Below are 280,558 nucleotides of genomic sequence, written 5' to 3'. Positions count from 1 at the left end.
TGGTTAAGGCGATGGACTAGAAATCCATTGGGGTCTCCCCGCGCAGGTTCGAATCCTGCCGACTACGTTATCCGCCTCCAGTCGGTGTGTTTCGGCGCAAGCAAAGAAGCGCGCCTCTTTGCTGTTCCTGGTGGTTTTAAAACGCCCAATCGCTTGTACCCGCTGCCTTAGAAATAAGTTCTTCAGCGTCCGCAAATGGCATTTTGCAGCTGGAAGCAGATGTCGACGCGTTTTGCACAGAGCACCAAAAAAGCATCTTTTTTGAAGGCCCAGGCACTGAGCATTGGTGGTTCAGTGGTAGAATTCTCGCCTGCCACGCGGGAGGCTCGGGTTCGATTCCCGGCCAATGCAGTGGCTTTTGCAGCGAGCGGCTCCATCACTTGCATCCCCTTGCAACTCGCAACTGAAAACCCACTGAAGCTAAGCAGGTGTGAGCCAGGTCAGTACCTGGATGAGGATGAGCTACAGGGAAAAACAAAGCTTCCAGCTGGAAGCGGTGTTAATGGTGCCGGCGGGGGGGCGCTCACCCTGAGGTCTGTGCGGGTCCCAATGCCCCAGTATAGTGACGGAGATGCTGTGTTGTAAAAGGGCGCTGTCTTTTGGATGAGATGTAAAACCGAGGTCACAGCGCTCTGTGGTCATTCAAAATGACCACCAAAACCTTTGACAAAAGCTCTTGGTAATTGATGGTCTTCAATAATGCTTCTCCTTTAGGTACATTTTAAATCAGCTGAAAAATGCTGTGAAATGGGGGGGCACTTCAGGCCAGTGTAGGATTTGGGTTACAAGAACCATGAAACTGCACGAGAAAGCCCGTACACTGATTACACGGCTTTCTATTCAAAGGAGGACAAAAGAAATTCCCTGAGTTTGATTTTTTGCAGCACAGAGAGGAGCACTGTCGTGAGGCTGGTTAGCTCAGTTGGTTAGAGCGTGGTGCTAATAACGCCAAGGTCGCGGGTTTGAGCCCTGTACGGGCCAGGTCTAGATCCAGGTCCCTGTTTGTGAAACAGGCAAATGACTGTCTCAGGGGCCCATTCCTCATTCTCAAGACACATGTATGCAGTATGTACACCGTGCATTGAGCAATAGGGACTGAATACACCACAGGTAAGGTTAGAAGTCATTCTGAGGTGCCACATGTGAGGGATACAGCTAGGCATCCGAAATGTAGGGTTTGAGACCCTTCAGGAGTACTGCATCCTTTGAGACAGACCCGTGCATGTTAAACAAATGATCATTTCTTTCGGCATTAGGGACTAAATATACTAAACATATGATGCTAAAATGTTATTTTCACATATATTAATGTAATAAATGATTGCTTATGCTTTAGAAACAAATCTAATTAAAATAAAAGCTTAAGTTTTGTATTTATCTTGTACCATAGAACATGATTTTCTTTGTATTTCAAGCCCACAAAGTGTCCAAATGACGCACTACATGATATAAGGAAGATTATCACATGCATATCGGTATTATCTTTCTTATGAAAATGCATTCCTTTCATTACCTTTTACTTTTTAAAATGAACTCAAATTGAGTATAATGTAATAATTTAAGTAGAATAGATTCTAATAATATAATGATCCAGTGTTTTGCACTACTTCACTGCTTCACTGCTCTATGCCATCTGGAAATAAATCCTCAGACTGCTTACTGCCCTGGGCATGTACCAATAAATTAAAGGAGCACATCTGTTTATCACTGCGTTGAAGCAGGAGACACACAGTCTCTGCAAACACATCCTAGATACAGTGTTCCAGCACCTTTGACCTCATCCAGAACATATCATTTCTTGAAAGGGATTGCTGTCCGAATGCACATCTGAATCCCAAACAGAATCTCTAGTAAAATACGATCATTTGTGAAACAGGCAAATGACTGTCTCAGGGGCCCATTCCTCATTGTCAGACACATGTATGGAATGCTTTCACCGTGCATTGAGCAATAGGGATTAAAAACACCGCAGGTAAGGTTAGATGTCATGTTCTATGCTCATTTCTTTCAGCATTAGGGACTAAATATACTAAACGTATGATGCTAAAATGTTATTTTTACATATATTAATGTAATAAATGATTGCTTATGCTTTATAAACAAATCTAATTAAAATAAAAGCTTAAGTTTTGTATTTATCTTGTACCATAGAACATGATTTGCTTTGCATTTCAAGCCCACAAAGTGTCCAAATGTTCTATGATCATTTCTTTCAGCATTAGGGACTAAATATACCAAACGTATGATGCTAAAATCCTGAAAAAAGGATGTGCTCCATCTCGTCAGTAGATTGGATTCCAAAACTGATTTGGGTCAATATACATTACCTTTGAAATTAAAGTACAGTCTACTGTAGGGAACCATCAACTTAGAAAGCATTGGCCTTCCCTGGGGGTCAGGTAGGTGCAAAAGATAAACCTTTATCCTATCTTTATCTTAAGATAAGTGGCCAAGCAGTATTTTTCCAAGTTTCACCAAGCACATCATGTTGCCATAGTAGACAAAGTTCTATAAAATGTTAAATAACTTTTAAAAAAAGTATCTTGGTCTTACAGTACTGTACAAGGTGAATTAAACTGTCCCTGGTAAGAAAAAGTAATTAGAAGCATCTCAGAAACTTTATCTCTAGAAACATTAGCTGTTTTATATCATGTAATTTAGTGTGATGTTGTCAGAATTCAAGGACATTATCACACACAGAAATTGGTTCAGTTAAATCTAAAAAACACAGCTAAACATGGGTTTAAATGTAACAGAAGTCTTACCTCTTGTCAAAAGATTTAATTCAAGAAGCGATGTAATAAATGATTGCTTATGCTTTATAAAGAAATCTAATTAAAATAAAAGCTTAAGTTTTGTATTTATCTTGTACCATAGAACATGATTTTCTTTGTATTTGAAGCCCACAAAGTGTCCAAATGATGCACTACATGATATAAGGAAGATTATCACATGCATATCGGTATTATCTTTCTTATGAAAATGCATTCCTTTCATTACCTTTTACTTTTTAAAATGAACTCAAATTGTGTATAATGTAATAATTTAAGTAGAATAGATTCAGGTAGGAAATATAGAGTCATGATGTTTATGGCTGACATCATTTCACATGGGTGAATTTTAAGCTAAGAAATAAAAACATTTACAATGAAGATACCATTGCTTAATTTTAAATGCCTTTAAAAAATAAATACCTCCTGAGAATAATTTGCCACTCCCAGATCCTTGGTAAGGTACTGTTTGAATCCAATCAGGAGAGGAGCATCCAGGGAGTGCTTTCTATAGAGTCCAGCTTGGGCCACTCTCTTCCGGCCTGCTGATACTTTTTAACTACTGAGGGCCTGTAAGGATATAAAACACCGGTTTAAACATTTTATACCTATAAGACATTTTAGAATTTTAGTAAAAAATAGATACATCTGAAAAATAAAAAGTCTTACTGCTGATAGAGTTCTTCAGAGCTCACATCTTCCCCTTCCTTATCCGCTTCTGTTTCAGTTTCTAGAGCAGCCTCTGGCATCTCTTCCTCCTGGACTGCGGCCTCTTGCTCAGGGCCGCTGGAATGCAGGTAGATTCTTTTCAACATGCTTTTACATAATATGTTGTAACAATGATTTCAAAAAGAAACTACAGAAGCCTTACAGATTAAAAATATCTCACCTTGCCAATGTGTCTTCAGGCTTCCCATGTACAAAAAGGCCCAAGGACTCTAGCAGTCTTACAACCACTATCCTGTTTGCCTCACCAGACACGATCTCTATTCTGTGGTAATCCACGATGACCCCGTTCTTCAGGTGATTCATCATGTCCTCCCTCGCCTGTTGAGAGGCCATCCTGATGTTTTCTGCCGTGGCGTGCTTCATACACACCCTCTTCAAGTGAGCAGGAAGCTGATCAAGAGTATTCAGGCACATCTTGCACACCAGGGGAATCCTCGCGGGTTTCCTTTGAAAATAAATAATACCATCTGTGTATAGAAACAAGCTAAGACTGATTTCTTAAATTATCCTTAATTTTCTCTCTCATAGTTTGAGCATAATGATTTTATTGCATTTATATAAGAATTGCTCATTGCTCCTAAATAAATAATGGTTTCATAAAAAAGTGAACACTTGGTCTCAGTCACAGACTTTCCAATAGAAGCCATTGTGGAGTTCAGCAACTGCAGGTCCTAGAAGTGGGGAAGGAATTTTAAAAGAGAAATTGAATTACAATACAGAAGGAATGGCTGAGGGATCACTGAAATATATATATACAAATTCCAAAGACTGAGTCCATATAGAAACAACTACCTTTCATTTTCAGTATAAGAAAAAAAAAACATTATCTTCCAAAGCATCATAAAATTGTCCCTTCTTCCAGACTCTACTTCTCTCTTGTAGTAGTATAGCAGACCTTTCCAGGTGAGCAGATCACAGAGTCCGAAATGAGCTTCCTCCATCAAGCAAAGTACCTGAACATGACTCTGTCTTCATAAAAGTGCCCCTGTAATAAAGAAATTAAATCCGAAATCAAGAGGGCAGTTGCCTACTGAAATACAAGAAGTCATCAATTTTAACCTAGCAACACATTAAAGGCTGCATCTATACAAGTACGATTCTAGAAATGCTCACCAGATTACGTTTTAAGAAGGAACTGCGCCTCAGGTTCCGCCGAGATCTTAACTCGGATGGCAGGATTCAGAGTCCGGAGTGCGGACTGATGGCGCACGGAGGGTCCATATACTGTGGATCCCTCAGTGATCTTCCGCGTATTCAAACCGTTAGCGTGTGACTCCCCTGTCCCCGTGACCTCTTTGCTCTGCTCTCTCCTCTGTGCAGCTGAGCCCGACTCACGGTAAAATGGAAAAAAATATGCCCTCGACGTGAGATTTATTCTGGAGCGAGCCAGTGTTGCGCATAGCTGCCTTCAAAGCAGTTAACCCAGGTTCAATTCCCGGCCAACGCAGTTGCGAATGTTTTCAAATGCTGTCATGAGCCTTGGATTGTGACTAGCAAAGCGAAGCCTTTTGAAAGAGCTAAAGCACTGCAAAACGGAATTGAAGGAGAATCTTACAGGGGATTCTGAGCAGTGTCTGCATACATGCAGTCAGATAAAGGTGCTGAAAGCTTGAGCTACTCTCAATGTCATGCTGCCCTTCCCCGGAGTAAATCTGTTACATTGAAAGAATGCTTCTGGCAGGTTCAAAAAGGGACCCTTGTTAATTGGAGAAATCAATGATTTCGAATGAATTCTGTATGCGTTAAAAGACAGCTATACACAGAAAACATGCAGGACACTGCTCATGATGTTTCCCGAGCCGAAACACAGTGCGTTTTTCCAAGCCATTTGACAAAGCCCACCCACTGAAAACTGCAGCAGATCGTGTAAAGACGTTCAACTTTGTAACTACTGCACGCACAGGAAGCAGAATAAATTCCTCTTTTCAAACTGTCAAAGGTTTGCTTTGCGAACGCTGCAAGACATCGCACAATCTCTTTTGAATGGGGACAAACGATTTCTTATGGGGCGCAGTAAGTACAGACGTTTAAAATGCTCCACTCATGCCGACGATGCAGCATGAAGAAGCGCAACCTAACGTTTGACAGACAAAAGCCAGACGCCGCTACGAGCAATATGAAATCATACTGACAGCACACGGCGTTTCGCGCTGACTCAAAAGTAATCTCGACAGACGCTGTTCTCTGCATAAAGCTGAAAGAGCTAAAGAGCGTTTCTGTTGACACGTAACAAGCTCGTTTCTTTCTACCATGATATCACCGTGACCAAATCTGTCTTTAAACACCTTGCTCAGTCTCTGACGAGACTGTCAAAAATTGCTTTCGCCGATTGTATTGCAAACCGGCGGAAGCGGGGTATTGGGAAAAGTTTTCAACTAGCAATAATCGCGCCTCGGCTAAACCTCACAGGCTACGATACTGCCACTGCGCAAAGCTGACGGTTGCCAGGCAACCGCGGGGATCCTATGGAAATCGTTATCGATCGTCTCATGGCATGTCGTTGCTATAACGCTTCATATTTGTCGTCTTCTTCTTCTTCTAGCTTGAGGTTTTGAAGAATTTCATGACAGACAAGGGCTCCGTTGGGAACAAAGGGCGTTGTGAGAAAACCGTTGCTTATTTTCAGCAGCAGAAATACAACCCTTTAAATACAAGATGACAGAACAATGACGAAGGGCATGCCGGGAGGAACTCATGCACTACAGAGGAAAGGGGGCGGGCACGTACAGTTCACATTCAAGCCACAAGAACTCTTCTCGGATGTTGCACAAACAAATCCTAACGTCCTGAAAGCATTGCAGCATGTTTGTGTCCCACTTCCCGTGGCTGCGGGACGACTGACACGAACGGACAAACACAATCTGTGGCGTTTAGCGTGACATAGTCTTGCAGGCATCGTGCTGTCTCACTGCAATATTATACCGCTGGAGGAAACAGTCCATCTGGCCATGAAACTCATTTGAACGTCTAGCTACAACAACTAACAATATCATGATTTATTCAGGATGTGTGGAATCAGCACGTCCCGGAGACAGCTTCCGAAATCGTGAGCATTCTCTGGTGGTAGGGGCGTTCAAGATGGCGCTCAGGTGGGAGGTAAAGTTTAGTGGTTCGGGAGTTTTTTTGAGTTTTTCATGACCTGAATGTTAATTTTTGCTTTTTTTGACTACAGAAAAATAAGGACTTAACACTAGTTGTTTAAACTTCAGTTATAATTGAAAGAAAAAAAAACGATTTTTTTTTAGGTTTAAAAAGTCCGATATGAGTAACACTGGGAAAAGAAAAGAGAGTGCTGGGTCTTCGAAGGAGAACTCTAAGATACCTCAATCGTATATGTATAGCACTACAAAAAAATCGATGGCAACTAAAGGGAAAAGTGAAGCAGCTGCAGGGGCAGCAAGAGGGCGGAGGCGCCGTGCGCCCGGCCGACGTGTTGGACCGGTGCGCTTTACGTGCTGAAATAAACACGCGACAGCCCCGAAATGTTTCCAGAGTGCTGTGCACTGAAGACTTGCCTGGTGCTCCTCCGTGCAGATTGTTTGTCCTCCTCCAGTGCAGGACGAGCCAACACAAGGGAGCGCATTCGCCAACATCCAGGCACGCAATGCGATTTGGAAAGCAGCTCCTTTCCAAAGAGTTGCACACGAACGATCCTTCAGTCCCGCTCGGGGGGCACGGAACCCCCGCCACACACAGCTTCAAGTAGCGAGTCAGGCGCCAGGGGTTTCGCTTACGGCCACACCACCCTGAACATGCCCGATCTCGTCTGATCTCGGAAGCTAAGCAGCGTCGGGCCTGGTTAGTACTTGGATGGGAGACTGCCTGGGAATACCAGGTGCTGTAAGCTTTTGCTCTCCCGGCCAGCAGGGGTCGCCGTTGGTGCCGTAGGCTTTGGGAGGAAAACCTGCAGGATGGAAAGGTGATCTATAGCCTCATCTCTAGAGATGTTTTGTTGCTGTGGCATGTGTGTGACCCATATTCAAAAAAAAACCCCGTCTGTAAAACGAATATCGAAGCTGCCTCTAAATCTGCAAATGAAGATGAGTCGATAAACCACTCGTTTTTCGTATAACTAGACATATATTCATTTGTTACCAATTTCATTCATTGAGCATGGATACAATAGAGGTACAGCCATTCACTGTTTGACATGTCTGCACTGGTACAGAACCCAGCAATCAGAAAACGGGTGAAACTGTCTTTAGACTCAGCATACAGTACCGAGGCCCCCCATGACCAAATAAAGGCTAACCTCGATAATCAGCCTAAAGAACGCAGACTACAGCAAAACGACTGACTTTGAAAAGGGAATGAACGTCCGGAAGGAGTAGTGGAACTAGCTTGAGATGCTTCTCCGGACCCCTAACTAAAAGCCAGCGAGAACCAGCAGCGGCGTCCACTCCTGTCGAACCGGGATCCTTCCGCAGCCACGCAGCTCGTGGTGTCCTAACCCTCCCGTATCTGATTTTGGACCAAGCACATCAGGGGAGAGCGCGAACCCAGTCCCCCACTACCAGAAATTATGCAGTCGAGATTCCCACATTTGGGGAATTCACAGGGTTCAGCACAGCCGGAGTGCAAAAATGACTCTGTTTTCTCCCCGAGCGAGGAGGAAGGAGAGCATGGCGATGGGGACAGCTGGAACCCCTCCACCCCTCCCTCTACCCCCTTCCTTGAAATGGACTCCGTGAACGCTTTTACTGCTGCCACCCTGATGAAGGCTCATTCAGAGGATGGCTGGCAGGAAATTGGTAAGAAGAAAAAGAAAAAGAAGAAGGTAACAGGTGAGACCGAAGAGAAATGTGTTTTGTAAAGACTGGTTCCACTTTCTTATGTAATATGGCTCTAAACATAATTTCTCTTAACACCAGAGGTATCAATGACAGAGTGAAATGCCAGTCTGTCTTTGATTACCTCCAGCAGAGAGAGGGAGATGTGTTGATGTTGCAGGAGTGTGCTTTAGCCTATCAAGAGAGGTATAAAAGCTTTGAAGATAGGTGGGATAAAGGGCCTTCTGTTTGGTCAGGGGACAATAACAACAGAGCCTCTGGCGTGGCCATTCTTTTCAAAGGATGGGCTTTCAAATTGAAAAGTATTCAGAGGGTCATAGATGGCAGGTTGCTGTGTGTGGATGTGGAATGGGGGACCGTTAACCTGCGGCTAATCAATGTGTATTGTCCTACTGATGTGGGAGGAAGGGTGGAGCTACTCAAGGCACTCTCTCCCCTATTGTTAAGTAGCACAGACGTGATAGTGGGAGGGGATTTTAATTGTATCTTAGAGCACACAGACAGGCAGTCTAGCTCTCCGATAAAATTGGATTCCAGCTCACTGGCCCTGCAAAACTTAGTTCAAGACTTTAAACTCTCAGACACATATAGATGTATATATCCCACAACAGCAGGATATACATGGTCAGGGAGGAATAGCAGCTCCAGAATTGACTATTGCTTTGTCTCAGAGAGAGTGAAAGTTGTTGGGGTCACTCTTCAGCCTGTCTTCTTCTCAGATCATCAGGCTTTAGGGTGTAGAGTGGAACTCCAGGGCGGGACTGTCTTTGGCCCAGGCCTCTGGAAACTCAACACAAAGCTGCTAGAGAACGAGGGGGTTGTATCCCGCTACAAGGAGAAACTATCACAGTGGCTGTCCTTGCAGTGTCTGTACGGGTCAGTAGGAGAGTGGTGGGAGGAGGTGAAGGTGAGGACAAAGGCCTTTTTCATGGCTGAGGGAAGGAAGGCTGCTGCCAGACGGAGAGGAGTGCTAGCCAGGAAACAGAGGCAGCTGCAGCGTCTCTACACGATGCTGCACAGTGGCTTCGATGTGCTCGAGGATATCACCCTTTTAAAAAAGGACATCCGGAGCATAGCCGAAGAAAGTAGTCGAGGAGTGCTGTTAAGAAGCAGAGTGCAGTTCTTGGAAGAAAATGAGAAGTGTACTCGCTTCTTTTTCAGGAAAGTGGTAGGCTCCAAGTCTGTCATGGAAAGTGTAGTTGATGAGGAGGGACGAGAGAGAACAGAGCCGAGTGCTATCCTCTCCTGCACCGAGGCCTTCTACTCAAGACTGTACAGCTCTACAGAGGTAAAGGATGAAGAAATTCATTTTTTTACCTCAAAGCTAGAAAACGTTTTGAGTGAAGAAGATAGGGAAGTACTTGAGAGGGATTTGACAGTAGAAGAGCTGAGACAGGCTATGGAGAGCTTACAGAAGGGGAAAACTCCGGGTGCTGACGGGCTCCCTAAAGAATTTTATTGCACCTTTTGGGATCTGCTTCAGGATCCGCTACTGCTCCTATTCGAGGAAAGCTATAAGACAGAATTGCTGCCTGACTCCTTAAGAGAAGGCACTATCTCTCTCTTGTTTAAGAAAGGAGCAAAGAATGACATAAAGAACTGGAGACCCCTCAGCCTCTTAGGCGTGGACACTAAGATCCTGCGCCTACAAAATGTAGTGGCCTCACTGGTAGGGAAAGAACAGACTTGTGGGATAGCAGGACGCCTGATGAGCGACAACCTGGCCTTGTTGAGGGATGTTTGTCTGTACTCAGAGGATCGCTCCCTCCCTCTGTGCATTTTAGGTGTAGACCTAGAAAAGGCCTTTGACCGCCTAAACCGGCAGTACTTAACATCGGTACTTGAGCACATGAATTTTGGCCCCATCATGAGAAAGTGGATTAACCTGCTGTACACAGGTAGCAACAGCAGAGTAATGGTTAATGGCAATAGATCACGCCCCTTTGAAGTCTGTTCAGAGGTGAGGCAGGCCTGCCCATTATCCCCCTTGTTATTCGTTTTGGCTATGGAGCCCTTAGCCTGTGCCTTGCGCCAGGATCAGGCCATTAATCGGATACCAGTGCCTGGAAGTGGGGGAGGAGAGGTAAAGACATCTCTATACATGGATGACGTCACCCTGCTCCTCTCTGACAATGCCTCAATTAGCAGAGCTCTGCAGTGCTGTGATCGTTTCTCTTTGGCTTCATCCGCAAAAATTAACAAATCTAAGAGTGAGATTTTTTATCAGAACTGGAGGGAGCCAAAAGAAGGACATGATCTCAGGCTGCAAGAGAAGAGAATTAAGGTCCTGGGGGTGTATTTTGGAGAAGAGATGGGAACAGTAAATTGGCAGAACAAATTGCCAATCTTAAACAAAAAACTGATGCAATGGAAGGACCGAGACCTCACCATGACAGGGAAGGTGCTGGTCATCAAAGCCGAGCTCTTGCCTGTCTTGAATTTTCTGGCTTCTACCTTCCCAATCCCACACCGTGTTGCAGCGGTGCTGAGGAGATTGATGTTTCAATTTCTATGGGGTGGGAAGCAGGAAAGACTCAGAAGGGAAATAATGTACAGGCCGCTACCCTCAGGGGGGAAGTCTGTCCCAGATATTGCTACGAAGCTGCTGTGCATTTTCCTGGCCTCTGTGCTGAGAGGCTTTGCAACAGCACCTGCAGCGCGTACCTGGACTTATTTTTCCAGGCTCTGGGTAGGTAGGGAGGAGTTCAGAGTGTGGGGTGTCAGACCCAAGCTGGACGTCCCACTCTCTGACACATGCCCTGCAATTTATGGGACAGTTAAAAGTTTTCTAAGATCTCACCCAATTGGCCATATTCCCCTCCGAGATGTCAGCGTCCAAAAACTGGAAGATTTCGTTGCACCCCAGAACAATAGGCAGACCCCTGTGGGCATTTTAACATCAGCCCAAACAAGGAAGGTGTGGAGACACACATCCTCTAAATTTCTGTGCAACATTAACAGAGATTTAGCCTGGAGTGTCTTCCACCAGTGCTTACCGGTACGAACTTTCTTGTACCGTAGGGGCCTCACCCCCAGCCCTCGCTGCGTTAGGGTGGGCTGCGGCGAGGAGGAGACTGTGACCCATCTCCTGTGGTCCTGTTTTTTTGCTAAGGCCTTCTGGGCACAGTTTGAAGATTGGTTGCAGGCTCTCTTGCCCCAATTTACCCTGACCGCTGCTTTCGTCATATACGGCATCTCTCCTGTCAAACTTCCTCCCGACGTGTTTGACAGGATCTGGGCCGTGGTGAACAGTGGGAAAGACGCCCTGTGGAGAGTGAGGAACATGGGGCTGTTCAAAGGCATCGAGGTCCCAGTCAAGGCAGCAGGTAGCCTGGCCCTGTTCATCACCCGAGAGAACTATTACCTCAGAGATCTGTGGAGAGAAGGGAGGGAGGAAGCAGAAAATCTGTGGGAAATAGAGAGCATAGGTCAATATCTCAAGAAACTGTGAAAAACATTATCATGTTTAAGTAAAGAATGTGATTTGCACCAGAAAAAAAGAAAATTGTTGCTATGTAACTGTTACCGTGTCAAAATGTAATGAGATGTGATCATATATACTGTTTTAAGTATGTATATTAATGTAAAGCTTTCTGATTTGTGATGTCCTGTATTTTTTTGTGAAAAGAAAATAAAGTTCTTAAAAATCGAAATCGAATCGGTTCACCCAGGGCGAGGCTCGGCCGTTGCACTCCGGCTGTGCTGACCCCTGCGAATTCCCCAAATGTGGGAATCTCGACTGCATAATTTCTGGTAATGGGGGACTGCGTTCGTGCTCTCCCCTGATGTGCATGGTCCAAAATCAGATACGGGAGGGTTAGGACACCACGAACTGCGTGGCTGCGGAAGGATCCCGGTTCGAAAGGAGTCGACGCCGCTGCTGGTTCTCGGTGGCTTTTAGTTAGGGGTCCGGAGAAGCATCTCAAGCTAGTTCCACTACTCCTTCCGGACGTTCATTCCCTTTTCAAAGTCAGTCGTTTTGCTGTAGTCTGCGTTCTTTAGGCTGATTATCGAGGTTAGCCTTTATTTGGTCATAGGTGGCCTCGGTACTGTATGCTGAGTCTAAAGACAGTTTCACCCCTTTTTTTAATTGCTAGGTTCTGTAGGTTCTGTACCAGACATGTCAAACAGTGAATTGCTGTACCTCTATTGTACCCGTGCTCAATGAATGAAATCAGTAACAAATGAATATATGTCTAGTTATACGAAAAACAAGTGGTATATCGACTCATCTTCATTTGCAGATTTAGAGGCAGCTTCGATATTTTTTTTTTAATATGGGTCACACACATGCCACAGCAACAAAACATCTCTAGAGATGAGGCTATAGATCACCTTTCCATCCTGCAGGTTTTCCTCCCAAAGCCTACGGCACCAACGTATGCTATTGCAGACACCAACGTTGCCTAGATAGAAAACCGAAATAGCCGTGGGTTTGCTTGCTGGTCTGAAGGATCTCTCTTCGAATCTCTATCATTTGTCAATGGAAGTAAAAGGCACTGCAATCTCATACATTCAGAATCAAACCCGCAGCTGTTGTTCGACTTTATTTCTTGACTAATTACATCTGAGTGTCGCATGAGCAGTTACATAAACTTGTCTGGTATATTTGAACACAAATGCCGTTCTTCAATTAAAACTAACAGTACATTGTCAGGGACATTCAGTTCTATACAAACAAGAGACAGACAAGAGAATATTTCTACCGTTCATGTGGACTACGTGTTGACTTACTGATCGGAATAATTGAAAAGTTCAGGCTCATAGCCGATGCAGTGCGTGCTAATTAGAACAGCAACGCTGAGCTCTCAGCACCGTACTGAGGCCAGGTGTTTTTCTAAAGCTGTCAGGTGCAGTTCATTTACATGAAGGAAATCTCTTACTGGGTACGATTACAATGCAGTAAGTAGCACAGACTAATTAGGGAGTAGCCCGATGCGTTTAAAAACGACCCGAGCCAGGCAGGAGTCGAACCTGCAATCTCCTGATCCGTAGTCAGACGCGTTATCCATTGCGCCACTGGCCCCGGTGTGACACTGCAGGACTGTAACCCAGTGAGATCAGCACTGCAACTAGTAAAATATTATCCCCGGTCCATTCTTTTCCAAAAGTGAGAAACACCTGTTTTCTACATTTTGTCTGTTTTAAAACCATATCTCTTTAAACCAAACCAAGAGTCTGTCTTTTGCACTGATATTCTGATTCATTTCGATTTCAAAGAAAAAAAAAACATTATCTTCCAAAGCATCATAAAATTGTCCCTTCTTCCAGACTCTACTTCTCTCTTGTAGTAGTACAGCAGACCTTTCCAGGTGAGCAGGTCACAGAGTCCGAAATGAGCTTCCTCCATCAAGCAAAGTACCTGAACATGACTCTGTCTTCATAAAAGTGCCCCTGTAATAAAGAAATTAAATCCGAAATCAAGAGGGCAGTTGCCTACTGAAGTTCAAGAAGTCATCAATTTTAACCTAGCAACACATTAAAGGCTGCATCTATACAAGTACGATTCTAGAAATGCTCACCAGATTACGTTTTAAGAAGGAACTGCGCCTCAGGTTCCGCCGAGATCTTAACTCGGATGGCAGGATTCAGAGTCCGGAGTGCGGACTGATGGCGCACGGAGGGTCCACATACTGTGGATCCCTCAGTGATCTTCCGCGTGTTCAAACAGCCAGCGTGTGACTCCCCTGTCCCCGTGACCTCATTGCTCTGCTCTCGCCTCTGTGCAGCCGAGCCCGACTCATGGTAAAGTGGAAAAAAATATGCCCTCAACGTGAGATTGACTCTGGAGTGAGGATAGACGTTACCTTTTTATCGTTGAACAGGATGTATGTGATGTGGCGACTAGGTTCAATTTTGTATCCTCTTTAAAAGATTAAGGACTGGGGTGAGCGTGATTTACCACCCTTTCAGCTAAGAACCCGACGTGCGCACCGTTTAAGCTGCATAGACTCGGTCGTTTAACTCTTCTCCATTAGAAGGGTTAAGGTTAAAGAAAAAAACATTGCTGACTTCTTTTTTTTTTTGCCAGCCACGAGTGCTGATTAGCAAGGTTTGTATTTCATGTTTTGCAAGTTGCATCCATTATAAGAAAAACAAGTTGTTCAAGACAGGAAATGAATGCTTGCATTTAATTAAGTCTAGCCGTAGGCGGTTGTCCATAATGACCAGTTCTGTTCGAGAAGACAGAACAAAAAAGGCACCGCTGGGATTCGGAGCCAGGGTCTCCTGTGTACTAGACAGGCACCTTAAGCAACTAAGCCACGGCGCCCCAGGAGAGCTGTCCTTTGACAGCCACTTGGACACACCACTCAGACACATCTGCATTCGGTGTGTGCTCCGCCTGCTTGCTGAGCAAGTTGCCACCTTTACATATAATAGCAACATCAACACCAAGAGAAAGGGTGACAAATGGCTTTTATCTGGAACTTTTCATGTCCAAGGAGCTCAATGTGCTTTCTGTGTACAACAGGGCCACTGAACTCCACACTGGCCACTGAACCACAGCAGTGGCTTGCTGGCTTGACATCTCCCAAGGAAAATGTTGAAATCGCATGTGGAACAGGAAAATGACCCTCGAGTACGGGGGAAAAAAAAGAAAAAGATCATCTGGAGCGCGCCAACCCATGTCCGGACAGCGCAGATCCCTCGACGAGGTGGCCGAGTGGTTAAGGCGATGGACTGCTAATCCATTGTGCTCTGCACGCATGGGTTCGAATCCCATTCTCGTCGCGCTCCATGTCTGACACATGTGCCCGTTCGGCGTTGGCCCTCCTGTCGTTTGCTCCGGTTCTAGAGCCGTGCATTTTCTAGCGGTGGCTGAACATGGTATAGTAGGCTAACGTCGGTATCGAGCAGTAACAGTAACGGTATTTACGTGTCGCTGCTGCCAAGTGGCTCTGGGTTGAGACCGCGTTTTCACTTACTTGCAACGCAAATGGAGAAGGCGATTTTTGACAGTCTCTCGAGAGACCGCGCTAGGTGTTTAGGGATAGACTTTGTCAGTTCCCCCTGGGATGGTGGCCTCTCAAATAGTTTGTGATTCCTTATACAGTAGAAGCCTGCTTCGTGGCTTAAATCCAAGCTAAGGAAACGAGTTAGAGGTCTGATGCAGAACTGCGAATTCAATGAAGGGGAACACTACAGTACATTGCACTGTATGTGTGAGGAAAGCTGCCCCCTTCAGTCCCTTGTCGACCGAACAGAGGACTGTAAAGGATACCGCCAAGAAACTTAAGGATTTACCATATTAAACATTGGAAATCCAACCACTTGCATTTGTGACACTTGATTTTGGCTCCACCTAAGACACTCTTAAATCTTCAAACACTTTTCTCTTCTCACGCAACACTCTTGTCTGTCGGCACTATGTGGCAGCGTTGCATGACAACCCCTCTCACCACGGAAAGGAACCTAACAGCTTTGGTAAGAGGAGAAAAGGACCTGGCCCGTACGGGGCTCGAACCCGCGACCTTGGCGTTATTAGCACCACACTCTAACCAACTGAGCTAACCAGCCTCACGACAGTGCTCCTCTCTGTGCTGCAAAAAATCAAACTCAGGGAATTTCTTTTGCCCTCCTTTGAATAGAAAGCCGTGTAATTCAGTGTACGGGCTTTCTCGTGCAGTTTCATGGTTCTTGTAACCCAAATCCTACACTGGCCTGAAGTGCCCCCCCATTTCACAGCATTTTTCAGCTGATTTAAAATGTACCTAAAGGAGAAGCATTATTGAAGACCATCAATTACCAAGAGCTTTTGTCAAAGGTTTTGGTGGTCATTTTGAATGACCACAGAACGCTGTGACCTCGGTTTTACATCTCATCCAAAAGACAGCGCCCTTTTACAACACAGCAACTCCGTCACTATACTGGGGCATTGGGACCCGCACAGACCTCAGGGTGAGCGCCCCCCCGCCGGCACCATTAACACCGCTTCCAGCTGGAAGCTTTGTTTTTCCCTGTAGCTCACCCTTATTCGGGTACTGACCTGGCTCACACCTGCTTAGCTTCAGTGGGTTTTCAGTTGCGAGTTGCAAGGGGATGCAAGTGATGGAGCCGCTCGCTGCAAAAGCCACTGCATTGGCCGGGAATCGAACCCGAGCCTCCCGCATGGCAGGCGAGAATGCTACCACTGAACCACCAATGCTCAGTGCCTGGGCCTTCAAAAAAGACGCTTTTTTGGTGCTCTGTGCAAAGTGCATCGACATCTGCTTCCAGCTGCAAAATGCCATTCGCGGATGCTGAAGAACTTATTTCCAAGGCAGCGGGTACAAGCGATTGGGCGTTTTAAAACCACCAGGAACAGCAAAGAGGCGCACTTCTTTGCTTGCGCCGAAACACACCGACTGGAGGCAGATAACGTAGTCGGCAGGATTCGAACCTGCGCGGGGAGACCCCAATGGATTTCTAGGCCATCGCCTTAACCACTCGGCCACGACTACAGCAAGCCCCACAGCCGCTGCGTTCTTGCTACAATCTTACCTGGATCGCGAGACGCCGGCGGAAGCCTATTTCAAAGTCGTTTTCCGTTTCAAAAAAACATTTCCAAAATACAAGCCTTGCAGACAGACACGCCTCAGAGGACTTAAGGGTGGCTTCATGTCGGAATGATAAAGTCTCCCCGTCCGGACATGAAAATGCCACTTTGTTACAGACAAAAAAAGAATCAACAACAGAGAAATGCCCACAAGCATTTGAAAAGCCGCACCACGTCGCACTTGAAATAGCTCTTACATTAGTGGAAAACACAAACGACCAACTCGGAATGACTTGCTTTGGACGCTTTTCAAAGCGTTCTTTGTGCACGACGACTGCGCCGCCTAGCAGATACAAATGGGTTGTACAACTTTGAAGTAGCAAATGGAAGAGGGCTAAGCCTCCTCTCTTTTAGCCCAGGTTCGATCTGTCTCCCAGAATCACCAGGGCGCACGCACACACACACACCTGTGCCGTTGAAGTGCTCTGCTTCATTTCTAAGGGCAACTCAACATTCACTCCTACCCCGAGTGCAGAAAAGACAGCGTCTGCAGCAGCAGCAGCTCAGGTCTCTGCACAGGAGCTAAGCTGCCCCCATCTCCTCTGCTCTGCTCTGCGGCTCCTGCGGAGCGGAGTCCTGCCTGGAGCCGTGTTTGCAGGCGGCAGCTCCCCGCACCCTGTCTGTGCGTCGTGTCCAAGAGCTCCTGGGAGGAAGAGAGAGCCCTCCCACTCGGGGGCTTTTCCACGGTCTGTGTGAGGAGGGGCGGGTGTGTCCAGCAGCTTATCGAGCGGAAGCCTGGGGCGGCGGAGAGCTGTGATCGTGCAGACCTTGAGGTGTCACCTCTTTGTCTGCTTTCCCGCCCCCCCTCCGCCCAAGCTCTGCTCCAAAGTAGCCCGGCAACCCCTCACACCTGCACGTGTCACAACCTAAGGTGTGGTCATGAGACACCCATGGGGTGTTGTTCTGTTCTTGCTAATTGTTTCCTGCCCGTCGCAGGCAGGAGTCCATGCGAGGAAGATGCGCTGGACAGAGCTCAGAGGGCGCAGCTGGGTGGCTTTCCTTCTGAGTGACGTTCCTGCAACACTCTCCCGCTCCTCTTGGTGCGCTCATGCCGCAACACAGGAAGGCTGGAGCAGGTGGCTGTGCGCTCTGTCCACCGCCGAAATAGCTCAGTTGGGAGAGCGTTAGACTGAAGATCTAAAGATCCAGGGTTTCGGTATTTTGTTTCATCGCGCCCTTTGTTCCTCTCTCCAGCGCCCCCTGCCTAAAGTGACGCTTCCCTTTCTCAGCCGGAAACGCAAGCGAGACACCAGCAACTGTCCCTGCAGGTTTCCGTAGTGTAGCGGCTATCACGTTCGCCTAACACGCGAAAGGTCCCCGGTTCGAGACCGGGCGGAAACAGCCTCGTTCTGCATGCTCCTGTACTTCACAGAGGTATTGAGCGACCGGTCATTTGTTCCCAATGTATTTCCGGTGCCTTCATGCAGTCTTGTACCAAACGCACGTTCCGTCTGTACACGGAGCCGATCATTTGCAATTGGGTTGTGCCGACAGACCAGGACGAGCCTTGTCGGCTCAAAAGCAGCGCAGGACCTGCAAGAACAGCAGAAAGATTAGCATCCAGCGGGGGCTTCTTAGTGAGCCCAAGATCTCATCAAGAATCGGCTCCACCAACAGGGCTGGGCGCATTGTTCCATTCTCCGACCACTCTCGGTGTAAACAAGTCCCTCCTGGTCTCTGCTTGAATTGCACTTTCCTACGTTTGCTTTGGTGTAACTGGCTTCCCCTGCATGGGCGAATGTGAAGAAGATCCTTAGTAAGTAATTGAAGAAACCCGAGAAGAGGTCAGAGTGGCCTCTGTCGTTCATCAACGATCCAGTCAGGCAGTACTCCTCTGTAAAGCGCCGTTCGTTCACATCGATTGGCTTTTTTTTGCCTTCATTCGTGCAAGTAGTAAAAGCAGACGCCCCTATTCTGCCGTGACCCGGATTCGAACTGGGGTTGTTGCGGCCACAACGCAAAGTACTGACCACTATACGATCACGGCGAGTTACCGATACACACGTGGCAGGGCGGAAAAGGCTGTGCTCTCTTCGTGTGACATAATTCGGAAAAGTCCTGACGTTGCATTTCAACTGAGCCCCAGTATACATCGACCCTTCGACACTCTGAGTGACAACTCTCTTGCGTGTTTTCTAATATTTCTGTGGTTTGCTTGCATGATGCCCGGAACAGCAGGGTTGCGTGCTCCCATATGGTCTAGCGGTTAGGATTCCTGGCTTTCACCCAGGCGGCCCGGGTTCGACTCCCGGTATGAGAACGTGTTAATTTTGCCTCCTGCTTTCCAAAAGATCAGCACCGTGTACGAAGGAGCCGCATTAAAACTACTCGAACGTGCAAAACGTGCGAGAAGAGGGGGCGCTTGTTTCCAGCCGAAACTTCTCGCGTGTGAGACGAGCTGACCATCGCTGCAGGAGGTGGGAGGGTTACTCTGGTAGACAGGGCTGACCTTTGGCAATAGGATTTATACTCTCCAAGATGATATTTGCACTTTCTGGAGAGGCGATTTTCTCCACTTCAGTAGCCCGATTTCGTCGATTGCGTGGAGAGGGCTGTAGAATGTGGCGCCGCCTTTCCTGCTCCGTCCATGACAGGCGTGCTGGACTCTGGAGAGAGAGCACGGTCCATCAGCGCACACCAATAAAGGCACTGGAAGCCGCTGAATCGCATTGGCGAAGCTCAGCACTGGGCCGCTGGGCACATCTGACCACTGTTTCCGTAGTGTAGTGGTTATCACGTTCGCCTCACACGCGAAAGGTCCCCGGGTGGAAACGGACTTCAGACTTCTTTTGTCGCCACGCACAAAAGGGGATTGGGGATTCGCCTAGCGCTGTTATCGAACAGACCCACTCACCTCTTAGTGTGGCGGGATCTGCACAGTGCATGTCGCAGCGCATCCTGCTTTCACTTCAATGCGCGTCCTGATGTACCCCTGTCTCCCGCGTGACAGGTGGGGACAGGTGACAGGTCCTATACTAATGAGGAAGACATCGCTCTCTCCGACCCCCCGGCATCGTGTCCCGACCCACCGTGCTGGAAGCCGACGCGTGCTGTGATTCCTTTACGGAGCAGAAATGACAACCGAGGAGCCGAGAGATCATTTCAGCATTTCGCGTCTGAACGGAAAACACAAACAACCAACTCAGAATGACTTGCCTTTGACGCTTTTCAAAGCGTTCTTTGTGCACGACGACTGCGCCGCCTAGCAGATACAAATGGGTTGTACAACTTTGAACTAGTAAATGGAAGAGGGCTAAGCCTCCTCTCTTTTAGCCCAGGTTCGATCTGTCTCCCAGAATCACCAGGGCGCACACACACACACCCGTGCCGTTGAAGTGCTCTGCTTCATTTCTAAGGGCAACTCAACATTCACTCCTACCCCGAGTGCAGAAAAGACAGCGTCCGCAGCAACAGCAGCTCAGGTCTCTGCACAGGAGCTAAGCTGCCCCCATCTCCTCTGCTCTGCGGCTCCTGCAGAGCGGAGTCCTGCCTGGAGCTGTGTTTGCAGGCGGCGGCTCCCCACGCTCTGTCTGTGCGTCGTGAAATTAATTAATAACGTTAATAAATTTATAAAGTTAATTTATAAAGTTAATAAAGTTATAAATTAGAAATTAATAACGATATAATTATATTCATGTACCGCAACACAAGAATAGTACACGCTGTACATTGTCTGTCGATAATGTTTCTGTAGTGCTTTAGTGGGTTAGGTTCCTGACTTCCATGTCACACGGTCTATGATTGAATCCCATGGAACTATGACTTTATTTTTTAACAAACATTTCTTTGAAAAAATGAAACGTTTCCCTTGGTCAGAGATTAAATAAAACCTCACTTTTTTAGGTTTTACTGTGCAGAGTGAGGTTTTACCTCACTTTTTTTGAGCAGAAGGTTTACTGTGACCTGAGAAGGGCCGGCATCCAATCACGGTGGTAAATACACACAAGCTCTCACTCATCTGAGCTACACGGCTACCAAGATGATCTCGGGTGCGCCGAGCTGGTACGGAACATATTGAACTGATCGACGGCGAATTGTCTCTCAGACAGGCTTTTCACCTCTAAGCTCCCTGACTGACAGTGATCAGCTAGGTAGTGAAACAGTCAGCTGCTTCTAAGCCTTAAACAGCTGCATCTCGGTGCTTCCACGGAGAGATGATTTGAAAGCCGAACATCACCCATTGGGAACACCTTACTATCACTAGTTTAAGAGACTCTTAAGGTCTTGCAGAGGTGCCTGTCTAATAGCATGCGCTTTGCAAGCTATAGGTGTTTAGGCTGAGGCAGAATGCCTAACAAAATGTTTTTCTAAAGGTGTGTCCAAGTGGCTGCAAAAGGACAACACTCCCGGGGCACTGTGGCTTAGTTGGTTAAAGCGCCTGTCTAGTAAACAGGAGATCCTGGGTTCGAATCCCAGCGGTGCCTTCTTTGTTCTGTCTTCTTGAACAGTACTGGTCATTATGGACAACCGCCTACGGCTAGACTTAATTAAATGCAAGTATTCATTTCCTGTCTTTAACGCGACTTGTTTTTCTTAAAATGGATGCAACTTGCAAAACATGAAATACAAACCTTGCTAATCAGCGCTAGCGGCTGGCAAAAAAAAAAGAAGTCAGCAATGTTTTTTTCTTTAACCTTAACCCTACTAATGGAGAAGAGTTAAACGACCGAGTCTATGCAGCTTAAACGGTGCGCACGTCGGGTTCTTAGCTGGTAAATCACGCTCACCCCAGTCCTTAATCTTTTAAAGAGGATACAAAATTGAACCTAGTCGCCACATCACATACATCCTGTTCAATGATAAAAAGGTAACATCTATCCTCGCTCCAGACTAAATCTCACGTTGAGGGCATATTTTTTTTCACTTTACCGTGAGTCGGGCTCGGCTGCACAGAGGAGAGAGCAGAGCAATGAGGTCACGGGGACAGGGGAGTCACACGCTGGTGGTTTGAATACGCGGAAGATCACTGAGGGATCCACAGTATATGGACCCTCCGTGCGCCATCAGTCCGCACTCCGGACTCTGAATCCTGCCATCCGAGTTAAGATCTCGGCGGAACCTGAGGCACAGTTCCTTCTTAAAACGTAATCTGGTGAGCATTTCTAGAATCGTACTTGTATAGATGCAGCCTTTAATGTGTTGCTAGGTTAAAATTGATGACTTCTTGTATTTCAGTAGGCAACTGCCCTCTTGATTTCGGATTTAATTTCTTTATTACAGGGGCGCTTTTATGATGACAGAGTCATGTTCAGGTACTTTGCTTGATTGAGGAAGCTCATTTCGGACTCTGTGATCTGCTCACCTGGAAAGGTCTGCTGTACTACTACAAGAGAGAAGTAGAGTCTGGAAGAAGGGACAATTTTATGATGCTTTGGAAGGTAATGTTTTTTTTTTCTTTGAAATCGAAATGAATCAGAATAGCAGTGCAAAAGACAAACTCTTTGGTTTGGTTTAAAGAGATATGGTTTTAAAACAGACAACATGTAGAAAACAGGTGTTTCTCACTTTTGGAAAAGAATGGACCGGGGGTAATATTTTACTAGTTGCAGGGCTGAGCTCACTGGGTTACAGTCCTGCAGTGTTACACCAGGTCCAGTGGCGCAATGGATAAGGCGTCTGATTACGAATCAGGAGATTGTAGGTTTGACTCTTACCTGGCTCGGGTCATTTTTAAACACATCGGGCTGCTCCCTAAGTAGTCTGTGCTACTTACTGCATTGTAATCGTACCCAGTAAGAGATTTCCTTCATGAACGGTAGAAATATTCTCTTGTCTGTCTCTTGTTTGTATAGAACTGAATGTCCCTGACAATGTACTGTTAGTTTTAATTGAAGAACGGCATTTGTGTTCAAATATACCAGACAAGTTTATGTAACTGCTCATGCGACACTCAGTTGTAATTAGTCAAGAAATAAAGTCGAACAACAGCTGCGGGTTTGATTCTGAACGTATCAGATTGCAGCGCCTTTTACTTCCATTGACAAATGATAGAGATTCGAAGAGAGATCCTTCAGACCAGCAAGCAAACCCACGGCTATTTCGGTTTTCTATCTAGGCAACGTTGGTGTTTGCAATAGCATACATGAAAGCGTGATGCAATTTCTGTGGCTACATTTGTTGCACGTCATGCACAGTAAGAGTGTTTCTAACACCAAATAAAAAGTCAACAATTAGCGATCACGCCTTCTCCTCAGTTAACCCACTGAAACCCTTGCTGTTAACAGTTCTTTACTGCGTGCTTTACCAGCACCTACATATCGTGTCGGTTCTTTCAGCTTTATTCATTAGGTTTTCAAAGGCATAAGCAGAGCACCAGAGGTGCGAAGGCAAAGTGTGTGGTTATCTGAAGAATTGATGTCCATGGCAGCAGGTCCAAGCGATTTCGCGTTGTTATAGTACCAGGAAAGGAGAAGCGGCACTTCGCCTCTGCCGCGCAGGCACAAGGCGACATGCGGCAGACGCCGGAGTCAGCAGGTTTCGAACCTGCGCGGGGAGTCCCCAACGCATTTCGATCCCATCGCCTTAAACACTCGAGCACGACAAATGCGAGCTCGCCGCCGCCGCATTCCTCCTATAATCAAACACGGACTGCGAGGTGGCTGCGGATACCTTTTTAAAGTTGCTCTCCGTTAAAAAAAAATACCTTTCACAAGATACGTGCCGGCAGACAGACACACCTCAGAGGGTTTAAGGCTGGCTTCACGTTCAAATGATAAAGTCCCCCCGTCCGGATGTCAAAATGCAACTTTGGCAGACAGAACAAACATCAACAAACCACAAATGTGGACAAGGATTTTACAAGCTGCACCACACTGCACTTTCAAAAGCATTTACGTTCGTGTTAGACGCAGGACTTGCCTTTGATTTGCGCGCTTACGAACGTCATGGAAAACGAAACAAAACTAAAGCCCTCAGCTCCTGCACGTGATTATAATGCCGTTACGTGTCGAAGCAGTAATTTACGTCATCCTACCACTGCAACACGGGGAATAGAGAGAAATGAGCACACGCTACGAATCGTCTCAATCACTCCCTAGAGTCGTAAGGCGCATTGAAGGGTGCACCCCCATCATTAATCGTTGCGCCTCTGTGAAAGGAAAGCTCTTGGGCAGTCTTTGAAACAGCTCGGATGAAACACTTGATTGCTTCCATGTGCATCTGGAGCCCACCCAGTGGGCAAAAGACGTATAATATACGTCTATTAAACGCATACCTTATACGTCTAAATGTGGTCTACAATTCGTCTAGAATGAAATTCTAATATACGTCTAAAGTTATACGTCAATTATACGTCTATGTTTAGACGTTCATTATACATAAATGGTTGGAGTTCTATTATACGGATAAATTTAGAGGACTATTATACATATATGGTTGGAGTTCCGGATAACTTTAGAGGTCTATTATACGGATAACTTTAGAGGACTATTATACGTATATGGTTAGAGGTCTATTATACGTATAACTTTAGAGGTCTATTATACGTATATGGTTAGAGGTCTATTATACGTATAACTTCAGAGGTCTATTATACGTATATGGGTAGAGGTCTATTATACATCAAAGATAGATTTTATAGGTGTAGAAACAAGTAAACCAAGCCAATGATTAGATTTAGAAATGTATTCTGAAAATACACATTCACACCTGAAACATATGTATTTCAAATTATACATTGTATACAATCAATCAACAATCAACATATGGGCAATAATCATAAAAAAACACAACTAGTCTTAAACTTCAGCTACAAATTCTGGTAACATGGCAATATACAGTATAGTAATGACAAACACAAAACTAATTACATTAACACACTAACTCAAAACCACATTTTGATTCAAATATACATTTTAAAATGTACAACTTCTATATTTCCAAGAAAAAAAAATATTACAATGGAAGTTAAGATGATTTTTTTCCACTATTTGCAAACCCTGTCTAATTGTCCTAACAGTTAGAACCAAAAACCTATTATTTTCAGTGTCCAGATCTCCTGGCCCCCTGTCTTTCATATGCATTCTTCAAGTAACACATTGCATGCTCCTTTATTTCTTTTTCTGTTGATGTAGGGTGGGACTTCAGCACCGCAGCTAGGAGAAAATGATATAATATTACTTCCCAAATAAATGATGATTAATATCTTCTTTAGTATAATCTAAAAAGTGAACGGTTTACTAAGCTCAAAACTGAAATAAATGTATGAAATTTGGCTTGCATCATAGCAGTTGAGCAATAAAGTCTGTCCTAATTAAAGAGTACCCAAAGTTTGAAAGTACAACATAGAATAAGAATAGAGAAACGGCAAAACGATTTTGTGTCATCTTCCCCATTCACACTATTTTATGTGCCATTTTTTGCTTATTCACGTACTATTTTAATCAAAATAATATTAAGAAAGATCTGTATGTATTCAGATAGTATTATTATTGTTCATACTTACTCGTCAAAAGAGGATTGCTGAGATATTTGCGGATATACTTCTACGTTTGAAAAATGTGTCCAAAATTGTGACCAACGAATACTAGCAATGCATTGTGGTATATAACCGGAAAATATGCTGGGTTCGATATTTTCTCAACGTATGCGTTTATTAATGTTGTCGATATTATGGTTGAAATATAACATTGATAATACATCGCGGCTATGTGCCCCCTGCTATGAGCTGATGTGCAATTTTAACGCATGTAGTTAGTAAGGATCGGTCACTGTTGTATGGTATTATATATAATGACATTATGGAATAGGATGGGGACAGGCCTGGCATCACGGGGGGAGGGGGGAATGTTGCCCCTTCAGTTTTGGGCAAAAAGATTTACCTAACTTAATTTGCGCCCTAAAAAAATAGTTGTACTTTGTCAATGGTCAGACAACACTAAATGACAGGAACAGTCACTCAGTCTGTTTGATGGGCAGGAGGGCTATCCGTCCAGGAACTGCACATATCAGTGTCGTTATTGAGTGTCAACATTACGATCCTGTTTGCTCAGGTGGACCGATTCCTTGCAGTAGTTTATCATTATACTTAAAATCGTTATATAACTAGGACTAGTTATAGCAGTCTGTGCTTTCTGTTGGTTTTACAACATTTTTTCTTAACGATTCAGAACGTCCATGTAGCTGCAAAAATGAACGCTTATGGTACTTTTCGCTCCAGGCAATACTCTCCAGTGAGAGTGACGAAAAATGTGAAACTGAACTTCATCGCAAATACCAGATTGCTAGTCGATATCTTCTATCATAAAGCACTAATTAATGGCATAGCTGCGAGATTTCATTTGGGTAGCTGCACCGTACAGCTCCGTTTCAACCGAAATATCACCCCCGCTCAGAATTTCAGACGCCCCCCTACAGATTTTTCCCCGGGCACCGCGCACTGATGGGGGACGGGGTTTCCAGGAAATGGTATCAACTTTTCTCAAGAAAATAAAAATAGAAACTCTATAGGCACTCAAACATTTTACTGTTTTTTTTTCAGGCAGGTGGCAAGACCCCTCCGCAAAACCCTTGTATGCCAAGCTGTGGGCATTGATTCGTCGAATATACGTATATTCACGGCGAAAATACGGCTATACGTATATATACGTCGCCTCGACGTATAATCAACGTCGAATTGCAACCGTAAAATCGACGACATTAATAAATGCATATATAACGTCGAAAACACATCTAACACTAGGAGTATACGGCACTCTGCACAGTGTACGAAGTAAATTATTTTCGCAGTAATTAATTTACACGTGTATAATAAATATAGTAAATATAATTAATTACTGCGAAAATAATTTACTTCGTACACTGTGCAGAGTGCTGTATACTCCTAGTGTTAGATGTGTTTTCGACGTTATATATGCGTTTATTAATGTTTATTTCACAGTGTCGTGCACCTTTTCATTGCTCTCGCTTTCAGAGCCTCCGCACGGCACACGACTCGACATCAGGAAGCACATTGAAGTGAAAGCAGGGAGCGCTGCGACATGCACTGTGCAGATCCCGCCACACTAAGAGGTATATAAGCGTCAAAGGCAAGTCATTCCGAGTTGGTCGTTTGTGTTTTCCGTTCAGACGCGAAATGCTGAAATGATCTCTCGGCTCCTCGGTTGTCATTTCTGCTCCGTAAAGGAATCACAGCACGCGTCGCCTTCCAGCACGCTGGGTCGGGACACGATGCCGGGGGTCGGAGCGTGTGATGTCTTCCTCGTTAGTATAGTGGCAAGTATCCCCGCCTGTCACGCGGGAGACCGGGGTTCGATTCCCCGACGGGGAGTAGCTTTTCTTTTACCTCCTTAGAGAAAGGACTGCCTTTCACTTCTCTGTTTTCTAACACAGCGTCGTGCACCTTTTCATTGCTCTCGCTTTCAGAGCCTCCGCACGGCACAAGACTCGACATCAGGAAACACATTGAAGTGAAAGCAGGGAGCGCTGCGACATGCACTGTGCAGATCCCGCCACACTAAGAGGTGAGTGGGTCTGTTCGATGCACAAAGAACGCTTTGATAAGCGTCAAAGGCAAATCATTCCGAGTTGGTCGTTTGTGTTTTCCGTTCAGACGCGAAATGCTGAAATGATCTCTCGGCTCCTCGGTTGTCATTTCTGCTCCGTAAAGGAATCACAGCACGAGTCGGCTTCCAGCACGGTGGGTCGGGACACGATGCCGGGGGTCGGAGAGAGTGATGTCTTCCTCGTTAGTATAGGACCTGTCACGTGGACCTGTCACCTGTCCCCACCTGTCACGCGGGAGACCGGGGTACATCAGGACGCGCATTGAAGTGAAAGCAGGATGCGCTGCGACATGCACTGTGCAGATCCCGCCACACTAAGAGGTGAGTGGGTCTGTTCGATCACAGCGCTAGGTGAATCCCCAATCCCCTTTTGTGCGTGGCGACAGAAGAAGTCTGGTCTGTTTCCGCCCGGTTTCGATCCGGGGACCTTTCGCGTGTGAGGCGAACATGATAACCACTACACTACGGAAACTGTGGTCAGATGTGCCCAGCGGCCCAGCGCTGAGCTTCGCCAATGCGATTCAGCTGCTTCCAGTGCCTTTATTGGGGTGCGCTGATGGACCGTGCTCTCTCTCCAGAGACCAGCACGCCTGTCATGGACGGAGCAGGAAAGACGGCGCCACATTCTACAGCCCTCTCCACGCAATCGACGAAATCGGGCTACTGAAGTGGAGAAAATCGCCTCTCCAGAAAGTGCAAATATCATCTTGGAGAGTATAAATCCTATTGCCGAAGGTCAGCCCTGTCTACCAGAGTGACCCTCCCACCTCCTGCAGCGATGGTCAGCTCGTCTCACACGCGAGAAGTTTCGGCTGGAAACAAGCGCCCCCTCTTCTCGCACGTTTTGCACGTTGAGTAGTTTTAATGTGGCTCCTTCGTACACAGTGCTGATCTTTTGGAAAGCAGGAGGCAAAATTGACACGTTCCCATACCGGGAGTCGAACCCAGGCCGCCTGGGTGAAAACCAGGAATCCTAACCGCTAGACCATATGGGAGTGCACAACCCTGCTGTTCCGGGCATCATGCAAGCAAACTACATAAATATGAGAAAACACGCAAGAGAGTTGTCACTCAGAGTGCCGAAGGGTCGATGTATACTGGGGCTCAGTTGAAATGCAACGTCAGGACTTTCCCGAATCATGTCACACGAAGAGAGCACAGCCTTTTCCGCCCTGCCACGTGTGTATCGGTAACTCGCCGTGATCGTATAGTGGTCAGTACTTTGCGTTGTGGCCACAACAACCCTGGTTCAAATCCGGGTCACGGCAGAATAGGGGCGTCTGCTTTTACTACTTGCATGAATGAAGGCAAAAAAAAGCCAATCGATGTGAACGAACAGCGCTTTACAGAGGAGTACTGCCTGACTGGATCGTTGATGAACGACAGAGGCCACTCCGACCTCTTCTCGGGTTTCTTCAATGACTTACTAAGGATCTTCTTCACATTCGCCCATGCATGGGAAGCCAGTTACACCAAAGCAAACGCAGGAAAGTGCATTTCATGCAGAGACCAGGAGGGACCTGTTTACACCAAGAGTGGTCGGAGTATGGAACAATGCGCCAAGCCCTGTTTCTGGAGTCGATTCTTGATTAGATCTTGGGCTCACTAAGAGGCCCCCGCTGGGTACTAATCTTTCTGTTGTTCTCGCAGGTGTTGCGCTGCTTTTGAGCCGACAGAGCTCGTCTTGGTCTGTAGGGATAGCCCAATTGCAAATGATCGGCTCCAGGTACAGAAAAAACGTGCGTTTGGTACAAGAGTGCATGAAGGCACCGGAAATACATTGGGAACAAATGACTGGTGGTTCAAGACCTCTGTGAAGTGCAGGAGCGTGCAAGAAGAGGCTGTTTGCACCCAGTCTCGAACCGGGGACCTTTCGCGTGTTAGGCGAACGTGATAGCCGCTACACTACGGAAACCTGTAGGGACTGCTGCTGGTGTCTCGCTTGCGTTTCGGGCTGAGAAAGGGACGCGTCACTTTAGGCAGAGGGCGCTGGAGATAGGAACAAAGGGCGCGATGAAACAAAATGCCGAAACCCGGGATCGAGCCAGGGACCTTTAGAACATACTCTCACGAATCGTTAGAATACGTGCGTTTGATCATCAATTGCGTAACAACCACATTCGTTCGACTTGAGCCATCAAGCTCATAGTTTTCAAATCTTGAAAGCTGTCATTGAGCACATCATAGTCTGCAGTACGCCACGTAACTTGCGTACTTCAACAGAAAGAAGAGCAGACAGCTCCATAAATATGCGAGGCGCAGAGAGTGCAAGGCGAGCCGCACACGTTTCGGTGACTGAGAGAGGGCAGTTTTTGCTTCTGCATTTCCCAAGTAAGGACGCATGACAACAAGCGATCGCGGTGCTCATTTACGACATAGTGGTGATGAGTTTTCAGTACGTGTTCTTTTGAACGAGCAATGAGGTTGCTGCCTTGGACAGCTGACTGCACGCTCTCATTGTGCCACGTGATGAGTATTCACCAGGCTCGTTCAGTCATTAGTCACATTCCATCGTTTGCCATAAGCAGATGCTGCAAGGTGATGTGGATATCAGTTCCCAGTCTTGTGGACGAGGACAAAAAGAACACACAAGGGCTCATTCGCAAGTTGAACCCAGGACCTCCCACACCCTAAGTGAGAATCATACCCCTAAACCAATGAGCCACGGCAGCACTTTCCATTTTATTCTGTCAGCGAGCTTGAGGACGGGGGAGAGGCGTCATTCGCTCGTCCAGTCAGACCTTCATCAATAAGTCAAGAAAGCCGCAATTACACGACTGCCTTGCAGACGAAGGGCAGTGAACTGCACCCGGTAAGAGGGGAACAAGCGGCACTAGGCGACACCGAGGCATGAGCCCCAGCGAGGGGGGTTAGCTTGCATGGTACAGCGCTCGCTTTGCATGCGAGAGGTAGCGGGATCATTTCCCACGTCCTCCAGGTGTGTGCTTAGAGCTTGATGTGCCGAAAGGTGTCCTTTAGCCTGTGGTCACGCCTTGCATGGAGAGCGTCATGCAGCTGTCAATCATTTCGCAGCCACGCCCCCTCTTCATCTTCTCTCTGCCTTAAGCGTCTCCGCCACTCTCTCTTGACATTTCATGTCAGCATGTCAGAAGTCCGAGTGACGTTTTTAATGGCTGAGTGAGGGCACGATGCTGAAGCAGAGAGGCCACTTCAGCCAGAGAGACTTGTGCTAGGTGAGATCTGAAAAACAGACTCGCAACAGAAACAGACCAAAAAAGTATCGGTGAGATCAAAAGGCAAATGCAACATCCAGCAGAGGGCGTCTAAAGATTAGGGAACGGGCGACTGAAATCCATGAGGCAAACTTTCCGGCTGTGTACTGCAGCTGGCCTCGTTGGCGTAGTTGGTAGCGCGTCAGTCTCATCATCTGAAGGTCCTGAGTTTGATCCTCACACGGGGCAGGGCTGCTTCCTCTCTTGCTCTTTTCAAACACTTGCGGCAACTGTTCGCTCATAACCACGTCTGGAATGCGTGACCTTTACACGGGGGAGAAGCAACGCCGCATCCCTTTTCTAAAGAACATTCACATTCAGAAATAAGTCAAGAAATTTGCCATTACTTTCGCTCGCGCTGCTGTCAGCCTGCCCATGTTGCCAAAGAAAGATTCACTCGGCGTCAACATGACAGAACAGCGATCACTTGAAAACACTATTCCACACTCCGTAAGCAAGAACTTCAGTGTTTGCAGTCACCCGATATGCCGATAGTCAAAGGAGCACAAAACACGAAGCGTCAAAAGACAAGATGAGTTGATGGAAAGAGCGTTGAATTGATGAGCACAAAAGTTCAGCTCGTACAATAGGCAACGAAGGTCCCGGCGTCATCATCGCACTTGAAAGGACTGCCTTGCAGACTAAGGGCAGTGGGAGGTTGCTGTTTTGAGATGGAGGCATTGGGATGGTGGGCCGAGATCTATTCTTCTTAAGGAATTCTTCATCGTGAAAGATCGGTCCACAGGTCATCCAAAGAACTTACAAATTTTTTGGACTCAGGGAATCACGTGCTTCCGGAAGGGAGTGAAGTGCTCAAACACATGACATGCCCCCTTGATCTCACATGCACAATTCTGCTGCAACATGCACAGCTACCGTCCACACCAGGCAGTGGGGCTTCAGCAGAATTTGCTACGCCACCTGCAATTACATATCCAGCTGCACACATATACATGGCCCCTCTGTCCTTTTCAGGATCTCAAAAAAAAGCATAGCGTGGTTTTCCTGCAACCTGATTGACCGCATCTCCCTCAGAATGTGCCCCGTTGCATTCATTGCTGAAGCAGGACGGAGGCTAACGGGCATGCCAGAACAGTTAGGCTCAGCGATCTCTCCAAAATATTGTGGTTGTAGTGGAAGAAATATGGTTTAAATTGTACCTTGGTATTTCAAACTCTCTCTAGAATGTTATCCATTTCTATTTTATTTTGACAGGAACTGGCTAATGACACTAGATGAAAAGAGAAGAAAGAAAACACAACGTTTCGGCCGTGGAGCCTTCTTCAGGTGTGAGGGCTCCACGGCTGAAATGTTGTGTTTTCTTTCTTCTCTTTTAAGCATGGAATAGACCTATTACTTGTTCCTTTGCAGCCTACGCATGCTGACACAGCTCCCCACCTGAACTGCTAATGATGCCTGGTAGTTTGTGGTACTTGGGTATTGTCTTATGTTTGCTCAAACTGCATATGTGTGATTGCATATTTTTGGGTATTTTCATATGTCAATATTTAATTCACTGACATTCCTGTATGCTTGGAAGAAAGGTAGATTGGATTTGGCACAGGACGCCTGCCCATATTTGTTGATCATTGTTGGGCTGGAAAAACAATGATAAAAAGTGTATGAAAAAAGCTCTCTCCAATATTTCCCTTCTCTTCGCCATGGTTACACTGCCCGTTCTTTCCGTCTTTGGTCCTTCTACAAAGATTCCAGGGCTCTTTTTCCACCATAATATCAGAATATTTTTTTCTCTTTTAAAGGCTGTAGGTGGGGTGTGATGGACTGTACCACTATCATAGAAGATTTTTTCAGGACACATCGCAGTTCCATAGTAGAATTTATCAATAGTAGAATTCCATAGGACATTATTTACCAACATATTACCCAGTGTGAGACTCTGCCAGTAAACCTCAGAGCATTGAGTTCTCCACTGATAAAGATGGCTGTCTGAAGTCATGAAATCCACTGCTGGGATGCCTGAGAGACAGTAATTGAATCTTGGCTGGAATTAGGCTTTCTATTAGTGTTGATCTTTGGGAATTATGTGGTAAAAAGGGAAAACTCCTTTACTTTAGTCACTTTGAATGTTCAAATGTACAGAACCTGCAAAACTAAGCAATGAAAAAAATCCATCACCACTCTCATGATAGCATAACTCATAGTCTCTGCTGTTATGTAACAATACACACTTTCAATTTTCTTATCGCCTGTCTCCAGAGAGAATGTTGTTAGTGCTGATGACCTTGAATTAGACCTTGTTAACTCTGTAAAACAATCTTCCTCTGCTTAGATTTTCACTCAGATTGATTTTGTTCTCAGATTATTCCTGGCAGGACTGAGTTTCTAGGAAATGAAAAGTGAAAGAAAAAGTACAGAAGATCAGCCCTTGAATATACAACATTGTGCAGTGAGATTGTTAAATGTATTAGCTGCTATCCTGTGCTAGAGCCTGTCGTGGTAAGCAGTGGATGACAGGATCTAGCATAGATACTAATGAAACACTGTTAATGAAAGATAAAACACTTGAGTCTTATTTTAGTTTTCCATTTCCCTTTCATTTGTGATGTACTGTACAACAGGCCACAGAACATGCACAAAAACAGATATGCACACATTCACACCAGGCAATGACAGTCTGCCCAGTCAGAATCTGAGCTGAGGTATCAGAATTCTGAATTCCCTGAATTCTGTCATGGATCATCCACAATAAGGGCAAAGTTTGAACACGAGGATCCCCAGGAGAGAGCCTAGTAACATAAATCTTGGAGCAAAAGCAGATGATTAACTTCATAGTTTGTGTGGTTGAGCCAAAGTTGAGCATGAGGATATGTGAGTCACCATTCTTAGAAATGGATCCAACTTCAGACAGGCGTCAAAAGTAAGAGTATACAGTGCTGGGGCAATGACACTTCAATGATCAGAAGGATAACAAGAGTTTTAATGCATTGAAATTGATTTTCTGGTGATGCACACTGTCATGGAACTATTAATTTTTTAAGGATCACTTACTGACGTCAGACAGCTGCCAATTCTCCAGACTGGAAGGATGAACAGTTTATCCCCCTAGGTACCATATTTCCATATTTCGAAGCATTGGAATAATACATGTCATACAGCAACATAAAAACAGGAAGACAAGTATCACAGCCCCTATAATCGGTGTTAGTAACTTAAAAGAAAAACATTCCCCCTGGCCCAAACAGTGATTCTAACCAGGAGAGAAAAGCCGGTGTATCTTTTATGCCTCTCTCTTTATTCACCTTGTCTTTTAGTTCTTTTAAATGCTGAATAGCGAGTGTAAGATTTCCGTAATCATAGTCATTAGCTGGAATATATGTACAACAGGAGTCTCCTACTAAAGCATAGACTCCTCCAGATGCTGCATTTTGAAGGTCCAGCACGAACCTGTTCTGAAGTGCCATTAATCTAACTCCCCTTAATTCTTGTTTGATAGCGTCTAAGCCTTCTAACATGATATTAATAAAAGAGTACATTTCATAAAAAGTCGCATGGGTGAGGCTGTAGAATGAGGCATTAAAGCACATATATAACAAGATGCATTAAATTTCTTTAACTTTACAGTATGATTTATAAATTTATACCACAAATTACTCATATCCCCCTCATTATCAGTTTCATTCAGCCAGTTTGTATACAAAGAGGCTTCGTGTTTAGATTCTTCCTCTTTTGGGGTGGTGACAGGCTTCTACATAAAAAGGAAAAAGGCTGTGCACATCAGTCCCAAGCAGGTTATCCCCATCTGTCCTTGTGGAGACATCACTCCTGCGCTTTGTTCAGTTCGTTTGTGACCTTTTTACAGTGGGAAGCATGAATCCAGGGCACCATTTCTGTGACCTTCACAGCAGTGGCAGTGGTCAGCAGCACCTGGTACAGCCCCCTCCACCTGAGTGAACACCATTTCTTTTTCCTGAAGTCTTTCACCAGAATCCAGTCTCCTTATTCACTCATTAGTTCTTACAGCACAGGTAAATCCCTGTGGGCTGGAGCCCAGCATAATCCTAGGCTTTTTTGGTCAACATTGGTCAACAGATTGGTCAACAACTGGGTAATAACTCTTAGAAAAATCTACACATTGTTCCCCTGCCTCAGCTGTGACGTTTTGTAGAACAATTCTAGCTGAAGTTGTAAAATTTCTCTTTGTTCCGTTCCTGCAAAACATCTTATTATGAACAAACAAACCACAATAATCATTTGCATCTAGGGGAATCACTCCCAAGGGTAACCCCCCTTAAAGCTATATTGTTCTACCCATCAGGTTCTGCCACTAGATAAGAGAACCTTTCCCATGAAATCATTTTTTGACCTTCATGATCCCTTCAGGGCGTACAATTAGCACAGAAGCAGCAGCTTTAGTCCACATGTTTTTCAAACAGGATATTAACGATATGATCATAACGAATAATACCAGACCCACAAATATGTATTGAACCAGAGACCCTCTCCATGTTCCTAGCACAGACTGTAGCCATGCACCAATACCCCAATCATCTGGATTGCAGGATTTACGAAGAAAATTATTTTCGCAGTAATTAATTTATTATATTTACTATATTTATTATACACGTGTAAATTAATTACTGCGAAAATAATTTACTTCGTACACTGTGCAGAGTGCCGTATACTCCTAGTTGCGGCACACACGATACATACAGTAAAAAGCCTCAGGCACTGTGTTAGATGTGTTTTCGACGTTATATATGCGTTTATTAATGTCGTCGATTTTACGGTTGCAATTCGACGTTGATTATACGTCGAGGCGACGTATATATACGTATAGCCGTATTTTCGCCGTGAATATACGTATATTCGACGAATCAATGCCCACTGGGTAAACTCTTGAGCAAACTCTGAACCAGCTCTAAGGAAACTAATCCGATTAGACGTTACTTTGACTCATCTTTTTACGCTCAGTGCTGGATTGCTCAAACTCCAGCTAGGGTTAGGGTTAGCATTCCCACGCTACTTCGACACTTTGTTTACGCTCAGTGCTGGATTTTGGGAACTTCAGGACGAGTGGGAATTTTCTCCTATCTGTCAATTCTGTTTTGTTTTGGAGACTCTTGGCTGCCTATGTTGTACAGTGCAGCGTGAAGGAAACATTTTCCAAAACTGTGTCAGCTCAAAAGTTGTAAGAAAACCTCTCCAGCTGCTTTAACTCTCTTCATTTTTGTCATTTAATGTGACACTCGATGTATAACTGGAGCCTCACATATGCAAATGGTGAGGCTCCAGTTCGACACCACTTTACAGTATCTGACAAAAGCATGGCAGACTGTGCCATGACCGGCAGATAACTTCTGCTTATTTTTACCATATTAAACATTGGAAATCCTCCCACTTGCATTTGTGACACTTGATTTTGACTCCACCTAAGACACTCTTAAATCTTCAAACACTTTTCTCTTCTCCCGCAACACTCTTGTCTGTCGGCACTATGTGGCAGCATTGCATGACAACCCATCTCACCACAGAAAGGAACCTAACAGCTTTGGTAAGAGAGGAGAAAAGAACATAGCCCGTACGGGGATTGAACCCATGACCTTGGCGTTATTAGCACCACGCTCTAACCAACTGAGCTAACTGGCCTCACAACGGTGGTCCTCTCTGTGCTGCAAAAAATCGAACTCAGGGAATTTCTTTTGCCCTCCTTTGAATAGAAAGCCGTGTAATTCAGTGTACGGGCTTTCTCGTGCAGTTTCATGGTTCTTGTAACCCAAATCCTACACTGGCCTGAAGTGTCCCCCCATTTCACAGCATTTTTCAGCTGATTTAAAATGTACCTAAAGGAGAAGCATTATTGAAGACCATCAATTACCAAGAGCTTTTGGTGGTCATTTTTAATGACCACAGAGCACTATGACCTCGGTTTTACATCTCATCCGAAAGACAGCGCCCTTTTACAACACAGCGTCTCCGTCACTATGCTGGGACATTGGGACCCGCACAGACCTCAGGGTGAGCGCCCCCCCGCCGGCACCATTAACACCGCTTCCAGCTGGAAGCTTTGTTTTTCCCTGTAGCTTACCCTCATCCGGGTACTGACCTGGCTCACACCTGCTTAGCTTCAGTGGGTTTTCAGTTGCGAGTTGCAAGGGGATGCAAGTGATGGAGCCGCTCGCTGCAAAAGCCACTGCATTGGCCGGGAATCAAACCCAAGCCTCCCGCGTGGCAGGCAAGAATTCTACCACTGAAACACCAATGCTCAGTGTCTGGGCCTTCAAAAAAGACGCTTTTTTGGTGCTCTGTGCAAAAAGCGTCGACATATGCTTCCAGCTGCAAAATGCCATTCGCGGATGCTGAAGAATTTATTTCAAGGCAGCGGGTACAAGCGATTGGGCGTTTTAAAACCACCAGGAACAACAAAGAGGCGCGCTTCTTTGCTTGCGCCGGAACACACCAACTGGAGGCGGACAACGTAGTCGGCAGGATTCGAACCTGCGCGGGGAGACCCCAATGGATTTCTAGTCCATCGCCTTAACCACTCGGCCACGACTACAGCAAGCCCCACAGCCGCTGCGTTCTTGCTACAATCTTACCTGGATCGCGAGGCGCCGGCGGAAGCCTATTTCAAAGTCGTTCTCCGTTTCAAAAAAACATTTCCAAAATACAAGCCTTGCAGACAGACACGCCTCAGAGGACTTAAGGGTGGCTTCATGTCGGAATGATAAAGTCTCCCCGTCCGGACATGAAAATGCCACTTTGTTACACACAAAAAAAGAATCAACAACAGAGAAATGCCCACAAGCATTTGAAAAGCCGCACCACGTCGCACTTGAAATAGCTCTTACATTAGTGGTAGACGCAGGAATCGCCTTTTTATTTACGCTCTTACCAACGCGATGGAAAGCAAAACAAAGCAAAGCAGAGCAAAACAAAACGAACAAACAAAAACCCTCACGTCCCGCACTTGCATATAACGCCGTTACGTGCCCAAGCGGTATTGTACGTCATCCTAGCACTGCACGCCGGTGCGTATGGTATATGGGAACGAGCACACGCCACGAATCGTCTCGAATCACTCCCTACAGCTGTAAGGTGCCTTGAAGCGTGCACCCCCAACATTCTTCTTTGCTCATCTGTGAAAGGTAAACTCTTGAGCAAACTCTGAACCAGCTCTAAGGAAACTAATCCGATTAGATGTTACTTTGACTCATCATTTAAGGGATCCTTGTTAATTGGAGAAATCAATGATTTCGAATGAATTCTGTATGCGTTAAAAGACAGCTATACACAGAAAACATGCAGGACACTGCTCATGATGTTTCCCGAGCCGAAACACAGTGCGTTTTTCCAAGCCATCTGACCAAGCCTGCCCACTGAAAACTGCAGGAGATCGTGTAAAGACGTTCAAGTTTGTAACTACTGCACGCACAGGAAGCAGAATAAATTCCTCTATTCAAACTGTCAAAGGTTTGCTTTGCGAACGCTGCAGGACATCGCACAATCTCTTTTGAACAGGGACAAACGATTTCTTATGGGGCGCAGTAAGTACAGACGTTTAAAAAGCTCCACTCATGCCAATGATGCAGCATGAAGAAGCGCAACCTAAAGTTTGCATTCCTAGCACTGTTGCAACCTAGCACTGTTGCATTCCCCGCATCAGTAGCTAAGAGAATATAATTTACGACTCTTGTTAATGCAGTTTCAGAAACCAGACTGAAATTTCTCAAGTATATTATTTGAATCCATTTGATGTTGGGCAACAACTATTCTTTCAAGACTTTTAGATTGAAATGGGACCTTTGAGACAGGCCTGTAGTTGTTAAGAACTTGTGGATCCAAATTTGACTTCTTAAGGAGCGGTCTAAGAACCACTACCTTAAATTGATCATGTACGACGCCTGACGCAAGCGATGCATTCATCATCATTCATTCATTCATTCATCAGCTTTCATTCCTAGGAGTGAAAAATAACCATTTTTGAAGACATTTTAGTTTCTAAAACACTACAATAAAGTTAAAAACATCAGTTTTATATTACTTTTAGTATTTTTAGTGAAATTAGTCATTTATTGCACTATTTTTAATATAATCTCTAATTAAAAGTGAATAGAATTAAGTTTGGAGCAACAAGGAACACAAAAAAAAAGATTTTAAGGAAAAAAATGATGTCTTCTGTGCCAGGTGCCTGCAAGGGGAGAAAGCTAGAATCCTACCCAGGCTCCTGGAGCTCTGTCCTGGCTAAAGGAGGGTGAATCCATCCCCTTCAAAGCTCCATGAAAAAATGATCATTTAAAATTTGAAAAAAAAAACATCATATAACAACAGTTTTCATTCATAGGAGTGAAAAACAACCATTTTTGAAGACATATTAGTTTCTAAAACACTACAATAAAGTTGAAAACATCCGTTTTATATTACATTAATTTTTGTGAAATTAGTCATTTATTGCACTATTTTTAATAAAATCTCTAATTAAAAGTGATTAAAATTAAGTTTGGAACAACAAGGAACACAAAAAAAAAGATTTTAAGGAAAAAAATATTGTCTTCTGTGCCAGGTGCCTGCAAGGGGAGAAAGCTAGAATCCTACCCAGGCTCCTGGAGCTCTGTCCTGGCTAAAGGAGGGTGAATCCATCCCATTCAAAGCTCCATGAAAAAATGATATTTTTAAATTTGAAAAAAAAAAAAAACATTATAGAACAACATCTCTTGGTCCACAGAGTGCAAAAATCCAACTTTGAAGAAAATCCATTGACTGATCCCCGAATCCTGAAGTTTCTTCGCATGATATTGGGCTTGCAACCACTTTCTGGAAAATGATGAAAAATGCCAAAAATGAAAAAAAAGTTATCAATTCTAGAGCCTAAGAGGAAAATAAGACAAATGTATATCTCCAAATAATTTTATGTGCTTCAGAAGAGCCCAGGAAAGTTTTTTGCATACATGAAACCACGCCCGTTTGCACGTAAGCAGACATGGTTGCACACACGACTGCATGAAAGCACGCGTGCATGCAAAATCATCCTGTTAAGCATTTGAAAAGCCGCACCACGGCGCACTTGAAATAGCTCTTACATTAGTGGTCGACACAGGAATCGCCTTTTTATTTACGCTCTTACCAACGCGATGGAAAGCAAAACAAAGCAAAGCAGAGCAAAACAAAACGAACAAACGCAAAACCCTCACGTCCCGCACTTGCATATAACGCCGTTACGTGCCCAAGCGGTATTGTACGTCATCCTAGCACTGCACCCCGGGGCGTACGGTATATGGGAATGAGCACACGCCACGAATCGTCTGAAATCACTCCCTACAGCTGTAAGGCGCCTTGAAGCGTGCACCCCCAACATTCTTCTTTGCGCATCTGTGAAAGGTAAACTCTTGAGCAAACTCTGAACCAGCTCTAAGGAAACTAATCCGATTAGACGTTACTTTGACTCATCCTTTAACAGTTTTCAGTCTCTGTCTTTAAACACCTTGCTCAGTCACATTCAAGCCACAAGTACTCTTCTCGGATGTTGCACAAACAAATCCTAATGTCTTGAAAGCATTGCAGCATGTTTGTGTCCCACTTCCCGTGGCTGCAGGACGACTGACACGAACGGACAAACACAATCTGTGGCGTTTAGCGTGACATAGTCTTGCAGGCATCGTGCTGTCTTACTGCAATACTATACCACTTGAGGAAACAGTCCATCTGGCCATGAAACTCATTTGAACGTCTAGCTACAGCAACTAACAATAACATGATTTATTCAGGATGTGTGGAATCAGCACGTCCCGGAGACAGCTTCTGAAATCGTGAGCATTCTCTGGTGGTGTCCTGGAGGGCTCCCCCGGGCATGTGTTGGTGGTATAGTGGTGAGCATAGCTACCTTCCAAGCAGTTGACCCGGATTTGATTCCTGGCCAACGCAGTGGCAAGTGTTTTCAAATGCTGTCACAAGCCTTGGATTGTGACTAGCAAAGCGAAGCCTTTTGAAAGAGCTAAAGCACTGCAAAACGGAATTGAAGGAGAATCTTACAGGGGATTCTGAGCGGTGTCTAAATAAATAAATTCACAGCGTCCGCGGATGGCATTTTGCAGCTGGAAGTAGATGTCGACGCTTTTTGCACACAGCACCAAAAAAGCGTCTTTTTTGAAGGTACAGGCATTGAGCATTGGTGGTTCATTGTTAGAACTCTCGCCTGCCACGCAGGAGGCTTGGTTTCGATTCCTGGCCAGTGGCTTTTGCAGCGAACGGCTCCATCACTTGCATCCCAACTTTTGCAACTCGCAACTGAAAACCCACTGAAGCTAAGCAGGTGTGAGCCAGGTCAGAATCCGGATGAGGGTGAGCTACAGGGAAAAACAAAGCTTCCAGCTGGAGGCGGTGTTAATGGTGCCGGCGGGGGGGCGCTCACCCTGAGGTCTGTGCGGGTCCCAATGCCCCAGTATAGTGACGGAGATGCTGTGTTGTAAAAGGGCGCTGTCTTTTTGGATAAAACCGAGGTCACAGCGCTCTGTGGTCATTCAAAATGACCACCAAAACCTTTGACAAAAGCTCTTGGTAATTGATGGTCTTCAATAATGCTTCTCCTTTAGGTACATTTTAAATCAGCTGAAAAATGCTGTGAAATGGGGGGGCACTTCAGGCCAGTGTAGGATTTGGGTTACAAGAACCATGAAACTGCACGAGAAAGCCCGTACACTGATTACACGGCTTTCTATTCAAAGGAGGACAAAAGAAATTCCCTGAGTTTGATTTTTTGCAGCACAGAGAGGAGCACTGTCATGAGGCCGGTTAGCTCAGTTGGTTAGAGCGTGGTGCTAATAACGCCAAGGTCGCGGGTTTGAGCCCTGTACGGGCCAGGTCTAGGTCCAGGTCCCTGTTTATGAAACAGGCAAATGACTGTCTCAGGGGCCCATTCCTCATTCTCAAGACACATGTATGCAGTATGTACACCGTGCATTGAGCAATAGGGACTGAATACACCACAGGTAAGGTTAGAAGTCATTCTGAGGTGCCACATGTGAGGGATACAGCTAGGCATCCGAAATGTAGGGTTTGAGGCCCTTCAGGAGTACTGCATCCTTTGAGACAGACCCGTGCATGTTAAACAAATGATCATTTCTTTCGGCATTAGGGACTAAATATACTAAACATATGATGCTAAAATGTTATTTTCACATATATTAATGTAATAAATGATTGCTTATGCTTTATAAACAAATCTAATTAAAATAAAAGCTTAAGTTTTGTATTTATCTTGTACCATAGAACATGATTTTCTTTGTATTTCAAGCCCACAAAGTGTCCAAATGACGCACTACATGATATAAGGAAGATTATCACATGCATATCGGTATTATCTTTCTTATGAAAATGCATTCCTTTCATTACCTTTTACTTTTTAAAATGAACTCAAATTGAGTATAATGTAATAATTTAAGTAGAATAGATTCTAATAATATAATGATCCAGTGTTTTGCACTACTTCACTGCTTCACTGCTCTATGCCATCTGGAAATAAATCCTCAGACTGCTTACTGCCCTGGGCATGTACCAATAAATTAAAGGAGCACATCTGTTTATCACTGCGTTGAAGCAGGAGACACACAGTCTCTGCAAACACATCCTAGATACAGTGTTCCAGCACCTTTGACCTCATCCAGAACGTATCATTTCTTGAAAGGGATTGCTGTCCGAATGCACATCTGAATCCCAAACAGAACCTCTAGTAAAATACGATCATTTGTGAAACAGGCAAATGACTGTCTCAGGGGCCCATTCCTCATTGTCAGACACATGTATGGAATGCTTTCACTGTGCATTGAGCAATAGGGATTAAAAACACCGCAGGTAAGGTTAGATGTCATGTTCTATGATCATTTCTTTCAGCATTAGGGACTAAATATACTAAACGTATGATGCTAAAATGTTATTTTCACATATATTAATGTAATAAATGATTGCTTATGCTTTATAAACAAATCTAATTAAAATAAAAGCTTAAGTTTTGTATTTATCTTGTACCATAGAACATGATTTGCTTTGTATTTCAAGCCCACAAAGTGTCCAAATGTTCTATGATCATTTCTTTCAGCATTAGGGACTAAATATACCAAACGTATGATGCTAAAATCCTGAAAAAAGGATGTGCTCCATCTCGTCAGTAGATTGGATTCCAAAACTGATTTGGGTCAATATACATTACCTTTGAAATTAAAGTACAGTCTACTGTAGGGAACCATCAACTTAGAAAGCATTGGCCTTCCCTGGGGGTCAGGTAGGTGCAAAAGATAAACTTTTATCCTATCTTTACCTTAAGATAAGTGGCCAAGCAGTATTTTTCCAAGTTTCACCAAGCACATCATGTTGCCATAGTAGACAAAGTTCTATAAAATGTTAAATAACTTTTAAAAAAAGCATCTTGGTCTTACAGTACTGTACAAGGTGAATTAAACTGTCCCTGGTAATAAAAAGTAATTAGAAGCATCTCAGAAACTTTATCTCTAGAAACATTAGCTGTTTTATATCATGTAATTTAGTGTGATGTTGTCAGAATTCAAGGACATTATCACACACAGAAATTGGTTCAGTTAAATCTAAAAAACACAGCTAAACATGGGTTTAAATGTAACAGAAGTCTTACCTCTTGTCAAAAGATTTAATTCAAGAAGCGATGTAATAAATGATTGCTTATGCTTTATAAAGAAATCTAATTAAAATAAAAGCTTAAGTTTTGTATTTATCTTGTACCATAGAACATGATTTTCTTTGTATTTGAAGCCCACAAAGTGTCCAAATGATGCACTACATGATATAAGGAAGATTATCACATGCATATCGGTATTATCTTTCTTATGAAAATGCATTCCTTTCATTACCTTTTACTTTTTAAAATGAACTCAAATTGTGTATAATGTAATAATTTAAGTAGAATAGATTCAGGTAGGAAATATAGAGTCATGATGTTTATGGCTGACATCATTTCACATGGGTGAATTTTAAGCTAAGAAATAAAAACATTTACAATGAAGATACCATTGCTTAATTTTAAATGCCTTTAAAAAATAAATACCTCCTGAGAATAATTTGCCACTCCCAGATCCTTGGTAAGGTACTGTTTGAATCCAATCAGGAGAGGAGCATCCAGGGAGTGCTTTCTATAGAGTCCAGCTTGGGCCACTCTCTTCCGGCCTGCTGATACTTTTTAACTACTCAGGGCCTGTAAGGATATAAAACACCGGTTTAAACATTTTATACCTATAAGACAAATTAGAATTTTAGTAAAAAATAGATACATCTGAAAAATAAAAAGTCTTACTGCTGATAGAGTTCTTCAGAGCTCACATCTTCCCCTTCCTTATCCGCTTCTGTTTCAGTTTCTAGAGCAGCCTCTGGCATCTCTTCCTCCTGGACAGCGGCCTCTTGCTCAGGGCCGCTGGAATGCAGGTATATTCTTTTCAACATGCTTTTACATAATATGTTGTAACAATGATTTCAAAAAGAAACTACAGAAGCCTTACAGATTAAAAATATCTCACCTTGCCAATGTGTCTTCAGGCTCCCCATGTACAAAAAGGCCCAAGGACTCTAGCAGTCTTACAACCACTATCCTGTTTGCCTCACCAGACACGATCTCTATTCTGTGGTAATCCACGATGACCCCGTTTTTCAGGTGATTCATCATGTCCTCCCTCGCCTGTTGAGAGGCCATCCTGATCTCTTCTGCCGTGGCGTGCTTCATACACGACCTCTTCAAGTGAGCGGGTTTCCTCTGAAAATAAATAATACCATCTGTGTATAGAAACAAGCTAAGACTGATTTCTTAAATTATCCTTAATTTTCTCTCTCATAGTTTGAGCATAATGATTTTATTGCATTTATAAAAGAATTGCTCATTGCTCCTAAATAAATAATGGTTTCATAAAAAAGTGAACACTTACTTGGTCTCAGTCACAGACTTTCCAATAGAAGCCATTGTGGAGTTCAGCAACTGCAGGTCCTAGAAGTGGGGAAGGAATTTTAAAAGAGAAATTGAATTACAATACAGAAGGAATGGCTGAGGGATCACTGAAATATATATATACAAATTCCAAAGACTGAGTCCATATAGAAACAACTACCTTTCATTTTCAGTATAAGAAAAAAAAACATTATCTTCCAAAGCATCATAAAATTGTCCCTTCTTCCAGACTCTACTTCTCTCTTGTAGTAGTATAGCAGACCTTTCCAGGTGAGCAGATCACAGAGTCCGAAATGAGCTTCCTCCATCAAGCAAAGTACCTGAACATGACTCTGTCTTCATAAAAGCGCCCCTGTAATAAAGAAATTAAATCCGAAATCAAGAGGGCAGTTGCCTACTGAAATACAAGAAGTCATCAATTTTAACCTAGCAACACATTAAAGGCTGAATCTATACAAGTACGATTCTAGAAATGCTCACCAGATGACGTTTTAAGAAGGAACTGCGCCTCAGGTTCCGCCGAGATCTTAACTCGGATGGCAGGATTCAGAGTCCGGAGTGCGGACTGATGGCGCACGGAGGGTCCATATACTGTGGATCCCTCAGTGATCTTCCGCGTATTCAAACCGCCAGCGTGTGACTCCCCTGTCCCCGTGACCTCATTGCTCTGCTCTCTCCTCTGTGCAGCTGAGCCCGACTCACGGTAAAATGGAAAAAAATATGCCCTCGACGTGAGATTTATTCTGGAGCGAGCCAGTGTTGCGCATAGCTGCCTTCAAAGCAGTTAACCCAGGTTCGATTCCCGGCCAACGCAGTTGCGAATGTTTTCAAATGCTGTCATGAGCCTTGGATTGTGACTAGCAAAGCGAAGCCTTTTGAAAGAGCTAAAGCACTGCAAAACGGAATTGAAGGAGAATCTTACAGGGGATTCTGAGCAGTGTCTGCATACATGCAGTCAGATAAAGGTGCTGAAAGCTTGAGCTACTCTCAATGTCATGCTGCCCTTCCCCGGAGTAAATCTGTTACATTGAAAAAATGCTTCTGGCAGGTTCAAAAAGGGACCCTTGTTAATTGGAGAAATCAATGATTTCGAATGAATTCTGTATGCGTTAAAAGACAGCTATACACAGAAAACATGCAGGACACTGCTCATGATGTTTCCCGAGCCGAAACACAGTGCGTTTTTCCAAGCCATTTGACAAAGCCCACCCACTGAAAACTGCAGCAGATCGTGTAAAGACGTTCAACTTTGTAACTACTGCACGCACAGGAAGCAGAATAAATTCCTCTTTTCAAACTGTCAAAGGTTTGCTTTGCGAACGCTGCAGGACATCGCACAATCTCTTTTGAATGGGGACAAACGATTTATTATGGGGCGCAGTAAGTACAGACGTTTAAAAAGCTCCACTCATGCCGACGATGCAGCATGAAGAAGCGCAACCTAACGTTTGACAGACAAAAGCCGGGCGCCGCTACGAGCAATATGAAATCAAACTGACAGCACACGGCGTTTCGCGCTGACTCAAAAGTGATCTCGACAGACGCTGTTCTCTGCATAACGCTGAAAGAGCTAAAGAGCGTTTCTGTTGAGACGTAACAAGCTTGTTTCTTTCTACCATGATGTTACCATGACAAAATCTGTCTTTAAACACCTTGCTCAGTCTCTGACGAGACTGTCAAAAATTGCTTTCGCCGATTGTATTGCAAACCGGCGGAAGCGGGGTATTGGGAAAAGTTTTCAACTAGCAATAATCGCGCCTCGGCTAAACCTCACAGGCTACGATACTGCCACTGCGCAAAGCTGACGGTTGCCAGGCAACCGCGGGGATCCTATGGAAATCGTTATCGATCGTCTCATGGCATGTCGTTGCTATAACGCTTCATATTTGTCGTCTTCTTCTTCTTCTAGCTTGAGGTTTTGAAGAATTTCATGACAGACAAGGGCTCCGTTGGGAACAAAGGGCGTTGTGAGAAAACCGTTGCTTATTTTCAGCAGCAGAAATACAACCCTTTAAATAAAAGATGACAGAACAATGACGAAGGTCATGCCGGGAGGAACTCATGCACTACAGAGGAAAGGGGGCGGGCACGTACAGTTCACATTCAAGCCACAAGTACTCTTCTTGGATGTTGCACAAACAAATCCTAACGTCTTGAAAGCATTGCAGCATGTTTGTGTCCCACTTCCCGTGGCTGCGGGACGACTGACACGAACGGACAAACACAATCTGTGGCGTTTAGCGTGACATAGTCTTGCAGGCATCGTGCTGTCTCACTGCAATATTATACCACTGGAGGAAACAGTCCATCTGGCCATGAAACTCATTTGAACGTCTAGCTACAGCAACTAACAATATCATGATTTATTCAGGATGTGTGGAATCAGCACGTCCCGGAGACAGCTTCCGAAATCGTGAGCATTCTCTGGTGGTAGGGGCGTTCAAGATGCCGCTCAGGTGGGAGGTAAAGTTTAGTGGTTGGGGAGTTTTTTTGAGTTTTTCATGACCTGAATGTTAATTTTTGCTTTTTTTGACTACAGAAAAATAAGGACTTAACACTAGTTGTTTAAACTTCAGTTATAATTGAAAGAAAAAAAAAACGATTTTTTTTTAGGTTTAAAAAGTCCGATATGAGTAACACTGGGAAAAGAAAAGAGAGTGCTGGGTCTTCGAAGGAGAACTCTAAGATACCTCAATCGTATATGTATAGCACTACAAAAAAATCGATGGCAACTAAAGGGAAAAGTGAAGCAGCTGCAGGGGCAGCAAGAGGGCGGAGGTGCCGCGCGCCCGGCCGACGTGTTGGACCGGTGTGCTTTACGTGCTGAAATAAACACGCGACAGCCCCGAAATGTTTCCAGAGTGCTGTGCACTGAAGACTTGCCTGGTGCTCCTCCGTGCAGATTGTTTGTCCTCCTCCAGTGCGGGACGAGCCAACACAAGGGAGCGCATTCGCCAACATCCAGGCACGCAATGCGATTTGGAAAGCAGCTCCTTTCCAAAGAGTTGCACACGAACGATCCTTCAGTCCCGCTCGGGGGGCACGGAACCCCCGCCACACACAGCTTCAAGTAGCGAGTCAGGCGCCGGGACTTTCGCTTACGGCCACACCACCCTGAACACGCCTGATCTCGTCTGATCTCGGAAGCTAAGCAGCGTCGGGCCTGGTTAGTACTTGGATGGAAGACTGCCTGGGAATACCAGGTGCTGTAAGCTTTTGCTCTCCCGGCCAGCAGGGGTCGCCGTTGGTGCCGTAGGCTTTGGGAGGAAAACCTGCAGGATGGAAAGGTGATCTATAGCCTCATCTCTAGAGATGTTTTGTTGCTGTGGCATGTGTGTGACCCATATTCAAAAAAAAAAAACCCGTCTGTAAAACGAATATCGAAGCTGCCTCTAAATCTGCAAATGAAGATGAGTCGATAAACCACTCGTTTTTCGTATAACTAGACATATATTCATTTGTTACCGATTTCATTCATTGAGCACGAATACAATAGAGGTACAGCCATTCACTGTTTGACATGTCTGCACTGGTACAGAACCGAGCAATCAGAAAACGGGTGAAACTGTCTTTAGACTCAGCATACAGTACCGAGGCCCCCCATGACCAAATAAAGGCTAACCTCGATAATCAGCCTAAAGAACGCAGACTACAGCAAAACGACTGACTTTGAAAAGGGAATGAACGTCCGGAAGGAGTAGTGGAACTAGCTTGAGATGCTTCTCCGGACCCCTAACTAAAAGCCAGCGAGAACCAGCAGCGGCGTCCACTCCTGTCGAACCGGGATCCTTCCGCAGCCACGCAGCTCGTGGTGTCCTAACCCTCCCGTATCTGATTTTGGACCAAGCACATCAGGGGAGAGCGCGAACGCAGTCCCCCACTACCAGAAATTATGCAGTCGAGATTCCCACATTTGGGGAATTCGCAGGGGTCAGCACAGCCGGAGTGCAATGGCCGAGCCTCGCCCTGGGTGAACCTCCTTCTTGATCAAGGTATCTCCCCTGCCAGGTAAGTATGAGTTAAACAGGCCCCTGCAAGCGGCCCGCACCCACAGCACAAATCGCGCAGCCTAGGCCACCTCCTCGCCCTGCACGCCACCGCCTCCTGCTGGGCCCACTCTTTCACACACTCACACGCCACACTAACACTCAAAAGTGTGGGCAAAACGAGAAAACGAGCGCGCCGTTTCCTACACATCTGCAGTCGCCGTTGCGCATTCGCAGCATGTCCCGGGATGCAATTCGGCCTCATTGCGACGTGCGCCTGCCACACACCGAACAAACCTTTTCAGCAATTTCCAAAAAACGGGCCTGCTTGCCTGCCCACAAGGCTCCGTCTCTTACCTGCTCTCCAGAGCCTGCTGCCTTCTGTGCTTTTCTCTCGGCACCGCTGCAGTGCACACAACTCCTGCAGCGGGAGGGGGGGAGAAAGTTCCCGCGCTCTGCCGCAGGGAAGGCTCGCTCCGTGCGCACACGTCCTTTCGATGCCAGTCCAACAAGTGCTCCGCATTAGCTGCGTCGGGGCTCCAATGGCCACAATGCCGGGGAATGGCACCTGTAAAGTGTTAATTGGGGCACAGGAACAGCCCGTCTCGTCTCGGGGGGGCCGGCTTCAGAGACAATACAGCAAACACAGCGGGGCGGGGGAAGAAGACGACACCACACATGCGGGTACATTCAGCTCCGGCGGGAACGAGACATTTGTCGGTCTTTTCAAGTGCCGAGAGCCGAGCAATCCTTCACTTGTATCGTTTCTCCCCGGTGACTAGATCTGGCCCTGCGACTCTCGACTGGGCTCACCCCCGGGGCAGCCCAGCAGGTGTGAGCCTGGCCGGCACCCGGATGGGAGATTCCACCCCGGAAAAGCTCCGGTTGCTGCTGCTCCTGCAAGAGGTGTGACTGGGACCAGTAGGGAGCGCTCACCCTGCGGGCTGTGTGGCTCTCTTACGCCCCAGCCTCCTGATGGCGACACTCTGCTGCACAAACAGGCGCCGTCCTTCGGGGGAGGCGTCAAACCGAGGTCCCGACCCTCCTTGGCCATTAGGAAACCCCAGGGCTCAATGAATGAAATCGGTAACAAATGAATAAATGTCTAGTTATACGAAAAACGAGTGGTTTATCGACTCATCTTCATTTGCAGATTTAGAGGCAGCTTCGATATTCGTTTTACAGACGGGTTTTTTTTTTTTGAATATGGGTCACACACATGCCACAGCAACAAAACATCTCTAGAGATGAGGCTATAGATCACCTTTCCATCCTGCAGGTTTTCCTCCCAAAGCCTACGGCACCAACGGCGACCCCTGCTGGCCGGGAGAGCAAAAGCTTACAGCACCTGGTATTCCCAGGCGGTCTCCCATCCAAGTACTAACCAGGCCCAACCCTGCTTAGCTTCCGAGATCAGACAAGATCGGGCGTGTCCAGGGTGGTGTGGCCGTAAGCGAGAGCCCTGGCGCATGACTCGCTACTTGAAGCTGTGTGTGGCGGGGGTTCCATGCCCCCCGAGCGGGACTGAAGGATCGTTCGTGTGCAACTCTTTGGAAAGGAGCTGCTTTCCAAATCGCATTGCGTGCCTGGATGTTGGCGAATGCGCTCCCTTGTGTTGGCTCGTCCCGCACTGGAGGAGGACAAACAATCTGCACGGAGGAGCACCAGGCAAGTCTTCAGTGCACAGCACTCTGGAAACATTTCGGGGCTGTCGCGTGTTTATTTCAGCACGTAAAGCGCACCGGTCCAACACGTCGGCCGGGCGCGCGGCGCCTCCGCCCTCTTGCTGCCCCTGCAGCTGCTTCACTTTTCCCTTTAGTTGCCATCGATTTTTTTGTAGTGCTATACATATACGATTGAGGTATCTTAGAGTTCTCCTTCGAAGACCCAGCACTCTCTTTTCTTTTCCCAGTGTTACTCATATCGGACTTTTTAAACATAAAAGGGTTAACCCTAAAAAAATCGTTTTTTTTTTCTTTCAATTATAACTGAAGTTTAAACAACTAGTGTTAAGTCCTTATTTTTCTGTAGTCAAAAAAAGCAAAAATTAACATTCAGGTCATGAAAAACTCAAAAAAACTCCCCAACAACTAAACTTTACCTCCCACCTGAGCGCCATCTTGAACGCCCCTACCACCAGAGAATGCTCACGATTTCGGAAGCTGTCTCCGGGACGTGCTGATTCCACACATCCTGAATAAATCATGATATTGTTAGTTGCTGTAGCTAGACGTTCAAATGAGTTTCATGGCCAGATGGACTGTTTCCTCCAGCGGTATAGTATTGCAGTGAGACAGCACGATGCCTGCAAGACTATGTCACGCTAAACGCCACAGATTGTTTGTCCGTTCTTGTCAGTCGTCCCGCAGCCACGGGAAGTGGGACACAAACATGCTGCAATGCTTTCAAGACGTTAGGATTTGTTTGTGCAACATCCAAGAAGAGTACTTGTGGCTTGAATGTGAACTGTACGTGCCCGCCCCCTTTCCTCTATAGTGCATGAGTTCCTCCCGGCATGACCTTCGTCATTGTTCTGTCATCTTTTATTTAAAGGGTTGTATTTCTGCTGCTGAAAATAAGCAACGGTTTTCTCACAACGCCCTTTGTTCCCAACGGAGCCCTTGTCTGTCATGAAATTCTTCAAAACCTCAAGCTAGAAGAAGAAGAAGACGACAAATATGAAGCGTTATAGCAACGACATGCCATGAGACGATCGATAACGATTTCCATAGAATCCCCGCGGTTGCTTGGCAACCGTCAGCTTTGCGCAGTGGCAGTATCGTAGCCTGTGAGGTTTAGCCGAGGCGCGATTATTGCTAGTTGAAAACTTTTCCCAATACCCCGCTTCCGCCGGTTTGCAATACAATCGGCGAAAGCAATTTTTGACAGTCTCGTCAGAGACTGAGCAAGGTGTTTAAAGACAGATTTGGTCATGGTGATATCATGGTAGAAAGAAACGAGCTTGTTACGTGTCAACAGAAACGCTCTTTAGCTCTTTCAGCTTTATGCAGAGAACAGCGTCTGTCGAGATTACTTTTGTGTCATCGCGAAACGCCGTGTGCTGTCAGTATGATTTCATATTGCTCGTAGCGGCGCCTGGCTTTTGTCTGTCAAACGTTAGGTTGCGCTTCTTCATGCTGCATCGTCGGCATGAGTGGAGCATTTTAAACGTCTGTACTTACTGCGCCCCATAAGAAATCGTTTGTCCCTGTTCAAAAGAGATTGTGCGATGTCCTGCAGCGTTCGCAAAGCAAACCTTTGACAGTTTGAAAAGAGGAATTTATTCTGCTTCCTGTGCGTGCAGTAGTTACAAAGTTGAACGTCTTTACACGATCTGCTGCAGTTTTCAGTGGGTGGGCTTTGTCAAATGGCTTGGAAAAACGCACTCTGTTTCGGCTCGGGAAACATCATGAGCAGTGTCCTGCATGTTTTCTGTGTATAGCTGTCTTTTAACGCGTACAGAATTCATTCGAAATCATTGATTTCTCCAATTAACAAGGGTCCCTTTTTGAACCTGCCAGAAGCATTCTTTCAATGTAACAGATTTACTCCGGGGAAGGGCAGCATGACATTGAGAGTAGCTCAAGCTTTCAGCACCTTTATCTGACTGCATGTATGCAGACACTGCTCAGAATCCCCTGTAAGATTCTCCTTCAATTCCGTTTTGCAGTGCTTTAGCTCTTTCAAAAGGCTTCGCTTTGCTAGTCACAATCCAAGGCTCATGACAGCATTTGAAAACATTTGCAACTGCATTGGCCGGGAATCGAACCTGGGTCAACTGCTTTGAAGGCAGCTATGCGCAACACTGGCTCGCTCCAGAGTAAATTTCACGTCGAGGGCATATTTTTTTCCATTTTACCGTGAGTCGGGCTCAGCTGCACAGAGGAGAGAGCAGAGCAATGAGGTCACGGGGAAGAAGGGACAATTTTATGATGCTTTGGAAGATAATGTTTTTTTTTTCTTATACTGAAAATGAAAGGTAGTTGTTTCTATATGGACTCAGTCTTTGGAATTTGTATATATATATTTCAGTGATCCCTCAGCCATTCCTTCTGTATTGTAATTCAATTTCTCTTTTAAAATTCCTTCCCCACTTCTAGGACCTGCAGTTGCTGAACTCCACAATGGCTTCTATTGGAAAGTCTGTGACTGAGACCAAGTAAGTGCTCACTTTTTTATGAAACCATTATTTATTTTGGAGCAATGAGCAATTCTTATATAAATGCAATAAAATCATTATGCTCAAACTATGAGAGAGAAAATTAAGGATAATTTAAGAAATCAGTCTTAGCTTGTTTCTATACACAGATGGTATTATTTATTTTCAAAGGAAACCCGCGAGGATTCCCCTGGTGTGCAAGATGTGCCTGAATACTCTTGATCAGCTTCCTGCTCACTTGAAGAGGGCGTGTATGAAGCACGCCACGGCAGAAGAGATCAGGATGGCCTCTCAACAGGCGAGGGAGGACATGATGAATCACCTGAAGAATGGGGTCATCGTGGATTACCACAGAATAGAGATCGTGTCTGGTGAGGCAAACAGGATAGTGGTTGTAAGACTGCTAGAGTCCTTGGGCCTTTTTGTACATGGGAAGCCTGAAGACACATTGGCAAGGTGAGATATTTTTAATCTGTAAGGCTTCTGTAGTTTCTTTTTGAAATCATTGTTACAACATATTATGTAAAAGCATGTTGAAAAGAATATACCTGCATTCCAGCGGCCCTGAGCAAGAGGCCGCAGTCCAGGAGGAAGAGATGCCAGAGGCTGCTCTAGAAACTGAAACAGAAGCGGATAAGGAAGGGGAAGATGTGAGCTCTGAAGAACTCTATCAGCAGTAAGACTTTTTATTTTTCAGATGTATCTATTTTTTACTAAAATTCTAATTTGTCTTATAGGTATAAAATGTTTAAACCGGTGTTTTATATCCTTACAGGCCCTGAGTAGTTAAAAAGTATCAGCAGGCCGGAAGAGAGTGGCCCAAGCTGGACTCTATAGAAAGCACTCCCTGGATGCTCCTCTCCTGATTGGATTCAAACAGTACCTTACCAAGGATCTGGGAGTGGCAAATTATTCTCAGGAGGTATTTATTTTTTAAACGCATTAAAAATTAAGCAATGGTATCTTCATTGTAAATGTTTTTATTTCTTAGCTTAAAATTCACCCATGTGAAATGATGTCAGCCATAAACATCATGACTCTATATTTCCTACCTGAATCTATTCTACTTAAATTATTACATTATACACAATTTGAGTTCATTTTAAAAAGTAAAAGGTAATGAAAGGAATGCATTTTTAAAAGAAAGATAATACCGATATGCATGTGATAATCTTCCTTATATCATGTAGTGCGTCATTTGGACACTTTGTGGGCTTGAAATACAAAGAAAATCATGTTCTATGGTACAAGATAAATACAAAAACTTAAGCTTTTATTTTAATTAGACTTGTTTATAAAGCATAAGCAATCATTTATTACATCGCTTCTTGAATTAAATCTTTTGACAAGAGGTAAGACTTCTATTTTACATTTAAACCAATGTTTAGCTGCGTTTTTTAGATTTAACTGAACCAATTTCTGTGTGTGATAATGTCCTTGAATTCTGACAACATCACACTAAATTACATGATATAAAACAGCTAATGTTTCTAGAGATAAAGTTTCTGGGATGCTTCTAATTACTTTTTATTACCAGGGACAGTTTAATTCACCTTGTACAGTACTGAAAGACCAAGATGCTTTTTTTAAAGTTATTTAACATTTTATAGAACTTTTTCTACTATGGCAACATGATGAGCTTGGTGAAACTTGGAAAAATACTGCTTGGCCACTTATCTTAAGATAAAGATAGGATAAAGGTTTATCTTTTGCACCTACCTGACCCCCAGGGAAGGCCAATGCTTTCTAAGTTGATGGTTCCCTACAGTAGACTGTACCTTATCTTCAAAGGTAATGTATATTGACCCAAATCAGTTTTGGAATCCAATCTACTGCCGAGATGGAGCACATCCTTTTTTCAGGATTTTAGCATCATACGTTTGGTATATTTAGTCCCTAATGCTGAAAGAAATGATCATAGAACATGACATCTAACCTTACCTGTGGTGTCTTTAATCCCTATTGCTCAATGCATGGTGTACGTACTGCATACATGTGTCTTGAGAATGAGGAATGGGCCCCTGAGACAGTAATTTGCCTGTTTCACAAATGATCGTATTTTACTAGAGATTCTGTTTGGGATTCAGATGTGCATTCGGACAGCAATCCCTTTCAAGAAATGATACGTTCTGGATGAGGTCAAAGGTGCTGGAACACTGTATTTAGGATGTGTTTGCAGAGACTATGTGTCTCCTGCTTCAACGCAGTGATAAATAGATGTGCTCCTGTAATTCATTGGTACATGCCCAGGGCAGTAAGCAGTCTGAGGATTTATTTCCAGACGGCATAGAGCAGTGAAGTAGTGTAGTAGAGCAACACACTGGATCATTTTATTATTAGAATCTATTCTACTTAAATTATTACATTATACACAACTTGAGTTCATTTTAAAAAGTAAAAGATAATGAAAGGAATGCATTTTCATAAGAAAGATAATACTGATATGCATGTGATAATCTTCTTTATATCATGTAGTGCGTCATTTGGACACTTTGTGGGCTTGAAATACAAAGAAAATCATGTTCTATGGTACAAGATAAATACAAAACTTTAGCTTTTATTTTAATTAGATTTGTTTATAAAGCATAAGCAATCATTTATTACATTAATATATGTGAAAATAACATTTTAGCATCATATTATTACATACAGGTCTCTAGCTTCAACACAGTGATATATATATGCTCAGTGATTTATTGGTACATGCCCAGGTCAATAATCAGAATGAGGATTTATTTCCAGACGGGCTACAGGTAGTGTTGTGAAATACTTCAACACACTGGATCGCAGATTTAGACCCCCTGCACTCTTACTACTTAAAAACCAAAGAAATGAAGATATGTAGCAATCACATTGTAACAGGGGTGACAGTGACTTAATGCTTATACTAGTGGACTTCTGGTACCTTTAGGGTAAGGTGTTCCCTGAAGGGCTCTCAAACCCCGCATTTCAGATGCCTAGCTGTATCGCTGATGTGTTGCACCTCAGAATCACTTTTAAACCTTACCTCTGGTATCTTTAATCCCTATTGCTCAACGCATGGTGAAAGTATTGCATAAATGTGTCTGAAAATGAGCAATGGGCACCTGAGAGACTCATTTGCCTGTTTCACAAATGATCATATTTGACTAGAGATTCTGTTTGGGATTCAGTTGTGCATTCTGACAGCAATCCCTTTCAAAAAACGATACATTCTGGATGAGGTCAAAGGTGCAGGAACACTGTATTTAGGATGTGTTTGCACTTATGAGGATTTATTTCCAGATGTGCTAGGGGTAGTGTTGTGAAATACTTCAACACACTGGATCGCAGGTTTAAACCCCCTGCACTCTTACTCCTTAAAAACCAACAAATGCAGATATGTAGCAATCATATTGTAGCAGACACTCATTTGCCTGTTTCACAAATGATCATATTCTACTAGAGATTCTGTTTGGGATACGGATGTGCATTCTGACAGCAATCTCTTTCAAAAAATGATTTTACCTTATCGCGGCATTGCCATTCTTGCCTCTTTGGACAATATCTCCATCTTGTGGTCGTTGTTGGTAATGTCTAGACAATATCTCCATCTTGTGGTCGTTCTTGGTAATGTCTTCTTATGCCCTTTTTTATTTCAATTCTCTATTAGTTGATTCTAGAATCTCTACAATAGAGTTGAAAACATCAGTTTTAAAGCAGACAATATGACATTATTTATAGTCCAATTAGAAATGTATTACCCTGATAGATATCCCAACACCCGGAATGTATTGATACCATATCCCCAGTAATGCTCCTCAGGCCTAACAAGCACACTGTTGGTCTTAGGAAGCATCAGACACAGAAACGGTAACAACATCCTTCTTTCTGTTCACTCAGTCTCTGGTGCCGTGGGTCAGTGAAAGTGCGATGCGCGGATCCAGCGATCTCATCCTGTCACTCAGATGGCACAATCAGTAATTGGTGGCAGTTGATATGGTCCCTCCCAGCAGGATTGCAACATCTGGCAGGGTATCTCTTCTTCACCTACACCCACTCGCCAGGTATCCGGTCGTGTCTCCCCTCTGCTGGAGGTCCCCAAGCGTCCGGCACCTGTTCACAAGCCCTGTGCACCGCTTCAGTTAACAAACCTACAACACTTTAATAGAGAGTTATCTACCCACGGTGTCCCTTCAGTTGATATTTCCTTAGTTGGTCTTTCAGACTGTGGGTGATTGGGGCAATGTGACTTCCAACTTACCCCTAGTGAGGCAATTACAGCCTGGCACACCTTCCCAGTGTAGTCTGCCCCTAGATCAGTATCCAAGGGGCAGGGCAGTCCATACCCTGGGATCATCTTTGTCATACACTTGGGTATGTGCCAGCCCACATCACATCATCATACAACCCCACATTCTTTACACATTTGTTCTAACCACTATTAAACATCTATTAAAGGCCTCAACCTGAATTCTCCCCTTTCCCCAATAGAGGTTTCACAGGGGTCTCAGACTCCCGCTCTCCCAGTGCAGCTCGTCTGGCATCTGCATCTGCATGGTTGTTACCTTGAGTTACTGGAATTCTTTATTTATTGTGTTATTTACACCTTACTCAAGCTGCTTCTGTCGGCAGCTGTAAAACTACAAATCAGTTCAGAGACAAGCCTAGTATTCTTAACTGGAGTCCCTGCCGTTGTGAGAGAATCCTATTTCTCCATAGCCATCCAGAATTGTGGCCTACATGCAACAAATACATACATTATATACATATACAGTAACCCTTTGTCCACACTTACATACAAAGGAATGGTTGATCCATCTGAGGAAACCCCAGTCTCAGCACCTGTAAGAGAGCTTGTTTCAAATTATTATAGGCGGCTTTTGTTGCGGGAACCAAGGCAATCTTGTCCTTGTACTGCACTCCCCCTTTAAGCAGATCTGTTAAGAGTTGTGCTCACCCTGTAAAAACATTGCACCCAAGCCCTGTTAAAATTTCACAATGCTAGACACAAAAGGGCCTTATCATAACTGCTTCTATTAGACACTCTAAAGCTGAAGCAACTCAGACTTGTGGGTTTCCTCGTCAGGGGAAGCACTCAGAATACTATCAACATACTGAGTGATCACAGTCAGTTGAAGCCACGTGATACCCTGTTCTGGATAGTCATTCTTTGTAATGCATAATATTCCAACCCAATAGATCTGGGATAAAACCACCCATTAAAATCTGGTACTCGGCAAGTAAAACTTGCTGCCCCAATACTCCTGTGGCCTCCTGCCGTCTCCCCATATACATTACTCTATAGCACACTGTTGAACAGAGGAGTGAAACAAGCATGACAGTAGTGCTCCAGTATCCCATAACAGAGAAACCAACACTCCATTAACAGTACATTTTTATCCACTGGACTGGGACAGACTTAGGGAGGGTACAAGGGATTTACAGGATCTAATCGTTAGGTAAACAGATCTTCTCACAAGACGTTATTCTCCCCAGTCTCGATTCTAAACCTACAGCGTTTCAGCATGTCTGAGACATTCGAATAAACCCAAATTGTTTCCTCTATTGCAACTAATTGTATAAAAATACAAACACTGTTTATCTAACTACTTTTACGTCCACCTGTACTGTACTTATACTTTCAGACGCTCTTATATTTTCCAATCTCCTTAAGTTGATTTTCGTCAAGTCTCTTTAGTTACGTCTCTAGCCAGTCCCGCTGGCTAAACACACTTACACCGTCATTTAGCTGCAAAAAGGCATTCGCGGATGCTGAAGAATTTATTTCCAAGGCAGCGGGTACAAGCGATTTGGCGTTTTAAAACCACCAGGAACAGCAAAGAGGCACGCTTCTTTCCTTGCGCCGGAACACAAGGACTGGAGGCGGACAACCTAGTCGGCAGGATTCGAACTTGCGCGGGGAGACCCCAATGGATTTCCAATTAATCGCTTTAATCACTCGGCCACGACTACAGCAAGCCCCACCGCCGCTGCGTTCTTGCTACAATCTTACCTGGATCGCGAGGCGCCGGCGGAAGCCTATTTCAAAGTCATTCTCCGTTTAAAAAAAACATTTCCAAAATACAAGCCTTGCAGACAGACACGCCTCAGAGGACTTAAGGGTGGCTTCATGTCGGAATGATAAAGTCTCCCCGTCCGGACATGAAAATGCCACTTTGTTACACACAAAAAAAGAATCAACAACAGAGAAATGCCCACAAGCATTTGAAAAGCCGCACCACGTCGCACTTGAAATAGCTCTTACATTAGTGGTAGACGCAGGAATCGCCTTTTTATTTACGCTCTTACCAACGCGATGGAAAGCAAAACAAAGCAAAGCAGAGCAAAACAAAACGAACAAACGAAAACCCTCACGTCCCACACTTGCATGTAAGGCCGTTACGTGCCCAAGCGGTATTGTATGTCATCCTAGCACTGCAGCCCGGGGCGTACGGTATATGGGAACGAGCGCACGCCACGAATCGTCTCGAATCACTCCCTACAGCTGTAAGGCACCTTGAAGTGTGCACCCCCAACATTCTTCCTTGCGCATCTGTGAAATCTAAATTAAATCTCACGTTGGGGGCATATTTTTTTCCACTTTATCATGAGTCGGGCTCGGCTGCACAGAGGTGAGAGCAGAGCAATGAGGTCACGGGGACAGGGGAGTTACACGCTGGCGGTTTGAATACGCGGAAGATCACTGAGGGATCCACAGTATATGGACCCTCCGTGCTCCATCAGTCCACACTCCGGACTCTGAATCCTGCCATCCGAGTTAAGATCTCGGCGAAACCTGAGGCGCAGTTCCTTCTTAAAACGTAATCTGGTGAGCATTTCTAGAATCATACTTGTATAGATGCAGCCTTTAATGTGTTGCTAGGTTAAAATTGATGACTTCTTGAACTTCAGTAGGCAACTGCCCTCTTGATTTTGGATTTAATTTCTTTATTACAGGGGCGCATTTATGAAGACAGAGTCATGTTCAGGTACTTTGCTTGATGGAGGAAGCTCATTTCGGACTCTGTTATCTGCTCACCTGGAAAGGTCTGCTGTACTACTACAAGAGAGAAGTAGAGTCTGGAAGAAGGGACAATTTTATGATGCTTTGGAAGATAATGTTTTTTTTTCTTTGAAATCGAAATGAATCAGAATATCAGTGCAAAAGACAAACTCTTGGTTTGGTTTAAAGAGATATGGTTTTAAAACAGACAACATGTAGAAAACAGGTGTTTCTCACTTTTGGAAAAGAATGGACCGCGGGTAATATTTTACTAGTTGCAGTGCTGAGCTCACTGGGTTAAAGTCCTGCAGTGTCACACCAGGGCCAGTGGCGCAATGGATAACGCGTCTGACTACGGATTAGGAGATTGTAAATTCGACTCCTGGCTGGCTCGGGTCGTTTTTAAACGCATCAGGCTACTCCCTTAGTAGCCTGTGCTACTTACTGCATTGTAATCGTACCCAGTAAGAGATTTCCTTCATGTAAATGAACTGCACCTGACAGCTTTAGAAAAACACCTGGGCTCAGTACGGTGCTGAGAGCTCAGCGTTGCTGTTGTTCTAATTAGAACGCACTGCATCGGCTATGAACCCGAACTTTTCAATTATTCCGATCAGTAAGTCAACACGTAGTCCACATGAAGGTAGGAATATTCTCTTGTCTGTCTCTTGTTTGTATAGAACTGAATGTCCCTGACAATGTACTGTTAGTTTTAATTGAAGAACGGCATTTGTGTTCAAATATACCAGACAAGTTTACGTAACTGCTCATGCGACACTCAGTTGTAATTAGTCAAGAAATAAAGTCGAACAACAGCTGCGGGTTTGATTCTGAACGTATCAGATTGCAGCGCGTTTTACTTCCATTGACAAATGATAGAGATTCGAAGAGAGATCCTTCAGACCAGCAAGCAAACCCACGGCTATTTCGGTTTTCTATCTAGGCAACGTTGGTGTCTGCAATAGCATACATGAAAGCGTGATGCAATTTCTGTGGCTACATTTGTTGCACGTCATGCACAGTAAGAGTGTTTCTAACACCAAATAAAAAGTCAACAATTAGCGATCACGCCCTTCTCCTCAGTTAACCCACTGAAACCCTTGCTGTTAACAGTTCTTTACTGCGTGCTTTACCAGCACCTACATATCGTGTCGGTTCTTTCAGCTTTATTCATTAGGTTTTCAAAGGTATAAGTAGAGCACCAGAGGTGCGAACGCAAAATGTGTGGTTATCTGAAGAATTGATTTCAATGGCAGCGGGTCCAAGCGATTTCGCGTTGTTATAGTACCAGGAAAGGAGAAGCGGCACTTCGCCTCTGCCGTGCAGGCACAAGGCGACGTGCGGCAGACGCCGGAGTCGGCAGGTTTCGAACCTGCGCGGGGAAGCCCCAACGCATTTCGAGCCCATCGCCTTAACCACTCGAGCACGACAAATGCGAACTCGCCGCCGCCGTATTCCTCCTATAATCAAACACGGACTGCGAGGTGGCTGCGGAAACCTTTTTAAAGTTGCTCTCCGTTAAAAAAAAATACCTTTCACAAGATTCGTGCCGGCAGACAGACACGCCTCAGAGGGTTTAAGGCTGGCTTCACGTTCAAATGATAAAGTCCCCCAGTCCGGATGTCAAAACGCAACTTTGGCAGACAGAAAAAAACATCAACAAACCAAAAATGTGGACAAGGATTTTACAAGCTGCACCACACTGCACTTTCAAAAGCATTTACATTCGTGTTAGACGCAGGAATTGCCTTTGATTTGCGCGCTTACGAACGCCATGGAAAACGAAACAAAACTAAAGCCCTCAGCTCCTGCACTTGATTATAGTCCCGTTACGTGTCGAAGCAGGAATTTACGTCATCCTACCACTGTAACACGGGGAATAGAGGGAAATGAGCACAAGCTACGAATTGTCTCAATCACTCCCTACAGTAGTAAGACGCCTGGAAGCGTGCACCCCCATCATTAATCTTTGCGCATCTGTGCAAGGTAAACTCTGTAGCAGTCTCTGAAACGGCTCAAAGGAAACACGTGATTGATTCCATGTGCATCTGGGGTTCATTTCTTATTTACATTTAATTCAAGGGAAAGGCTTGGGTCAGTTTCAGACGGCCTCCAACAGCGAGATTCAAGCGCCCCACCTTCAGCCCAATCTGCGCCGCCAGAACGCCAACGGCTCCTCTGGTCTCCGGGGTGCGGTTGTGACCCCGTAACCTAAAGTGTTGGTGGCAGACAAATGGAGACTAACAGGTGATGTCCTAGGACATGACTACATTGTGACACTCGGTGGGGATGGTGACCATTGCTTGGAAAAGAGTGCGAGGCCCCTTTAGAAAAACATTTTGTTAACAGGCATTCTGCCTTAGTCCAAACACCTATAGCTCGCAAAGCGCATGCTATTAGACAGGCACCTCTGCAAGACCTTAAGAGTCTCTTAAACTAGTGATAGTAAGGTGTTCCCAATGGGCGATGTTTGGCTTTCAAATCATCTCTCTGTGGAAGCGCCGAGATGCAGCTGTTTAAGGCTTAGAAGCAGCTGACTGTTTCACTACCTAGCGGATTACTGTCAGTCAGGGAGCTCAGAGGTGAAAAGCCTGTCTGAGAGACAATTCGCCGTCGATCAGTTCAATATGTTCCGTACCAGCTCGGCGCACCTGAGATCATCTTGGTAGCCGTGTAGCTCAGATGAGTGAGAGCGTGTGTGTGTGCACCACCGTGATTGGATGCCGGTCCTTCTCAGGTCACAGTAAACCTTCTGCTGCCTAACTTTCCTAATTTTGGGGATCCCTTTGAAAAAGCAAAGGAAAAAAAAAAACTGGCTCTTCATCAGCGTGATCGACCCAACCCAGTGTGTCCCAGTGGCCTAATGGATAAGGCACTGGCCTTCTAAGCCAGGGATTGTGGGTTCGAGTCCCATCTGGGGTGCTCCTGTCCCATTTTGAGCGTACAAATGTCCTTGTGATTTGCAAAGCTGCAACCCCACCTTACTCAGTGAGCGTCTCTGCTTTTCTCTCACATACAGTTGGGAGAAAAACTTTTGTAAACAGCCCTTCGGAATGATGTGGATTTCTGCATGAATGGCTCCTAACATGTGATCTTATCTTTATCTAAGTCATAATAATCAATAAAGAGAGTCTGATTTAACAAACAACACACGCCCAACATTTGACATTGCTGTTTTAACAAAACAGCCTCCGCCATGCTTCCCAGGTGGGATGAGGTTTTGGAGTTGGTATGCAGTGTTTTGTTATCTCCAAACATAACGCTGTGCACATTTACCAACAAGTTCAACTTTTGTCACGTCTGTCCACAGAACATTGTTCCAGGAGTTGCTGTGGAACATCCATGTGGTCTTTAGCAAACTTGAGAGGGGCAGTGGTGGTTTTTTTTGGGGGGAGAGCAGTGGTTTCCTCCATGGTGACCTCGCATGATCACCACTCCTGTTCAGATTTTTTCTTATGGTGGACTCATGAACACAGACGTAAGACAAAGTCAACCACCTGTTCGCTAGATCCCATCCCCACTCAGCTAGTCAAAGATTCCCTCGAAGGACTGGCAGGACCTATAATTAGTATGATGAATGCATCGCTTGCGTCAGGCGTTGTACCTGATCAATTTAAGGTAGCGGTTGTTAGACCGCTCCTTAAGAAGTCAAATTTGGATCCACAAGTTCTTAACAACTACAGGCCTGTCTCAAAGGTCCCATTTCAATCTAAAAGTCTTGGGAGAATAGTTGTTGCCCAACGTCAATCGTATCTGGATTCAAATAATATACTTGAGAAATTTCAGTCTGGTTTCTGAAACTGCATTAACAAGAGTCGTAAATGATATTCTCTTAGCTACTGATGCGGGGAATGCAACAGTGCTTGTGCTTTTAGATCTTAGAGCTGCCTTTGACACGGTTGACCTCTCTGTTTTGTTACACAGGCTTGAGTTTGAGGTTGGCTTATCTGGAACCGTCCTTCAGTGGTTTACTTCACATTTTACTCATCGTTTTCATTATGTTCAAATATCTAATAATTGTACTGCTTCATCAATGTCACCAGTTCAATTTGGGGTACCAGAAGATCAGTGCTGGGACCAATATTGCTCTCTCTCTCTACATGCTGCTGATAGGTAGGATAATATGAAAAAATAATATGAACTTTCATTCATATGCTGATGACACTCAAATAAACATTTTGTTTACACCAAACGACAACTCTTCTATTATCAGTTTAGTTAAATGCATTAAGGAAGGAAATACTTGGATGTGTGAAAACTTTTTGTTACTCAACTCTGAGAAAACTGAGGATCTGTTGATCGGAGGCAACAATACTGATAGGACTACTATAACTTCAGCACTTAACTCAGAGGATTTAAACATTTGCCTCAAAGAGACAGCACGTTACCTAGGCGGCATATTAGACACAAGGCTCTTAACAACTTGCATTGTTAAGTGCCTTGGGACAACCTTGTTGTGAAAGGCGCTATATAGAAATACATTGATTTGAATTGAATTGACAATGTAAAATGTTGTGTGTGTTGTTTGTTAAACAAGACTGTCTTTATTTATCAAAAAATAAAAGGAATTTGCTAGGAATGCAAACGTTAGGTTGCGCTTCTTCATGCTGCATCGTCGGCATGAGTGGAGCTTTTTAAACGTCTGTACTTACTGTGCCCCATAAGAAATCGTTTGTCCCCGTTCAAAAGAGATTGTGCGATGTCCTGCAGTGTTCGCAAAGTAAACCTTTGACAGTTTGAAAAGAGGAATTTATTCTGCTTCCTGTGCGTGCAGTAGTTACAAAGTTGAACGTCTTTACACGATTTGCTGCAGTTTTCAGTGGGCGGGCTTTGTCAGATGGCTTGGAAAAACGCACTGTGTTTCGGCTCGGGAAACATCATGAGAAGTGTCCTGCATGTTTTCTGTGTATAGCTGTCTTTTAACGCATACAGAATTCATTCGAAATCATTGATTTCTCCAATTAACAAGGGTCCCTTAAAAGATGAGTCAAAGTAACGTCTAATCGGATTAGTTTCCTTAGAGCTGGTTCAGAGTTTGCTCAAGAGTTTACCTTACACAGATGCGCAAAGAAGAATGTTGGGGGTGCATGCTTCAAGGTGCCTTACAGCTGTAGGGAGTGATTCGAGATTCGAGACGATTCGTGCCGTGTGCTCGTTCCCATATACCGTACGCCCCGGGGTGCAGTGCTAGGATGACGTAAAATACCGCTCGGGCACGTAACGGCGTTATATGCAAGTGCGGGACGTGAGGGTTTTCGTTTGTTCATTTTGTTTTGTTTTGCTCTGCTTTGCTTTGTTTCTTGGTCAAGAGGCGTAAGGTAAGTCGTAATCCAGGGAGAACACTGGTGGCAAACAGTCCGAGGTGAGAGGCGAGGTCCAAAGTCGAAAAGTTAGAAGGGGAGTCCAATATCCAGAATAAACGAGGTAATGGAAAAAACGCCAGGTAGAGCTCTCAAGGAGTAGACTCAATACCAGCGGGAAGCAGATAAAGATGGTAAAAATAGCACTGCGTACCGCACGGTGGAGTGTGTGCAGGTGGGTAAACTCGTGCGGCGGCGTTTGTTAATAATCACCCGCTGCTGGTGCTGTTTAGATTGCTTAAGAGTTGGTCTTAACTGCCTGGCGGTCATGACAAGCTCCTCTTTAAGCTGTGGTTTAGTTTTGCATTCATGTGTTTCTAGAGCAGTTATTTATGGGGGTGGGTGGGTCTTTCACAGAGGCTCAGGACAAATCCCCTGCATGAAAGTCTACTGTGTGCGTTCAAACAGTCACAGGTTAAGAGCCAGGCAGGAGGACAATGGACAGAAGAAGCAACGAACTAAAAATAAAAGAACGAATATGAAAAAGCCACCATCTTTTTCTTTTTGACATTTTCCGACTTTCATGCAAGCCAGGACAAAGTTGCTCGTAGCTACTTGTGGATTCAAATACTCTATCGAGTGCTTTGATGAGTTTTTGCAATTTGATTGTCGTCCTGTCAGCCTGTTTCTGTTTTTTTTTTCAATCTAGTGATGGAAAGTAAGAGGGAAATGATGGAGCAATCAATAACCGCTCCGGAAAAATGGCAGAAAGAAATGGCCCGTCACTAAGGACATTTGTGAAGCAGAGGAGTGACATCACCACAAAGGCGACTTATTCTGCTGATCGTTTTGGTGAATAATGATTGAGGCGTGTTAAGAGAAAGGTAGCTGCGTCAGCATGCTTAGGCTGCAAAGGATAAAGCAAAGGTTTACTCCATGCTGAAAAGAGAAGAAAAGAAGCACAACGTTTCGGCTGTGGAGCCTTCTGCGCCATCTTCTTTAGCAATGGTGATGATGTTTACATTGGAAAAACTGAGACACGCATACTGGAGGGGCTTGAACCACCAACTTTTCAGCACCACAGAGTCTGACAGTCTTTTGTGCGCCCTACATTTGCAGGTTTATGGTCAAAGAAAACAATCACTTGCACTTCTTGCAGCCGGCAATCTTTTTCCACTGACAACCAAGAAATGGATTTCATCTTTCACAAGCTGTATGGATTTCTTCAAAAACAAGTTATTCCAGAAAGGAAATGAATTCTTGCATTAAACTGAACCAAGCTGTACATGTTTGTCTGAAATGAGATATGCGGCACAACAAGACACGGAGAGAGGCACCGCTGGTATTCAGACCCAGGATCGCCTGCTTACTAGGCGGGCACTTTAAGCCACTAGGGAACAGCGCCAGCAGAGCACCGTGCTTTTACAGACACTTGGACACATCTGCGTTCGGTGTGCACTTAATCTGCTCTCTGAGCCCGTTGCCTCCGTCCCATTTAATAGCAGAACTGACGCCAAGAGAAATGATGAGAAATGGCATTTATCGGGCACTTCTCATGTCCAAGGAGCTCAATGCCCTTGACACCTCCCCAAGGCGACAGAGCTGTGCATTCTTTGGCGACAACATTTTTTCTTTTGTTTAATTTCTATACTTATTGATAGAATAAAAACGATATGTCATGTACTGTAAGGGAAATGTCTCTTTTCATGGGGAAAGCTAGCACCAGCAAATGTTGTGTTTAGAAGAAGTGATTTAACATGACACGTGACCTAATTTACCGGAGCAAAAGCTCACCCAGCAAGCCCTGCTTTACTTCTACAGGAGAGAAGTACTGTAGAGTCTGCAAGATGTTCAGCTGGGTAGCTACGTCAGCATGCCTCGGCTGCAAAGGAACAAGTAATAGGTTTATTGCATGCTGAAAAGAGAAGAACGGAAACACAGCGTTTCGGCCGTGAGGTCTTCTCACACCTGAAGAAGCCTCACACCTGTAAAAGGCTCCATGGTTTTCTTTCTTCTCTTTTCAACATGGAATACACCTATTGTCTGCAAGATGTGACAATTTCACGGTGTTTTGGAAGAAAACCTTTTTTCTTTGAATTCAAAATCAATCAGAATTTCAGCACGACACACCAACACTTTTTCTGTTTTAAGGAGATGATATTTTAAACCTGATAAAAATAGTAGGAAACACAAGTTTCTTGCTGTGAAAATTTAGATGGGGAAGTGTACTACTGGTAGCAGTGTAGAGCTCTCTGTGGTGGAATGCAAACACATGTTCTATGGGCCAGTGGCGTAATGGATTACGCGTCTGACTTCGGATCAGAAGATTGTAGGTTCGAGTCCTGCCTGGTTCGTGAGGCTTTTAAACCTCTCAGGTTCCTCGGTAACAGGTTGCCGTCATGTATATGAACTATAGAAAAGCATCTGCCACAACCCGTAAATTAGCACGCAAGTGCGGGCTAGTTAACACAGAACTGTATGGAGATCATCTCCAGCTCCGAGCTCAATTGCAATGAAAAAACATGCAGAACAGAACTGGAGAGCAGCTGAATTTGTGCTCAGTAGGGTGGGGAGGACTCAGCATTGCTATTGTTCTAATTGGCATGAACTGCAGGGGATCTGAATCAGAACACGTCACTTAGTTCGATCATTGCGTCAATATGTAGGCCACGTTAATATAGAATTATTACTTTGTCTGTCTCGTCTTTGTATATAGGTGAATGTCCCTGACAATTTCATGTTAGTTTTTAAGAACGACATTGGTGCTAATATATACATATATAGCATATAAGGAACACGTAAAAGTTTAGTCCATGTTGAAAAGATAAGAAAACCGCCACAACGTTTCATCTCGGAATAAATCTTTACTTGTTGTTTTGCAGCCTACCCATTCTGACCTAACTCCTCCCTTGAAATTCCCTAACAGATAAGGGTACGTAACGGCTCATGCGATGCTCAGTTGCAATTTGTCCCAAAACAAACAAGAACAGCAGCTGAGGGTTTGAGTTTGAACATGCACTGTATTAAAGCAGCTTTTATTTCCATTGATAAATGCTAGATATTCCTACAGAGATTCTCCAGGTGAGTAAGCGATTCCTGTTTCTGTTTCTATTTCTGTTTCATATATATATATACAGTATATATACAGTATTGTACTATTATTATATAATTGTTACACTGTGGCTGTGTTGTGTGTGTTAAGCTGCTGTTGCACTGCAATTTCCCTCACGGGATCAATAAAGTATCCATCTATAAGAAGACATTACCAACAACGACCACAAGATGGAGATATTGTCTAGACATTACCAACAACGACCACAAGATGGAGATATTGTCCAAAGAGGCAAGAAGGGCAAAGCCGCGATAAGGTAAAATCATTTTTTGTAAGAGATTGCTGTCAGAATGCACATCCGTATCCCAAACAGAATCTCTAGTAAAATATGATCATTTGTGAAACAGGCAATTGAGTGTCTGCTACAATATGATTGCTACAGATGCAGCCATTCAAAATGCGCGGGCGTACGCTGTACGCAGTCTACCACAAGTTACCGGTAAATACCGCGAGTTACCGGTAAATACCGCTAGCAAAATAATAGTATCCGGAATTTCCGCAAGGTGGAGCTAATAAAGCTCAACTTCTCATGTTTGAGCTGTAGCCATCAAAGTCTTTAATGAAGATATTACTAATAGTATTAATAATAAATGAACTTGGACAAGCTGTAAACTCAAAGTATTGCCCTGGTCCACATTATTTTTTTCATTGCCCGTCTTTGTAAAAGTAACACCACAGCATTTCGCAATCACGCATTTTTTTCCAATCATGCAAAGTACAGTAATTTTTGAGAATCGATTCACCATGCCTTTCACATGCTCATAAAAGAGGTTGATTTAGGAACATAAACATATTACCGTATGCAAACTGTACTGTATACAGTTTGTATATGTATATGTATATGTATATTTAATGTCTTAACTGTGCCCGTTTAAGTATTGAATATTTATATGGAATTTTACCACTGAAGGGAAATCTTAGTGCCTGAGCATAAAAAGAATAGCAGCATACTGGAACACGTGTGAAGGCCATAAACGATATTAATTTTGGAACATAAACATACAGTATATGGCTGGTCTCGGTACTTTAAAGAAAACATACACGAAACATGGTTTCATTATGACCAGAATCGGTCTTGAGATATTTTTAACTTGATTTACAGTATTTGAGAGGTATGTCTTGAAACCGATACTACGTAAATACTCCTCACGTATATGTTTCTAGGTTCTGAAGCTGAAGCTCCTGAAGCTGTGCAGCCACGCACTCTGGTTTCTCTTCATCTCGTACAAATCTTTCGCCTTTTACTAAAGATTTCTGTGGAGAGGAGCATGAACGAGTTCCATGCAATTTTTGTGCTTCCCTGCCTTCGGGTGGGGCGCAGCCTGGCTGGTCAAAGAGAGAAAACAAAAACGCTCGCAATCGGTCTTGTTATGGCGATTGTGGCAGTCTGCTCCGCGAGTCCTCGGTCTCCGGCCGTCTGATTGGCGCTCTTTTCTTTGGGGGTTGGGAAGTGTCCAGCCGCAGGGGATCTTGGGACCTCGCTTTGCATAGCGGCTTCCCAGAGTGCGTCGTTTCCGGCACAGTGTGGCCGGGTGTTTTCCGAGTTATCGCACGGATTGGTCACGCTCGCAAGCCGTGAGCCGCAGGCGATGAGCCCGGAGCTGAACGGGCCCCACTGGCTAGTTTGTAAGGCCAGGTGCATTGCCAACCACGACCGGCAGCGCAGAGGCTTTGAAGGCGGCCTGGGCTCCTGCAGCTGTGCAGCCACGCACTCTGGTTTCTCTTCATCTCGTACAAATCTTTCGCCTTTTACTAAAGATTTCCGTGGAGAGGGGCATGAATGCGTTCCATGCAATTTTTGTGCTTCCCTGCCTTTGGGTGGGGCGCAGCCTGGCTGGTCAAAGAGAGAAAACAAAAACACCCGCAATCGGTCTTGTTATGGCGATTGTGGCAGTCTGCTCCGCGAGTCCACGGTCTCCGGCCGTCTGATTGGCGCTCTTTTCTTTGGGGGGCGGGAAGTGTCCGGCCGCAGGGGATCTTGGGACCTCGCTTTGCATAGCGGCTTCCCAGAGTGCGTCATTTCCGGCACAGTGTGGCCGGGTGTTTTCCGAGTTATCGCACGGATTCGGCACGCTCGCAAGCCGTGAGCCGCAGGCGATGAGCCCGGAGCTGAACGGGCCCCACTGGCTCGTTTGTAAGGCCAGGTGTATTGCCAACCACGACCGGCAGGGCAGAGGCTTTGAAGGTGGCCTGGGCTCCTGCAGCTGTGCAGCCACGCACTCTGGTTTCTCTTCATCTCGTACAAATCTTTCGCCTTTTACTAAAGATTTCCGTGGAGAGGAGCATGAACGAGTTCCATGCAATTTTTGTGCTTCCCTGCCTTCGGGTGGGGCGCAGCCTGGCTGGTCAAAGAGAGAAAACAAAAACGCTCGCAATCGGTCTTGTTATGGCGATTGTGGCAGTCTGCTCCGCGAGTCCACGGTCTCTGGCCGTCTGATTGGCGCTCTTTTCTTTGGGGGGCGGGAAGTGTCCGGCCGCAGGGGATCTTGGGACCTCGCTTTGCATAGCGGCTTCCCAGAGTGCGTCGTTTCTGGCACAGTGTGGCCGGGTGTTTTCCGAGTTATCGCACGGATTCGGCACGCTCGCAAGCCGTGAGCCGCAGGCGATGAGCCCGGAGCTGAACGGGCCCCACTGGCTCGTTTGTAAGGCCAGGTGTATTGCAAACCACGACCGGCAGGGCAGAGGCCTTGAAGGCGGCCTGGGCTCCTGCAGCTGTGCAGCCACGCACTCTGGTTTCTCTTCATCTCGTACAAATCTTTCGCCTTTTACTAAAGATTTCCGTGGAGAGGAGCATGAATGAGTTCCATGCAATTTTTGTGCATCCCTGCCTTCGGGTGGGGCGCAGCCTGGCTGGTCAAAGAGAGAAAACAAAAACGCTCGCAATCGGTCTTGTTATGGCGATTGTGGCAGTCTGCTCCGCGAGTCCTCGGTCTCCGGCCGTCTGATTGGCGCTCTTTTCTTTGGGGGTTGGGAAGTGTCCGGCTGCAGGGGATCTTGGGACCTCGCTTTGCATAGCGGCTTCCCAGAGTGCGTCGTTTCCGGCACAGTGTGGCCGGGTGTTTTCCGAGTTATCGCACGGATTGGTCACGCTCGCAAGCCGTGAGCCGCAGGCGATGAGCCCGGAGCTGAACGGGCCCCACTGGCTAGTTTGTAAGGCCAGGTGCATTGCCAACCACGACCGGCAGCGCAGAGGCTTTGAAGGCGGCCTGGGCTCCTGCAGCTTTGCAGCCACGCACTCTGGTTTTTCTTCATCTCGTACAAATCTTTCGCCTTTTACTAAAGATTTCCGTGGAGAGGAGCATGAATGAGTTCCATGCAATTTTTGTGCTTCCCTGCCTTCGGGTGGGGTGCAGCCTGGCTGGTCAAAGAGAGAAAACAAAAACGCTCGCAATCGGTCTTGTTATGGCGATTGTGGCAGTCTGCTCCGCGAGTCCACGGTCTCCGGCGTCTGATTGGCGCTCTTTTCTTTGGGGGGCGGGAAGTGTCCGGCCGCAGGGGATCTTGGGACCTCGCTTTGCATAGCGGCTTCCCAGAGTGCGTCGTTTCCGGCACAGTGTGGCCGGGTGTTTTCCGAGTTATCGCATGGATTGGGCACGCTCGCAAGCCGTGAGCCGCAGGCGATGAGCCCGGAGCTGAACGGGCCCCACTGGCTCGTTTGTAAGGCCAGGTGTATTGCCAACCACGACCGGCAGGGCAGAGGCTTTGAAGGCGGCCTGGGCTCCTGCAGCTGTGCAGCCACGCACTCTGGTTTCTCTTCATCTCGTACAAATCTTTCGCCTTTTACTAAAGATTTCCGTGGAGAGGAGCATGAATGAGTTCCATGCAATTTTTGTGCTTCCCTGCCTTTTGGTGGGGCGCAGCCTGGCTGGTCAAAGAGAGAAAACAAAAACGCTCGCAATCGGTCTTGTTATGGCGATTGTGGCAGTCTGCTCCGCGAGTCCTCGGTCTCCGGCCGTCTGATTGGCGCTCTTTTCTTTGGGGGTTGGGAAGTGTCCGGCCGCAGGGGATCTTGGGACCTCGCTTTGCATAGCGGCTTCCCAGAGTGCGTCGTTTCCGGCACAGTGTGGCCGGGTGTTTTCCGAGTTATCGCACGGATTGGTCACGCTCGCAAGCCGTGAGCCGCAGGCGATGAGCCCGGAGCTGAACGGGCCCCACTGGCTAGTTTGTAAGGCCAGGTGCATTGCCAACCACGACCGGCAGCGCAGAGGCTTTGAAGGCGGCCTGGGCTCCTGCAGCTGTGCAGCCACGCACTCTGGTTTCTCTTCATCTCGTACAAATCTTTCGCCTTTTACTAAAGATTTCCGTGGAGAGAAGCATGAACGAGTTCCATGCAATTTTTGTGCTTCCCTGCCTTCGGGTGGGGCGCAGCCTGGCTGGTCAAAGAGAGAAAACAAAAACGCTCGCAATCGGTCTTGTTATGGCGATTGTGGCAGTCTGCTCCGCGAGTCCACGGTCTCCGGCCGTCTGATTGGCGCTCTTTTCTTTGGGGGGCGGGAAGTGTCCGGCCGCAGGGGATCTTGGGACCTCGCTTTGCATAGCGGCTTCCCAGAGTGCGTCGTTTCCGGCACAGTGTGGCCGGGTGTTTTCCGAGTTATCGCACGGATTGGGCACGCTCGCAAGCCGTGAGCCGCAGGCGATGAGCCCGGAGCTGAACGGGCCCCACTGGCTCGTTTGTAAGGCCAGGTGTATTGCCAACCACGACCGGCAGGGCAGAGGCCTTGAAGGCGGCCTGGGCTCCTGCACAGCACCCACCCACTGTGTCCCACAGCACCACAGCGCCGACACACCTTTGGTTGTCCCACATAAAAAACATAGCCATTGCAGGCGCCCAGCTGGATTGTAGAGGGCAGGTGCCTTAAGCCTCCATTTACATTGTCCGGTAGCAAGCGAACCTCGAATTTCCTTGCTCCTGTTTTTATACCGTCAACATCTCTAACCTCAGTTCCATGGTGGACGGTGCAGTACTGCTTAAGCCAGGTGTGAATGTCCTCCGTCTTTGCCATTTCCGAGAACATAACAACATGCACCGTTTTCCTCTCTCTCTGTGTCAGAGGCTGCAAGTTGATCTTCTCAAGGGCAGGAACTTTCCCTCTTTTTGCCTCAAACACATCCACACATTGTTCAAACAGAGAATAGGTAGCAAAAACAACCTCAAATTCTTTCTGACCTGGGAGAGCGAAGATGAAATCCAAGTGCCGAGGTTCAAAGCCAAGTTCCTTCTGTAACACTTTTCTGCTGAACTGCATACGATCCATGAAGAGGTCATCCAAAAGCTCAAAACGTACAGCATTCTTGCGGGATCCAAAGGTTGCCATCTCAAACTGCAAAACAAACACTGCTTCCACAAAACAAGAAAACAATCCAACTACAGGCTGATCAAGGTATCTCCCCTGCCAGGTAAGCTGAGAGCCACTGGCTCGTTTGTAAGGCCAGGTGCATTGACAACCACGACTGGCAGGGCAGAGGACTTGAAGGCGGCCTGGGCTCCTGCAGCTGTCCAGCCACGCACTCTGGTTTCTCTTCATCTCGTACAAATCTTTTGCCTTTTACTAAAGATTTCCATGGAGAGGAGCATGAATGAGTTCCATACAATTTTTGTGCTTCCCTGCCTTCGGGTGGGGCGCAGCTGGGCTGGTCAAAGAGAGAAAACAAAACCGCTCACAATCGCTCTTACAATGCAGTAAGTAGCACAGGCTACTTAGGGAGTAGGCTCTTCTTCTTCTTCTTCTTCTTTTTCACAGCCTTAGTCCCAGACTGTCCTGGGGTCAGCTGCTTTGGTTGCTCTTCTCCATTTGTCTCTGTCGAGCACATCTTCCTCACTCACTTCACATACCTCCATATCTTTTCTCACACAATCTATCCATCTCTTTCTAGGCCTGCCTCTTCCATTGTTACCTTCCACCTCAAATTCCATTACCCTCTTTGTTACTTCCTCAAAGTCCCTCCTCATGATATGTCCATACCACCGTAACCTCGCCTCTCGCATCTTCTCAACCACATCCACCACCCTACATTGTCTACGGATTTCTTCATTTCTGATCTTATCGTTCATTGAAATCTGCAGAATCCATCTCAACATCCTCATTTCAGTTCTTCTCATCAAGTTCTCTTCCCTCTTTCCAACTGCCAAGCATTCAGCTCCATATAGTAGTACAGGTCTAATCACAGTCTTGTACATTTTGCACTTTAACTTTCTGGGAATTTTCCTGTCACAGATTATTCCAGTTATCTCTCTCCACTTGTTCCATCCAGCTTTCACTCTTTGTTTTACTGCCTCCAGTGTTTCTCCTCCCTTTACCAGTTTTGATCCAAGGTATTTAAAGTCATCAACTTGTTTCAGTTTTCCTCCATTTGTCTCCTCAACATTGGTCATAGTATCTCCTCTTCTCTCCATTACCATTATTTCAGATTTTTGTGCATTCATTTTCAGTCCACCCTTTTCCAGACTCCTCTGCCATTTGAACACTTTCTCCCGTAGTTCTACTTCTGAGTCTGCCATCAGTGCCACATCATCAGCAAAGATGAGTTCCCAAGGCACTTCTGTTCTTACCTCCTCTGTCAGTGTGTCAATAATGTTTATGAAAAGGAAAGAACTTAGTGCTGATCCTTGGTGTACTCCAACTGTGATTTCAAACTCTTTTGTCTCTCCCTGTTGTGTTATCATCTTCGTAGTTGCATCTCTATAGGTTGCTTGAACTAACTTCACCATGCTTTCTGGTACTCCTTTCTTCCTCAAGCACCAATACACCACCTCTCTGGGCACACGGTCATATGCCTTCTCCAAGTCCAGAAAGGCCACATACAGCTTTTTCCCTTTCTCTAGTGTCTTCTCCTGTAACTGTCTCATCACAAAAATGGCATCTGTTGTGCTTTTCCCCACTGAGAATCCAAATTGTGAGTTGTGGATCCTGATTATCTTCCTGAGTCTCTTGTCCAGAATTTTTTCCAGGATTTTCAATCCATGTTCCAGAAGTTTTATTCCTCTATAGTTTTAACACTCCATTGGGTCTCCTTTCTCCTTGTAGATGGTAACCATACTGCTTTTTGTCCATTCTTCTGGAATTCTCTCTTCCTTTGCAATATTGTTTAGCAATCTCGTCAGCCACTGAATCCCCTCTTCATCGAGGTTCTTAAAGTGTTCTGCTGCTATTCCTGATGGTCCAGTTGCTTTGCCCACTTTCATCTCTTTGATAGCTTCTGTCACTTCCTTTACTGAAATTTCTTGGATTGGTCCACACACTACGTCTGCCTCCACTAGGTTCTCCCTCTCATTTTCTACATTTAACAGATTTTTGAAGTACTCCAGCCATCTTTGCTTGATCTGTTCTTCTTTAATCAAGACTCTGCCTTCTCCATCCTTGAGTCCCGCCACCCGGATAATATCTTTTTTCTGTCTCGCTCTATGTTTAGCAATCTTGTAGATTTGGTCCTCTCCTTCCTTTGTTTCAAGTTTCTCATTCCATTCTTTCCAGGCTCTTTCCTTTGCTCTTGCTACACTTCTTTTTGCTACCTTCTTTAGTCTCTTATATTCTTGTAATTCTCCAGTGCCATCTTTCAGTGCCTTGTATGCTTTTTTCTTTTCCTTCAGTGTTTCCTGAACTTCCATATCCCACCACCACTCTTCATTTTCCCTCGGTCTGCCTCCTCTTGTCTTTCCACAAACCCTGGTAGCAGCCTCTTCTAGGATGTGGCTCATCTCAGTCCACTCTTCTTCAACTGAAGGCTCCTCTGTTTCCTCTGTGTTGTTTTTCATTTCTTTCACCAGCCTGTTGAAATCTACTTTGTTTTCTCTCAGTTTCCACACTTTTGTTCGTGCTGGGTGTTTCCTCTGCCTTATTCTTCGCTCCTTCAATATTGTGATGTCCATCACCAGTAGCCTGTGTTGTCTGGTAACAGCCTCATAGGGCAGGACTTTAGCATCTTGGACTTTCGCTCTATCAATTCTTCTCACTAATATGTAATCTATTTGGGTATCATGGCCTCCACTCCTGTATGTCACCTTTTGCTCATAATTCTTCGTGAACCCTGTGTTCACTGCAAACAATTCAAGAGCTTGGAGTGTCTCTAGTAGCCTTCCTCCTTCTTCATTTCTCTCTCCTAGCCCTCTCTGACCATGTTCATCTGGATAATCTGGGCATTTCTCTCCTAAATGTGCATTGAAGTCTCCTCCAATTACCACCATTTCATTTCCTGGGATTCTGCTAATCACTTCTTCGAGATCTTCCAAAAAGCTCTCCTTTTCCTCCTGTGGTCTTCCTACCTGTGGTGCATATACAGAGATGATATTCCATAACCCACTCTCAAAAGCCACCTGTACATTGATAATCCTGTCTGAGTGTCTAACCACCCTCACTATCTTGTCTGCTAGGTCTTTGCACACTATCACACCCACTCCATTCATTTTGGTACTCTTTCCAGCATATAGAATCATGTATCCCTCTCCTAGGTGTCTTGAGCTGTTTCCTTTCCACTTGGTTACTTGCACACACAAGATCTCCACTTTTCTCCTTGCCATAGTTTCAACCAATTCTCTCCCTCTCCCTGTCATGGTGCCAACATTCCAACTCCCCACTCTCATTGACTTAACATTCCTTCCAGGCCCCTTCACCTTGTTTCTTTTCTGTAGCCCCCACTCTACAGTTTTCCCCACAGTAGCATAATTTCCATTAGTACCCTGTTGGGACACAGCACTAATGGCGGACGTTGTTAACCCGGGCCCCGGCCGATCCGGTATGTGGTTTGTGTTCTTTGCAACCATGGTTTTGGCAAGATGGTTTTACGTCAGATGCCCTTCCTGACACAACCCTTTTAGTCGCCTCTTACGACAGGCACTTAGGGAGTAGGCTGATGTGTTTAAAAACAACCAGCGCCAGGCAGGAGTCGAACCTCCAAACTCCTAATCCATAGTCAGACACATTATCCATTGCACCACTGGCCCTGGTGTGACACTACAGGACTGTAACCCAGTGAGCTTAGCACTGCAACTAGTAAAATATTACCCCTGGTCCATTCTTTTCCAAAAGTGAGAAACACCTGTTTTCTACATTTTGTCTGTTTTAAAACCATATCTCTTTAAACCAAACCAAAAGTTTGTCTTTTGCACTGATATTCTGATTCATTTCGATTTCAAAGAAAAAAAAACATTACCTTCCAAAGCATCATAAAATTGTCCCTTCCTCCACACTCTACTTCTCTCTTGTAGTAGTACAGCAGACCTTTCCAGGTGAGCAGATCACAGAGTCCGAAATGAGCTTCCTCCATCAAGCAAAGTACCTGAACATGACTCTGTCATCATAAAAGCGCCCCTGTAATAAAGAAATTAAATCCGAAATCAAGAGGGCAGTTGCCTACTGAAGTTCAAGAAGTCATAAATTTTAACCTAGCAACACATTAAAGGCTGCATCTATACAAGTACGATTCTAGAAATGCTCACCAGATTACGTTTTAAGAAAGAACTGCGCCTCAGGTTCCGCCGAGATCTTAACTCGGATGGCAGGATTCAGAGTCTGGAGTGTGGAATGATGGCGCACGGAGGGTCCACATACTGTGGATCTCTCAGTGATCTTCCGCGTGTTCAAACCGCCAGCGTGTGACTCCCCTGTCCCCGTGACCTCATTGCTCTGCTCTCGCCTCTGTGCAGCTGAGCCCGACTCATGGTAAAGTGGAAAAAAATATGCCCTAAACGTGAGATTTACTCTGGAGTGAGGATAGTTGTTACCTTCTTATCGTTGAAACGGATGTATGTGATATGGCGACTAGGTTCTTCTCCATTAGCAGGCTTAAGGTTAAAGAAAAAAACATTGCTGACTTCTTTTTTTTTTGCCAGCCTCGAGCGCTGATTAGCGAGGTTTGTATTTCATGTTTTGCAAGTTGCATCCATTTTAAGAAAAACAAGTCGCGTTAAAGACAGGAAATGAATACTTGCATTTAATTAAGTCTAGCGGTAGGCGGTTGTCTGTAAGGACCAGTTCAGTTCGAGAAGACAGAACGAAGAAGGCACCACTGGGATTCGGACCCAGCATCTCCTGTTTAAGGAGACAAGCACTTTAACCAACTAAGCCACGGCGCCCTGGGAGTGTTGTCCTTTTGCAGCCACTTGGACACACCACTCAGACACATCTGCATTCGGTGTGTGCTCCGCCTGCTCGCTGAGCAAGTTGCCACCTTTACATACAATAGCAACATCGACACCAAGAGAAAGGATGACAAATGGCTTTTATCTGGAACTTTTCATGTCCAAGGAGCTCAATGTGCTTTCTGTGTACAACAGGGCCACTGAACTCCACACTGGCCACTGAACCACAGCAGTGGCTTGCTGGCTTGACATCTCCCAAGGAAAATGTTGAAATCGCATGTGGAACAGGAAAAGGACCCTCGAGTACGAGGGAAAAAAAAGAAAAAGATCATCTTTAGCGCGCCAACCCATGTCTGGACAGCCCAGTTTCGTCGACGAGGTGGCCGAGTGGTTAAGGCGATGGACTGCTAATCCGTTGTGCTCTGCACGCATGGGTTCGAATCCCATTCTCGTCGCTCTCTATGTCTGACACGTGTGCCCGTTCGACGTTGGCCCTCCTTTTGTTTGCTCCAGTACTAGAGCCGTGCATTTTCTAGCGGTGGCTGAACATGGTATAGTAGGCTAACGTCGGTATCGAGCAGTGGCAGTAACAGTATTTACGTGCCGCTGCTGCCAAGTGGCTCTGGTTTGAGACTGCGTTTTCACTTACTTGCAGCACAAACGGAGAAAGCGATTTTTGACAGTCTCTCGAGAGACTGCGCTAGGTGTTTAGGGATAGATCAAAGGGATAGACTTTGTCAGTTCCCCCTGGGATGATGGCCTCTCAAATAGTTTGTGATTCCTCTAGACGTTTATACAGTAGAAGCCTGCTTCGTGGCTTAAATCCAAGCTAAGGAAACGAGTTAGAGGTCTGATGCAGAACTGCGAATTCAATGAAGGGGAACACTACAGTACATTGCACTGTATGTGTGAGGAAAGCTGCCCCCTTCTGTTCCTTGTCGACCGAACAGAGGACTGTAAAGGATACCGCCAAGAAACTTTAGGATGCTGGTTGGAATCCAGCTCCAAAGAGGCCCCTTTGGGTGTTATGTCATCAAAAAGTAAGAACAGAGAATCTCCCTTTGATCAAAAGCGCAACAGAACTGTTTTCCGTGGAGCAGGTTTCAGACCCGTAGACCTGTTTTATTTGTAGGGCAGGGCGCATTCCCAAACGCGAATCTCCTGTTTTAGAAATGGTTTGGGGCGGCGTGAAGTGAAAATAAGAAGTGGGCTCCAGATGCACATGGAAGCAATCAAGTGTTTCATCCGAGCTGTTTCAAAGACTGCTCAACAGCTTTCCTTTCACAGAGGCCCAACGATTAATGATGGGGGTGCACCCTTCAATGTGCCTTACGACTCTAGGGAGTGATTGAGACGATTCGTAGCGTGTTTTCATTTCCCTCTATTCCCCGTGTTGCAGTGGTAGGATGACGTAAATTCCTGCTTCAACACGTAACGGCATTATAATCACGTGCAGGAGCTGAGGGCTTTTGTTTTGTTTCGTTTTCCATGGCGTTCGTAAACGCGCAAAACAAAGACAATTCCTCCGTCTAACACGAATGTAAATGCTTTTGAAAGTGCAGTGTGGTGCAGCTTGTAAAATCCTTGTCCACATTTTTGGTTTGTTGATGTTTTTTCTGTCTGCCAAAGTTGCATTTTGACATCAGGACGGGGAGACTTTATCATTTGAACGTGAAGCCAGCCTTAAACCCTCTGAGGCGTGTCTGTCTGCCGGCATGTATCTTGTGAAAGGTTTTTTTTTTTTAACGGAGAGCGACTTAAAAAAAGTTTCTGCAGCCACCTCGCACTCCGTGTTAGATTATAGGAGGAATGCGGCGGCGGCGAGCTCGCTGTAGTTGTGGCCGAGTAGTTAAGGCGATAGACTTGAAATCCATTGGGGACTCCCCGCTCAGGTTCGAATCCTGCCGACTATGGCGTCTGCCGCACGTTGCCTTGTGCCTGTGCGGCAAAGGCGAAGTGCAGTTTCTCCTTTCCTGGTACTATAAAAATGCTACATCGCTTGGTCCTGCTTCCATGGAAAGCAGTTCTTCAGGTAATTCTACTCTCTTACCAAAGCTGTTAGGTTCCTTTCCGTGGTGAGAGGGGTTGTCATGCAACGCTGCCACATAGTGCCGACAGACAAGTGTGTTGCGGGAGAAGAGAAAAGTGTTTGAAGATTTAAGAGTGTCTTAGGTGGAGCCAAAATCAAGTGTCACAAATGCAAGTGGGAGGATTTCCAATGTTTAATATGGTAAAAATAAGCGGAAGTTATCTGCCGGTCCGGCACAGTCTGCCATGCTTTTGTCATATACTGTAAAGTGGTGTCGAACTGGGTGTCGAACTGGAGCCTCACCATTTGCATATGTGAGGCTCCAGTTATATATCGAGTGTCACATTAAATGACAAAAATGAAGAGAGTTAAAGCAGCTGGAGAGGTTTTCTTACAACTTTTGAGCTGACACAGTTTTGGAAAATGTTTCCTTCACGCTGCACTGTACAACATAGGCAGCCAAGAGTCCCCAAAACAAAACAGAATTGACAGATAGGAGAAAATTCCCATTCGTCCTGAAGTTCCCAAAATCCAGCACTGAGCGTAAACAAAGTGTCTAAGTAGCGTGGGAATGCTAACCCTAACCCTAGCTGGAGTTTGAGCAATCCAGCACTGAGCGTAAAAAGATGAGTCAAAGTAACGTCTAATCGGATTAGTTTCCTTAGAGCTGGTTCAGAGTTTGCTCAAGAGTTTACCTTTCACAGATGCGCAAAGAAGAATGTTGGGGGTGCAAGCTTCAAGGCGCCTTACAGCTGTAGGGTGTGATTCGAGACGATTCGTGGCGTGTGCTGGTTCCCATATACCGTATGCACCGGGGTGCAGTACTAGGATGACGTACAATACCGCTTGGGCACGTAACGGCGTTATATGCAGGGTTTTCGTTTGTTCGTTTTGTTTTGCTCTGCTTTGCTTTGTTTTGCTTTCCATCGCGTTGGTAAGAGCGTAAATAAAAAGGCGATTCCTGCGTCTACCACTAATGTAAGAGCTATTTCAAGTGCGACGTGGTGCGGCTTTTCAAATGCTTGTGGGCATTTCTCTGTTGTTGATTCTTTTTTTGTGTAACAAAGTGGTATTTTCATGTCCGGACGGGGAGACTTTATCATTCCGACATGAAGCCACCCTTAATTCCTCTGAGGCGTGTCTGTCTGCAAGGCTTGTATTTTGGAAATGTTTTTTTGAAACGGAGAACGACTTTGAAATAGGCTTTCGCCGGCGCCTCGCGATCCAGGTAAGATTGTAGCAAGAACGCAGCGGCGGTGGGGCTTGCTGTAGTCGTGGCCGAGTAGTTAAGGCGATGGACTAGAAATCCATTGGGGTCTCCCCGCGCAGGTTCGAATCCTGCCGACTACGTTGTCTGCCTCCAGTCGGTGTGTTTCGGCGCAAGCAAAGAAGCGCGCCTCTTTGCTGTTCCTGGTGGTTTTAAAACGCCCAATCGCTTGTACCCACTGCCTTGGAAATAAGTTCTTCAGCGTCCGCGAATGGCATTTTGCAGCTGGAAGCAGATGTCGACGCGTTTTCCACAGAGCACCAAAAAAGCGTCTTTTTTGAAGGTCCAGGCACTGAGCATTGGTGGTTCAGTGGTAGAATTCTCGCCTGCCATGTGGGAGGCTTGGGTTCGATTCCCGGCCAATGCAGTGGCTTTTGCAGGGAGCGGCTCCATCACTTGCATTCCCTTGCAACTCGCAACTGAAAACCCACTGAAGCTAAGCAGGTGTGAGCCAGGTCAGTACCCGGATGAGGGTGAGCTACAGGGAAAAACAAAGCTTCCAGCTGCAAGCGGTGTTAATGGTGCCGGCGGGGGGGCGCTCACCCTGAGGTCTGTGCCGGTCCCAATGCCCCAGTATAGTGACGGAGATGCTGTGTTGTAAAAGGGCGCTGTCTTTTGGTTGAGATGTAAAACCGAGGTCACAGCGCTCTGTGGTCATTCAAAATGACCACCAAAACCTTTGACAAAAGCTCTTGGTAATTGATGGTCTTCAATAATGCTTCTCCTTTAGGTACATTTTAAATCAGCTGAAAAATGCTGTGAAATGGGGGGGCACTTCAGGCCAGTGTAGGATTTGGGTTACAAGAACCATGAAACTGCACGAGAAAGCCCGTACACTGAATTACACGGCTTTCTATTCAAAGGAGGAAAAAAGAAATTCCCTGAGTTCGATTTTTTGCAGCACAGAGAGGAGCACTGTCGTGAGGCCAGTTAGCTCAGTTGGTTAGAGCGTGATGCTAATAACACCAAGGTCACGGGTTTGAGCCCCGTACGGGCCAGGTCCTTTTCTCCTCTCTTACCAAAGCTGTTAGGTTCCTTTCCGTGGTGAGAGGGGTTGTCATGCAACGCTGCCACATAGTGCCGACAGACAAGAGTGTTGCGGGAGAAGAGAAAAGTGTTTGAAGATTTAAGAGTGTCTTACTGTAGGTGGAGCCAAAATCAAGTGTCACAAATGCAGGTGGTTGGATTTCCAATGTTTAATATGGTAAAAATAAGCGGAAGTTATCTGCCGGTCTGGCACAGTCTGCCATCCTTTTGTCAGATACTGTAAAGTGGTGTCGAACTGGGTGTCGAACTGGAGTCTCACCATTTGCATATGTGTGTGCGTTGTTAGTTGATCTGACAATTGATTTTCTAAAAGCCCCAACGAACAACCTCGTGTTTATTGCTACAATTAATAATTGTCTCAGTAAACCCATCAAACCTCTACATTTAATGGCGTCCCTGGGCGGGCGAGTTTAGAATAAAATGAGAATCAATCGCACAGAATAACTGATGTTATACAGTTATACATCGAGTGTCACATTAAATGACAAAAATGAAGAGAGTTAAAGTAGCTGGAGAGGTTTTCTTACAACTTTTGAGCTGACACAGTTTTGGAAAATGTTTCCTTCACGCTGCACTGTACAACATAGGCAGCCAAGAGTCTCCAAAACAAAACAGAATTGACAGATAGGAGAAAATACCCACTCGTCCTGAAGTTCCCATAATCCAGCACTGAGCGTAAACAAATTGTCTAAGTAGCGTGGGAATGCTAACCCTAACCCTAGCTGGAGTTTGAGCAATCCAGCACTGAGCGTAAAAAGATGAGTCAAAGTAACGTCTAAATTGGGTTAGTTTCCTTAGAGCTGGTTCAGAGTTTGCTCAAGAGTTTACCTTTCACAGATGGGCAAAGAAGAAAGTTGGGGGTGCACGCTTCAAGGCACCTTACAGCTGTAGGGAGTGATTCGAGACGATTCGTGGCGTGTGCTCGTTCCCATATACCGTACGCCCCGGGGTGCAGTGCTAGGATGACGTACAATACCGCTTGGGCACGTAACGGCGTTATATGCAAGTGCGGGATGTGAGGGTTTTCGTTTTTCCGTTTTGTTTTGCTCTGCTTTGCTTTGTTTCGTGGTCAAGAGGCGTAAGGTAAGTCGTAATCCAGGGAGAACACTGGTGGCAAACAGTCCGAGGTGAGAGGCGAGGTCCAAAGTCAAAAAGGCAGAAGGGGAGTCCAATATCCAGAATAAACGAGGTAATGGAAAAAACGCCAGGTAGAGCTCTCAAGGCATAGACTCAATACCGAGCAGCGGGAAGCAGGTAAAGATGGTAAAAATAGCACTGTGTACCGCACGGTGGAGTGTGTGCAGGTGGGTTAACTCGTGCGGCAGGGTTTGTTAATAATCACCCACTGCTGGTGCTGATTAGATCGCTTAAGAGTTGGTCTTAACTGCCTGGCGGACATGACAAGCTCCTCTTTAAGCTGTGGTTTAGTTTTGCATTCATGTGTTTCTAGAGCAGTTATTTATGGGGGTGGGTGGGTCTTTCACAGAGGCTCAGGACAAATCCCCCGCATGAAAGTCTACTGTGTGCGTTCAAACAGTCACAGGTCAAGAGCCAGGCAGGAGGACAATGGACAGAAGAGCCAACGAGCTAAAAATAAAAGAACGAATATGAAAAAGCCACCATCTTTTTCTTTTTGACATTTTCCGACATTCATGCAAGCCAAGACAAAGTTGCTCGTAGCTACTTGTGGATTCCAATACTCTATCGAGTGCTTTGATGAGTTTTTGCAATTTGATTGTCGTCCTGTCAGCCTGTTTCTGTTTTTTTTTTCAATCTAGTGATGGAAAGTAAGAGGGAAATGATGGAGCAATCAATAACCGCTCCGGAAAAAAAATGGCAGAAAGAAATGGCCCGTCACTAAGGACATTTGTGAAGCAGAGGAGTGACATCACCACAAAGGCGACTTATTCTGCTGATCGTTTTGGTGAATAATGATTGAGGCGCGTTAAGAGAAAGGTAGCTGCATCAGCATGCTTAGGCTGCAAAGGATAAAGCAAAGGTTTACTCCATGCTGAAAAGAGAAAAAAAGAAGCACAACGTTTTGGCTGTGGAGCCTTCTGCGCCATCTTCTTTAGCGATGGTGATGATGTTTACATTGGAAAAACTGAGACACCCATACCAGAGGGGCTTGAACCACCAACCTTTCAGTTAACAGCCAAATGCACTAACCGATTGCTCCACAGAGACTGACGGCCGCTTGTGCTCCCTACATTTGCAGGTTTATGGTCAAAGAAAACAATCGTTTGCGCTTCTTGTAGCCAGCAATATTTTTTCACTGACAACCAAGAAATTGATTTCATCTTTCACAAAATGTATGGATTTCTTCAGAAACAAGTTATTCCAGAAAGGAAATGCATTCTTGCATTAAACTGAACAAAGCTGTACATGTTTGTCTGAAATGATACATTTGGCACAACAAGACACGGAGAGAGGCACAGCTGGTATTCAGACCCAGGATCGCCTGCTTACTAGGCAGGCACTTTAAGCCACTAGGGAGCACCGCACTTTTACAGACACTTGGACACATCTGCGCTCGGTGTGCACTTAACATAATCTCTGAGCCCGTTGTCTCTTTCCCATTTAATAGCAGAACTGACGCCAAGAGAAATGATGAGAAATGGCATTTATTTGACACTTCTCATGGAGCTCAATGCCCTTTGACACCCAAGGCGACAGAGCTGCATTCTTTGGCGACAACATTTTTTCTTTTGTTTTATTTCTATACTTATTGATAGAAAAAAAAAACGATATGTCATGTACTGTAAGGGAAATGTCTCTTTTCATGGGGAAAGCTAGCACCAGCAAATGTTGTGTTTAGAAGAAGTGATTTAACATGACACGTGACCTAATTTACCGGAGCAAAAGCTCACCCAGCAAGCCCTGCTTTACTTCTACAGGAGAGAAGTACTGTAGAGTCTGCAAGATGTTCAGCTGGGTAGCTACGTCACCATGCCTCGGCTGCAAAGGAACAAGTAATAGGTTTATTGCATGCTGAAAAGAGAAGAAAGGAAACACAACGTTTCGGCCATGAGGTCTTCTCACACCTGAAGAAGCCTCACACCTGTAAAAGGTTCCATGGTTTTCTTTCTTCTCTTTTCAACATGGAATACACCTATTGTCTGCAAGATGTTAGAATTTCACGGTGTTTTGGAAGAAAACCTTTTTTCTTTGAATTCAAAATCAATCGGAATTTCAGCACGACACATCAACACTTTTTCTGTTTTAAGGAGATGATATTTTAAACCTGATAAAAATAGTAGGAAACACAAGTTTCTTGCTGTGAAAATTTAGATGGGGAAGTGTACTACTGGTAGCAGTGTAGAGCTCTCTGTGGTGGAGTGTAAGCGCATGTTCTATGGGCCAGTGGCGTAATGGATAACGCGTCTGACTTCGCATCAGAAGATTGTAGGTTCGAGTCCTTCCTGGCTCGTGAGGCTTTTAAACCTCTCAGGTTCCTCGGTAACAGGTTGCCGTCATGTATATGAACTATAGAAAAGCATTTGCCACAACCCGTAAATTAGCACGCAAGTGCGGGCTAGTTAACACAGAACTGTATGGAGATCATCTCCAGCTCCGAGCTCAATTGCAATGAAAAAACATGCAGAACAGAACTGGAGAGCAGCTGAATTTGTGCTCAGTAGGGTGGGGAGGACTCAGCATTGCTATTGTTCTAATTGGCATGAACTGCAGGGGATCTGAATCAGAACATGTCAGTTAGTTCGATCATTGCGTCAATATGTAGGCCACGTTAATATAGAATTATTACTTTGTCTGTCTCGTCTTTGTATATAGCTGAATGTCCCTGACAATTTCATGTTAGTTTTTAAGAACGACATTGGTTCTAATATATACATATATAGCATATAAGGAACACGTAAAAGTTTAGTCCATGCTGAAAAGATAAGAAAACCGCCACAACGTTTCATCTTGGAATAAATCTTTACTTGTTGTTTTGCAGCCTACCCATTCTGATCTAACTCCTCCCTTGAAATTCCCTAACAGATAAGGGTACGTACCGGCTCATGCGATGCTCAGTTGCAATTTGTCCCAAAACAAACAAGAACAGCAGCTGAGGTTTTGAGTTTGAACATGCACTGTATTAAAGCAGCTTTTATTTCCATTGATAAATGCTAGATATTCCTACAGAGATTCTCCAGGTGAGTAAGCGATTCCTGTTTCTGTTTGTATTTCTGTTTCATATATATATACAGTATATATATATATTACATGTGTCTCTGCAATAGTATAAATGTGTTATACACTATCAGGGGCTGCTTTTTTGTGCACCTCATCTACAACAAGGGTTTTTTTTTCATTTATGTTTGTGGACCTTCACCATTTGAGGAAGTGAGTTAGATAAGAAAGTTACAGGTATGGTGAGCAATGACTGACAAAGGCACGTACTGCGTATTCCTTACAGAAGAGTAAGCAATTTGTTCTAAAAAACACTGGCTAAAGTCCAACATCGTTAGCAATCTTATTACTTAAATAGAATTAACATCAATAAACTGTAAGGTGCTGGTACATGCGAGTAGATTTGATCTTCTATTAAACAAAAATGCAATTACAGCTCTAAAAAGGTCAACCTAGACTTCTGTAACAGATCTGTTCAGGTCATCGCTGTTCCTCTGACCTTGTGAGTCTTTGGAATTTTAAAAGTGTATTTTGCTTGCCTTTCATGTGGTCTGTGTACAAGTCACTGTGGCGTATGCGGTCCTACACAGCCTTGCTATAGACGTGACGAGCCTCCGCTATGTTGCAATGGAGAACAGGTTCAGTATGGAGCTGCCGAGAAAATTCAGCTGGAAAGCTCGTTGCAGAAAAGCATCGTTATCTGCGTCCAGCTGCAAAGCGTCACTCGTGGGTGCTGAACAATCGATTTCCAAGGCAGTGGGTCTAGGCGATTTAGAGTGTTAAAGGTCCCAGCGAAAACAAAACAGCGCTGGTCCTTTTTCATGCACGCACGAGAGCAAATGCAAAGGACACCGTAGTCGGCAGGATTTGAACCTGCGCAGGGAGACCCAAACAGATTTCAAGTTTGTTGCCTTAACCACTCGGCCACGATTACAGTAAATACGCCAGCTGTTGGCTTCTTGCTACAATCGAACAGGGAGTGCGAGGCGGCGGCAACTTTTTTCAAGTTCGCTCTCCGTTTAAGAAACCTTTTACGCCATACGTGTAAGCAGACACACACCTCAGAGTACTTAAGGGTGGCTTCAAGTTGGAATGATAAAGTCTCCCCGTTCGGACATGAAAATAGAACTTTCTTAGACAGAAAAAAATCAACAACGGAGACATGTGGACGACGATTTCAGTCACTGCACTTTGAATAGCATTTTTACTCGAGTTACAGGAGATGCACGAATGGCCCTTGACCTACGCTCTTACGAATGCCTTGGAACATTGAAAGAGAACAGCCCTCAAGTCCTGCGGTTTATTATAATGCTGTTGCGTGTCGAGGCAGTATTTGACTCCGTCCTACCGTTGAGACACGGGGCGTACTGTAAATGAACTGCACCTGACAGCTTTAGAAAAACACCTGGGCTCAGTACGGTGCTGAGAGCTCAGCGTTGCTGTTCTAATTAGCACGCACTGCATCGGCTATGACCCGAACTTTTCAATTATCCCGAAGGACGGCGCCTGTTTGTGCAGCAGAGTGTTGCCATCAGGAGGCTGGGGCGTAAGAGAGCCACACAGCCCGCAGGGTGAGCGCTCCCTACTGGTCCCAGTCACACCTCTTGCAGGAGCAGCAGCAACCGGAGCTTTTCCGGGGTGGAATCTCCCATCCGGGTGCCGGCCAGGCTCACACCTGCTGGGCTGCCCCGGGGGTGAGCCCAGTCGAGAGTCGCAGGGCCAGATCTAGTCACCGGGGAGAAACGATACAAGTGAAGGATTGCTCGGCTCTCGGCACTTGAAAAGACCGACAAATGTCTCGATCCCGCCGGAGCTGAATGTACCCGCATGTGTGGTGTCGTCTTCTTCCCCCGCCCCGCTGTGTTTGCTGTATTGTCTCTGAAGGCGGCCCCCCCGAGACGAGACGGGCTGTTCCTGTGCCCCAATTAACACTTTACAGGTGCCATTCCCCGGCATTGTGGCCATTGTCGGTGCTCACACGCGATAAGATAAGGCGGAGGAGAGCGGGGCATGCCCAGCGGCAGACATTCAAGGAGGGGGCAGTGCGAGGTGAGGTGAGGTGCGACACGCCGGAGCCCCGACGCAGCTAATGCGGAGCACTTGTTGGACTGGCATCGAAAGGACGTGTGCGCACGGAGCGAGCCTTCCCTGCGGCGGAGCGCGGGAACTTTCTCCCCCCCTCCCGCTGCAGGAGTTGTGTGCACTGCAGCGGTGCCGAGAGAAAAGCACAGAAGGCAGCAGGCTCTGGAGAGCAGGTAAGAGACGGAGCCTTGTGGGCAGGCGAGCAGGCCCGTTTTTTGGAAATTGCTGAAAAGGTTTGTTCGGTGTGTGGCAGGCGCACGTCGCGAGCTTGCGTGGCGATCTGCCGGTCTGGAGTTATGCAAATGAGGCCGAATTGCATCCCGGGACATGCTGCGAATGCGCAACGGCGACTGCAGATGTGTAGGAAACGGCGCGCTCGTTTTCTCGTTTTGCCCACACTTTTGAGTGTTAGTGTGGCGTGTGAGTGTGTGAAAGAGTGGGCCCAGCAGGAGGCGGTGGCGTGCGGGGCGAGGAGGTGGCCTAGACTGCGCGATTTGTGCTGTGGGTGCGGGCCGCTTGCAGGGGCCTGTTTAACTCATACTTACCTGGCAGGGGAGATACCTTGATCAAGAAGGAGGTTCACCCAGGGCGAGGCTTGGCCATTGCACTCCGGCTGTGCTGACCCCTGCGAATTCCCCAAATGTGGGAATCTCGACTGCATAATTTCTGGTAGTGGGGGACTGCGTTCGCGCTCTCCCCTGATGTGCTTGGTCCAAAATCAGATACGGGAGGGTTAGGACACCACGAGCTGCGTGGCTGCGGAAGGATCCCGGTTCGACAGGAGTGGACGCCGCTGCTGGTTCTCGCTGGCTTTTAGTTAGGGGTCCGGAGAAGCATCTCAAGCTAGTTCCACTACTCTTTCTGGACGTTCATTCCCTTTTCAAAGTCAGTCGTTTTGCTGTAGTCTGCGTTCTTTAGGCTGATTATCGAGGTTAGCCTTTATTTGGTCATGGGGGGCCTCGGTACTGTATGCTGAGTCTAAAGACAGTTTCACCCGTTTTCTGATTGCTCGGTTCTGTACCAGTGCAGACATGTCAAACAGTGAATGGCTGTACCTCTATTGTATCCGTGCTCAATGAATGAAATCGGTAACAAATGAATATATGTCTAGTTATACGAAAAACGAGTGGTTTATCGACTCATCTTCATTTGCAGATTTAGAGGATAGCAGGGGGCACATAGCATACCTCATAGCAGGGGGCACATAGCCGCAATGTATTATCAATGTTAAATTTCAACCATAATATCGACAACATTAATAAACGCATACATTGAGAAAATATTCAACCCAGCATATTTTCCGGTTATATACCACAATGCATTGCTAGTATTCGTTGGTCACGTTTTTCAAACGTAGAAGTATATCCGCAAATATCTCAGCAATCCTCTTTTGACGAGCAAGTATGAACAATAATAATACTATCTGAATACATACAGATCTTTCTTAATATTATTTTGATTAAAATAGTACGTGAATAAGCAAAAAATGGCACATAAAAATAGTGTGAATGGGGAAGATGACACAAAATCGTTTTGCCGTTTCTCTTTTCTTATTCTATGTTGTACTTTCAAACTTTGGGTACTCTTTAATTAGGACAGACTTTATTGCTCAACTGCTATGATGCAAGCCAAATTTTATACATTTATTTCAGCTTTGAGCTCAGTAAACCATTCATTTTTTAGATTATACTAAAGAAGATATTAATCATCATTTATTTGGGAAGTAATATTATATAATTTTCTCCTAGCTGCGGTGCTGAAGTCCCACCCTACATCAACAGAAAAAGAAATAAAGGAGCACGCCATGTGTTACTTGAAGAATGCATATGCAAGGCAGGGGGCCAGGAGATCTGGACACTGAAAATAATAGGTTTTTGGTTCTAACTGTTAGGACAATTAGACAGGGTTTGCAAATAGTGGACAAAAATCGTCTTAACTTCCATTGTAATATTTTTTTTTCTTGGAAATATAGAAGTTGTACATTTTAAAATGTATATTTGAATCAAAATGTGGTTTTGAGTTAGTGTGTTAATGTAATTAGTTTGTGTTTGTCGTTACTATACTGTATATTGCCATGTTACCAGAATTTGAAGCTGAAGTTTAAGACTAGTTGTGTTTTTTATGATTATTGCCCATATGTTGATTGTTGATTGATTGTATACAATGTATAATTTGAAATACATATGTTTCAGGTGTGAATGTGTATTTTCAGAATAAATTTCTAAACCTAATCATTGGCTTGATTTACTAGTTTCTACACCTGTAAAACCTATCTTTGATGTATAATAGACCTCTACCCATATACGTATAATAGTCCTCTAAAGTTATCTGTAACACCTACCATATATGTATAATAGTCCTCTGAATTTATCCGTATAATAGAACTCCAACCATTTACGTATAATGAACATCTAATCATAGACGTATAATTGACGTATAACAGTAGACGTATATTAGAATTTCATTCTAGATGAATTGCAGACCACATTTAGATGTCTAAGGTATGCGTTTAATAGACGTATATTATACGGCTTTTGCCCACTGGGAAGCTCGTTTCTTTCTACCATTATGTCACTATGACAAAATCTGTCTTTAAACACCTTGCTCAGTCTCTGACGAGACTGTCAAAAATTGATTTCGCCGATTGTATTGCAAACCGGCGGAAGCGGGGTATTGGGAAAAGTTTTCAACTAGCAAAAATCGCGCCTCGGCTAAACCTCACAGGCTATGATACTGCCAATGCGCAAAGCTGACGGTTGCCAGGCAACCGCGGGGATCCTATGGAAATCGTTATCGATCGTCTCATGGCATGTCGTTGCTATAATGCTTCATATTTGTCGTCTTCTTCTTCTTCTAGCTTGAGGTTTTGAAGAATTTCATGACAGACAAGGGCTCCGTCAGGAACAAAGGGCGTTGTGAGAAAACCGTTGCTTATTTTCAGCAGCAGAAATACAACCCTTTAAATACAAGATGACAGAACAATGACGAAGGGCATGCCAGGAGGAACTCATGCACTGCAGAGGAAAGGGGGCGGGCACGTACAGTTCACATTCAAGCCACAAGTACTCTTCTCGGATGTTGCATAAACAAATCCTAACGTCCTGAAAGCATTGCAGCATGTTTGTGTCCCACTTCCCATGGCTGCAGGACTGACACGAACGGACAAACACTATCTGTGGCGTTTAGCGTGACATAGTCTTGCAGGCATCGTGCTGTCTTACTGCAATACTATACCGCTGGAGGAAACAGCACGGGTTCGATGAGCCTTGGAATGTGACTAGGAAAGAGATGCCTTTTGAACGAGGTAAAGCACTGCACAACGGAATTGAGGGATAATCTTACAGGGGATTCTGAGCGGTGTCTAAATAAATAAATTCTTCAGCTTCCGGGGATGGCATTTTGCAGCTGGAAGCAGATGTCGATGCTTTTTGAACAGAGCACCAAAAAAGCGTCTTTTTTGAAGGTACTGGCATTGGGCATTGGTGGTTCAGTGGTAGAATTCTCGCCCGCTATGCGGGAGGCTGGGGTTCGATTCCCGGCCAATGCAGTGGCTATTGCAGCGAGCGGCTCCATCACTTGCATCCCCTTGCAACTTGCAACTGAAAACCCACTGAAGCTAAGCAGGTGTTAGCCAGGTCAGTACCTGGATGAGGGTGAGCTACAGGGAAAAACAAAGCTTCCAGCTGGAAGCGGTGTTAATGGTGCCAGTGGGGGGGTGCTCACCCTGAGGTCTGTGCGGGTCCCAATGTCCCAATATAGTGACGGAGAAGCTGTGTTGTAAAAGGGTGCTGTCTTTTGGATGAGATGTAAAACCGAGGTCACAGCGCACTGTGGTCATTAAAAATGACCACCAAAACCTTTGACAAAAGCTCTTGGTAATTGATGGTCTTCAATAATGCTTCTCCTTTAGGTACATTTTAAATCAGCTGAAAAATGCTGTGAAATGGGGGGGCACTTCAGGCCAGTGTAGGATTTGGGTTACAAGAACCATGAAACTGCACGAGAAAGCCCGTACACTGAATTACACGGCTTTCTATTCAAAGGAGGACAAAAGAAATTCCCTGAGTTCGATTTTTTGCAGCACAGAGAGGGCCACTGTTGTGAGGCCGGTTAGCTCAGTTGGTTAGATCGTGGTGCTAATAACGCCACGGTCGTGGGTTTGAGCCTCGTACGGGCCAGGTCCTTTCCTCCTCTTTTACCAAAGCTGTTAGGTTCCTTTCCGTGGTGAGATGAGTTGTCGTGCAACGCTGCCACATAGTGCCGACAGACAAGAGTTATCTGCCGGTCCGGCACAGTCTGCCATGCTTTTGTCATTTACTGTAAAGTGGTGTTGAACTGGGTATCGAACTGGAGCCTCACCATTTGCATATGTGAGGCTCCAGTTATACATCGAGTGTCACATTAAATGACAAAAATGAAGAGAGTTAAAGCAGCTGGAGAGGTTTTCTTACAACTTTTGAGCCGACACAGTTTTGGAAAATGTTTCCTTCACGCTGCACTGTACAACATAGGCAGCCAAGACTCTCCAAAACAAAACAGAATGGACAGATAGGAGAAAATTCCCACTCGTCCTGAAGTTCCCAAAATCCAGCACTGAGCGTAAACAAAGTGTCTAAGTAGCGTGGGAATGCTAACCCTAACCCTAGCTGGAGTTTGAGTAATCCAGCACTGAGCGTAAAAAGATGAGTCAAAGTAACGTCTAATCGGATTAGTTTCCTTAGAGCTGGTTCAGAGTTTGCTCAAGAGTTTACCTTTCACAGATGCGCAAAGAAGAATGTTGGGGGTGCACGTAACGGCGTTATATGCAAGTGCTGGACGTGAGGGTTTTCGTTTGTTCGTTTTGTTTTGCTCTGCTTTGCTTTGTTTTGCTTTCCATCGCGTTGGTAAGAGCGTAAATAAAAAGGCGATTCCTGCGTCTACCACTAATGTAAGAGCTATTTCAAGTGCGGCGTGGTGCGGCTTCTCAAATGCTCAACAGGATGACTTCGCATGCACGCGTGCTTTCTTGCAGTCGTGTGTGCAACCATGTCTGCTTACGTGCAAACGGGCGTGGTTTCATGTATGCAAAAAACTTTCCTGGGCTCTTCTGAAGCACATAACATTTTTTGGAGATATACATTTGTCTTGTTTTCCTCTTAGGCTCTAGAATTGATAACTTTTTTTTCATTTTTGGCATTTTTATCATTTTCCAGAAAGTGGTTGCAAGCCCTATATCATGCGAAGAAACTTCAGAATTCGGGGATCAGTCAATGGATTTTCTTCAAAGTTGGATTTTTGCACTCTGTGGACCAAGAGATGTTGTTCTATAATGTTTTTTTTTCAAATTTAAAAATATCATTTTTTCATGGAGCTTTGAAGGGGATGGATTCACCCTCCTTTAGCCAGGACAGAGCTCCAGGAGCCTGGGTAGGATTCTAGCTTTCTCCCCTTGCAGGCACCTGGCACAGAAGACATCATTTTTTTCCTTAAAATCTTTTTTTTTTTGTGTTCCTTGTTGTTCCAAACTTAATTTTAATCACTTTTAATTAGAGATTTTATTAAAAATAGTGCAAAAAATGACAAATTTCACACAAAATAATGTAACATAAAACGGATGTTTTTAACTTTATTGTAGTGTTTTAGAAACTAATATGTCTTCAAAAATGGTTGTTTTTCACTCCTAGGAATGAAAGCTGTTGTTAAATGATGTTTATTTTCAAATTTTGAAAAAATCAAAGGATTCTAGCTTTCTCCCCTTGCAGGCATCGGACACAGAGAACCTCATGGTTTTCCTAAAAATCATTTTTTATGTTCCCTGGTGTTCCAAACTTAGTTTTAATCAATTTTAATTTGTTATGTTACAAACAGGGTAATAAAGTCTTATTTGGACTATAACTAATGTCATATTGTCTGCTACAAAACTGATATTTTCAGCTCTATTGTAGAGATTCTAGAATCAACTAATAGAGAATTGAAATAAAAAAAGGGCATAAGAAGACATTACCAACAACGACCACAGGATGGAGATATTGTCTAGACATTACCAACAACGACCACAAGATGGAGATATTGTCCAAAGAGGCAAGAATGGCAATGCCGCGATAAGGTAAAATCATTTTTTGAAAGAGATTGCTGTCAGAATGCACACCCGTATCCCAAACATAATCTCTAGTAAAATATGATCATTTGTGAAACAGGCAAATGAGTGTCTGCGACAATATGATTGCTACATATCTGCATTTGTTGGTTTTTAAGGAGTAAGAGTGCAGGGGGTTTAAACCTGCGATCCAGTGTGTTGAAGTATTTCACAACACTAACCCTAGCACATTTGGAAATAAATCCTCATAATGATTATTGCCCTGGGCATGTACCAAAAAATCAGTGAGCATATATATATATATCACTGTGTTGAAGCTAGAGACACAGAATAAGAGCAAACACATCCTAAATACAGTGTTCCTGCACCTTTGACCTCATCCAGAATGTATCGTTTTTTGAAAGGGATTGCTGTCAGAATGCACAACTGAATCCCAAACAGAATCTCTAGTCAAATATGATCATTTGTGAAACAGGCAAATGAGTCTCTCAGGTGCCCATTGCTCATTTTCAGACACATTTATGCAATACTTTCACCATGCGTTGAGCAATAGGGATTAAAGATACCAGAGGTAAGGTTTAAAAGTGATTCTGAGGTGCAACACATCAGCGATACAGCTAGGCATCTGAAATGCGGGGTTTGAGAGCCCTTCAGGGAACACCGTACCCTAAAGGTACCAGAAGTCCACTAGTATAAGCATTAAGTCACTGTCACCCCTGTTACAATGTGATTGCTACATATCTTCATTTCCTTGGTTTTTAAGGAGTAAGAGTGCAGGGGGTCTAAATCTGCGATCCAGTGTGTTGAAGTATTTCACAACACTACCTGTAGGCCGTCTGGAAATCAATCCTCATTCTGATTATTGCCCTGGGCATGTACCAATAAATCACTGAGCATATATATATATAGCACTGTGTTGAAGCTAGAGACCTGTATGTAATAATATGATGCTAAAATGTTATTTTCAGATATATTAATGTAATAAATGATTGCTTATGCTTTATAAACAAATCTAATTAAAATAAAAGCTTAAGTTTTGTATTTATCTTGTATCATAGAACATGATTTTCTTTGTATTTCAAGCCCACAAAGTGTCCAAATGACGCACTACATGATATAAGGAAGATTATCACATGCATATCGGTATTATCTTTCTTATGAAAATGCATTCCTTTCATTACCTTTTACTTTTTAAAATGAACTCAAATTGTGTATAATGTAATAATTTAAGTAGAATAGATTCTAATAATATAATGATCCAGTGTGTTGCACTACTTCACTGCTTCACTGCTCTATGCCGTCTGGAAATAAATCCTCAGACTGCTTACTGCCCTGGGCATGTACCAATAAATTACAGGAGCACATCTATATATCACTGCGTTGAAGCAGGGGACACACAATCACTGCAAACACATCCTAACTACAGTGTTCCAGCACCACTGACCTCATCCAGAACGTATCATTTCTTGAAAGGGATTGCTGTCCGAATGCACATCTGAATCCCAAACAGAATCTCTAGTAAAATACGATCATTTGTGAAACAGGTAAATGACTGTCTCAGGGGCCCATTCCTCATTCTCAAGACACATGTATGCAGTACGTACACCATGCATTGAGCAATAGGGATTAAAGACACCACAGGTAAGGTTAGAAGTCATTCTGACTATATTCTAAAATATTGGACTCATATTCTTATGATGGCTGACATGATGCTGCGTTTAAAACCGGGGTTAATGGACATTATATGACTGTCAATTCTGTTTTGTTTTGGAGACTCTTGGCTGCCTATGTGGTACAGTGCAGCGTGAAGGAAACATTTTCCAAAACTGTGTCAGCTCAAAAGTTGTAAGAGAACCTCTCCAGCTGCTTTAACTCTCTTCATTTTTGTCATTTAATTGTCTGTCGGCACTATGTGGCAGTGTTGCATGACAACCCATCTCACCACGGAAAGGAACCTAACAGCTTTGGTAAGAGAGGAGAAATGGACCTGGCCCGTACAGGGCTCGAACCCACAACCTTGGCGTCACTAGCACCACGCTTTAACCCACTGAGCTAACCGGCCTCACAACAGTGGTCCTCTCTGTGCTGCAAAAAATCGAACTCAGGGAATTTCTTTTGTCCTCCTTTGAATAGAAAGCTGTGTAATTCAGTGTACGGGCTTTCTCATGCAGTTTCATGGTTCTTGTAACCCAAATCCTACACTGGCCTGAAGTGCCCCCCCATTTCACAGCATTCTTCAGCTGATTTAAAATGTACCTAAAGGAGGAGCATTATTGAAGACCATCAATTACCAAGAGCTTTTGTCAAAGGTTTTGGTGGTCATTTTTAATGACCACAGAGCGCTGTGACCTCGGTTTTACATCTCATCCAAAGGACAGCACCCTTTTATAACACAGCTTCTCCGTCACTATGCTGGGGCATTGGGACCTGCACAGACCTCAGGGTGAGCGCCCCCCCGCCGGCACTGTTACGTCCCAGTGTGTGTTCTGTGTGTTTTTCTGTTATGTCCACACTGCTGACCCTTGATTGTTCTCCCTTCCCCATTGGCCAACCATCACACCACTGTTTCAATATGATGTCATCATCAATCAGCCTTCAGCCAATCAGAACATATTTTATTCACTATATAACATGGAGGCTTTCAGAAAGAAAAGGCCTTTTGTTTGACTTTGGTCCTGTTTGGTTTTGGTTTTCGCTTCGCTTCGCTTCGCTTCGCTTCTTGTTATTGCTTCGGCTTCGTTTGTTGGTTTGTATTGCTTTGTGTTTGTGTATTTTCGTATAGCTTCGGCTTTGTTGTTTTGTTGGTTTTACGTTAGTTTCTTTGTACTTTCGTTTGTTTGTGTGTTCATCCATGATTTGTCTTTACCTTGCCCAGGTGTTACATGTTCAACTTATGTGTTCTTTTGTACCCTGTCCTGTTGATTACTCTTGTTTTTCCTTATTTGTATTCCTGGTTCACTTGTATTTTTGTGTGAACTTTTGTATATAAGGTTAGTTTAGGTTGTTGGGTACACTTACACACTTAGTTAATTTTGTATTAGTACACTAGTTTAGTACGGGTGAGTGCCATTTGTCTTGTATGGTTTTGGGTAGTCAGTGCAGGTTAACTAGGGTGTTGAAGACGCAGAAGACCGTGTGTTTCTGGTTTTTCTTTTGTAGTCAGATTAGCTTTCCCTCACTGTCCTAGCCAGCTCCATTTTGTTTGTTATTTTCTTTTCTTTGGCAAAACTCTAGTTCCTTACCCTTATCACGCTTCCTAGTCCCTCACCAAAACCCATCTGCTTCCAAAAGAATTATCCTAAATGTTACACCCCTTTTCCCCTAGACACTTGGGGTCGTAACATTATTGGGGGCTCGTCCGGGATATCAAATTCCCGTCCTAAGGATTTTTTTTTGTGTTGCAGAATTTTGGTGTTGGTACAGGATTTTGATTTGTGGATTGTGTTTTGGCAAGGTACTGTAGTTATGGCTACTTTTGATTTGCGAAAGTTTGTGGAGGAACCTTCCTTTGAGCAGCTGGATAAGTGTAGGAAGGACGAATTGCTCCAAATTGCTGATTACTTCCAGATTCAGGTTTCGACGCAAGCTCTTAAAAGGGACGTCAAGAGACCTGTGATGGATAGATTGGTAGAGTTAGAGGTCATTGCATTAACGAGCAGGTACGCCGGTTCTCCTGGGGCTGGTGCTAAACCTGCTATGGTGGTGGAAGAACAGGACGAGGTGCAGGGGGTGGCTGAAGACTTAGTGGAGGCTGAGGTCAAGGCCACCTTGCCTCCCTTTGAACCGTTCTCTCCGGTCTCCACCGGGTCAAAAAGCGATACTCGCCTGAAAGTTCATTTGGCCCGCTTGCACATGGAGGAAAAAGCCCAAGTACGCCAGGCAGAATTTGAATTGCGCCTTGCAATTCGTAAGATGGAGATCAAGGCGGAGAAAGAGGTTAAGCTCCGACAGCTTGAGCTAGAAGCACGAAAGAATGCTCCTGCTGTGCAGCCGACCCACTCCGAGGCCTCTAGCATGTCTCCTTTGCAAGATCCACTCTCTACCACCTTTGATGTAAGTAAGCACATTGCTTTAGTACCTCTGTTTAGGGAGACGGAAGTTGATTCGTACTTTGGTGCATTCGAGCGAATTGCCACATCACTTCGTTGGCCTAAGGAGGTTTGGTCACTGCTTTTGCAGTGTAGATTAGTGGGCAAAGCTCAGGAAGTTTGTTCTACACTTTCTTTAGAAGAAAGTTTGAATTACAATACTGTGAAAGCTGCTATCTTACGGGCTTATGAATTAGTTCCTGAGGCATATAGACAACGCTTCAGAAATCATCGGAAAGTGTCAGACCAGACATTTGTTGAATTTGCTAGAGAGAAGGGCACTCTCTTTGATAAATGGGTTGTAGCCAGTAAAGTGAGTGACTTTAACTCATTGCGTGAGTTAATGCTCTTAGAGGAATTTAAGAACTGTTTGCCTGAACGCATTGTTGTGTATTTGAATGAGCAAAAAGTAACTACTTTATCGCAAGCCGCTGTTTTGGCAGATGAGTTCGTGCTCACTCATAAGAATGTTTTCATGTCTGTGCGTGCGGAGAAGACTTTGTCTACTCTAAGTTCCCAGTCTCAGTCTCCCCCAGTAAAAACTAGTTCCTCACGTCTTAAAGAGGAGCGTGAATGTTTTTATTGTCACAAGAGAGGTCATATAATTGCAGATTGTTTGGCCCTAAAACATAAGCAGCAGCAACAGCAACATCCTAAGAGTGCTGGGTTTGTTAAGACTGTTTCCCGTTCTGCTATTCCTTTGTCTAGTGAAAACAGTCTCCCTGACCCTAGTTATGAACCATTTATTATGGAAGGATTCATTTCGCTAACAGGTTGTAAGAAAACCGGCTCAGGGACGCCAAATATGTAATCATAGTGGCTCTCTGAAGGCACCAGTTCTGTAGGGTTTGGGCATTTACTGAGACAATTATTAATTGTAGCAGTAAATCACAAAGTTGATTCTTTTGATGGCTTTAGAATCCAACCATGCGACATAACTCAAACAACGCACACACACAGGTACTAATACACGAGGATACATTTATTAATACATAGAATATGCATGTAAACCTAACAGATCTTATCGAGAGGGTTATCAGAATACAAAAGGTATATATTCAGTCAGTTACTAAGTGTTACACATATCAAGAGGACATACGTTCAGTATATCATTCATTTATACCGTTTCGTAATTGAACTTGGTTACAACTTCTACATTAGATACTCAAAACAAGTACATAACTCTTAGGAAATAAATTGATATCAACTGGTTGGGATAACAATTGAATTCTCGAGCTGTAATGCATTGAAGTTGAATACTCATCCAATTTCTGGGGATTCAGATCTCCTGCGGGCACAAAGAAACAGTTGCAGGCTGTTGCTGTCAAATCCGCGCTCTCTGGCTCGGTGCCAGGCTGTGATGTGCGGCTTGCAACGATGCGCTGCTGATGCTCACTGTTGGCTTTAACTAGCAAAGTTTGTGCACAGGAGAAAAGATGACTGTGGGTCCCAGCAAGTCAGGAAGAGGACCTGTTCGTTCCTGATGAAGAGCTAGTTCTGAATAGTGATTCAGCTGTCCACAGTTCCGACCTGTTCACGAGGCTTGCTGCTGGTGCTAACCTCGAGTGGATCCTCTGGTTAGTCTCTGGCAACCTCCGCTCTAGACTCTTAGAACAAAGGAAAGTTCTGGCACTCGGACACACTGGCCGTTCCGTGGTTGTCCGGGCTGAGTCTCAGGATGGTCAGGAGGCGCGCTGCGAGAATGTCCTGCCCTTGGGATCCTTCTGCTCCTGGGCCGTCCTGCCCTGGAATTCTCCTTTGAATTCCCTTTAGAACAGTCCACAGAATCCTCTCCAGAATCTTACTGAATCTTACTGAAGCCGAATCTTGTTGAATCTCTCAGGCTCTCTGTGTTGCCTGTTTTTACCTGGAGGAACTTCAGCTCATTGATTGGTTGAAAGTTCCATGGGCATCAGAGTCCCATGTGGGTTACTCGGCCCTACCAGTCCCTGATTGGTTGATCAAGGTGAGATATGAGTCACTTACTCCTGACACTTAGGAATGCAGTCCAGATGTCCAACTGGCACTCCCTAGACAGATAGGCACCAATGGATGACCATTGATCATGATAGCCAGGCTTAGCTAAGTGCATCCCCCTTTGGGAGCTGTCCTAATCAAACCTTATATCAGCTTGCATGAATAGTTTCTCTGTGGCTGCACCACAGAGATGAACAGAGAAATAATTTGGGAAAGCTCAGAAACACTTAATTATTTCTTATTAATAAGCCTCGCCGCTACAAGGTAAACCAGAAGACCAGAAAACAATTCAAATATTTAGAGATAGTGGAGCAGCCCAGTCATTTATTGTTGTGGATGCACTGCCTTTGTCTGATAAATCTTTCTGTGATTCGAGTGTATTAGTTCAAGGCATCGAAATGGGTTTTATGAAAGTGCCTTTACACTGTGTACATCTACAATGTGGTTTAGTTACTGGATTTGTTAGAGTTGGGGTATGTCCTTCGCTACCTGTTAATGGAGTAACTCTTATTCTTGGAAATGACCTGGCTGGGGGTAGAGTATAGCATATTGTTTGATTGGTTTTGTCTCGCATGTACCAGCACCTTACAGTTTATTGATGTTAATTCTGTTTAAGTAATAAGATTGCTAACGATGTTGGACTTTAGCCGGTGTTTTTTAGAACAAATTGCTTACACTTCTGTAAGGAATACGCAGTACGTGCCTTTGTCAGTCATTGCTCACCATACCTGTAACTTTCTTATCTAACTCACTTCCTCAAATGGTGAAGGTCCACAAACATAAATGAAAAAAAAACCCTTGTTGTAGATGAGGTGCACAAAAAAGCAGCCCCTGATAGTGTATAACACATTTATACTATTGCAGAGACACATGTAACATATATATACTGTATATATATATGAAACAGAAATAGAAACAGAAACAGGAATCGCTTACTCACCTGGAGAATCTCTGTAGGAATATCTAGCATTTATCAATGGAAATAAAAGCTGCTTTAATACAGTGCATGTTCAAACTCAAACCCTCAGCTGCTGTTCTTGTTTGTTTTGGGACAAATTGCAACTGAGCATCGCATGAGCCGTTACGTACCCTTATCTGTTAGGGAATTTCAAGGGAGGAGTTAGGTCAGAATGGGTAGGCTGCAAAACAACAAGTAAAGATTTATTCCAAGATGAAACGTTGTGGCGGTTTTCTTATCTTTTCAGCATGGACTAAACTTTTACGTGTTCCTTATATGCTATATATGTATATATTAGCACCAATGTCGTTCTTAAAAACTAACATGAAATTGTCAGGGACATTCAGCTATATACAAAGACGAGACAGACAAAGTAATAATTCTGTATTAACGTGGCCTACATACTGACGCAATGATCGAACTAACTGACATGTTCTGATTCAGATCCCCTGCAGTTCATGCCAATTAGAACAATAGCAATGCTGAGTCCTCCCCACCCTACTGAGCACAAATTCAGCTGCTCTCCAGTTCTGTTCTGCATGTTTTTTCATTGCAATTGAGCTCGGAGCTGGAGATGATCTCCATACAGTTCTGTGTTCACCAGCCCGCACTTGCGTGCTAATTTACGGGTTGTGGCAAATGCTTTTCTATAGTTCATATACATGACGGCAACCTGTTACCGAGGAACCTGAGAGGTTTAAAAGCCTCACGAGCCAGGCAGGACTCGAACCTCCAATCTTCTGATTCGAAGTCAGATACGTTATCCATTACGCCACTGGCCCATAGAACATGCGCTTGCACTCCACCACAGAGAGCTCTACACTGCTACTAGTAGTACACTTCCCCATCTAAATTTTCACAGCAAGAAACTTGTGTTTCCTACTATTTTTATCAGGTTTAAAATATCATCTCCTTAAAACAGAAAAAGTGTTGATGTGTCGTGCTGAAATTCCGATTGATTTTGAATTCAAAGAAAAAAGGTTTTCATCCAAAACACCATGAAATTGTCACATCTTGCAGACAATAGGTGTATTCCATGTTGAAAAGAGAAGAAAGAAAACCATGGAGCCTTTTACAGGTGTGAGGCTTCTTCAGGTGTGAGAAGACCTCACAGTCGAAACGCTGTGTTTCCGTTCTTCTCTTTTCAGCATGCAATAAACCTAGTACTTGTTCCTTTGCAGCCGAGGCATGCTGACGTAGCTACCCAGCTGAACATCTTGCAGACTCTACAGTACTTCTCTCCTGTAGAAGTAAAGCAGGGCTTGCTGGGTGAGCTTTTGCTCCGGTAAATTAGGTCACGTGTCATGTTAAATCACTTCTTCTAAACACAACATTTGCTGGTGCTAGCTTTCCCCATGAAAAGAGACATTTCCCTTACAGTACATGACATATCGTTTTTATTCTATCAATAAGTATAGAAATTAAACAAAAGAAAAAATGGTGTCGCCAAAGAATGCACAGCTCTGTCGCCTTGGGGAGGTGTCAAGGGCATTGAGCTCCTTGGACATGAAAAGTGCCCGATAAATGCCATTTCTCATCATTTCTCTTGGCGTCAGTTCTGCTATTAAATGGGACGGAGGCAACGGGTTCAGAGAGCAGGTTAAGTGCACACCGAACGCAGATGTGTCCAAGTGTCTGTAAAAGCGCGGTGCTCCGCTGGCGCTGTTCCCTAGTGGCTTAAAGTGCCCGCCTAGTAAGCAGGCGATCCTGGGTCTGAATACCAACGGTGCCTCTCTCCGTGTCTTGTTGTGCCGAATGTCTCATTTCAGACAAACATGTACAGCTTGGTTCAGTTTAATGCAAGAATTCATTTCCTTTCTGGAATAACTTGTTTTTGAAGAAATCCATACAGCTTGTGAAAGATGAAATCCATTTCTTGGTTGTCAGTGGAAAAAGATTGCCGGCTGCAAGAAGCGCAAGTGATTGTTTTCTTTGACCATAAACCTGCAAATGTAGGGAGCACAAGCGGCCATCAGTCTCTGTGGCGCAATCGGTTAGCGCGTTCGGCTGTTAACCGAAAGGTTGGTGGTTCAAGCCCACCCAGGGACGCATGTCTCAGTTTTTCCAATGTAAACATCATCACCGCTAAAGAAGATGGCGCAGAAGGCTCCACAGTCGAAACGTTGTGCTTCTTTTCTTCTCTTTTCAGCATGGAGTAAACCTTTGCTTGATCGTTTGCAGCCTACGCATGCTGACACAGCTACCTTTCTCTTAACGCACCTCAATCATTATTCACCAAAACCATCAGCAGAATGTGTCGCCTTTGTGGTGATGTCACTCCTCTGCTTCACAAATGTCCTTAGTGATGGACCATTTCATTCTGCCATTTTTCCGGAGCGGTTATTGATTGCTCCATCATTTCCCTCATACTTTCCATCCCAAGATTGAAAAAAAAAAACAGAAACAGGCTGATAGGACGACAATCAAATTGCAAAAACTCATCAAAGCACTCGATAGAGTATTTGAATCCACAAGTAGCTACGAGCAACTTTGTCCTGGCTTGCATGAAAGTCGGAAAATGTCAAAAAGAAAAAGATGGTGGCTTTTTCATATCTGTTCTTTTATTTTTAGTTCGTTGGCTCTTCTGTCCATTGTCCTCCTGCCTGGCTCTTGACCTGTGACTGTCTGAACGCACACATTAGACTTTCAGGCGGGGGATTTGTCCTGAGCCTCTGTGAAAGACCCACCCACCCCCATAAATAACTGCTCTAGAAACACATGAATGCAAAACTAAACCACAGCTTAAAGAGGAGCTCCAACTCAGTGCCATACTAATGTAAACGAAGTAATACTAAGACATGTTCTTATGGATTTGTCTTACCTTGAGATATGTAATTGGATTTCAGGATTAACTTCCTCATTCAATGTAGTGGTGATTCTTTGCCTGGTCAGTACCTGGGTGGGAGACCTCCAGCGAACAATTAAGCTTGCTGCTGGAAGTGGTGTTAAGAGACTCTTAGGATCTTCCAGAGGTGTCTGTCCAATAGCACTAGTTGCCTTAGAGCTGGCTCAAACATTGCTCAAGAGTCTACCTTTCACAGATGCGCAAAGATGAATGATGGGGGTGCACGCTTCAAGGAGCCTTCCAACTGTAGGGACCGATTAGAGACGATCCGTAGCATGTGTTCATTTCCATATACGCCCCGTGTCTCAACGGTAGGACAGAGTCAAATACTGCCTCGACACGTAACAGCGTTATATTAAACCGCAGGACTTGAGGGCTGTTTTGTTTGAATGTTCAAGGCATTGGTAAGAGCGTAGGTCAAGGGCCATTGGTGCATCTCCTGTAACTGGAGTAAAAATGCTATTCAAAGTGCAGTGACTAAAATCGTCGTCCAGATGTCTCTGTTGTTGATTGCTTTCTGTCTAAGAACGTTCTGTTTTCATGTCCGAACGGGGAGACTTTATCATTCCAACTTGAAGCCACCCTTAAGTCCTCTGAGGTGTGTGTGTGTGTGCTTGCACGTATGGCGTAAAAGGTTTCTTAAACGGAGAGCGAACTTGAAAAAAGTTGCCTCCGCTGCCGCCGCCACCTCGCACTCCCTGTTCGATTGTAGCAAGAAGGCAGCGGCCGCGGCGCTCGCTGTAGTCGTGGCCGAGTGGTTAAGGTGACGGACTTGAAATCCGTTGGGGTCTCCCTGCGCAGGTTCAAATCCTGCCGACTACGGCGTCCTTTGCATTTGGTTGCGTGCGTGCGTGTAAAAGGACCAGCGCCGTTTCGTTTTCGCTGGGACCTTTAACACTCTAAATCGCCTGGACCCGCAGCCTCTGAAATCGATTCTTCAGCACCCACGATGGACGCTTTGCCGCTAGACACAGATAACGATGCTTTTCTGCAACGAGCTTTCCAGCTGAATTTTCTCGGCAGCTCCGTACTGAACCTGTTCTCCATTGCAACATAGCGGAGGCTCGTCACGTCTATAGCAAGGCTGGTTAGGACCGCATACGCCACAGTGACTTGTACACAGACCACATGAAAGGCAAGCAAAATACACTTTTAAAATTCCAAAGACTCACAAGGTCAGAGAAACAGCGATGACCTGAACAGATCTGTTACAGAAGTCTAGGTTGACCTTTTTAGAGCTGTAATTGCATTTTTGTTTAATAGAAGATCAAATCTACTCGCATGTACCAGCACCTTACAGTTTATTGATGTTAATTCTGTTTAAGTAATAAGATTGCTAACGATGTTGGACTTTAGCCGGTGTTTTTTAGAACAAATTGCTTACACTTCTGTAAGGAATACGCAGTACGTGCCTTTGTCAGTCATTGCTCACCATACCTGTAACTTTCTTATCTAACTCACTTCCTCAAATGGTGAAGGTCCACAAACATAAATGAAAAAAAAACCCTTGTTGTAGATGAGGTGCACAAAAAAGCAGCCCCTGATAGTGTATAACACATTTATACTATTGCAGAGACACATGTAACATATATATACTGTATATATATATGAAACAGAAATAGAAACAGAAACAGGAATCGCTTACTCACCTGGAGAATCTCTGTAGGAATATCTAGCATTTATCAATGGAAATAAAAGCTGCTTTAATACAGTGCATGTTCAAACTCAAACCCTCAGCTGCTGTTCTTGTTTGTTTTGGGACAAATTGCAACTGAGCATCGCATGAGCCGTTACGTACCCTTATCTGTTAGGGAATTTCAAGGGAGGAGTTAGGTCAGAATGGGTAGGCTGCAAAACAACAAGTAAAGATTTATTCCAAGATGAAACGTTGTGGCGGTTTTCTTATCTTTTCAGCATGGACTAAACTTTTACGTGTTCCTTATATGCTATATATGTATATATTTGCACCAATGTCGTTCTTAAAAACTAACATGAAATTGTCAGGGACATTCAGCTATATACAAAGACGAGACAGACAAAGTAATAATTCTGTATTAACGTGGCCTACATATTGACGCAATGATCAAACTGACTGACATGTTCTGATTCAGATCCCCTGCAGTTTATGCCAATTAGAACAATAGCAATGCTGAGTCCTCCCCACCCTACTGAGCACAAATTCAGCTGCTCTCCAGTTCTGTTCTGCATGTTTTTTCATTGCAATTGAGCTTGGAGCTGGAGATGATCTCCATACAGTTCTGTGTTCACCAGCCCGCACTTGCGTGCTAATTTACGGGTTGTGGCAAATGCTTTTCTATAGTTCATATACATGACGGCAACCTGTTACCTAGGAACCTGAGAGGTTTAAAAGCCTCACGAGCCAGGCAGGACTCGAACCTCCAATCTTCTGATCCGAAGTCAGACGCGTTATCCATTACGCCACTGGCCCATAGAACATGCGCTTGTACTCCACCACAGAGAGCTCTACACTGCTACTAGTAGTACACTTCCCCATCTAAATTTTCACAGCAAGAAACTTGTGTTTCCTACTATTTTTGTCAGGTTTAAAATATCATCTCCTTAAAACAGAAAAAGTGTTGATGTGTTGTGCTGAAATTCCGATTGATTTTGAATTCAAAGAAAAAAGGTTTTCTTCCAAAACACCATGAAATTGTCACATCTTGCAGACAATAGGTGTATTCCATGTTGAAAAGAGAAGAAAGAAAACCATGGAGCCTTTTACAGGTGTGAGGCTTCTTCAGGTGTGAGAAGACCTCACAGTCGAAACGCTGTGTTTCCGTTCTTCTCTTTTCAGCATGCAATAAACCTAGTACTTGTTCCTTTGCAGCCGAGGCATGCTGACGTAGCTACCCAGCTGAACATCTTGCAGACTCTACAGTACTTCTCTCCTGTAGAAGTAAAGCAGGGCTTGCTGGGTGAGCTTTTGCTCCGGTAAATTAGGTCACGTGTCATGTTAAATCACTTCTTCTAAACACAACATTTGCTGGTGCTAGCTTTCCCCATGAAAAGAGACATTTCCCTTACAGTACATGACATATCGTTTTTATTCTATCAATAAGTATAGAAATTAAACAAAAGAAAAAATGGTGTCGCCAAAGAATGCACAGCTCTGTCGCCTTGGGGAGGTGTCAAGGGCATTGAGCTCCTTGGACATGAAAAGTGCCCGATAAATGCCATTTCTCATCATTTCTCTTGGCGTCAGTTCTGCTATTAAATGGGACGGAGGCAACGGGCTCAGAGAGCAGGTTAAGTGCACACCGAACGCAGATGTGTCCAAGTGTCTGTAAAAGCGCGGTGCTCCGCTGGCGCTGTTCCCTAGTGGCTTAAAGTGCCCGCCTAGTAAGCAGGCGATCCTGGGTCTGAATACCAGCGGTGCCTCTCTCCGTGTCTTGTTGTGCCGAATGTATCATTTCAGACAAACATGTACAGCTTGGTTCAGTTTAATGCAAGAATTCATTTCCTTTCTGGAATAACTTGTTTTTGAAGAAATCCATACAGCTTGTGAAAGATGAAATCCATTTCTTGGTTGTCAGTGGAAAAAGATTGCCGGCTGCAAGAAGCGCAAGTGATTGTTTTCTTTGACCATAAACCTGCAAATGTAGGGTGCACAAAAGACTGTCAGACTCTGTGGTGCTGAAAAGTTGGTGGTTCAAGCCCCTCCAGTATGCGTGTCTCAGTTTTTCCAATGTAAACATCATCACCATCGCTAAAGAAGATGGCGCAGAAGGCTCCACAGTCGAAACGTTGTGCTTCTTTTCTTCTCTTTTCAGCATGGAGTAAACCTTTGCTTTATCCTTTGCAGCCTAAGCATGCTGACGCAGCTACCTTTCTCTTAACACGCCTCAATCATTATTCACCAAAACGATCAGCAGAATAAGTCGCCTTTGTGGTGATGTCACTCCTCTGCTTCACAAATGTCCTTAGTGACGGACCATTTCTTTCTGCCATTTTTCCGGAGCGGTTATTGATTGCTCCATCATTTCCCTCATACTTTCCATCCCTAGATTGAAAAAAAAAAAACAGAAACAGGCTGACAGGACGACAATCAAATTGCAAAAACTCATCAAAGCACTCGATAGATTATTTGAATCCACAAGTAGCTACGAGCAACTTTGTCCTGGCTTGCATGAAAGTCGGAAAATGTCAAAAAGAAAAAGATGGTGGCTTTTTCATATCTGTTCTTTTATTTTTAGTTCGTTGGCTCATCTGTCCATTGTCCTCCTGCCTGGCTCTTGACCTGTGACTGTTTGAACGCACACAGTAGACTTTCATGCAGGGGATTTGTCCTGAGCCTCTGTGAAGGACCCACCCACCCCCATAAATAACTGCTCTAGAAACACATGAATGCAAAACTAAACCACAGCTTAAAGAGGAGCTTGTCATGACCGCCAGGCAGTTAAGACCAACTCTTAAGCAATCTAAACAGCACCAGCAGAGGGTGATTATTAACAAACGCCGCCTCACGAGTTAACCCACCTGCACACACTCCACCGTGGGGTACGCAGTGCTATTTTTACCATCTTTACTTGCTTCCCGCTGGTATTGAGTCTACTCCTTGAGAGCTCTACCTGGCGTTTTTTCCATTACCTCGTTTATTCTGGATATTGGACTCCCCTTCTGCCTTTTCGACTTTGGACCTCGCCTCTCACCTCGGACTGTTTGCCACCAGTGTTCTCCCTGGATTACGACTTACCTTACGCCTCTTGACCACGAAACAAAGCAAAACAGAGCAAAACAAAATGAACAAACGAAAAGCCTCACGTCCCGCACTTGCGTGTAACGCCGTTACGTGCCCAAGCGGTATTGTACTTCATCTTAGCACTGCACCCCGGGGCGTACGGTATATGGGAACGAGCACACGCCACAAATCGTCTCGAATCACTCCCTACAGCTGTAAGGCACCTTGAAGCGTGCACCCCCAACATTTTTCTTTGCGCATCTGTGAAAGGTAAACTCTTGAGCAAACTCTGAACCAGCTCTAAGGAAACTAATCCGATTAGACGTTACTTTGACTCATCCTTTAAGGGAACCTTGTTAATTGGAGAAATCAATGATTTCGAATGAATTCTGTATGCGTTAAAAGACAGCTATACACAGAAAACATGCAGGACACTTCTCATGATGTTTCCCGAGCCGAAACACAGTGCGTTTTTCCAAGCCCTCTGACAAAGCCCGCCCACTGAAAACTGCAGCAGATCGTGTAAAGACGTTCAACTTTGTAACTACTGCACGCACAGGAAGCAGAATAAATTCCTCTTTTCAAACTGTCAAAGGTTTGCTTTGCGAACACTGCAGGACATCGCACAATCTCTTTTGAATGGGGACAAACGATTTCTTATGGGGCACAGTAAGTACAGACGTTTAAAAAGCTCCACTCATGCCGACGATGCAGCATGAAGAAGCGCAACCTAACGTTTGCATTCCTAGCAAATTCCTTTTATTTTTTGATAAATAAAGACAGTCTTGTTTAACAAACAACACACACAACATTTTACATTGTCAATTCAATTCAAATCAATGTATTTCTATATAGCGCCTTTCACAACAAGGTTACGTGCTGTCTCTTTGAGGCAGATGTTTAAATCCTCTGAGTTAAGTGCTGAAGTTATAGTAGTCCTATCAGTATTGTTGCCTCCGATCAACAGATCCTCATTTTTCTCAGAGTTGAGTAACAAAAAGTTTTCACACATCCAAGTATTTCCTTCCTTAATGCATTTAACTAAACTGATAATAGAAGAGTTGTCGTTTGGTGTAAACAAAATGTTTATTTGAGTGTCATCAGCATATGAATGAAAGTTCATATTATTTTTTCATATTATCCTACCTAGCAGCAGCATGTAGAGAGAGAGAGCAATATTGGTCCCAGCACTGATCTTCTGGTACCCCAAATTGAACTGGTGACATTGATGAAGCAGTACAATTATTAGATATTTGAACATAATGAAAACGATGAGTAAAATGTGAAGTAAACCACTGAAGGACGGTTCCAGATAAGCCAACCTCAAACTCAAGCCTGTGTAACAAAACAGAGAGGTCAACCGTGTCAAAGGCAGCTCTAAGATCTAGAAGCAAAGCACAAGCACTGTTGCATTCCCTGCATCAGTAGCTAAGAGAATATCATTTACGACTCTTGTTAATGCAGTTTCAGAAACCAGACTAAAATTTCTCAAGTATATTATTTGAATCCAGATATGATTGACGTTGGGCAACAACTATTCTCCCAAGACTTTTAGATTGAAATGGGACCTTTGAGACAGGCCTGTAGTTGTTAAGAACTTGTTGATCCAAATTTGACTTCTTAAGAGCGGTCTAACAACCGCTACCTTAAATTGATCAGGTACAACGCCTGACGCAAGCGATGCATTCATCATACTAATTATAGGTCCTGCCAGTCCTTCGAGGGAATCTTTGACTAGCTGAGTGGGGATGGGATCTAGCGAACAGGTGGTTGACTTTGTCTTACGTCTGTGTTTATGAGTCCACCATAAGAAGAAATCTGAACAGGAGTGGTGATCATGCGAGGTCACCATGGAGGAAACCACTGCTCTCCCCCCAAAAAAAACCACCACTGCCCCTCTCAAGTTTGCTAAAGACCACATGGATGTTCCACAGCAACTCCTGGAACAATGTTCTGTGGACAGTGACAAAAGTTGAACATGTTGGTAAATGTGCACAACGTTATGTTTGGAGATAACAAAACACTGCATACCAACTCCAAAACCTCATCCCACCTGGGAAGCATAGCGGAGGCTGTACGGCTTGCAATCATCGAGGGACCGATGAATTCCAAGATGTATCAGGAAATTCTACAGCAGAATGTCAGGGTGTCTGCCTGTGATCTAAAACTCGAAAGACGCTGGGTCATGCAGCATGACAAAAACAAAGGAGTACATCAACAACAGAGTGGCTGAAACAATAGAAATTCCGTATTTTGGGATGGCCGAGTAAGAGTCCTGACCCCAATCCCATTGAAGTGCTGTTGCGTGATCTGAAGCAGGCCGTTCAGTGCAAGACATCTCCCAACTGTATGTGAGAGAAAAGCAGAGACGCTCACTGAGTAAGGTGGGGTTGCAGCTTTGCAAATCAAAAGGACATTTGTACGCTCAAAAAGGGACAGGAGCACCCCAGATGGGACTCGAACCCACAATCCCTGGCTTAGGAGGCCAGTGCCTTATCCATTAGGCCACTGGGGCACACTGGGTTGGGTCGATCACGCTGATGAAGAGCCAGTTTTTTTTTTCCTTTTCTTTTTCAAAGGGATCCCCAAAATTAGGAAAGTTAGGCAGCAGAAGGTTTACTGTGACCTGAGAAGGACCGGCATCCAATCACGGTGGTACACACACACACGCTCTCACTCATCTGAGCTACACGGCTACCAAGATGATCTCAGGTGCGCCGAGCTGGTACGGAACATATTGAACTGATTGACGGCGAATTGTCTCTCAGACAGGCTTTTCACCTCTGAGCTCCCTGACTGACAGTAATCAGCTAGGTAGTGAAACAGTCAGCTGCTTCTAAGCCTTAAACAGCTGCATCTCGGCGCTTCCACAGAGAGATGATTTGAAAGCCAAACATCGCCCATTGGGAACACCTTACTATCACTAGTTTAAGAGACTCTTAAGGTCTTGCAGAGGTGCCTGTCTAATAGCATGCGCTTTGCAAGCTATAGGTGTTTAGGCTGAGGCAGAATGCCTGTTAACAAAATGTTTTTCTAAAGGGGCCTCGCACTCTTTTCCAAGCAATGGTCACCATCCCCATCGAGTGTCACAACGTAGTCATGTCCTAGGATGTCACCTGTTAGTCTCCATTTGTCTGCCACCAACACTTTAGGTTACGGGGTCACAACCGCACCGCGGAGAGCAGAGGAGCCGTTGTCGTTCTGGCGGCGCAGATTGGGCTGAAGGTGGGGCGCTTGAATCTCGCTGTTGGAGGCCGTCTGAAACTGACCCAAGCCTTTCCCTTGAATTAAATGTAAATAAATAAATGAACCCCAGATGCACATGGAATCAATCACGTGTTTCCTTTGAGCCGTTTCAAAGACTGCTCCAGAGTTTACCTTGCACAGATGCGCAAAGATTAATGATGGGGGTGCACGCTTCCAGGCGCCTTACAACTGTAGGGACTGATTAGAGACAATTCGTAGCGTGTGTTCGTTTCCATATACGCCCCGTGTTGCAATGGTAGGATGAAGTCAAATACGGCTTGGACGCGTAACGGCATTCTATCCAACTGCAGGACTTGAGGGTTTTTTGTGCTTTGTTCTGTTTTCGTTGACATCGCATTCGTAAGAGCGTCAAAAAAAGGCAATTCCAGCATCTAACACGAATAAAAGGGCTATTGAAACTGCAGGGCTGCGCAGCTTCTAAAATCCTTGCACACAATTCTCCGTTATTGTTACTTCCTTCTTTCTGTCTAACAAAGTTCCCTTTTCCTGACCGGACGGGGAGACTTTATCATTCCAACTTGAAGCCAGCCTTAAGTCCTCTGAGGCGCATTTGTCTGCTAGCATGCATTTTGTGAAAGTTTTTTTTGTTGTTGTTAAACGGAAAGCGACTTTGAAAAAGGTTTCCGCCGCTGCCCGGCACTCTATGTTAGACTGCATCAAAAAGGCAGTGGCGGCGGCGGCGGCCGAGTGGTTAGGGCGATGGACTAGAAAGCCATCGGGGTCTCCCTGCAAAGCTTCGAGTCCTGCCGCCTACGGTGTCGTCATGTGTCTGCGCAACAAAGGAAAAGCACCTGTTTTGCTTTTCCCGCAACTTTTAAAACGCGAATGATCTGGATTTCTACATGATTGGCTCTTAAAATGTGATCTGATCTTCATCTGACGCATAATAATAAATAAAGACAGTCTTGTTTAACAAACAACACACACAACATTTTACATTGTCAATTCAGTTCAAATCAATGTATTTCTATATAGCACCTTTCACAACAAGGTTGTCTCAAGGCACTTAACAATGCAAGTTGTTAAGAGCCTTGTGTCTAATATGCCACTTAGGTTACGTGCTGTCTCTTTGAGGCAAATGTTTAAATCCTCTGAGTTAAGTGCTGAAGTTATAGTAGTCCTATCAGTATTGTTGCCTCCGATCAACAGATCCTCAGTTTTCTCAGAGTTGAGTAACAAAAAGTTTTCACACATCCAAGTCTTTCCTTCATTAATGCATTTAACTAAAGTGATAATAGAAAAGTTGTCGTTTGGTGTGAACAAAATGTTTATTTGAGTGTCATCAGCATATGAATGAAAGTTCATATTATTTTTTCGTATTATCCTACCTAGCAGCAGCATGTAGAGAGAGAGAGCAATATTGGCCCCGGCACTGATCCGTCTGGTACCCCAAATTGAACTGGTGACGTTGATGAAGCAGTACAATTATTAGATATTTGAACATAATGAAAACGATGAGTAAAATGTGAAGTAAACCACTGAAGGACGGTTCCAGATAAGCCAACCTCAAACTCAAGCCTGTGTAACAAAACAGAGAGGTCAACCGTGTCAAAGGCAGCTCTAAGATCTAGAAGCACAAGCACTGTTGCATTCCCCACATCAGTAGCTAAGAGAATATCATTTACGACTCTCGTTAATGCAGTTTCAGAAAGCAGACTGAAATTTCTCAAGTATATTATTTGAATCCAGATACGATTGACATTGGGCAACAACTATTCTCTCAAAACTTTTAGATTGAAATGGGACCTTTGAGACAGGCCTGTAGTTGTTAAGAACTTGTGGATCCAAATTTGACTTCTTAAGGAGCGGTCTAACAACCGCTACCTTAAATTGATCAGGTACAACGCCTGACGCAAGCGATGCATTCATCATACTAATTATAGGTCCTGCCAGTCCTTCGAGGGAATCTTTGACTAGCTGAGTGGGGATGGGATCTAGCGAACAGGTGGTTGACTTTGTCTTACGTCTGTGTCCATGAGTCCACCATAAGAAGAAATCTGAACAGGAGCGGTGATCATGCGAGGTCACCACGGAGGAAACCACTGCTCTCCCCCCAAAAAAAACCACCACTGCCCCTCTCAAGTTTGCTAAAGACCACATGGATGTTCCACAGCAACTCCTGGAACAATGTTCTGTGGACAGACATGACAAAAGTTGAACTTGTTGGTAAATGTGCACAGCGTTATGTTTGGAGATAACAAAACACTGCATACCAACTCCAAAACCTCATCCCACCTGGGAAACATGGCGGAGGCTGTACGGCTTGCAATCATCGAGGGACCGATGAATTCCAAGATGTATCAGGAAATTCTACAGCAGAATGTCAGGGTGTCTGCCTGTGATCTAAAACTCGAAAGAGGCTGGGTCATGCAGCATGACAAAAACAAAGGAGTACATCAACAACAGAGTGGCTGAAACAGAAGAAATTCCGTATTTTGGGATGGCCAAGTAAGAGTCCTGACCCCAATCCCATTGAAGTGCTGTGGCGTGATCTGAAGCAGGCCGTTCAGCGCAAGACATCCCAAAAATATACATGAACTGAAACAGTTTTGCATAGAGGAATAGGCCAAAATACCTCCTAACCGCTGCTCAGGTCTGACCAGCCGCTACAGAAAGTGGGGATTGAGGTTTTTGTCATAAAGGAGGTTCCACTAGCTCCTTAATATAAGGGTACACGTACTTTTTCCATCAATGACCTTGATTGTTTAAACCATTTGGTCAATAAAGAAACAGCAATGTCAAATGTTGGGCGTGTGTTGTTTGTTAAATCAGACTCTCTTTATTAATTATTATGACTTAGATAAAGATAAGATCACATGTTAGGAGCCATTCATGCAGAAATCCACATCATTCCGAAGGGCTGTTTACAAAAGTTTTTCTCCCAACTGTATGTGAGAGAAAAGAAGAGACGCTCACTGAGTAAGGTGGGGTTGTAGCTTTGCAAATCACAAGGACATTTGTACGCTCAAAATGGGACAGGAGCACCCCAGATGGTACTCAAACCCACAATCCCTGGCTTAGGAGGCCAGTGTCTTAGCCATTAGGCCACTGCGCCACACTGGGTGAGGTCGATCATACTGATGAAGAGCCAGTTTTTTTTCCTTTGCTTTTTCAAAGGGATCCCCAAAATTAGGGAAGTTAGGCAGCAGAAGGTTTACTGTGACCTGAGAAGGACCGGCATCCAATCACGGTGGTACACACACACACGCTCTCACTCATCTGAGCTACACGGCTACCAAGATGATCTCAGTTGCGCCGAGCTGGTACGGAACATATTGAACTCATCGACGGCGAATTGTCTCTCAGACAGGCTTTTCACCTCTGAGCTCCCTGACTGACAGTAATCAGCTAGGTAGTGAAACAGTCAGCTGCTTCTAAGCCTTAAACAGCTGCATCTCGGCGCTTCCACAGAGAGATGATTTGAAAGCCAAACATCGCCCATTGGGAACACCTTACTATCACTAGTTTAAGAGACTCTTAAGGTCTTGCAGAGGTGCCTGTCTAATAGCATGCGCTTTGCAAGCTATAGGTGTTTAGGCTGAGGCAGAATGCCTGTTAACAAAATGTTTTTCTAAAGGGGCCTCGCACTCTTTTCCAAGCAATGGTCACCATCCCCACCGAGTGTCACAATGTAGTCATGTCCTAGGACATCACCTGTTAGTCTCCATTTGTCTGCCACCAACACTTTAGGTTACGGGGTCACAACCGCACCCCGGAGAGCAGAGGAGCCGTTGTCGTTCTGGCGGCGCAGATTGGGCTGAAGGTGGGGCGCTTGAATCTCGCTGTTGGAGGCCGTCTGAAACTGACCCAAGCCTTTCCCTTGAATTAAATGTAAATAAGAAATGAACCCCAGATGCATATGGAATCAATCACGTGTTTCCTTTGAGCCGTTTCAGAGACTGCTCCAGAGTTTACCTTGCACAGATGCGCAAAGATTAATGATGGGGGTGCACGCTTCCAGGCGTCTTACAACTGTAGGGACTGATTAGAGACAATTCGTAGCTTGTGCTCATTTCCCTCTATTCCCCGTGTTGCAGTGGTAGGATGACGTAAATTCCTGCTTCGACACGTAACGGCATTATAATCAAGTGCAGGAGCTGAGGGCTTTAGTTTTGTTTCGTTTTCCATGGCGTTCGTAAGCGCGCAAATCAAAGGCAATTCCTGCGTCTAACACGAATGTAAATGCTTTTGAAAGTGCAGTGTGGTGCAGCTTGTAAAATCCTTGTCCACATTTTTGGTTTGTTGATGTTTTTTCTGTCTGCCAAAGTTGCATTTTGACATCCGGACTGGGGGACTTTATCATTTGAACGTGAAGCCAGCCTTAAACCCTCTGAGGCGTGTCTGTCTGCCGGCACGAATCTTGTGAAAGGTATTTTTTTTAACGGAGAGCAACTTTAAAAAGGTTTCCACAGCCAAATCGCAGTCCGTGTTTGATTATAGGAGGAATGCGGCGGCGGCGAGCTCGCATTTGTCGTGCTCGAGTGGTTAAGGCGATGGGCTCGAAATGCGTTGGGGCTTCCCCGCGCAGGTGCGAAACCTGCCGACTCCGGCGTCTGCCGCACGTCGCCTTGTGCCTGCGCGGCAGAGGCGAAGTGCCGCTTTTCCTTTCCTGGTACTATAACAACGCGAAATCGCTTGGACCCGCTGCCATGGAAATCAATTCTTCAGATAACTACACATTTTGCGTTCGCACCTCTGGTGCTCTACTTATGCCTTTGAAAACCTAATGAATAAAGCTGAAAGAACCGACACGATATGTAGGTGCTGGTAAAGCACGCAGTAAAGAACTGTTAACAGCAAGGGTTTCAGTGGGTTAACTGAGGAGAAGGCGTGATCGCTAATTGTTGACTTTTTATTTGGTGTTAGAAACACTCTTACTGTGCATGATGTGCAACAAATGTAGCCACAGAAATTGCATCACGCTTTCATGTATGCTATTGCAGACACCAACGTTGCCTAGATAGAAAACCGAAATAGCCGTGGGTTTGCTTGCTGGTCTGAAGGATCTCTCTTCGAATCTCTATCATTTGTCAATGGAAGTAAAAGGCGCTGCAATCTCATACGTTCAGAATCAAACCCGCAGCTATTGTTCGACTTTATTTCTTGACTAATTACAACTGAGTGTCGCATGAGCAGTTACATAAACTTGTCTGGTATATTTGAACACAAATGCCGTTCTTCAATTAAAACTAACAGTACATTGTCAGGGACATTCAGTTCTATACAAACAAGAGACAGACAAGAGAATATTTCTACCGTTCATGTGGACTACGTGTTGACTTACTGATCGGAATAATTGAAAGGTTCGGGCTCATAGCCGATGCAGTGCGTGCTAATTAGAACAGCAACGCTGAGCTCTCAGCACCGTACTGAGCCCAGGTGTTTTTCTAAAGCTGTCAGGTGCAGTTCATTTACATGAAGGAAATCTCTTACTGGGTACGATTACAATGCAGTAAGTAGCACAGACTACTTAGGGAGTAGCCCCATGCGTTTAAAAATGACCCGAGCCAGGCAGGAGTCAAACCTGCAATCTCCTGAGCCGTAGTCAGACGCGTTATCCATTGCGCCACTGGCCCTGGTGTGACACTGCAGGACTGTAACCCAGTGAGATCAGCACTGCACCTAGTAAAATATTACCCCCGGTCCATTCTTTTCCAAAAGTGAGAAACACCTGTTTTCTACATTTTGTCTGTTTTAAAACCATATCTCTTTAAACCAAACCAAGAGTTTGTCTTTTGCACTGATATTCTGATTCATTTCGATTTCAAAGAAAAAAAAAACATTATCTTCCAAAGCATCATAAAATTGTCCATTCTTCCAGACTCTACTTCTCTCTTGTAGTAGTACAGCAGACCTTTCCAGGTGAGCAGATCACAGAGTCCGAAATATGCTTCCTCCATCAAGCAAAGTACCTGAACATGACTCTGTCTTCATAAAAGCGCCCCTGTAATAAAGAAATTAAATCCGAAATCAAGAGGGCAGTTGCCTACTGAAGTTCAAGAAGTCATCAATTTTAACCCAGCAACACATTAAAGGCTGCATCTATACAAGTACGATTCTAGAAATGCTCACCAGATTACGTTTTAAGAAGGAACTGTGCCTCAGGTTCCGCCGAGATCTTAACTCGGATGGCAGGATTCAGAGTCCGGAGTGTGGACTGATGGCGCACGGAGGGTCCATATACTGTGGATCCCTCAGTGATCTTCCGCGTGTTCAAACCGCCAGCGTGTGACTCCCCTGTCCCTGTGACCTCATTGCTCTGCTCTCGCCTCTGTGCAGCTGAGCCCGACTCATGGTAAAGTGGAAAAAAATATGCCCTCATCGTGGGATTTACTCTGGATCGAGGATAGATGTCACTTTTTTATCGTTGAACAGGATGTATGTGATGTGGCGACTAGGTTCAATATTGTATCCTTTTAAAAGATTAAGGACTGGGGTGAGCGTGATTTACCACCCTTTCAGCTAAGAACCCGACATGAGCACCGTTTAAGCTGCATAGACTCGGTCGTTTAACTCTTCTCCATTAGCAGGGTTAAGGTTAAAGAAAAAAAACATTGCTGACTTCTTTTTTTTTGCCAGCCGCTAGCGCTGATTAGCAATGTTTGTATTTCATGTTTTGCAAGTTCCATCCATTTTAAGAAAAACAAGTCGCGTTAAAGACAGGAAATGAATACTTGCATTTAATTAAGTCTAGCCGTAGGCGGTTGTCTGTAAGGACCAGTTCTGTTTGAGAAGACAGAACAAAGAAGGCACCACTGGGATTCGGACTCAGGATCTCCTGTTTAAGAGACAAGCGCTTTAACCAACTAAGCAACGGCGCCCCGGTAGTGTTGTCCTTTTGCAGCCACTTGGACACACCACTCAGACACATCTGCATTCGGTGTGTGCTCCGCCTGCTCGCTGAGCAAGTTGCCACCTTTACATACAATAGCAACATCGACACCAAGAGAAAGGATGACAAATGGCTTTTATCTGGAACTTTTCATGTCCAAGGAGCTCAATGTGCTTTCTGTGTACAACAGGGCCACTGAACTCCACAATGGCCACTGAACCACAGCAGTGGCTTGCTGGCTTGACATCTCCCAAGGAAAATGTTGAAATCGCATGTGGAACAGGAAAAGGACCCTTGAGTACGAGGGAAAAAAAAGAAAAAGATCATCTGGAGCGCGCCAACCCATGTCTGGACAGCCCAGTTTCATCGACGAGGTGGCCGAGTGGTTAAGGCGATGGACTGCTAATCCATTGTGCTCTGCACGCATGGGTTCGAATCCCATCCTCGTCGCTCTCTACGTTTGACGTTGGCTCTCCTTTTGTTTGCTCCAGTACTAGAGCCTTACATTTTCTAGCGGTGGCTGAACATGGTATAGTAGGCTAACGTTGGTATCGAGCAGTGGTAGTAACAGTATTTACGTGCCGCTGCTGCCAAGTGGCTCTGGGTTGAGACCGCGTTTTCACTTACTTGCAGCACAAATGGAGAAAGCGATTTTTGACAGTCTCTCGAGAGACTGCGCTAGGTGTTTAGGGATAGACTTTGTCAGTTCCCCCTGGGATGATGGCCTCTCAAATAGTTTGTGATTCCTCTAGACGTTTATACAGTAGAAGCCTGCTTCGTGGCTTAAATCCAAGCTAAGGAAACGAGTTAGAGGTCTGATGCAGAACTGCGAATTCAATGAAGGGGAACACTACAGTACATTGCACTGTATGTGTGAGGAAAGCTGCCCCCTTCTGTTCCTTGTCGACCGAACAGAGGACTGTAAAGGATACCGCCAAGAAACTTTAGGATGCTGGTTGGAATCCAGCTCCAAAGAAGCCCCTTTGGGTGTTATGTAATCAAAAAGTAAGAACAGAGAATCTCCCTTTGATCAAAAGCGCAACAGAACTGTTTTCCGTGGAGCAGGTTTCAGACCCGTAGACCTGTTTTATTTGTAGGGCAGGGCGCATTCCCAAACGCGAATCTCCTGTTTTAGAAATGGTTTGGGGCGGCGTGAAGTGAAAATAAGAAGTGGGCTCCAGATGCACATGGAAGCAATCAAGTGTTTCATCCGAGCTGTTTCAAAGACTGCTCAACAGCTTTCCTTTTACAGAGGCCCAACGATTAATGATGGGGGTGCACCCTTCAATGTGCCTTACGACTCTAGGGAGTGATTGAGACGATTCGTAGCGTGTGTTCATTTCCCTCTATTCCCCATGTTGCAGTGGTAAGATGACGTAAATTCCTGCTTCGACACGTAACGGCGTTATAATCAAGTACAGGAGCTGAGGGCTTTTGTTTTGTTTCGTTTTCTATGGCGTTCGTAAGCGCGCAAAACAAAGACAATTCCTGCGTCTAACACGAATATAAATGCTTTTGAAAGTGCAGTGTGGTGCAGCTTGTAAAATCCTTGTCCACATTTGTGGTTTGTTGATGTTTTTTCTGTCTGCCAAAGTTGCATTTTGACATCCGGACGGGGAGACTTTATCATTTGAACGTGAAGCCAGCCTTAAACCCTCTGAGGCGTGTCTGTCTGCCGGCATGTATCTTGTGAAAGGTTTTTTTTTTAACAGAGAGCGACTTTAAAAAGGTTTCCGCAGCCACCTCGCACTCCGTGTTAGATTATAGGAGGAATGCGGCGGCGGCGAGCTCGCTGTAGTCGTGGCCGAGTAGTTAAGGCGATGGATTTGAAATCCATTGGGGACTCCCCGCTCAGGTTCGAATCCTGCCGACTACGGCGTCTGCCGCACGTCACCTTGTGCCTGTGCGGCAAAGGCGAAGTGCCGCTTCTCCTTTCCTGGTACTATAAAAATGCTACATCGCTTGGTCCTGCTTCCATGGAAAGCAGTTCTTCAGGTAATTCTACTCTCTTACCAAAGCTGTTAGGTTCCTTTCCGTGGTGAGATGGGTTGTCATGCAATGCTGCCACATAGTGCCGACAGACAAGTGTGTTGCGGGAGAAGAGAAAAGTGTTTGAAGATTTAAGAGTGTCTTAGGTGGAGCCAAAATCAAGTGTCACAAATGCAAGTGGGAAGATTTCCAATGTTTAATATGGTCAAAATAAGCGGAAGTTACCAGCTGGTCCGGCACAGTCTGCCATGCTTTTGTCATATACTGTAAAGTCGTGTGGAACTGGGTGTCGAACTGGAGCCTCACCATTTGCATATGTGAGGCTCCAGTTATACATCGAGTGTCACATTAAATGACAAAAATGAAGAGAGTTAAAGCACCTGGAGAGGTTTTCTTACAACTTTTGAGCTGACACAGTTTTGGAAAATGTTTCCTTCACGGTGCACTGAACAACATAGGCAGCCAAGAGTCTCCAAAACAAAACAGAATGGACAGATAGGAGAAAATTCCCACTCGTCCTGAAGTTCCCAAAATCCAGCACTGAGCGTAAACAAAGTGTCTAAGTAGCGTGGGAATGCTAACCCTAACCCTAGCTGGAGTTTGAGCAATCCGGCACTGAGCGTAAGAAGATGAGTCAAAGTAACGTCTAATCGGATTAGTTTCCTTAGAGCTGGTTCAGAGTTTGCTCAAGAGTTTACCTTTCACAGATGCGCAAAGAAGAATGTTGGGGGTGCACGCTTCAAGGCGCCTTACAGCTGTAGGGAGTGATTCGAGACGATTCGTGGCGTGTGCTCGTTCCCATATACCGTACGACCCAGGGTGCAGTGCTAGGATGACGTACAATACCGCTTGGGCACGTAACGGGGTTATATGCAAGTGCAGGACGTGAGGGTTTTCGTTTGTTCGTTTTGTTTTGCTCTGCTTTGCTTTGTTTTGCTTTCCATCGCGTTGGTAAGAGCGTAAATAAAAAGGCGATTCCTGTGTCTACCACTAATGTAAGAGCTATTTCAAGTGCGACGTGGTGCGGCTTTTCAAATGCTTGTGGGCATTTCTCTGTTGTTGATTCTTTTTTTGTGTGTAACAAAGTGGCCTTTTCATGTCCGGACGGGGAGACTTTATCATTCCGACATGAAGCCACCCTTAAGTCCTCTGAGGCGTGTCTGTCTGCAAGGCTTGTATTTTGGAAATGTTTTTTTGAAACGGAGAACGACTTTGAAATAGGCTTCCGCCGGCGCCTCGCGATCCAGGTAAGATTGTAGCAAGAACGCAGCGGCAGTGGGGCTTGCTGTAGTCGTGGCTGAGTGGTTAAGGCAATGGACTAGAAATCCATTGGGGTCTCCCCGCACAGGTTCCAATCCTGCCGACTACGTTGTCCGCTTTCAGTCGGTGTGTTTCGGCACAAGCAAAGAAGCGCGCCTCTTTGCTGTTCCTGGTGGTTTTAAAACGCCCAATCGCTTGTACCCGCTGCCTTAGAAATAAGTTCTTCAGCGTCCGCAAATGGCATTTTGCAGCTGGAAGCAGATGTCGACGCGTTTTGCACAGAGCACCAAAAAAGCGTCTTTTTTGAAGGTCCAGGCACTGAGCATTGGTGGTTCAGTGGTAGAATTCTCGCCTGCCACGCGGGAGGCTCGGGTTCGATTCCCAGCCAATGCAGTGGCTTTTGCAGCGAGCGGCTCCAACACTTGCATCCCCTTGCAACTCGCAACTGAAAACCCACTGAAGCTAAGCAGGTGTGAGCCAGGTCAGTACCTGGATGAGGATGAGCTACAGGGAAAAACAAAGCTTCCAGCTGGAAGCGGTGTTAATGGTGCCGGCGGGGGGGCGCTCACCCTGAGGTCTGTGCGGGTCCCAATGCCCCAGTATAGTGACGGAGATGCTGTGTTGTAAAAGGGCGCTGTCTTTTGGATGAGATGTAAAACCGAGGTCACAGCGCTCTGTGGTCATTCAAAATGACCACCAAAACCTTTGACAAAAGCTCTTGGTAATTGATGGTCTTCAATAATGCTTCTCCTTTAGGTACATTTTAAATCAGCTGAAAAATGCTGTGAAATGGGGGGGCACTTCAGGCCAGTGTAGGATTTGGGTTACAAGAACCATGAAACTGCACGAGAAAGCCCGTACACTGATTACACGGCTTTCTATTCAAAGGAGGACAAAAGAAATTCCCTGAGTTTGATTTTTTGCAGCACAGAGAGGAGCACTGTCGTGAGGCTGGTTAGCTCAGTTGGTTAGAGCGTGGTGCTAATAACGCCAAGGTCGCGGGTTTGAGCCCTGTACGGGCCAGGTCTAGGTCCAGGTCCCTGTTTGTGAAACAGGCAAATGACTGTCTCAGGGGCCCATTCCTCATTCTCAAGACACATGTATGCAGTATGTACACCGTGCATTGAGCAATAGGGACTGAATACACCACAGGTAAGGTTAGAAGTCATTCTGAGGTGCCACATGTGAGGGATACAGCTAGGCATCCGAAATGTAGGGTTTGAGACCCTTCAGGAGTACTGCATCCTTTGAGACAGACCCTGTTAAACAAATGATCATTTCTTTCGGCATTAGGGACTAAATATACTAAACATATGATGCTAAAATGTTATTTTCACATATATTAATGTAATAAATGATTGCTTATGCTTTAGAAACAAATCTAATTAAAATAAAAGCTTAAGTTTTGTATTTATCTTGTACCATAGAACATGATTTTCTTTGTATTTCAAGCCCACAAAGTGTCCAAATGACGCACTACATGATATAAGGAAGATTATCACATGCATATCGGTATTATCTTTCTTATGAAAATGCATTCCTTTCATTACCTTTTACTTTTTAAAATGAACTCAAATTGAGTATAATGTAATAATTTAAGTAGAATAGATTCTAATAATATAATGATCCAGTGTTTTGCACTACTTCACTGCTTCACTGCTCTATGCCATCTGGAAATAAATCCTCAGACTGCTTACTGCCCTGGGCATGTACCAATAAATTAAAGGAGCACATCTGTTTATCACTGCGTTGAAGCAGGAGACACACAGTCTCTGCAAACACATCCTAGATACAGTGTTCCAGCACCTTTGACCTCATCCAGAACATATCATTTCTTGAAAGGGATTGCTGTCCGAATGCACATCTGAATCCCAAGCAGAATCTCTAGTAAAATACGATCATTTGTGAAACAGGCAAATGACTGTCTCAGGGGCCCATTCCTCATTGTCAGACACATGTATGGAATGCTTTCACCGTGCATTGAGCAATAGGGATTAAAAACACCGCAGGTAAGGTTAGATGTCATGTTCTATGATCATTTCTTTCAGCATTAGGGACTAAATATACTAAACGTATGATGCTAAAATGTTATTTTTACATATATTAATGTAATAAATGATTGCTTATGCTTTATAAACAAATCTAATTAAAATAAAAGCTTAAGTTTTGTATTTATCTTGTACCATAGAACATGATTTGCTTTGTATTTCAAGCCCACAAAGTGTCCAAATGTTCTATGATCATTTCGTTCAGCATTAGGGACTAAATATACCAAACGTATGATGCTAAAATCCTGAAAAAAGGATGTGCTCCATCTCGTCAGTAGATTGGATTCCAAAACTGATTTGGGTCAATATACATTACCTTTGAAATTAAAGTACAGTCTACTGTAGGGAACCATCAACTTAGAAAGCATTGGCCTTCCCTGGGGGTCAGGTAGGTGCAAAAGATAAACCTTTATCCTATCTTTATCTTAAGATAAGTGGCCAAGCAGTATTTTTCCAAGTTTCACCAAGCACATCATGTTGCCATAGTAGACAAAGTTCTATAAAATGTTAAATAACTTTTAAAAAAAGCATCTTGGTCTTACAGTACTGTACAAGGTGAATTAAACTGTCCCTGGTAATAAAAAGTAATTAGAAGCATCTCAGAAACTTTATCTCTAGAAACATTAGCTGTTTTATATCATGTAATTTAGTGTGATGTTGTCAGAATTCAAGGACATTATCACACACAGAAATTGGTTCAGTTAAATCTAAAAAACACAGCTAAACATGGGTTTAAATGTAACAGAAGTCTTACCTCTTGTCAAAAGATTTAATTCAAGAAGCGATGTAATAAATGATTGCTTATGCTTTATAAAGAAATCTAATTAAAATAAAAGCTTAAGTTTTGTATTTATCTTGTACCATAGAACATGATTTTCTTTGTATTTGAAGCCCACAAAGTGTCCAAATGATGCACTACATGATATAAGGAAGATTATCACATGCATATCGGTATTATCTTTCTTATGAAAATGCATTCCTTTCATTACCTTTTACTTTTTAAAATGAACTCAAATTGTGTATAATGTAATAATTTAAGTAGAATAGATTCAGGTAGGAAATATAGAGTCATGATGTTTATGGCTGACATCATTTCACATGGGTGAATTTTAAGCTAAGAAATAAAAACATTTACAATGAAGATACCATTGCTTAATTTTAAATGCCTTTAAAAAATAAATACCTCCTGAGAATAATTTGCCACTCCCAGATCCTTGGTAAGGTACTGTTTGAATCCAATCAGGAGAGGAGCATCCAGGGAGTGCTTTCTATAGAGTCCAGCTTGGGCCACTCTCTTCCGGCCTGCTGATACTTTTTAACTACTCAGGGCCTGTAAGGATATAAAACACCGGTTTAAACATTTTATACCTATAAGACAAATTAGAATTTTAGTAAAAAATAGATACATCTGAAAAATAAAAAGTCTTACTGCTGATAGAGTTCTTCAGAGCTCACATCTTCCCCTTCCTTATCCGCTTCTGTTTCAGTTTCTAGAGCAGCCTCTGGCATCTCTTCCTCCTGGACTGCGGCCTCTTGCTCAGGGCCGCTGGAATGCAGGTAGATTCTTTTCAACATGCTTTTACATAATATGTTGTAACAATGATTTCAAAAAGAAACTACAGAAGCCTTACAGATTAAAAATATCTCACCTTGCCAATGTGTCTTCAGGCTTCCCATGTACAAAAAGGCCCAAGGACTCTAGCAGTCTTACAACCACTATCCTGTTTGCCTCACCAGACACGATCTCTATTCTGTGGTAATCCACGATGACCCCGTTCTTCAGGTGATTCATCATGTCCTCCCTCGCCTGTTGAGAGGCCATCCTGATGTTTTCTGCCGTGGCGTGCTTCATACACGCCCTCTTCAAGTGAGCAGGAAGCTGATCAAGAGTATTCAGGCACATCTTGCACACCAGGGGAATCCTCGTGGGTTTCCTTTGAAAATAAATAATACCATCTGTGTATAGAAACAAGCTAAGACTGATTTCTTAAATTATCCTTAATTTTCTCTCTCATAGTTTGAGCATAATGATTTTATTGCATTTATATAAGAATTGCTCATTGCTCCTAAATAAATAATGGTTTCATAAAAAAGTGAACACTTGGTCTCAGTCACAGACTTTCCAATAGAAGCCATTGTGGAGTTCAGCAACTGCAGGTCCTAGAAGTGGGGAAGGAATTTTAAAAGAGAAATTGAATTACAATACAGAAGGAATGGCTGAGGGATCACTGAAATATATATATACAAATTCCAAAGACTGAGTCCATATAGAAACAACTACCTTTCATTTTCAGTATAAGAAAAAAAAAACATTATCTTCCAAAGCATCATAAAATTGTCCCTTCTTCCAGACTCTACTTCTCTCTTGTAGTAGTATAGCAGACCTTTCCAGGTGAGCAGATCACAGAGTCCGAAATGAGCTTCCTCCATCAAGCAAAGTACCTGAACATGACTCTGTCTTCATAAAAGCGCCCCTGTAATAAAGAAATTAAATCCGAAATCAAGAGGGCAGTTGCCTACTGAAATACAAGAAGTCATCAATTTTAACCTAGCAACACATTAAAGGCTGCATCTATACAAGTACGATTCTAGAAATGCTCACCAGATTACGTTTTAAGAAGGAACTGCGCCTCAGGTTCCGCCGAGATCTTAACTCGGATGGCAGGATTCAGAGTCCGGAGTGCGGACTGATGGCGCACGGAGGGTCCATATACTGTGGATCCCTCAGTGATCTTCCGCGTATTCAAACCGCCAGCGTGTGACTCCCCTGTCCCCGTGACCTCATTGCTCTGCTCTCTCCTCTGTGCAGCTGAGCCCGACTCACGGTAAAATGGAAAAAAATATGCTCTCGACGTGAGATTTATTCTGGAGTGAGCCAGTGTTGCGCACAGCTGCCTTTAAAGCAGTTAACCCAGGTTCGATTCCCGGCCAACGCAGTTACGAATGTTTTCAAATGCTGTCATGAGCCTTGGATTGTGACTAGCAAAGCGAAGCCTTTTGAAAGAGCTAAAGCACTGCAAAACGGAATTGAAGGAGAATCTTACAGGGGATTCTGAGCAGTGTCTGCATACATGCAGTCAGATAAAGGTGCTGAAAGCTTGAGCTACTCTCAATGTCATGCTGCCCTTCCCCGGAGTAAATCTGTTACATTGAAAGAATGCTTCTGGCAGGTTCAAAAAGAGACCCTTGTTAATTGGAGAAATCAATGATTTCGAATGAATTCTGTATGCGTTAAAAGACAGCTATACACAGAAAACATGCAGGACACTGCTCATGATGTTTCCCGAGCCGAAACACAGTGCGTTTTTCCAAGCCATTTGACAAAGCCCACCCACTGAAAACTGCAGCAGATCGTGTAAAGACGTTCAACTTTGTAACTACTGCACGCACAGGAAGCAGAATAAATTCCTCTTTTCAAACTGTCAAAGGTTTGCTTTGCGAACGCTGCAGGACATCGCACAATCTCTTTTGAATGGGGACAAACGATTTCTTATGGGGCGCAGTAAGTACAGACGTTTAAAATGCTCCACTCATGCCGACGATGCAGCATGAAGAAGCGCAACCTAACGTTTGACAGACAAAAGCCAGGCGCCGCTACGAGCAATATGAAATCATACTGACAAGCACACGGCGTTTCGCGCTGACACAAAAGTAATCTCGACAGACGCTGTTCTCTGCATAAAGCTGAAAGAGCGTTTCAGTTGACACGTAACAAGTTCGTTTCTTTCTACCATGATATCACCGTGACCAAATCTGTCTTTAAACACCTTGCTCAGTCTCTGACGAGACTGTCAAAAATTGCTTTCGCCGATTGTATTGCAAACCGGCGGAAGCGGGGTATTGGGAAAAGTTTTCAACTAGCAATAATCACGCCTCGGCTAACCCTCACAGGCTACGATACTGCCACTGCGCAAAGCTGACGGTTGCCAGGCAACCGCGGGGATCCTATGGAAATCGTTATCGATCGTGTCATGGCATGTCGTTGCTATAACGCTTCATATTTGTCGTCTTCTTCTTCTTCTAGCTTGAGGTTTTGAAGAATTTCATGGCAGACAAGGGCTCCGTTGGGAACAAAGGGCGTTGTGAGAAAACCGTTGCTTATTTTCAGCAGCAGAAATACAACCCTTTAAATACAAGATGACAGAACAATGACGAAGGGCATGCCGGGAGGAACTCATGCACTACAGAGGAAAGGGGGCGGGCACGTACAGTTCACATTCAAGCCACAAGTACTCCTCTTGGATGTTGCACAAACAAATCCTAACGTCTTGAAAGCATTGCAGCATGTTTGTGTCCCACTTCCCGTGGCTGCGGGACGACTGACACGAACGGACAAACACAATCTGTGGCGTTTAGCGTGACATAGTCTTGCAGGCATCGTGCTGTCTCACTGCAATATTATACCGCTGGAGGAAACAGTCCATCTGGCCATGAAACTCATTTGAACGTCTAGCTACAGCAAATAACAATAACATGATTTATTCAGGATGTGTGGAATCAGCACGTCCCGGAGACAGCTTCCGAAATCGTGAGCATTCTCTGGTGGTAGGGGCGTTCAAGATGGCGCTCAGGTGGGAGGTAAAGTTTAGTGGTTGGGGAGTTTTTTTGAGTTTTTCATGACCTGAATGTTAATTTTTGCTTTTTTTGACTACAGAAAAATAAGGACTTAACACTAGTTGTTTAAACTTCAGTTATAATTGAAAGAAAAAAAAACGATTTTTTTTTAGGTTTAAAAAGTCCGATATGAGTAACACTGGGAAAAGAAAAGAGTGTGCTGGGTCTTCGAAGGAGAACTCTAAGATACCTCAATCGTATATGTATAGCACTACAAAAAAATCGATGGCAACTAAAGGGAAAAGTGAAGCAGCTGCAGGGGCAGCAAGAGGGCGGAGGCGCCGCGCGCCCGGCCGAAGTGTTGGACCGGTGCGCTTTACGTGCTGAAATAAACACGCGACAGCCCCGAAATGTTTCCAGAGTGCTGTGCACTGAAGACTTGCCTGGTGCTCCTCCGTGCAGATTGTTTGTCCTCCTCCAGTGCGGGACGAGCCAACACAAGGGAGCGCATTCGCCAACATCCAGGCACGCAATGCGATTTGGAAAGCAGCTCCTTTCCAAAGAGTGGCACACGAACGATCCTTCAGTCCCGCTCGGGGGGCACGGAACCCCCGCCACACACAGCTTCAAGTAGCGAGTCAGGCGCTGGGGCTTTCGCTTACGGCCACACCACCCTGAACACGCCCGATCTCTTCTGATCTCGGAAGCTAAGCAGTGTCGGGCCTGGTTAGTACTTGGATGGGAGACTGCCTGGGAATACCAGGTGCTGTAAGCTTTTGCTCTCCCGGCCAGCAGGGGTCGCCGTTGGTGCCGTAGGCTTTGGGAGGAAAACCTGCAGGATGGAAAGGTGATCTATAGCCTCATCTCTAGAGATGTTTTGTTGCTGTGGCATGTGTGTGACCCATATTCAAAAAAAAAAACCCGTCTGTAAAACGAATATCGAAGCTGCCTCTAAATCTGCAAATGAAGATGAGTCGATAAACCACTCGTTTTTTGTATAACTAGACATATATTCATTTCTTACCGATTTCATTCATTGAGCACGGATACAGTAGAGGTACAGCCATTCACTGTTTGACATGTCTGCACTGGTACAGAACCGAGCAATCAGAAAACGGGTGAAACTGTCTTTAGACTCAGCATACAGTACCGAGGCCCCCCATGACCAAATAAAGGCTAACCTCGATAATCAGCCTAAAGAACGCAGACTACAGCAAAACGACTGACTTTGAAAAGGGAATGAACGTCCGGAAGGAGTAGTGGAACTAGCTTGAGATGCTTCTCCGGACCCCTAACTAAAAGCCAGCGAGAACCAGCAGCGGCGTCCACTCCTGTCGAACCGGGATCCTTCCGCAGCCACGCAGCTCGTGGTGTCCTAACCCTCCCGTATCTGATTTTGGACCAAGCACATCAGGGGAGAGCGCGAACGCAGTCCCCCACTTTTAGAAATTATGCAGTCGAGATTCCCACATTTGGGGAATTCGCAGGGGTCAACACAGCCGGAGTGCAATGGCCGAGCCTCGCCCTGGGTGAACCGATTTTTAAGAACTTTATTTTCTTTTCACAAAAAAATACAGGAAATCACAAATCAGAAAGCTTTACATTAATATACATACTTAAAACAGTATATATGATCACATCTCATTACATTTTGACACGGTAACAGTTACATAGCAACAATTTTCTTTTTTTCTGGTGCAAATCACATTCTTTATTTAAACATGATAATGTTTTTCACAGTTTCTTGAGATGTTGACCTATGCTCTCTATTTCCCACAGATTTTCTGCTTCCTCCCTCCCTTCTCTCCACAGATCTCTGAGGTAATAGTTCTCTCGGGTGATGAACAGGGCCAGGCTACCTGCTGCCTTGACTGGGACCTCGATGCCTTTGAACAGCCCCATGTTCCTCACTCTCCACAGGGCGTCTTTCCCACTGTTCACCACGGCCCAGATCCTGTCAAACACGTCAGGAGGAAGCTTGACAGGAGAGATGCCGTATCTAACGAAAGCAGCGGTCAGGGTAAATTGGGGCGAGAGAGCCTGCAACCAATCTTCAAACTGGGCCCAGAAGGCCTTAGCAAAAAAGCAGGACCACAGGAGATGGGTCACAGTCTCCTCCTCGCCGCAGCCCACCCTAACGCAGCGAGGGCTGGGGGTGAGGCCCCTACGGTACAAGAAAGTTCGTACCGGTAAGCACTGGTGGACGACACTCCAGGCTAAATCTCTGTGAATGTTGCACAGAAATTTAGAGGATGTGTGTTTCCACACCTTCCTTGTTTGGGCTGATGTTAAAATGCCCACAGGGGTCTGCCTATTGTTCTGGGGTGCTACGAAATCTTCCAGTTTTTGGACGCTGACATCTCGGAGGGGAATATGGCCAATTGGGTGAGATCTTAGAAAACTTTTAACTGTCCCATAAATTGCAGGGCATGTGTCAGAGAGTGGGACGTCCAGCTTGGGTCTGACACCCCACACTCTGAACACCTCCCTACCTACCCAGAGCCTGGAAAAATAAGTCCAGGTACGCGCTGCAGGTGCTGTTGCAAAGCCTCTCAGCACAGAGGCCAGGAAAATGCACAGCAGCTTCGTAGCAATATCTGGGACAGACTTCCCCCCTGAGGGTAGCGGCCTGTACACTATTTCCCTTCTGAGTCTTTCCTGCTTCCCACCCCATAGAAATTGAAACATCAATCTCCTCAGCACCGCCGCAACACGGTGTGGGATTGGGAAGGTAGAAGCCAGAAAATTCAAGACAGGCAAGAGCTCGGCTTTGATGACCAGCACCTTCCCTGTCATGGTGAGGTCTCGGTCCTTCCATTGCATCAGTTTTTTGTTTAAGATTGGCAATTTGTTCTGCCAATTTACTGTTCCCATCTCTTCTCCAAAATACACCCCCAGGACCTTAATTCTCTTCTCTTGCAGCCTGAGATCATGTCCTTCTTTTGGCTCCCTCCAGTTCTGATAAAAAATCTCACTCTTAGATGTGTTAATTTTTGCGGAGGAAGCCAAAGAGAACCGATCACAGCACTGCAGAGCTCTGCTAATTGAGGCATTGTCAGAGAGGAGCAGGGTGACGTCATCCATGTATAGAGACGTCTTTACCTCTCCTCCCCCACTTCCAGGCACTGGTATCCCATTAATGGCCTGATCCTGGCGCAAGGCACAGGCTAAGGGCTCCATAGCCAAAACGAATAACAAGGGGGATAATGGGCAGCCCTGCCTCACCCCTGAACAGACTTCAAAGGTGCGTGATCTATTGCCATTAACCATGACTCTGCTGTTGCTACCTGTGTACAGCAGGTTAATCCACTTTCTCATGATGGGGCCAAACTTCATGTGCTCAAGTACCGATGTTAAGTACTGCCGGTTTAGGCGGTCAAAGGCCTTTTCTAGGTCTACACCTAAAATGCACAGAGGGAGGGAGCGATCCTCAGAGTACAGACAGACATCCCTCAACAAGGCCAGGTTGTCGCTCATCAGGCGTCCTGCTATCCCACAAGTCTGTTCTTTCCCTACCAGTGAGGCCACTACATTTTGTAGGCGCAGGAAAAGGGCTTTGGACAGGATCTTAGTGTCCACGCCTAACAGGCTGAGGGGTCTCCAGTTCTTTATGTCATTTTTTGCTCCTTTCTTAAACAAGAGAGAGATAGTGCCTTCTCCCAAGGAGTCAGGCAGCAATTCCGTCCCGTAGCTTTCCTCGAACAGGAGCAGCAGCGGATCCCGAAGCAGATCCCAAAAGGTGCAATAAAATTCCTCAGGGAGCCCGCCAGCACCCGGAGCCCTCCCCCTCTGCAAGCTCCCCACAGCCCGTCCCAGCTCTTCTACTGTCAAATCCCTCTCAAGTACTTCCCTATCTTCTTCACTCAAAATGTTTTCTAGCTTTGAGGTAAAAAAATGAATATCTTCATCCTTTACCTCTGTAGAGCTGTACAGTCTTGAGTAGAAGGCCTCGGTGCAGGAGAGGATAGCACTCGGCTCTGTTCTCTCTCGTCCCTCCTCATCAACTACACTTTCCATGACAGTCTTGGAGCCTACCACTTTCCTGAAAAAGAAGCGAGTACACTTCTCATTTTCTTCCAAGAACTGCACTCTGCTTCTTAACAGCACTCCTCGACTACTTTCTTCGGCTATGCTCCGGATGTCCTTTTTTAAAAGGGCGATATCCTCGAGCACATCGAAGCCACTGTGCAGCATCGTGTAGAGACGCTGCAGCTGCCTCTGTTTCCTGGCTAGCACTCCTCTCCGTCTGGCAGCAGCCTTCCTTCCCTCAGCCATGAAAAAGGCCTTTGTCCTCACCTTCACCTCCTCCCACCACTCTCCTACTGACCCGTGCAGACACTGCAAGGACAGCCACTGTGATAGTTTCTCCTTGTAGCGGGAAACTACCCCCTCGTTCTCTAGCAGCTTTGTGTTGAGTTTCCAGAGGCCTGGGCCAAAGACAGTCCCGCCCTGGAGTTCCACTCTACACCCTAAAGCCTGATGATCTGAGAAGAAGACAGGCTGAAGAGTGACCCCAACAACTTTCACTCTCTCTGAGACAAAGCAATAGTCAATTCTGGAGCTGCTATTCCTCCCTGACCATGTATATCCTGCTGTTGTGGGATATATACATCTATATGTGTCTGAGAGTTTAAAGTCTTGAACTAAGTTTTGCAGGGCCAGTGAGCTGGAATCCAATTTTATCGGCGAGCTAGACTGCCTGTCTGTGTGCTCTAAGATACAATTAAAATCCCCTCCCACTATCACGTCTGTGCTGCATAACAATAGGGGGGAGAGTGCCTTGAGTAGCTCCACCCTTCCTCCTACGTCAGTAGGGCAATACACATTGATTAGCCGCAGGTTAACGGTCCCCCGTTCCACATCCACACACAGCAACCTGCCATCTATGACCCTCTGAATACTTTTCAATTTGAATGCCCATCCTTTGAAAAGAATGGCCACGCCAGAGGCTCTGTTGTTATTGTCCCCTGACCAAACAGAAGGCCCTTTATCCCACCTATCTTCAAAACTTTTATACCTCTCTTGATAGGCTAAAGCACACTCCTGCAACATCAACACATCTCCCTCTCTCTGCTGGAGGTAATCAAAGACAGACTGGCATTTAACTCTGTCATTGATACCTCTTGTGTTAAGAGAAATTATGTTAAGAGCCATATTACATAAGAAAGTGGAACCAGTCTTTACAAAACACATTTCTCTTCGGTCTCACCTGTTACCTTTTTCTTTTTCTTTTTCTTCTTACCAATTTCCTGCCAGCCATCCTCTGAATGAGCCTTCATCAGGGTGGCAGCAGTAAAAGCGTTCACAGAGTCCATTTCAAGGAAGGGGGTAGAGGGAGGGGTGGAGAGGTTCCAGCTGTCCCCATCGCCATGCTCTCCTTCCTCCTCGCTCGGGGAGAAAACAGAGTCATTTTTTCTTTTCCTCAAGTCCAGCTCCTGGGAGCACTGAGGGGAAAGGGGTGCAGCCGATGCACCAGTCTCCTCTTCCCCCTCACCCACCAGCTGCTGCAGATCCTCCGTGATGGACTGGATGGAGGAGAGGAGGGCATCTGTAGCACTTGCAGAGTCTGAGAAAAGCAGCTCCGCTGAATCCTGGGTATCCTCGGTGGACCCGCTCCACCGGGGGGCCCCACACTGGCCCTCGTTCTGAGGAGCAGGAGTGGGGGAGGGGTCCTCGCTGTTCTCGGGGGTTTTCAAACCCTCGTGCTTGTCTGGTGCAGTCTGCGGTTGTGGGGGCGTAGTGGATTTCTCTTCCACCAGCCCCGGAGCCACAGCAGGACTGATCCTGGCTGGAGGCTGAGAGTCTTTGTCCAACAAGGGTTCTTTGTTTGACTTGTTGTTTGCTTTGGATTTTCGGGCCGGTTTGGCTGAAACAAGCACTGCCTCATCCTTTCTCATTTTGAGTTTATTGGCGTAGGCGTGAGGGCAGTTCTTAAAAACGTGTCCTTCCGAGCCACATAAATTGCACTTTGGCAGCATTGAACAGTCAGAGGCTAAATGTCCCTGTTTGCCACAGGTCTTGCAGCATTTCACAGTGCAGGACGATGCCAGGTGTCCCACAGCACCACAGCGCCGACACACCTTTGGTTGTCCCACATAAAACACATAGCCATTGCAGGCGCCCAGCCGGATTGTAGAGGGCAGGTGCCTTAAGCCTCCATTTACGCTGTCCGGTAGCAAGCGAACCTCGAATTTCCTTGCTCCTGTTTTTATACCATCAACATCTCTAACCTCAGTTCCATGGTGGACGGTGCAGTACTGGTTAAGCCAGGTGTGAATGTCCTCCGTCTTTGCCAGTTCCGAGAACATAACAACATGCACCGTTTTCCTCTCTCTCTGTGTCAGAGGCTGCAAGTTGATCTTCTCAAGTGCAGGAACTTTGCCTCTTTTTGCCTCAAACACATCCACGCATTGTTCAAACAGAGGATAGGTAGCAAATACAACCTCAAATGCTTTCTGACCTGGGAGAGCGAAGATGAAATCCAAGTGCCGAGGTTCAAAGCCAAGTTCCTTCTGTAACACTTTTCTGCTGAACTGCATACGATCCATGAAGAGGTCATCCAAGAGCTCAAAACGTACAGCATTCTTACGTGATCCAAAGGTTGCCATTTCAAAAACCGCAAATCGAACACTGCTTCCAACAAAAGAAAAACAATCCAACTACTCCACCTACAGGCTGATCAAGGTATCTCCCCTGCCAGGTAAGTATGAGTTAAACAGGCCCCTGCAAGCGGCCCGCACCCACAGCACAAATCGCGCAGCCTAGGCCACCTCCTCGCCCCGCACGCCACCGCCTCCTGCTGGGCCCACTCTTTCGCACACTTACACGCCACACTAACACTCAAAAGTGTGGGCAAAACGAGAAAACGAGTGCGCCGTTTCCTACACATCTGCAGTCGCCGTTGTGCATTCGCAGCATGTCCCGGGATGCAATTCGGCCTCATTTGCATAACTCCAGACCGGCAGATCGCCACGCAAGCTCGCGACGTGCGCCTGCCACACACCGAACAAACCTTTTCAGCAATTTCCAAAAAACGGGCCTGCTCGCCTGCCCACAAGGCTCCGTCTCTTACCTGCTCTCCAGAGCCTGCTGCCTTCTGTGCTTTTCTCTCGGCACCGCTGCAGCGCACACAACTCCTGCAGCGGGAGGGGGGGAGAAAGTTCCCGCGCTCCGCCGCAGGGAAGGCTCGCTCCGTGCGCACACGTCCTTTCGATGCCAGTCCAACAAGTGCTCCGCATTAGCTGCGTTGGGGCCTCACCTCACCTCGCACTGCCCCCTCCTTGAATGTCTGCCGCTGGGCATGCCCCGCTCTCCTCCGCCTTATCTTATCGCGTGTGAGCACCGACAATGGCCACAATGCCGGGGAATGGCACCTGTAAAGTGTTAATTGGGGCACAGGAACAGCCCGTCTCGTCTCGGGGGGGCCGGCTTCAGAGACAATACAGCAAACACAGCGGGGCGGGGGAAGAAGACGACACCACACATGCGGGTACATTCAGCTCCGGCGGGAACGAGACATTTGTCGGTCTTTTCAAGTGCCGAGAGCCGAGCAATCCTTCACTTGTATCGTTTCTCCCCGGTGACTAGATCTGGCCCTGCGACTCTCGACTGGGCTCACCCCCGGGGCAGCCCAGCAGGTGTGAGCCTGGCCGGCACCCGGATGGGAGATTCCACCCCGGAAAAGCTCCGGTTGCTGCTGCTCCTGCAAGAGGTGTGACTGGGACCAGTAGGGAGCGCTCACCCTGCGGGCTGTGTGGCTCTCTTACGCCCCAGCCTCCTGATGGCGACACTCTGCTGCACAAACAGGCGCCGTCCTTCGGGGGAGGCGTCAAACCGAGGTCCCGACCCTCCTTGGCCATTAGACTACCCCAGGGCGTCTCTCAAAAAGAGACGCCGGGGGTGTCCCTCTGGTGTTAGTGCTCCCCTTTACCCATCAGTCGGGGTCTCCTCCTAATCCCCGTCTCACCTGTAACAATCAATGACGAGGCCCCCCTGTCCGTGAGATTTAGTACTCGCGCAAGAGACCGGGGGCAGAGCGCGAACGCGGTCCCCCGCCCCCCACAAAGTGCGCGCTCCGGGTTCCCTCTCGGGGCCCTGCAACACAGCGGAAGGGCAGCGAGAAGGAGCCTCTTGCTCTGACGCCGCAAGGCCACAAAAGGGTGGAGGCGCCGCGCGCCCGGCCGACGTGTTGGACCGGTGCGCTTTACGTGCTGAAATAAACACGCGAAAGCCCCGAAATGTTTCCAGAGTGCTGTGCACTGGAGGTTTTTGTCTGGTGAAGACTTGCCTGGTGCTCCTCCGTGCAGATTGTTTGTCCTCCTCCAGTGCGGGACGTGCCAACACAAGGGAGCGCATTCGCCAACATCCAGGCACGCAATGCGATTTGGAAAGCAGCTCCTTTCCAAAGAGTGGCACACGAACGATCCTTCAGTCCCGCTCGGGGGGCACGGAACCCCCGCCACACACAGCTTCAAGTAGCGAGTCAGGCGCCGGGGCTTTCGCTTATGGCCACACCACCCTGAACACGCCCGATCTCGTCTGATCTCGGAAGCTAAGCAGTGTAGATAAAACTGGTTCAGGGACGCCAAATAATGTAGATTAAGCCGGTTCAGGGACGCCAAATATGTAAGAAAAGTGGCTCTCTGAAGGCACCAGTTCTGTAAGGTTTGGGCATTTACTGAGACAATTATTAATTGTAGCAGTAAATCACAAAGTTGATTCTTTTGATGACTTTAGAATCCAACCATGCGACATAACTCAAACAACGCGCACACACAGGTACTAATACACGAGGATACATTTATTAATACATAGAATATGCATGAAAAACTAACAGATCTTATCGAGAGGGTTATCAGAATACAAAAGATATATATTCAATCAGTTACAAAGTGTTACACATATCAAGAGGACATACGTTCAGTATATCATTCATTAAGACCGTTTCGTAAAGTGAACTTGGTTACAACTTCTACATTAGATACTCAAAACAAGTACATAACTCTTAGGAATTAAATTGATATCAACTGGTTTGGATAACAATTGAATTCTCGAGCTGTAATGCATTGAAGTTGAATACTCATCCAATCTTTGGGGATTCAGATCTCCTGCGGGCACAAAGAAACAGTTGCAGGCTGTTGCTGTCCAATCCGCGCTCTCTGGCTCCGTGCCAGGCTGTGCTGTGCGGCTTGCGACGGTGCGCTGCTGTTGCTCATTGTTGGCTTTAACTAGCAAAGTTTGTGCACAGGAGAAAAGATGATTGTGGGTCCCAGCAAGTCAGGAAGAGGACCAGTTCGTTCCTGATGAAGAGCTAGTTCTGAATAGTGATTCAGCTTTCCACAGTTCCGACCTGTTCATGAGGCCTGCTGCTGGTTACTCTCTGGCAACCTCCGCTCTAGACTCTTAGAACAAAGGAAAGTTCTGGCACTCGGACACACTGGCCGTTCCGTGGTTGTCCGGGCTGAGTCTCAGGATGGTCAGGAGGCGCGCTGCGAGAATGTCCTGCCCTTGGGAGCCTTCTGCTCCTGGGCCGTCCTGCCCTGGAATTCTCCTTTGAATTCCCTTTAGAATCTTACTGAATCTTGTTGAATCTTCCCTTCTGAATCTGAATCTGAATCTGAATCTGAATCTGAATCTGAATCTCTCAGGCTCTCTGTGTTGCCTGTTTTTACCTGGAGGAACTTCAGCTCATTGATTGGCTGAAAGTTCCATGGGCATCAGAGTCCCACGTGGGTTACTCGGCCCTACCAGTCCCTGATTGGTTGATCAGGGTGAGATATGAGTCACTTAGTCCTGACACTTAGTAATGCAGTCCAGATGTCCAACTCGCACTCCCTAGACAGATAGGCACCAATGGATGACCATTGATCATGATAGCCAGGCTTAGCTAAGTGCATCCCCCTTTGGGAGCTGTCCTTATCAAAAGAAAACATCTTGCATGAATGGTTTCTCTGTGGCTGCACCACAGAGATGAACAGAGAAATGGGGCCTCATTTGGGAAGCTCAGAAACCCTTAATTCTGCCTTATTAATAAACCTCGCCGCTACATATCCCCCCTTTTTGAAGGTCACGAGGTCCCGAGGCATTGTTGCCTTCAAAACAAAACAGAGTTAAGTGATGTCCCTTGCCATTAGAACATTAACCTTAAATGTCCACATTACTCCTCGAGAATTCATACCGGAACCAGCATTGGATACAAACAGGATGAATAACATCTGGAGTATGTATAAACACGGTAGGAGACATTATCTAAGTCTAGGAATTACACATCAGGAAGTTCACTGTCAATATCTGATACCTCTGTAGTAGATATTTGGGGAGAAGTCACTTCCTTTCTTTTGACATGCTACCGTTGACTCATTCGTGCTACCCAGAGTACATCTTGATGTGAGAGTACATCATTCAGAGTACACTGTCAGTCATGATCCAGCTACCTGGCAGTAGTGTTACAATAACAACAGTTCCTGTTCCCAGCCCCCCCCGATAAACCACAACACCTGTGTTGGGTATCTGCTAGGGTGGTTTGGAGGTTTGTTCCATTAAAGCAAACTAACTACCTGTACCTCTTCAGGGCTTACTGTTTCTTGGATTTCTATCCAATTCAATAGTGTGGCACCTGAAGGCATCCATGACCTCAAGTTTGGTCTTATGTTGTCTGGTTCTAGACAGTACAGTGTTAAGTTCAAGAGCACTATGGCCTCCTCGGGAACTTGCAGGAAAACTGTTTGATTAGGTAGCTGCATTGCGGTAGCTGTATCATGCCTGTCACAAGTCATGGTGTCAGTTAAATGTGGTGTGCTGACCAGCCATTTACTTCCCACCTGCTCTTCGTGGGGTTCATTAACCTCCCTCTGCTCATTAGTAGCTTTACACCCTTCATTGGTGAATCATTTAGACACAGCCAATGGATAGCTTTGGTAGCCATACCCATCTCAAGATTTGGAACCGAATTCAATCTTGGATTGCCTTCTGGGTGAGCTATGAGCAATGGGGTTAATGTCACATACTCCTCTACTGAGAAGAGTGGAATCAAGTGGGTTGGGAATTGTGCCATGGCTAGACTGGCTACAGTGGCACTAAGCTCCCTTAACAGGTCTTGTGTCAACATTCTGGCCTGTTGCACACAAGCATAAACCCACTGTATAACACCAACAATCATGTCCACTGGTTGGGGAATAAGGTTTAACCCTGTTGCATAGGAAGTTGCCTGTAGGGTTTCCCCTAAGCTTTCCAACTTTTGCTGCTGTTGATACAGTCTGTCACTACCCTCTGGCATTTCTGACACCTGCCTTCTTGGGGCAGTCGGGGTGAGAGTGCCAGTAGCACACAAACCTACCAGAAATAGCAAACGTGCAACAGTGGCGGCAGCAATCAGTCCTCCCAAAAGTCTTTTCGGGTGGCTGATCCCAGTCATCTCCTTCTGAGTGACTGTTGCCTTTCTAAGCTGGCGCAGCGTGTACATGGTGTCTTTCTCAGTATGCCATGTGGCATCTTGGGCACCAACATCCTGGAAATCTGTGGAGATCTGACGCAGCTGCTGATGCTGCTCCTCCTTTTCCAGGGCATTTGCTTTTTCGATTTGTTCATGCCTGTGCTCTAGGAACCCTGCAGGGGGCGGTGCAGCGGTGGAGCATGCCTGACCCTCGGCTGAGTGGTCATCTGGAGCACCTGAGTGATCTGGGATTGTTACCCTATTCTCACTGTTCAGGTCCACCCTGCACACCTCCTGATTGAGGAATCCCTCTATCGGCATGTTTACAATCGTTCGCTGGGGGTAGGTGTAGGACACCTGCTCGCTCCCCCCTTCCCTCGCTAGGGGTTCAGGGAGCTGCCCCAGCAGTGGGATAGCTAGTTCACTGTCTTTGAACTTACTATCACTCACCAGGCCCATGTCAGTGCAGGCGGGGATTCTGACACCCCTCTTTGCGATGTTCTGCACTGGCAGGTGGGTGGCTTGACCATCCAGCTCCAGTCTGGCTGAACCACTGTTGGTCAGACTCAGACTGACAGACTGAGCTGGTGGCTGTGAGAAAACCGGCTCGGCTTTCATTCCCTGTCCCTTCTGGGGGACTGGGTGTGTAGGCAACCCTGCCGTTGAGGCAGGAACAATCAGGTCAGTCTCACTCACTACCTGGTAGTTGTGAGAAATAATGTTACCTGACTGCAGGTTCCCTGGGTCACAGCAGAGGGAATCAGCATCTGGGATCAGGTGTGTCCACAGCGCAGTAGTCTCAGCGTCCAGCTGGACCTCCTGTCTAACCTGTGAATGTTGCACCAGGGGCACCTGGCGGTGGCCCTGTGACAGCTGCTCAAGCAGATCCTCACTAATAGAGGACCTCTCAGGGCTAAGGGCGAGGGCTACATCACCAACCTGCTCTCCTGCCATCTGGATCCCTTCCACCACTGCGGGGTGGTGGTCCTGACCCCTCTTGGGTGCCAGGGTGCACAGGGAAAGCTCCTTTTCATCGCCAGGTGGGGAGATCAGCTCCTCTTTAGGGATGTAAAAGGTGTGTGCTTTACCTGGTGGATCAGGCGGCTGCTCGGAGCACCGCTCCTGTGGCATGGAGGCTGTTGGGACCTTGGCTGGGGCACGACTTCCCTGTATATTCGGGGAACAAGAAAATATTTTTATTTCTTGTCCAGAGGGAACAGAAGGAATCTCCGCATGGGCTTCTGTGTTCGGTGGGCACTGTGTGAGCACAGTCTGCCTCTTGGCCCCCCTTTCCTTCTGTACAGAAGGCTTAGGAGCCTTGACCTGTTTCCACACCTTGCCTTTCTGGTGATCCACCAAAGGTTCCTCTCTGAGTCGCATGCCCTTTTCTTTTTCTACCCGTTTGAGCTTGCCGTGTGACATCAAACACCTCTCAACCTCAGTGTCAATCAGTGTCTCACTGTGTAAGACATCTCCCATGGCAGCCTTGAGGTAAAAGCTTCCTGCTTTTCCTCTGTGTTTTACTGCCTGCTCTGTGACTTCAGGGGTGGAGTCAGCACTCACTTGGGAGTGGCTGACCTCATCCAGGCAGGAACCCTTCCGCTCAATCAGATAGACTGAGGGAGGGAGAGGGGGCGGGTCTCCGCCTCCTCCAGTGGAGAGTATCAGCTCATTCACGCTTCCGGCAGCCTTGGGGAGCGGTTGTCCCTGTCCTAATAAAGCTTGTTCAAGCCTGGCCAGGCGGGCGGCTACTGAATCCTTTTGTTCAGCTTTTTCTAGCCCTTTCCCTCCCCCGGTGTTCTCATGGCACTTAGGACGCTGGGTGCGGTCCTGTGTGCCAGCTTTGGAACAGGGCTTAGCCAGCTCAGGAGCCTGTGCTCCTTCGAGCAGGAGGGAATTAACCCTGCTGGCTCTGACGGCGAACACAGTCGCTTTAACAGCTTTTTGCTCAGAGTGACTTTGGACATCATACTCCCAGGCTTTCTGCACGAATCTCTTAATATCAGTCATTTTCATGGTCTGTGCATCTGTATGCATTAAGATCATCTTTCTGACTGACGGGTGGAGATTCGCAATGAATAAACCCTTGAAATGTGTGTTCTCTTCGCAACCCTCATCATTTCGCCCTGCAAAATAAGTTCGTCTAAGTCTCTCGTAATATTCGCGAGGGGACTCTGCTCTCTCGTGCTTAATGTTAAGAGCGGCGGCTATCGCAGCAGTCGGGTCAATAAACGCACTGTATTCTTCGATAAGTGCTTGACATAGCTGCTCAAAGTCATTACAGACTTCTTTCATCTGCCTAGCCATCCACTCATGTACAGCTCTGCTGGTAGTTTTCCTGACCAGAAACACTTTCTCCTGTTCTGTGGCGTTTGGCAGGTACTGCAGGTTATACCTGAGGTCCTGAATATAACTCTCGATATTATTCTCTGACACTGCCGGGTCAAATCTCTCTATGTCCTTCGCTAGCTCTCTCAGAGAATGGAGATTTATCCTAGCTTCTCCGCTGACGGAGATATGGAAGAGATCGTGGTCAGACCTGTCGCTGCTAGAGAGAGTGCTTAATAGCGACTCGAATTCAGACCTTTTAGCAACCATCGTTAAACTTAAAGAGTATTACTTTTATGTACGAAATCACAGTTTTACCACAGAAAACCACAAGATCAAGTATGCAATCAACCCGGTAGATCGCAAAAGATCAGAAAACAATCAAGCACTGCTTAAAGAGCAAGGGGAACTTTTTTTCTTTCGGCTTTCAGCACACTGTATTGTCGTGTATGAAACCCGCGGCGTTTTATATTGAATTATTCCGCTTGGTTGACTCATTTCAGTCTTGCCACGCCCGTGCCAGGGACGCCAAATAATGTAGGGAAAACCGGTTCAGGGACGCCAAATATGTAATCATAGTGGCTCTCTGAAGGCACCAGTTCTGTAGGGTTTGGGCATTTACTGAGACAATTATTAATTGTAGCAGTAAATCACAAAGTTGATTCTTTTGATGGCTTTAGAATCCAACCATGCGACATAACTCAAACAACGCGCACACACAGGTACTAATACACGAGGATACATTTATTAATACATAGAATATGCATGTAAACCTAACAGATCTTATCGAGAGGGTTATCAGAATACAAAAGGTATATATTCAATCAGTTACAAAGTGTTACACATATCAAGAGGACATACGTTCAGTATATCATTCATTTAGACTGTTTCTTTGTGCCCGCAGGAGATCTGAATCCCCAAAGATTGGATGAGTATTCAACTTCAATGCATTACAGCTCGAGAATTCAATTGTTATCCCAACCAGTTGATATCAATTTAATTCCTAAGAGTTATGTACTTGTTTTGAGTATCTAATGTAGAAGTTGTAACCAAGTTCACTTTACGAAACGGTCTAAATGAATGATATACTGAACGTATGTCCTCTTGATATGTGTAACACTTTGTAACTGATTGAATATATACCTTTTGTATTCTGATAACCCTCTCGATAAGATCTGTTAGGTTTACATGCATATTCTATGTATTAATAAATGTATCCTCGTGTATTAGTACCTGTGTGTGCGCGTTGTTTGAGTTATGTCGCATGGTTGGATTCTAAAGCCATCAAAAGAATCAACTTTGTGATTTACTGCTACAATTAATAATTGTCTCAGTAAATGCCCAAACCCTACAGAACTGGTGCCTTCAGAGAGCCACTATGATTACATATTTGGCGTCCCTGAACCGGTTTTCCCTACAGCAGCGTCGGGCCTGGTTAGTACTTGGATGGGAGACTGCCTGGGAATACCAGGTGCTGTAAGCTTTTGCTCTCCCGGCCAGCAGGGGTCGCCGTTGGTGCCGTAGGCTTTGGGAGGAAAACCTGCAGGATGGAAAGGTGATCTATAGCCTCATCTCTAGAGATGTTTTGTTGCTGTGGCATGTGTGTGACCCATATTCAAAAAAAAAAACCCGTCTGTAAAACGAATATCGAAGCTGCCTCTAAATCTGCAAATGAAGATGAGTCGATAAACCACTCGTTTTTCGTATAACTAGACATATATTCATTTGTTACCGATTTCATTCATTGAGCATGGATACAGTAGAGGTACAGCCATTCACTGTTTGACATGTCTGCACTGGTACAGAACCGAGCAATCAGAAAACGGGTGAAACTGTCTTTAGACTCAGCATACAGTACCGAGGCCCCCCATGACCAAATAAAGGCTAACCTCGATAATCAGCCTAAAGAACGCAGACTACAGCAAAACGACTGACTTTGAAAAGGGAATGAACGTCCGGAAGGAGTAGTGGAACTAGCTTGAGATGCTTCTCCGGACCCCTAACTAAAAGCCAGCGAGAACCAGCAGCGGCATCCACTCCTGTCGAACCGGGATCCTTCCGCAGCCACGCAGCTCGTGGTGTCCTAACCCTCCCGTATCTGATTTTGGACCAAGCACATCAGGGGAGAGCGCGAACGCAGTCCCCCACTACCAGAAATTATGCAGTCGAGATTCCCACATTTGGGGAATTCGCAGGGGTCAGCACAGCCGGAGTGCAATGGCCGAGCCTCGCCCTGGGTGAACCTCCTTCTTGATCAAGGTATCTCCCCTGCCAGGTAAGTATGAGTTAAACAGGCCCCTGCAAGCGGCCCGCACCCACAGCACAAATCGCGCAGCCTAGGCCACCTCCTCGCCCCGCACGCCACCGCCTCCTGCTGGGCCCACTCTTTCACACACTCACACGCCACACTAACACTCAAAAGTGTGGGCAAAACGAGAAAACGAGCGCGCCGTTTCCTACACATCTGCAGTCGCCGTTGCGCATTCGCAGCATGTCCCGGGATGCAATTCGGCCTCATTTGCATAACTCCAGACCGGCAGATCGCCACGCAAGCTCGCGACGTGCGCCTGCCACACACCGAACAAACCTTTTCAGCAATTTCCAAAAAACGGGCCTGCTCGCCTGCCCACAAGGCTCCGTCTCTTACCTGCTCTCCAGAGCCTGCTGCCTTCTGTGCTTTTCTCTCGGCACCGCTGCAGTGCACACAACTCCTGCAGCGGGAGGGGGGGAGAAAGTTCCCGCGCTCCGCCGCAGGGAAAGCTCGCTCCGTGCACACACGTCCTTTCGATGCCAGTCCAACAAGTGCTCCGCATTAGCTGCGTCGGGGCTCCGGCGTGTCGCACCTCACCTCACCTCGCCCTACCCCCTCCTTGAATGTCTGCCGCTGGGCATGCCCCGCTCTCCTCCGCCTTATCTTATCGCGTGTGAGCACCGACAATGGCCACAATGCCGGGGAATGGCACCTGTAAAGTGTTAATTGGGGCACAGGAACAGCCCGTCTCGTCTCGGGGGGGCCGGCTTCAGAGACAATACAGCAAACACAGCGGGGCGGGGGAAGAAGACGACACCACACATGCGGGTACATTCAGCTCCGGCGGGAACGAGACATTTGTCGGTCTTTTCAAGTGCCGAGAGCCGAGCAATCCTTCACTTGTATCGTTTCTCCCCGGTGACTAGATCTGGCCCTGCGACTCTCGACTGGGCTCACCCCCGGGGCAGCCCAGCAGGTGTGAGCATGTCCGGCACCCGGATAGGAGATTCCACCCCGGAAAAGCTCCGGTTGCTGCTGCTCCTGCAAGAGGTGTGACTGGGACCAGTAGGGAGCGCTCACCCTGCGGGCTGTGTGGCTCTCTTACGCCCCAGCCTCCTGATGGCGACACTCTGCTGCACAAACAGAGGTCAAACCGAGGTCCCGACCCTCCTTGGCCATTAGGAAACCCCAGGGCGTCTCTCAAAAAGAGACGCCGTGGGTGTCCCTCTGGTGTTAGTGCTCCCCTTTACCCATCAGTCGGGGTCTCCTCCTAATCCCCGTCTCACCTGTAACAATCAATGACGAGGCCCCCCTGTCCGTGAGATTTAGTACTCGCGCAAGAGACCGGGGGCAGAGCGCGAACGCGGTCCCCCGCCCCCCACAAAGTGCGCGCTCCGGGTTCCCTCTCGGGGCCCTGCAACACAGCGGAAGGGCAGCGAGAAGGAGCCTCTTGCTCTGACGCCGCAAGGCCACAAGAGGGCGGAGGCGCCGCGCGCCCGGCCGACGTGTTGGACCGGTGCGCTTTACGTGCTGAAATAAACACGCGAAAGCCCCGATATGTTTCCAGAGTGCTGTGCACTGGAGGTTTTTGTCTGGTGAAGACTTGCCTGGTGCTCCTCCGTGCAGATTGTTTGTCCTCCTCCAGTGCGGGACGAGCCAACACAAGGGAGCGCATTCGCCAACATCCAGGCACGCAATGCGATTTGGAAAGCAGCTCCTTTCCAAAGAGTGGCACACGAACGATCCTTCAGTCCCGCTCGGGGAGCACGGAACCCCCGCCACACACAGCTTCAAGTAGCGAGTCAGGCGCTGAGGCTTTCGCTTACGGCCACACCACCCTGAACACGCCCGATCTCGTCTGATCTTGGAAGCTAAGCAGCGTCGGGCCTGGTTAGTACTTGGATGGGAGACTGCCTGGGAATACCAGGTGCTGTAAGCTTTTGCTCTCCCGGCCAGCAGGGGTCGCCGTTGGTGCCGTAGGCTTTGGGAGGAAAACCTGCAGGATGGAAAGGTGATCTATAGCCTCATCTCTAGAGATGTTTTGTTGCTGTGGCATGTGTGTGACCCATATTCAAAAAAAAAAACCCGTCTGTAAAACGAATATCGAAGCTGCCTCTAAATCTGCAAATGAAGATGAGTCGATAAACCACTCGTTTTTCGTATAACTAGACATATATTCATTTGTTACCGATTTCATTCATTGAGCACGGATACAATAGAGGTAGAGCCATTCACTGTTTGACATGTCTGCACTGGTACAGAACCGAGCAATCAGAAAACGGGTGAAACTGTCTTTAGACTCAGCATACAGTACCGAGGCCCCCCATGACCAAATAAAGGCTAACCTCGATAATCAGCCTAAAGACCGCAGACTACAGCAAAACGACTGACTTTGAAAAGGGAATGAACGTCCGGAAGGAGTAGTGGAACTAGCTTGAGATGCTTCTCCGGACCCCTAACTAAAAGCCAGCGAGAACCAGCAGCGGCGTCCACTCCTGTCGAACCGGGATCCTTCCGCAGCCACGCAGCTCGTGGTGTCCTAACCTTCCTGTATCTGATTTTGGACCAAGCACATCAGGGGAGAGCGCGAACGCAGTCCCCCACTACCAGAAATTATGCAGTCGAGATTCCCACATTTGGGGAATTCGCAGGGGTCAGCACAGCCGGAGTGCAATGGCCGAGCCTCGCCCTGGGTGAACCTCCTTCTTGATCAAGGTATCTCCCCTGCCAGGTAAGTATGAGTTAAACAGGCCCCTGCAAGCGGCCCGCACCCACAGCACAAATCGTGCAGCCTAGGCCACCTCCTCGCCCCGCACGCCACCGCCTCCTGCTGGGCCCACTCTTTCACACACTCACACGCCACACTAACACTCAAAAGTGTGGGCAAAACGAGAAAACGAGCGCGCCGTTTCCTACACATCTGCAGTCGCCGTTGCGCATTCGCAGCATGTCCCGGGATGCAATTCGGCCTCATTTGCATAACTCCAGACCGGCAGATCGCCACGCAAGCTCGCGACGTGCGCCTGCCACACACCGAACAAACCTTTTCAGCAATTTCCAAAAAACGGGCCTGCTCGCCTGCCCACAAGGCTCCGTCTCTTACCTGTTCTCCAGAGCCTGCTGCCTTCTGTGCTTTTCTCTCGGCACCGCTGCAGTGCACACAACTCCTGCAGCGGGAGGGGGGGAGAAAGTTCCCGCGCTCCGCCGCAGGGAAGGCTCGCTCCGTGCGCACACGTCCTTTCGATGCCAGTCCAACAAGTGCTCCGCATTAGCTGCGTCGGGGCTCCGGCGTGTCGCACCTCACCTCACCTCGCACTGCCCCCTCCTTGAATGTCTGCCGCTGGGCATGCCCCGCTCTCCTCCGCCTTATCTTATCGCGTGTGAGCACCGACAATGGCCACAATGCCGGGGAATGGCATCTGTAAAGTGTTAATTGGGGCACAGGAACAGCCCGTCTCGTCTCGGGGGGGCTGGCTTCAGAGACAATACAGCAAACACAGCGGGGCGGGGGAAGAAGACGACACCACACATGCGGGTACATTCAGCTCCGGCGGGAACAAGACATTTGTCGGTCTTTTCAAGTGCCGAGAGCCGAGCAATCCTTCACTTGTATCGTTTCTCCCCGGTGACTAGATCTGGCCCTGCGACTCTCGACTGGGCTCACCCCCGGGGCACCCCAGCAGGTGTGAGCCTGGCCGGCACCCGGATGGGAGATTCCACCCCGGAAAAGCTCCGGTTGCTGCTGCTCCTGCAAGAGGTGTGACTGGGACCAGTAGGGAGCGCTCACCCTGCGGGCTGTGTGGCTCTCTTACGCCCCAGCCTCCTGATGGCGACACTCTGCTGCACAAACAGGCGCCGTCCTTCGGGGGAGGCGTCAAACCGAGGTCCCGACCCTCCTTGGCCATTAGGAAACCCCAGGGCGTCTCTCAAAAAGAGACGCCGGGGGTGTCCCTCTGGTGTTAGTGCTCCCCTTTACCCATCAGTCGGGGTCTCCTCCTAATCCCCGTCTCACCTGTAACAATCAATGACGAGGCCCCCCTGTCCGTGAGATTTAGTACTCGCGCAAGAGACCGGGGGCAGAGCGCGAACGCGGTCCCCCGCCCCCCACAAAGTGCGCGCTCCGGGTTCCCTCTAGGGGCCCTGCAACACAGCGGAAGGGCAGCGAGAAGGAGCCTCTTGCTCTGATGCCGCAAGGCCACAAGAGGGCGGAGGCGCCGCACGCCCGGCCGACGTGTTGGACCGGTGCGCTTTACGTGCTGAAATAAACACGCGAAAGCCCCGAAATGTTTCCAGAGTGCTGTGCACTGGAGGTTTTTGTCTGGTGAAGACTTGCCTGGTGCTCCTCCGTGCAGATTGTTTGTCCTCCTCCAGTGCGGGACGAGTCAACACAAGGGAGCGCATTCGCCAACATCCAGGCACGCAATGCGATTTGGAAAGCAGCTCCTTTCCAAAGAGTTGCACACGAACGATCCTTCAGTCCCGCTCGGGGGGCACGGAACCCCCGCCACACACAGCTTCAAGTAGCGAGTCAGGCGCCAGGGCTTTCGCTTACGGCCACACCACCCTGAACATGCCCGATCTCGTCTGATCTCGGAAGCTAAGCAGCGTCAGGCCTGGTTAGTACTTGGATGGGAGACTGCCTGGGAATACCAGGTGCTGTAAGCTTTTGCTCTCCCGGCCAGCAGGGGTCGCCGTTGGTGCCGTAGGCTTTGGGAGGAAAACCTGCAGGATGGAAAGGTGATCTATAGCCTCATCTCTAGAGATGTTTTGTTGCTGTGGCATGTGTGTGACCCATATTCAAAAAAAAAAACCCGTCTGTAAAACGAATATCGAAGCTGCCTCTAAATCTGCAAATGAAGATGAGTCGATAAACCACTCGTTTTTCGTATAACTAGACATATATTCATTTGTTACCGATTTCATTCATTGAGCACGGATACAGTAGAGGTACAGCCATTCACTGTTTGACATGTCTGCACTGGTACAGAACCGAGCAATCAGAAAACGGGTGAAACTGTCTTTAGACTCAGCATACAGTACCGAGGCCCCCCATGACCAAATAAAGGCTAACCTCGAAAATCAGCCTAAAGAACGCAGACTACAGCAAAACGACTGACTTTGAAAAGGGAATGAACGTCCGGAAGGAGTAGTGGAACTAGCTTGAGATGCTTCTCCGGACCCCTAACTAAAAGCCAGCGAGAACCAGCAGCGGCGTCCACTCCTGTCGAACCGGGATCCTTCCGCAGCCACGCAGCTCGTGGTGTCCTAACCCTCCCGTATCTGATTTTGGACCAAGCACATCAGGGGAGAGCGCGAACGCAGTCCCCCACTACCAGAAATTATGCAGTCGAGATTCCCACATTTGGGGAATTCGCAGGGGTCAGCACAGCCGGAGTGCAATGGCCGAGCCTCGCCCTGGGTGAACCGATTTCGATTTTTAAGAACTTTATTTTCTTTTCACAAAAAAATACAGGACATCACAAATCAGAAAGCTTTACATTCATATACATACTTAAAACAGTATATATGATCACATCTCATTACATTTTGACACGGTAACAGTTACATAGCAACAATTTTCTTTTTTTCTGGTGCAAATCACATTCTTTACTTAAACTTGATAATGTTTTTCACAGTTTCTTGAGATATTGACCTATGTTCTCTATTTCCCACAGATTTTCTGCTTCCTCCCTCCCTTCTCTCCACAGATCTCTGAGGTAATAGTTCTCTCGGGTGATGAACAGGGCCAGGCTACCTGCTGCCTTGACTGGGATCTCGATGCCTTTGAACAGCCCCATGTTCCTCACTCTCCACAGGGCAACTTTCCCACTGTTCACCACGGCCCAGATCCTGTCAAACACGTCAGGAGGAAGTTTGACAGGAGAGATGCCGTATATGACGAAAGCAGCGGTCAGGGTAAATTGGGGCGAGAGAGCCAGCAACCAATCTTCAAACTGTGCCCAGAAGGCCTTAGCAAAAAAGCAGGACCACAGGAGATGGGATACAGTCTCCTCCTCGCCGCAGCCCACCCTAACGCAGCGAGGGCTGGGGGTGAGGCCCCTACGGTACAAGAAAGTTCGTACCGGTAAGCACTGGTGGATGACACTCCAGGCTAAATCTCTGTGAATGTTGCACAGAAACTTAGAGGATGTGTGTTTCCACACCTTCCTTGTTTGGGCTGATGTTAAAATGCCCACATGGGTCTGCCTATTGTTCTGGGGTGCAACGAAATCTTCCAGTTTTTGGACGCTGACATCTCGGAGGGGAATATGGCCAATTGGGTGAGATCTTAGAAAACTTTTAACTGTCCCATAAATTGCAGGGCATGTGTCAGAGAGTGGGACGTCCAGCTTGGGTCTGACACCCCACACTCTGAACACCTCCCTACCTACCCAGAGCCTGGAAAAATAAGTCCAGGTACGCGCTGCAGGTGCTGTTGCAAAGCCTCTCAGCACAGAGGCCAGGAAAATGCACAGCAGCTTCGTAGCAATATCTGGGACAGACTTCCCCCCTGAGGGTAGCGGCCTGTACATTATTTCCCTTCTGAGTCTTTCCTGCTTCCCACCCCATAGAAATTGAAACATCAATCTCCTCATCACCGCCGCAACACGGTGTGGGATTGGGAAAGTAAGCCAGAAAATTCAAGACAGGCAAGAGCTCGGCTTTGATGACCAGCACCTTCCCTGTCATGGTGAGGTCTCGGTCCTTCCATTGCATCAGTTTTTTGTTTAAGATTGGCAATTTGTTCTGCCAATTTACTGTTCCCATCTCTTCTCCAAAATACACCCCCAGGACCTTAATTCTCTTCTCTTGCAGCCTGAGATCATGTCCTTCTTTTGGCTCCCTCCAGTTCTGATAAAAAATCTCACTCTTAGATTTGTTAATTTTTGCGGAGGAAGCCAAAGAGAAACGATCACACCACTGCAGAGCTCTGCTAATTGAGGCATTGTCAGAGAGGAGCAGGGTGACGTCATCCATGTATAGAGATGTCTTTACCTCTCCTCCCCCACTTCCAGGCACTGGTATCCCATTAATGGCCTGATCCTGGCGCAAGGCACAGGCTAAGGGCTCCATAGCCAAAACGCATAACAAGGGGGATAATGGGCAGCCCTGCCTCACCCCTGAACAGACTTCAAAGGGGCGTGATCTATTGCCATTAACCATGACTCTGCTGTTGCTACCTGTGTACAGCAGGTTAATCCACTTTCTCATGATGGGGCCAAACTTCATGTGCTCAAGTCCCGATGTTAAGTACTGCCGGTTTAGGCGGTCAAAGGCCTTTTCTAGGTCTACACCTAAAATGCAAAGAGGGAGGGAGCGATCCTCAGAGTACAGACAGACATCCCTCAACAAGGCCAGGTTGTCGCTCATCAGGCGTCCTGCTATCCCACAAGTCTGTTCTTTCCCTACCAGTGAGGCCACTACATTTTGTAGGTGCAGGAAAAGGGCTTTGGACAGGATCTTAGTGTCCACGCCTAACAGGCTGAGGGGTCTCCAGTTCTTTATGTCATTTTTTGCTCCTTTCTTAAACAAGAGAGAGATAGTGCCTTCTCTTAAGGAGTCAGGCAGCAATTCTGTCTTATATCTTTCCTCGAATAGGACCAGTAGCGGATCCTGAAGCAGATCCCAAAAGGTGCAATAAAATTCTTTAGGGAGCCCGTCAGCACCTGGAGTTTTCCCCTTCTGTAAGCTCTCCATAGCCTGTCTCAGCTCTTCTACTGTCAAATCCCTCTCAAGTACTTCCCTATCTTCTTCACTCAAAACGTTTTCTAGCTTTGAGGTAAAAAAATGAATTTCTTCATCCTTTACCTCTGTAGAGCTGTACAGTCTTGAGTAGAAGGCCTTGGTGCAGGAGAGGATAGCACTCGGCTCTGTTCTCTCTCGTCCCTCCTCATCAACTACACTTTCCATGACAGACTTGGAGCCTACCACTTTCCTGAAAAAGAAGCGAGTACACTTCTCATTTTCTTCCAAGAACTGCACTCTGCCTCTTAACAGCACTCCTCGACTACTTTCTTCGGCTATGCTCCGGATGTCCTTTTTTAAAAGGGTGATATCCTCGAGCACATCGAAGCCACTGTGCAGCATCGTGTAGAGACGCTGCAGCTGCCTCTGTTTCCTGGCTAGCACTCCTCTCCGTCTGGCAGCAGCCTTCCTTCCCTCAGCCATGAAAAAGGCCTTTGTCCTCATCTTCACCTCCTCCCACCACTCTCCTACTGACCCGTACAGACACTGCAAGGACAGCCACTGTGATAGTTTCTCCTTGTAGCGGGATACTACCCCCTCGTTCTCTAGCAGCTTTGTGTTGAGTTTCCAGAGGCCTGGGCCAAAGACAGTCCCGCCCTGGAGTTCCACTCTACACCCTAAAGCCTGAAGATCTGAGAAGAAGACAGGCTGAAGAGTGACCCCAACAACTTTCACTCTCTCTGAGACAAAGCAATAGTCAATTCTGGAGCTGCTATTCCTCCCTGACCATGCATATCCTGCTGTTGTGGGATATATACATCTATATGTGTCTGAGAGTTTAAAGTCTTGAACTAAGTTTTGCAGGGCCAGTGAGCTGGAATCCAATTTTATCGGAGAGCTAGACTGCCTGTCTGTGTGCTCTAAGATACAATTAAAATCCCCTCCCACTATCACGTCTGTGCTACTTAACAATAGGGGAGAGAGTGCCTTGAGTAGCTCCACCCTTCCTCCCACGTCAGTAGGACAATACACATTGATTAGCCGCAGGTTAACGGTCCCCCATTCCACATCCACACACAGCAACCTGCCATCTATGACCCTCTGAATACTTTTCAATTTGAAAGCCCATCCTTTGAAAAGAATGGCCACGCCAGAGGCTCTGTTGTTATTGTCCCCTGACCAAACAGAAGGCCCTTTATCCCACCTATCTTCAAAGCTTTTATACCTCTCTTGATAGGCTAAAGCACACTCCTGCAACATCAACACATCTCCCTCTCTCTGCTGGAGGTAATCAAAGACACACTGACATTTAACTCCGTCATTGATACCTCTGGTGTTAAGAGAAATTATGTTTAGAGCCATATTACATAAGAAAGTGGAACCAGTCTTTACAAAACACATTTCTCTTCAGTCTCACCTGTTACCTTCTTCTTTTTCTTTTTCTTCTTACCAATTTCCTGCCAGCCATCCTCTGAATGAGCCTTCATCAGGGTGGCAGCAGTAAAAGCATTCACAGAGTCCATTTCAAGGAAGGGGGTAGAGGGAGGGGTGGAGGGGTTCCAGCTGTCCCCATCGCCATTCTCTCCTTCCTCCTCGCTCGGGGAGAAAACAGAGTCATTTTTCCTTTTCCTCAAGTCCAGCTCCTGGGAGCACTGAGGGGAAAGGGGTGCAGCCGATGCACCAGTCTCCTCTTCCCCCTCACCCACCAGCTGTTGCAGATCCTCCGTGATGGACTGGATGGAGGAGAGGAGGGCATCTGTAGCACTTGCAGAGTCTGAGAAAAGCAGCTCCGCTGAATCCTGGGTATCGTCGCTGGACCCGCTCCACCGGGGGGCCCCACACTGGCCCTCGTTCTGAGGAGCAGGAGTGGGGGAGGGGTCCTCGCTGTTCTCAGGGGTTTTCAAACCCTCGTGCTTGTCTGGTGCAGTCTGCGGTTGTGGGAGCGTAGTGGATTTCTCTTCCACCGGCCCCGGAGCCACAGCAGGACTGATCCTGGCTGGAGGCTGAGACTCTTTGTCCAACAAGGGTTCTTTGTTTGACTTGTTGTTTGCTTTGGCTTTTCGGGCCGGTTTGGCTGAAACAAGCACTGCCTCATCCTTTCTCATTTTGAGTTTATTGGCGTAGGCGTGAGGGCAGTTCTTAAAAACGTGTCCTTCCGAGCCACATAAATTGCACTTTGGCAGCATTGAACAGTCAGAGGCTAAATGTCCCTGTTTGCCACAGGTCTTGCAGCATTTCACAGTGCAGGAAGATGCCAGGTGTCCCACAGCACCACAGCGCCGACACACCTTTGGTTGTCCCACATAAAAAACATAGCCATTGCAGGCGCCCAGCCGGATTGTAGAGGGCAGGTGCCTTAAGCCTCCATTTACATTGTCCGGTAGTAAGCGAACCTCGAATTTCCTTGCTCCTGTTTTTATACCGTCAACATCTCTAACCTCAGTTCCATGGTGGACGGTGCAGTACTGGTTAAGCCAGGTGTGAATGTCCTCCGTCTTTGCCAGTTCCGAGAACATAACAACATGCACCGTTTTCCTCTCTCTCTGTGTCAGAGGCTGCAAGTTGATCTTCTCAAGTGCAGGAACTTTCCCTCTTTTTGCCTCAAACACATCCACGCATTGTTCAAACAGAGGATAGGTACCAAATACAACCTCAAATGCTTTCTGACCTGGGAGAGCAAAGATGAAATCCAAGTGCCGAGGTTCAAAGCCAAGTTCCTTCTGTAACACTTTTCTGCTGAACTGCATACGATCCATGAAGAGGTCATCCAAAAGCTCAAAACGTACAGCATTCTTGTGGGATCCAAAGGTTGCCATCTCAAACTGCAAAACAAACACTGCTTCCACAAAACAAGAAAACAATCCAACTACTCCAACTACAGGCTGATCAAGGTATCTCCCCTGCCAGGTAAGCCGAGAGCCGCAGGCGATGAGCCCGGAGCTGAACGGGCCCCACTGGCTCGTTTGTAAGGCCAGGTGGATTGCCAACCACGACCGGCAGGGCAGAGGCCTTGAAGGCAGCCTGGGCTCCTGCAGCTGTCCAGCCACGCACTCTGGTTTCTCTTCATCTCGTACAAATCTTTTGCCTTTTACTAAAGATTTCCATGAAGAGGAGCATGAATGAGTTCCATACAATTTTTGTGCTTTCCTGCCTTCGGGTGGGGCGCAGCTGGGCTGGTCAAAGAGAGAAAACAAAACCGCTCACAATCACTCTTATTACTGCGACTGTGGCCGTCTGCTCTGCGAGTCCTCGGTCTCCGCCTGTCTGATTGGTGCTCTTTTCTTTGGGGGGCGGGAAGTGTCCGGCCGCAAATATGAAGCGTTACAGCAACGACATGCCATGAGACGATTGATAACGATTTCCATAGGATCCACGCGGTTGCCTGGCAACCGTCAGCTTTGCGCAGTGGCAGTATCGTAGCCTGTGAGGTTTAGCCGATGCGCGATTATTGCTAGTTGAAAACTTTTCCCAATACCCCGCTTCCGCCGGTTTGCAATACAATCGGCGAAAGCAATTCTTGACAGTCTCGTCAGAGACTGAGCAAGGTGTTTAAAGACAGATTTTGTCATGGTAACATCATGGTAGAAAGAAACAAGCTTGTTACGTCTCAACAGAAACACTCTTTAGCTCTTTCAGCGTTATGCAGAGAACAGCGTCTGTCGAGATCACTTTTGAGTCAGCGCGAAACGCCGTGTGCTGTCAGTTTGATTTCATATTGCTCGTAGCGGCGCCCGGCTTTTGTCTGTCAAACGTTAGGTTGCCCTTCTTCATGCTGCATCGTCGGCATCAGTGGAGCTTTTTAAACGTCTGTACTTACTGCGCCTCATAAGAAATCGTTTGTCCCCGTTCAAAACAGATTGTGCGATGTCCTGCAGCGTTCGCAAAGCAAACCTTTGACAGTTTGAAAGAGGAATTTATTCTGCTTCCTGTGCGTGCAGTAGTTACAAAGTTGAACGTCTTTACACGATCTGCCGCAGATCTTACAAACGAGCCAGTGGGGCCCGTTCAGCTCGGGGCTCATCGCCTGCGGCTCTCAGCTTGCGAGCGTGCCCAATCCGTGCGATAAGTCGGAAAACACCCGGCCACACTGTGCCGGAAACGACGCACTCTGGGAAGCCGCTATGAAAAGCGAGGTCCCAAGATCCCCTGCGGCCGGACACTTCCCGCCCCCCAAAGAAAAGAGCGCCAATCAGACGGCCGGAGACCGAGGACTCGCGGAGCAGACGGCCACAATCACCATTACAAGAGCGATTGCGAACGTGCTTGTTTTCTCTCTTTGACCAGCCCAGCTGCCCGCCACCCGAAAGCAGAGAAGCACAAAAACTGCAGGGAACTCATTCGTGCTCCTCTCCATGGAAATTTTTAGTAAAAGGCGAAAGATTTGTACGAGATGAAGAAAAACCAGAGTGCATGGCTGCACAGCTGCAGGAGCCCAGGCCGCCTTCAAGGCCTCTGCCCTGCCGGTCGTGGTTGGCAATACACCTGGCCTTACAAACGAGCCAGTGGGGCCCGTTCAGCTCCGGGCTCATCGCCTGCGGCTCACGGCTTGCGAGCGTGCCCAATCCGTGCGATAACTCGGAAAACACCCGGCCACACTGTGCCGGAAACGACGCACTCTGGGAAGCCGCTATGCAAAGCGAGGTCCCAAGATCCCCTGCGGCCGGACACTTCCCACCCCCCAAAGAAAAGAGCGCCAATCAGATGGCCGGAGACCGAGGACTCGCGGAGCAGACGGCCACAATCGCCATAACAAGACCGATTGCGAGCGTTTTTGTTTTCTCTCTTTGACCAGCCCAGCTGCGCCCCACCCGAAAGCAGAGAAGCACAAATATTGCATGGAACTCATTCATGCTTCTCTCCGCGGGAATCTTTAGTAAAAGGCGAAAGATTTGTACGAAATGAAGAGAAACCAGAGTGCGTGGCTGTACAGCTGCAGGAGCCCAGACTGCCTTCAAAGCCTCTGCGCTGCCGGTCGTGGTTGGCAATGCACCTGGCCTTACAAACTAGCCAGTGGGGCCCGTTCAGCCCCGGGCTCATCGCCTGCGGCTCTCGGCTTGTGGGCGTGCCCAATCCGTGCGATAACTCGGAAAACACCCGGCCACACTGTGTCGGAAACAACGCACTGTAAGGCACCTTGAAGCGTGCACCCCCAACATTCTTCTTTGCACATCTGTGAAAGGTAAACTCTTGAGCAAACTCTGAACCAGCTCTAAGGAAACTAATCCGATTAGACGTTACTTTGACTCATCCTTTAAGGGACCCTTGATAATTGGAGAAATCAATGATTTCGAATGAATTCTGTATGCGTCAAAAGACAGCTATACACAGAAAACATGCAGGACACTGCTCATGTTTCCCGAGCCGAAACACAGTGCGTTTTTCCAAGCCATCTGACAAAGCCCGCCCACTGAAAACTGCAGCAGATCGTGTAAAGACGTTCAACTTTGTAACTACTGCACGCACAGGAAGCAGAATAAATTCCTCTTTTCAAACTGTCAAAGGTTTGCTTTGCGAACGCTGCAGGACATCGCAAAATCTCTTTTGAACGGGGACAAACGATTTCTTATGGGGCGCAGTAAGTACAGACGTTTAAAAAGCTCCACTCATGTCGACGATGCAGCATGAAGAAGCGCAACCTAACGTTTGACAGACAAAAGCCGGGCGCCGCTACGAGCAATATGAAATCAAACTGACAGCACACGGCGTTTCGCGCTGACTCAAAAGTGATCTCGACAGACGCTGTTCTCTGCATAACACTGAAAGAGCTAAAGAGCGTTTCTGTTGAGACGTAACCCAGTGGGCAAAAGACGTATAATATACGTCTATTAAACGCATACCTTAGACGTCTAAATGTGGTCTGCAATTCGTCTAGAATGAAATTCTAATATACGTCTATTGTTATACGTCAATTATACGTCTATGATTAGATGTTCATTATACGTAAATGGTTGGAGTTCTATTATACGGATAAATTTAGAGGACTATTATACATATATGGTAGGAGTTCCGGATAACTTTAGAGGACTATTCTATGTATATGGTTGGAGGTCTATTATACGGATAACTTTAGAGGTCTATTATACGTATATGGGTAGAGGTCTATTATACGGATAACTTTAGAGGTCTATTATATGTATATGGTTAGAGGTCTATTATACGGATAACTTTAGAGGTCTATTATACGTATATGGGTAGAGGTCTATTATACATCAAAGTTAGGTTTTACAGGTGTAGAAACTAGTAAATCAACCCAATGATTTGGTTTAGAAATTTATTCTGAAAATACACATTCACACCTGAAAAATATGTATTTCAAATTATACATTGTATACAATCAATCAACAATCAACATATGGGCAATAATCATAAAAAACACAACTAGTCTTAAACTTCAGCTACAAATTCTGGTAATATGGCAATATACAGTATAGTAACGGCAAACACAAACTAATTACATTAACACACTAACTCAAAACCACATTTTGATTCAAATATACATTTTAAAATGTACAACTTCTATATTTCCAAGAAAAAAAATATTACAATGGAAGTTAAGACGATTTTTGTCCACTATTTGCAAACCCTGTGTAATTGTCCTAACAGTTAGAACCAAAAACCTAGTATTTTCAGTGTCCAGATCTCCTGGCCCCCTGCCTTGCATATGCATTCTTCAAGTAACACATTGCGTGCTCCTTTATTTCTTTTTCTGCTGATTTAGGGCGGGACTTCAGCACCGCAGCTAGGAGAAAATTATATAATATTACTTCCCAAATTAATGATGATTAATATCTTCTTTAGTATAATCTAAAAAATGAACGGTTTACTAAGCTCAAAGCTGAAATAAATGTATAAAATTTGGCTTGCATCATAGAAGTTGAGCAATAAAGTCTGTCCTAATTAAAGAGTACCCAAAGTTTGAAAGTACAACATAGAATAAGAATAGAGAAACGGCAAAACGATTTAGTGTCATCTTCCCCATTCACACCATTCCCCATTTCGAATGAATTCTGTATGCGCTAAAAGACAGCTATACACAGAAAACATGCAGGACACTGCTCACGATGTTTGCCGAGCCGAAACACAGTGCGTTTTTCCAAGCCATTTGACAACGCCCGCCCACTGAAAACTGCAGCAGATCGTGTAAAGACGTTCAACTTTGTAACTACTGCACGCACAGGAAGCAGAATAAATTCCTCTTTTCAAACTGTCAAAGGTTTGCTTTGCGAACGCTGCAGGACATCGCACAATCTCTTTTGAATGGGGACAAACGATTTCTTATGGGGCGCAGTAAGTACAGACGTTTAAAAAGCTCCACTATTTTTATGTGCCATTTTTTGCTTATTCACTTACTATTTTAATCAAAATAATATTAAGAAAGATCTGTATGTATTCAGATAGTATTATTATTGTTCATACTTACTCGTCAAAAGAGGATTGCTGAGATATTTGCGGATATACTTCTACGTTTGAAAAACGTGTCCAAAATGGTGACCAACGAATACTAGCAATGCATTGTGGTATATAACCGGAAAATATGCTGGGTTCGATATTTTCTCAACGTATGCGTTTATTAATGTTGTCGATATTATGGTTGAAATTTAACATTGATAATACATCGCGGCTATGTGCCCCCTGCTATGAGCTGATGTGCAATTTTAACGCATGCAGTTAGTAAGGATCGGTCACTGTTGTATGGTATTATATACAGTATAATGACATTATGGAATAGGATGGGGACAGGCCTGGCATCACGGGGGGAGGGAGGAATGTCGCCCCTTCAGTTTTGGGCAAAAAGATGTACCTAACTTACCTAGGAGTATACGGCACTCTGCACAGTGTACGAAGTAATTTTCGCAGTAATTAATTTATTATATTTACTATATTTATTATACACGTGTAAATTAATTACTGCGAAAATAATTTACTTCGTACACTGTGCAGAGTGCCGTATACTCCTAGTTGCGGCACACACGATACATACAGTAAAAAGCCTCAGGCACTGTGTTAGATGTGTTTTCGACGTTATATATGCGTTTATTAATGTCGTCGATTTTACGGTTGCAATTCGACTTTGATTATACGTCGAGGCGACGTATATATACGTATAGCCGTATTTTCGCCGTGAATATACGTATATTCGACGAATCAGTGCCCACTGGGTAAACTCTTCAGCAAACTCTGAACCAGCTCTAAGGAAACTAATCCGATTAGACGTTACTTTGACTCATCTTTTTACGCTAGGGTTAGGGTTAGCATTCCCACGCTACTTAGACACTTTGTTTACGCTCAGTGCTTGATTTTGGGAACTTCAGGACGAGTGGGAATTTTCTCCTATCTGTCAATTCTGTTTTGTTTTGGAGACTCTTGGCTGCCTATGTTGTACAGTGCAGCGTGAAGGAAACATTTTCCAAAACTGTGTCAGCTCAAAAGTTGTAAGAAAACCTCTCCAGCTGCTTTAACTCTCTTCATTTTTGTCATTTAATGTGACACTCGATGTATAACTGGAGCCTCACATATGCAAATGGTGAGGCTCCAGTTCGACACCCAGTTCAATACCACTTTACAGTAAATGACAAAAGCATGGCAGACTGTGCCGGACCGGCAGATTACTTCCGCTTATTTTTACCATATTAAACAATGGAAATCCAACCACTTGCATTTGTGACACTTGATTTTGGCTGCACCTAAGACACTCTTAAATCTTCAAACACATTTCTCTTCTCCCGCAACACTCTTGTCTGTCGGCGCTATGTGGCAGCGTTGCATGACAACCCATCTCACCACGGAAAGGAACCTAACAGCTTTGGTAAGAGAGGAGAAAAGGACCTGGCCCGTACGCGGCTCAAACCCGCAACCTTGGCGTTACTAGCACCACCATCTAACCAACTGAGCTAACCGACCTCACAACAGTGGTCCTCTCTGTGCTGCAAAAAAATCAAGCTCAGGGAATTTCTTTTGTCCTTTGAATAGAAAGCCGTGTAATTCAGTGTACGGGCTTTCTCGTGCAGTTTCATAGTTCTTGTAACCCAAATCCTACACTGGCCTGAAGTGCCCCCCCATTTCACAGCATTTTTCAGCTGATTTAAAATGTACCTAAAGGAGAAGCATTATTGAAGACCATCAATTACCAAGAGCTTTTGTCAAAGGTTTTGGTGGTCATTTTTAATGACCACAGAGCACTATGACCTCGGTTTTACATCTCATCCAAAAGACAGCGCCCTTTTTCCAACACAGCTTCTCCGTCACTATATTGGGACATTGGGACCCGTACAGACCTCAGAGTGAGCGCCCATTAACACCACTTCCAGCTGGAAGCTTTGTTTTTCCCTGTAGCTCACCCTCATCCTGGTACTGACCTGGCTCACACCTGCTTAGCTTCAGTGGGTTTTCAGTTGCGAGTTGCAAAAGTTGGGATACAAGTGTAGCGGCAATGCTTGTTAATAAGACAGAATTAAGCGTTGGTATGCTGTCCTAAATGAAGCCCCATCTCACCCCCCATCTCTGTGGTGCAGCCACAGAGAAAGTATTCATGCAGACTGATTTAAGTTGTTTTCTTTTGATAGGGAACAGCTCCCAGACAGGGATGCACTTAGCTAAGCCTGGCTATCATGATCAATGGTCATCCATTGGCGCCTATCTGTCTAGGGAGTGCTGAATGGACATCTGGACTGCATTCTTAAGTGTCAAGAGTAAGTGACTTATATCTCACCTTGACCAACCAATCAGGGACTGGCAGGGCGTGGTAATACCACGTGGGTCTCCAATGCCCGCCAAACTCTCAACCAATCAGCACACATCTGTGTCTTGGTCAAAAAGGGAGCGCAAGCTCAGATCGGGGCTCTCCTTGGCCATTTTCGCGCATCCTCAGAGACAATCACGTGACAACTGCTGTTGTCTGCATAGGGACTTGGACTTTGTTCTAAGCGCGAGGCCAAGCATCCCGTACGTACTCAGAATTCTACTAACGTGAATGCTCCGTTTGATCAACGGCAGCCTACAGTTGGACCCTCGTCGACAACCTGAATAGCTTATTCAGAAGCAGCGCTGGACCGGGAACGAACCAGTTTCTTCCCAGGCAAAAGAGTGACTTGTGAGGACTCGCGGTCACACTCTGTGCATAGAGACTTTCTACTAGCCAGCCGGACTGCTGGTAGATCCCCTCGGAGCAACGACTGCCCTGCGCGCCGCAGTCAGATTCCTCCGCCCGTCCTACTCCGAGCTGCACCTTGACTGGTTGGCTGGTAGCCAGAGGACGCCGACACAACGCCCATTGGACAACCGCTGGAACAGAGGCTGCAACAGAGCTTGTCAGCTGGTTTGGTGTTCGTGCCGGGAAATTCCAAATCCATACACAGTGGATAAGTTAACCCCATGTTCTACATTGCGTCTCGAGAATTCAATTGTACCTCAACACAAGTTGTTATCAATTTAATTCATGAGTAATGTATTTACTTCCGAGTTTAGAGTAACAATGGGTAATAACACTGATTAGCGATTTGGTAACCGAACGATATATATTGACATATATTCTCTGTTGTGTATCTCTTTGTGTTTGCATCTCTTCGAGATTATATATCTTGTATATTGATAACCCTCACAGTAAGGTCTGCCGCTCGTATCCAGGCAGACTAGTATATGTTTGGTGCACAATTTATATTAATAAATGTATCTCGTGTATTGAACCCGTGTGTGTGCGTTGTTAGTTGTTCTGGCGATTGATTTTCTAAAAGCCCCAACGAACAACCTCGTGATTACTGCTACAATTAATAAGTGTCTCAGTAAACCCATCAAACCACTACATTTAATGGCGTCCCTGGGTGGGTGAGTTTAGAATGAAATGAGACTCAATCGCACAGAATAACTGATGTTGCTGTGAGTTCAAGTTCAGCACAGCACCGTGGCTTTTATACGCGAATACCGGGTGTGCTGATAACTGCGTAAAGAAATCCCCCTGTTTTCTAGCGTTTAGTGTAACGTGTGCTGATTGGAAATCCATCTGCTCGGGTGTTTAGATTCCATACTGTATTTTGGTAAAAGGAAAAAAAGTAATACTCTTAAAGTTTCTCTGACGTAATGACAATGGCTGCTAAAATGTCTGAAGTGGAGTCGCTTATAAGTACTATTTCTAGCGACGACAATCCTGGTTACTGGAGCGGTATCGAAAAGTTGAACTTTGATGATATTGAGAAGCTGCAAGTAGATTTAGTAGCTAAGGTAGCGAACCAGCTTAACACAGGAGGGTCTGTGAACGCAGTTCAGGTCCTATCTAGTTTCGCCTTAAATCTAGCTAAACAGCTGGAACTGTCTTTGTCCGAGCTGACAAAGTTTCAAACGCTTCAGGGAAAGCTAGAAAGATATAAGGCGGAGCGAGTTGAGTTGTTGGATATAATCAGAGAAAAGAGAGTGAAAAGTGAGGAAAGTGAAGACAGACTCAGGGAAGTTTTAGGTAAATTAGATGACCTGTCTGCTAGAGAAACTGCGGCTGAGGTAGCTAGGAGAGACCTAGAAGCGAGCTTGAAAGAAAAAGAAAAAGAAATTGAGAGTTTAAATGAGCTCAGCCAGGAAAGGCAAAAGGAGTTAGATGCTGCCGTACTGGAAGCAAAACAGGCTAGATCCCACTTACATGCCAGCCCACCTAGCAACCCGGAGCGCTCACCCAGGAGGTTTCTCCCGGCCAGGGTCTGTGGTCGGATCGGCATGGGGGAGATCGCCGAGTCCTGCGCGAGACGCAAGGGCGATTCAATTCAGGCATAGACCCCCTGCTCCTGATCACGGCCGTCTCCCTGCCCACGGAGAAACTGTAAAAATTAACCTCCACTCCCTGAGGCAGTTAGCCAAAGATGTAGAAAAGTTTGACCCGACAGTGTCAGGGAATAATGTGGAGACCTACATTGATGAGCTGAGATATACTTTGCAGTTTATGCCCGAAGCGTCCGAACAGGAAAAGGCTATGTTAGTAAGGAAAACTACCAGCCGAGCGGTCCACGAGTGGATGTCTAGACAAGGACCTGAGGTCTGTAATAGCTTTGAGGAGCTGTGTCAGGCAATGATCGGAGAATTTTCGGCTTTTATAGATCCCATATCTGCCGTGGCCACAGCGCACCATATTAAGCACGAAAAAGCTGAAGCCCCTCGCGACTATTACCCCTATTATATAATATTTTACTATTATATAACTTGTAAAATATTACCCCCGGTCCATTCTCTTCCAAAAGTGAGAAACACCTGTTTTCTACATTTTGTCTGTTTTAAAACCATATCTCTTTAAACCAAACCAAGAGTTTGTCTTTTGCACTGATATTCTGATTCATTTCAATTTCAAAGAAAAAAAAAACATTATCTTCCAAAGCATCATAAAATTGTCCATTCTTCCAGACTCTACTTCTCTCTTGTAGTAGTACAGCAGACCTTTCCAGGTGAGCAGATCACAGAGTCCGAAATATGCTTCCTCCATCAAGCAAAGTACCTGAACATGACTCGGTCTTCATAAAAGCGCCCCTGTAATAAAGAAATTAAATCCAAAATCAAGAGGGCAGTTGCCTACTGAAGTTCAAGAAGTCATCAATTTTAACCTAGCAACACATTAAAGGCTGCATCTATACAAGTACGATTCTAGAAATGCTCACCAGATTACGTTTTAAGAAAGAACTGCGCCTCAGGTTCCGCCGAGATCTTAACTCGGATGGCAGGATTCAGAGTCCGGAGTGCGGACTGATGGCGCACGGAGGGTCCACATACTGTGGATCCCTCAGTTTTCTTCCGCGTGTTTAAACCGCCAGCGTGTGGCTCTCCTGTCCCCGTGACCTCATTGCTCTGCTCTCGCCTCTGTGCAGCCGAGCCCGACTCATGGTAAAGTGGAAAAAAATATGCCCTCAACGTGGGATTTACTCTGGATCGAGGATAGATGTCACCTTTTTATCGTTGAACAGGATGTATGTGATGTGGCGACTAGGTTCAATTTTGTATCCTTTTAAAAGATTAAGGACTGGGGTGAGCGGGATTTATCACCCTTTCAGCTAAGAACCCGACGTGAGCACCGTTTAAGCTGCATAGACTCGGTCGTTTAACTCTTCTCCATTAGCAGGGTTAAGGTTAAAGAAAAAAAACATTGCTGACTTCTTTTTTTTTTGCCAGCCGCGAGCGCTGATTAGCGAGGTTTGTATTTCATGTTTTGCAAGTTGCATCCATTTTAAGAAAAACAAGTCGTTCAAGACAGGAAATGAATACTTGCATTTAATTAAGTCTAGGCGTATGCGGTTGTCCATAATGACCAGTTCTGTTCGAGAACACAGCACAAAAAAAGGCACCGCTGGGATTCGGACCCAGGATTTCTTGTTTACTAGACAGGCGCTTTAACCAACTAAGCCACGGCGCCCCAGGAGTACTGTTTTTTTGCAGCCACTTGGACACACCACTCAGACACATCTGCATTCGGTGTGTGCTCCGCCTGCTCGCTGAGCAAGTTGCCACCTTTACATACAATAGCAACATCGACACCAAGAGAAAGGATGACAAATGGCTTTTATCTGGAACTTTTCATGTCCAAGGAGCTCAATGTGCTTTCTGTGTACAACAGGGCCACTGAACTCCACACTGGCCACTGAACCACAGCAGTGGCTTGCTGGCTTGACATCTCCCAAGGAAAATGTTGAAATCGCATGTGGAACAGGAAAAGGACCCTCGAGTACGAGGGAAAAAAAAGAAAAAGATCATCTGGAGCGTGCCAACCCGTGTCTGGACAGCCCAGTTTCATTGACGAGGTGGCCGAGTGGTTAAGGCGATGGACTGCTAATCCATTGTGCTCTGCACGCATGGGTTCGAATCCCATCCTCGGCGCTCTCTATGTCTGACACGTGTGCCTGTTAGATGTTGGCCCTCCTTCTGTTTGCTCCAGTACTAGAGCTGTACATTTTCTAGCGGTGGCTGAACATGGTATAGTAGGCTAACGTCGGTATCGAGCAGTGGCAGTAACAGTATTTACGTGCCGCTGCTGCCAAGTGGCTCTGGGTTGAGACCGCATTTTCACTTACTTGCAGCACAAACGGAGAAAGCGATTTTTGACAGTCTCTCGAGAGACTGCGCTAGGTGTTTAGGGATAGACTTTGTCAGTTCCCCCTGGGATGATGGCCTCTCAAATAGTTTGTGATTCCTCTAGACGTTTATACAGTAGAAGCCTGCTTCGTGGCTTAAATCCAAGCTAAGGAAACGAGTTAGAGGTCTGATGCAGAACTGCACTGTATGTGTGAGGAAAGCTGCCCCCTTCTGTTCCATGTCGACCGAACAGAGGACTGTAAAGGATACGACCAAGAAACTTTAGGATGCTGGTTGGAATCCAGCTCCAAAGAAGCCCCTTTGGGTGTTATGTCATGAAAAAGTAAGAACAGAGAATCTCCCTTTGATCAAAAGCGCAACAGAACTGTTTTCCGTGGAGCAGGTTTCAGACCTGTAGACCTATTTTATTTGTATGGCGTTCGTAAGCGCGCAAAACAAGGACAATTCCTGCGTCTAACACGAATGTAAATGCTTTTGAAAGTGCAGTGTGGTGCAGCTTGTAAAATCCTTGTCCACATTTGTGGTTTGTTGATGTTTTTTTTCTGTCTGACCTTCAATTCATGGTGTACGTACTGCATACATGTGTCTTGAGAATGAGGAATGGGCCCCTGAGACAGTCAGATTATCACATGCATATCGGTATTATCTTTCTTATGAAAATGCATTCCTTTCATTACCTTTTACTTTTTAAAATGAACTCAAATTGAGTATAATGTAATAATTTAAGTAGAATAGATTCTAATAATATAATGATCCAGTGTTTTGCACTACTTCACTGCTTCACTGCTCTATGCCATCTGGAAATAAACAAGGACGGTGAGACTTTATCATTTGAACGTGAAGCCAGCCTTAAACCCTCTGAGGCGTGTCTATCTGCCGGCATGTATCTTGTGAAAGGAATTTTTTTTTTACAGAGAGCGACTTTAAAAAGGTTTCCGCAGACACCTCGCACTCCGGAGGAGGAATGCGGCAGCGGCGAGCTCACTGTAGTTGTGGCCGAGTAGTTAAGGCGATGGACTTGAAATCCATTGAGGACTCCCCGCTCAGGTTCGAATCCTGCTGACTACGGCGTCTGCTGCACGTCGCCTTGTGCCTGTGTGGCAAAGGCGAAGTGCCGCTTCTCCTTTCCTGGTACTATAAAAATGCTACATCGCTTGGTCCTGCTTCCATGGAAAGCAGTTCTTCAGGTAATTCTACTCTCTTACCAAAGCTGTTAGGTTCCTTTCCGTGGTGAGATGGGTTGTCATGCAACGCTTCCACATAGTGCCGACAGACAAGTGTGTTGCGGGAGAAGAGAAAAGTGTTAGAAGATTTAAGAGTTTCTTAGGTGGAGCCAAAATCAAGTGTCACAAATGCAAGTGGGAAGATTTCCAATGTTTAATATGGTCAAAATAAGCGGAAGTTATCTGCTGGTCCGGCACAGTTTGCCATGCTTTTGTCATATACTGTAAAGTGGTGTCGAACTGGGTGTCGAACTGGAGCCGCACCATTTGCATATGTGAGGCTCCAGTTATACATCGAGTGTCACATTAAATGACAAAAATGAAGAGAGTTTTAGCAGCTGGAGAGGTTTTCTTACAACTCTTGAGCTGACACAGTTTTGGAAAATGTTTCCTTCACGCTGCACTGTACAACATAGGCAGCCAAGAGTCTCCAAAACAAAACAGAATGGACAGATAGGAGAAAATTCCCACTCGTCCTGAAGTTCCCAAAATCCAGCACTGAGCGTAAACAAAGTGTCTAAGTAGCGTGGTAATGCTAACCCTAACCCTAGCTGGAGTTTGAGCAATCCAGCACTGAGCGTAAAAAGATGAGTCAAAGTTACGTCTAATCGGATTAGTTTCCTTAGAGCTGGTTCAGAGTTTGCTCAAGAGTTTACCTTTCACAGATGCGCAAAGAAGAATGTTGGGGGTGCACGCTTCAAGGCGCCTTACAGCTGTAGGGAGTGATTCGAGACGATTCGTGGCGTGTGCTCGTTCCCATGTACCGTACGCCCCGGGGTGCAGTGCTAGGATGACGTACAATACCACTTGGGCACGTAACGGCGTTATGTGCAGGGTTTTCGTTTGTTCGTTTTGTTTTGCTCTGCTTTGCTTTGTTTTGCTTTCCATCGCGTTGGTAAGAGCGTAAATAAAAATGCGATTCCTGCGTCTACCACTAATGTAAGAGCTATTTCAAGTGCGACGTGGTGCGGCTTTTCAAATGCTTGTGGGCATTTCTCTGTTGTTGATTCTTTTTTTGTGTGTAACAAAGTGGCATTTTCATGTCCGGACGGGGAGACTTTATCATTCCGACATGAAGCCAGCCTTAAACCCTCTGAGGCGTGTCTGTCTGCCGGCACGTATTTTGTCAAAGGTATTATTTTTTTTTAACGGAGAGCGACTTTGAAAAGGTTTCCGCAGCCACGTCGCACTCCGTGTTAGATTAAAGGAGGAATGCGGCGATGGTGAACTCGCTGTAGTCGTGGCCGAGTGGTTAAGGCGATGGACTCGAAATCCGTTGGGGACTCCCCATGCAGGTTCAAATCTTGCCGACTATGGCGTCTGCCGCACGTCTCCTTGTGCCTGCGCGGCAAAGGTGAAGTGCCGCTTCTCCTTCCCTGGTACTATAAAAACACTAAATAGCTTGGCCCCGCTGCCATGGAAATGAGTTCTTCAGATAACCACACATCTTGCGTTCGCACCTCTGGTGTTCTACTTATGCCTTTGAAAACCTAATGAATAAAACTGAAAGAACCGACACAATATGTAGGTGCTCGTAAAGCATGCATTAAAGAACTGTTAACAGCAAGGGTTTCAGTGGGTTAACTGAGGAGAAGGCGTGATCGCTAATTGTTGACTTTTTATTTGGTGTTAGAAACACTCTTACTGTGCATGACGTGCAACAAATTTAGCCACAGAAATTGCATCACGCTTTCATGTATGCTATTGCAGACACCAACGTTGCCTAGATAGAAAACCGAAATAGCCGTGGGTTTGCTTGCTGGTCTGAAGGATCTCTCTTCGAATCTCTATCATTTGTCAATGGAAGTAAAAGGTGCTGCAATCTGATACGTTCAGAATCAAACCCGCAGCTGTTGTTCGACTTTATTTCTTGACTAATTACAACTGAGTGTCGCATGAGCAGTTACGTAAACTTGTCTGATATATTTGAACACAAATGCCGTTCTTCAATTAAAACTAACAGTACATTGTCAGGGACATTCAGTTCTATACAAACAAGAGACATACGAGAACATTTAGTATATAATAGACAGAAAGAGGTTCGAATCCTGCCGACTACGTTGTCCACCTCCTGTCGTTGTGTTTCGGCGCAAGCAAAGAAGCGCGCCTGTTCGGTGTTCCTGGTGGTTTTAAAATGCCAAATTGCTTGTACCCGCTCCCTTGCAAATAAGTTCTTCAGCGTCCGCGAATGGCATTTTACAGCTGGAAGCAGATGTCGACGCTTTTTGCACAGAGCACCAAAAAAGCGTCTTTTTTGAAGGCCCGGGTTCTGAGCATTGGTGGTTCAGTGGTAGAATTCTCGCCTGCCACGCGGGAGGCTCGGCTTTGATTCCCCGCCAATGCAGTGGCTTTTGCAGCTAGCTGCTCCATCACTTGCATCCCCTTGCAACTCGCAACTGAAAACCCACTGAAGCTAAGCAGGTGTGAGCCAGGTCAGTACCCGGATGAGGGTGAGCTACAGGGAAAAACAAAGCTTCCAGCTGGAAGCGGTGTTAATGGTGCCGGCGGTGGGGCGCTCACCCTGAGGTCTGTGCGGGTCCCAATGCCCCAGTATAGTGACGGAGACACTGTGTTGTAAAAGGGCGCTGTCTTTTGGATGAGATGTAAAACCGAGGTCACATCGCTCTGTGGTCATTAAAAATTACCACCAAAACCTTTGACAAAAGCTCTTGGTAATTGATCGTCTTCAATAATGCTTCTCCTTTAGGTACATTTTAAATCAGCTGAAAAATTCTGTGAAATGGGGGGCACTTCAGGCCAGTGTAGGATTTGGGTTACAAGAACCATGAAACTGCATGAGAAAGCCCGTACACTGAATTACACGGCTTTCTATTCAAAGGAGGGCAAAAGAAATTCCCTGAGTTCGATTTTTTGCAGCACAGAGAGAACCACTGTCGTGAGGCCGGTTAGCTCAGTTGGTTAGAGCATGGTGCTAATAACGCCAAAGTCACGGGTTCGTGCCCCTTACTGGCCAGGTCCTTTTCTCCTCTCTTACCAAAGCTGTTAGGTTCCTTTCCGTGGTGAGAGGGGTTGTCATGCAACGCTGCCACATAGTGCCGACAGACAATTAAATGACAAAAATGAAGAGAGTTAAAGCAGCTGGAGAGGTTCTCTTACAACTTTTGAGCTGACACAGTTTTGGAAAATAATTCCTTCACGCTGCAGTGTACCATATAGGCAGCCAAGAGTCTCCAAAACAAAACAGAATTGACAGTCATATAATGTCCATTAACCCCGGTTTTAAACGCAGCATCATGTCTGCCATCATAAGAATATGAGTCCAATATTTTAGAATATAGTCAGAATGACTTCTCACCTTAGCTGTGGTGTCTTTAATCCCTATTGCTCAATGCATGGTGTACGTACTGCATACATGTGTCTTGAGAATGAGGAATGGGCCCCTGAGACAGTCATTTGCCTGTTTCACAAATGATCGTATTTTACTAGAGATTCTGTTTGGGATTCAGATGTGCATTCGGACAGCAATCCCTTTCAAGAAATGATATGTTCTGGATGAGGTCAAAGGTGCTAGAACACTGTATTTAGGATGTGTTTGCAGTGATTGTGTGTCTCCTGCTTCAACGCAGTGATATATAGATGTGCTCCTGTAATTTATTGGTACATGCCCAGGGCAGTAAGTAGTCTGAGGATTTATTTCCAGACGGCATAGAGCAGTGAAGCACTTCTACTTAAATTATTACATTATACACAATTTGAGTTCATTTTAAAAAGTAAAAGGTAATGAAAGGAATGCATTTTCATAAGAAAGATAATACCGATATGCATGTGATAATCTTCCTTATATCATGTAGTGCGTCATTTGGACACTTTGTGGGCTTGAAATACAAAGAAAATCATGTTCTATGGTACAAGATAAATACAAAACTTAATCATTTATTTTAATTAGATTTGTTTATAAAGCATAAGCAATCATTTATTACATTAATATATGTGAAAATGACATTTTAGCACCATAATATTACATACAGGTCTCTAGCTTCAACACAGTGATATATATATATATGCTCAGTGATTTATTGGTACATGCCCAGGGCAATAATCAGAATTAGTATTTATTTCCATACGGGCTACAGGTAATGTTGTGAAATACTTCAACACACTGGATCGCAGATTTAGACCCCCTGCACTCTTACTCCTTAAAAACCAAAGAAATGAAGATATGTAGCAATCACATTGTAACAGGGGTGACAGTGACTTAATGCTTATACTACTGGACTTCTGGTACCTTTAGGGTACGGTGTTCCCTGAAGGGCTCTCAAACCCCGCATTTCAGATGCCTAGCTGTATTGCTGATGTGTTGCACCTCAGAATCACTTTTAAACCTTACCTCTGGTATCTTTAATCCCTATTGCTCAACGCATGGTGAAAGTATTGCATAAATGTGTCTGAAAATGAGCAATGGGCACCTGAGAGACTCATTTGCCTGTTTCACAAATGATCATATTTGACTAGAGATTCTGTTTGGGATTCAGTTGTGCATTCTGACAGCAATCTCTTTCAAAAAATGATTTTACCTTATCGCGGCTTTGCCCTTCTTGCCTTTTTGGACAATATCTCCATCTTGTGGTCGTTGTTGGTAATGTCTAGACAATATCTCCATCTTGTGGTCGTTGTTGGTAATGTTTTCTTATGCCCTTTTTTTATTTCAATTCTCTATTAGATGATTCTAGAATCTCTACAATAGAGTTGAAAACATCAGTTTTATAGCAGACAATATGACATTATTTATAGTCCAATTAGAAATTTATTACCCTGTTTTTAACATAATAACAAATTAAAACTAAGTTTGGAACACCAGGGAACATAAAAAATGATTTTTAGGAAAACCATGAGGTTCTCTGTGTCCGATGCCTGCAAGGGGAGAAAGCTAGAATCCTTTGATTTTTCCAAATTTGAAAATAAACATCATATAACAACAGCTTTCATTCCTAGGAGTGAAAAACAACCATTTTGAAAGACATATTAGTTTCTAAAACACTACAATAAAGTTAAAAACATCCATTTTATATTACATTATTTTTTGTGAAATAATTAAATTGGCTTATTTCTCTCGCATTAAATTGGCTACAAATGCAAGAATTCAACCAGATATTCTTGTAAAATGTATAATGTTGCATTGCAGTTAGTTAATGTAGTTAGTCCATAGTCAGCAATCTAAACTTTATTGTTAAGCTTTAATGATTGATGTTGTACCAGTAACCTTTAGAAATACTATAGTACTTCACAAATGCTTTGTGTGTTTGGAAACCTTTTGAGTAAAAGCCTTATAAAAATAGGTTTAGTTTTTACAGGACATCACAAAGAAATAGGATGGTATAATTCTTATAATTGCTTAGTGATTGTATTTGGAAGATTATGCACTAAACAGACTTCAGGAATGCCAGTGGATCATTGTGCTATTTGGAATTATTCCAAAAATCAAGTGACCTCTTTGCTGTAGTATTTTTAGTATTATTTATTTAGTATTAATAAAGAATAGATTTATTAAAGTCGTGCGATGTGCAAGCGGGATATGTAAAATAATTTAAAATAAAGTTTTTTATTATTGTTATAGAGAAACATGATCAGATTTTCCCTGGTTCAGAAAAAAAAACGATTAAAATCTGTAATCTTTCCACTTGTATGTCATCAGACATTAACGAGTACAACCCCCCTCTCTGCCGGAGTGCTGGCTGTGACGAATTAAACCAATTTCACAGGTGTTTTCAAAGTAGGAAGTACAGTGTTAACTAGTAGATGGCCTCCTCAATGAAATCGCTTCAACATGCTAATGCGTTGGTGTAACAGTCCGGGCGTGGCAAGCTTCCAATGTCAACTCGACTCGATTGGAAGACAATGAACGTATTTTAGCCCTAAATGAATTAATAGCAAACATGGTTTACATAAAAGACATTTTTCCAAGAAAGTTTATAATAATACAATCTATAGTTGAAATCTGAGCCTAAATATAAAGAAAAAAGCATTTTCAGAGAGCAATCACGCTGTGTTTATGTAGAAAAAGCGATTAGGTTTATGAGCAATCTAATTACCTATTCGCTTAAAACGCTATATAAAATAAAGTTTATTTAAAGATGAATGATAAGTGTCGCAGTTTTAATAATTTTCGTAGTAGGGCTTGGACAGATTCCAAGTGCATTTTTGCAATTTACGTTGCATTGTCCAATGTGATGTTGTAATACAGTTTAGAATACAGTAAGTCTAAACTGTATCAGCTTTATTTATGGGTTGCAATTTAGAAAAAGTCAAAAACCGCACTCAAAATCCAATTTAGAGCTTTCTGGCAAGAGGAGACACCCAAATTATAATGTAACATGCCACTGTTTGTGCATGAACAAAGTTATACTGCAATTTTCCTTAGATACGCGATTAAAAAAAATATTTTTTTTGAATCCCCGGCCAAACACATTCCATAAGAATCAGCGCTTTTATACAGTATATCGCCTTTAAACACGCGTTTACGATTTAAATCAAAACTCGATTCAAATCAATATAAATGTTTATTTTGTAACGCATAGGTGACTATTCATTGTTATTAAAAAGACGTAAATTCGATCATGTTGTGATATTTAGAAATATAAATTTGTTTTGATGCGAGTGAGGTTTTATTTAATCTCTGACCAAGGGAAATGTTTCATTTTTTCAAAGAAATGTTTGTTAAAAATTAAAGTCATAGTTCCATGAGATTCAACCACAGACCATGTGACATAGGAGTCAGGAACCTAACCCACAGCACCACCAGCGCAGTCACATGCTGAGGGCTGAAAAAGCACTACAGAAACATTATCGACTATAAAATAATGTAATTAGGCACAGAAGAAGTTTACAGCACAGTACAATAATAAATGCTGACCATGACTTTAGAAGCATAAATTACCTTACACTCAATTTAAACACAAGCTGTCTTTAGCCCTCTAAGCTGGTTCATACAGAAATGTAGAGAACCAGGCTCAGAACACACAGCTTCATTAGCGAATACATATGCAGAACAACTAGAGAAGATGTTTTACAGAGGATGGATTTTTAGAAACATCCCATCAGTGACATCACTGAAGTCAACTCCTAGGTAACTGTCGTGTGGATAGTTTCACAAGAATCAGACAAAGGTTTAAGCATCGCTTATTTTAGATAAAACTGCAAAAAAACAACAACAACCCATAATGTACTTCTTTGCGGCTCTGTTTGCCCAAATCATATATTCACAACGTGAAATTAGAAAATAGTATTACGTAACCAAAAACCGCAATATGGAAACAGAACCTGTGTAATTGTTGACAGATGATGTACTCGTAACATTTTTACAAGACGAACTACAACATTTAAAAAATGACTTGTATGTACTTGATATCTCTAATCAATCCACTGCACTGCATTAAAACAAAACAAAAACTAAAACGCCCTGGGCATACCGTTTCGCGCTTCTTATCAGTTGCTCAAAAGCAATTTGACCGTATGAAATGCATAATATAAACCTAGAAACATATACGTGAGGAGTATTTACGTAGTATCGGTGTCAAGACATACCTCTCAAATACTGTAAATCAAGTTAAAAATATCTCAAGACCGATTCTGGTCATAATGAAACCATGTTTCGTGTATGTTTTCTTTAAAGTACCGAGACCAGCCATATACTGTATGTTTATGTTCCAAAATTAATATCGTTTATGGCCTTCACACGCGTTGCATTACGCTCCTATTCTTTTTATGCTCAGGCACTAAGATTTCCCTTCAGTGGTAAAATTCCATATAAATATTCAATACTTAAACGGGCACAGTTAAGACATTAAATATACATATACATATACATATACAAACTGTATACAGTACAGTTTGCATACGGTAATATGTTTATGTTCCTAAATCAATCTCTTTTATGAGCATGTGAAAGGCATGGTGAATCGATTCTCAAAAATTACTGTACTTTGCATGATTGGAAAAAAATGCGTGATTGCGAAATGCTGTGGTGTTACTTTTACAAAGAAGGTCAGTGAAAAAAATAATGTGGACCAGGGCAATACTTTGAGTTTACAGCTTGTCCAAGGTCATTTATTATTAATACTATTAGTAATATCTTCATTAAAGACTTTGATGGCTACAGCTCAAACATGAGAAGTTGAGCTTTATTAGCTCCACCTTGCGGAAATTCCGGATGCTATTATTTTGCTAGCGGAATTTACCGGTAACTCGCGGTATTTACCGGTAACTCGCGGTAGACTGCGTACAGCGTACCGGAAAATAATGCGGTCTCGCCCGCGCATTTTGAATGGCTGCATCTGTAGCAATCATATTGTAGTAGACACTCATTTGCCTGTTTCACAAATGATCATATTTTACTAGAGATTCTGTTTGGGATACGGATGTGCATTCTGACAGCAATCTCTTACAAAAAATGATTTTACCTTATCGCGGCTTTGCCCTTCTTGCCTCTTTGGACAATATCTCCATCTTGTGGTCGTTGTTGGTAATGTCTAGACAATATCTCCATCTTGTGGTCGTTGTTGGTAATGTCTTCTTATAGATAGATACTTTATTGATCCCGTGAGGGAAATTGCAGTGCAACAGCAGCTTAACACACACAACACAGCCACAGTGTAACGAATTATATAATAATAGTATAATACTGTATATATACTGTATATATATATGAAATAGAAATAGAAATAGGAACAGGAATCGCTTACTCACCTGGAGAATCTCTGTAGGAATATCTAGCATTTATCAATGGAAATAAAAGCTGCTTTAATACAGTGCATGTTCAAACTCAAACCCTCAGCTGCTGTTCTTGTTTGTTTTGGGACAAATTGCAACTGAGCATCGCATGAGCCGTTACGTACCCTTATCTGTTAGGGAATTTCAAGGGAGGAGTTAGGTCAGAATGGGTAGGCTGCAAAACAACAAGTAAAGATTTATTCCAAGATGAAACCTTGTGGCGGTTTTCTTATCTTTTCAGCATGGACTCAACTTTTACGTGTTCCTTATATGCTATATATGTATATATTAGCACCAATGTCGTTCTTAAAAACTAACATGAAATTGTCAGGGACATTCAGCTATATACAAAGACGAGACAGACAAAGTAATAATTCTATATTAACGTGGCCTACATATTGACGCAATGATCGAACTAACTGACATGTTCTGATTCAGATCCCCTGCAGTTCATGCCAATTAGAACAATAGCAATGCTGAGTCCTCCCAACCCTACTGAGCACAAATTCAGCTGCTCTCCAGTTCTGTTCTGCATGTTTTTTCATTGCAATTGAGCTCGGAGCTGGAGATGATCTCCATACAGTTCTGTGTTAACTAGCCCACACTTGCGTGCTAATTTACGGGTTGTGGCAAATGCTTTTCTATAGTTCATATACATGACGGCAACCTGTTACCGAGAAACCTGAGAGGTTTAAAAGCCTCACGAGCCAGGCAGGACTCGAACCTACAATCTTCTGATCCGAAGTCAGACGCGTTATCCATTACGCCACTGGCCCATAGAACGTGCACTTTCACTCCACCACAGAGAGCTCTACACTGCTACCAGTAGTACACTTCCCCATCTAAATTTTCACAGCAAGAAACTTGTGTTTCCTACTATTTTTATCAGGTTTAAAATATCATCTCCTTAAAACAGAAAAAGTGTTGATGTGTCGTGCTGAAATTCCGATTGATTTTGAATTCAAAGAAAAAAGGTTTTCTTCCAAAACACCGTGAAATTGTCACATTTTGCAGACAATAGGTGTATTCCATGTTGAAAAGAGAAGAAAAAAAAACCATGGAACCTTTTACAGGTGTGAGGCTTCTTCAGGTGTGAGAAGACCTCACGGCCGAAACATTGTGTTTTCTTTCTTCTCTTTTCAGCATGCAATAAACCTATTACTTGTTCCTTTGCAGCCGAGGCATGCTGACATAGCTACCCAGCTGAACATCTTGCAGACTCTACTTCTCTCCTGTAGAAGTAAAGCAGGGCTTGCTGGGTGAGCTTTTGCTCCGGTATGTTAGGTCACGTGTCATGTTAAATCACTTCTTCTAAACACAACATTTGCTGGTGCTAGCTTTCCCCATGAAAAGAGACATTTCCCTTACAGTACATGACATATCGTTTTTTTTTATCAATAAGTATAGAAATAAAACAAAAGAAAAAATGTTGTCGCCAAAGAATGCACAGCTCTGTCGCCTTGGGGAGGTGTCAAGGGCATTGAGCTCCTTGGACATGAGAAGTGCCAGATAAATGCCATTTCTCATCATTTCTCTTGGCGTCAGTTCTGCTATTAAATGGGAAAGAGGCAACGGGCTCAGAGATTATGTTAAGTGCACACCGAGCGCAGATGTGTCCAAGTGTCTGTAAAAGCGCGGTGCTCTGCTGGCGCTGTTCCCTAGTGGCTTAAAGTGCCTGCCTAGTAAGCAGGCGATCCTGGGTCTGAATACCAGCGGTGCCTCTCTCCGTGTCTTGTTGTGCCGAATGTCTCATTTCAGACAAACATGTACAGCTTGGTTCAGTTTAATGCAAGAATTAATTTCCTTTCTGGAATAACTTGTTTTTGAAGAAATCCATACAGCTTGTGAAAGATTAAATCCATTTCTTGGTTGTCAGTGGAAAAAGATTGCCGGCTGCAAGAAGCGCAAGTGATTGTTTTCTTTGACCATAAACCTGCAAATGTAGGGCGCACAAAAGACTGTCAGACTCTGTGGTGCTGAAAAGTTGGTGGTTCGAGCTTCTCTGGTATGCGTGTCTCAGTTTTTCCAATGTAAACATCATCACCATCGCTAAAGAAGATGGCGCAGAAGGCTCCACAGCCGAAACGTTGTGCTTCTTTTCTTCTCTTTTCAGCATGGAGTAAACCTTTGCTTTATCCTTTGCAGCCTAAGCATGCTGACGCAGCTACCTTTCTCTTCACACGCTTCAATCATTATTCACCAAAACGATCAGCAGAATAAGTCGCCTTTGTGGTGATGTCACTCCTCTGCTTCACAAATGTCCTTAGTGACGGGCCATTTCTTTCTGCCATTTTTCCGGAGCGGTTATTGATTGCTCCATCATTTCCCTCTTACTTTCCATCACTAGATTGAAAAAAAAAAACAGAAACAGGCTGACAGGACGACAATCAAATTGCAAAAACTCATCAAAGCACTCGATAGATTATTTGAATCCACAAGTAGCTACGAGCAACTTTGTCCTGGCTTGCATGAAAGTCGGAAAATGTCAAAAAGAAAAAGATGGTGGCTTTTTCATATTCGTTCTTTTATTTTTAGTTTGTTGCTTCTTCTGTCCATTGTCCTCCTGCCTGGCTCTTGACCTGTGACTGTTTGAACGCACACAGTAGACTTTCATGCAGGGGATTTGTCCTGAGCCTCTGTGAAAGACCCACCCACCCCCATAAATAACTGCTCTAGAAACACATGAATGCAAAACTAAACCACAGCTTAAAGAGGAGCTTGTCATGACCGCCAGGCAGTTAAGACCAACTCTTAAGCAATCTAAACAGCACCAGCAGCAGGTGATTATTAACAAACGCCGCCGCACGAGTTAACCCACCTGCACACACTCCACCGTGCGGTACGCAGTGCTATTTTTACCAGCTTCTCGCTGGTATTGAGTCTACTCCTTGAGAGCTCTACCTGGCGTTTTTTCCATTACCTCGTTTATTCTGGATATTGGACTCCCCTTCTGCCTTTTCGACTTTGGAGCTCGCCTCTCACCTCGGACTGTTTGCCACCAGTGTTCTCCCTGGATTACGACTTACCTTACGCCTCTTGACCACGAAACAAAGCAAAGCCGAGCAAAACAAAATGAACAAACGAAAACCCTCACGTCCCGCACTTGCATATAACGCCGTTACGTGCCCAAGCGGTATTGTACGTCATCCTAGCACTGCACCCCGGGGCGTATGGTATATGGGAACGAGCACACACCACGAATCGTCTCGAATCACTCCCTACAGCTGTAAGGCACCTTGAAGCGTGCACCCCCAACATTCTTCTTTGCGCATCTGTGAAAGGTAAACTCTTGAGCAAACTCTGAACCAGCTCTAAGGAAACTAATCCGATTAGACGTTACTTTGACTCATCCTTTAAGGGACCCTTGTTAATTGGAGAAATCAATGATTTCGAATGAATTCTGTATGCGTTAAAAGACAGCTATACACAGAAAACATGCAGGACACTTCTCATGATGTTTCCCGAGCCGAAACACAGTGCATTTTTCCAAGCCATCTGACAAAGCCCGCCCACTGAAAACTGCAGCAAATCGTGTAAAGACGTTCAACTTTGTAACTACTGCACGCACAGGAAGCAGAATAAATTCCTCTTTTCAAACTGTCAAAGGTTTGCTTTGCGAACACTGCAGGACATCGCACAATCTCTTTTGAACGGGGACAAACGATTTCTTATGGGGCACAGTAAGTACAGACGTTTAAAAAGCTCCACTCATGCCGACGATGCAGCATGAAGAAGCGCAACCTAACGTTTGCATTCCTAGCAAATTCCTTTTATTTTTTGATAAATAAAGACAGTCTTGTTTAACAAACAACACACACAACATTTTACATTGTCAATTCAATTCAAATCAATGTATTTCTATATAGCGCCTTTCACAACAAGGTTGTCCCAAGGCACTTAACAATGCAAGTTGTTAAGAGCCTTGTGTCTAATATGCCGCCTAGGTTACGTGCTGTCTCTTTGAGGCAAATGTTTAAATCCTCTGAGTTAAGTGCTGAAGTTATAGTAGTCCTATCAGTATTGTTGCCTCCGATCAACAGATCCTCATTTTTCTCAGAGTTGAGTAACAAAAAGTTTTCACACATCCAAGTATTTCCTTCCTTAATGCATTTAACTAAACTGATAATAGAAGAGTTGTCGTTTGGTGTAAACAAAATGTTTATTTGAGTGTCATCAGCATATGAATGAAAGTTCATATTATTTTTTCATATTATCCTACCTAGCAGCAGCATGTAGAGAGAGAGAGCAATATTGGTCCCAGCACTGATCTTCTGGTACCCCAAATTGAACTGGTGACATTGATGAAGCAGTACAATTATTAGATATTTGAACATAATGAAAACGATGAGTAAAATGTGAAGTAAACCACTGAAGGACGGTTCCAGATAAGCCAACCTCAAACTCAAGCCTGTGTAACAAAACAGAGAGGTCAACCGTGTCAAAGGCAGCTCTAAGATCTAGAAGCACAAGCACTGTTGCATTCCCCGCATCAGTAGCTAAGAGAATATCATTTACGACTCTTGTTAATGCAGTTTCAGAAACCAGACTGAAATTTCTCAAGTATATTATTTGAATCCAGATACGATTGACGTTGGGCAACAACTATTCTCCCAAGACTTTTAGATTGAAATGGGACCTTTGAGACAGGCCTGTAGTTGTTAAGAACTTGTGGATCCAAATTTGACTTCTTAAGGAGCGGTCTAACAACCGCTACCTTAAATTGATCAGGTACAACGCCTGACGCAAGCGATGCATTCATCATACTAATTATAGGTCCTGCCAGTCCTTCGAGGGAATCTTTGACTAGCTGAGTGGGTATGGGATCTAGCGAACAGGTGGTTGACTTTGTCTTACGTCTGTGTTCATGAGTCCACCATAAGAAGAAATCTGAACAGGAGTGGTGATCATGCGAGGTCACCATGGAGGAAACCACTGCTCTCCCCCCCAAAAAAACCACCACTGCCCCTCTCAAGTTTGCTAAAGACCACATGGATGTTCCTCAGCAACTCCTGGAACAATGTTCTGTGGACAGACGTGACAAAAGTTGAACTTGTTGGTAAATGTGCACAGCGTTATGTTTGGAGATAACAAAACACTGCATACCAACTCCAAAACCTCATCCCACCTGGGAAGCATGGCGGAGGCTGTACGGCTTGCAATCATCGAGGGACCGATGAATTCCAAGATGTATCAGGAAATTCTACAGCAGAATGTCAGGGTGTCTGCCTGTGATCTAAAACTCGAAAGACGCTGGGTCATGCAGCATGACAAAAACAAAGGAGTACATCAACAACAGAGTGGCTGAAACAGAAGAAATTCCGTATTTTGGGATGGCCAAGTAAGAGTCCTGACCCCAATCCCATTGAAGTGCTGTGGCGTGATCTGAAGCAGGCCGTTCAGCGCAAGACATCCCAAAAATATACATGAACTGAAACAGTTTTTCATAGAGGAATAGGCCATAATACCTCCTAACCGCTGCTCAGGTCTGACCAGCCGCTACTGAAAGTGGGGATTGAGGTTTTTGTCATAAAGGAGGTTCCACTAGCTCCTTAATATAAGGGTTCACGTACTTTTTCCATCAATGACCTTGATTGTTTAAACCATTTGGTCAATAAAGAAACAGCAATGTCAAATGTTGGGCGTGTGTTGTTTGTGAAATCAGACTCTCTTTATTAATTATTATGACTTAGATAAAGATAAGATCACATGTTAGGAGCCATTCATGCAGAAATCCACATCATTCCGAAGGGCTGTTTACAAAAGTTTTTCTCCCAACTGTATGTGAGAGAAAAGCAGAGACGCTCACTGAGTAAGGTGGGGTTGCAGCTTTGCAAATCACAAGGACATTTGTACGCTCAAAATGGGACAGGAGCACCCCAGATAGGGCTCGAACCCACAATCCCTGGCTTAGGAGGCCAGTGCCTTATCCATTAGGCCACTGGGACACACTGGGTTGGGTCGATCACGCTGATGAAGAGCCAGTTTTTTTTTTCCTTTGCTTTTTCAAAGGGATCCCCAAAATTAGGAAAGTTAGGCAGCAGAAGGTTTACTGTGACCTGAGAAGGACCGGCATCCAATCACGGTGGTACACACACACACGCTCTCACTCATCTGAGCTACACGGCTACCAAGATGATCTCAGGTGCGCCGAGCTGGTACGGAACATATTGAACTGATCGACGGCGAATTGTCTCTCAGACAGGCTTTTCACCTCTGAGCTCCCTGACTGACAGTAATCAGCTAGGTAGTGAAACAGTCAGCTGCTTCTAAGCCTTAAACAGCTGCATCTCGGCGCTTCCACAGAGAGATGATTTGAAAGCCAAACATCGCCCACTGGGAACACCTTACTATCACTAGTTTAAGAGACTCTTAAGGTCTTGCAGAGGTGCCTGTCTAATAGCATGCGCTTTGCAAGCTATAGGTGTTTAGGCTGAGGCAGAATGCCTGTTAACAAAATGTTTTTCTAAAGGGGCCCCGCACTCTTTTCCAAGCAATGGTCACCATCCCCACCGAGTGTCACAATGTAGTCATGTCCTAGGACATCACCTGTTAGTCTCCATTTGTCTGCCACCAACACTTTAGGTTACGGGGTCACAACCGCACCCCGGAGACCAGAGGAGCCGTTGGCGTTCTGGCGGCGCAGATTGGGCTGAAGGTGGGGTGCTTGAATCTCGCTGTTGGAGGCCGTCTGAAACTGACCCAAGCCTTTCCCTTGAATTAAATGTAAATAAGAAATGAACCCCAGATGCACATGGAATCAATCACGTGTTTCCTTTGAGCCGTTTCAGAGACTGCTCCAGAGTTTACCTTGCACAGATGCGCAAAGATTAATGATGGGGGTGCACGCTTCCAGGCGTCTTACAACTGTAGGGACTGATTAGAGACAATTCGTAGCTTGTGCTCATTTCCCTCTATTCCCCGTGTTGCAGTGGTAGGATGACGTAAATTCCTGCTTCGACACGTAACGGGATTATAATCAAGTGCAGGAGCTGAGGGCTTTAGTTTTGTTTCGTTTTCCATGGCGTTCGTAAGCGTGCAAATCAAAGGCAATTCCTGCGTCTAACACGAATGTAAATGCTTTTGAAAGTGCAGTGTGGTGCAGCTTGTAAAATCCTTGTCCACATTTGTGGTTTGTTGATGTTTTTTCTGTCTGCCAAAGTTGCATTTTGACATCCGGACTGGGGGACTTTATCATTTGAACGTGAAGCCAGCCTTAAACCCTCTGAGGCGTGTCTGTCTGCCGGCACGAATCTTGTGAAAGGTATTTTTTTTAACGGAGAGCAACTTTAAAAAGGTTTCCGCAGCCACCTCGCACTCCGTGTTAGATTATAGGAGGAATGCGGCAGCAGCGAGCTCGCTTTTGTCATGGCCGAGTGGTTAAGGCGATGGACTCGAAATGCGTTGGGGACTTCCCGCGCAGGTTCGGAACTTGCCGACTCCTGCGTCTGCCGCACGTCGCCTTGTGCCTGCGCGGCAAAGGCAAAGTGCCGCTTCTCCTTTCCCGGTACTATAAAAACGCTAAATCGCTTGGACCCGCTGCCATGGAAAGCAGTTCTTCAGATTACCATACATTCTGCGTTCGCACCTCTGGTGCTCTACTTATGCCTTTGAAAACCTAATGAATAAAGCTGAAAGAACCGACACGATATGTAGGTGCTGGTAAAGCACGCAGTAAAGAACTGTTAACAGCAAGGGTTTCAGTGGGTTAACTGAGGAGAAGGCGTGATCGCTAATTGTTGACTTTTTATTTGGTGTTAGAAACACTCTTACTGTGCATGACGTGCAACAAATGTAGCCACAGAAATTGCATCACGCTTTCATGTATGCTATTGCAGACACCAACGTTGCCTAGATAGAAAACCGAAATAGCCGTGGGTTTGCTTGCTGGTCTGAAGGATCTGTCTTCGAATCTCTATCATTTGTCAATGGAAGTAAAAGGCGCTGCAATCTCATACGTTCAGAATCAAACCCGCAGCTGTTGTTCGACTTTATTTCTTGACTAATTACAACTGAGTGTCGCATGAGCAGTTACATAAACTTGTCTGGTATATTTGAACACAAATGCCGTTCTTCAATTAAAACTAACAGTACATTGTCAGGGACATTCAGTTCTATACAAACAAGAGACAGACAAGAGAATATTTCTACCGTTCATGTGGACTACGTTTTGACTTACTGATCGGAATAATTGAAAGGTTCGGGCTCATAGCCGATGCAGTGCGTGCTAATTAGAACAACAGCAACGCTGAGCTCTCAGCACCGTACTGAGCCCAGGTGTTTTTCTAAAGCTGTCAGGTGCAGTTCATTTACATGAAGGAAATCTCTTACTGGGTACGATTACAACGCAGTAAGTAGCACAGACTACTTAGGGAGTAGCCCGATGCGTTTAAAAACGACCTGAGCCACGCAGGAGTCGAACCTGCAATCTCCTGATTCGTAGTCAGACGCGTTATCCATTGCGCCACTGGCCCTGGTGTGACACTGCAGGACTGTAACCCAGTGAGATCAGCACTGCAACTAGTAAAATATTACCCCCGGTCCATTCTTTTCCAAAAGTGAGAAACACCTGTTTTCTACATTTTGTCTGTTTTAAAACCATATCTCTTTAAACCAAACCAAGAGTTTGTCTTTTGCACTGATATTCTGATTCATTTCGATTTCAAAGAAAAAAAAACATCTTCCAAAGCATCATAAAATTGTCCATTCTTCCAGACTCTACTTCTCTCTTGTAGTAGTACAGGAGACCTTTCCAGGTGAGCAGATCACAGAGTCCGAAATATGCTTCCTCCATCAAGCAAAGTACCTGAACATGACTCTGTCTTCATAAAAGCGCCCCTGTAATAAAGAAATTAAATCCGAAATCAAGAGGGCAGTTGCCTACTGAAGTTCAAGAAGTCATCAATTTTAACCTAGCAACACATTAAAGGCTGCATCTATACAAGTACGATTCTAGAAATGCTCACCAGATTACGTTTTAAGAAGGAACTGCACCTCAGGTTCCGCCGAGATCTTAACTTGGATGGCAGGATTCAGAGTCCGGAGTGCGGACTGATGGCGCACGGAGGGTCCACATACTGTGGATCCCTCAGTTTTCTTCCACGTGTTTAAACCGAAAACGTGTGACTCCCCTGTCCCCGTGACCTCATTGCTCTGCTCTCGCCTCTGTGCAGCTGAGCCCGACTCATGGTAAAGTGGAAAAAAATATGCCCTCAACGTGGGATTTACTCTGGATCGAGTATAGATGTCACCTTTTTATCGTTGAACAGGATGTATGTGATGTGGCTACTAGGTTCAATTTTGTATCCTTTTAAAAGATTAAGGACTGGGGTGAGCGAGATTTACCACCCTTTCAGCTAAGAACCCGACGTGAGCACCGTTTAAGCTGCATAGACTCGGTCGTTTAACTCTTCTCCATTAGCAGGGTTAAGGTTAAAGAAAAAAAACATTGCTGACTTCTTTTTTTTTGCCAGCCGCTAGCGCTGATTAGCAATGTTTGTATTTCATGTTTTGCAAGTTTCATCCATTTTAAGAAAAACAAGTCGCGTTAAAGACAGGAAATGAATACTTGCATTTAATTAAGTCTAGCCGTAGGCGGTTGTCTGTAAGGACCAGTTCTGTTCAAGAAGACAGAACAAAGAAGGCACCACTGGGATTCGGACCCAGCATCTCTTGTTTAAGAGACAAGCGCTTTAACCAACTAAGCCACGGCGCTCTGGGAGTGTTGTCCTTTTGCAGCCACTTGGACACACCACTCAGACACATCTGCATTCGGTGTGTGCTCCGCCTGCTCGCTGAGCAAGTTGCCACCTTTACATACAATAGCAACATCGACACCAAGAGAAAGGATGACAAATGGCTTTTATCTGGAACTTTTCATGTCCAAGGAGCTCAATGTGCTTTCTGTGTACAACAGGGCCACTGAACTCCACACTGGCCACTGAACCACAGCAGTGGCTTGCTGGCTTGACATCTCCCAAGGAAAATGTTGAAATCGCATGTGGAACAGGAAAAGGACCCTCGAGTACGAGGGAAAAAAAATGAAAAAGATCATCTGGAGCGCGCCAACTCATGTCTGGACAGCCCAGTTTCATCGACGAGGTGGCCGAGTGGTTAAGGCGATGGACTGCTAATCCATTGTACTCTGCATGCATGGGTTCGAATCCTATCCTCGTCGTTCTCTACGTCTGACACGTGTGCCCGTTCGACGTTGGCCCTCCTTTTGTTTGCTCCAGTACTAGAGCCTTACATTTTCTAGCGGTGGCTGAACATGGTATAGAAGGCTAACGTCGGTATCGAACAGTGGCAGTAACAGTATTTACGTGCCGCTGCTGCCAAGGGAGAAAGCGATTTTTGACAGTCTCTCGAGAGACTGCGCTAGGTGTTTAGGGATAGACTTTGTCAGTTCCCCCTGGGATGATGGCCTCTCAAATAGTTTGTGATTCCTCTAGACGTTTATACAGTAGAAGCCTGCTTCGTGGCTTAAATCCAAGCTAAGGAAACGAGTTAGAGGTCTGATGCAGAACTGCGTATTCAATGAAGGGGAATACTACAGTACATTGCACTGTATGTGTGAGGAAAGCTGCCCCCTTCTGTTCCTTGTCGACCGAACAGAGGACTGTAAAGGATACCGCCAAGAAACTTTAGGATGATGGTTGGAATCCAGCTCCAAAGAAGCCCCTTTGGGTGTTATGTCATCAAAAAGTAAGAACAGAGAATCTCCCTTTGATCAAAAGCGCAACAGAACTGTTTTCCGTGGAGCAGGTTTCAGACCTGTAGACCTGTTTTATTTGTAGGGCAGGGCGCATTCCCAAACGCGAATCTCCTGTTTTAGAAATGCTTTGGGCGGCGTGAAGTGAAAATAAGAAGTGGGCTCCAGATGCACATGGAAGCAATCAAGTGTTTCATCCGAGCTGTTTCAAAGACTGCTCAACAGCTTTCCTTTCACAGAGGCCCAACGATTAATGATGGGGGTGCACCCTTCAATGTGCCTTACGACTCTAGGGAGTGATTGAGACGATTCGTAGCGTGTGTTCATTTCCCTCTATTCCCCGTGTTGCAGTGGTAGGATGACGTAAATTCCTGCTTCGACACGTAACGGCATTATAATCAAGTGCAGGAGCTGAGGGCTTTTGTTTTGTTTCGTTTTCCATGGCGTTCGTAAGCGCGCAAAACAAAGACAATTCCTGCGTCTAACACGAATGTAAATGCTTTTGAAAGTGCAGTGTGGTGCAGCTTGTAAAATCCTTGTCCACATTTGTGGTTTGTTGATGTTTTTTCTGTCTGCCAAAGTTGCATTTTGACATCCGGACGGGGAGACTTTATCATTTGAACGTGAAGCCAGCCTTAAACCCTCTGAGGCGTGTCTGTCTGCCGGCATGTATCTTGTGAAAGGTTTTTTTTTTAACAGAGAGCGACTTTAAAAAGGTTTCCGCAGCCACCTCGCACTCCGTGTTAGATTATAGGAGGAATGCGGCAGCGGCGAGCTCGCTGTAGTCGTGGCCGAGTAGTTAAGGCGATGGATTTGAAATCCATTGGGGACTCCCCCCTCATGTTCGAATCCTACCGACTATGGCGTCTGCCGCACGTCGCCTTGTGCCTGTGCGGCAAAGGCGAAGTGCCGCTTCTCCTTTCCTGGTACTATAAAAATGCTACATCGCTTGGTCCTGTTTCCATGGAAAGCAGTTCTTCAGGTAATTCTACTCTCTTACCAAAGCTGTTAGGTTCCTTTCCGTGGTGAGAGGGGTTGTCATGCAACGCTGCCACATAGTGCCGACAGACAAGTGTGTTGCAGGAGAAGAGAAAAGTGTTTGAAGATTTAAGAGTGTCTTAGGTGGAGCCAAAATCAAGTGTCACAAATGCAAGTGGGAAGATTTCCAATGTTTAATATGGTCAAAATAAGCGGAAGTTATCTGCCGGTCCGGCACAGTCTGCCATGCTTTTGTCATATACTGTAAAGTGGTGTCGAACTGGGTGTCGAACTGGAGCCTCACCATTTGCATATGTGTGTGCGTTGTTAGTTGTTCTGACGATTGATTTTCTAAAAGCCCCAACGAACAACCTCGTGTTTATTGCTACAATTAATAATTATCTCAGTAAACCCATCAAACCTCTACATTTAATGGCGTCCCTGGGCGGGCGAGTTTAGAATGAAATGAGAATCAATCGCACAGAATAACTGATGTTATACAGATATACATCGAGTGTCACATTAAATGACAAAAATGAAGAGAGTTAAAGTAGCTGGAGAGGTTTTCTTACAACTTTTGAGCTGACACAGTTTTGGAAAATGTTTCCTTCACGCTGCACTGTACAACATAGGCAGCCAAGAGTCTCCAAAACAAAACAGAATTGACAGATAGGAGAAAATTCCCACTCGTCCTGAAGTTCCCAAAATCCAGCACTGAGCATAAACAAAGTGTCTAAGTAGCGTGGGAATGCTAACCCTAACCCTAGCTGGAGTTTGAGCAATCCAGCACTGAGCATAAAAAGATGAGTCAAAGTAACATCTAATCGGATTTGTTTCCTTAGAGCTGGTTCAGAGTTTGCTCAAGAGTTTACCTTTCACAGATGGGCAAAGCAGAAAGTTGGGGGTGCACGCTTCAAGGCGCCTTACAGCTGTAGGGAGTGATTCGAGACAATTCGTGGCGTGTGCTCGTTCCCATATACCGTACGCCCGGGGTGCAGTGCTAGGATGACGTACAATACCGCTTGGGCACGTAACGGCGATATATGCAAGTGCGGGACGTGAGGGTTTTCGTTTGTTCGTTTTGTTTTGCTCTGCTTTGCTTTGTTTCGTGGTCAAGAGGCGTAAGGTAAGTCGTAATCCAGGGAGAACACTGGTGGCAAACAGTCCGAGGTGAGAGGCGAGGTCCAAAGTCAAAAAGGCAGAAGGGGAGTCCAATATCCAGAATAAACGAGGTAATGGAAAAAACGCCAGGTAGAGCTCTCAAGGAATAGACTCAATACCGAGCAGCGGGAAGCAGGTAAAGATGGTAAAAATAGCACTGCGTACCGCACGGTGGAGTGTGTGCAGGTGGGTTAACTCGTGCGGCAGCGTTTGTTAATAATCACCCACTGCTGGTGCTGATTAGATCGCTTAAGAGTTGGTCTTAACTGCCTGGCGGTCATGACAAGCTCCTCTTTAAGCTGTGGTTTAGTTTTGCAATCATGTGTTTCTAGAGCAGTTATTTATGGGGGTGGGTGGGTCTTTCACAGAGGCTCAGGACAAATCCCCCGCATGAAAGTCTACTGTGTGCGTTCAGACAGTCACAGGTCAAGAGCCAGGCAGGAGGACAATGGACAGAAGAGCCAACGAGCTAAAAATAAAAGAACGAATATGAAAAAGCCACCATCTTTTTCTTTTTGACATTTTCCGACATTCATGCAAGCCAAGACAAAGTTGCTCGTAGCTACTTGTGGATTCAAATACTCTATCGAGTGCTTTGATGAGTTTTTGCAATTTGATTTGTCATCCTGTCAGCCTGTTTCTGTTTTTTTTTTCAATCTAGTGATGGAAAGTAAGAGGGAAATGATGGAGCAATCAATAACCGCTCCGGAAAAATGGCAGAAAGAAATGGCCCGTCACTTAGGACATTTGTGAAGCAGAGGAGTGACATCACCACAAAGGCGACTTATTCTGCTGATCGTTTTGGTGAATAATGATTGAGGTGCGTTAAGAGAAAGGTAGCTGCGTCAGCATGCTTAGGCTGCAAAGGATAAAGCAAAGGTTTACTCCATGCTGAAAAGAGAAAAAAATTAGCACAACGTTTCGGCTGTGGAGCCTTCTGCGCCATCTTCTTTAGCGATGGTGATGATGTTTACATTGGAAAAACTGAGACACGCATACCAGAGAAGCTCGAACCACCAACCTTTCAGTTAACAGCCAAATGCACTAACCGATTGCTCCACAGAGACTGACAGCCTTTTGTGCTCCCTACATTTGCAGGTTTATGGTCAAAGAAAACAGTCGTTTGCGCTTCTTGTAGCCAGCAATATTTTTTCACTGACAACCAAGAAATTGATTTCATCTTTCACAAAATGTATGGATTTCTTCAAAAACAAGTTATTCCAGAAAGGAAATGAATTCTTGCATTAAACTGAACCAAGCTGTACATGTTTGTCTGAAATGATACATTTGGCACAACAAGACACGGAGAGAGGCACAGCTGGTATTCAGACCCAGGATCGCCTGCTTACTAGGCAGGCACTTTAACCCACTAGGGAGCACCGCACTTTTACAGACACTTGGACATATCTGCGCTCGGTGTGCACTTAACATAATCTCTGAGCCCGTTGCCTCTTTCCCATTTAATAGCAGAACTGACGCCAAGAGAAATGATGAGAAATGGCATTTATCTGGCACTTCTCATGTCCAAGGAGCTCAATGCCCTTGACACCTCCCCAAGGCGACAGAGCTGTGCATTCTTTGGCGACAACATTTTTTCTTTTGTTTTATTTCTATACTTATTGATAGAAGAAAAACGATATGTCATGTACTGTAAGGGAAATGTCTCTTTTCATGGGGAAAGCTAGCACCAGCAAATGTTGTGTTTAGAAGAAGTGATTTAACATGACACGTGACCTAACATACCAGAGCAAAAGCTCACCCAGCAAGCCCTGCTTTACTTCTACAGGAGAGAAGTAGAGTCTGCAAGATGTTCAGCTGGGTAGCTATGTCAGCATGCCTCGGCTGCAAAGGAACAAGTAATAGGTTTATTGCATGCTGAAAAGAGAAGAAAGGAACCACAACGTTTCGGCCATGAGGTCTTCTCACACCTGAAGAAGCCTCACACCTGTAAAAGGTTCCATGGTTTTCTTTCTTCTCTTTTCAACATGGAATACACCTATTGTCTGCAAGATGTGACAATTTCACGGTGTTTTGGAAGAAAACCTTTTTTCTTTGAATTCAAAATCAATCGGAATTTCAGCACGACACATCAACACTTTTTCTGTTTTAAGGAGATGATATTTTAAACCTGATAAAAATAGTAGGAAACACAAGTTTCTTGCTGTGAAAATTTAGATGGGGAAGTGTACTACTGGTAGCAGTGTAGAGCTCTCTGTGGTGGAGTGCAAGCGCATGTTCTATGGGCCAGTGGCGTAATGGATAATGCGTCTGATTTCGGATCAGAAGATTGTAGGGTCGAGTCCTGCCTGGCTCGTGAGGCTTTTAAACCTCTCAGGTTCCTCGGTAACAGGTTGCCGTCATGTATATGAACTATAGAAAAGCATTTGCTACAACCCGTAAATTAGCACGCAAGTGTGGGCTAGTTAACACAGAACTGTATGGAGATCATCTCCAGCTCCGAGCTCAATTGAAATCAGCTGAATTTGTGCTCAGTAGGGTTGGGAGGACTCAGCATTGCTATTGTTCTAATTGGCATGAACTGCAGGGGATCTGAATCAGAACATGTCAGTTAGTTCGATCATTGCGTCAATATGTAGGCCACGTTAATATAGAATTATTACTTTGTCTGTCTCGTCTTTGTATATAGCTGAATGTCCCTGACAATTTCATGTTAGTTTTTAAGAACGACATTGGTGCTAATATATACATATATAGCATATAAGGAACACGTAAAAGTTGAGTCCATGCTGAAAAGATAAGAAAACCGCCACAAGGTTTCATCTTGGAATAAATCTTTACTTGTTGTTTTGCAGCCTACCCATTCTGACCTAACTCCTCCCTTGAAATTCCCTAACAGATAAGGGTACGTAACGGCTCATGCGATGCTCAGTTGCAATTTGTCCCAAAACAAACAAGAACAGCAGCTGAGGGTTTGAGTTTGAACATGCACTGTATTAAAGCAGCTTTTATTTCCATTGATAAATGCTAGATATTCCTACAGAGATTCTCCAGGTGAGTAAGCGATTCCTGTTTCTGTTTCTATTTCTGTTTCATATATATATACAGTATATATATATGTTACATGTGTCTCTGCAATAGTATAAATGTGTTATACACTATCAGGGGCTGCTTTTTTGTGCACCTCATCTACAACAAGGGGTTTTTTTTCATTTATGTTTGTGGACCTTCACCATTTGAGGAAGTGAGTTAGATAAGAAAGTTACAGGTATGGTGAGCAATGACTGACAAAGGCACGTACTGCGTATTCCTTACAGAAGTGTAAGCAATTTGTTCTAAAAAACACCGACTAAAGTCCAACATCGTTAGCAATCTTATTACTTAAACAGAATTAACATCAATAAACTGTAAGGTGCTGGTACATGCGAGTAGATTTGATCTTCTATTAAACAAAAATGCAATTACAGCTCTAAAAAGGTCAACCTAGACTTCTGTAACAGATCTGTTCAGGTCATCGCTGTTCCTCTGACCTTGTGAGTCTTTGGAATTTTAAAAGTGTATTTTGCTTGCCTTTCATGTGGTCTGTGTACAAGTCACTGTGGCGTATGCGGTCCTACACAGCCTTGCTATAGACGTGACGAGCCTCCGCTATGTTGCAATGGAGAACAGGTTCAGTACGGAGCTGCCGAGAAAATTCAGCTGGAAAGCTCGTTGCAGAAAAGCATCGGTATCTGTGTCCAGCGGCAAAGCGTCCTTCGTGGGTGCTGAAGAATCGATTTCACAGGCTGCGGGTCCAGGCGATTTAGAGTGTTAAAGGTCCCAGCGAAAACGAAACGGCACTGGTCCTTTTACACGCACACACGCAACCAAATGCAAAGGACACCGTAGTCGGCAGGATTTGAACCTGCGCGGGGAGACCCCAACTGATTTCAAGTCCGTCACCTTAACCACTCGGCCACGACTACAGCGAGCGCCGCGGCCGCTGCCTTCTTGCTACAATCGAACAGGGAGTGCGAGGCGGCGGCGGAGGCAACTTTTTTCAAGTTCGCTCTCCGTTTAAGAAACCTTTTACGCCATACGTGCAAGCACACACACACACCTCAGAGGACTTAAGGGTGGCTTCAAGTTGGAATGATAAAGTCTCCCCGTTCGGACATGAAAACAGAACGTTCTTAGACAGAAAGCAATCAACAACGGAGACATGTGGACGACGATTTCAGTCACTGCACTTTGAATAGCATTTTTAGTCCAGTTACAGGAGATGCACCAATGGCCCTTGACCTACGCTCTTACCAATGCCTTGAACATTCAAACAAAACAGCCCTCAAGTCCTGCGGTTTAATATAACGCTGTTACGTGTCGAGGCAGTATTTGACTCTGTCCTACCGTTGAGACACGGGGCGTATATGGAAACGAACACATGCTACGTCTCTAATCGGTCCCTACAGTTGGAAGGCTCCTTGAAGCGTGCACCCCCATCATTCATCTTTGCGCATCTGTGAAAGGTAGACTCTTGAGCAATGTTTGAGCCAGCTCTAAGGCAACTAGTGCTATTGGACAGACACCTCTGGAAGATCCTAAGAGTCTCTTAACACCACTTCCAGCAGCAAGCTTAATTGTTCGCTGGAGGTCTCCCACCCAGGTACTGACCAGGCAAAGAATCACCAGTACATTGAATGTGGAAGTTAATCCTGAAATCCAATTACATATCTCAAGGTAAGACAAATCCATAAGAACATGTCTTAGTATTACTTCATTTACATTAGTATGGCACTGAGATGGTGCTCTTCTTTAAGCTGTGGTTTACAGATGCAGCCATTCAAAACAAGCGGGCGATACCGCAATATTTTGCGGTGCGCTTTACTCAGTCTACCACGACTTACCGTAAATTCTCCTTTAGTACCGCAATTAAAATAATAGTATCCGGAATTTCCACAAGGTGGAGCTAATAAAGCTCATCCTCTCATGTTTGAGCTGTCGCCATCAAAGTCTTTACCGAAGATATTACTAATAGTATTAATAATGAATGACCTTGGACAAGCTGTAAACTCAAAGTATTGCCCTGGTCCACATTCTTTTTTTCATCGACCATCTTTGTAAAAGTAACACCACAGCATTTCGCAATCACGCATTTGTTTCCAATCATGCAAAGCACAGTAATTTTTGAAAATCTCCTATTCACCATGCCTTTCACCTGCTCATAAAAGAGATCAGTTTAGGAACATAAACACAGTACTGTATGCAAACTGTACTGTATACAGATGCAGCCATTCAAAACGGGTGGGGTATTTCGCGGCATACCCCGGTCGGTGTGTCGTGGTATCACGCGGTATCACGCGGTTAATCGCGTCATTTGACGTCATGCTGGAAACTATCCGGCGTCACCTTGTAAAACCGCCAGGGGGAGCTTAACCTCTCATGTACAGCATTTGAGCTTTTAATTTTGAACTGTGTATTACAGCATGTTAATCATTAGTCATTAAAATGTTGGTATATTTTATGAAAGCAAGATTGCTCAGTTGGACAGAAGTACACAACCTACCTTTATCAGAAATATTTATGCATCAAAGCCTTTACCGAAGATATTACTAATAGTATTAATAATGAATGACTTTGGACAAGCTGTATACTCAAAGTATAATTTCTTTAGCACATTTGTACAAGCACTTGGAATCTGTCCAAGCCATACTTTGTCAGGCATTTTGTTTTAGTTCAACGGGCATAAAAACTCCCTTGCTTTTAACAGGGCGTTTCATAATTTTTAACTACGAAAATGATTTAAAATGCAACACTTATCATTCAACTAGAGCTCAAAATATCACAAGGATCCTCAAGAGCACAGCAAAGACTATTTTAAAAGATACTTGTATGAGATACATGAGAATCCAGGCTTTTTTATCAACGCTTTCTTTTCCGTATACCAGATTTTATGGAACCACTTCAGAAGGGTGTCAGCCAGTCAGATTCCAGGAATCGGTACTTTAAAGGAAAAATACACACCGGTATTCCATTTCTCCCTAACGATTTTAAGCATCGAAGTATTTAACTAGCATGTGAAATAGCGTGTGAAAAAGTGGTAGTTTTAAGCTTTTCTGCTAATATAATATGGAATCGCGTATCTAAAGAATTTAATAACGATATGATTATATTCGTGTACTGCGACAGGGCTGTGTAGGGCTGTTTCGCCTCTACCTTCATGCGACTTCCCTTGTAGCCTACTGGTCTACGTGCGCGATTACCAACTCACAGGTTGTGTGTTCAAATCCAGCTGGTGCTGGACTCTTCTTTTAACAAACATTTCTTCGAAAAAATAGAATAGCAATATTATGGACAATCAATTGACTTTTATATTTCAAAATATCACAACATGATCGATTCTAAGTCATTTTTGATAACAATGAATAGTCACCTTCTTCCCTTCTGACAACGGTCACTGCTTCTGCTTCCTGCTTCTATTGTGTGTGTGTGTGTAATAGAGTAAATTTTTATAGAGAAATGGAGGCTGGACAGTATGCGTTACAATATAAACATTTATATTGATTTAAATCGTGTTTTGATTTAAATCGTAAACGCGTGTTTAATTATATGTGTTTTTTTAATCATAATCAGGCTAATGCAACATAAATTGATACAGTATCTTTGTCTTCTAAGTATTGTTGTAACAGAAGAAATAAGGTTCTTGATCCCGAGATGAAGTAAAACAGATGAGTTTATTGCATGCAAGGAACAATAAAGCCGAAGTCTTGTTTCCCACAAGAAACAACAAAACCGAAGTATTGTTCCCCGTACTGTTACAAACTTTTGGGTTATATAGTGTTTTCTTCTCCGTTTCTGACGTCACTCGGTCTGATGGTAAAGAGGGGGGTTCATGGTATTTGGCCAGTTTACGATGTTCTGGACAAATGGTCAGTTTAACATTACACCCAGGGGGGTTCCTAGCTTGCATCTGCAATCCTTATCAGTTAACCCCCCTTTCCTGCCATAAACCCCAGCTTGTGGCTTGAAAGTCTAAACCCCCTACAGAAAGGATTAAATTCAAACCCCCGTCTTCACATCTTTCTTCATTCCCCCCTTATAAAATATGGCATACGTCAGTGTAGCCTATTTTTATACATACAATGTCAGGGCAGATCTTTCCTTTCTTGGCGAACAGGTATGTATTGCCATGACATTGTACGTTCCACAGTTATAGCAAGATGTGATACATGTTTTTGTGCACGTGATGATTACAATTATACATATAAACAATACTATTCCTACAAATAAACACTGTAAAAAGGTTCCACCCCAGGCCCCAAACACAGACTTTACCCAAGACCCAATTCCCTAATTTTCAGTATAATAGTCCTGATATTTCTGTCCCTCATTGTAAATGTGTTGGGCCAGATCTGAGATGTGCTCAGAATTATCAGGGATATATGTGCAGCATTCAGTGCCAATTACTGCACAAGTTCCTCCTTGGGCCGCCAGTACATAATCTAAAGCTAGTCGGTTCTGCATGGCCACTGTTCTGAGGGCTACCATCTCATCATTAACAGCCTTCAGACTAGATGAGATAGAATTTGCTAATTCTTCTAAAGTCGAGGCCATTTGAATTAACTCTCGACTCAGAAAGTTCATGCCGGCTTGTGGAAATATTATACCTAAATAATATTTCCAATCAGCCAATTTTCTTTGTGGTCTGTGGTTAGGTCCGAAGGGGCTGTGGGTTTGAACACGGATATGAGGAACCACATATCCTAAATAACATGAGCCAGACCACTGGGCTGGCAACCATGGGTAGGCTCGTTTTCCACAACTGAAATATGTTCCGTTTGGCGCTCCCCATGCCTCTGAAAATAAGAAGCTTATACCAAATTGTGGGGTGTGCCGATCCCATCCTGGAATTTGGAAGGTAGAGGTGGATATATTTGCAGCGATGGTAAGGTTGCAACGACTCCATCCAACCAAGTGCAGACCATTAGTGTGCTGAAAACATATGTTTCCCTCACGTTCCTTATTTAGAGTCAGGTATGGTGGTGTATGGCTTCTGTTATATTTAGGAGCGTAAGAGCCTGTGAAACTCGTGGGCTCTAAGCCTCGCTCCTGTAGATATTGTAATGTTGTGCAGGTTAAAGTCGTGTTATGGCAACCCCCATAGTTTGTCATATAAAATCTCCTAAATTATCCCTCCAAATGATCATGCCTATGACTTCCTCGAGACGCCAAGGAATGGCCCCCATAGGAAGTCCTTCCTGTACATATTTGGGTAATGCGGCACACACCCAGCAGGCACTTTGGTTGGTTTTCTTAGCTGTCAGATAGGAGACGCCTAAAAAGGAATTAATTCCATGTTCTCCTTTGTGGGAGAGATGATCATTAATCCCTGCGGAACATAGTCCTACAGCAACAATTATCGTTATTGACAGAAATGATTTCATTCTGAGTCTGTAAATGGGGATGAGGCTCGTCGGCAGTGTGACGCGTGGATCCAGCGATCTTTTCCTTCCACTCGAACCGCAGACTCAGTTGTCAACAGGATCTGGTAGGGTCCGTCCCACCTGGGCTGGAGAACCTGTGAAGGAAATTTCCTGATCCACACCCACTCTCCTGGGATGAGGTCGTGCCCTCCTTCAGGTGGTGGTCCCCACGCCTCCAGGACCTGCTCGCGGGCTCCTTGGGTGGCCTCTGTCAGCAACTTGCAATACTGTAACAGAGAATCAGTTAGTATACTCAAGCCTACTCTGTCATGTCCTGGAGAGTCACTCAGTCTCATGGGACACCCCGTGATCACCTCAAACGGGCTCAGCCCCACTATTCGATTTGTCCCAGCCCGGATGCTGCACAGTACGGCGGGCAATGCATCCACCCAGGGGATCCCTCCCAGGTGGTACTTTGTCAATTTAGCTTTCAAAGTCCGGTTCACCCGTTCCACCATGCCGGAGGACTGCGGGTGATGAGGGCAATGCAGGTCCCATTTGATCCCTAGTAGGTCTGCCACCACCTGACACACTTTTCCAGTAAAATGTGTGCCCTGGTCTGAGTCTATGCGACACGGGAGTCCCCATCGGGGAATTACTTCTGTCACGAGATATTTGGCAGTTGTCTGCGCAGTCTCTCGTTTGACAGGGACAGCCTCCACCCATCTAGAAAACTGGTCCACCATCACTAGGAGACCTGTTTTCCCTTTACAGGGTGGCAGTGAACAATAGTCTATTTGCCAGTGTCTAAAGGGCCCCTCGGGTGCAGGACGTCGAAGATTAGGAGCCCGAACCGGCGGTGCTCCAGAGGCTTTTTGGCACTCGCCACAGCGTTGTACCACATCAGCTGCGAAGGGTTTCACGCCTGTGGTACAACGCCTGTGCCCACCCAGCTCTGAGCAAAGTGTCGAGTCATTTGGCTAACACCTGGGTGCCCTGTGGAGTGTATTTGCTGTGCCAGGTAGGGCATTAGTTGCTTGGGACAGGCGGGTCTGCCTGTACGCTGGCACCTCCAGGTCCCATCCTTCTGCAGCCCCACATTGCGTTCCATCCAGGTCCATTTCTCAATCCTTAGGGCCTGGGCCTGGAGCTCGCTGAGCTGTTCCGTCCGGAGTGCCTGTATGTTCACTGTGCAAACTGAAATAATCTGAAGAGGTTTTTCTATAGCCCACTCCTCCCATTGCCCCAGGGCAGCTTGATGTGCTGTCCAGTCTGCCAGCTTATTGCCCCTGGCCTCGGGAGTGTCCTCTCTGCTGTGGCCCTTACATTTGACTACAGCTACCTGCTTTGGGAGTTGGAGAGCCGCAAGCAGCTCAGACACCAGATCTGCATTCTTTACCGGAGTGCCAGCAGAGGTTAAAAAATCCCTATTACTCCATAACCTTCCAAAGTCATGGCATACTCCAAATGCGTATCGTGAGTCTGTGTATATTATGGTGGTCTTGCCTTTTGCTAATTTACAGGCTTCCACCAAAGCTTTCAGTTCAGCTCACTGTGCTGACGTGGGTACCTCAAATCTTCCCCCACATTGGATATCATGTTCTGTAGTCACAGCCCAACCCGCTTTCCTCTCCCCACTAGAATTTGTGAATTAAGTTCCATCAGTGAAGAGGATGAGGTCTTCATTCCTTAGTGGTTGCTCGGCTATTTTGATGCCCTCATCTTCTCCCATTGCCCAAACATCACAGCTGTGTTCTAACATGTAGGCTTCTGATGGGTCAGGTAACAATGTGGCTGGATTTAGAGCTCCTTCACGTTCAATGGTAATATTTGGAGCCTCTAACAAGACCTGCCACTTGCTCCATCGTATCGCATTAACCTGACTGACCCGATTCAGGGACATGAGGGTGTGTACCGCATGTGGGCATCGAACAATCAGTTGTTGATCTAGTACTATGTTATTGACTGCCTGTACTGCTAGACAGACGGCCTGAACGGCTCGTAGACATGGACCCCAGCCCCTGGCTACCTCGTCCAAGGATCCAGAGTAATACCCTACCGGGCGGTACCTACCCCCATGTTCCTGTGTTAGTACAGCTGTCCAAAATCCATTCTTTTCACTTACGTAGAGGTAGAATGGTTGATCTGTCTGAGGAAACCCCAATGCAGGAGCCTGTAACAGAGCTTGTTTTAAATCATTAAAAGCATGTTCAGCTTCAGGACTCCAAGCAATAGGATCAAGGGACCTCCCTCCCCCCTTTAATAGGTCTGTAAGTGGTTTGGCCCTTTCAGAAAAAGCATCAACCCAATTTCTATTGAAATTGCACAGACCCAGAAATGATCGGAGCTCTCTCACCGTATTGGGACTAGGGTGTGTTCGGATTGCCTAGGCCCGATCTTCTGTCAATTCCCTTTTTCCCTGACTAATCTTTTGTCCCAAGTAAATTACGGTGTCTAGGCATAACTGTGCTTTGCTATAACTAGCCTTGTGTCCTTTTTTAACCAGTTGGTTGAGAATAATTTGGAGGTCCTTCTTGTGGGTTTCCTCGTCAGGAGACGCGATTAAAATATCATCCACATATTGGATAACGACGGAGGACACTTGAGGCAGCTCCCGGAGATGCCTCCGAAGTGCCATGTGATACACGGTGGGGCTGTTATGAAACCCCTGTGGTAACCTGGTCCAAGTATATTGTTCTCCATCTACAACAAAAGCGAACCAATCTTGTAACTCTGGGTGTAGAGGAACAGACCAGAACCCATTAGCCATGTCAATTACTGAAAACACCTGGTGCTCAGGGGTCAGTAGTTGAAAAATAGCAGAGGGGTCTGCTACCAAGGGGGTGAGACGGTTGATGTGTTGATTAGCTTTTGAGTAATCAACTGTGAATCGCCATGCTCCGCTGGCTTTCTTTACGGGCCATATTGGACTGTTGCTTGTACTGTGTGTTTTTCGTACAATGCCTTGAGTCAATAGTTTTTGTATTACTGGTCGAACCCCTTCCTCCGCCTCTTTGTTGATTTTATATGGCTTTGTGTATGGCGGGGATTTCCCAGTAAATGTGGCGGGTTCCATATCCAGAAGCCCGCATTCGTCCTTATCCATAGTCCAAATTGAATGCCCTTTTAGTTCGTCTTTTTGGAGGGACCAGATGTTTACCTCCACCCTCTCCTCATGTATGGTTAATGTAACCCCTTGTAGGTATTTCAGAGCATCCCATCCCAACAGATCTGGGGTAGATCCTACCCACATGACAGCATTAAATGTTACCTCCCCATCTCCTAGTCTAATCTTGAGTTTTTGAGTTTCTCTGAGTGTTATTCGATTACCCCCTACACCAGTGGCCTCCAGCTCCCTCCCTGTGAACATGACACCACACCGTTTGGCTGACTGTTCAGATAAACACGATAATTGAGCCCCAGTGTCCCATAAAAGTGACATTTGAATCCCATTAATCGTGCATTGTAATTTGAGCTCTTTTTCACTCAGTTCCTGAGATAGGCGTAGGGAGGCCACTAGGGGGAGTCCTAGTTTAAAAGCTCCCTGATAGCGCGTTTGTCTGCTTCGCTCAAATCCTGTAATTGTGACAACAGGTTTTTTTGCCCCTCTCGATTTGAGGGATTGAAAGGGGGATCTCGGTATCTTCCAATCCTGCCCTCACTGGCTAATCGCTTTTTGCAATTCTTTTGCCAATGTCCGAAATTTTTACAATAATGGCACCGAGTTGTAATTTCGCCTTTTGGATTTAGTCGGGTGTCAGGGCCAGCTCCACCCTTCAGTATGGGGGGTGTCCACCCTGTTTGTATTGCCCGCACCTTAGCATACATATTTCTCTCGATTTGCCGTGCCATTTTAACTATTTCCTCAAATTGTTTAGTCGTATCTTGCCCTATTTCGGGCTCTTTTAACTGAAGGGCTTTGGCTATATCAGGCTTAAGACCGCCCAAATAAATTTGTTTAATCACAGCAGAGGCGTCGCTATTCACATCATCTTCGTCACTTAGTCCTGAGCATTCCAGCCAGAGTGTGACGAAGCGGTCAGTGAAGTCAGCCACATCCTCGCTTTCTTTTTGCTGACGCGCAGATATCTTTTTCCAATCTGTCTTTGGTGGATAATTTTGTTTAAGCCATCGCCAAACCCATTCCCATCGCCCTCCCCTGCCGTTATCCTCACACAATTGTTTAAGTTCTCCGACACGCTTTTCCCCTGTCCTTCTGAGGATCATAGCGGCAGTCAGGGGGGAGATACCATAAGTATCTTTTAATTCCTGAAGCGCACTCCAGGTTCGCTGCATCCCTAATTTTGTGTGCGGTACTTCTCTAGCCCACCGGTCAATATCCTCCGGTTTTGGATTTGATCGTATTGGGGATTCAGGGAAGGTAGGTGCGAGAACGGACCCCCTCGGCGGGGTGCGAGACGGAGCTAGAGTGGCGCTGTCATCAACGGCGCCAGCCCCTGCTACATCAAGTCCTTTCCCACTTCGAGTGAGAGTACAGACCTACGGGCGCCCTCCCTCTAACAGGGGAGACTCTGATCCGTCTTTATCACACTCATACCAAGTGTTATCCCAATCCGACCCCCCATCTCCATATGGCCACTGTGGGAATTGATCCCAATTATTTTCGTTTCCTGCCTGTTTGTTCCCCTGTGGGAGAGCAGGATATAACTTAGTCGCCGGCTGTAGCACATTAACCAGTGCAGCGTGACCAGGAGTTAATTCCTTCTTTAGTTTCTCATTCTCCTGTACTCCCTCTTTTAGCTTTTTTTCTAGTACCTCTTTTGCCGCAAATAAATTATCTTTCCTCTCATTTAACGCTTTTATTTTTTCTGTGAACTCCTTCTCTTTTTTATCCCATTCTGATTTCTCCTTCATGCTAATCTGCCACCTCAGGTGTCGGCCGATCACCAGGGCTGCAGCTAAATCTTTGTTTTTGTTCCAATGTTCATACGCTTTTTTACAGGCATCTTCGCCCCAAACTCCTTCTGACAGACTCAGCTTCTTCCTATATTTCTCTTCCCTTTCAGTCAATTTACACTTTTCCGATATGTAATCAGATACTTCCACCACTTTCTCAAACACCCAATTAGCACACGTTTGGTTTCTTTAAGATTTACTTTTGTCGTGTGTGAGGTAACAGCTCATTCAGTAGGGGGATGTTTTCACTTGGAAAAACCTGTGCATTACTGCACTCATTCAGCTAAGGGCGTCTGTTACCTCCAGATCTAAATGCCTCTCCGAGACTTTAGAGAGGGCTTACACCGCACTGTTCACAGGTAAGAAACGAGACCTCGAAAACCCCCTTTCTTGATCAGTAATTCACCATCCCCAGAACGCCAGCATCGCTGCTTTTGCCCCGGGGTGGACTTACGCACTGAGCTCAATCAGGGCGATTCTCAGGTCTCAACGTCCTTTAAATCCTGCTACTTAATGCTTTGCTCTTTTATTATGAGGTGTGTTTATGTTAGTGTCGTGCGTGTGTATATGTATTTCACAAACAAGGAAAACACCAAAAACATACATACATATATATATATATCTCTTCTACTCCTGTTTCCTTTAAAACAAAAAAACCACGCCACGCCAATCTGTGCACAATCAAGGCGTAGCTAATCTCAGGACCCCGGGCGCAATTAAGGCCCACACCAATCCTGGATTATACGTGCATTTAATGCACCACTCCAGAACCCCGGGCGCAATTAAGGCCCACACCGATCCCGAGCCACAGAACTCCGGGCGCAATTAAGGCCCACACCGATCCTGAGCCTCAGAACTCCGGGCGCAATTAAGGCCCAAACCAGTTCTGACCTTCAGAACTCCGGGCGCAATTAAGGCCCACACCAGTCCTGAACTTCACGGTAAGGGTCCAAAACCCGTTCAAAAACTCCACGCGCAATTAAGGCATATACCAGCTTCGAACGCCTGTACACAATACCGCGGAACCCCTGCCAGACCAAATTCTGGGCTTACAGCAAACAACCCATTACATACACCGGTGTCTTCCCCGGGCCAGAGGAATTCAGAAACTCACGTTTACTCCGTCATCTCGGGCGATTCTCGCAGGGAGCAGAGATTTCCCAATCGGTCAGAGAGAGTCAGGACTTTTAAATAAAAGAGGAGTCCTTACCTCTTAGTTATGTGCGCGCTGACCATCTCTCCTGCCGATGGGAAGTTCTGCGCCTTCTGGAGCATCCGCCGACTACGCCAAATTTGTTGTAACAGAAGAAATAAGGTTCTTGATCCCGAGATGAAGTAAAACAGATGAGTTTATTGCATGCAAGGAACAATAAAGCCGAAGTCTTGTTTCCCGCAAGAAACAACAAAACCGAAGTATTGTTCCCCGTACTGTTACAAACTTTTGGGTTATATAGTGTTTTCTTCTCCGTTTCTGACGTCACTCGGTCTGATGGTAAAGAGGGGGGTTCATGGTATTTGGCCAGTTTACGATGTTCTGGACAAATGGTCAGTTTAACATTACACCCAGGGGGGTTCCTAGCTTGCATCTGCAATCCTTATCAGTTAACCCCCCTTTCCTGCCATAAACCCCAGCTTGTGACTTGAAAGTCTAAACCCCCTACAGAAAGTTTTAAATTCAAACCCCCGTCTCCACATCTTTCTTCAGTATCTTAATAAAGTGAAGGAGCTGCCCCTTCGCCAAGGCGGCGTGGGGCAGAATGGACAACATAATGCAACTCCTGGAAACGAATGCGGTGCTCAGCTACCAGTACATTCTGCTGGGGCTGGCACCTACCGGACTGGACAGGGGGACGCAGTTCCTGATGTGGCTGCTGCTGTCCCTCACAAAGAAAGGCCTGTGGGACGCGAGGAACAATCTCATCCGGCACAACAACAAGTGGGGAGCGAGGGAGCTGGAAGAGAGGATCCTGGCGGACCTCAGGAGGAGGATGAAGCGCGACGTTGCTAAATGGGGTTTCCCCACGGCAAAGGAGCGCTGGAAAGGCCTATGGACCCTGTACAGGGATTAATGGTTTACAGCAAGCGGTAGGGTTTGGAGGGACTCTCATAATAGCGCAAATACGCCCACCCTTGCAAGGATTGATAACGGACAATCACCGCCGTTCCGCCGATGTTTTAATTTTGTGGAGTGTTATCGTGTGAGATGTTTCCTTTTGAGATGTGTTTTTTTTCGGAATAAAGTATATTTTATAAGAAAAAAAAAAGATTGTACCATAAAGATTTCCATGGAGAGGACTACGGTTTCCTGCAGGACTATGCCGGTAGGAGGACCAGGTTCCACAACTTCAAGGGGCTGTGTCGAGGCGATCCACAGTACTGTCAGGACCAGCCGTGGCAGTTTTAGGATTCCCATTCTGGAACATAGATGAGGCACATGGTACAGTTCCACTATAATTTTGAATATATTTTCCTAGCAGGACCTACAGTACAGTACCTAACTGCCTGCAGCTACAAAGGGGCACCCCCCTCTTTGATCGGGTTTGGACGTTTAACCCTATTCTGTGTTCTCCGGCGCCATTTGAGGTGGGCGATACAACCGGAGGTGGTTGCGATGCACCCACTTGTAGACCAGAGATTGCCTTCCCTTCTCAATCTGAATTCGATAAGCTACCGGTGATACCTTATCGACAATCTCGTGGGGTCCTGTCCAACTGGGTAAGTACTTCCGGGCCACCCCTGTGGGTTTGGCAAATTGGAAGTACAGGACCTTGTCTCCTACTTGGAGTTCCTGGTTAACTGCCTTTCAGTCATAGTATGCTTTCCTACCCTCTGCACTCCTTCCCAGATTGTTCTGGGCAAAAGCAAAGGTTGCCTGCAGATGTGCTCGCAGGTCTGACACATACTGATGGGCCGTAGCAGCCCCCGTCGTGCTCAGGTCCTCCACCCCATAAAGACAGTGTAGGGGAAGAGTCATCTTCCGACTTGTCATCATCTCAAAAGGTGGGACCCCCGTAGAGCAATGGGGCGTAGCTCGGATGGCCATCAGAACCAGGGGCAGCTTAATGTCTCAGTCCCTACTGCTGTTGGAGACAAACTTTTTGAGCATACTAACCACCGTTCGGTTTGCCCTTTCTGCCTGGCCCGAGGATTGAGGGTGGTAGGAGATATGCAACTGGGTCTTGACCCCAAGCATATTCCACAGGGTTGCCATTACTGTAGCTGTGAAATGGGTTCCCCGATCCGAGACCACGGTCAGGGGGAATCCCCATCGACTGAACACATGGTTCACCAACAGCACTGCAGTTGTCTCTGCCGTGTCGTTGGGTGCTGGGAGGCACTCAATCCATTTTGTGAATGCACACGTAACAGTGAGGAAATATTTGTTCCCTCTGGATGACCTCACCAGCGGCCCCACCCAATCCATTTGAAGATTGGACCAGGTGAATGTCATGCCCTTTTTCTGGAGTGGTGCACGGTGCAAGGGCCGTGATGGTTGGAACTGGCTACACGTCAGACACCCCTTTACATACGCGGCGATGTCTTGGCCCATGTGAGTCCAGAATGCCACCTGCTGGATAGTGTCGTATGTAGCCTTGATTCCCCGGTGACCCCCACAGGGTTCGTCATGAGCATGTTGGATCATGACCCCCCGATGACAGTGGGGAACTACCCACTTTGGGACACCTTGTGCAACTGGTACACAAACCAACAACCCCTTTATAATTTTTAGGTTGTCTTTCACCTCTGCCAGCTCCTTCAGCTCCAGAGACTGGCTCAGCACCTGCTCCGAAAGAGGTTGACGCACTGGGTCAGCGATATGCTGATACATTTGCCCAATTGCTGGGTCCTGTTTCTGCATTTCCGCAAGATCGGTGTTAAAACCCTGTGACCCAAGCACTACAGATTGAGGGTCAGCTCCGACATCCTGTCTAGCCCTGCTTCGGGTGACCGCCTTGACCTCAGCCACGAATTCTGGGGGTAGCCATTCCTGCTGGAACTGCCAGGGTTCACCCTCTAAGGCGCCAGATTTGGCCAACCGGTCGGCCTCATCATTCCCGTCTTTGTCGGGTCCCTTCACCTGGGAGTGTCCCTTCACCTTCCTCCAGTAAACCATCATTCCAGCCTCGGTCGTGAGCTTGTCACTGGCCAGGAACAACTCTTTGTTCTTTACTTCCTTGCCCCGGGCATTTTTCATGCCGTTACCCTTCCAATACGGAACGTGAGACACGAAGCTATGTCGGGCGTAGTTCGAGTCACTACAGATGACAAACTGTTTAAGGCCATGTGTCAGGGCCTGCTGGAGGGTGATCAGCACCCCAGCTACTTCCGCATACTGACTTGTCTTTGGTCCTAGCTTATAGCGGGTCGGCCCACAGGGAGTATTGTCTTGCCAGACTACTCCTACCCCTGCTAGCACCTGCTGTTCGTGGCGAAAAGAGCAACCGTCAACATAGGCCATGGGTAAGCCCTGGCCCACGTTCTCATCGTAGTACCGATGATTGTTCGGTAGCTCAGCAGCGGGAATTGTTTCTGGAGCTTCCATGTCAGTGTCACAGCCGTGACACACTTGGCCCAAAGCCAGGCCCTGTCCCAGGTACATTTTCTTGCTCTGTGCATAACGTACCTCTATCTCATAGCCTTGTAGGGCCATCATTCATGCCACAATCCTGCTATTTGACACCCTGCCCGCTTTCAGTCTCTGGCTATGCAGGAATGTCACAGGTTGGTGGCAGGTTTCGATGATGATCTTTTGTCCCCCAACATAACTACGGAAGTGTTCTACCGACCAGACCGTAGACAACAGGGCCTTCTCGCAGTCCAAGAACTTTTGCTCCACTGGGCTCAGGGCTCGACTGGCATATGCCACCACCCTTCGCTCTTGGTTATATTCCTGACTCAGAGCAGCCCCAAGGCAGTGCTCTGAGAACCCTGCTTCAAGGTAGAAGACCTTATTTTTGTCAGGGTAGGCCAAGCTCGGCGCACTACCGAGTCTGCGCTTCAGCTCCATCACAGCCTGTTCTGGGGAAGGCCCCCACTCAAAGGGCACGTCTTTCTGCAACAGCTTGTGGAGGGGCCTTGCTATTTCAGCGTAATCCTCAATGAACTGCTGGGAATAATTACATACTCCCAGAAAGCTGCGCAGTTCAGACAGGTTAGTGGGCGACTTCATATTCTGGATAGCTTGGACTCTGCTGGACTGTGGCTGTATGCCTTGGGCTCCAACCAACAGTCCCACGTACTCCACTTGGGTCCTACACCACTGTCCCTTAGCCAGGGACAGTTTGGCCCCTGCACAGGAGAGCTGGGTCAACACATGCCTGATCTCGGCCATGTGTTCTTCCCAGGTCTGACTCCTCATCAGAATATCGTCCACATAGACCAGGTTGCCCCTGGCGGCTGCATCACTCATGGCTTGGTGCAGAAATATGTTGAACTCCGCTGGGGAGTTGGAATACCCAAAGGGGCATCGATTCCAGGTGAACTGCCTGTTTCCAAAGGAAAAGGCCAGTTTGTACTGGTCTGTTGGTTCTACCTTAAGGGTCCAGAACCCATTGGCCACATCCACTGTGGTGAAATATTTCGCTGTTGTCACCTTGGCTAACTCCTGATCTAGGTAGATCATTGGCCATCGTGACAAAGGAACCTGTTTATTCAGCTGCCGGTAGTCAATGGTCAGACGCCATTTACCATTGGGTTTCAGCACCGGCCACAGTGGGGAGTTATAAGTGGAGTTACACTCCCTTATGATCTGACGCTCTAGTAGAGCATCCAACGTCTGCTTTATGGACTCGTATGCCGTGAGGGGAATGCGATACTGCCTGACATAGGTTGGGCGGGCGCCAGGGGCCGTTGGAATGCGCACTGTGTTCAAATCCGTCACCCCGCAGTCATAGGCGTCCCGTGCAAACACTTCCCGGAAATCCTGGAAATTCTGACGCAGCTGCTGACGCTGGCTTTCCGTTTCCAGGGCATCTGCCTTGCCAACCTGTTCCTGTACCTGCTCTAGGAACCCCGCTTTTGACGGCATGGCGGTATCCCGGGTCGTACTCTCGGCTGAGTGGTCCATCGGAACACCTGCGTGTACTGTGTACACAACCATCTCATCCTTATCGCTAAGGTCCACCCTGCACACCTCCTGGTTGCAGAATCCCTCTATTGGCATAATTGCAATCATCCGCCGGGGGTAGGTGTAGTACACCTGCTCGGTTCCCCCCTCCCTGGCCAAGGGACCAGGGAGCTGCCCCAGTACTGGGATGGCCAGTTCGAAATCATAGAAACCATTGTCAATTACCAGTCCCATGTCAGTGCGAGCAGGGATTTTGACATCTTGTTTTGCTATGTTCTGCACCAACAGGCAGGTGGCTCGGCCATTCCGTTCCAGTCTGGGGGTACAACAGACTGCTAGGTTCAGTCTGATAAACTGAGCTGATGGTTGGAAGAAAACCATCTCAGCGTCCATTCTCTGTCCCTTCTTTAGGACAAGGCGTACTGGAAACCCTGCTGTTGACACAGGAACGATCAGGTCCGATTCGTTTACTACCTGGCAGGCCTGAGGAATCGTCTGACCTGACCGAATGTTCTCGGGGTCACCGCTTAGAGAGTGGGCATCTGGGTCCACCCGTGTCCACAGCACACTGTTTACTGTGTCCAGCTGGGCGCCCAGTCGAACCAATAGGTACTTCCAATAGGAAGTAGTGAGCAAACTTCCTTTTTCCGATGGAGATGGAAGCTACACAGCTTCCTTTGCTCCAAATGGACCTATGAGATGGGGGTGCCCACCACAGAACCTGTGACTGCGTCACCAGGGTCACCTGACAGCTTCGCGACAGGTCCTCGAACAGCCCTTCACTGATTATGGACTTCTCAGAGCTGAGGCTAAGAATTACATCATCAACCTGCACTTCTGCCACCTGGACCCCCTCCCACCACCATGGGGTGGTAGTCCTGGACCCCCTGAGGTACCAGGGTGCACAGAAAGGACTCCCATTCATTACCGGACAGGGAGATCCACTCTTCTTCAGGGATGAAAAGGGGGTGTGCTTTACCTGGCGGGTCAAGCAGCTGCTTGGAGCACTGCTCCTGTAGTTGGGAGACCGTGGGAGTGCTGGCCTGGGCAGGACTTCCCTGTAGTTTTTGCCTTTCCTCTCATAAGACTTATGAGACTGTCAAAAATTGCTTTCGCCGATTGTATTGCAAACCGGCGGAAGCGGGGTATTGGGAAAAGTTTTCAACTAGCAATAATCGCGCCTCGGCTAAACCTCACAGGCTACGATACTGCCACTGCGCAAAGCTGACGGTTGCCAGGCAACCGCGGGGATCCTATGGAAATCGTTATCGATCGTCTCATGGCATGTCGTTGCGGTAACGCTTCATATTTGTCGTCTTCTTCTTCTAGCTTGAGGTTTTGAAGAATTTCATGACAGACAAGGGCTCCGTTGGGAACAAAGGGCGTTGTGAGAAAACCGTTGCTTATTTTCAGCAGCAGAAATACAACCCTTTAAATACAAGATGACAGAACAATGACGAAGGGCGTGCCGGGAGGAACTCATGCACTACAGAGGAAAGGGGGCGGGCACGTACAGTTCACATTCAAGCCACAAGTACTCTTCTCGGATGTTACACAAACAAATCCTAACGTCTTGAAAGCATTGCAGCATGTTTGTGTCCCACTTCCCGTGGCTGCAGGACGACTGACACGAACGGACAAACACAATCTGTGGCGTTTAGCGTGACATAGTCTTGCAGGCATCGTGCTGTCTCACTGCAATACTATACCGCTGGAGGAAACAGTCCATCTGGCCATGAAACTCATTTGAACGTCTAGCTACAGCAACTAACAATATCATGATTTATTCAGGATGTGTGGAATCAGCACGTCCCGGAGACAGCTTCCGAAATCGTGAGCATTCTCTGGTGGTGTCCTGCAGGGCGCCTGTGGGCGTGCGTTGGTGGTATAGTGGTGAGCATAGCTGCCTTCCAAGCAGTTGACCAGGGATCGATTCCCGGCCAACGCAGTGCCGATTGGTTCCAAATGCTGTCATGAGCCTTGGATTGTGACTAGCAAAGCGAAGCCTTTTGAAAGAGCAAAACGGAATTGAAGGAGAATCTTACAGGGGATTCTGAGCGGTGTCTGCATACACGCAGTCCGATACGGGTGCTGAAAGCTTGAGCTACTCTCAATGTCATGCTGCCTTTCCCCGGAGTAAATCTGTTACATTGAAAGAATGCTTCTGGCAGGTTCAAAAAGGGACCCTTGTTAATAGGAGAAATCAATGATTTCGAATGAATTCTGTATGCGTTAAAAGACAGCTATACACAGAAAACATGCCGGACACTGCTCATGATGTCTCAGTGCGTTTTTCCAAGCCATCTGACAAAGCCCGCCCACTGAAAACTGCAGCACATCGTGTAAAGACGTTCAACTTTGTAACTACTGCACGCACAGGAAGCAGAATAAATTCCTCTTTTCAAACTGTCAAAGGTTTGCTTTGCGAACGCTGCAGGACATCGCACAATCTCTTTTGAACGGGGACAAACCATTTCTTATGGGGCGCAGTAAGTACAGACGTTTAAAAAGCTCCACTCATGCCGACGATGCAGCATGAAGAAGCGCAACCTAACGTTTGACAGACAAAAGCCGGGCGCCGCTACGAGCAATATGAAATCAAACTGACAGCACACGGCGTTTCGCGCTGACTCAAAAGTGATCTCGACAGACGCTGTTCTCTGCATAACGCTGAAAGAGCTAAAGAGCGTTTCTGTTGACACGTAACAAGCTCGTTTCTTTCTACCATGATGTCACCATGACCAAATCTGTCTTTAAACACCTTGCTCAGTCTCTGACGAGACTGTCAAAAATTGCTTTCGCCGATTGTATTGCAAACCGGCGGAAGCGGGGTATTGGGAAAAGTTTTCAACTAGCAATAATCGCGCCTCGGCTAAACCTCACAGGCTACGATACTGCCACTGCGCAAAGCTGACGGTTGCCAGGCAACCGCGGGGATCCTATGGAAATCGTTATCGATCGTCTCATGGCATGTCGTTGCGGTAACGCTTCATATTTGTCGTCTTCTTCTTCTAGCTTGAGGTTTTGAAGAATTTCATGACAGACAAGGGCTCCGTTGGGAACAAAGGGCGTTGTGAGAAAACCGTTGCTTATTTTCAGCAGCAGAAATACAAGCCTTTAAATACAAGATGACAGAACAATGACGAAGGGCGTGCCGGGAGGAACTCATGCACTACAGAGGAAAGGGGGCGGGCACGTACAGTTCACATTCAAGCCACAAGTACTCTTCTCGGATGTTACACAAACAAATCCTAACGTCTTGAAAGCATTGCAGCATGTTTGTGTCCCACTTCCCGTGGCTGCAGGACGACTGACACGAACGGACAAACACAATCTGTGGCGTTTAGCGTGACATAGTCTTGCAGGCATCGTGCTGTCTCACTGCAATACTATACCGCTGGAGGAAACAGTCCATCTGGCCATGAAACTCATTTGAACGTCTAGCTACAGCAACTAACAATATCATGATTTATTCAGGATGTGTGGAATCAGCACGTCCCGGAGACAGCTTCCGAAATCGTGAGCATTCTCTGGTGGTGTCCTGCAGGGCGCCTGTGGGCGTGCGTTGGTGGTATAGTGGTGAGCATAGCTGCCTTCCAAGCAGTTGACCCGGGTTCGATTCCCGGCCAACGCAGTGCCGATTGGTTCCAAATGCTGTCATGAGCCTTGGATTGTGACTAGCAAAGCGAAGCCTTTTGAAAGAGCAAAACGGAATTGAAGGAGAATCTTACAGGGGATTCTGAGCGGTGTCTGCATACACGCAGTCCGATACGGGTGCTGAAAGCTTGAGCTACTCTCAATGTCATGCTGCCTTTCCCCGGAGTAAATCTGTTACATTGAAAGAATGCTTCTGGCAGGTTCAAAAAGGGACCCTTGTTAATAGGAGAAATCAATGATTTCGAATGAATTCTGTATGCGTTAAAAGACAGCTATACACAGAAAACATGCCGGACACTGCTCATGATGTCTCAGTGCGTTTTTCCAAGCCATCTGACAAAGCCCGCCCACTGAAAACTGCAGCACATCGTGTAAAGACGTTCAACTTTGTAACTACTGCACGCACAGGAAGCAGAATAAATTCCTCTTTTCAAACTGTCAAAGGTTTGCTTTGCGAACGCTGCAGGACATCGCACAATCTCTTTTGAACGGGGACAAACCATTTCTTATGGGGCGCAGTAAGTACAGACGTTTAAAAAGCTCCACTCATGCCGACGATGCAGCATGAAGAAGCGCAACCTAACGTTTGACAGACAAAAGCCGGGCGCCGCTACGAGCAATATGAAATCATACTGACAGCACACGGCGTTTCGCGCTGACTCAAAAGTGATCTCGACAGACGCTGTTCTCTGCATAACGCTGAAAGAGCTAAAGAGCGTTTCTGTTGAGACGTAACAAGCTCGTTTCTTTCTACCATGATGTCACCATGACCAAATCTGTCTTTAAACACCTTGCTCAGTCTCTGACGAGACTGTCAAAAATTGCTTTCGCCGATTGTATTGCAAACCGGCGGAAGCGGGGTATTGGGAAAAGTTTTCAACTAGCAATAATCGCGCCTCGGCTAAACCTCACAGGCTACGATACTGCCACTGCGCAAAGCTGACGGTTGCCAGGCAACCGCGGGGATCCTATGGAAATCGTTATCGATCGTCTCATGGCATGTCGTTGCGGTAACGCTTCATATTTGTCGTCTTCTTCTTCTAGCTTGAGGTTTTGAAGAATTTCATGACAGACAAGGGCTCCGTTGGGAACAAAGGGCGTTGTGAGAAAACCGTTGCTTATTTTCAGCAGCAGAAATACAACCCTTTAAATACAAGATGACAGAACAATGACGAAGGGCGTGCCGGGAGGAACTCATGCACTACAGAGGAAAGGGGGCGGGCACGTACAGTTCACATTCAAGCCACAAGTACTCTTCTCGGATGTTACACAAACAAATCCTAACGTCTTGAAAGCATTGCAGCATGTTTGTGTCCCACTTCCCGTGGCTGCAGGACGACTGACACGAACGGACAAACACAATCTGTGGCGTTTAGCGTGACATAGTCTTGCAGGCATCGTGCTGTCTCACTGCAATACTATACCGCTGGAGGAAACAGTCCATCTGGCCATGAAACTCATTTGAACGTCTAGCTACAGCAACTAACAATATCATGATTTATTCAGGATGTGTGGAATCAGCACGTCCCGGAGACAGCTTCCGAAATCGTGAGCATTCTCTGGTGGTGTCCTGCAGGGCGCCTGTGGGCGTGCGTTGGTGGTATAGTGGTGAGCATAGCTGCCTTCCAAGCAGTTGACCCGGGTTCGATTCCCGGCCAACGCAGTGCCGATTGGTTCCAAATGCTGTCATGAGCCTTGGATTGTGACTAGCAAAGCGAAGCCTTTTGAAAGAGCAAAACGGAATTGAAGGAGAATCTTACAGGGGATTCTGAGCGGTGTCTGCATACACGCAGTCCGATACGGGTGCTGAAAGCTTGAGCTACTTTCAATGTCATGCTGCCTTTCCCCGGAGTAAATCTGTTACATTGAAAGAATGCTTCTGGCAGGTTCAAAAAGGGACCCTTGTTAATAGGAGAAATCAATGATTTCGAATGAATTCTGTATGCGTTAAAAGACAGCTATACACAGAAAACATGCCGGACACTGCTCGTGATGTCTCAGTGCGTTTTTCCAAGCCATCTGACAAAGCCCGCCCACTGAAAACTGCAGCACATCGTGTAAAGACGTTCAACTTTGTAACTACTGCACGCACAGGAAGCAGAATAAATTCCTCTTTTCAAACTGTCAAAGGTTTGCTTTGCGAACGCTGCAGGACATCGCACAATCTCTTTTGAACGGGGACAAACCATTTCTTATGGGGCGCAGTAAGTACAGACGTTTAAAAAGCTCCACTCATGCCGACGATGCAGCATGAAGAAGCGCAACCTAACGTTTGACAGACAAAAGCCGGGCGCCGCTACGAGCAATATGAAATCAAACTGACAGCACACGGCGTTTCGCGCTGACTCAAAAGTGATCTCGACAGACGCTGTTCTCTGCATAACGCTGAAAGAGCTAAGGAGCGTTTCTGTTGAGACGTAACAAGCTCGTTTCTTTCTACCATGATGTCACCATGACCAAATCTGTCTTTAAACACCTTGCTCAGTCTCTGACGAAACTGTCAAAAATTGCTTTCGCCGATTGTATTGCAAACCGGCGGAAGCGGGGTATTGGGAAAAGTTTTCAACTAGCAATAATCGCGCCTCGGCTAAACCTCACAGGCTACGATACTGCCACTGCGCAAAGCTGACGGTTGCCAGGCAACCGCGGGGATCCTATGGAAATCGTTATCGATCGTCTCATGGCATGTCGTTGCGGTAACGCTTCATATTTGTCGTCTTCTTCTAGTTTGAGGTTTTGAAGAATTTCATGACAGACAAGGGCTCCGTCGGAAACAAAGGGCGTTGTGAGAAAACCGTTGCTTATTTTCAGCAGCAGAAATACAAGCCTTTAAATACAAGATGACAGAACAATGACGAAGGGCGTGCCGGGAGGAACTCATGCACTACAGAGGAAAGGGGGCGGGCACGTACAGTTCACATTCAAGCCACAAGTACTCTTCTCGGATGTTACACAAACAAATCCTAACGTCTTGAAAGCATTGCAGCATGTTTGTGTCCCACTTCCCGTGGTTGCAGGACGACTGACACGAACGGACAAACACAATCTGTGGCGTTTAGCGTGACATAGTCTTGCAGGCATCTTGCTGTCTCACTGCAATACTATACCGCTGGAGGAAACAGCCCGGGTTCGATGAGCCTTGGAATGTGACTAGGAAAGTGAAACCTTTTGAAAGAGGTAAAACACTGCTCAAAGGAACTGAGGGAGAATCTTACAGGGGATTCTGAGCGGTGTCTAAATAAATAAATTCTTCAGCGTCCGCGGATGGCATTTTGCAGCTGGAAACAGATGTCGACGCTTTTTGAACAGAGCACCAAAAAAGCGTCTTTTTTGAAGGTACAGGTATTGAGCATTGGTGGTTCAGTGGAAGAATTCTTGCCTGCCAAGTAAGAGGCTCGGGTTCGATTCCTGACCAATGCAGTGGCTTTTGCATGCTCACCACTATACCACCAACACACGCCCACAGGATCCCAGCAGGACACCACCAGAGAATGCTCACGATTTCGGAAGCTGTCTCCGGGACGTGCTGATTCCACACATCCTGAATAAATCATGATATTGCTGTAGCTAGACGTTCAAATGAGTTTCATGGCCAGATGGACTGTTTCCTCCAGCGGTATAGTATTGCAGTGAGACAGCACGATGCCTGCAAGACTATGTCACGCTAAACGCCACAGATTGTGTTTTTCCAAATTTGAACTTTCACAAAAGCATGCTAGCAGACAAATGCGCCTCAGAGGACTTAAGGCTGGCTTCAAGTTGGAATGATAAAGTCTCCCCGTCCGGTTAGGAAAAGGGAACTTTGTTAGACAGAAAGAAGGAAGTAACAATAACGGAGAATTGTGTGCAAGGATTTTAGAAGCTGCGCAGCCCTGCAGTTTCAATAGCCCTTTTATTCGTGTTAGATGCTGGAATTGCCTTTTTTTGACGCTCTTACGAATGCGATGTCAACGAAAACAGAACAAAGCACAAAAAACCCTCAAGTCCTGCAGTTGGATAGTTGGATAGAATGCCGTTACGCGTCCAAGCCGTATTTTCAAGACGTGATTCCCTGAGTCCAAAAAATTTGTAAGTTCTTTGGATGACCTGTGGACCGATCTTTCACGATGAAGAATTCCTTAAGAAGAATAGATCTCGGCCCACCATCCCAATGCCTCCATCTCAAAACAGCAACCTCCCACTGCCCTTAGTCTGCAAGGCAGTCCTTTCAAGTGCGATGATGACGCCGGGACCTTCGTTGCCTATTGTACGAGCTGAACTTTTGTGCTCATCAATTCAACGGTCTTTCCATCAACTCATCTTGTCTTTTGACGCTTCGTGTTTTGTGCTCCTTTGACTATCGGCATATCGGGTGACTGCAAACACTGAAGTTCTTGCTTACGGAGTGTGGAACAGTGTTTTCAAGTGATCGCTTTTCTGTCATGTTGACGCCGAGTGAATCTTTCTTTGGCAACATGGGCAGGCTGACAGCAAAAGTAATGGCAAATTTCTTGACTTATTTCTGAATATGAATGTTCTTTAGAAAAGGGATGCGGCATTGCTTCTCCCCCGTGTAAAGGTCACGCATTCCAGACGTGGTTATGAGCGAACAGTTGCCGCAAGTGTTTGAAAAGAGCAAGCAGCCATGCCCCGTGTGAGGATCAAACTCAGGACCTTCAGATAAAGAGACTGACGCGCTACCAACTACGCCAACGAGGCCAGCTGCAGTGCACAGCCGGAAAGTTTGCCTCATATGGATTTCAGTCGCCCGTTCCCTAATCTTCAGACGCCCTCTGCTGGATGTTGCATTTGCCTTTTGATCTCACCGATACTTTTTTGGTCTGTTTCTGTTGCGAGTCCGTTTTTCAGATCTCACCTAGCACAAGTCTCTCTGGCTGAAGTGGCCTCTCTGCTTCAGCATCGTGCCCTCACTCAGCCATTAAAAACGTCACTCGGACTTCTGACATGCTGACATGAAATGTCAAGAGAGAGTGGCGGAGACGCTTAAGGCAGAGAGAAGATGAAGAGGGGGCGTGGCTGCGAAATGATTGACAGCTGCATGACGCTCTCCATGCAAGGTGTGACCACAGGCTAAAGGACACCTTTCAGCACATCAAGCTCTAAGCACACACCTGGAGGACGTGGGAAACGATCCCGCTACCTCTCGCATGCAAAGCGAGCGCTGTACCATGCAAGCTAAAGGTCTGACTGGACGAGCGAATGACGCCTCTCCCCCGTCCTCAAGCTCGCTGACAGGATAAAATAGAAAGTGCTGCCGTGGCTCATTGGTTTAGGGGTATGATTCTCGCTTAGGGTGTGGGAGGTCCCGGGTTCAACTCCCGGCTGAGCCCTTGTGTGCTCTTTTTGTCCTCGTCCACAAGACTGAGAACTGATATCCACATCACCTTGCAGCATCTGCTTATAGCAAACGATGGAATGTGACTAATGACTGAACGAGCCTGGTGAATACTCATCACGTGGCACAATGAGAGCGTGCAGTCAGCTGTCCAAGGCAGCAACCTCATTGCTCGTTCAAAAGAACACGTACTGAAAACTCATCACCACTATGTCGTAAATGAGCACCGCAATCGCTTGTTGTCATGCGTCCTTACTTGGGAAATGCAGAAGCAAAAACTGCCCTCTCTCAGCCACCGAAACGTGTGCGGCTCGCCTTGCACTCTCTGCGCCTCGCATATTTATGGAGCTGTCTGCTCTTCTTTCTGTTGAAGTACGCAAGTTACGGCGCGTACTGCAGACTATGATGTGCTCAATGACAGCTTTCAAGATTTGAAAACTATGAGCTTGATGGCTCAAGTCGAACGAATGTGGTTGTTACGCAATTGATGATCAAACGCACATATTCTAACGATTCGTGAGAGTATGTTCTAAAGGTCCCTGGCTCGATCCCGGGTTTCGGCATTTTGTTTCATCGCTCCCTTTGTTCCTCTCTCCAGCGCCCCCTACCTAAAATGACGCGTCCCTTTCTCAGCCCGAAACGCAAGCGATACACCAGCAACAAACCGTACAGGTTTCCGTAGTGTAGTGGTTATCATGTTTGCCTAACATGCGAAAGGTCCCAGGTTCGAGACTGGATGCAAACAGCCTCTTCTTGCACGCTCCTGCACTTCACAGAGGTCTTGAACCACCAGTCATTTGTTCCCAATGTACTTCCGGTGCGTTCATGCACTCTTGTACCAAACGCACGTTTTTTCTGTACCTGGAGCCGATCATTTGCAATTGGGCTGTCCCGACAGAACAAGACGAGCTGTCGGCTCAAAAGCAGCGCAACACCTGCGAGAACAACAGAAAGATTAGTACCCAGCGGGGGCCTCTTAGTGAGCCCAAAATCTAATCAAGAATCGACTCCAGCAACAGGGCTGGGCGCATTGTTCCATACTCCGACCACTCTTGGTGTAAACAGGTCCCTCCTGGTCTCTGCATGAAATGCACTTTCCTGCGTTTGCTTTGGTGTAACTGGCTTCCCCTGCATGGGCGAATGTGAAGAAGATCCTTAGTAAGTCATTGAAGAAACCCGAGAAGAGGTCGGAGTGGCCTCTGTCGTTCATCAACGATCCAGTCAGGCAGTACTCCTCTGTAAAGCGCCGTTCGTTCACATCGATTGGCTTTTTTTTGCCTTCATTCATGCAAGTAGTAAAAGCAGACGCCCCTATTCTGCCGTGACCCAGATTTGAACCAGGGTTGTTGCGGCCACAACGCAAAGTACTGACCACTATACGATCACGGCGAGTTACCGATACACACGTGGCAGGGCGGAAAAGGCTGTGCTCTCTTCGTGTGACATAAACGGAAAAGTCCTGACGTTGCATTTCAACTGAGTCCCAGTATACATCGACCCTTCGACACTTTGAGTGACAACTCTCTTGCGTTTTCTCATATTTATGTAGTTTGCTTGCATGATGCCGGGAACAGGAGGGTTGTTCGCTGCCATATGGTCTAGTGGTTAGGATTCCTGGTTTTCACCCAGGCGGCCCTGGTTCGACTCCCGGTATGGGAACGTGTCAGTTTTGCCTCCTGCTTTCCAAAAGATCAGCACCGTGTACGAAGGAGCCGCATTAAAACTACTCGAACGTGCAAAACGTGCGAGAAGAGGGGGCGCTTGTTTCCAGCCGAAACTTCTCGCGTGTGAGACCAGCTGACCATCGCTGCAGGAGGTGGGAGGGTTACTCTGGTAGACAGGGCTGACCTTCGGCAATAGGATCTATACTCTCCAAGATGATATTTGCACTTTCTGGAGAGGCGATTTTCTCCACGTCAGCAGCCCGATTTCGTCGATTGCGTGGAGAGGGCTGTAGAATGTGACGCCGCCTTTCCTGCTCCGTCCATGACAGGCGTGCTGGTCTCTGGAGAGAGAGCACAGTCCATCAGCGCACTCCAATAAAGGCACTGGAAGCAGCTGAATCGCATTGGCGAAGCTCAGCACTGGGCCGCTGGGCATGTCTTACCACCGTTTCCGTAGTGTAGTGGTTATCACGTTCGCCTCACACGCGAAAGGTCCCCGGTTTGAAACCGGGCGAAAACAGACTTCTTTTGTCGCCACGCACAAAAGGGGATTGGGGATTCGCCTAGCGCTGTGATCGAACAGACCCACTCACCTCTTAGTGTGGCGAGATCTGCACAGTGCATGTCGCAGCGCATCCTTCTTTCACTTCAATGCGCGTCCTGATGTACCCCGGTCTCCCGCGTGACAGGTGGGGACAGGTGACAGGTCCTATACTAACGAGGAAGACATCGCTCTCTCCGACCCCCCGGCATCGTGTCCCGACCCACCGTGCTGGAAGCCGACGCGTGCTGTGATTCCTTTACGGAGCAGAAATGACAACCGAGGAGCCGAGAGATCATTTCAGCATTTCGCGTCTGAACGGAAAACACAAACGACCAACTCAGAATGACTTGCCTTTGACGCTTTTCAAAGCGTTCTTTGTGCACGACGACTGCGCCGCCTAGCAGATACAAATGGGTTGTACAACTTTGAACTAGTAAATGGAAGAGGGCTAAGCCCCCTCTCTTTTAGCCCAGGTTCGATCTGTCTCCCAGAATCACCAGGGCGCACACACACACACCCGTGCCGTTGAAGTGCTCTGCTTCATTTCTAAGGGCAACTCAACATTCACTCCTACCCCGAGTGCAGAAAAGACAGCGTCCGCAGCAACAACAGCTCAGGTCTCTGCACAGGAGCTAAGCTGCCCCCATCTCCTCTGCTCTGCGGCTCCTGCAGAGCGGAGTCCTGCCTGGAGCCGTGTTTGCAGGCGGCGGCTCCCCACGCTCTGTCTGTGCGTCGTGAAATTAATTAATAACGTTAATAAATTTATAAAGTTAATAAAGTTATAAATTAGAAATTAATAACGATATAATTATATTCATGTACCGCAACACAAGAATAGTACACGCTGTACATTGTCTGTCGATAATGTTTCTGTAGTGCTTTAGTGGGTTAGGTTCCTGACTTCCATGTCACACGGTCTATGATTGAATCCCATGGAACTATGACTTTATTTTTTAACAAACATTTCTTTGAAAAAATGAAACGTTTCCCTTGGTCAGAGATTAAATAAAACCTCACTTTTTTAGGTTTTACTGTGCAGAGTGAGGTTTTACCTCACTTTTTTTGAGCAGAAGGTTTACTGTGACCTGAGAAGGGCCGGCATCCAATCACGGTGGTAAATACACACAAGCTCTCACTCATCTGAGCTACACGGCTACCAAGATGATCTCGGGTGCGCCGAGCTGGTACGGAACATATTGAACTGATCGATGGCGAATTGTCTCTCAGACAGGCTTTTCACCTCTAAGCTCCCTGACTGACAGTGATCAGCTAGGTAGTGAAACAGTCAGCTGCTTCTAAGCCTTAAACAGCTGCATCTCGGCGCTTCCACGGAGAGATGATTTTAAAGCCGAACATCACCCATTGGGAACACCTTACTATCACTAGTTTAAGAGACTCTTAAGGTCTTGCAGAGGTGCCTGTCTAATAGCATGCGCTTTGCAAGCTATAGGTGTTTAGGCTGAGGCAGAATGCCTGTTAACAAAATGTTTTTCTAAAGGGGCCTCGCACTCTTTTCCAAGCAATGGTCACCATCCCCACAATGTAGTCATGTCCTAGGACGTCACCTGTTAGTCTCCATTTGTCTGCCACCAACATTTTAGGTTACGGGGTCACAACCGCACCCCGGAGAGCATAGGAGCCGTTGGCGTTCTGGCTGCGCAGATTGGGCTGAAGGTGGGGCGCTTGAATCTCGCTGTTGGAGGCCGTCTGAAACTGACCCAAGCCTTTCCCTTGAATTAAATGTAAATAAGAAATGAACCCCAGATGCACATGGAATCAATCACGTGTTTCCTTTGAGCCGTTTCAAAGACTGCTCCAGAGTTTACCTTGCACAGATGCGCAAAGATTAATGATGGGGGTGCACGCTTCCAGGCGCCTTACAACTGTAGGGACTGATTAGAGACAATTCGTAGCGTGTACTCATTTCTCTCTATTCCCCGTGTTGCAGTGGTAGGATGACATAAATTCCTGCTTCGACACGTAACGGCAATATAATCAAGTGCAGGAGCTGAGGGCTTTAGTTTTGTTTCGTTTTCCATGGCGTTCGTAAGCGCGCAAATCAAAGGCAATTCCTGCGTCTAACACGAATGTAAATGCTTTTGAAAGTGCAGTGTGGTGCAGCTTGTAAAAACCATTTGTGGTTTGTTGATGTTTTTTCTGTCTGCCAAAGTTGCATTTTGACATCCGGACTGGGGGACTTTATCATTTGAACGTGAAGCCAGCCTTAAACCCTCTGAGGCGTGTCTGTCTGCCGGCACGAATCTTGTGAAAGGTATTTTTTTTTTAACGGAGAGCGACTTTAAAAAGGTTTCCGCAGCCACCTCGCACTCCGTGTTAGATTATAGGAGGAATGCGGCGGCAGCGAGCTCGCTTTTGTCGTGGCCGAGTGGTTAAGTGCGTTGGGGCTTCCCCGCGCAGGTTCGGAATTTACCGACTCCGGCGTCTGCCGCACGTCGCCTTGTGCCTGCGCGGCAAAGGCAAAGTGCCGTTTCTCCTTTCCCGGTACTATAAAAACGCTAAATCGCTTGGACCCGCTGCCATTGAAAGCAATTCTTCAGATAACCACACATTTTGCGTTCGCACCTCTGGTGGCTTATGCCTTTGAAAACCTAATGAATAAAGCTGAAAGAACCGACACGATATGTAGGTGCTCGTAAACCACGCAGTAAAGAACTGTTAACAGCAAGGGTTTCAGTGGGTTAACTGAGGAGAAGGCGTGATCGCTAATTGTTGACTTTTTATTTGGTGTTAGAAACACTCTTACTGTGCATGACGTGCAACAAATGTAGCCACAGAAATTGCATCACGCTTTCATGTATGCTATTGCAGACACCAACGTTGCCTAGATAGAAAACCGAAATAGCCGTGGGTTTGCTTGCTGGTCTGAAGGATCTCTCTTCGAATCTCTATCATTTGTCAATGGAAGTAAAAGGCGCTGAAATCTCATACGTTCAGAATCAAACCCGCAGCTGTTGTTCGACTTTATTTCTTGACTAATTACAACTGAGTGTCGCATGAGCAGTTACGTAAACTTGTCTGATATATTTGAACACAAATGCCGTTCTTCAATTAAAACTAACAGTACATTGTCAGGGACATTCAGTTCTATACAAACAAGAGACAGACAAGAGAACATTTAGTATATAATAGACAGAAAGAGGTTCGAATCCTGCCGACTACGTTGTCCACCTCCTGTCGTTGTGTTTCGGCGCAAGCAAAGAAGCGCCCCTGTTCGGTGTTCCTGGTGGTTTTAAAATGCCAAATTGCTTGTACCCGCTCCCTTGCAAATAAGTTCTTCAGCGTCCGCGAATGGCATTTTACAGCTGGAAGCAGATGTCGACGCTTTTTGCACAGAGCACCAAAAAAGCGTCTTTTTTGAAGGCCCGTAAGTAGCACAGACTGCTTAGGGAGTAGCCCGATGCGTTTAAAAACAACCCGAGCCAGGCAGGAGTCGAACCTACAATCTCCTGATCCGTAGTCAGACGCGTTATCCATTGCGCCACTGGCCCTGGTGTGACATTGCAGGACTGTAACCCAGTGAGATCAGCACTGCAACTAGTAAAATATTACCCCCGGTTCATTCTTTTCTAAAAGTGAGAAACACCTGTTTTCTTCATTTTGTCTGTTTTAAAACCATATCTCTTTAAACCAAACCAAGAGTTTGTCTTTTGCACTGATATTCTGATTCATTTCGATTTCAAAGAAAAAAAAACATTATCTTCCAAAGCATCATAAAATTGTCCCTTCTTCCAGACTCTACTTCTCTCTTGTAGTAGTACAGCAGACCTTTCCAGGTGAGCAGATCACAGAGTCCGAAATGAGCTTCCTCCATCAAGCAAAGTACCTGAACATGACTCTGTCTTCATAAAAGCGCCCCTGTAATAAAGACATTAAATCCGAAACCAAGAGGGCAGTTGCCTACTGAAGTTCAAGAAGTCATCAATTTTAACCTAGCAACACATTAAAGGCTGCATCTATACAAGTACGATTCTAGAAATGCTCACCAGATTACATTTTAAGAAGGAACTGCGCTTCAGGTTCCGCCGAGATCTTAACTCGGATGGCAGGATTCAGAGTCCGGAGTGCGGACTGATGGCGCACGGAGGGTCCACATACTGTGGATCCCTCAGTGATCTTCCGCGTGTTCAAACAGCCAGCGTGTGACTCCCCTGTCCCCGTGACCTCATTGCTCTGCTCTCGCCTCTGTGCAGCCGAGCCGGACTCATGGTAAAGTGGAAAAAAATATGCCCTCAACGTGAGATTTACTCTGGAGCGAGGATAGACGTTACCTTTTTATCGTTGAACAGGATGTATGTGATGTGGCGACTAGGTTCAATTTTGTATCCTCTTTAAAAGATTAAGGACTGGGGTGAGCGTGATTTACCACCCTTTCAGCTAAGAACCCGACGTGCGGACCGTTTAAGCTGCATAGACTCGGTCGTTTAACTCTTCTCCATTAGCAGGGTTAAGGTTAAAGAAAAAAACATTGCTGACTTCTTTTTTTTTTTGCTAGCCGCAAGCGCTGATTAGGAAGGTTTGTATTTCATGTTTTGCAAGTTGCATCCATTTTAAGAAAAACAAGTCGTTCAAGACAGGAAATGAATGCTTGCATTTAATTAAGTCTAGCCGAAGGCAGTTGTCCATAATGACCAGTTCTGTTCGAGAAGACAGAACAAAAAAGGCACCGCTGGGATTCTGAACTAGGGTTTCCTGTTTACTAGACAGGCGCCTTAAGCAACTAAGCCATGGCGTCCCAGGAAAGCTGTCCTTTTGCAGCCACTTGGACACACCACTCAGACACATCTGCATTCGGTGTGTGCTCCGCCTGCTCGCTGAGCAAGTTGCCACCTTTACATACAATAGCAACATCAACACCAAGAGAAAGGGTGACAAATGGCTTTTATCTGGAACTTTTCATGTCCAAGGAGCTCAATGTGCTTTCTGTGTACAACAGGGCCACTGAACTCCACACTGGCCACTGAACCACAGCAGTGGCTTGCTGGCTTGACATCTCCCAAGGAAAATGTTGAAATCGCATGTGGAACATGAAAATGACCCTCGAGTATGAGGGAAAAAAAAGAAAAAGATCATTTGGAGTGCGCCAACCCATGTCCGGACAGCCCAGTGTCGTTGACGAGGTGGCTGAGTGGTTAAGGCGATGGACTGCTAATCCATTGTGCTCTGCACGCATGGGTTCGAATCCCATCCTCGTCGTTCTCCATGTCTGACACGTGTGCCCGTTCAGCGTTGGCACTCCTGTCGTTTGCTCAGGTTCTAGAGCCGTACATTTTCTAGCGGTGGCTGAACATGGTATAGTAGGCTAACGTCAGTCTCGAGCAGTAACAGTAACGGTATTTACGTGCCGCTGCTGCCAAGTGGCTCTGGGTTGAGACTGCGGTTTCACTTACTCGCAACGCAAACGGAGAAAGCGGTTTTTGACAGTCTCTTGAGAGACTGCACTAGGTGTTTAGGGATAGACTTTGTCAGTTCCCCCTGGGATGGTGGCCTCTCAAATAGTTTGTGATTCCTCTAGACGTTTCTACAGTAGAAGCCTGCTTCGTGGCTTAAATCCAAGCTAAGGAAACGAGTTAGAGGTCTGATGCAGAACTGCGAATTCAATGAAGGGGAACAATACAGTACATTGCACTGTATGTGTGAGGAAAGCTGCCCCCTTCAGTCCCTTGTTGACCGAACAGAGGACTGTAAAGGATACCGCCAAGAAACTTAAGGTTGCTGGTTGGAATCCAGCTCCAAAGAAGCCCCTTTGGGTGTTATGTCATCAAAAAGTAAGAACAGCGAATCTCCCTTTGATCAAAAGCGCAACAGAGCTGTTTTCCGTGGAGCAGGTTTCAGAGCCGTAGACCTGTTTTATTTGTAGGGCAGGGCGCATTCCCAAACGCGAATCTCCTGTTTTAGAAATGCTTTGGGCGGCGTGAAGTGAAAATAAGAAGTGGGCTCCAGATGCACATGGAAGCAATCAAGTGTTTCATCCGAGCTGTTTCAAAGACTGCCCAAGAGCTTTCCTTTCACAGAGGCGCAACGATTAATGATGGGGGTGCACCCTTCAATGCGCCTTACGACTCTAGGGAGTGATTGAGACGATTCGTAGCGTGTGCTCATTTCTTTCTATTCCCCGTGTTGCAGTGGTAGGATGACGTAAATTACTGCTTTGACACGTATCGGCATTATAATCAAGTGCAGGAGCTGAGCCACGGCGCCCCAGGAGTGTTGTCCTTTTGCAGCCACTTGGACACACCTTTAGAAAAACATTTTGTTAACAGGCATTCTGCCTCAGCCTAAACACCTATAGCTTGCAAAGTGCATGCTATTAGACAGGCACCTCTGCAAGACCTTAAGAGTCTCTTAAACTAGTGATAGTAAGGTGTTCCCAATGGGCGATGTTCGGCTTTCAAATCATCTCTCCGTGGAAGCGCCGAGATGCAGCTGTTTAAGGCTTAGAAGCAGCTGACTGTTTCACTACCTAGCTGATCACTGTCAGTCAGGGAGCTTAGAGGTGAAAAGCCTGTCTGAGAGACAATTCGCCGTCGATCAGTTCAATATGTTCCGTACCAGCTCGGCGCACCCGAGATCATCTTGGTAGCCGTGTAGCTCATATGAGTGAGAGCGTGTGTGTGTACCACCGTGATTGGATGCCGGCCCTTCTCAGGTAACAGTAAACCTTCTGCTAAAAAAAAGTGAGGTAAAACCTCACTCTGCACAGTAAAACCTCAAAAAAAGTGAGGTTTTATTTAATCTCTGACCAAGGGAAATTGTTTCATTTTTTCAAAGAAATGTTTGTTAAAAAATAAAGTCATAGTTCCATGGGATTCAATCATAGACCATGTGACATAGAAGTCAGGAACCTAACCCACAGCGCCACCAGCACAGTCACATGCTGAGTGCTGAAAAAGCACTACAGAAACATTATCGACAGACAATGTACAGTGTGTACTATTCTTGTGTTGCGGTACATGAATATAATTATATCGTTATTAATTTCTAATTTATAACTTTATTAACTTTATAAATTAACTTTATAAATTTATTAATTAATTTCACGACGCACAGACAGGGCGCGGGGAGCCGCCGCCTGCAAACACAGCTCCAGGCAGGACTCCACTCCGCAGGAGCCGCAGAGCAGAGGAGATGGGGGCAGCTTAGCTCCTGTGCAGAGACCTGAGCTGCTGTTGCTGCAGACACTGTCTTTTCTGCACGGGGTAGGAGTGAATGTTGAGTTGCCCTTAGAAATGAAGCAGAGCACTTCAACGGCACGGGTGTGTGTGTGTGCGCCCTGGTGATTCTGGGAGACAGATCGAACCTGGGCTAAAAGAGAGGGGGCTTAGCCCCTCTTCCATTTGCTAGTTCAAAGTTGTACAACCCATTTGTATCTGCTAGGCGGCGCAGTCGTCGTGCACAAAGAACGCTTTGAAAAGCGTCAAAGGCAAGTCATTCTGAGTTGGTCATTTGTGTTTTCCGTTCAGACGCGAAATGCTGAAATGATCTCTCGGCTCCTCGGTTGTCATTTCTGCTCCGTAAAGGAATCACAGCACACATCGTTTTCCAGCACGGTGGGTCGGGACACGATGCCGGGGGTCGGAGAGAGCGATGTCTTCCTCGTTAGTATAGGACCTGTCACCTGTCCCCACCTGTCACGCGGGAGACCGGGGTACATCAGGACGCGCATTGAAGTGAAAGCAGGATGCGCTGCGACATGCACTGTGCAGATCCCGCCACACTAAGAGGTGAGTGGGTCTGTTCGATCACAGCACTAGGCGAATCCCCAATCCCCTTTTGTGCGTGGCGACAAAAGAAGTCTGAAGTCTGTTTCCACCCGGGGACCTTTCGCGTGTGAGGCAAACGTGATAACCACTACACTACGGAAACGGTGGTAAGATGTGCCCAGCGGCCCAGCGCTGAGCTTCGCCAATGCGATTCAGCTGCTTCCAGTGCCTTTATTGGTGTGCGCTGATGGACCGTGCTCTCTCTCCAGAGTCCAGCACGCCTGTCATGGACGGTGCAGGAAAGGCGGCGCCACATTCTACAGCCCTCTCCACGCAATCGACGAAATCGGGCTACTGAAGTGGAGAAAATCGCCTCTCCAGAAAGTGCAAATATCATCTTGGAGAGTATAAATCCTATTGCCAAAGGTCAGCCCTGTCTACCAGAGTAACTCTCCCACCTCCTGCAGCGATGGTCAGCTCTGGCCGCCTGGGTGAAAACCAGGAATCCTAACCGCTAGACCATATAGGAGCGCACAACCCTGCTGTTCCGGGCATCATGCAAGCAAACTACAGAAATATTAGAAAACACGCAAGAGAGTTGTCACTCAGAGTGTCGAAGGGTCGATGTATACTGGGGCTCAGTTGAAATGCAACGTCAGGACTTTTCCGAATTATGTCACATGAAGAAAGCACAGCCTTTTCCGCCCTGCCACGTGTGTATCGGTAACTCGCCGTGATCGTATAGTGGTCAGTACTTTGCGTTGTGGCCGCAACAACCCCGGTTCGAATCGGGGTCACGGCAGAATAGGGGCGTCTGCTTTTACTACTTGCACGAATGAAGGCAAAAAAAAGCCAATCGATGTGAACGAACGGCGCTTTACAGAGGAGTACTGCCTGACTGGATCGTTGATGAACGACAGAGGCCACTCCGACCTCTTCTCGGGTTTCTTCAATGACTTACTAAGGATCTTCTTCACATTCGCCCATGCAGGGGAAGCCAGTTACACCAAAGCAAACGCAGGAAAGTGCAATTCAAGCAGAGACCAGGAGGGACTTGTTTACACCGAGAGTGGTCGGAGAATGGAACAATGCGCCCAGCCCTGTTGCTGGAGCCGATTCTTGATGAGATCTTGGGCTCACTAAGAAGCCCCCGCTGGATGCTAATCTTTCTGTTGTTCTTGCAGGTCCTGCGCTGCTTTTGAGCCGACAGAGCTCGTCCTGGTCTGTCGGCACAGCCCAATTGCAAATGATCGGCTCCGCGTACAGAAGGAACGTGCGTTTGGTACAAGAGTGCATGAAGGCACCGGAAATACATTGGGAACAAATGACCGGTCGCTCAATACCTCTGTGAAGTACAGGAGCGTGCAAATCGAGGCTGTTTCCGCCCGGTCTCGAACCGGGGACCTTTCGCGTGTTAGGCGAACGTGATAACCACTACACTACGGAAACCTGTAGTGTTTGCTGCTGGTGTATCGCTTGCGTTTCGGGCTGAGAAAGGGACGCGTCATTTTAGGCAGGGGGCGCTGGAGAGAGGAACAAAGGGAGCGATGAAACAAAATGCCGAAACCCGGGATTGAGCCAAGGATCTTTAGAACATACTCTCACGAATCGTTAGAATATGTGCGTTTGATCATCAATTGCGTAACAACCACATTCGTTCGACTTGAGCCATCAAGCTCATAGTTTTCAAATCTTGAAAGCTGTCATTGAGCACATCATAGTCTGCAGTACGCCACGTAACTTGCGTACTTCAACAGAAAGAAGAGCAGACAGCTCCATAAATATGCGAGGCGCAGAGAGTGCAAGGCGAGCCGCACACGTTTCGGTGGCTGAGAGAGGGCAGTTTTTGCTTCTGCATTTCCCAAGTAAGGACGCATGACAACAAGCGATTGCGGTGCTCATTTACGACATAGTGGTGATGAGTTTTCAGTACGTGTTCTTTTGAACGAGCAATGAGGTTGCTGCCTTGGACAGCTGACTGCACGCTCTCATTGTGCCACGTGATGAGTATTCACCAGGCTCGTTCAGTCATTAGTCACATTCCATCGTTTGCCATAAGCAGATGCTGCAAGGTGATGTGGATATCAGTTCCCAGTCTTGTGGACGAGGACAAAAAGAACACACAAGGGCTCATCCACGAGTTGAACCCAGGACCTCCCACACCCTAAGCGAGAATCATACCCCTAAACCAATGAGCCACGGCAGCACTTTCCATTTTATTCTGTCAGCCAGCTTGAGGACGGGGGAGAGGCGTCATTCGCTCGTCCAGTCAGACCTTCATCAATAAGTCAAGAAAGCCGCAATTACACGACTGCCTTGCAGACGAAGGGCAGTGAACTGCACCCGGTAAGAGGGGAACAAGCGGCACTAGGCGACACCGAGGCATGAGCCCCAGCGAGGGGGGTTAGCTTGCATGGTACGGCGCTCGCTTTGCATGCGAGAGGTAGCGGGATCGTTTCCCACGTCCTCCAGGTGTGTGCTTAGAGCTTGATGTGCCGAAAGGTGTCCTTTAGCCTGTGGTCACACCTTGCATGGAGAGCGTCATGCAGCTGTCAATCATTTCACAGCCACGCCCCCTCTTCATCTTCTCTCTGCCTTAAGCGTCTCCGCCACTCTCTCTTGACATTTCATGTCAGCATGTCAGAAGTCCGAGTGACGTTTTTAATGGCTGAGTGAGGGCACGATGCTGAAGCAGAGAGGCCACTTCAGCCAGAGAGACTTGTGCTAGGTGAGATCTGAAAAACAGACTCGCAACAGAAACAGACCAAAAAAGTATCGGTGAGATCAAAAGGCAAATGCAACATCCAGCAGAGGGCGTCTGAAGATTAGGGAACGGGCGACTGAAATCCATATGAGGCAAACTTTCCGGCTGTGCACTGCAGCTGGCCTCGTTGGCGTAGTTGGTAGCGCATCAGTCTCTTTATCTGAAGGTCCTGAGTTTGATCCTCACACGGGGCATGGCTGCTTGCTCTTTTCAAACACTTGCGGCAACTGTTCGCTCATAACCACGTCTGGAATGCGTGACCTTTACACGGGGGAGAAGCAACGCCGCATCCCTTTTCTAAAGAACATTCATATTCAGAAATAAGTCAAGAAATTTGCCATTACTTTTGCTGTCAGCCTGCCCATGTTGCCAAAGAAAGATTCACTCGGCGTCAACATGACAGAACAGCGATCACTTGAAAACACTGTTCCACACTCCGTAAGCAAGAACTTCAGTGTTTGCAGTCACCCGATATGCCGATAGTCAAAGGAGCACAAAACACGAAGCGTCAAAAGACAAGATGAGTTGATGGAAAGAGCGTTGAATTGATGAGCACAAAAGTTCAGCTCGTACAATAGGCAACGAAGGTCCCGGCGTCATCATCGCACTTGAAAGGACTGCCTTGCAGACTAAGGGCAGTGGGAGGTTGCTGTTTTGAGATGGAGGCATTGGGATGGTGGGCCGAGATCTATTCTTCTTAAGGAATTCTTCATCGTGAAAGATCGGTCCACAGATCATCCAAAGAACTTACAAATTTTTGGGACTCAGGGAATCACGTCTTGAAAATACGTCTTGGACGCGTAACGGCATTCTATCCAACTATCCAACTGCAGGACTTGAGGGTTTTTTGTGCTTTGTTCTGTTTTCGTTGACATCGCATTCGTAAGAGCGTCAAAAAAAGGCAATTCCAGCATCTAACACGAATAAAAGGGCTATTGAAACTGCAGGGCTGCGCAGCTTCTAAAATCCTTGCACACAATTCTCCGTTATTGTTACTTCCTTCTTTCTGTCTAACAAAGTTCCCTTTTCCTGACCGGACGGGGAGACTATCATTCCAACTTGAAGCCAGCCTTAAGTTCTCCGAGGCGCATTTGTCTGCTAGCATGCATTTTGTGAAATTTTTTTTTGTTGTTGTTAAACCAAAAGCGACTTTGAAAAAGGTTTCCACCGCCGCCCGGCACTCTATGTTAGACTGTATCAAGAAAGCAGCGCGCGCTGCAGCCGTGGCCGAGTGGTTAGGGCGATGGATTAGAAAGCCGTCGGGGTCTCCCTGCGAAGCTTCGAGTCCTGCCGCCTACGGTGTCGTCGTGTGTCTGCGCAACAAAGGAAAAGCACCCGTTTCGCTTTTCCCGCGACTTTTAAAACACGAATGATCTGGATTTCTACATGAATGGCTCTTAAAATGTGATCTGATCTTCATCTGACGCATAATAATAAATAAAGACAGTCTTGTTTAACAAACAACACACAACATTTTACATTGTCAATTCAGTTCAAATCAATGTATTTCTATATAGCGCCTTTCACAACAAGGTTGTCCCAAGGCACTTAACAATGCAAGTTGTTAAGAGCCTTGTGTCTAATATGCCGCCTAGGTTACGTGCTGTCTCTTTGAGGCAAATGTTTAAATCCTCTGAGTTAAGTGCTGAAGTTATAGTAGTCCTATCAGTATTGTTGCCTCCGATCAACAGATCCTCAGTTTTCTCAGAGTTGAGTTACAAAAAGTTTTCACACATCCAAGTCTTTCCTTCATTAATGCATTTAACTAAAGTGATAATAGAAGAGTTGTCATTTGGTGGAAACAAAATGTTTATTTGAGTGTCATCAGCATATGAATGAAAGTTCATATTATTTTTTCTTATTATCCTACCTAGCAGCAGCATGTAGAGAGAGAGAGCAATATTGGTCCCGGCACTGATCCGTCTGGTACCCCAAATTGAACTGGTGACGTTGATGAAGCAGTACAATTATTAGATATTTGAACATAATGAAAACGATGAGTAAAATGTGAAGTAAACCACTGAAGGACGGTTCCAGATAAGCCAACCTCAAACTCAAGCCTGTGTAACAAAACAGAGAGGTCAACCGTGTCAAAGGCAGCTCTAAGATCTAGAAGCACAAGCACTGTTGCATTCCCCGCATCAGTAGCTAAGAGAATATCATTTACGACTCTCGTTAATGCAGTTTCAGAAACCAGACTGAAATTTCTCAATTATATTATTTGAATCCAGATACGATTGACGTTGGGCAACAACTATTCTCTCAAGACTTTTAGATTGAAATGGGACCTTTGAGACAGGCCTGTAGTTGTTAAGAACTTGTGGATCCAAATTTGACTTCTTAAGGAGCGGTCTAACAACTGCTACCTTAAATTGATCAGGTACAACGCCTGACGCAAGCGATGCATTCATCATACTAATTATAGGTCCTGCCAGTCCTTCGAGGGAATCTTTGACTAGCTGAGTGGGGATGGGATCTAGCGAACAGGTGGTTGACTTTGTCTTACGTCTGTGTTCATGAGTCCACCATAAGAAGAAATCTGAACAGGAGTGGTGATCATCCGAGGTCACCACGGAGGAAACCACTGCTCTCCCCAACAAAAAAACCACCACTGCCCCTCTCAAGTTTGCTAAAGACCACATGGATGTTCCACAGCAACTCCTGGAACAATGTTCTGTGGACAGACGTGACAAAAGTTGAACTTGTTGGTAAATGTGCACAGCGTTATGTTTGGAGATAACAAAACACTGCATACCAACTCCAAAACCTCATCCCACCTGGGAAGCATGGCGGAGGCTGTACGGCTTGCAATCATCGAGGGACCGATGAATTCCAAGATGTATCAGGAAATTCTACAGCAGAATGTCAGGGTGTCTGCCTGTGATCTAAAACTCGAAAGACGCTGGGTCATGCAGCATGACAAAAATAAAGGAGTACATCAACAACAGAGTGGCTGAAACAGAAGAAATTCCGTATTTTGGGATGGCCAAGTAAGAGTCCTGACCCCAATCCCATTGAAGTGCTGTGGCATGATCTGAAGCAGGCCGTTCAGCGCAAGACATCCCAAAAATATACATGAACTGAAACAGTTTTGCATAGAGGAATAGGCCAAAATACCTCCTAACCGCTGCTCAGGTCTGACCAGCCGCTACAGAAAGTGGGGGTTGAGGTTTTTGTCAATAAAGGAGGTTCCACTAGCTCCTTAATATAAGGGTTCACGTACTTTTTCCATCAATGACCTTGATTGTTTAAAACATTTGTTAAAACAGCAATGTCAAATGTTGGGCGTGTGTTGTTTGTTAAATCAGACTCTCTTTATTGATTATTATGACTTAGATAAAGATAAGATCACATGTTAGGAGCCATTCATGCAGAAATCCACATCATTCCGAAGGGCTGTTTACAAAAGTTTTTCTTCCAACTGTATGTGAGAGAAAAGCAGAGCCGCTCACTGAGTAAGGTGGGGTTGTAGCTTCGCAAATTGCAAGGACATTTGTACTCTCAAAAGGGGACAGGAGCACCCCAGATGGGACTCGAACCCACAATCCCTGGCTTAGAGTGCCAGTGCCTTAGCCATTAGGCCACTGCGCCACACTGGGTGAGGTTGATCACGCTGATGAAGAGCCAGTTTTTTTTTCCTTTGCTTTTTCAAAGGGATCCCCAAAAATAAGGGAAGTTAGGCAGCAGAAGGTTTACTGTGACCTGAGAAGGACCGGCATCCAATCACGGTGGTACACACACACACGCTCTCAATCATCTGAGCTACATGGCTACCAAGATGATCTCAGGTGCGCCGAGCTGGTACGGAACATATTGAACTGATCGACGGCGAATTGTCTCTCAGACAGGCTTTTCACCTCTGAGCTCCCTGACTGACAGTGATCAGCTAGGTAGTGAAACAGTCAGGTGCTTCTAAGCCTTAAACAGCTGCATCTCGGCGCTTCCAAGGAGAGATGATTTGAAAGCCGAACATCGCCCATTGGGAACACCTTACTATCACTAGTTTAAGAGACTCTTAAGGTCTTGCAGAGGTGCCTGTCTAATAGCATGCGCTTTTCAAGCTATAGGTGTTTAGGCTGAGGCAGAATGCCTGTTAACAAAATGTTTTTCTAAAGGGGCCTCGCACTCTTTTCCAAGCAATGGTCACCATCCCCACCGAGTGTCACAATGTAGTCATGTCCTAGGACGTCACCTGTTAGTCTCCATTTGTCTGCCACCAACACTTTAGGTTACGGGGTCACAACCGCACCCCGGAGCGCAGAGGAGCCGTTGGCGTTCTGGTGGCGCAGATTGGGCTGAAGGTGGGGCGCTTGAATCTCGCTGTTGGAGGCCGTCTGAAACTGACCCAAGCCTTTCCCTTGAATTAAATGTAAATAAGATATGAACCCCAGATGCACATGGAATCAATCACGTGTTTCCTTTGAGCCGTTTCAAAGACTGCTCCAGAGTTTACCTTGCACAGATGCGCAAAGATTAATGATGGGGGTGCATGCTTCCAGGCGCCTTACAACTGTAGGGACTGATTAGAGACAATTCGTAGCGTGTGTTCGTTTCCATATACGCCCCGTGTTGCAATGGTAGGATGAAGTCAAATACGGCTTGGACGTGTAACGGCATTCTATCCAACTGCAGGACTTGAGGGTTTTTTTGTGCTTTGTTCTGTTTTCGTTGACATCGCATTCGTAAGAGCGTCAAAAAAAGGTAATTCCAGCATATAACAGCCAGCCTTAAGTCCTCTGAGGCGCATTTGTCTGCTAGCATGCTTTTGTGAAAGTTCAAATTTGGACAAACACAATCTGTGGCGTTTAGCGTGACATAGTCTTGCAGGCATCGTGCTGTCTCACTGCAATACTATACCACTGGAGGAAACAGTCCATCTGGCCATGAAACTCATTTGAACGTCTAGCTACAGCAACTAACAATATCATGATTTATTCAGGATGTGTGGAATCAGAACATCCCGGAGACAGCTTCCGAAATCGTGAGCATTCTCTGGTGGTGTCCTGCTGGGATCCTGTGGGCGTGTGTTGGTGGTATAGTGGTGAGCATGCAAAAGCCACTGCATTGGCCAGGAATCGAACCCGAGCCTCTTACTTGGCAGGCAAGAATTCTTCCACTGAACCACCAATGCTCAATACCTGTACCTTCAAAAAAGACGCTTTTTTGGTGCTCTGTTCAAAAAGCGTCGACATCTGTTTCCAGCTGCAAAATGCCATCCGCAGACACTGAAGAATTTATTTATTTAGACACCGCTCAGAATCCCCTGTAAGATTCTCCCTCAGTTCCTTTGAGCAGTGTTTTACCTCTTTCAAAAGGCTTCACTTTCTTAGTCACATTCCAAGGCTCATCGAACCCGGGCTGTTTCCTCCAGCGGTATAGTATTGCAGTGAGACAGCACGATGCCTGCAAGACTATGTCACGCTAAACGCCACAGATTGTGTTTGTCCGTTCGTGTCAGTCGTCCTGCAACCACGGGAAGTGGGACACAAACATGCTGCAATGCTTTCAGGACGTTAGGATTTGTTTATGCAACATCCGAGAAGAGTACTTGTGGCTTGAATGTGAACTGTACGTGCCCGCCCCCTTTCCTCTGTAGTGCATGAGTTCCTCCCGGCATGCCCTTCGTCATTGTTCTGTCATCTTGTATTTAAAGGGTTGTATTTCTGCTGCTGAAAATAAGCAACGGTTTTCTCACAACGCCCTTTGTTTCCGACGGAGCCCTTGTCTGTCATGAAATTCTTCAAAACCTCAAGCTAGAAGAAGAAGACGACAAATATGAAGCGTTACAGCAACGACATGCCATGAGACGATTGATAACGATTTCCGTAGGATCCCCGCGGTTGCCTGGCAACCGTCAGCTTTGCGCAGTGGCAGTATCGTAGCCTGTGAGGTTTAGCCGAGGCGCGATTATTACTAGTTGAAAAATTTTCCCAATATCCCCCTTCCGCCGGTTTGCAATACAATCGGCGAAAGCAATTTTTGACAGTCTCGTCAGAGACTGAGCAAGGTGTTTAAAGACAGATTTTGTCATGGTGACATCATGATAGAAAGAAACAAGCTTGTTACGTTTCCACAGAAACGCTTTTTATCTCTTTCAGCGTTATGCAGAGAACAGCGTCTGTCGAGATCACTTTTGAGTCAGCGCGAAACGCCGTGTGCTGTCAGTTTGATTTCATATTGCTTGTAGCGGCGCCCGGCTTTTGTCTGTCAAACGTTAGGTTGCGCTTCTTCATGCTGCATCGTCGGCATGAGTGGAGCTTTATAAACGTCTGTACTTACTGCGCCCCATAAGAAATCGTTTGTCCCCGTTCAAAAGAGATTGTGCGATGTCCTGCAGCAAACCTTTGACAGTTTGAAAAGAGGAATTTATTCTGCTTCCTGTGCGTGCAGTAGTTACAAAGTTGAACGCCTTTACACGATCTGCTGCAGTTTTCAGTGGGCGGGCTTTGTCAAATGGCTTGGAAAAACGCACTGTGTTTCGGCTCGGGAAACATCATGAGCAGTGTCCTGCATGTTTTCTGTGTATAGCTGTCTTTTAACGCATACAGAATTCATTCGAAATCATTGATTTCTCCAATTAACAAGGGTCCCTTAAAGGATGAGTCAAAGTAACGTCTAATCGGATTAGTTTCCTTAGAGCTGGTTCAGAGTTTGCTCAAGAGTTTACCTTTCACAGATGCGCAAAGAAGAATGTTGGGGGTGCACGCTTCAAAGCTCCTTACAGCTGTAGGGAGTGATTCGAGACGATTCGTGGCGTGTGCTCGTTCCCATATACCGTACGCCCCGGGGTGCAGTGCTAGGATGACATACAATACCGCTTGGGCACGTAACGGCGTTATATGCAAGTGCGGGACGTGAGGGTTTTCGTTTGTTCGTTTTGTTTTGCTCTGCTTTGCTTTGTTTCGTGGTCAAGAGGCGTAAGGTAAGTCGTAATCCAGGGAGAACACTGGTGGCAAACAGTCCGAGGTGAGAGGCGAGGTCCAAAGTCGAAAAGGCAGAAGGGGAGTCCAATATCCAGAATAAACGAGGTAATGGAAAAACGCCAGGTAGAGCTCTCAAGGAGCAGACTCAATACCGAGCAGCGGGAAGCAGGTAAAGATGGTAAAAATAGCACTGCGTACCGCACGGTGGAGTGTGTGCAGGTGGGTAAACTCGTGCGGCAGCGTTTGTTAATAATCACCCACTGCTGGTGCTGATTAGATCGCTTATGAGTTGGTCTTAACTGCCTGGCGGTCATGACAAGCTCCTCTTTAAGCTGTGGTTTAGTTTTGCATTCATGTGTTTCTAGAGCAGTTATTTATGGGGGTGGGTGGGTCTTTCACAGAGGCTCAGGACAAATCCCCCACATGAAATTTTACTGTGTGCGTTCAGACAGTCACAGGTCAAGAGCCAGGCAGGAGGACAATGGACAGAAGAGCCAACGAACTAAAAATAAAAGAACGAATATGAAAAAGCCACCATCTTTTTCTTTTTGACATTTTCCGACTTTCATGCAAGCCAGGACAAAGTTGCTCGTAGCTACTTGTGGATTCAAATACTCTATCGAGTGCTTTGATGAGTTTTTGCAATTTGATTGTCGTCCTGTCAGCCTGTTTCTGTTTTTTTTTTCAATCTAGTGATGGAAAGTAAGAGGGAAATGATGGAGCAATCAATAACCGCTCCGGAAAAATGGCAGAAAGAAATGGCCCGTCACTAAGGACATTTGTGAAGCAGAGGAGTGACATCACCACAAAGGCGACTTATTCTGCTGATCGTTTTGGTGAATAATGATTGAGGTGCGTTAAGAGAAAGGTAGCTGCGTCAGCATGCTTAGGCTGCAAAGGATCAAGCAAAGGTTTACTCCATGCTGAAAAGAGAAGAAAAGAAGCACAACGTTTCGACTGTGGAGCCTTCTGCGCCATCTTCTTTAGCGGTGATGATGTTTACATTGGAAAAACTGAGACATGCGTCCCTGGGTGGGCTTGAACCACCAACCTTTCGGTTAACAGCCGAACGCGCTAACCGATTGCGCCACAGAGACTGACGGCCGCTTGTGCTCCCTACATTTGCAGGTTTATGGTCAAAGAAAACAATCACTTGCGCTTCTTGCAGCCGGCAATCTTTTTCCACTGACAACCAAGAAATGGATTTCATCTTTCACAAGCTGTATGGATTTCTTCAAAAACAAGTTATTCCAGAAAGGAAATGAATTCTTGCATTAAACTGAACCAAGCTGTACATGTTTGTCTGAAATGATACATTCGGCACAACAAGACACGGAGAGAGGCACCGCTGGTATTCAGACCCAGGATCGCCTGCTTACTAGGCGGGCACTTTAAGCCACTAGGGAACAGCGCCAGCGGAGCACCGCGCTTTTACAGACACTTGGACACATCTGTGTTCGGTGTGCACTTAACCTGCTCTCTGAGCCCGTTGCCTCCGTCCCATTTAATAGCAGAACTGACGCCAAGAGAAATGATGAGAAATGGCATTTATCGGGCACTTTTCATGTCCAAGCTGTGCATTCTTTGGCGACACCATTTTTTCTTTTGTTTAATTTCTATACTTATTCATAGAATAAAAACGATATGTCATGTACTGTAAGGGAAATGTCTGTTTTTTTTTAATGGGGAAAGCTAGCACCACTAAATGTTGTGTTTAGAAGAAGTGATTTAACATGACACGTGACCTAATTTACCGGAGCAAAAGCTCACCCAGCAAGCCCTGCTTTACTTCTACAGGAGAGAAGTATTGTAGAGTCTGCAAGATGTTCAGCTGGGTAGCTACGTCAGCATGCCTCGGCTGCAAAGGAACAAGCAATAGGTTTATTGCATGCTGAAAAGAGAAGAACGGAAACACAGCGTTTCGACTGTGAGGTCTTCTCACACCTGAAGAAGCCTCACACCTGTAAAAGGCTCCATGGTTTTCTTTCTTCTCTTTTCAACATGGAATACACCTATTGTCTGCAAGATGTGACAATTTCATGGTGTTTTGGAAGAAAACCTTTTTTCTTTGAATTCAAAATCAATCGGAATTTCAGCACGACACATCAACACTTTTTCTGTTTTAAGGAGATGATATTTTAAACCTGATAAAAATAGTAGGAAACGCAAGTTTCTTGCTGTGAAAATTTAGATGGGGAAGTGTACTACTAGTAGCAGTGTAGAGCTCTCTGTGGTGGAGTGCAAGCGCATGTTCTATGGGCCAGTGGCGTAATGGATAACGCGTCTGACTTCGGATCAGAAGATTGTGGGTTCGAGTCCTGCCTGGCTCGTGAGGCTTTTAAACCTCTCAGGTTCCTCGGTAACAGGTTGCCGTCATGTATATGAACTATAGAAAAGCATTTGCCACAACCCGTAAATTAGCACGCAAGTGCGGGCTAGTGAACACAGAACTGTATGGAGATCATCTCCAGCTCCGAGCTCAATTGCAATGAAAAAACATGCAGAACAGAACTGGAGAGCAGCTGAATTTGTGCTCGGTAGGGTGGGGAGGACTCAGCATTGCTATTGTTCTAATTGGCATGAACTGCAGGGGATCTGAATCAGAACATGTCAGTTAGTTCGATCATTGCGTTGTAGTGGAAATCTAATGAGTTAATTGATTCTTAAAAATGTAGAGAGCTTTGCAAAAAAATATATTGGTGCTTTTAGATAATATTTCAAGGATATAACTGCTATGCTACAGTATGTGCAGAATTTTAGAAAACAGTTCGTCAACAAAGTACACTGTTTGGGTTAGTTTAGAAGACAATGTACCAAAACAATATATGCTGTCTGGGTCATTAGAATTAGCTGAAAGTAACAGATAAACTTTGAATAACAAATCTAGTGTTTTTCTCTCGCTCTATGAGGTAATTTGTTTTCTTTTAGAGAAAGGGGAAGTTTTAGAAGGGACCAAGTGCTGAACTTTTTTTTACAGCGCAACGTCTTATAAAACCCTGTACTGCTTGTAACTAACTGAGTCTCTGATGCACTTTGCGAAGTGGCAGCAGGGCTCCCAATATTGCAATATTGAAATAAAGACCTTACTCAGGTGAGAACTCTCTCTTGTGGCTTCCTTGATAGTTAAATTTCCACGACAGTTTGGGGGCTCGTCCGGGATCACAAACCTGAACGCGGACGGCTGCTGAAACTCCATCCGGGCCCGGACAATTTTAGAAAATTGGACGAACCTCGGAGGATAAACTGTTTGTCCTTCCTGAGACGCGTCTGGAGAATTCACGGCTGTCTGACGTCAGTAAGTGATCCTTTTAACGAAATTTTGTTTTGAAACGATTTATAAGATTAATTTCTGCGGTTTTATAGCAGAGAAAGAGGAGGCCGGTGAGGGTGTTGTCACGCGGGCGGTTTGATGAGTCCGGGACTCATAAAGAACTTATCTTAACACAGACGTGTGGTTTTTGCTCTGCGGAGTAGTTAATGTGATAAGGTTCTAAAGTAAGGCACCGATCGGTAAAAATGGGAAATGAAAATTCGAAGACGAAAACAGGACCGAGCGGTCCAGCGAAGTACATGTACAGGGAATTTGGAGAAAGGGGAATAAAGTGTCTTCCGTTGTGGAGTAAGTTAGGTTTTCCAGAAAATGGTAGTTTTAGTACCAAGCAGATACAACAACTAGAAGAACAGTTAAAAGAAAAAGAGAAGAAGGGAAATAAGAAAGTCGATTGGAAGTGTTTTGAGTTGTGGAAAATTGAGGCGCAAGTTAGAGAAAGACAAAGTACGTCAGGCAATAGTGGAAAGAAAACTGAAACGCCCATGAATATAGTGGGAAGAGAATATGGGTTAATATACTGTCAACCTTTTTCCGACAATATGTCAGTATGGACAAATGAGAGATGGCCCCGTGTAGGTAGTTTTCAGCCATGGGCCATACAATTATTACACGAAATGACAGATTCACCTAACCCAGAGGGAGATCCCGGGTGGGATTTTAAATATATGTGCAGATGTGTATGTGTATGGGAGGAGTGTGCTAGGAAGCATGGATCAGGATGGGGTAAAAAACCTGAACAGATGATGTTGAGCACTACTAAAGTGTATCCCGAATTGGATTGTCTTGCAGTAGCTATTGCTCCTGAGACTACCCCTCCGTCGCCTCCACCATATGGGGAGGGCCGGCCGGCTTCTCCGTATAATAGGCGACGGGATGAGAAAAAGGGTGACGCGGAGGGGATGCTCTCGCCTTCCCGCACAAGGAGAGGAGTGCGGTATGGAGGGGGTCGCTCTGCAGATACTTCTGCCATTCCGCGTCCCCAGTCTATGGAGGAGGGAGAGGGGGTGCTCCACATGCCAATGATTGAATGTCCTAATCCCCGCACCGGTGAAAATGAGGAACCTACTGTCCTCGTTTATCGCCCATGGAAATTAAGTGAGTTGGCGGCAGTTATAGGGGAGCTGCCAAACCCCAAAACCAATGGGCGTAAGTACACAACAGCCCTGAGACGGCTAGTAGCACAAAGCAGACCCACGAGTGGAGAGCTAGAGACTGTTTTTATAAAAACTTTGAAGCTTGAGTATAGTGACGTAAGAGGAGAGGGTCAAGATGAGTTTAGCTCTGACCACCCATACAGCAGCGACGCTGGCAGTATCTATCAGACCCAGCTTAATGCCATATGTCGCAGAATAGAGGCTAAATATACGGGGAAAGTGGATTGGGTAGTGCTAAGACAATGTAACCAGAAACCTGAGGAAACCTGTAATGACTACTTGGAGAGATTGACTCCTCTCTTCAGTAATCTAAGTGGCCTGTCTGAACCCTCAGCAGGAGAGGCAGGATCAGTTTATGAAACCCAACTCACTAACCTTTTTGTAGAGGGACTGCTTCCAGAAATAAGTGGCATGGTAAAAGCTACCTGTATAGGCTGGGACACTGCCCGATTAGCAGAAGTATGTCGCCATGCTTATCATGCTGAAAGACAGCTCACAGACAAGAGAGAGCGAAAAGCCCGAAAGGATTATTATCAGCTTCACCAGCTGCAAATGGCTCAGTTACAATTTTACCAGGGTGACCAGAACAGAGGGAGAGGACAGCGCGCCCGGCGTGGCTGAAGAGGAAGAAGCAAAAGCCCGAGAGGGGACTTCCAGACTTGCTTCAAGTGTGGACAGACGGGACACTGGGCTCGTGACTGCCCTGAACACAACACAGCGAAACGGAGAAGCGGCGGCGACAACTGGGACCTACCACCACCACCTCCACCTGAGGTAACCGTGAGCTCACCCTGGCAGGAGGGAAAAAGGGATTGACGTTCATCGCAAGCTGAGGTAGGGCCTGAGGGCACCGAGACTTTTATCCTACCTGCCCTCTCTTCCCCTTCCCAGCTACCCAAGATCACTTTATACATAAATGGAGATCCTTATGAGTTTTTAGTGGATACTGGAGCCACGCATTCGTTACTCAGAGACAATATCTATAGATTCGACCCCTCCTCAAAATCCATTTTAACAATAGGGGTAACGGGTAATCCCACAAAGTCTTATTTTACTGCACCCCTGACAGTGGAATGCCAGCAGCATGGGTTTGGGCCTGGTAACCACTCCTTCCTCCTTTCCAAAGAGTGCCCTGTTAATCTGTGTGGCAGAGATTTGCTCTGCAAAATGGGCCTCACCATTGTCTGTTCAGAAAAAGGGCTTGAGCTAACCCGCAATGAAAATTGCTTGCCACGCACCATGTTAATGCAACACTCACCCACGGTCCCTGATTACTACTACAGCTGGGACTTAGTGCAGGATGAGGAACAAACACCACAGCTTCTTTTACAAGAAATAAAAAGACTGTGGTCAGGCCAAGGTGATTTTCAAGACGTGAACAATTTGCATTGTACAGCAAGGGTTAGTTTTGCAGGTCCAGATGAAGAATTTGAGGCAGCGTGGTCCAGGAATGGACAGTGTAGTGACAGGATAAAAAGCAATGGGTATTTAATTTCGACAGACTTTGCAGCGTTAGCTATTACCTTAACAGAGGAGCAGAAGACACTTTATCGAGCGGGAACGCACCCTCATGTTTCCCTTGCTAAAGCATCAGGTTTTCGCTGGCAGGACGTGGGCAGTTTTGTCCAACGGTGTGTTGAGAGCTGTTCGTGGTCAGCTCCAGACTGGAGGGGAGTTAAATATAATGCCACCCTCCAGGCCAGTTGGTGCCCATACTCAGCAATCCTTCAGACCTGGAGGACGGTGCATCTCACGGCTCCAGATGATCAGATGGGTGCATTGTTTGTGTCCACCTCTGTTGACACCTCCCATCCCGCACTAGAGGGGGTGCCCAGCTCCCTCTGGGCGGCTCACAAATATGATGTGGGATTAATGGAGGGGGCTTCCCCGCTCGAAGTAAAACCCAAGTCCACCTATAGGCCGAGTAAGCCCCAGTATCCGCTCAGGCCAGACGCTGAGGTTGGGCTTAAACCTGTGATCGAACAGCTGGTCGCCACAGGAATTTTGATTCCCTGCCCAACATCTCCCTGTAACACTCCGCTGTTCCCCGTGAAAAAGGCTGATGGGGAATCCTGGCGCCCTGTACAAGATTTAAGAGCAGTAAATGATGCCATATATGCTCGAGCTCCTGTTGTTCCAAATCCAACCACTATTTTGTCATCTATCCCCGGGGACTCAAAGGTTTTTTCTGTAATAGATTTGGCAAATGCATTTTTTAGTATCCCAGTACACTCTGAGTCCCAGTTCTGGTTTGCTTTCACGTTTCAAGGAAAAAAGTATACTTGGACTCGTATGCCTCAGGGGTATGCCGAGGCTCCTACTATATTTTCCTCTGCATTGCAGGACTGTCTCTCAGGGTTTGGGTTTAAAAACGGTAGTACACTAGTGCAATATGTTGATGATTTGTTGATTTGCTCTCCGAGTGAAAGCGCTTGCGTTCAGGATACTAAAGATCTTTTAAATTATCTTGCCAGTACTGGAAATAAAGTTTCACTATCAAAGCTGCAGCTTGTAAAAAAGAATGTACGATATTTAGGTCATGACATTTCTGAAAATTCACGCTCCATTGGCACAGAGCGAATAACTGCGATCCAAAAAATTCCAAAACCCCGCACCAAGAAGGAGATGATGTCCTTCTTAGGCTGCACAGGTTACTGTAGGGCGTGGATACCCGGGTATGCAAAACTAGCACAGCCATTGTCTGACATGGCACACACCTCAGGCCTGAATATGACTGACAGACTGACTTGGACTGAAGAAGCGGAAAACGCTTTTGTTGAACTCAAGACTGCACTGATGTCTGCCCCTGCTTTGGGCATTCCTGATATGACAAAGGGGTTCACTTTATGTGTTGACGAGAAGGCTGGTTTCTACAGTGCTGTCCTTTTACAGGAGCACGGAGACCGGCTTAAACCAGTTGCTTATTATTCTCAGCGACTGACCTCTGTAACCAGAGGCCTCCCAGCCTGTCTACGAGCTGTAGCAGCAGCAGCTGCAGCTGTCATGGCCTCTGCCTCTTTGGTTTGTTATCGTCCGCTGAAGCTTTTGGTTCCACATGCTGTGGCTTCTATCCTCCTTCAGAGTAAAACTTCACATTTCTCTTCCGCGTCTACTCTTCACTACCATCATGTCCTTTTATCTTTGCCACATGTTACTATCGAGCGATGCACAGTGTTAAACCCTGCAACCTTGTTGCCCACTCAGGACGAGGGGGAGCCACATGATTGCCTGGCGGCCATCACCTCTCAGGTAACGCCCAGGCAGGATCTCTCTTCTTCTCCCCTTCCTAACTCTGAGTTGCTTTTCTATGTTGATGGGTCAGCTCGTAAGGACCCGACTACTGGATTGAGTCATGTGGGGTATGCAGTGGTCTCCGACCACTCCACTGTCGAAGCTGCTAGCCTCCCTTCGCATTTATCTGCCCAGGCAGCTGAACTTTTGGCTTTAACAAGGGCCTGTGTCCTGGCAACCGGAAAGTCAGTTACTATTTACACTGATAGTAGATACGCTTTTGGGGTTGTGCATGACTTCGGTACTCTCTGGAAGAATAGGGGGTTTCTCACCTCACAGGGCATGCCGATCCAACACTCCCTCCTGGTAAGCAATTTGCTCGAGGCTATTTTGTTACCTAGCTCTATTGCTGTGTGCAAGTGTGCAGCACACACCCACTTGCCGGATGAGATTTCAAGAGGCAACTCCAGAGCCGATGCTGCAGCAAAGGCGGCTGCAGTATCCCCTTTTTCTTCTGCACTTTTACTTCCCCTTCTCAGCCCTGAGCCCGCAATGGCTTCACTATCTGACATGCAGGCCCTGGCCACTCCGGCTGAAAAGGCAGTCTGGAAAAAGTCAGGCTTGTTTTCTGATGGGGTCTGGCTAGGCCCAACGGGGAAACCATGTCTTCCCCGTCATTTCTTCCCCTACATTGCTAAAATGGCACATGGGCGAGACCATGTGTCGAAAGGAGGGATGGTAAGTATGGTAAGTATGCATTGGGACACGAGGGGATTCACAACTTTTGCAGAGAAATTTTGCAATAAATGTCTCATTTGTGCCCAAAACAATGTAGGACGAGGCACTAAAACTCAGGCCTCAGCGCACCTCGTCCCAGATGATCCGTTTGATCACCTTATGATGGATTTTATTGAATTAACACCATGTAACGGATATAAGTACTGCCTGGTAATCGTAGACATGTTTTCTAGATGGGTAGAAGTTTTTCCCTGTAAACACGCTGATGCTAAAAGTGTGGCTAAGCACTTGCTCCAAGATGTCATTCCCAGATGGGGAATTCCAGGAAAACTTAGTTCAGATAACGGTACCCACTTTGTGAACAATGTCATTGCCTTTCTCGCCAATCGCCTAGGCATTGATTTAAAACAGCATTGTTCGTACCACCCTCAGAGTAGTGGAGCAGTGGAACGTATAAATGGGACCATAAAGAATAAACTAACAAAAATGATGGCTGAGACAGGAATGAATTGGTTAACGTGCCTCCCATTGGTCTTGATGTATTTAAGGGCCAGGCCACATTCCACCATAGGACTCTCGCCACACGAGATTCTTACTGGACGCCACATGAGAATAGGGCTTCCAGAGGTAAAGGGGGAGGCCACAGACCTCACCCACTTAGACGAGTGTTTGGTAGCATATTGCCGGAAAATGTCTAAACTTGTTAGTGATATTCATAAACAGGTTAAAGCTGCGCTGCCTGCACCAGACCAGGACCTCTGCCACACCCTCCAGCCAGGAGACTGGATTCTGGTGAAAGACTTCAGGAGAAAGAAGTGGTGTTCACTCAGGTGGAGGGGACCGTACCAGGTGCTGCTGACCACTGCCACTGCTGTGAAAGTCGCGGAAAGGGTTCCCTGGATTCATGCTTCCCACTGCAAAAAGGTCACAAACGAACTGAGCAAAGTGCAGGAGTGATGTCTCCACAAGGACAGATGGGGACCTGCTTGGGACTGATGTGCACAGCTTTTTTTCTTCTTATGTGGCCTGTCACCACCGAGAAAGAAGAGGAATCTAAACGCGAAGCCTCTTTGTATACAAACTGGCTGAATGAAACTGATAATGAGGGGGATATGAGTAATTTGTGGTACAAATTTATAAATCATACTGTACAGTTAAAGAAATTTAATGCATCTTGTTATGTATGTGCTTTGATGCCTCATTCTACAGCCTCACCCATGCAACTTTTCCCCCGACCAGTTGATAGTCACATTTCTGAATGCATAAGTCTAGTGGCAGGATTTCCAAAGCCAGATCCTAGATCTTTTCCCACCTTCACCATAACGTATTTGACCTACTCAAAGGGGCATCCATATGCAGCCGGCCTGAAGATAAATAAGTCTACTACAGTAGCATTAGGCTTTGTTTCTCCCAGAGACCCAGCAGTGCATTTTGCTATTCACTTCAATGTTACCAGTAAAAAAGCAGAATGTCCTCCTTTGTGGGATTACCTAAAGAATCACATTACCTGGACTGATTCTCCTGTTAAAGTAGCAGTTTACCTGCCTTCTAAGGTTAATCACTCTTATTGCTATGAGAATAAAGGTCGTGGCCCCTCAGTAAGAATAACAGGAGGCTGTAGCGCCACGGTTACTAACCATACTTTATCTAATGGAACTATGGTTTTGATGGATTGGTATTGGCAATGTGGTGCAAAAGTTTATGATAGCCTTCCTCCCCAGTGGAGAGGAGTGTGTGCTCTAGTCACGCTCCACCACTCCATTCTCATTGTCCCAGTAAACTCTTACTTGTTAAATTCAATGAAGCCCCTTCAGAGGGAGTCAAGGGTTAAACGCGCTCTCAGTTGGGCTGACAGATATGGTCCAGATATTTCTAAAGTACCAGAAGACCATAGACTATTTACTGCAGCTGAAATGATTTTTTCCTCAGGACTGAGTATTCAGGCAGTAGCTAATGCCCGCTGGTTACAAATTACTCGCTATGAAATGTACTCGTTTATTAACATCACGTTAGAAGGCTTAGACGCTATCAAACAAGAATTAAGGGGAGTTAGATTAATGGCACTTCAGAACAGGTTCGTGCTGGATCTACAAAATGCAGCATCTGGAGGAGTCTGTGCTTTAATAGGAGACTCCTGTTGCACATTTATTCCAGCAAATGACAATGATTACGGAAATCTTACGCTTGCTATTCAACATTTGAAAGAACTGAGAGACAAGGTGGACAAAGAAAGAGGCATTAAAGATATACCTGCTTTTCTCTCTTGGTTAGAATCACTGTTTGGGCCGGGGGGAATGTTTTTTTTCAAGTTACTAACACCAATTATAGTAGCTGTGATACTTGTCTTCCTGTTTTTGTGTTGCTGTTCGACTTGTATTATTCCAATGCTTCGCAATATGATAATGAATATGTTTGCGCATCAGTATATTCTGATAAAAACGGAAGAATCTGAAGTATGGGAGCCTCCTGGGAGTCCATATGAAGAATCTAATTTTTAATCATTTTCAAGAATAAAAGGAGGGAATTGTAGTGGAAATCTAATGAGTTAATTGATTCTTAAAAATGTAGAGAGCTTTGCAAAAAAATATATTGGTGCTTTTAGATAATATTTCAAGGATATAACTGCTATGCTACAGTATGTGCAGAATTTTAGAAAACAGTTCGTCAACAAAGTACACTGTTTGGGTTAGTTTAGAAGACAATGTACCAAAACAATATATGCTGTCTGGGTCATTAGAATTAGCTGAAAGTAACAGATAAACTTTGAATAACAAATCTAGTGTTTTTCTCTCGCTCTATGAGGTAATTTGTTTTCTTTTAGAGAAAGGGGAAGTTTTAGAAGGGACCAAGTGCTGAACTTTTTTTTACAGCGCAACGTCTTATAAAACCCTGTACTGCTTGTAACTAACTGAGTCTCTGATGCACTTTGCGAAGTGGCAGCAGGGCTCCCAATATTGCAATATTGAAATAAAGACCTTACTCAGGTGAGAACTCTCTCTTGTGGCTTCCTTGATAGTTAAATTTCCACGACAGCGTCAATATGTAGGCCATGTTAATACAGAATTATTACTTTGTCTGTCTCGTCTTTGTATATAGCTGAATGTCCCTGACAATTTCATGTTAGTTTTTAAGAACAACATTGGTGCTAATATATACACATATAGCATATAAGGAACACGTAAAAGTTTAGTCCATGCTGAAAAGATAAGAAAACTGCCACAATGTTTCATCTTGGAATAAATCTTTACTTGTTGTTTTGCAGCCTACCCATTCTGACCTAACTCCTCCCTTGAAATTCCCTAACAGATAAGGGTACGTAACGGCTCATGCGATGCTCAGTTGCAATTTGTCCCAAAACAAACAAGAACAGCAGCTGAGGGTTTGAGTTTGAACATGCACTGTATTAAAGCAGCTTTTATTTCCATTGATAAATGCTAGATATTCCTACAGAGATTCTCCAGGTGAGTAAGCGATTCCTGTTTCTGTTTCTATTTCTGTTTCATATATATATACAGTATATATATATATGTTACATGTGTCTCTGCAATAGTATAAATGTGTTATACGCTATCAGGGGCTGCTTTTTTGTGCACCTCATCTACATCAAGGGTTTTTTTTTTCATTTATGTTTGTGGACCTTCACCATTTGAGGAAGTGAGTTAGATAATAAAGTTACAGGTATGGTGAGCAATGACTGACAAAGGCACGTACTGCGTATTCCTTACAGAAGTGTAAGCAATTTGTTCTAAAAAACACCGGCTAAAGTCCAAAATAATTTGCAATCTTATTACTTAAACAGAATTAACATCAATAAACTGTAAGGTGCTGGTACATGCGAGTAGATTTGATCTTCTATTAAACAAAAATGCAATTACAGCTCTAAAAAGGTCAACCTAGATTTCTGTAAAAGATCTGTTCAGGTCATCGCTGTTCCTCTGACCTTGTGAGTCTTTGGAATTTTAAAAGTGTATTTTGCTTGCCTTTCATGTGGTCTGTGTACAAGTCACTGTGGCGTATGCGGTCCTACACAGCCTTGCTATAGACGTGACGAGCCTCCGCTATGTTGCAATGGAGAACAGGTTCAGTACGGAGCTGCCGAGAAAATTCAGCTGGAAAGCTCGTTGCAGAAAAGCATCGGTATCTGTGTCCAGCGGCAAAGCGTCCTTCGTGGGTGCTGAAGAATCGATTTCACAGGCTGCGGGTCCAGGCGATTTAGAGTGTTAAAGGTCCCAGCGAAAACGAAATGGCGCTGGTCCTTTTACACGCACGCACGCAACCAAATGCAAAGGACGCCGTAGTCAGCAGGATTTGAACCTGCGCGGGGAGACCGCAACGGATTTCAAGTCCGTCACCTTAACCACTCGGCCACGACTACAGCGAGCGCCGCGGTCGCTGCCTTTTTGCTACAATCGAACAGGGAGTGCGAGGCGGCGGCGGCAGCGGAGGCAACTTTTTTCAAGTTCGCTCTCCGTTTAAGAAACCTTTTACGCCATACGTGCAAGCACACACACACACACCTCAGAGGACTTAAGGGTGGCTTCAAGTTGGAATGATAAAGTCTCCCCGTTCGGACATGAAAACAGAACGTTCTTAGACAGAAAGCAATCAACAACGGAGACATGTGGACGACGATTTTAGTCACTGCACTTTGAATAGCATTTTTGCTCCAGTTACAGGAGATGCACCAATGGCCCTTGACCTACGTTCTTACCAATGCCTTGAACATTCAAACAAAACAGCCCTCAAGTCCTGCGGTTTAATATAACGCTGTTACGTGTCGAGGCAGTATTTGACTCTGTCCTACCGTTGAGACACGGGGCGTATATGGAAACGAACACATGCTACGGATCGTCTCTAATCGGTCCCTACAGTTGGAAGGCTCCTTGAAGCGTGCACCCCCATCATTCATCTTTGCGCATCTGTGAAAGGTAGACTCTTGAGCAATGTTTGAGCCAGCTCTAAGGCAACTAGTGCTATTGGACAGAGACCTCTGGAAGATCCTAAGAGTCTCTTAACACCACTTCCAGCAGCAAGCTTAATTGTTCGCTGGAGGTCTCCCACCCAGGTACTGACCAGGCAAAGAATCACCACTACATTGAATGAGGAAGTTAATCCTGAAATCCAATTACATATCTCAAGGTAAGACAAATCCATAAGAACATGTCTTAGTATTACTTCGTTTACATTAGTATGGCACTGAGTTGGAGCTCCTCTTTAAGCTGTGGTTTAGTTTTGCATTCATGTGTTTCTAGAGCAGTTATTTATGGGGGTGGGTGGGTCTTTCACAGAGGCTCAGGACAAATCCCCTGCCTGAAAGTCTAATGTGTGCGTTCAGACAGTCACAGGTCAAGAGCCAGGCAGGAGGACAATGGACAGAAGAGCCAACGAACTAAAAATGAAAGAACAAATATGAAAAAGCCACCATCTTTTTCTTTTTGACATTTTCCGACTTTCATGCAAGCCAGGACAAAGTTGCTCGTAGCTACTTGTGGATTCAAATACTCTATTGAGTGCTTTGATGAGTTTTTGCAATTTGATTGTCGTCCTGTCAGCCTGTTTCTGTTTTTTTTTCAATCTAGGGATGGAAAGTATGAGGGAAATGATGGAGCAATCAATAACCGCTCCGGAAAAATGGCAGAAAGAAATGGTCCGTCACTAAGGACATTTGTGAAGCAGAGGAGTGACATCACCACAAAGGCGACACATTCTGCTGATGGTTTTGGTGAATAATGATTGAGGCGCGTTAAGAGAAAGGCAGCTGTGTCAGCATGCGTAGGCTGCAAAGGATCAAGCAAAGGTTTACTCCATGCTGAAAAAAGAAGAAAAGAAGCACAACGTTTCGACTGTGGAGCCTTCTGCGCCATCATCTTTAGCGGTGATGATGTTTACATTGGAAAAACTGAGACACGCGTCCCTGGGTGGGCTTGAACCACCAACCTTTCGGTTAACAGCCGAACGCGCTAACCGATTGCGCCACAGAGACTGACAGCTGCTTGTGCTCCCTACATTTGCAGGTTTCTGGTCAAAGAAAACAATCACTTGCGCTTCTTGCAGCCGGCAATCTTTTTCCACTGACAACCAAGAAATGGATTTCATCTTTCACAAGCTGTATGGATTTCTTCAAAAACAAGTTATTCCAGAAAGGAAATGAATTCTTGCATTAAACTGAACCAAGCTGTACATGTTTGTCTGAAATGAGACATTCGGCACAACAAGACACGGAGAGAGGCACCGCTGGTATTCAGACCCAGGATCGCCTGCTTACTAGGCGGGCACTTTAAGCCACTAGGGAACAGCGCCAGCGGAGCACCGCGCTTTTACAGACACTTGGACACATCTGCGTTCGGTGTGCACTTAACCTGCTCTCTGAGCCCGTTGCCTCCGTCCCATTTGATAGCAGAACTGATGCCAAGAGAAATGATGAGAAATGGCATTTATCGTGCACTTTTCATGTCCAACTGCTGCAGTTTCCAGTGGGCAATCTTTGTCAGATGGCTTGGAAAAACGCACTGTGTTTCGGCTCGGGAAACATCATGAGCAGTGTCCTGCATGTTTTCTGTGTATAGCTGTCTTTTAACGCATACAGAATTCATTCGAAATCATTGATTTCTCCAATTAACAAGGGTCCCTTTTTGAACCTGCCAGAAGCATTCTTTCAATGTAACAGATTTACTCCGGGGAAGGGCAGCATGACATTGAGAGTAGCTCAAGCTTTCAGCACCTTTATCTGACTGCATGTATGCAGACACTGCTCAGAATCCCCTGTAAGATTCTCCTTCAATTCCGTTTTGCAGTGCTTTAGCTCTTTCAAAAGGCTTCGCTTTGCTAGTCACAATCCAAGGCTCATGACAACATTTGGAACCAATCGCAACTGCGTTGGCCAGGAATCGAACCCAGGTCAACTGCTTGGAAGGCAGCTATGCTCACCACTATACCACCAACACACACCTGCAAAAGCCCTGCAGGACACCACCAGAGAATGCTCACGATTTCGGAAGCTGTCTCCGGGACGTGCTGATTCCACACATCCTGAATAAATCATGATATTGTTAGTTGCTGTAGCTAGACGTTTAAATGAGTTTCACGGCCAGATGGACTGTTTCCTCCAGCGGTATAGTATTGCAGTGAGACAGCACGATGCCTGCAAGACTATGTCACGCTAAACGCCACAGATTGTGTTTGTCCGTTCGTGTCAGTCGTCCTGCAGCCACGGGAAGTGGGACACAAACATGCTGCAATGCTTTCAAGACGTTAGGATTTGTTTGTGTAACATCCGAGAAGAGTACTTGTGGCTTGAATGTGAACTGTACGTGCCCGCCCCCTTTCCTCTGTAGTGCATGAGTTCCTCCCGGCACGCCCTTCGTCATTGTTCTGTCATCTTGTATTTAAAGGGTTGAATTTCTGCTGCTGAAAATAAGCAACGGTTTTCTCACAACGCCCTTTGTTCCCAACGGAGCCCTTGTCTGTCATGAAATTCTTCAAAACCTCAAGCTAGAAGAAGAAGAAGACGACAAATATGAAGCGTTACCGCAACGACATGCCATGAGACGATCGATAACGATTTCCATAGGATCCCCGCGGTTGCCTGGCAACCGTCAGCTTTGCGCAGTGGCAGTATCGTAGCCTGTGAGGTTTAGCCGAGGCGCGATTATTGCTAGTTGAAAACTTTTCCCAATACCCCGCTTCCGCCGGTTTGCAATACAATCGGCGAAAGCAATTTTTGATAGTCTCGTCAGAGACTGAGCAAGGTGTTTAAAGACAGATTTGGTCATGGTGACATCATGGTAGAAAGAAACGAGCTTGTTACGTCTCAACAGAAACGCTCTTTAGCTCTTTCAGCGTTATGCAGAGAACAGCGTCTGTCGAGATCACTTTTGAGTTAGCGCGAAACGCCGTGTGCTGTCAGTTTGATTTCATATTGCTCGTAGCGGCGCCCGGCTTTTGTCTGTCAAAAGTTAGGTTGCGCTTCTTCATGCTGCATCGTCGGCATGAGTGGAGCTTTTTAAACGTCTGTACTTACTGCGCCCCATAAGAAATGGTTTGTCCCCGTTCAAAAGAGATTGTGCGATGTCCTGCAGCGTTCGCAAAGCAAACCTTTGACAGTTTGAAAAGAGGAATTTATTCTGCTTCCTGTGCGTGCAGTAGTTACAAAGTTGAACGTCTTTACACGATCTGCTGCAGTTTTCAGTGGGCGGGCTTTGTCAGATGGCTTGGAAAAACGCACTGAGAGATCATGAGCAGTGTCCTGCATGTTTTCTGTGTATAGCTGTCTTTTAACGCATACAGAATTCATTCGAAATCATTGATTTCTCCAATTAACAAGGGTCCCTTTTTGAACCTGCCAGAAGCATTCTTTCAATGTAACAGATTTACTCCGGGGAAAGGCAGCATGACATTGAGAGTAGCTCAAGCTTTCAGCACCCGTATCGGACTGCGTGTATGCAGACACCGCTCAGAATCCCCTTTAAGATTCTCCTTCAATTCCGTTTTGCAGTGCTTTGGCTCTTTCAAAAGGCTTCGCTTTGCTATTCACAATCCAAGGCTCATGACAGCATTTAAAACCAATCGCCACTGCGTTGGCCGGGAATCGAACCCAGGTCAACTGCTTGGAAGGCAGCTATGCTCACCACTATACCACCAACACACACACACAAAAAGCCCTGCAGGACACCACCAGAGAATGCTCACGATTTCGGAAGCTGTCTCCGGGACGTGCTGATTCCACAAATCCTGAATAAATCATGATATTGTTACTTGCTGTAGCTAGACGTTCAAATGAGTTTCATGGCCAGATGGACTGTTTCCTCCAGCGGTATAGTATTGCAGTGAGACAGCACGATGCCTGCAAGACTATGTCACGCTAAACGCTACAGATTGTGTTTGTGTTGGACAGTTGGACCCTACAGCTGGACCCTCATAGACAACCTGAATAGCTTATTCAGAAGCAGTGCTGGACCGGGAACGAACCAGCTTCTTCCCAGGCACAAGAGTGACTTGTGAGGACTCGCGGTCCCACTCTGTGCATAGAGACTTTCTACCAGCCAGCCGGACTGCTGGTAGATCCCCTCGGAGCAACGACTGCCCTGCGTGGATGTCTAGACAAGGACCGGAGGTCTGTAATAGCTTTGAGGAGCTGTGTCAGGCAATGATCGGAGAATTTTCGGCTTTTATCGATCCCATAGCTGCCGTGGCCGCTGTGCACCATATTAAGCACGAAAAAGCTGAAGCCCCTCGCGACTATTATCAGAGGCTTAGGCGCACTTATTTTGCAGGGCGGAATGAAGAGGGTTGCGAAGAGAACGTGAATTTCAAAGGTTTATTCATTGCTAATCTGCATCCCTCAGTCAGGAAAATGATTGTGATGCACACTGATGCAAAAGCGATGAAAATGGCTGACATTAGAAGGTTGGCTCAAAAAGCCTGGGGAGCTGAAGTCTCTGCTTCCTCAGAGCGAAAACCTGCTAAAACGGCCGTGTTCGCCACTAAAGCCAGCAGGGTTGACGACTCGCCTCAGCTCGAGGCAGCTGAGGTTCCTGAGCTCGCTAAGCCCCGGCGCAAAATAGGCAGGCAGGACCGCACTAAGCGTCAGAGCCGCCGTGAGCGCTACGGGGAAGGCAAGGGCTCAGGCAGAGTCTATCATAAGACTGGACGAAGGGAGTCGACTGCAGCCCGCCTGGCCAGGCTTGAACAAGCCCTGCCTGAGAGATCAGGACAGGGTAAACCTTCCGCACCGAATGCCGGAAGTGTGAATGAGCTTAGGGGGACCACGCCCCTTCTCACTGGAGGAGGCGGGGATCCGTCCCAAGCCCCTCCCTCAGTCTATCTGATTGGGTGGGAGGGTTCCTGCCTGGAAGAAGGCTGTGACTCTGAGTTGGGCGCTGACCCCGCCCCTGAAGTCAAAGAAAAGGCAGGCTTCCAACAATTCTTAGGGAATCTCAGCCAGAAAGGCAAAGCAAGGCGTATTTATATCAAGGTTTCTCTTGAAAACGTCTTAGATAGAGAAGCACTGATTGACACTGGGGCTGAAATTAGTTTGATGTCAGCCGATCTACTCAGCGAGCTCAAACGAGTAGCGAAAGGAAAAGGCATCAGACTTAAGGTAGAACCGTGTAAGATAGATATTTCCAGCTATACCCAGGATCATGCCAGGAGTGTGGGTGGCACTTAGGTTCGGGCCAATGAACGTGGTGCATCCTGTTTACATCTCTAGGTTTAAAACAGAGCCACTACTCATTGGCCAAGACCTGCTTGACAGGCTGGAGCCTCTGGTGGACTGCCAGCGTGGAAAATTGTGGGCTCAGGTCAAAAACCCTAAGCCTGTTGCACAGCAAAAAGGGGGATTCAGTGGTTATGCTGTGATCACACAGTGCCCACTGAACACTATAGCTGAGTTGGAGGTTCCTCCTGGTTCCTCTGGACGAGAATAAATGTCTCTTCTTGCTTTCCAAAACTACAGGGAAGTCCTGCCCAGGCCAGCACTCCCACGGTCTCCCAACTACAGGAGCAGTGCTCCAAGCAGCTGCTTGACCCGCCAGGTAAAGCACACCCCCTTTTCATCCCTGAAGAAGAGTGGATCTCCCTGTCCGGTAATGAATGGGAGTCCTTTCTGTGCACCCTGGTACCTCAGGGGGTCCAGGAATACCACCCCATGGTGGTGGGAGGGGGTCCAGGTGGCAGAAGTGCAGGTTGATGATGTAATTCTTAGCCTCAGCTCTGAGAAGTCCATAATCAGTGAAGGTCTGTTCGAGGACCTGTCGCCAAGCTGTCAAGTGACCCTGGTGACGCAGTCACAGGTTCTGTGGTGGGCACCCCCATCTCATAGGTCCATTTGGAGCAAAGGAAGCTGTGTAGCTTCCATCTCCATCGGAAAAAGGAAGTTTGCTCACTACTTCCTATTGGAAGTACCTATTGGTTCGACTGGGCGCCCAGCTGGACACAGTAAACAGTGTGCTGTGGACACGGGTGGACCCAGATGCCCACTCTCTAAGCGGTGACCCCGAGAACATTCGGTCAGGTCAGACGATTCCTCAGGCCTGCCAGGTAGTAAACGAATCGGACCTGATCGTTCCTGCGTCAACAGCAGGGTTTCCAGTACGCCTTGTCCTAAAGAAGGGACAGAGAATGGACGCTGAGATGGTTTTCTTCCAACCATCAGCTCAGTTTATCAGACTGAACCTAGCAGTCTGTTGTACCCCCAGACTGGAACGGAATGGCCGAGCCACCTGCCTGTTGGTGCAGAACATAGCAAAACAAGATGTCAAAATCCCTGCTCGCACTGACATGGGACTGGTAATTGACAATGGTTTCTATGATTTCGAACTAGCCATCCCAGTACTGGGGCAGCTCCCTGGTCCCTTGGCCAGGGAGGGGGGAACCGAGCAGGTGTACTACACCTACCCCCGGCGGATGATTGCAATTATGCCAATAGAGGGATTCTGCAACCAGGAGGTGTGCAGGGTGGACCTTAGCGATAAGGATGAGATGGTTGTGTACACAGTACACGCAGGTGTTCCGATGGACCACTCAGCCGAGAGTACGACCCGGGATACCGCCATGCCGTCAAAAGCGGGGTTCCTAGAGCAGGTACAGGAACAGGTTGGCAAGGCAGATGCCCTGGAAACGGAAAGCCAGCGTCAGCAGCTGCGTCAGAATTTCCAGGATTTCCGGGAAGTGTTTGCACGGGACGCCTATGACTGCGGGGTGACGGATTTGAACACAGTGCGCATTCCAACGGCCCCTGGCGCCCGCCCAACCTATGTCAGGCAGTATCGCATTCCCCTCACGGCATACGAGTCCATAAAGCAGACGTTGGATGCTCTACTAGAGCGTCAGATCATAAGGGAGTGTAACTCCACTTATAACTCCCCACTGTGGCCGGTGCTGAAACCCAATGGTAAATGGCGTCTGACCATTGACTACCGGCAGCTGAATAAACAGGTTCCTTTGTCACGATGGCCAATGATCTACCTAGATCAGGAGTTAGCCAAGGTGACAACAGCGAAATATTTCACCACAGTGGATGTGGCCAATGGGTTCTGGACCCTTAAGGTAGAACCAACAGACCAGTACAAACTGGCCTTTTCCTTTGGAAACAGGCAGTTCACCTGGAATCGATGCCCCTTTGGGTATTCCAACTCCCCAGCGGAGTTCAACATATTTCTGCACAAAGCCATGAGTGATGCAGCCGCCAGGGGCAACCTGGTCTATGTGGACGATATTCTGATGAGGAGTCAGACCTGGGAAGAACACATGGCCGAGATCAGGCATGTGTTGACCCAGCTCTCCTGTGCAGGGGCCAAACTGTCCCTGGCTAAGGGACAGTGGTGTAGGACCCAAGTGGAGTACGTGGGACTGTTGGTTGGAGCCCAAGGCATACAGCCACAGTCCAGCAGAGTCCAAGCTATCCAGAATATGAAGTCGCCCACTAACCTGTCTGAACTGCGCAGCTTTCTGGGAGTATGTAATTATTCCCAGCAGTCCATTGAGGATTACGCTGAAATAGCAAGGCCCCTCCACAAGCTGTTGCAGAAAGACGTGCCCTTTGAGTGGGGGCCTTCCCCAGAACAGGCTGTGATGGAGCTGAAGCGCAGACTCGGTAGTGCGCCGAGCTTGGCCTACCCTGACAAAAATAAGGTCTTCTACCTTGAAGCAGGGTTCTCAGAGCACTGCCTTGGGGCTGCTCTGAGTCAGGAATATAACCAAGAGTGAAGGGTGGTGGCATATGCCAGTCGAGCCCTGAGCCCAGTGGAGCAAAAGTTCTTGGACTGCGAGAAGGCCCTGTTGTCTACGGTCTGGTCGGTAGAACACTTCCGTAGTTATGTTGGGGGACAAAAGATCATCATCGAAACCTGCCACCAACCTGTGACATTCCTGCATAGCCAGAGACTGAAAGCGGGCAGGGTGTCAAATAGCAGGATTGTGGCATGAATGATGGCCCTACAAGGCTATGAGATAGAGGTACGTTATGCACAGAGCAAGAAAATGTACCTGGGACAGGGCCTGGCTTTGGGCCAAGTGTGTCACGGCTGTGACACTGACATGGAAGCTCCAGAAACAATTCCCGCTGCTGAGCTACCGAACAATCATCGGTACTACGATGAGAACGTGGGCCAGGGCTTACCCATGGCCTATGTTGACGGTTGCTCTTTTCGCCACGAACAGCAGGTGCTAGCAGGGGTAGGAGTAGTCTGGCAAGACAATACTCCCTGTGGGCCGACCCGCTATAAGCTAGGACCAAAGACTAGTCAGTATGCGGAAGTAGCTGGGGTGCTGATCACCCTCCAGCAGGCCCTGACACATGGCCTTAAACAGTTTGTCATCTGTAGTGACTCGAACTACGCCCGACATAGCTTCGTGTCTCACGTTCCGTATTGGAAGGGTAACGGCATGAAAAATGCCCGGGGCAAGGAAGTAAAGAACAAAGAGTTGTTCCTGGCCAGTGACAAGCTCACGACCGAGGCTGGAATGATGGTTTACTGGAGGAAGGTGAAGGGACACTCCCAGGTGAAGGGACCCGACAAAGACGGGAATGATGAGGCCGACCGGTTGGCCAAATCTGGCGCCTTAGAGGGTGAACCCTGGCAGTTCCAGCAGGAATGGCTACCCCCAGAATTCGTGGCTGAGGTCAAGGCGGTCACCCGAAGCAGGGCTAGACAGGATGTCGGAGCTGACCCTCAATCTGTAGTGCTTGGGTCACAGGGTTTTAACACCGATCTTGCGGAAATGCAGAAACAGGACCCAGCAATTGGGCAAATGTATCAGCATATCGCTGACCCAGTGCGTCAACCTCTTTCGGAGCAGGTGCTGAGCCAGTCTCTGGAGCTGAAGGAGCTGGCAGAGGTGAAAGACAACCTAAAAATTATAAAGGGGTTGTTGGTTTGTGTACCAGTTGCACAAGGTGTCCCAAAGTGGGTAGTTCCCCACTGTCATCGGGGGGTCATGATCCAACACGCTCATGACGAACCCTGTGGGGGTCACCGGGGAATCAAGGCTACATACGACACTATCCAGCAGGTGGCATTCTGGCCTCACATGGGCCAAGACATCGCCGCGTATGTAAAGGGGTGTCTGACGTGTAGCCAGTTCCAACCATCACGGCCCTTGCACCGTGCACCACTCCAGAAAAAGGGCATGACATTCACCTGGTCCAATCTTCAAATGGATTGGGTGGGGCCGCTGGTGAGGTCATCCAGAGGGAACAAATATTTCCTCACTGTTACGTGTGCATTCACAAAATGGATTGAGTGCCTCCCAGCACCCAACGACACGGCAGAGACAACTGCAGTGCTGTTGGTGAACCATGTGTTCAGTCGATGGGGATTCCCCCTGACCGTGGTCTCGGATCGGGGAACCCATTTCACAGCTACAGTAATGGCAACCCTGTGGAATATGCTTGGGGTCAAGACCCAGTTGCATATCTCCTACCACCCTCAATCCTCGGGCCAGGCAGAAAGGGCAAACCGAACGGTGGTTAGTATGCTCAAAAAGTTTGTCTCCAACAGCAGTAGGGACTGAGACATTAAGCTGCCCCTGGTTCTGATGGCCATCCGAGCTACGCCCCATTGCTCTACGGGGGTCCCACCTTTTGAGATGATGACAAGTCGGAAGATGACTCTTCCCCTACACTGTCTTTATGGGGTGGAGGACCTGAGCACGACGGGGGCTGCTACGGCCCATCAGTATGTGTCAGACCTGCGAGCACATCTGCAGGCAACCTTTGCTTTTGCCCAGAACAATCTGGGAAGGAGTGCAGAGGGTAGGAAAGCATACTATGACTGAAAGGCAGTTAACCAGGAACTCCAAGTAGGAGACAAGGTCCTGTACTTCCAATTTGCCAAACCCACAGGGGTGGCCCGGAAGTACTTACCCAGTTGGACAGGACCCCACGAGATTGTCGATAAGGTATCACCGGTAGCTTATCGAATTCAGATTGAGAAGGGAAGGCAATCTCTGGTCTACAAGTGGGTGCATCGCAACCACCTCCGGTTGTATCGCCCACCTCAAATGGCGCCGGAGAACACAGAATAGGGTTAAACGTCCAAACCCGATCAAAGAGGGGGGTGCCCCTTTGTAGCTGCAGGCAGTTAGGTACTGTACTGTAGGTCCTGCTAGGAAAATATATTCAAAATTATAGTGGAACTGTACCATGTGCCTCATCTATGTTCCAGAATGGGAATCCTAAAACTGCCAGGGCTGGTCCTGACAGTACTGTGGATCGCCTCGACACAGCCCCTTGAAGTTGTGGAACCTGGTCCTCCTACCGGCATAGTCCTGCAGGAAACCGTAGTCCTCTCCATGGAAATCTTTATGGTACAATCTTTTTTTTTTCTTATAAAATATACTTTATTCCGAAAAAAAACACATCTCAAAGGGAAACGTCTCACACGATAACACTCCACAAAATTAAAACATCGGCGGAACGGCGGTGATTGTCCGTTATCAATCCTTGCAAGGGTGGGCGGATTTGCGCTATTATGAGAGTCCCTCCAAACCCTACCGCTTGCTGTAAACCATTAATCCCTGTACAGGGTCCATAGGCCTTTCCAGTGCTCCTTTGCCGTGGGGAAACCCCATTTAGCAACGTCGCGCTTCATCCTCCTCCTGAGGTCCGCCAGGATCCTCTCTTCCAGCTCCCTCGCTCCCCACTTGTTGTTGTGCCGGATGAGATTGTTTCTCGCGTCCCACAGGCCTTTCTTTGTGAGGGACAGCAGCAGCCACATCAGGAACTGCGTCCCCCTGTCCAGTCCGGTAGGTGCCAGCCCCAGCAGAATGTACTGGTAGCTGAGCACCGCATTCGTTTCCAGGAGTTGCATTATGTTGTCCATTCTGCCCCACACCGCCTTGGCGAAGGGGCAGCTCCTTCACTTTATTAAGATACTGAAGAAAGATGTGGAGACGGGGGTTTGAATTTAATCCTTTCTGTAGGGGGTTTAGACTTTCAAGTCACAAACTGGGGTTTATGGCAGGAAAGGGGGGTTAACTGATAAGGATTGCAGATGCAAGCTAGGAACCCCCCTGGGTGTAATGTTAAACTGACCATTTGTCCAGAACATCGTAAACTGGCCAAATACCATGAACCCCCCTCTTTACCATCAGACCGAGTGACGTCAGAAACGGAGAAGAAAACACTATATAACCCAAAAGTTTGTAACAGTACGGGGAACAATACTTCGGTTTTGTTGTTTCTTGCGGGAAACAAGACTTTGGCTTTATTGTTCCTTGCATGCAATAAACTCATCTGTTTTACTTCATCTCGGGATCAAGAACCTTATTTCTTCTGTTACAACAAATTTGGCGTAGTCGGCGGATGCTCCAGAAGGCGCAGAACTTCCCATCGGCAGGAGAGATGGTCAGCGCGCACATAACTAAGAGGTAAGGACTCCTCTTTTATTTAAAAGTCCCGACTCTCTCTGACCGATTGGGAAATCTCTGCTCCCTGCGAGAATCGCCCGAGATGACGGAGTAAACGTGAGTTTCTGAATTCCTCTGGCCCGGGGAAGACACCGGTGTATGTAATGGGTTGTTTGCTGTAAGCCCAGAATTTGGTCTGGCAGGGGTTCCGCGGTATTGTGTACAGGCGTTCGAAGCTGGTTTATGCCTTAATTGCGCGTGGAGTTTTTGAACGGGTTTTGGACCCTTACCGTGAAGTTCAGGACTGGTGTGGGCCTTAATTGCGCCCGGAGTTCTGAAGGTCAGAACTGGTTTGGGCCTTAATTGCGCCCGGAGTTCTGAGGCTCAGGATCGGTGTGGGCCTTAATTGCCAGATTAAGGCCTTAAATGGCCTTAATCAGCCATGCACTCTGGTTTCTTTTCATCTCGTACAAATCTTTCGCCTTTTACTAAAGATTTCCGTGGAGAGGAGCATGAATGAGTTCCATGCAATTTTTGTGCTTCCCTGCCTTCGGGTGGGTCGCAGCTGGGTTGGTCAAAGAGAGAAAACAAGCACGTTCGCAATCGCTCTTGTAATGGTGATTGTGGCCGTCTGCTCCGCGAGTTCTCGGTCTCCGGCCGTCTGATTGGCGTTCTTTTCTTTGGGGGGCGGGAAGTGTCCGGCCGCAGGGGATCTTGGGACCTCGCTTTGCATAGAGGCTTCCCAGAGTGCGTCGTTTCCGGCACAGTGTGGCCGGGTGTTTTCCGAGTTATCGCACGGATTGGGCACGGCCGCAAGCTGAGAGCCGCAGGCGATGAGCCCGGAGCTGAACGGGCCCCACTGGCTAGTTTGTAAGGCCAGGTGCATTGCCAACCACGACCGGCAGCGCAGAGGCTTTGAAGGCGGCCTGGGCTCCTGCAGCTGTGCAGCCACGCACTCTGGTTTCTCTTCATCTCGTACAAATCTTTCGCCTTTTACTAAAGATTTCCGTGGAGAGGAGCATGAATGAGTTCTATGCAATTTTTGCGCTTCCTTGCTTTCGGGTGGGGTACAGCTGGGCTGGTCAAAGAGAGAAAACAAAAACGTTCACAATTGCTCTTGTTATGGCGATTGTGGCTGTCTGCTCCGCGAGTCCTCGGTCTCTGGCCGTCTGATTGGCGCTCTTTTCTTTGGGGGGCGGGAAGTGTCCGGCCGCAGGGGATCTTGGGACCTTGCCTGCATAGCGGCTTCCCAGAGTGCGTCGTTTCCGGCACAGTGTGGCCGGGTGTTTTCCGAGTTATCGCACGGATTGGGCACGCTCGCAAGCCGTGAGCCGCAGGCGATGAGCCCGGAGCTGAACGGGCCCCACTGGCTCGTTTGTAAGGCCAGGTGTATTGCCAACCACGACCGGCAGGGCAGAGGCCTTGAAGGCGGCCTGGGCTTGCGTGATCGGATCAACTAAATGCTGTGGTGTTACTTTTTGTCAATGAAAAAATAAACTCTTTTCGTTTACAAAGACGGTTACAAAGAATGTGGACCAGGGTAATACTTTGAGCTTACAGCTTGTCCAAGGTCATTCATTATTAATACTCTTAGTAATATCTTCAGTAAAGACTTTGATGCATAAAATATTCCTGCATATTTAAAATATTTATGATAAAGGTGGTAGGTTGTGTACTTTTGTCCAACAGAACAATCTTGCTTTTATAAAATATACCGCCTTTTTAATGTTTAATGATTAACATGCTGTAATACACTGTTTAAATTTAAAAGTCTAAAGAGTATACACCTTAAATTCTTAATTGAATAAAGATTGTCCCTCAGCAGTGATCAGGATTCAAAACTGACGTTTTCTGGTGACAGCTCAAATGCTGTACAGGAGAGGTTAACCTTTATTAGCTCCACCTGGCGATTTTACAAGGTGATTCCGGATACTATTAACATAATCTAATTTGCGTCCGGTATGATGCGGTATACTGCGACACTCCCACCGTGTTATACCGCAGCATACCCCGCTTGTTTTGAATGGCTGCATATGTATATAGACTCTATATATACATTTGGTGCATGCCACAATTTTGGATGGTGGTGGAGGAATAGGGATTTTCTCAACACGGCAGGGACTCCAGTTAAGAATGCTGGGTTTATCTCTGAACTATTAGAAGCTTTGCAGCTACTGACTGAAGTAGCTGTGGTAATGTGTAAATCACATAATAAAGAAATGTTTCCAGTAACTCGAGGGAACAACTTTGCAGATGCAACTGTCAGGTGAGCAATACTTGTAGAACAGTAGTCTGAGACCTCTGTGAAGCAGAGAAATGGACATGGTTAGAAAAGATTATGGGGCTGCAGGATGATGGGGTGTGGAGCTGACAGCACACCAGACGCCCTGCATGCCCTCACAGCCTAATGCCCTTTATAGCCCGACAAATGCACTCTGTTGGACACCCAGGTGGGAGTCAAATGGTGTGCCGGTTACCCAAAACTGGGTGAGAACCGGGTTTGAAGCAGTAACCACTTATGTGGTATCTAATGTGGATGTAATGTTTATCAAAGGAACTCAACTACAGTTCAGGTGCGGGTGCAACAGCTCAAAAGGCCTGCTCCTGAGGAACCTTTCAAACCTGGGAAATTGAAAATTGTAAAGGGAAACCTGGGCTCTTATAATCTGTTTTCCCGGTGGGTTGCTGCCACTGCCTCTGTGTCTACCAAACACTTGATAACAGAGATAAGCCCTCGGTGGGCACTGCCCTGCCCCTTGTATTATGATCAAGGAACACACTTCACAGGGAAGGTGTGTCAGGCTGTGGCTGCATTGTTCGGAGTGAGATGGACTGAGATCACCCTCAGTCTGCTGGAACAGTGGAATGAAGGAACAGATCTCTGAAAGATCGACTAGACATCAGACTGAAGGAACGCCATGGGATGCGGGCTGGATCAAACAGAACTGTGTAACAGCCTGTTTGATATCATCACGGGCCAATCAATGAAACTTCCTGGGGGGACGAATTTAGCTGGACGAATGGATTGTTGAATTTGCTAATTCTCTATTGTAGTATTGTAGGTTGCTAGGACTTAGCAAAGCACTATGATGAAGAAAAATATATATCATAATTATAATCCAGATGATTGGGGCATTGGTGCATGGCTACAGTCTGTGCTAGGAACATTGAGAGGGTCTCTGGTTCAATACATATTTGTGGGTCTGGTATTATTCGTTATGATCATATCGTTAATATCCTGTTTGAAAAACATGTGGACTAAAGCTGCTGCTTCTGTGCTAATTGTACGCCCTGAAGGGATCATGAAGGTCAAAAAATGATTTCATGGGAAAGGTTCTCTTATCTAGTGGCAGAACCTGATGGGTAGAACAATATAGCTTTAAGGGGGGTTACCCTTGGGAGTGATTCCCCTAGATGCAAATGATTATTGTGGTTTGTTTGTTCATAATAAGATGTTTTGCAGGAACGGAACAAAGAGAAATTTTACAACTTCAGCTAGAATTGTTCTACAAAACGTCACAGCTGAGGCAGGGGAACAATGTGTAGATTTTTCTAAGAGTTATTACCCAGTTGTTGACCAATCTGTTGACCAATGTTGACCAAAAAAGCCTAGGATTATGCTGGGCTCCAGCCCACAGGGATTTACCTGTGCTGTAAGAACTAATGAGTGAATAAGGAGACTGGATTCTGGTGAAAGACTTCAGGAAAAAGAAATGGTGTTCACTCAGGTGGAGGGGGCTGTACCAGGTGCTGCTGACCACTGCCACTGCTGTGAAGGTCACAGAAATGGTGCCCTGGATTCATGCTTCCCACTGTAAAAAGGTCACAAACGAACTGAACAAAGCGCAGGAGTGATGTCTCCACAAGGACAGATGGGGATAACCTGCTTGGGACTGATGTGCACAGCCTTTTTCCTTTTTATGTAGAAGCCTGTCACCACCCCAAAAGAGGAAGAATCTAAACACGAAGCCTCTTTGTATACAAACTGGCTGAATGAAACTGATAATGAGGGGGATATGAGTAATTTGTGGTATAAATTTATAAATCATACTGTAAAGTTAAAGAAATTTAATGCATCTTGTTATATATGTGCTTTAATGCCTCATTCTACAGCCTCACCCATGCGACTTTTTATGAAATGTACTCTTTTATTAATATCATGTTAGAAGGCTTAGACGCTATCAAACAAGAATTAAGGGGAGTTAGATTAATGGCACTTCAGAACAGGTTCGTGCTGGACCTTCAAAATGCAGCATCTGGAGGAGTCTATGCTTTAGTAGGAGACTCCTGTTGTACATATATTCCAGCTAATGACTATGATTACGGAAATCTTACACTCGCTATTCAGCATTTAAAAGAACTAAAAGACAAGGTGAATAAAGAGAGAGGCATAAAAGATACACCGGCTTTTCTCTCCTGGTTAGAATCACTGTTTGGGCCAGGGGGAATGTTTTTCTTTTAAGTTACTAACACCGATTATAGGGGCTGTGATACTTGTCTTCCTGTTTTTATGTTGCTGTATGACATGTATTATTCCAATGCTTCGAAATATGGAAATATGGTACCTAGGGGGATAAACTGTTCATCCTTCCAGTCTGGAGAATTGGCAGCTGTCTGACGTCGGTAAGTGATCCTTAAAAAATTAATAGTTCCATGACAGTGTGCATCACCAGAAAATCAATTTCAATGCATTAAAACTCTTGTTATCCTTCTGATCATTGAAGTGTCATTGCCCCAGCACTGTATACTCTTACTTTTGACGCCTGTCTGAAGTTGGATCCATTTCTAAGAATGGTGACTCACATATCCTCATGCTCAACTTTGGCTCAACCACACAAACTATGAAGTTAATCATCTGCTTTTGCTCCAAGATTTATGTTACTAGGCTCTCTCCTGGGGATCCTCGTGTTCAAACTTTGCCCTTATTGTGGATGATCCATGACAGAATTCAGGGAATTCAGAATTCTGATACCTCAGCTCAGATTCTGACTGGGCAGACTGTCATTGCCTGGTGTGAATGTGTGCATATCTGTTTTTGTGCATGTTCTGTGGCCTGTTGTACAGTACATCACAAATGAAAGGGAAATGGAAAACTAAAATAAGACTCAAGTGTTTTATCTTTCATTAACAGTGTTTCATTAGTATCTGTGCTAGATCCTGTCATCCACTGCTTACCATGACAGGCTCTAGCACAGGATAGCAGCTAATACATTTAACAATCTCACTGCACAATGTTGTATATTCAAGGGCTGATCTTCTGTACTTTTTCTTTCACTTTTCATTTCCTAGAAACTCAGTCCTGCCAGGAATAATCTGAGAACAAAATCAATCTGAGTGAAAATCTAAGCAGAGGAAGATTGTTTTACAGAGTTAACAAGGTCTAATTCAAGGTCATCAGCACTAACAACATTCTCTCTGGAGACAGGCGATAAGAAAATTGAAAGTGTGTATTGTTACACAACAGCAGAGACTATGAGTTATGCTATCATGAGAGTGGTGATGGATTTTTTTCATTGCTTAGTTTTACAGGTTCTGTACATTTGAACATTCAAAGTGACTAAAGTAAAGGAGTTTTCCCTTTTTACCACATAATTCCCAAAGATCAACACTAATAGAAAGCCTAATTCCAGCCAAGATTCAATTACTGTCTCTCAGGCATCCCAGCAGTGGATTTCATGACTTCAGACAGCCATCTTTATCAGTGGAGAACTCAATGCTCTGAGGTTTACTGGCAGAGTCTCACACTGGGTAATACGTTGGTAAATAATGTCCTATGGAATTCTACTATTGATAAATTCTACTATGGAACTGCGATGTGTCCTGAAAAAATCTTCTATGATAGTGGTACAGTCCATCACACCCCACCTACAGCCTTTAAAAGAGAAAAAAACAAATTCTGATATTATGGTGGAAAAAGAGCCCTGGAATCTTTGTAGAAGGACAAAAGACGGAAAGAACGGGCAGTGTATCCATGGCGAAGAGAAGGGAAATATTGGAGAGAGCTTTTTTCATACACTTTTTATCATTGTTTTTCCAGCCCAACAATGATCAACAAATATGGGCAGGCGTCCTGTGCCAAATCCAATCTACCTTTCTTCCAAGCATACAGGAATGTCAGTGAATTAAATATTGACATATGAAAATTCCCAAAAATATGCAATCACACATATGCAGTTTGAGCAAACATAAGACAATACCCAAGTACCACAAACTACCAGGCATCATTAGCAGTTCAGGTGGGGAGCTGTGTCAGCATGCGTAGGCTGCAAAGGAACAAGTAATAGGTCTATTCCATGCTTAAAAGAGAAGAAAGAAAACACAACATTTCAGCCGTGGAGCCCTCACACCTGAAGAAGGCTCCACGGCCGAAACGTTGTGTTTTCTTTCTTCTCTTTTCATCCAGTGTCATTAGCCAGTTCCTGTCAAAATAAAATAGAAATGGATAACATTCTAGAGAGAGTTTGAAATACCAAGGTACAATTTAAACCATATTTCTTCCACTACAACCACAATATTTTGGAGAGATCGCTGAGCCTAACTGTTCTGGCATGCCCGTTAGCCTCCGTCCTGCTTCAGCAATGAATGCAACGGGGCACATTCTGAGGGAGATGCGGTCAATCAGGTTGCAGGAAAACCACGCTATGCTTTTTTTTGAGATCCTGAAAAGGACAGAGGGGCCATGTATATGTGTGCAGCTGGATATGTAATTGCAGGTGGCGTTGCAAATTCTGCTGAAGCCCCACTGCCTGGTGTGGACGGTAGCTGTGCATGTTGCAGCAGAATTGTGCATGTGAGATCAAGGGGGCATGTCATGTGTTTGAGCACTTCACTCCCTTCCGGAAGCACGTGATTCCCTGAGTCCCAAAAATTTGTAAGTTCTTTGGATGACCTGTGGACCGATCTTTCACGATGAAGAATTCCTTAAGAAGAATAGATCTCGGCCCACCATCCCAATGCCTCCATCTCAAAACAGCAACCTCCCACTGCCCTTAGTCTGCAAGGCAGTCCTTTCAAGTGCGATGATGACGCCGGGACCTTCGTTGCCTATTGTACGAGCTGAACTTTTGTGCTCATCAATTCAACGCTCTTTCCATCAACTCATCTTGTCTTTGACGCTTCGTGTTTTGTGCTCCTTTGACTATCGGCATATCGGGTGACTGCAAACACTGAAGTTCTTGCTTACGGAGTGTGGAACAGTGTTTTCAAGTGATCGCTGTTCTGTCATGTTGACGCCGAGTGAATCTTTCTTTGGCAACATGGGCAGGCTGACAGCAGCGCGAGCTAAAGTAATGGCAAATTTCTTGACTTATTTCTGAATGTGAATGTTCTTTAGAAAAGGGATGCGGCGTTGCTTCTCCCCCGTGTAAAGGTCACGCATTCCAGATGTGGTTATGAGCGAAAAGTTGCCGCAAGTGTTTGAAAAGAGCAAGAGAGGAAGCAGCCCTGCCCCGTGTGAGGATCAAACTCAGGACCTTCAGACGATGAAACTGATGCGCTACCAACTACGCCAACGAGGCCAGCTGCAGTACACAGCCGGAAAGTTTGCCTCATATGGATTTCAGTCGCCCGTTCCCTAATCTTTAGACGCCCTCTGCTGGATGTTGCATTTGCCTTTTGATCTCACCGATACTTTTTTGGTCTGTTTCTGTTGCGAGTCCGTTTTTCAGATCTCACCTAGCACAAGTCTCTCTGGCTGAAGTGGCCTCTCTGCTTCAGCATCGTGCCCTCACTCAGCCATTAAAAACGTCACTCGGACTTCTGACATGCTGACATGAAATGTCAAGAGAGAGTGGCAGAGACGCTTAAGGCAGAGAGAAGATGAAGAGGGGGCGTGGCTGCGAAATGATTGACAGCTGCAATCAGCTTTAGATGGGGAAGTGTACTACTAGTAGCAGTGTAGAGCTCTCTGTGGTGGAGTTCACGCGCATGTTCTATGGGCCAGTGGCGTAATGGATAACGCGTCTGACTTTGGATCAGAAGATTGTAGGTTCGAGTCCTACCTGGCTTGCGAGGCTTTTAAACCTCTCAGGTTCCTCGGTAACAGGTTGCCGTCATGTATATGAACTATAGAAAAGCATTTGCCACAACCCGTAAATTAGCACGCAAGTGTGGGCTAGTGAACACAGAACTGTATGGAGATCATCTCCAGTTCCGAGCTCAATTGCAATGAAAAAACATGCAGAACAGAACTGGAGAGCAGCTGAATTTGTGCTCAGTAGGGTGGGGAGGACTCAGCATTCCTATTGTTCTAATTGGCATGAACTGCAGGGGATCTGAATCAGAACATGTCAGTTAGTTCGATCATTGCGTCAATATGTAGGCCACGTTAATACAGAATTATTACTTTGTCTGTCTCGTCTTTGTATATAGCTGAATGTCCCTGACAATTTCATGTTAGTTTTTAAGAACGACATTGGTGCTAATATATACATATATAGCATATAAGGAACACGTAAAAGTTTAGTCCATGCTGAAAAGATAAGAAAACCACCACAACGTTTCATCTTGGAATAAATCTTTACTTGTTGTTTTGCAGCCTACCCATTCTGACCTAACTCCTCCCTTGAAATTCCCTAACAGATAAGGGTACGTAACGGCTCATGCGATGCTCAGTTGCAATTTGTCCCAAAACAAACAAGAACAGCAGCTGAGGGTTTGAGTTTGAACATGCACTGTATTAAAGCAGCTTTTATTTCCATTGATAAATGCTAGATATTCCTACAGAGATTCTCCAGGTGAGTAAGCGATTCCTGTTTCTGTTTCTATTTCTGTTTCATATATATATACAGTATATATATGTTACATGTGTCTCTGCAATAGTACAAATGTGTTATACACTATCAGGGGCTGCTTTTTTGTGCACCTCATCTACAACAAGGGTTTTTTTTTTCATTTATGTTTGTGGACCTTCACCATTTGAGGAAGTGAGTTAGATAAGAAAGTTACAGGTATGGTGAGCAATGACTGACAAAGGAACGTACTGCGTATTCCTTACAGAAGTGTAAGCAATTTGTTCTAAAAAACACCGGCTTAAGTCCAACATCGTTAGCAATCTTATTACTTAAACAGAATTAACATCAATAAACTGTAAGGTGCTGGTACATGCGAGTAGATTTGATCTTCTATTAAACAAAAATGCAATTACAGCTCTAAATAGGTCAACCTAGACTTCTGTAACAGATCTGTTCAGGTCATCGCTGTTCCTCTGACCTTGTGATTCTTTGGAATTTTAAAAGTGTATTTCGCTTGCCTTTCATGTGGTCTGTGTACAAGTCACTGTGGCGTATGCGGTCCTACACAGCCTTGCTATAGACGTGATGAGCCTCCGCTATGTTGCAATGGAGAACAGGTTCAGTACGGAGCTGCCGAGAAAATTCAGCTGGAAAGCTCGTTGCAGAAAAGCATCGGTATCTGTGTCCAGCGGCAAAGCGTCCTTCGTGGGTGCTGAAGAACCGATTTCACAGGCTGCGGGTCCAGGCGATTTAGAGTGTTAAAGGTCCCAGCGAAAACGAAACGGCGCTGGTCCTTTTACACGCACGCACGCAAACAAATGCAAAGGACGCCGTAGTCGGCAGGATTTGAACCTGCGCGGGGAGACCCTAACGGATTTCAAGTCCGTCACCTTAACCAATCGGGCACGACTACAGCGAACGCCGGGGCCGCTGCCTTCTTGCTACAATCGAACAGGGAGTGCGAGGCGGCGGCGGCAGCTGAGGCAACTTTTTTCAAGTTCGCTCTCCGTTTAAGAAACCTTTTACGCCATACGTGCAAGCACACACACACACACCTCAGAGGACTTAAGGGTGGCTTCAAGTTGGAATGATAAAATCTCCCCGTTCGGACATGAAAACAGAACGTTCTTAGACAGAAAGCAATCAACAACGGAGACATGTGGACGACGATTTTAGTCACTGCACTTTGAATAGCATTTTTACTCCAGTTACAGGAGATGCATCAATGGCCCTTGACCTACGCTCTTACCAATGCCTTGAACATTCAAACAAAACAGCCCTCAAGTCCTGCGGTTTAATATAACGCTGTTACGTGTCGAGGCAGTATTTGACTCTGTCCTACCGTTGAGACACGGGGCGTATATGGAAACGAACACATGCTACGGATCGTCTCTAATCGGTCCCTACAGCTGGAAGGCTCCTTGAAGCGTGCACCCCCATCATTCATCTTTGCGCATCTGTGAAAGGTAGACTCTTGAGCAATGTTTGAGCCAGCTCTAAGGCAACTAGTGCTATTGGACAGAGACCTCTGGAAGATCCTAAGAGTCTCTTAACACCACTTCCAGCAGCAAGCTTAATTGTTCGCTGGAGGTCTCCCACCCAGGTACTGACCAGGCAAAGAATCACCACTACATTGAATGAGGAAGTTAATCCTGAAATCCAATTACATATCTCAAGGTAAGACAAATCCATAAGAACATGTCTTAGTATTACTTCGTTTACATTAGTATGGCACTGAGTTGGAGCTCCTCTTTAAGCTGTGGTTTAGTTTTGCATTCATGTGTTTCTAGAGCAGTGATTTATGGGGGTGGGTGGGTCTTTCACAGAGGCTCAGGACAAATCCCCCGCCTGAAAGTCTAATGTGTGCGTTCAGACAGTCACAGGTCAAGAGCCAGGCAGGAGGACAATGGACAGAAGAGCCAACGAACTAAAAATAAAAGAACAGATATGAAAAAGCCACCATCTTTTTCTTTTTGACATTTTCCGACTTTCATGCAAGCCAGGACAAAGTTGCTCAGAGCTACTTGTGGATTCAAATACTCTATCGAGTGCTTTGATGAGTTTTTGCAATTTGATTGTCGTCCTGTCAGCCTGTTTCTGTTTTTTTTTTTCAATCTAGGGATGGAAAGTATGAGGGAAATGATGGAGCAATCAATAACCGCTCCGGAAAAATGGCAGAAAGAAATGGTCCGTCACTAAGGACATTTGTGAAGCAGAGGAGTGACATCACCACAAAGGCGACACATTCTGCTGATGGTTTTGGTGAATAATGATTGAGGCGCGTTAAGAGAAAGGCAGCTGTGTCAGCATGCGTAGGCTGCAAAGGATCAAGCAAAGGTTTACTCCATGCTGAAAAGAGAAGAAAAGAAGCACAACGTTTCGACTGTGGAGCCTTCTGCGCCATCTTCTTTAGCGGTGATGATGTTTACATTGGAAAAACTGAGACATGCATCCCTGGGTGGGCTTGAACCCCCAACCTTTCGGTTAACAGCCTAACGCACTAACCGATTGCGCCACAGAGACTGACGGCCGCTTGTGCTCCCTACATTTGCAGGTTTATGGTCAAAGAAAACAATCACTTGCGCTTCTTGCAGCCGGCAATCTTTTTCCACTGACAACCAAGAAATGGATTTCATCTTTCACAAGCTGTATGGATTTCTTCAAAAACAAGTTATTCCAGAAAGGAAATGAATTCTTGCATTAAACTGAACCAAGCTGTACATGTTTGTCTGAAATGAGACATTCGGCACAACAAGACACGGAGAGAGGCACCGCTGGTATTCAGACCCAGGATCGCCTGCTGACTAGGCGGGCACTTTAAGCCACTAGGGAACAGCGCCAGCGGAGCACCGCGCTTTTACAGACACTTGGACACATCTGCGTTCGGTGTGCACTTAACCTGCTCTCTGAGCCCGTTGCCTCCGTCCCATTTAATAGCAGAACTGACGCCAAGAGAAATGATGAGAAATGGCATTTATCGGGCACTTTTCATGTCCAAGGAGCTCAATGCCCTTGACACCTCCCCAAGGCGACAGAGCTGTGCATTCTTTGGCGACACCATTTTTTCTTTTGTTTAATTTCTATACTTATTGATAGAATAAAAACGATATGTCATGTACTGTAAGGGAAATGTCTCTTTTCATGGGGAAAGCTAGCACCAGCAAATGTTGTGTTTAGAAGAAGTGATTTAACATGACACGTGACCTAATTTACCGGAGCAAAAGCTCACCCAGCAAGCCCTGCTTTACTTCTACAGGAGAGAAGTACTGTAGAGTCTGCAAGATGTTCAGCTGGGTAGCTACGTCAGCATGCCTCGGCTGCAAAGGAACAAGTAATAGGTTTATTGCATGCTGAAAAGAGAAGAACGGAAACACAGCGTTTCGACTGTGAGGTCTTCTCACACCTGAAGAAGTCTCACACCTGTAAAAGGCTCCATGGTTTTCTTTCTTCTCTTTTCAACATGGAATACACTTATTGTCTGCAAGATGTGACAATTTCATGGTGTTTTGGAAGAAAACCTTTTTTCTTTGAATTCAAAATCAATCGGAATTTCAGCACGACACATCAACACTTTTTCAATTTTAAGGAGATGATATTTTAAACCTGATAAAAATAGTAGGAAACACAAGTTTCTTGCTGTGAAAATTTAGATGGGGAAGTGTACTACTGGTAGCAGTGTAGAGCTCTCTGTGGTGGAGTGCAAGCGCATGTTCTATGGGCCAGTGGCGTAATGGATAACACGTCTGACTTCGGACCAGAAGATTGTAGGTTCGAGTCCTGCCTGGCTCGTGAGGCTTTTAAACCTCTCAGGTTCCTCGGTAACAGGTTGCCGTCATGTATATGAACTATAGAAAAGCATCTGCCACAACCCGTAAATTAGCACGCAAGTGCGGGCTAGTTAACACAGAACTGTATGGAGATCATCTCCAGCTCCGAGCTCAATTGCAATGAAAAAACATGCAGAACAGAACTGGAGAGCAGCTGAATTTGTGCTCAGTAGGGTGGGGAGGACTCAGCATTGCTATTGTTCTAATTGGCATGAACTGCAGGGGATCTGAATCAGAACACGTCAGTTAGTTCGATCATTGCGTCAATATGTAGGCCACGTTAATATAGAATTATTACTTTGTCTGTCTCGTCTTTGTATATAGCTGAATGTCCCTGACAATTTCATGTTAGTTTTTAAGAACGACATTGGTGCTAATATATACATATATAGCATATAAGGAACACGTAAAAGTTTAGTCCATGCTGAAAAGATAAGAAAACCGCCACAAGGTTTCATCTTGGAATAAATCTTTACTTGTTGTTTTGCAGCCTACCCATTCTGACCTAACTCCTCCCTTGAAATTCCCTAACAGATAAGGGTACGTAACGGCTCATGCGATGCTCAGTTGCAATTTGTCCCAAAACAAACAAGAACAGCAGCTGAGGGTTTGAGTTTGAACATGCACTGTATTAAAGCAGCTTTTATTTCCATTGATAAATGCTAGATATTCCTACAGAGATTCTCCAGGTGAGTAAGCGATTCCTGTTTCTGTTTCTATTTCTGTTTCATATATATATACAGTATATATATATATGTTACATGTATCTCTGCAATAGTATAAATGTGTTATACGCTATCAGGGGCTGCTTTTTTGTGCACCTCATCTACATCAAGGGTTTTTTTTTTCATTTATGTTTGTGGACCTTCACCATTTGAGGAAGTGAGTTAGATAATAAAGTTACAGGTATGGTGAGCAATGACTGACAAAGGCACGTACTGCGTATTCCTTACAGAAGTGTAAGCAATTTGTTCTTAAAAACACCGGCTAAAGTCCAAAATAATTTGCAATCTTATTACTTAAACAGAATTAACATCAATAAACTGTAAGGTGCTGGTACATGCGAGTAGATTTGATCTTCTATTAAACAAAAATGCAATTACAGCTCTAAAAAGGTCAACCTAGATTTCTGTAAAAGATCTGTTCAGGTCATCGCTGTTCCTCTGACCTTGTGAGTCTTTGGAATTTTAAAAGTGTATTTTGCTTGCCTTTCATGTGGTCTGTGTACAAGTCACTGTGGCGTATGCGGTCCTACACAGCCTTGCTATAGACGTGACGAGCCTCCGCTATGTTGCAATGGAGAACAGGTTCAGTACGGAGCTGCCGAGAAAATTCAGCTGGAAAGCTCGTTGCAGAAAAGCATCGGTATCTGTGTCCAGCGGCAAAGCGTCCTTCGTGGGTTCTGAAGAATCGATTTCACAGGCTGCGGGTCCAGGCGATTTAGAGTGTTAAAGGTCCCAGCGAAAACGAAACGAGGCTGGTCCTTTTACACGCACGCACGCAACCAAATGCAAAAGACGCTGTAGTCGGCAGGATTTGAACCTGCGCGGGGAGACCCCAACGGATTTCAAGTCCGTCACCTTAACCACTCGGCCACGACTACAGCGAGTGCCACGGCCGCTGCCTTCTTGCTACAATCGAACAGGGAGTGCGAGGCGGCGGCGGCAGCAGAGGCAACTTTTTTCAAGATCGCTCTCCGTTTAAGGAACCTTTTACGCCATACGTGCAAGCACACACACACACACCTCAGAGGACTTAAGGGTGGCTTCAAGTTGGAATGATAAAGTCTCCCCGTTCAGACATGAAAACAGAACGTTCTTAGACAGAAAGCAATCAACAACGGAGACATGTGGACGACGATTTTAGTCACTGCACTTTGAATAGCATTTTTGCTCCAGTTACAGGAGATGCACCAATGGCCCTTGACCTACACTCTACCAATGCCTTGAACATTCAAACAAAACAGCCCTCAAGTCCTGTGGTTTAATATAACGCTGTTACGTGTCGAGGCAGTATTTGACTCTGTCCTACCGTTGAGACACGGGGCGTATATGGAAACGAACACATGCTACGGATCGTCTCTAATCGGTCCCTACAGTTGGAAGGCTCCTTGAAGCGTGCACCCCCATCATTCATCTTTGCGCATCTGTGAAAGGTAGACTCTTGAGCAATGTTTGAGCCAGCTCTAAGGCAACTAGTGCTATTGGACAGACACCTCTGGAAGATCCTAAGAGTCTCTTAACACCACTTCCAGCAGCAAGCTTAATTGTTCGCTGGAGGTCTCCCACCCAGGTACTGACCAGGCAAAGAATCACCAGTACATTGAATGAGGAAGTTAATCCTGAAATCCAATTACATATCTCAAGGTAAGACAAATCCATAAGAACATGTCTTAGTATTACTTCGTTTACATTAGTATGGCACTGAGTTGGAGCTCCTCTTTAAGCTGTGGTTTAGTTTTGCATTCATGTGTTTCTAGAGCAGTTATTTATGGGGGTGGGTGGGTCTTTCACAGAGGCTCAGGACAAATCCCCCACCTGAAAGTCTAATGTGTGTGTTCAGACAGTCACAGGTCAAGAGCCAGGCAGGAGGACAATGGACAGAAGAGCCAACGAACTAAAAATAAAAGAACAGATATGAAAAAGCCACCATCTTTTTCTTTTTGACATTTTCTGACTTTCATGCAAGCCAGGACAAAGTTGCTCATAGCTACTTGTGGATTCAAATACTCTATCGAGTGCTTTGATGAGTTTTTGCAATTTGATTGTCGTCCTGTCAGCCTGTTTCTGTTTTTTTTTTTCAATCTAGGGATGGAAAGTATGAGGGAAATGATGGAGCAATCAATAACCGCTCCGGAAAAATGGCAGAAAGAAATGGTCCGTCACTAAGGACATTTGTGAAGCAGAGGAGTGACATCACCACAAAGGCGACACATTCTGCTGATGGTTTTGGTGAATAATGATTGAGGCGCGTTAAGAGAAAGGCAGCTGTGTCAGCATGCGTAGGCTGCAAAGGATCAAGCAAAGGTTTACTCCATGCTGAAAAGAGAAGAAAAGAAGCACAACGTTTCGACTGTGGAGCCTTCTGCGCCATCTTCTTTAGCGGTGATGATGTTCACATTGGAAAAAATGAGACATGCGTCCCTGGGTGGGCTTGAACCCCCAACCTTTCGGTTAACAGCCGAACGCGCTAACCGATTGCGCCACAGAGACTGACGGCCTCTTGTACTCCCTACATTTGCAGGTTTATGGTCAAAGAAAACAATCACTTGCGCTTCTTGCAGCCGGCAATCTTTTTCCACTGACAACCAAGAAATGGATTTCATCTTTCACAAGCTGTATGGATTTCTTCAAAAACAAGTTATTCCAGAAAGGAAATGAATTCTTGCATTAAACTGAACCAAGCTGTACATGTTTGTCTGAAATGAGACATTCGGCACAACAAGACACGGAGAGAGGCACCGCTGGTATTCAGACCCAGGATCGCCTGCTGACTAGGCGGGCACTTTAAGCCACTAGGGAACAGCGCCAGCGGAGCACCGCGCTTTTACAGACACTTGGACACATCTGCGTTCGGTGTGCACTTAACCTGCTCTCTAAGCCCGTTGCCTCCGTCCCATTTAATAGCAGAACTGACGCCAAGAGAAATGATGAGAAATGGCATTTATCGGGCACTTTTCATGTCCAAGGAGCTCAATGCCCTTGACACCACCCCAAGGCGACAGAGCTGTGCATTCTTTGGCGACACCATTTTTTCTTTTGTTTAATTTCTATACTTATTGATAGAATAAAAACGATATGTCATGTACTGTAAGGGAAATGTCTCTTTTCATGGGGAAAGCTAGCACCAGCAAATGTTGTGTTTAGAAGAAGTGATTTAACATGACACGTGACCTAATTTACCGGAGCAAAAGCTCACCCAGCAAGCCCTGCTTTACTTCTACAGGAGAGAAGTACTGTAGAGTCTGCAAGATGTTCAGCTGGGTAGCTACGTCAGCATGCCTCGGCTGCAAAGGAACAAGTAATAGGTTTATTGCATGCTGAAAAGAGAAGAACGGAAACACAGCGTTTCGACTGTGAGGTCTTCTCACACCTGAAGAAGTCTCACACCTGTAAAAGGCTCCATGGTTTTCTTTCTTCTCTTTTCAACATGGAATACACTTATTGTCTGCAAGATGTGACAATTTCATGGTGTTTTGGAAGAAAACCTTTTTTCTTTGAATTCAAAATCAATCGGAATTTCAGCACGACACATCAACACTTTTTCAATTTTAAGGAGATGATATTTTAAACCTGATAAAAATAGTAGGAAACACAAGTTTCTTGCTGTGAAAATTTAGATGGGGAAGTGTACTACTGGTAGCAGTGTAGAGCTCTCTGTGGTGGAGTGCAAGCGCATGTTCTATGGGCCAGTGGCGTAATGGATAACATGTCTGACTTCGGACCAGAAGATTGTAGGTTCGAGTCCTGCCTGGCTCGTGAGGCTTTTAAACCTCTCAGGTTCCTCGGTAACAGGTTGCCGTCATGTATATGAACTATAGAAAAGCATCTGCCACAACCCGTAAATTAGCACGCAAGTGCGGGCTAGTTAACACAGAACTGTATGGAGATCATCTCCAGCTCCGAGCTCAATTGCAATGAAAAAACATGCAGAACAGAACTGGAGAGCAGCTGAATTTGTGCTCAGTAGGGTGGGGAGGACTCAGCATTGCTATTGTTCTAATTGGCATGAACTGCAGGGGATCTGAATCAGAACACGTCAGTTAGTTCGATCATTGCGTCAATATGTAGGCCACGTTAATATAGAATTATTACTTTGTCTGTCTCGTCTTTGTATATAGCTGAATGTCCCTGACAATTTCATGTTGCCTGCGATGTGTCCCCTCTCCCCACAGCAGTGGCAGATGATCAGCCGTCGTCGCTCCCCCAACATCGTCGCGCTGGGCGTCTCCTCCTCCCCATCTGATTCCCCGTGCGCCCCTCCGTTGGTGCCCACCGGTCTCCTCGAATACGGCAACAGTGTGCTCAGCCAGAGCCAGGGCCTGCTCCAAGGGGACCAGTGCGGCCAGCATCACGTGGCACTGCACCTCAGTCGGCGCCGGGGCCAGGAAAGCCTGGAGCGCTATTTCCCGGTGGGCCTCCTCCGGAAGAGTAGGGTAACCCTGGCGGGCTAAGTAGGCCACGTCTGCGGCTGTTACCTTCACTGTTACCTGGATACCTCTTTATCTAGAACTCACTCTTCCCCCTGCCTGTCTGGCTTCTTTTAATCCTTCTGTGCCCGGATTGCAGCGGGTAAGATATTTTTCCAAGAAAAAAAGAGAAATTAAAAAAAGAGAAATTTCACCAGAGCCCCTGCTCATGTCTAATTTTTAGTTTAGAAGGATTCAAGCAGGATTTTGGATGAAAGGCAGCGACCTTAATCAAGCCCAAATCATAATTGAACCCGTTCAGAGCCTACATTACATTTTAGTGTTTCAT

The 280,558-nt window shown here is 45.8% G+C and overlaps 84 non-coding genes and 3 pseudogenes across 84 annotated transcripts in view; 49 read left to right on the top strand and 38 right to left on the bottom strand.

The window, feature by feature from the left end:
- Positions 1 to 67, top strand: part of trnas-aga (transfer RNA serine (anticodon AGA)) — an 82-nt gene extending 15 nt beyond the window's left edge. Inside the window, exon 1 of the tRNA in view lies at positions 1 to 67. This exon is cut by the window's left edge and continues 15 nt beyond it. This is a non-coding gene — a tRNA (tRNA-Ser).
- Positions 68 to 280: 213 nt separating this feature from the next.
- trnag-gcc (transfer RNA glycine (anticodon GCC)) lies at positions 281 to 351 on the top strand. Its single transcript has one exon. It is a non-coding gene; the product is annotated as a tRNA-Gly (tRNA).
- Positions 352 to 5,794: 5,443 nt separating this feature from the next.
- On the bottom strand, positions 5,795 to 5,936 carry LOC138234926 (U4 spliceosomal RNA). Its single transcript, XR_011187997.1, has one exon. It is a non-coding gene; the product is annotated as a U4 spliceosomal RNA (small nuclear RNA).
- Positions 5,937 to 7,228: 1,292 nt separating this feature from the next.
- LOC138234894 (5S ribosomal RNA) lies at positions 7,229 to 7,347 on the top strand. The gene has a single exon (XR_011187969.1). It is a non-coding gene; the product is annotated as a 5S ribosomal RNA (ribosomal RNA).
- Positions 7,348 to 11,934: 4,587 nt separating this feature from the next.
- Positions 11,935 to 12,075, top strand: LOC138234915 (U1 spliceosomal RNA; annotated as a pseudogene).
- A 1,168-nt stretch (positions 12,076 to 13,243) lies between these two features.
- trnar-acg (transfer RNA arginine (anticodon ACG)) lies at positions 13,244 to 13,316 on the bottom strand. The gene has a single exon. It is a non-coding gene; the product is annotated as a tRNA-Arg (tRNA).
- A 1,624-nt stretch (positions 13,317 to 14,940) lies between these two features.
- On the top strand, positions 14,941 to 15,022 carry trnas-gcu (transfer RNA serine (anticodon GCU)). The gene has a single exon. It is a non-coding gene; the product is annotated as a tRNA-Ser (tRNA).
- A 712-nt stretch (positions 15,023 to 15,734) lies between these two features.
- trnai-aau (transfer RNA isoleucine (anticodon AAU)) lies at positions 15,735 to 15,808 on the bottom strand. Its single transcript has one exon. It is a non-coding gene; the product is annotated as a tRNA-Ile (tRNA).
- Positions 15,809 to 18,094: 2,286 nt separating this feature from the next.
- trnav-aac (transfer RNA valine (anticodon AAC)) lies at positions 18,095 to 18,167 on the top strand. Its single transcript has one exon. It is a non-coding gene; the product is annotated as a tRNA-Val (tRNA).
- An 847-nt stretch (positions 18,168 to 19,014) lies between these two features.
- On the top strand, positions 19,015 to 19,086 carry trnae-uuc (transfer RNA glutamic acid (anticodon UUC)). Its single transcript has one exon. It is a non-coding gene; the product is annotated as a tRNA-Glu (tRNA).
- Positions 19,087 to 21,176: 2,090 nt separating this feature from the next.
- On the top strand, positions 21,177 to 21,250 carry trnat-agu (transfer RNA threonine (anticodon AGU)). Its single transcript has one exon. It is a non-coding gene; the product is annotated as a tRNA-Thr (tRNA).
- A 5,771-nt stretch (positions 21,251 to 27,021) lies between these two features.
- On the top strand, positions 27,022 to 27,093 carry trnad-guc (transfer RNA aspartic acid (anticodon GUC)). The gene has a single exon. It is a non-coding gene; the product is annotated as a tRNA-Asp (tRNA).
- A 634-nt stretch (positions 27,094 to 27,727) lies between these two features.
- trnav-cac (transfer RNA valine (anticodon CAC)) lies at positions 27,728 to 27,800 on the bottom strand. Its single transcript has one exon. It is a non-coding gene; the product is annotated as a tRNA-Val (tRNA).
- Positions 27,801 to 28,251: 451 nt separating this feature from the next.
- Positions 28,252 to 28,323, bottom strand: trnae-uuc (transfer RNA glutamic acid (anticodon UUC)). Its single transcript has one exon. It is a non-coding gene; the product is annotated as a tRNA-Glu (tRNA).
- Positions 28,324 to 30,677: 2,354 nt separating this feature from the next.
- On the top strand, positions 30,678 to 30,750 carry trnam-cau (transfer RNA methionine (anticodon CAU)). Its single transcript has one exon. It is a non-coding gene; the product is annotated as a tRNA-Met (tRNA).
- Positions 30,751 to 36,996: 6,246 nt separating this feature from the next.
- On the bottom strand, positions 36,997 to 37,078 carry trnas-aga (transfer RNA serine (anticodon AGA)). The gene has a single exon. It is a non-coding gene; the product is annotated as a tRNA-Ser (tRNA).
- Positions 37,079 to 46,137: 9,059 nt separating this feature from the next.
- LOC138234925 (U4 spliceosomal RNA) lies at positions 46,138 to 46,279 on the bottom strand. The gene has a single exon (XR_011187996.1). It is a non-coding gene; the product is annotated as a U4 spliceosomal RNA (small nuclear RNA).
- A 1,293-nt stretch (positions 46,280 to 47,572) lies between these two features.
- Positions 47,573 to 47,691, top strand: LOC138234897 (5S ribosomal RNA). The gene has a single exon (XR_011187972.1). It is a non-coding gene; the product is annotated as a 5S ribosomal RNA (ribosomal RNA).
- Positions 47,692 to 48,328: 637 nt separating this feature from the next.
- LOC138234908 (U1 spliceosomal RNA) lies at positions 48,329 to 48,492 on the bottom strand. Its single transcript, XR_011187981.1, has one exon. It is a non-coding gene; the product is annotated as a U1 spliceosomal RNA (small nuclear RNA).
- A 1,306-nt stretch (positions 48,493 to 49,798) lies between these two features.
- On the bottom strand, positions 49,799 to 49,917 carry LOC138234900 (5S ribosomal RNA). Its single transcript, XR_011187974.1, has one exon. It is a non-coding gene; the product is annotated as a 5S ribosomal RNA (ribosomal RNA).
- Positions 49,918 to 51,221: 1,304 nt separating this feature from the next.
- LOC138234924 (U4 spliceosomal RNA) lies at positions 51,222 to 51,363 on the top strand. The gene has a single exon (XR_011187995.1). It is a non-coding gene; the product is annotated as a U4 spliceosomal RNA (small nuclear RNA).
- Positions 51,364 to 62,434: 11,071 nt separating this feature from the next.
- trnar-ucu (transfer RNA arginine (anticodon UCU)) lies at positions 62,435 to 62,507 on the top strand. Its single transcript has one exon. It is a non-coding gene; the product is annotated as a tRNA-Arg (tRNA).
- Positions 62,508 to 67,166: 4,659 nt separating this feature from the next.
- On the top strand, positions 67,167 to 67,239 carry trnar-ucg (transfer RNA arginine (anticodon UCG)). The gene has a single exon. It is a non-coding gene; the product is annotated as a tRNA-Arg (tRNA).
- A 1,958-nt stretch (positions 67,240 to 69,197) lies between these two features.
- LOC138234890 (U5 spliceosomal RNA) lies at positions 69,198 to 69,314 on the top strand. Its single transcript, XR_011187965.1, has one exon. It is a non-coding gene; the product is annotated as a U5 spliceosomal RNA (small nuclear RNA).
- A 391-nt stretch (positions 69,315 to 69,705) lies between these two features.
- On the top strand, positions 69,706 to 69,822 carry LOC138234888 (U5 spliceosomal RNA). The gene has a single exon (XR_011187963.1). It is a non-coding gene; the product is annotated as a U5 spliceosomal RNA (small nuclear RNA).
- A 391-nt stretch (positions 69,823 to 70,213) lies between these two features.
- LOC138234875 (U5 spliceosomal RNA) lies at positions 70,214 to 70,330 on the top strand. Its single transcript, XR_011187950.1, has one exon. It is a non-coding gene; the product is annotated as a U5 spliceosomal RNA (small nuclear RNA).
- A 391-nt stretch (positions 70,331 to 70,721) lies between these two features.
- On the top strand, positions 70,722 to 70,838 carry LOC138234872 (U5 spliceosomal RNA). The gene has a single exon (XR_011187947.1). It is a non-coding gene; the product is annotated as a U5 spliceosomal RNA (small nuclear RNA).
- Positions 70,839 to 71,229: 391 nt separating this feature from the next.
- LOC138234885 (U5 spliceosomal RNA) lies at positions 71,230 to 71,346 on the top strand. The gene has a single exon (XR_011187960.1). It is a non-coding gene; the product is annotated as a U5 spliceosomal RNA (small nuclear RNA).
- Positions 71,347 to 71,736: 390 nt separating this feature from the next.
- LOC138234871 (U5 spliceosomal RNA) lies at positions 71,737 to 71,853 on the top strand. Its single transcript, XR_011187946.1, has one exon. It is a non-coding gene; the product is annotated as a U5 spliceosomal RNA (small nuclear RNA).
- A 391-nt stretch (positions 71,854 to 72,244) lies between these two features.
- On the top strand, positions 72,245 to 72,361 carry LOC138234874 (U5 spliceosomal RNA). The gene has a single exon (XR_011187949.1). It is a non-coding gene; the product is annotated as a U5 spliceosomal RNA (small nuclear RNA).
- A 1,141-nt stretch (positions 72,362 to 73,502) lies between these two features.
- On the top strand, positions 73,503 to 73,619 carry LOC138234882 (U5 spliceosomal RNA). The gene has a single exon (XR_011187957.1). It is a non-coding gene; the product is annotated as a U5 spliceosomal RNA (small nuclear RNA).
- Positions 73,620 to 78,445: 4,826 nt separating this feature from the next.
- trnas-gcu (transfer RNA serine (anticodon GCU)) lies at positions 78,446 to 78,527 on the top strand. The gene has a single exon. It is a non-coding gene; the product is annotated as a tRNA-Ser (tRNA).
- Positions 78,528 to 81,369: 2,842 nt separating this feature from the next.
- On the top strand, positions 81,370 to 81,451 carry trnas-aga (transfer RNA serine (anticodon AGA)). Its single transcript has one exon. It is a non-coding gene; the product is annotated as a tRNA-Ser (tRNA).
- Positions 81,452 to 85,772: 4,321 nt separating this feature from the next.
- On the top strand, positions 85,773 to 85,845 carry trnar-ucg (transfer RNA arginine (anticodon UCG)). Its single transcript has one exon. It is a non-coding gene; the product is annotated as a tRNA-Arg (tRNA).
- A 3,323-nt stretch (positions 85,846 to 89,168) lies between these two features.
- On the top strand, positions 89,169 to 89,332 carry LOC138234910 (U1 spliceosomal RNA). The gene has a single exon (XR_011187983.1). It is a non-coding gene; the product is annotated as a U1 spliceosomal RNA (small nuclear RNA).
- A 1,908-nt stretch (positions 89,333 to 91,240) lies between these two features.
- Positions 91,241 to 91,382, bottom strand: LOC138234866 (U4 spliceosomal RNA). Its single transcript, XR_011187941.1, has one exon. It is a non-coding gene; the product is annotated as a U4 spliceosomal RNA (small nuclear RNA).
- An 11,057-nt stretch (positions 91,383 to 102,439) lies between these two features.
- Positions 102,440 to 102,512, bottom strand: trnar-ucg (transfer RNA arginine (anticodon UCG)). Its single transcript has one exon. It is a non-coding gene; the product is annotated as a tRNA-Arg (tRNA).
- Positions 102,513 to 103,705: 1,193 nt separating this feature from the next.
- On the top strand, positions 103,706 to 103,779 carry trnan-guu (transfer RNA asparagine (anticodon GUU)). The gene has a single exon. It is a non-coding gene; the product is annotated as a tRNA-Asn (tRNA).
- Positions 103,780 to 105,315: 1,536 nt separating this feature from the next.
- trnas-uga (transfer RNA serine (anticodon UGA)) lies at positions 105,316 to 105,397 on the top strand. The gene has a single exon. It is a non-coding gene; the product is annotated as a tRNA-Ser (tRNA).
- A 1,554-nt stretch (positions 105,398 to 106,951) lies between these two features.
- trnar-ucg (transfer RNA arginine (anticodon UCG)) lies at positions 106,952 to 107,024 on the bottom strand. Its single transcript has one exon. It is a non-coding gene; the product is annotated as a tRNA-Arg (tRNA).
- Positions 107,025 to 111,716: 4,692 nt separating this feature from the next.
- trnar-ccu (transfer RNA arginine (anticodon CCU)) lies at positions 111,717 to 111,789 on the bottom strand. The gene has a single exon. It is a non-coding gene; the product is annotated as a tRNA-Arg (tRNA).
- Positions 111,790 to 118,044: 6,255 nt separating this feature from the next.
- On the bottom strand, positions 118,045 to 118,117 carry trnar-acg (transfer RNA arginine (anticodon ACG)). Its single transcript has one exon. It is a non-coding gene; the product is annotated as a tRNA-Arg (tRNA).
- A 1,624-nt stretch (positions 118,118 to 119,741) lies between these two features.
- Positions 119,742 to 119,823, top strand: trnas-gcu (transfer RNA serine (anticodon GCU)). Its single transcript has one exon. It is a non-coding gene; the product is annotated as a tRNA-Ser (tRNA).
- Positions 119,824 to 121,167: 1,344 nt separating this feature from the next.
- trnas-uga (transfer RNA serine (anticodon UGA)) lies at positions 121,168 to 121,249 on the top strand. Its single transcript has one exon. It is a non-coding gene; the product is annotated as a tRNA-Ser (tRNA).
- A 7,197-nt stretch (positions 121,250 to 128,446) lies between these two features.
- LOC138234851 (U4 spliceosomal RNA) lies at positions 128,447 to 128,588 on the bottom strand. The gene has a single exon (XR_011187925.1). It is a non-coding gene; the product is annotated as a U4 spliceosomal RNA (small nuclear RNA).
- Positions 128,589 to 129,880: 1,292 nt separating this feature from the next.
- LOC138234878 (5S ribosomal RNA) lies at positions 129,881 to 129,999 on the top strand. Its single transcript, XR_011187953.1, has one exon. It is a non-coding gene; the product is annotated as a 5S ribosomal RNA (ribosomal RNA).
- Positions 130,000 to 130,635: 636 nt separating this feature from the next.
- On the bottom strand, positions 130,636 to 130,773 carry LOC138234916 (U1 spliceosomal RNA; annotated as a pseudogene).
- A 14,329-nt stretch (positions 130,774 to 145,102) lies between these two features.
- LOC138234907 (U1 spliceosomal RNA) lies at positions 145,103 to 145,266 on the bottom strand. The gene has a single exon (XR_011187980.1). It is a non-coding gene; the product is annotated as a U1 spliceosomal RNA (small nuclear RNA).
- A 1,788-nt stretch (positions 145,267 to 147,054) lies between these two features.
- Positions 147,055 to 147,173, top strand: LOC138234895 (5S ribosomal RNA). The gene has a single exon (XR_011187970.1). It is a non-coding gene; the product is annotated as a 5S ribosomal RNA (ribosomal RNA).
- Positions 147,174 to 147,809: 636 nt separating this feature from the next.
- LOC138234906 (U1 spliceosomal RNA) lies at positions 147,810 to 147,973 on the bottom strand. Its single transcript, XR_011187979.1, has one exon. It is a non-coding gene; the product is annotated as a U1 spliceosomal RNA (small nuclear RNA).
- A 1,807-nt stretch (positions 147,974 to 149,780) lies between these two features.
- LOC138234899 (5S ribosomal RNA) lies at positions 149,781 to 149,899 on the top strand. The gene has a single exon (XR_011187973.1). It is a non-coding gene; the product is annotated as a 5S ribosomal RNA (ribosomal RNA).
- A 636-nt stretch (positions 149,900 to 150,535) lies between these two features.
- LOC138234914 (U1 spliceosomal RNA) lies at positions 150,536 to 150,705 on the bottom strand. The gene has a single exon (XR_011187987.1). It is a non-coding gene; the product is annotated as a U1 spliceosomal RNA (small nuclear RNA).
- A 5,262-nt stretch (positions 150,706 to 155,967) lies between these two features.
- On the top strand, positions 155,968 to 156,084 carry LOC138234887 (U5 spliceosomal RNA). The gene has a single exon (XR_011187962.1). It is a non-coding gene; the product is annotated as a U5 spliceosomal RNA (small nuclear RNA).
- Positions 156,085 to 156,314: 230 nt separating this feature from the next.
- LOC138234859 (U4 spliceosomal RNA) lies at positions 156,315 to 156,456 on the top strand. Its single transcript, XR_011187934.1, has one exon. It is a non-coding gene; the product is annotated as a U4 spliceosomal RNA (small nuclear RNA).
- Positions 156,457 to 157,215: 759 nt separating this feature from the next.
- LOC138234892 (U5 spliceosomal RNA) lies at positions 157,216 to 157,330 on the bottom strand. Its single transcript, XR_011187967.1, has one exon. It is a non-coding gene; the product is annotated as a U5 spliceosomal RNA (small nuclear RNA).
- A 391-nt stretch (positions 157,331 to 157,721) lies between these two features.
- On the bottom strand, positions 157,722 to 157,838 carry LOC138234891 (U5 spliceosomal RNA). Its single transcript, XR_011187966.1, has one exon. It is a non-coding gene; the product is annotated as a U5 spliceosomal RNA (small nuclear RNA).
- Positions 157,839 to 166,674: 8,836 nt separating this feature from the next.
- Positions 166,675 to 166,756, top strand: trnas-gcu (transfer RNA serine (anticodon GCU)). Its single transcript has one exon. It is a non-coding gene; the product is annotated as a tRNA-Ser (tRNA).
- A 2,673-nt stretch (positions 166,757 to 169,429) lies between these two features.
- trnas-cga (transfer RNA serine (anticodon CGA)) lies at positions 169,430 to 169,511 on the top strand. The gene has a single exon. It is a non-coding gene; the product is annotated as a tRNA-Ser (tRNA).
- Positions 169,512 to 177,625: 8,114 nt separating this feature from the next.
- Positions 177,626 to 177,698, bottom strand: trnar-ucg (transfer RNA arginine (anticodon UCG)). Its single transcript has one exon. It is a non-coding gene; the product is annotated as a tRNA-Arg (tRNA).
- A 5,096-nt stretch (positions 177,699 to 182,794) lies between these two features.
- On the bottom strand, positions 182,795 to 182,867 carry trnar-ccu (transfer RNA arginine (anticodon CCU)). The gene has a single exon. It is a non-coding gene; the product is annotated as a tRNA-Arg (tRNA).
- Positions 182,868 to 185,320: 2,453 nt separating this feature from the next.
- Positions 185,321 to 185,393, bottom strand: trnar-acg (transfer RNA arginine (anticodon ACG)). Its single transcript has one exon. It is a non-coding gene; the product is annotated as a tRNA-Arg (tRNA).
- Positions 185,394 to 193,610: 8,217 nt separating this feature from the next.
- trnas-uga (transfer RNA serine (anticodon UGA)) lies at positions 193,611 to 193,692 on the bottom strand. The gene has a single exon. It is a non-coding gene; the product is annotated as a tRNA-Ser (tRNA).
- Positions 193,693 to 210,187: 16,495 nt separating this feature from the next.
- Positions 210,188 to 210,336, bottom strand: LOC138234935 (U4 spliceosomal RNA; annotated as a pseudogene).
- Positions 210,337 to 210,986: 650 nt separating this feature from the next.
- On the top strand, positions 210,987 to 211,058 carry trnag-ucc (transfer RNA glycine (anticodon UCC)). The gene has a single exon. It is a non-coding gene; the product is annotated as a tRNA-Gly (tRNA).
- An 822-nt stretch (positions 211,059 to 211,880) lies between these two features.
- LOC138234923 (U4 spliceosomal RNA) lies at positions 211,881 to 212,022 on the bottom strand. The gene has a single exon (XR_011187994.1). It is a non-coding gene; the product is annotated as a U4 spliceosomal RNA (small nuclear RNA).
- A 650-nt stretch (positions 212,023 to 212,672) lies between these two features.
- trnag-ucc (transfer RNA glycine (anticodon UCC)) lies at positions 212,673 to 212,744 on the top strand. The gene has a single exon. It is a non-coding gene; the product is annotated as a tRNA-Gly (tRNA).
- Positions 212,745 to 213,566: 822 nt separating this feature from the next.
- On the bottom strand, positions 213,567 to 213,708 carry LOC138234922 (U4 spliceosomal RNA). The gene has a single exon (XR_011187993.1). It is a non-coding gene; the product is annotated as a U4 spliceosomal RNA (small nuclear RNA).
- A 650-nt stretch (positions 213,709 to 214,358) lies between these two features.
- Positions 214,359 to 214,430, top strand: trnag-ucc (transfer RNA glycine (anticodon UCC)). The gene has a single exon. It is a non-coding gene; the product is annotated as a tRNA-Gly (tRNA).
- Positions 214,431 to 215,252: 822 nt separating this feature from the next.
- On the bottom strand, positions 215,253 to 215,394 carry LOC138234930 (U4 spliceosomal RNA). The gene has a single exon (XR_011188001.1). It is a non-coding gene; the product is annotated as a U4 spliceosomal RNA (small nuclear RNA).
- A 4,295-nt stretch (positions 215,395 to 219,689) lies between these two features.
- trnae-uuc (transfer RNA glutamic acid (anticodon UUC)) lies at positions 219,690 to 219,761 on the top strand. Its single transcript has one exon. It is a non-coding gene; the product is annotated as a tRNA-Glu (tRNA).
- Positions 219,762 to 220,213: 452 nt separating this feature from the next.
- Positions 220,214 to 220,286, top strand: trnav-cac (transfer RNA valine (anticodon CAC)). Its single transcript has one exon. It is a non-coding gene; the product is annotated as a tRNA-Val (tRNA).
- Positions 220,287 to 223,746: 3,460 nt separating this feature from the next.
- trnar-acg (transfer RNA arginine (anticodon ACG)) lies at positions 223,747 to 223,819 on the bottom strand. The gene has a single exon. It is a non-coding gene; the product is annotated as a tRNA-Arg (tRNA).
- A 1,623-nt stretch (positions 223,820 to 225,442) lies between these two features.
- On the top strand, positions 225,443 to 225,524 carry trnas-gcu (transfer RNA serine (anticodon GCU)). The gene has a single exon. It is a non-coding gene; the product is annotated as a tRNA-Ser (tRNA).
- Positions 225,525 to 229,407: 3,883 nt separating this feature from the next.
- trnav-aac (transfer RNA valine (anticodon AAC)) lies at positions 229,408 to 229,480 on the bottom strand. Its single transcript has one exon. It is a non-coding gene; the product is annotated as a tRNA-Val (tRNA).
- Positions 229,481 to 236,651: 7,171 nt separating this feature from the next.
- LOC138234865 (U4 spliceosomal RNA) lies at positions 236,652 to 236,793 on the top strand. The gene has a single exon (XR_011187940.1). It is a non-coding gene; the product is annotated as a U4 spliceosomal RNA (small nuclear RNA).
- Positions 236,794 to 238,741: 1,948 nt separating this feature from the next.
- Positions 238,742 to 238,815, bottom strand: trnan-guu (transfer RNA asparagine (anticodon GUU)). Its single transcript has one exon. It is a non-coding gene; the product is annotated as a tRNA-Asn (tRNA).
- Positions 238,816 to 239,975: 1,160 nt separating this feature from the next.
- On the top strand, positions 239,976 to 240,048 carry trnar-ucg (transfer RNA arginine (anticodon UCG)). The gene has a single exon. It is a non-coding gene; the product is annotated as a tRNA-Arg (tRNA).
- Positions 240,049 to 250,465: 10,417 nt separating this feature from the next.
- Positions 250,466 to 250,547, bottom strand: trnas-uga (transfer RNA serine (anticodon UGA)). The gene has a single exon. It is a non-coding gene; the product is annotated as a tRNA-Ser (tRNA).
- Positions 250,548 to 252,081: 1,534 nt separating this feature from the next.
- On the bottom strand, positions 252,082 to 252,155 carry trnan-guu (transfer RNA asparagine (anticodon GUU)). The gene has a single exon. It is a non-coding gene; the product is annotated as a tRNA-Asn (tRNA).
- An 889-nt stretch (positions 252,156 to 253,044) lies between these two features.
- On the bottom strand, positions 253,045 to 253,116 carry trnag-ucc (transfer RNA glycine (anticodon UCC)). Its single transcript has one exon. It is a non-coding gene; the product is annotated as a tRNA-Gly (tRNA).
- Positions 253,117 to 253,769: 653 nt separating this feature from the next.
- LOC138234929 (U4 spliceosomal RNA) lies at positions 253,770 to 253,911 on the top strand. The gene has a single exon (XR_011188000.1). It is a non-coding gene; the product is annotated as a U4 spliceosomal RNA (small nuclear RNA).
- Positions 253,912 to 254,744: 833 nt separating this feature from the next.
- trnag-ucc (transfer RNA glycine (anticodon UCC)) lies at positions 254,745 to 254,816 on the bottom strand. The gene has a single exon. It is a non-coding gene; the product is annotated as a tRNA-Gly (tRNA).
- An 8,150-nt stretch (positions 254,817 to 262,966) lies between these two features.
- On the top strand, positions 262,967 to 263,080 carry LOC138234884 (U5 spliceosomal RNA). The gene has a single exon (XR_011187959.1). It is a non-coding gene; the product is annotated as a U5 spliceosomal RNA (small nuclear RNA).
- A 394-nt stretch (positions 263,081 to 263,474) lies between these two features.
- LOC138234873 (U5 spliceosomal RNA) lies at positions 263,475 to 263,591 on the top strand. The gene has a single exon (XR_011187948.1). It is a non-coding gene; the product is annotated as a U5 spliceosomal RNA (small nuclear RNA).
- A 6,866-nt stretch (positions 263,592 to 270,457) lies between these two features.
- Positions 270,458 to 270,530, top strand: trnaq-uug (transfer RNA glutamine (anticodon UUG)). Its single transcript has one exon. It is a non-coding gene; the product is annotated as a tRNA-Gln (tRNA).
- A 6,072-nt stretch (positions 270,531 to 276,602) lies between these two features.
- trnas-uga (transfer RNA serine (anticodon UGA)) lies at positions 276,603 to 276,684 on the bottom strand. Its single transcript has one exon. It is a non-coding gene; the product is annotated as a tRNA-Ser (tRNA).
- Positions 276,685 to 278,219: 1,535 nt separating this feature from the next.
- trnan-guu (transfer RNA asparagine (anticodon GUU)) lies at positions 278,220 to 278,293 on the bottom strand. Its single transcript has one exon. It is a non-coding gene; the product is annotated as a tRNA-Asn (tRNA).
- Positions 278,294 to 280,558: the final 2,265 nt, after the last annotated feature.

This window comes from Lepisosteus oculatus, unplaced genomic scaffold (assembly GCF_040954835.1).
Source record: "Lepisosteus oculatus isolate fLepOcu1 unplaced genomic scaffold, fLepOcu1.hap2 HAP2_SCAFFOLD_76, whole genome shotgun sequence".
Lineage (NCBI taxonomy): Eukaryota > Metazoa > Chordata > Actinopteri > Semionotiformes > Lepisosteidae > Lepisosteus > Lepisosteus oculatus.
Note: the sequence above shows the minus strand (reverse complement) of the source record. Positions and strands in the feature narration are given on the sequence as shown.